This window comes from Eschrichtius robustus, chromosome 12 (assembly GCF_028021215.1).
Source record: "Eschrichtius robustus isolate mEscRob2 chromosome 12, mEscRob2.pri, whole genome shotgun sequence".
NCBI classification, from domain to species: domain Eukaryota; kingdom Metazoa; phylum Chordata; class Mammalia; order Artiodactyla; family Eschrichtiidae; genus Eschrichtius; species Eschrichtius robustus.
Genome location: NC_090835.1, coordinates 26,039,422 through 26,327,779, shown reverse-complemented (window position 1 = coordinate 26,327,779; position 288,358 = coordinate 26,039,422). Strand labels below are relative to the sequence as shown.

General features: G+C 41.8%; 4 protein-coding genes and 1 long non-coding RNA gene across 8 annotated transcripts; 3 read left to right on the top strand and 2 right to left on the bottom strand.

Moving 5' to 3' along the window:
* The first annotated feature begins 96,046 nt into the window (after window positions 1-96,046).
* C12H3orf49 (chromosome 12 C3orf49 homolog) lies at window positions 96,047-106,922 on the top strand. The gene is made up of 6 exons (XM_068559148.1): window positions 96,047-96,157; window positions 96,338-96,486; window positions 100,139-100,461; window positions 103,584-103,708; window positions 106,159-106,272; window positions 106,725-106,922. Exons 1-6 carry the CDS (start codon window positions 96,047-96,049, stop codon window positions 106,920-106,922), a joined length of 1,020 nt encoding a protein of 339 aa, XP_068415249.1.
* A 681-nt stretch (window positions 106,923-107,603) lies between these two features.
* THOC7 (THO complex subunit 7) lies at window positions 107,604-127,327 on the bottom strand. Of its 4 annotated transcripts, none has more exons than XM_068557538.1 (8): window positions 127,286-127,327; window positions 113,698-113,815; window positions 112,806-112,933; window positions 112,423-112,509; window positions 109,930-109,987; window positions 109,108-109,174; window positions 108,952-109,021; window positions 107,604-108,242 (listed from the first exon to the last, which is right to left on the bottom strand). In XM_068557538.1, exons 3-8 carry the CDS (start codon window positions 112,912-112,914, stop codon window positions 108,175-108,177), a joined length of 459 nt encoding a protein of 152 aa, XP_068413639.1. In that variant the 5' UTR covers window positions 112,915-112,933; window positions 113,698-113,815; window positions 127,286-127,327; the 3' UTR covers window positions 107,604-108,174. The 4 variants fall into 4 exon arrangements, with proteins under 4 accessions (XP_068413639.1, XP_068413638.1, XP_068413640.1 ...); XM_068557537.1 differs by lacking the exon at window positions 127,286-127,327 and adding an exon at window positions 126,660-126,818; XM_068557539.1 differs by lacking the exon at window positions 127,286-127,327 and adding an exon at window positions 126,282-126,478.
* Window positions 127,328-167,011: 39,684 nt separating this feature from the next.
* Window positions 167,012-255,879, top strand: ATXN7 (ataxin 7). The gene is given in 14 exon segments (XM_068557534.1): window positions 167,012-167,081; window positions 167,457-167,789; window positions 168,028-168,096; window positions 208,150-208,254; window positions 235,504-235,753; window positions 237,811-238,070; window positions 238,554-238,636; window positions 243,005-243,270; window positions 244,767-244,965; window positions 245,306-245,427; window positions 249,752-250,745; window positions 251,520-251,564; window positions 251,566-251,587; window positions 253,288-255,879. Coding segments are annotated over 13 exon segments (2,847 nt in total). The 5' UTR covers window positions 167,012-167,081; window positions 167,457-167,467; the 3' UTR covers window positions 253,398-255,879.
* Window positions 255,880-262,123: 6,244 nt separating this feature from the next.
* On the top strand, window positions 262,124-269,160 carry LOC137773105 (uncharacterized). Its single transcript, XR_011075641.1, has 4 exons — window positions 262,124-264,032; window positions 264,581-266,072; window positions 267,235-267,484; window positions 268,888-269,160. It is a non-coding gene; the product is annotated as an uncharacterized lncRNA (long non-coding RNA).
* Window positions 265,395-286,289, bottom strand: PSMD6 (proteasome 26S subunit, non-ATPase 6). The gene is made up of 8 exons (XM_068557536.1): window positions 286,062-286,289; window positions 285,096-285,301; window positions 282,151-282,296; window positions 281,252-281,471; window positions 281,044-281,152; window positions 270,244-270,412; window positions 265,741-265,818; window positions 265,395-265,592 (listed from the first exon to the last, which is right to left on the bottom strand). The coding sequence occupies exons 1-8, from the start codon at window positions 286,204-286,206 to the stop codon at window positions 265,496-265,498; spliced, it is 1,170 nt and encodes a 389-aa protein (XP_068413637.1). The 5' UTR covers window positions 286,207-286,289; the 3' UTR covers window positions 265,395-265,495.
* Window positions 286,290-288,358: the final 2,069 nt, after the last annotated feature.

Here is a 288,358-nt window from a genome sequence, read left to right as displayed (position 1 = left end):
CTATGCATACTCTTCAAAAATGTTTAAATAATATAGTCTGTGGTGCTTTACAGTATGATAGATTTGATACCACTGAATATTGCATTGCTTTTGCTGCATCAGTAGTGTCTTAGAGCACTTTCCTTATAATCATTGAGTCCCTCATTCATTCACTCATTAAACAATGTGTGTTGAACCTCTACTTGATGGTACTGCTGAGGATACAGTAATGAACCAGCCAATCTCTGCCTTCAGACATGCCTGCAGAAGTCCAGCAGTAGAGATAGGCTATGAACAATTTATCAGTCAATTGCATATACAGTATAATTATAATTGTGATAAGGGCTACAGGATGCTAAAAGAGCTGTTATCACCAGACCCGGGATCAAAGTCAGATAAGCTCTACTGACATTCTGCAAAAGGCAAAACTATAGGGGGGAAAAAAAGAGCGGTGCTTGCCACGGCTGCAGGTGGGAAATGGAGCTGTCCACAAATAGGCACGAGGGAACTTTTAGGGGGGTTGGGAATGTTCTATAGCTTGATTGTGGTGATGGTTACATGACTGCACACATCTGTCAAACTCTTAGAACTGCACACTAAAAAGGGTGAATTTTACTGTATGTGAATTCTACCTAAATAAATATGACTTAAAACCCCCAAATCCCAATATTTTTGTAATTTCTGGCCATGATTTAACCAACAACTCCTTGAGAATATGATCTGAAGGTGGGCATGTCTTAAGGATACACATCCCCTATGGCTATACCTGTGTTCCTGAGTTTAAATTATACACACACACCCATCAATGCCTGAATCTTTGAGATAGACTTGCACAAAGACTTTTACTCATTATAATATTATTGTAGCTTCCTGAGTTCCCTCCCTCATCTCCTCTTTTCTTCCCAGCCCAAAACGTTAAGGAACCCTTTCTAAAGGGAGACCCCTGACCCTGGTCTGGAGAAGCGTTATCTCATCTTGCAGTGTTCCAAATCCACCAAGACCCGACTCCTTAGCCCTCCCTACTTTCCAAACCTTAGGCATTCTAAGTCCAAGAGTTTATGTACCATGTCAGGGAAAGCCCCAGACTTTACTCTGTCACCATCTTAATAGGAGGAATGTGTGTTCAACAAGACTCAACCCCTGTGCCAGGTACTGTTTTAGAAGCTTTACAGATATTAACTCCCATCATAACCCTCTGAGGTAGGTATTAGTATTATCATCTCACAGATGAGGAAACCAAAGCACAGAGGTTTTGATTTTCCCAAAGTCACACAGCTGGCAGGTTGGAGAGTTCTCTGCCCTCTCTGTGGGCATTGCTAATTTTGTTTTAATATTAGACTTCTTCATGAGCAATAATATAATTCAACAAAAATAACTGTGCACATTTCCGGCACTGTGTGAGAGAGAGCGTGGTACCAGCTGGGTCCTGGAGAACCATTTGGCATTCCTCAAATAGAATCTGTGGGCTGTGCTCCCTCCAAGCCCTTTGTATCTTAGTCACAAGTAGCTGAATACAGCAACCTTGGTGACCAATCGAAAGGTCAGATTCACACCTTTCAGAGAAGGAAAAAAGAGACCCTGGCCAATGGTGTGAGGAGGAATCTTGGAGCCATTCCAACCCTTGGGGCTCCCAAAGGATTTATGAATCTCCATCCCAGATGGGAAATCACACTCCTCTGAGGGGGAAATCAACTATAAAATCTATTTTAGCCCAATGCAAAGAATGAAAACAGAGAAAAAGCTCTTGGAGCATCAGTGACAGGTAAATCGATGAGCCCTACGCTAAGACACTAGATCACAGGAGCCTCACCTCTTGGTTCTGGTCCCAGGACCGTGAGCTCTACTCTTCCAACAAAGGTTCCATCTTGAAAATATTACTGGTCATCACAGGTGATTATGGATGCAAATCTGTCCTGGGATCCCTTGGTTGCAAAGAACAAAGCCCACCGGAATCACATACACACATACACATATACACACACACACGAAGGAAAAAGGCACAGGTTGTGTTTATCAACAAAGTACAGCAGCATATAACAAAATGAAAGGGCAGAGAATGCAACTAATGTCCACGAAACATTGGAAACAGCGATAGAAAGCAAAATCAAGATTTTGCTCTTAGTGTCTCTTAAATGAATTGGTTTCTTGGCTCTGCTTCTGTCTGCATGTGGTCTCTCCCTCATTTCTATCTCTACCTCTTGACTAGTTGTTTTTTTGGTTGTTTTTGTTTTTTTCTGATTCTAGGCCCAAAAGCCAAACACATTGTCCCCATTGCTGGCTTCACTTCTCTCTTTAAATGCTCAGCCAACACTCACTAGCATCTCAGAAGCCCAATTCCAATCCCCCAGCACGAGAACCTGATTGGCTGGATTCAAGTAGGGATCACTCCAGATCTAGCTGTCTGTGTTCAGGGATGCAAGTCATGTGCCCCCTCAGCAGGGCCTGTGGGAACTGACTCTGCAAAGTATATGGACAGGTTCTCAGTGAAGGAAGGGAGGAGCCAGGGAGGAAATGACTGACAGAAAATTATAAGAATCTCTAATACAAAATCCATAACTTGGACAAGAAGGGCAGTGTTATTTGCTTCTCAGGCATGGGCTCAGCAAACATAGGAATTGGTGGAATAATCTCCTTTGTTACTCCAGGTAAAACCTTTCTTGCATCACTGTATAAAAGGAGCAAACCTGAGCCTCCCTGGGAAGGTTTCCTGTGATTAAATATAGTTAAGATCTTCCTGTACAAGAGCTGTGAGCACCCTTGCAATTTGGTGAGCATGACAGAAACATACCCAGTCCTGGAACTCCTAATTTTCTTTATTTTAGCCTCTAAAAATGGGTCCGAGTATGAGATCAGGAATTGTGCTTTAAATAGTCCTTTGTGAGAAAGGGGGAAAGTGCTGGAAGGAAACCAACAGGAGTTCTGCACATCAGCTGACCTTCGGCACTGGTAAAGCTAACGAGAGTTCTCAGCGGAATTCTGAGCTAAGAGAAGGAAGGCCAGTTCGCTGAATCTGGCGAAAGCTGACACAGTCCACGGACAAGGGGTGAAAGTAACCCAGCAAAGTGGCCTTGAAAGACTTATTGTGCCAGTCTCTTTCCTCTAATTTCAATCTAGGACACATGGATTCAGATTTCTCTCTGATCTTTTGTGGGGTATGGTTTTGAAATGACCAACTTCTGGTGTAAAGCGGGGTCTCTGCCTGGTCTCCTCTACGGCGCACTTGAGGATTACGTTCCTGTCCCACATGTTCAATACTTCGTCCACAATTCTCAATGTAAGAAAAGTGGACGCTGACGTTTTTCGTATTCATTTGGTGACAAAACATAAACCATAACTAACTAGAGGCTCTTGGTGGTCTTGATTTCTCCCACTTCGCACGAGTGTTCAGATGGTACGGCTGCGGGGTCTATGCCTCTGGGGGAATCGCTGTCCTGGAGAAGCGGACCAGTCCAGAGGGCTGGACTCTGGTCCCAGCTCCGCCACCACCAGCCCTGTGGCCCTGAAAAAGCCCTCCACCTTTTCTGAGGGAGCCTCATATTTTTTCAAATATAAATGTGGGATCAGAGTGGGACCTATTTTCTTAGCCAAGTCACTGTGAGACTTAAGGAAGCATAGAAATACTTCAGGAATGCAAAGTGGGCCTGTGTACATGTCTCATATCCATTCTGATTTGTCTAATTCTGGACAAATGGTCATTTTCATTATTCTTGCTCATGGCTGCCCCTAATAGAGCATCTACTACACTCAGGTATTGCCAGATGGTCCTTTGCTTAATTCCCTAAACAACCTTAAGAGATTGGTATTATGATCTCTATTCCACCAAAGAGAATGAAATTTAGAGAGGTCGAGTGACTTACCAGGGTCACAGAGCAATAAGTGGAAGATAAAACCCGGGCTTCCCATCCACATCTATCTCGTGCCACAGTCTGGCTCCTCTCTGTGAGGACAAGTGTGGATATAAAACTCCCCAAAGGAGAGCATCGCCATGATTTACAGCTTATACCTGATTATAATTACCTGTTCTCCAAAACAAGGAGGAGGAAGAGAGAAAGAGGAAGAGCAAGCAGCAGCGGAAGCATCTCACGCGTCCAGTACCCAAAGGGAATCAAGAAGCATTAAGGGAAAAAGCAGTAACAGTATAACTTCGTTTTCCTTGCCTTTCTGTGTCATTTAGGAAGGCAATTCTTCCTTTGGGGAAAGGCCATGGAATTTTAAAATCTGTGTGGTCTGTAGCCCATGATTTTGCTTGAAGAAAGTATAAGTGGCAGGAGGGAGGCCATGGAAGAAGGGAAGGAAGGGCAGAAGGGCCCTTGGGAGAGGAAGGGGGTCCCGACACGCACCTGCTAGGTGGGGCGTTGTGGATGCTGATGTGGAGGGCAGAACCCGGACTTTGCTTCCCAGCTCTCCTCCTGACCCCCTGCTTCCAGGTCTCAGATTCTTCCTTACTTAGTGAAAGGGTGCCCTGTGACCAGATGTCCCCCAAATCCCTTCCCATTCTGAAATAATCTTTTGTATTAACCAGGACTTTTTTTTTTTAAGAAAATTATAGCAAGTGCCAGGGACCATATGGACAAATTTTAATCACTTAAAAAGCTGTCTCTTCTACTCCTCTTTCCTAAGTTTGACCTTGGCAGTCTGTGGTATAAGCCCAATACACAGAGGGCTAAACATCCGTAAGCAAGAGGTGTCCCAGAGAAAAAAGAGATAGATTTAAAAAAAAAAAAAAAAAGCTGATGATTTCTCAATGCTTTGTAGATTAAAAACATGTAGCTATGCTTTATATAAGTTTTGAAAGTGCCACGTAAGTCACACAATTCATGTGGCCATTTACTGGCTTGTAAGTAACGTCTTTAAAAGTAAGTGCCCTGCCCGTCTTGTATAGTATCCTCAACACCTAGAACAGCACCTAGAATGTAGGGGGTGCTTGATGAACATGAAACAAAAAAAAATTAATGAATGAATGAGTCCTTCTCAGACAGAAGAGGTGGAAAACGGGAACATGAAGATATTTGCTTGGACACAGCTTAATGTCTTGCTGAAAAAAAAGAAAACATGGTGTGCTTTAATGGTACATGAGCAAACTGGGTCTGATGACAAAGACTGTGCTAGCTTTAAAAATCGGTAAGAATGAAGATTTATACTCAGTTTAAGATTGCTTTCGCTTTAGCTTAGCTCAGAAGCAGCAAATCAGCCGTGCAAAGTATATTGTCAAGATCAAAGACACAGAGAGTGAAACATCCCCATTGTCTAGGGGCCAATAAAGCCCACGCAGAGTGGACAATCCATCAAGACAGTGGAGCTCAGAACCCAGAACCGCTCTCCAGCTGTGATTATCTGGGGGCAGAGCCTCAAGTGCACTTCCAGCTCCTTCTGTGTCTTATCTATTATGGGACCTCAGCCAGATCCAAAGGCACATTTTTATTATAAGATGAAGCTTTTTCAAAATGCAATGATTTGTCTTTATATTCCAAGAAATTTCACTGGCCTCATCTGCTTCTCATTATAGTTTCTTGTCCTCTTTTACCTTAAGAGTATGCTTTGACCTCAAGCAGATTTGCAGCCCACAGCGGGACAGGTTAATCCTGGGAAAGCTTTGGACCCTTCACCAGGGAGAGAGATGGAGACCTCAGGAGCAGGACCGGGTTGATCTGGTCGCAAGGCAGCCACATCTCTAGTGGCCTGTGAAAGCTGGGAACTGGCTGCTTTCTCTAAATCTCTCTCTTTGAAGGAAAGAAAGCTGGAGGTATTGGGAGCCTCTGAAGGACTTAATGAAAATCAATAACGAAATTAAAAGTGGGAAAAGGAGAACTTCGATTACTCTGACACTTTGGTCTTCAAGGAAAGAGCTTCGATTCCCCCTGCAAGGCATGTGTGGAATAGTGAAGACATTAAATGGCAGAGCAACGGGGCTTATGACTCATGAGCTGTCCACGCTGGATTCCCTCCACCCACCCGCTCCCTGAAATCAGAAAGGGAGGAGAGGTGAAGAATGGAAATTACTTCTAATCTCTGGGTGACCATGTGGGAATGAACTGCGGTTTCTTGACCAGGAAACCCCTTTGAAATTAAGCTCGAAGAAGGTGATCGGGGGCTCAGAGGAATGGGAGGCTTTTGTTAGCACCCTGAGGCCACACACGAAGCCAGCTTGCTTATGATGTCAGTTCTGATCTTCATTTCAACTGTCCTGAGCTGCTTCGGGGCTGATGCAAAACCTCAGGAAGAGGAGGTCATCGCTCTTCCTGAGAAAGATGACCTGAGACATCATGTCAGTTGTGCCTGGAGCATCTCAGCCTGAGAACTAAGACTCTTACTCCTGTCTGTATCCTTACGAGGATGGGCTGATTGTACTCGTTGGCATGTACACAGCACACATTCACAATCAGCATCTATGCCCATTGCTCTGGGCTGATGTCATATGAGTCATAGATTTTGAATGTCACTAAGTAGCAGATGATGCTGATGCCCAGCACGTATCTTCTCAGCACATCTGAGTCCCCCTGTCACCTCAGGAGACTATCTCCAGCTCGCTGACCACTTCCTACCTCAGGTACACACGTCTTTCTTCTCTGGAGCCCTGGGAGCTTGCTCTATAGCCGGCAGGGGACATATGGGCATGTGGAGAGTTAAAACCCCCAGAGGCAACTCTCAGCCAATGAGGAGGAAAGTCAATGACTAAATCCTCAAAGCCTCCCCACCCTTTGATTATGAGGCAAGTCCTTCACAGCTTCTCAGAAGGTCCCCAGGGAGACTGAGACCCAGTTGCCTCCAGTGGTAAATTACCCGTTAATATACTTTTATTACTTTTCCTCCTTTCCTTAATTCACTTTCCCCATTTCCTTACTTTTGCTTCCTAGGCTCGCCTTCCTATAAACTTCCTGCACCTAGTTTCCTGTCTCACGGTCTGCTTTGTAGGGGGTGGGTGAGTGTGGAATCCAAACCGAGAGAGCCCCTCCCCTGACCCCTATACTAAGAACAGTTTTTTTTTTAAAAGTTCTTTTTTTTTTTTTTAAATTAATTAATTTATTTATTTATTTTTGCTGTGTTGGGTCTTCATTTCTGTGCGAGGGCTTTCTCTATTTGTGGCAAGCGGGGGCCTCTCTTCATCGCGGTGCGCGGGCCTCTCACTGTCGCGGCCTCTCTTGCTGTGGAGCACATGCTCCAGACGCGCAGGCTCAGTAATTGTGGCTCATGGGCCCAGTTGCTCCGCGGCATGTGGGATCTTCCCAGACCAGGGCTCGAACCCGTGTCCCCTGCATTGGCAGGCAGATTCTCAACCGCTGCCCCACCAGGGAAGCCCAAGAACAGTTTTTCTTTTTATTTTTTTAATTCTTATTGGAGTATAGTTGCTTTACAATGTTGTGTTAGTTTCTGCTGTACAGCAAAGTGAATCAGCTATACGTATATATATATCCCCTCCTTTTTGGATTTCCTTCCCATTTAGGCCACCACAGAGCATTGAGTAGAGTTCCCCGTGCTATACAGTAGGTTCTCATTAGTTACCTATTTTATACATAGTATCAATAGTGTATATATGACGTGGATGGACCTAGAGACTGTCATACAGAGTGAAGTCAGAAAGAGAAAAACAAATATCGTATATTAACGCATATATGTGGAATCTGATAAAATTGGTATAGACAATTTTATTTACAAAGCAGAAACAGAGACACAGATGTAGAGAACAAACTTATGGATACCAAGGGGGAAAGGGGGGTGGTGGGATGAATTGGGAGATTGAGAACAGTTTTTCGTACATCATAAGTAATCAAAAAGTACATGTGGATGTCTTGGGAAATCTTGCTAATGGTAATTCCAGCTATTCCTTAGAATCCTTTGGGAGATGATTCACAGTTGGAGATCATGAGACAGAGAAGATGAAATACTCCCTTTCTTCGAAGAAGAGGGACAGCATATATATGAAAGCAGGACCATGTGTGGTAAATGCAGGGAAAGGTTATAGTTCTGCATGCCTGGGACTTGGGTAGGTGGTAGATGAATGGTGGGGAAGGAGACAGGAAATAGGTATCTATCAATTCTCCCTCTTATTGACTCATTTTATTCCAGGTACCGCAGTAAAGGAGATTTCCGTAGAGAATTGAGCTCAACTCTAACCTAAACAGGCAAAGAAGACTTTGATCAAAACTATTCAAATAGGGGAGAGAAACTGAACTCAACTCTAAATATAAAAGGGAGAAGCGGGGGTTTAGAGGCAATGGTCAGAGTGAGGGAGTAGGTGAAAAATTAGTAAGAAGAGATTGATTAGATATCAAGAGTGGGAGGATTCTCACTAAACTTGCTAATCCTGGGCTTGGCGGCCACAGGAGAGGCCTGCTCAAGAGCTGGGCTCAAAGGCGCCAGGTTAAAGTTTGACCAAGAAGCTGGTCAAACCCTACCAGTGTGCTACCTCTGCTCCAACACAAAGAGTACGTGAAGCATTCAACCGTCCATCCACACTGTCAACAGATTCTTATGAAGCACTTCTGCTGGGTTCCAGGATACAGTGGGGGAGGAAGACAGACACGGTCCTTATTCTTATGAAGCTACATGGTTTGGAGGGAAGGTAGACACAAACTGGGAATTGCGTGGTTCGGTAAACACCGTGATACGGGAAGCCCGGGAATATCCAGCAGGAACACCTAGCCCTGGTTAAGTTTTTTTTTTTTTTGGATGACTTCCAGGATGACAAGACATTGTATTTAAAGCCTTAAAGGTGAGTAGGTGTTGGCAAGGCAACGAGGAAGGAGCATAACATCATTAAGAATATGGTGGGTTCAGGAAATTGAAAAAGAGCTTGAGATGGGTGACATATATACACTAATATGTATAAAATAGAAAACTAATTAAAAAATAAATAAATTTTTTTAAAAAAGAAAGAACACTTTCCTATTCATAGTGGAAAAAAAGGTATTGTGAGCTACATTCTTTTTAATGTACACTGTATGTTTATTACATTAAAAAAGTCTATGAAGATTATAAATATGAAAATGGAATTATACTTTATTTTTATAAGTAAATATTTCCTTAAATTGGCCACACATAGTTGCACACAGAACCTAGATATCAAGTCAGCTGAATATTTTATAATATTCATTCATTTACTTATTCTTTCAAAATATATTATTGAATATCTATTATGTGCCAGGCATTATTATAGGTATTGAAGATCAACAAAATTCCTGCTGTCAAAGTATATATGTATTTAAGCAGAATAGGCTCAATAAATAAATGAAATAAAAAGAAGAAAAATAGGAAAAAAAAAAAGCTTGAGATGAGTGGGGGAGATTTGAGGAAAATTAGGCCGGGAAGTTGGATAGAAGCCAGATTTAAAAAAAAAAAAAAGCCTTGAGGACCAAATTAAGAAGATATGTATATGTTTACTACAGGACTTCTCAGAGCCTTTAATTGGTAGGTATCTTAGTTTGCATTCCACCAGAAGCACACTAAGAATCAGAATAGAATTAGTTTGTTTGGGAGGTGATTTCAAAGAACTCCACTAGGGGGAGTGAGGACAATCAGTAAAGGTGCATTAACAAGCAGGTTGATCCCTGTGGACAGTGGGGTCTTGGTCCCTCAGGTGAGCTCTAGGAGACAGTGTAGATCATGCCTCAGAGTTTTCCCAACCAACAGGCAAGGAAGCTGAGGAATTCTCTCCCTTATACTGTCTATCGTTGATTGATGTCTGCTTTCAAGGTCATTGACTCTCCAGGGCTTCCAGCTTGCCCTGCGCCCTGGGTCAGGAGGAAAAGACAACAAATAACAGAACAAGAACCTAGGGCAAGAGCCACAGGTGCGTACAGTAATCAGAGTGTGCAGTGCATGTGGACACAGCATGGACAGAGGCTGCTGCAGTAGGGTGATGGGGTCTGTGAAGTTTCAGGAGGGGAGACAAGGTTTGTGCATTTTCCAGATATATTTGACCACATCATACTTTTGTATAGAGCATCCTGAAAGACTAGTAGTTTCCACATAACACATTGAGAGCGTTCCTTGTCTAGGTCAGTGGTCAACACATTTTGTCTATAAAGGGCCAGACAATAAATATGTTTGGGCTTGCAGGCCATATGGTCTCTGTTACAGCATCTTCACTCTGTTGTATCATGAAAGCAGCCATAGACGACATGCAAATGAATGGCCATGGCTACGGTCCAGTGAAACTTTATTTACAGAATCAGGCAGCGGGGCCAGATTTGGCCCTTGGCCTATAGTTTTCTGACCCCTGGTCTAGATCACTCCTACAGCTCATCCAGCTCTAAGATTCTAAAACATGTTTGTGGTTGTCCTGCTCAGCAGAAAGTTCTGACTGAGTGATTTTACAAAGCCTTCGCTACCTCCTTCCCATGTGGCTCCATGGTAAATGTGTCTCAGATCATGGTGCCTAGTCTCTCTGGAACCCATCCCAACCAGCCCTCTGCAGCAGCCTCTTCATCCCATTTTGCCCACAGCCTCTCTACTAGGGAAAACTAACTGAGCCTAAATTTAATTACTTTGCTGGGGAAATAAAAATAGTGTTGTCCTGAGGCTGCCTGATGCCAGGAATTTTCCATGGCATGGGAAGAGAAAAAAATAAATAGCAGTTTGAAATAAACAAGTCCTACCCACACTTCAGCAGGGGCCTAGAAAGGTGTGAAGACTGGGGGAAGCAGGGGAGGGGGTGAGGTGGCAGGACCCTGCTCCCTCTTCTTTATTTTTGAAGTTGAAGACTTAGGACAATAGTCCCTCCTGATACGCCCACTTAACCTGCATTTATTGACCACCTAATGAATGCCAGGCATTCATTCCTTCATTCAGTAAACACATTTTAAATGCCTAATTTGTGCATTGATTATTAAGAATTCTCAATAATTATTAAGAATTTCAGTGGTGACAGCAGAGCATTAAACCAAGTATGGACTCCTTCTAAGCACTATGTGATTACATATGTCACACCCATGAAGCCAGCCTTGGTGCTTGATGTTATGAAGATATATGTGCTGTTACAAAGAAGACTCCATTGCTCGCCCTAGAGAAGTTACTGTCCAAGGAGGGAGGGAAGATGTGTGTAATAAAAGACCTATCAGCGCTTCACCCCATCATTTTCGATTTCTTTACTGTTTTTGTCCACATCAGATCCCGGTGAGCAACCATATTCAACAGCCAGACCCTCCATCCCTTTGTTAATGTCTGACCACAGGCTGCTGGAGCCACTTTGCCTGAGAGCTCAGAGAACTCGAGGTCCTTCACCAGTGACTGACTTGTGTGGGAATCCATCTAACTGGCCCCTTGCCTCTGATGGGGTCAAGTCTGAAGCCAGCTGTGCACTGACCCCCAGACCAACCTCCCCTGCAGCATTGAGTCACACCCTACCTTGGTTCCCTTCCCATCCTTCTTCCCACCTCCCTACCGGTTCTCCCTGGAGCACTTCCTAATGGATCACCTTGACACAAAAATCTCATGTCCGAGTCTGCTTTGGGGGAACCCAACCTAAGACCCATGCATATAAGTTATGGGGAAGTGAGGTTCAGAATGAGAAGTGCTATGACAGAGATCCTGAGAAAGCACTTGGCACATTCAGAGGTGAGGAAAAGTACATCCAGCTGGAGGGCTGTGAAGGGCATAGGTGGGAGGAATCGTGGATGAATTGGCATCCATGTTGGGTCTCAATTAATGGATGTTATTTTAAAAGGTTGAGATGAATGGTGAAAGCAGTTGGGAAGGGGGGTGGTCTTATGCTTATTCTCTGTTTATCCCTCCGGGTCTTCTCTGCACTCGTTTCTCCCCTGCTCTGTGTCCAGGACAGCTGACCTGTGTGGATGCCATTAACAGGCAACCTTGCCTTCTGGCTTCTTGTTGGATTAGGCCAATGACCTCCGAGGTGATGGGAGGGTGGTGGAGTGTGAGACTTCTCCATAGAGCCCCTCCTTCTGTTTACGGTAGCTGCTCCATCTCTTGCCCCTTCTGGTCTGGAGGTGGTCATGGGTAGCTGTGGGGACCGTCCCATCTCATGCTGGTTCACCTCAACCCTGCCAACATCTATGTAAGTACGCAGTCTCTTTTTTAATCCTTCTGAGCTGCCTCATTTGAGGGTACCAACAGGAATGTGCTGGAAGCCTGACTCACACAGCTATGAAAAGGATGAGGACAGTGCAGGTGAAAGGAAGAGCTCAACCAAGGGCGCAGAAGCCAGGCTCAAAGCTGGACGAGAGGAGTGAGCTGAGAGCGTAGTAGGATTTCAACTACAAAGGTTGGTTACAGACAAAACGCGAACAGCCTCGAGCGGTAGCCTAAGAAGTTGGGACTTGGAGCCACAGTATGTCTGACCAGATGTACTTGGGGGGAGGTGTTCTGACAAAAGTGAGAAGGATATGGACTGAAGATAAACTGGAACAGAGCTGAAGGATTTGGAGCCTACTGCGATGATGTAGTCAGAGCCAGATTCAAGTGCAGACCGGCTGGACAAGGTGCAATTGGAAATGTAATGAGATGTAGAAAGCCATCTGTATCCGACCCCCACCTTGAAGCCTTTGTTCATGCTGTTCCTATTGCCTGGTGCATGCTTCCTCTCTCGCCTGGCTAATTCCTTCTCATCTCCAGGTTTAGCTTAAACATTATTTCTCCCAGGAAGCTTGTGCTGGCCCTCCCTTCTGGACTGCCTGAGGTCCCCTTGTTAATGTGCTCATATAATGAATGTCTTGTACCTATTTAAAACAGATCATACTACACTGTGGCTATTTAATTTTCCAAGTGCCCCTTTGCACCATAAGATCCGGGAGGGCAGAGACCATGTCTGTCTTGCTCACTATTGTTTCTTTAGAGCCCAGTCTAATTCCCTAGCAACGGATAAATATATAATGGATGGATGGACAAAAGGAAGGAAAGGTGGATGGAATCAGTGGCCTCTGAATGTTGCTGTTAGAAAAGTGTCTTGACCTTGACTTTCTAGTATCTATTTGGATAGAATCATTCATTCATCCTCCTGTGATATTTCTTAGGTTCTTCTTTCATTCTACAGGTGAGTTTCAGAAGTCTCATTTCAGAGAGTAATTAATAGAGTCATATGTCTTCTGAAAAGGTTGGAACCGCTGAGGCTCTTGGCATAAAAGAGGATACTGACAAGAGGATGCAGTTGCCAAGAAAAAAAAAAAAGGAAATTATGAGAAGCGTTTTGCAGAGTAAACATCATTAGGAGGAAGGAGTGATGAAGCTAAAATAAATGTTTCCTGTTGAAGCCTACTTTGCATTACAAATCATGAAGGGGCTTGATTGGCTTGCCTGTTAGTGACAAATAGCCTGCAATTCATTTCTTTCTCCTGCTGACTTTTGGCCAACATGCTGCAAGATTCACGTAACTGTTATTTGACAACCCCTTTCTATATGTTGGGAGGAGATGAGACAGGGCTTTGCCCAGAGAAACACCTGGTTTGGGGGACCAGCTCTACTGCACACTACTCCCAACCAGACATGCTGTTGTACCAATCAAGGCCCCTGCCTGGCACAGCTAACACACCCAAGCAGGCTAGTTGAGGAGACATTAACAAAGGAACCATTTACAGAAGTGTGGACAGGGTAAGAGAAACCAACAAGGGGTGATGTATCACCCTGCACCTAGTGACAGTGGGAGCTGCTGGTACCACTTCTGGAGCAGACATACTATCTACCATTTACAGGTGAGAAAACTGGAGTTGAGTCTCCCACCCAGGTGGTCCAAGGGAGGCTCAAAGAAGAAAACATAGGGGACAGCATTTGGAAAACTGAAACTCTCTGAATGTATTACTGCATCATTCCCATCTCCTTGCCTCTACCACCTCTAGTCCGTGCTGCCCCCTTGATCTTTTTTGTTGTTCTTCAAATAAAACACACTCCATGGTTTTAAACAGGGGCCCCTTCATTCTAGAGGCTTTCACTGGCCACCTTTCCACCATTTGGGAGCATACATCTGCTGTCTTTGCTTACCTAGTGTCCATTCCCCCTTCTCACGACCGTACCTCAGTTTCCTCTTGGAAAATGAATGGGGTGGGCCATCAGAGGCACCCACAGAGCTTACCATCCTCCCTGAACCTTAGGTGGGCCCACAGTCACAAGGACCAGTTCAGGGATGGGCATGCATCCAATTCAAAGAGTTAGTGTTGAAAATGTTAGTGTCGTTACTCATTAGTGAAAGGACTTCTCCTGGACTTCCCTGGTGGCACAGTGGTTAAGAATCCACCTGCCAATGCAGGGGACACGGGTTCGAGCCCTGGTCCGGGAAGATCCCACAGGCCGCAGAGTAGCTAAGCCCATGCACCACAACTACTGAGCCCACATGCTGCAACTACTGAAGCCCGCGCACCTAGAGCCCCTGCTCTGCAACAAGAGAAGCCACCACAATGAGAAGCCTGTGCACCGCAACAAAGAGTAGCCCCCACTTGCCGCAACTAGAGAAAGTCGTGGGCAGCAACGAAGACCCAATGCAGCCAAAAATAAATAAATAAAAATAAAATAAAATAAAATAAATTTTTTAAAGGAAAAAAGGACTTCTTTTTCAGCCAGGGTTTCTAAGCCATTGGAATGTAAGCTGGAGAGAGCCGCCTGAGAATGAAAGCACCACGGAAGGACCCAGAGCTCAGAGATGTGGAGATGGATTCATGCCGACTTTGTGCGAGCCCCCAACTCCAGTCTGGCTGGAGGGCAGCAGTCCATGAAGCCAGCCTCCCCCCTTACCTCTCGGTGAAGTGAGCCAGCGAGGAGGAAGCAACTGACAAAGGATTAATCTCCAAAATATACAACCAGCTCATGCAGCCTAATATCAGAAAAACAAAAAACCCAATCCCAAAATGGGCAGAAGACCTAAACAGACATTTCTCCAAAGAAGATATACAGATTGCCAACAAACACATGAAAGGATGCTCAACATCACTAATCATTAGAGAAATGCAAATCAAAACTACAATGAGGTATCACCTCACACTGGTCAGAATGGCCATCATCAAAAAATCTACAAACAGTAAATGCTGGAGAGGGTGTGGAGAAAAGGGAACCCTCCTGCACTGTTGGTGGGCATGTAAATTGATACAGCCACTATGGAGAACAGTATGGAGGTTCCTTAAAAAACTGAAAATAGAACTGCCATACGACCCAACAATCCCACTACTGGGCATATACCCTGAGAAAACCATAATTCAAAAAGAGTCATGTACCACAATGTTCATTGCAGCACTATTTACAATACCCAGGACATGGAAGCAACCTAAGTGTCCAATGACAGATGAATGGATAAAGAAGATGTGGCACATATATACAATGGAATATTAGTCATAAAAAGAAATGAAATTGAGTTATTTGTAGTGAGGTGGATGGCCCTAGAGTCTGTCATACAGAGTGAAGTAAGTCAGAAAGAGAAAAACAAATACCATATGCTAACACATATATATGAAATCTAAAAAAAAAAAAAAATGGTTCTGAAGAACCTAGTGGCAGGACAGGAATAAAGATGCAGACTTAGAGAATGGACTTGAGGACATGGGGAGGGGGAAGGGTAAGCTGGGACAAAGTGAGAGAGTGGCATGGACATATATACACTACCAAATGTAAAGTAGATAGCTAGTGGGAAGCAGCCGCATAGCACAGGGAGATCAACTCAGTGTTTTGTGACCACCTGGGGGGGTGGGATAGGGAGGGTGGGAGGGAGGCTCAAGAGGGAGGGGATATGGGGATATATGTATATGTATAGCTGATTCACTTTGTTATAAAGCAGAAACTAACACAGCAATGTAAAGCAATTATACTCCAATAAAGATGTTTAAAAAAATTCAAAAAAAAAAAAAGAACAAGGCAAGGATGCCCACTCCTACCACTTCTATTCAACCTTGTACTGGAAGTCCTACCACTTCAACCATAAGGGTCTATGATTAGGTTTTGTGCTCTGCTCTGACGAATTCCAGTAGAGGGAGTGACCCAAAGCTCATAGTGGCTGAGAAGCTGTCACCTGCTGGAAGGTCATCTCTGCACAGCTGTACTAAGAAGGCTCCACACCCCACTTCAGCTGAGGAGGGGGAATAACACCTCCCTTTCATTTAACTTTTAGACCTCACGTTTTCATGTTTGCAGTGTGTTAACTCCCAACCTCCCTGCAAAACTCCTGTCTGAGGTCCCCAAGATTAAAGGTCTGATGGGAGCCAAAAAGGCTATTTCTGCCTGTCCTCAAAAGTGCAGTCAATAGGGAAGGAGAACAGAAGAGGGAGGAGGGTACCATTTGGAAGCTTCACCTAGGCAGTGACCTGGTTGATAGTGCTATTGTTTTTATCCTAAAATCTTTATGGCATTTTGCAGAACAACTAAATGTTTAAACCTGGTCTTAAACTGGATCCTGTACCAGGGAAAACTAATTTAAAAGGCATTAATAAGTCAACTGACAAAAATGGAAAATAGATGATGGGTTAAAGAAAAGTTTGTCAAATTCCTCAACACTTTAACTTTACTGGGGTTTTTGGAAGAGAATATTCTTTTTAGGAAATATACACAGAAGTATTTATGGACAAGGGGGCTTGGTATATACAACTTATTCTCAAATGGTTCAGAAAAAAATCATAGAGCAAATAATGAAGCAATTGCAACGAAATGTGAAGAGCTGGTGAATCTGGGTGTAGGGTGCGTAAGAGTTCTTTGTGCTGTTCCTGAAACTTTTTCTATAAGATTAAAATCATTTCCAAATAAAAAGCTGAAAACATTTAAAAGAGTCTGAGAAACATACCAAAGACCTACAATGTGGTAGGAGGAATGACAGACAGCTCACTGACTCACTCTTTTATTCATTCATTCAATCATTCCATAAACATTCACCGCATACGTCCTAGTGTCTGGCACTAGTGCTACAGACATGAATAAGACATAGTCCTGCCTTCAAGGAGTTTACTTCGTGATAAGGAAGGAAAAATATCCAAAAATTGATTGGATCAGGGAAGAGTAACACCTTTTGCCTAATCTTTTATTTTCTGTACATTACTTATCCAAAGCAATGGTCTTGAAGTTTGCTGCGGTCAAAAAAAAATGTCATATTCATTGACTGAGAGACTTGAAGATTTTAGCAATCCTGTCAGATTATAAGGGAAGAAGTGGAGGCCCAGTGACTTAACATGTTCACAGCAAGACTGTCTTTTCTAGGGTACCCGATGTATCTCTAGCCATCTCACTGCATGCTTTTATGAGTTCCCAAAACTTCTCAGAGGTACAGGTCAAGGAACCAGACTCTCAGCTTTTACCAGCTTTCCTAAATTCAAGGAGAAGAACTCTCTGCTTGAATTAATCCAATGGTTCTCAGTTGGGGGCGATTCTCCACCCCATCCCCATCAGGGGACATGCGGCAATGTCCAGAGACATTTTTGGTAGCAGAAGCTACTGGAATTTAGTGGTAGAGTCCAGGGATGCTTCTAAACATCTTACAATGCACGGGACACACAACAAAGAATCATCTAACCCAAAATGTCAATAGTGCAGAAATTAAGAAATTCCGAACTAGTCCAAAATCTTGGACCAGTTCAATTAAAGGGAAAGGAGGGAAAGGAGGAGGGCAGGAAGAAGAGTATATCAGTTAGGAGTAAGTTCAACTGCAAGAGAGAGAAACCCCAAAATAAAGATGGCTTAAGCAAGATAGATATTTATTTCTCTTTTTTTCTAGAGAAGCACACTGTTGAGAAGTGCAGGGCTAGCATGACACCGCCCAGTCATCAGGGAGTTGATCTGCCATCTGCCCCAGCTGTTTTCTTCTCATGGTCCAAGTTAGGATGTGATGGTTTAAGCTCAAATGTCTAATTCCAGCCAGCAGGAAGGAGGAAGACGTGCCCAGCTTTGAAGAACACATCCCAGGAGCCACACCTACTGTCCATTTGGACAGATTTATCACACGGCCACACTGAATTGAAAAGGAGGATGGAAAAAGGCAATCCTTCTTCCAGGAAGCCATGAGCCCAACTAAAAATCAGGAGGTTCTCCTCCTACACTGTTGGTAGGAATGTAAATTGGTGCCGCCACTAAGGAACAAAGTATGGAGATTCCTTAAAAAACTAAAAACAGAGCTACCATATGATCTAGCAATCCCACTCCTGGATATATATCTGTAGAAAACTCTAATTCGAAAATATCCATGCACCCCAATGTTCATTGCAGCACTATTTATGATAGCCAAGACATGGAAGCAACCTAAATGTCCATCAACCACTGAATTGATAAAGAAGATGTGGTATGTATACACAATGGAATATTACTCAGCCATAAAAAAACAATGAAATAATGCCATTTGCAGCGAAATAGATGGACTTAGAGATTGTCATACTGAGTGAAGTAAGTCAGAGAAAGACAAATATCATATGATATCACTTATATGTGGAATCTAAAAAAAAAATGATACAAATGAGCATATTTACAAAACAGACTCACAGACATAGAAAACAAACTTATGGTTACCAAAGGGGAAAGGGGGCAGGGAGGGATAAACTAGGAGTTTGGGATTAGCAGATATAAACTACTATATATAAAATAGATAAACAACAAGGTCCTACTGTATAGCACAGGGAACTATATTCAATACCTTGTAATAACCTATAATGGAAAAGAATCTGAAAAAATATATATATATATATATCTGAATCACATTGCTGTACACCTGAAACTAACACAACATTGTAAGTCAACTTTACTTAAATTTTTAAAAATGCAAAGTGCAATAAAGCAAAGAGAAATAAAATGAGGTCTGCCTGTAATCATAAGAGCAAAAATAGAAATTAAAAAGAAGTGAAAAAAAATCAGGGGGGTTCTATTACTGAAGTACAAGGGATGAATGAATGCTGGAAGACAGCTCACAGAGTCTGCCGCAGATGCACAAACTAGATATTTGCTCTGGGGATGTTTGTAGTGTTTTTGTCTTTGTATTCACCCAACTGTTTTTCTAATAGTCTTCCATTGCACTTGGTGTCTGTAACTGTTGAAGCAACAAGTGCCATTTTATAATTCTACAAAGTGCATAATAATTAAGGGATACACCTCTTTAGGGAAAGGTGACAGGGAGGACTTGCATTGTTCCCAAATAGGAAACCAATAACCTCAGTAAGAGTGAAGATCGTACAGAAATGTGAACCTGGGAAAAATAAGACCACAAAATTCCTAAACGGCCCACACGACTTCCCAAATGAGTTAGTTAACCAAGGATGCCAATTTAAAACTAAAAACTAAAACATGGGGGTAGGGGGATATATTTTTATACATTCTACATATTTATATATTTATATATTGCATATGTATATGCGTGTGTGTGGTGTGTATACACGTGTGTGTGTATTTATACTCCCCCGCATTTTCTCTTCCTATATATATGTATTCTCAACCAAATTAATGTTTGCGCTAATAACAGCTTTCAACAAAACCTATCCCAATTTGCTTGCGGTTGTTTCTTATATATCTTGTCACACTAATAATATTCAACAAATTTTAGACTGTTGTCACATTACTGTGTTCTTAACAATGACTTTCCTACTTCTTCAAGTACTCTGTCAGGCTATCAACAGATTGGTGACCAGTCTGTTGTTCAAACTGTGTATTTCTGAAAGGTAATTTTTAACCCTAGGACACAGTGCTTCTGTTGCTGAAATAGTTGCTCTAGAATCTCTTGGAAGTGCCAACTGCTTCATTAATCGCCCACATATTGTTTCACACTTTCTGATGAAATGCCACTGTCTAACTTTATCATCCAGACCTAAACACGCAGAGCATAAAGCTGGGTTTACAGACAGATTTACCATCCACGATGTCAAACAAATTAAAAATGTTTAAGTGTCAACGACCTGATATTGAATTGCAAACAACTCTGGCTTCATTTGGGTGAGTGGGTTGGGCTAAATGGAACCTGAAGCTTGGAAATAGAATTCACCCACCGTTTCTGCTTAGCAATTATGCCAGCTTTTTTTCCTTGGAGATTGGAGCCTGGTTATGGAAATCGCATTTATGCCTCTTCTAAATATGCAGACTCATACTCCAAACCTCTCATTTGTGATTCTATGATAAAGAAAAGAAGCTGAGAGGAAGGAAGACAACATTCGCCTTTCTGAACTTAATCTGAAGCTGGCTTAACTCACTCTGAGCCACGGAAAAGAATAAGAGCAATTCCTCCTTAACTGCCAATTAGCGCAAACCTCTCTTATCACGATAGAGTGGAGGTTCGGGGGGGTCTGGTTATTTAGATAGACTGGGTTATTAAGAGTCAATCTTTGGGGCAGGGGAGGGGCTGTTTATCCCCCGAAATTTTGGACAAATTTTTTTCTTTCCCTACATATCACAACAATATCTAGCATTTACTGGAAGCATGTTATATGCCAGGCACGGTGCTAAGCTCTCTATTTAATCCGTTAAAAACATCCCTCTAATTTAGATATCATTTCCGTTTGTACAGATTAAGAAGCAGAGGCTCAGAGATGTTAAGTCACTTTCCCAGGTCACAGAGCTTCCGGCTGGATTCTATTTGAGCTCTGGTGAGCCTGATTCACTTATGTTTTCTTAGTTTTCTTTTTAGAGTTTTGAAACATCTTTAATCCCTCTGGAATTTATTTTGGAACATGACATGAAATGAGACATCAGTATTTTGTTTTCTACAAATGTACAAATATACATTTTCTACAAATGTAACCAATTGACCCTGCCACAACTTAAAAAAAAAGGGGGGGTGGTTTGTTTAACAATTTAATGACAAGAGGAAATGCTATGACAAAAGTTAAGTAGAAGAAAAGGAGGAATACTAAGCTATATATACAGTGTAAGTAACTACATTAACATATATATATGACCATTGATATAATGTCTATTGAACAGTTGCATGGAAATATTGATGTAACCCTGGATGTTGTTGAAGAGTCTGAGGTCTGGCTTCAGACTGCCTGGGTGGATCTAAATCCCACATCTACCTCTTACTCCCTCTGGGTGGCCTCCTGCAAATTACTTAACCTCTCTGTGCCCCGTCTCTCATCTATAAAGTGTGGGTAGTAATATTACTCATGTCCTGAAGTGACTGAAAGGGTTAAATAAGTTGATCCATGCAAACACTTAGCATAGTGCTGGGCACCTAAAAAATACTGCACATATAAATATGCCAAATCCTATGTTTATAGTTGTTATAACTGAATGGTGTCATCGTATGCATTTTAATTTTTTTCAAATTGTCTACAATGACTTCTTTTGGTTGTTTTGCATGTTATACTCAGAAAAAAACGTATAATTTTTTTTAAAAGCCTGGGTCTTCAGCATTCCACGAATGCCGAAATACTCTGAAAGCAAAAAAGTATGCCCCTTACAAACTTCCTTTTGAGATGCACCCTCATTGGGAGAACCCTCTGTCCCCCCAGCAGAAAACAAGTTCCTTATTTCCATAAGCTGATAACACAGGGAAATTGGGCTCAAGGATTCAGTTAAAAAAAAAAAATTCCTTAAATAACAAATAGGAGGTATTTGGCATTATGAAAACAAGAAGCAATAAATGTAAATAACTCCCAGGTAAATTATCTCTTCAAGTCCTTAAGGTGTTGTGAGATTCTGGAATATGTTATATTGCATTATAATTTATCATTGGATCTAGAAGTCTGTTCTGTAATAGGTCTAGTAACAGGGGTAGGAATTAATCCTCCATTCGCACCTCATTACGTTGCTGGGAATATCACCAAACTGGACTCCACGTGAGACAGGCTTTCGTGTAAGGGGGCCAGACGTAGGAATCTAATGCAAGTACTTTCTGACACATAGGGAAATGCTAAGGTAGAAAGCTGATTATTCAATATAATGCAGTTCTCTGGCTAAACTTCCCCAGGCTTCAGATGAAGTTAATGAAGCAGAGGTTTATCTGTGTTTCTTCCGAGATGATTGATGAACAAATCAGCTGCAAGTAAGTGGGAAAACAACTGGGAGAAAAGCTTAATATGTTTCCTCCAGCACTGAGTCTGTCACGGCTCTGTAACTCCTTCTGTTCAGAAATTCAATGTATACAAGAAAAGGCTAGGCAACTAGTCCTGGCAACCTGTTACTCTTCTGGGAAATGGTGGTCAAACATTTCCTTCTAAGTAGTTAAATCCCTTCTCTCACTAGGGCCTTAGAAGCCTGAGAATGTTAAACAGTAGCTGTGTGACTTTGAGCTTGTTTCTTGACCTCTCTGAACTTCATTTTCATCTGTCCAGGAAGAATACTTACCTTGCAGTAATTCTGTGAGGACTCCAGACAATTCATTTAAAGTGCTTATATTAGAACCTGACACCTAATGAGTGCACAGTAGCTGTCTGTATAATGCCTGGGGTTCTGATTTCAAGAGCCTTGGAAGGGTCTCTAGGTCACCTGCTCCCCCAACTAATTTGCTCATGTTTGAATCCCTTTAGGTGGAGAATTGGCTTTTATTCCACCATCATAGGTCAGGCTTAACCACAAATATCTAGGAGGGGTAGCAATTTACTTAAATTTACACTAAGGTAGAAATGATCCATATCAGAGTCTAGCAGATTCTGAAGGGCTAGAAAGGAGACAGAAAACATAATGACTCATTAAGCATTTTTTTAGCAACAACTACCTGCTGGGTTTGCGCTGGTCCTGGGAGACGGAGGCCAGAAAAGGCTATGGACGTTGAACGTGTTCCTCTCTCTCCTGGCTCACTCCTGCTTCTCATCCTTGCTGCCTTCTTGGCTTGGTGCACTTCTTAGGTAACGTAGGCACTCAGATTCTGCAGTACAGACTCCAACACTTCAACTCCTACAGCAGAATCCTCCCTAGAACGTGCCAGTCTTAGCCCCATGCTCAGATGTAAGACACTGCTATTTCTTTGTTTTAATCAAACTCAGTTTAAATCAGTTTCCAAGCCTGACCCCCTCCAGGCTGGGTAGAACGTCCATCTCCGTCACCATTGAGCATTTACCTCTCTGGGAGTCACCTTAGAATCCAGGAGATTTTCGTGGTACCCAGGAGATAGAGAAAGGGCACCAAACTTCCCATCCCCATGGCCCTCACCAGCCTCCTCATGGGCCATGCTGGCAGCGGTCCCTCCCACTCTCGGAAGCGCTCAGCTTCTGTGGGAACACAACTCCTATGAAAGCGGAGACCCTGGGTTTCTTCAGTCCGGCCACCCCATTGATGTCTGGCTGCCCTGGGAGGTACTGCCACTCTGCAATGTAAGCCTCCTGACATTTCTCACCCTCTGACTCTGGTCTCTTCTTGAGTCCAGACAGCTTCTTCTATCCCAGGGCTCTGCAAACATTTTCTGCAAAGGGCCAGATAGTAAATACTTTAGGTTTCACAGGCCATGCCATCTCGGTCACAACCACTCAGCTCTGTTGTAGCGCTAAAGCAGCCCTAGACAAGGCATAAATGGATGAAGAGGCCTTCATCCCCATGACCCTTTACTTATGGACTCTCAAATTTCATTTTCACAAAATGTTCATATGTCACAAAATTTTATTCTTCATTTGATTTTTTAGAACTGGATTTTGAGAAACCATTCTTAGTGTTCAGGACACTGAAAAAAAACAGACAGCGGGCCAGCTTTGGCACACGACAAGTAACTGGCCAATCCCTGCTCCGGCCTCTTGTCCTCAAAGAAACTTAATCTCTTCAGTGAGTGTGGACTTTTGGAAAACAAAAGCCATTTATTGCTTCATTCATTTGTTTAGCAAAGCTTTGTAGGGTGACCAACCATCCCAGATTGCCTGGAATTGAGCAGGTTCTCAGGATGTGGCATTTTCAGAACTACAACATGGAAAATTCCGGGCCAACTAGGACAGTTGATCACCCGACCTATTAAATGCCAGGCAATGACGTTTCCAGAGTGCAGAAAACCAAGTCTTTGTCTTTATGAGGCTGGGATGCTCTTCAGGAAGACAGGTGCCTCCGCCCACAACTCCTGTTCTTGGCTTTGTGTCCACACTGTCCCCCACCCCAGGGCAGACAATGCAAAAAGGCCTGTGAAAGGAGACCAAGGGAAAATGCTTGGGGAAAAAGCCCAAATTATCCATTCAACAGATTTTCCTAAACACAGCAAAGTAGATAGTGTTAAAAAACAAAATTCAACTGAGTAAATTTTCAGGATCTCACTGACTTTATTCAGTGATTCATAAGTCAAGCAGCAGCCAATCTAGTAGAGAGAAAGGCAAGAGATTTTACAGGCAGAAGGGAGCGGGAACAGGGAAGTTATACTAGGCAGAAAGTAGACGGGTTATGGCAAGGTTACTTTCCCTTAGGGATGGTAGGTGTCTATCAGGCACATGACCTAACTGAAGCTGATCGGGCAATTCCTGATTGGCTGGTTTAAGATTCCATTTCTGAGAGAGCTGAAACTGAATTAAGTCTTGATTTGGTGAGTGGGGACTCAGCACAAGTAACTCCATTTTGGGCCTCTTGTCTTTAACAGTAGTGTTGGTTCCAAGGCTCAAAGAAAGAGTGGAAAGAGTAGACAGGGGAAGGTTCTCTCTAATGCAATGTGAGTGAATCAACACCTAACCACACCCCTACCCATGTTGCAGGACGAAACCCAGGCTGGGTCATCTAGGCCTAGGAAGCCGAGCAAGGCCTCCCAGAGTGGCTCAAACCTCTTTCACACCTAGAGATCCCTCTTGTACTAGAAAATGGAAACATCCCAAAACCACATTATAAAAATTGTGGGCTAGCTTACTTGTTCAATCCTATTGGTCCAACCCTGTGCTGTATTTAGACACTCAGTTGGACTTCATGAGAAAAGTCTAAACTTGACGCCCTTTGGAAATGTGAGGTCCAGGCAAAAAAGCTCTCCTCTTCTCCCTCACCCACACCCCCAAACCCATTTTCCTCCATGATAGGGTTTGGTAAAGTAATACAGCCTCAGCGGAGCCCCTGTGAGGCTGTTCAGGCCCTTGACTTAATTAGGAAAGTTCCCCACTCTGGGACCACATGCCAGAGTGGTGAGTGATGCACAGACTGGATCTCCCTATTGGGCTCCCTTTGTCAGGCAGCTTTGTGCAGTGCACAACCTGTGCCACCATACAAAGCCACCCTGAGACAACTGTCTGACCCTTCAGGAAAGAAATCAGACCATTTGTCTGAAGTTGAAGGGATAAAAGAGAGGGTGAATCAGTTGCATCAGACATCTTCGGCCCCATTGTGCAGCGTGTTCAGGGTAACTGAGATCCAGACTACTTGTCTCTGACTCCAGAGCAGTAACTTGCTCCTTAAGGAAGTGATTTCTGTCTTCCAATCACTTGTGTTTTTGACAACTGGCTGTTTCTTGCCTATTGTGTCTCCCTGTAGTTCTACTTGCAGAATGTGCCCGCAAAGGATGGGCTGAAGCATGGGCTGGGAAAGCTTTGAAAGCCAGCCAGGTGGAAACTCGAAGACAAAAGGTCTTCAAGCAGATATTATTTGCAGTCTTGGGTTAAGCAGCTGCTGGGGGCGGGGGAGGACAATAAGAAGTGCACCCTAAATTAAGCTTCAAAGGGGGGGCTTCTTTAGCTTGGCGGGGGGCGGGGTGGGAAAGGAGGCCCTAGGACAAGGGCTTTTATACATCCGCCACTCCCCTCCCCCAGCTGAGAATTGTTAATCAGGTACGGGTGGTAAAGTCCCCTATATGCATGGCCTGACAACACTGCCTGACAGCTGGTAGTCAGGTTGCCATGTCAACAGGAAGAGACCCTACTGGGGTTTTTATTTACTCATCACCAAGTTCTCTAAGTAGCTCCTAGCTATGGGAGAAGCTAAGTAAGCTGATCTCTGACTCGCAGACTGTTTTCCTAGGCAATGGAATTATTTTGACCCCAGTGGGGAAGACTGGGGTCCTGCAAAGGCACCCAGAGTATGGGAAGGAGGGGTGGGAGAGTGAGAGGGATGGAGCCTTCCCATGAAGCCTCCTGTTTGACTGACAGCGAGATTCACATTTATGGGGTGTCTATCATGTGACTGAAATTCTGCTAGAAGCTACACAGATTAGATTTTATTTCATTCTCACAGCTATCATATAGGATTGCTATTAGTGTTCCCATTTTACAGATAAGTAAAGAGAGGCTAAAGGGCCAAACAGCAGAGCAATGTTTAACTGAGGATAGGTCGACAAGATGGACTATTATGCAGCCATTTAAAAATCATCTTTTTGAAGATATTTCTTGACACATTCTCAAAAGTATATAGCATGTTCATATGATAAAATATACATGATGAACAAATATCCATAGGAAAAAAGTATGGATAATAATATTGTGGAAATCACCAAAAACCACCCAACTGAGAGCAGGCAAAGACTATGTATTCAGAGCTTGCTACACAAGGGAGTTGGCCACCATCACTTGCATGTGGCAGAGACTGAAAGGCAGGCAGAGGAATGAAAAAGCTTTGTAGTAGAAAAAAGAGAGGCTTCAGGCGTGACCAGATAGGAGGCTGTTGGCACGGGGAAGCTGGAGAAGGGCTGTCTAGGAGCGGGGCGTCCTGTGTGATTTGTTAGGGGAGCATATTTGGCTTTCTCTGATTGGTCCTAAGATCCAACTATATGCTGCCTGCAAGAGATGCGCTTTAAATATAAAGACACAAATAGGTTAAAATAGATGGGAAAATATATTCAATGCTAACAATAGCATAAAAAGTCTAGAGTAGCCATATTAATAAAAGATGAAAAAGACTTCAAGATAAAGAATATTAAAAAAAAAAAAGATAAAGAATATTACCAAAGACAAAGAGGTATGCTTCATAATGATCAAAGGAATTTGATTTATTCAATTCATCAGGAAGACATAATAATCATAAATATATTAACACCAGAACTTCATAATAAATGAAGCAAAAAGAATGCCAGATTCCCTGCATGTACAGTTTTTCTGTGGCCTCGGTGTGAGCTGAGTATATTTCCCTACACCTTGACTTTGGCCATATGACTTGCTTTGCCCAATGGCATGAAGGTGGAAGAGGCAATGTGCCAATTCCAACCCCAGACGTGAAGAGGCACAGCAGACTTCTGCTTACTTTCTTGTGTGTCTGCATTACCCAGGCAAGGAAAGTGCCCCAGCCGGCCCACTGGTCCTAATATGATGACAGACACATAATGAAGAATTACCTGACTGACCAGCAGACTTGCAGCTTAGACCCACCCAGCCTAACCCAGAATTAGGGAGTATTATAAACAACTTTACGTCAACAAATACGGCAACTAGATTTAGGGACAACCCCCTCCAAAAGACAACAAATTCCCATTGTCCAGGACGTTGAAACTGTCTACTGCAAAGAGGGATGTTTATGGAGAACACTGAGAGACATCACCAAGGTTTCTCAGAACAATGTTTTTATATATGAATCCCAATTCAGGAGACCCTCTAAATTGGCCACACTGTGCTGGCTCAGGAAAAGTGAGAAAAAGGACGGACTATAAGCAAGTTTCCAAGTGAGTTAGGTGCTTCTTTTCTTTCCGAAAATTAAATACAGCTGCAGGAGTCCCTTCATTGTAAGTGGGGTGATCATTGACAGTCCATCCATAAAGTGCAATCATCCAACCTCTAGATAACATATTTGGATGACCTTGCAAGGTTCTGGCAACATAAACAAAAAGGTTAGAGTGCCATGGAACTTACAATATTCATGAGAAGTTGTATTTATTGTGTTTATTTTGCAACAATAAAAATACAGTCTATTGACTGCATTGCTACTACATATCAAGTGTGATGCTAAAAAATTTTCTAAACATTGGCTTGAAAGAAACCCTATGAAGTTGATAGCATAAACTCCACTTTATAAGCCAGGAAACTTAGGGTAATATGTCCAAAGTCACATCATGATTTAGGCCAGATGATATGTCAGTGGTTTAGAACACAGAGTCTGCAGCCAGCCCCGGAATTGAATCCTGGGGAAATCTCGGGCAAGTTACTTAATGTGTCAGCGCTTCATCTTCTTTATGTGTAAATGGAAATAAGAATGGACCCAGTTCGGGCCCAGCCTGGCCGAGGCTCTCTGCCTCGGCAGGGGAGGGTTCTTTTTTCCCTTTGGGTTCCCTTTGGAGGACATGCAAGTCTTAAAACGACCTTGATTAGTGGAGGCAGGTGAAATGGATCAGAGTAATCATTACCCACAGTTTCAGAGGCAGAAGGTGTGCAGACATCATTACCATTTCACAGATAAGGAAACAGAGGCTTGGTGGGATGTGTGACTAGGCCAGGGTTAGTCTGGGGAACACTGGTTGCCTGACTTTACCTCGAGCGAAGAACCTAAGGGTGTACTGGAGGCATCGCCAGCTTTTCTTCACCAGACCATTCTGCTCTGGGGTCTAGGAAAAGGCCTCCTGATTAAAAATATTCAGCAAGGAAATGTATTGGCTTAAAAACGAAATAGACTCGGCGTTTATCTAGATATTCTGAACTCCTAATGGAATAAAAGAAAAACCAAATTGCCAGTCTCTTTTCTTTGCTTCTTCCTGTGTGTCAGAATCCTGTTCCTTTTTTACTGGAGTACAGTTGATTTACAATGTTGTGTTAGTTTCAGGCGTACAGCAAAGTGATTCAGTTCTACATATACATGTATCCACTCTTTTTTAGATCAGAACCCTGTTCTTCATCCAAAGTTGGAGTGGATGCTTTTGGTACCTGCCCCCCTCCGCACTCATCTCTATACACGGAAAGATCCTGACTAGGAGGGTCTGCAGTCTCTGCCTGAGGGTTTTGAAACCGGAGCTGAGATAATGAAACCGGAGCTGAGATCAACACAGCACAAGCTTTATTCAGTGGCCAAAGAATGGAGAAGTGAGAACTAAGTTCACAGATCACCTTCTCACCACGTGGGGAGAGGGATTTAATTTTAAAGAGTAAAAACAAAGGGAGGAGGAGTGAGGCTAATGACGGGGAGGCATGTGCATTAGTCTACTGGAGAAGGGCCAGGGCTTTTTTCTAGGGAGTGGGGTGCCACCCCCTTTTTATCCTCTTTTGGTCCTTAATGTCCGGTCAGGGCCACCGGTAGGTGTGTCATTTAACATGCTAATACAGTAGAATCAGCATAATGAGACTCTGTTGGAGAGTCGTTGCCATCTTGGCCCCAGCTGGTTCCATCTGGGTTTTTTGTTTGTAGCTTCCTTTCTTATCTCTGGACCCTTTAACTTAAAGATTTATGTTAACTCCTGCTAAAGGTGGGGTTTGGTGGGTTTTGAGCCAAGACCTGGAGCAGCCCTGGCAACACACCTCCCCTTCAGATTCAAAAGGGAATTTAGATAAAATGTTGATGAAACATGGTGAGACTTGAGCTAGAGTTTCATCTTGATTTGTGTTCCCCAGAAGCAGACCCTGCGACAGATTTGAGTGCAAGTAGTTGAGGTGGGAAGTAGTCCCACGAATGTGGGTGCGGGAGTCGGGGAAGTGAGACAGGGAACGGGAGGCAGCCAGGGAGGGGTGTTATCAAGCAGATCTCACTGTGGACAGTGGAGCTCAGAGCTGCTGGGGAACCATAGGACACTGTCACATGTGCCTTGGTCATCCCAGCTGCGCAGTGAGGAAGCTGGAGTGTTCACCCACAGGCTCCCTGTCCGGCACTGATTGAGAACCGCTCCTGAGAGCATTAGCTTGACGGTGCTGTTGGTTTGCTCAGGGCCAAGCGTGCTCCTACAGCCAGGAAAAAACCGTCAGGCAGAGACTGCAGACGCTCCTAGTCAGGATCTTTCTGTGTGCAGAGATGAGTGCGGAGGGGGGCAGGTACCCAGAGCATCCACTCCAACTTTGGATGAAGAACAGGGTTCTGATCTAAAAATGAGTGGATACATGTATATGCAGAACTGATTCACTTTGCTGTACACCTGAAACTAACACAACATTGTAAATCAACTGTACTCCAATAAAAAAGGAACAGGATTCTGACACACAGGAAGAAGCAAAGAAAAGAGACTGGCAATTTGGTTTTTCTTTTATTCCATTAGGAGTTCAGAATATCTAGATAAACCCCGAGTCTATTTCGTTTTTAAGCCAATACATTTCCTTGCTGAATATTTTTAATCAGGAGGCCTTTTCCTAGACCCCGGAGCAGAATGGTCTGGTGAAGAAAAGCTGGCGATGCCTCCAGTACACCCTTAGGTTCTTCGCTCGAGGTAAAGTCAGGCAACCAGTGTTCAAATCCCCAGTGCACCCCAGACTAACCCTGGCCTAGTCACACATCCCACCAAGCCTCTGTTTCCTTATCTGTGAAATGGTAATGATGTCTGCACACCTTCTGCCTCTGAAACTGTGGGTAGTGATTACTCTGATCCATTTCACCTGCCTCCACTAATCAAGGTCGTTTTAAGACTTGCATGTCCTCCAAGCTGCACGGAGCCTAAACAATAAGATGTTTGCCTGAGTTGTTTTCCAGAAACTTGGAATCAGCTGTGTCTGGTTGTAGCTGAGCTGGTTAAGACTGAATAGGAGCACTGACCCTCCAACTGGGCATGCGCCTGTGTCCACTCCGTGACCTTTTGACATCAGAGGGCTAAAAGCTCCACCCTCAGATCGTGCTAAGCCCCGGGCATTGCCCGTGCAGAGGCCTGTAGCCTCGTTACGCCTGCGCAGAAGGAGGATTCCTGCACCTTTTTCCAATCACCTTTCCCCACGCCCCGCATGTCCCCCACGCCTCAGCCCGCCCTGCTGCTTTGTTCCTCGTCCTATAAATACAACCCTCCCACCAACCTCTTGTCTTCCGGGGGGGTGGGTTTGAGGTTTGTTCTGTGGTCTCTACCGTTGGTCTCCTTGCAAAAAAAACCTCTCTTTGCTACGAACCTCTGCGTTTCAGCATTTTGGCTTGCTGAGCGTCAGGTAAAACTGAACCTAGTTCAGTAGGACCTCTCTCTGAGTGCAACATTTTTTCATAAGCCTCTACGTGTGCCACATATCCTGTGGTACAGCTAGGAACTGAAAGATAACGCAGATAAGGCCTTAATTTGCAAAGCTCTTACTATCTAACAGAAGACAAGTAAACCAGGGATTTTAATACAATGGAAATGGTGTTCTAGCAGAGGCAATCGCCTAAGGCTAAGAGAACAGAAAGAAATGGGGTGGGAGAGAAAGAGCAAGTCTGAAGGAGGTTACACAAGCTTGATCTTCGTGGCGGCCATGCAAATGACCGTTGCAGACAGACCTCCGCTCCAGGGAGGGTAGCTGACTGAGGGCTGCAGCCGCCGCTGCTCTGCACTTAGACCAAGGCCACGCTCCACGGGCTGACTTTGGCTCAAGGACTCCTCAGTGACTGCTGAACCTTTCTTAGATTGGGTAGTGGGGTAGCAGTCCAGATGCTTCCACTCAGTCTTCTCTCCTTGTCTCCTTGCTTTCCAGTCAGGCGGCTTTCCCAGCCTTTTCCAGCTCCCTCCCAAACTCTTTGCATTCAGGTATTTCTCCTTAAAAAATTCTTTAGTGTTTAATTCTATCTTGGCATCTGCTTCTTGGAGGAGCCAGACTCATTGTCCGGAAGGATAAATAGGAGTAGCTTGGCAAAGAAAGTCAGAGGAAACGGTGGGAGCACAGGCAAGGAGGCAGAAGAAGCTACAAGTACAAGAAATGGAGCCTCATACAGTACCTGACCGGGAAGGAAGGGTGGGCGTGGAGTGGGAAATGTGTTCCCGAGCTAAATGGTACATTAGATGGGGAAAGTGATCAGGGTCAGATCATCAAGGACCTGTTAGGGCAGCGGTCCCCAACCTTCTTGGCACCAGGGACTGGTTTCGTGGGAGACAGTGTTTCCACAGACCGGGGTTGGGGGCGGAATGGTTCAGGAGGTAATACGAGTGATGGGGGGCAGAGGAAGCTTCGCTCACTGGCCCGCTGCTCACCTCCTGCTGTGCAGCCACTCCGAGGCCCAGGGTTTGGGGACCCCTGTGTTAGGGGATTTAGAAACCTGGCCAGGTACGATGCAAGGGACGGACTGTCGAGTTGTAGGAAAGAGTTACAAAATCAAGTGTGCCTTCCCCGCAGGCAGCAAGGGAAGATGGACTGCTGGAGAGCCGGACTGGGAGGTCAGATAGAAGACCCTGCAGTGATGCAGGTGAGTAGTCACGCGGGCCTCACCTGGGGAGGGTAAAATGATGGAGAAGAGAGAAAAGATAGATGCAAGTGATATGCACAAGGTGAAATTGTTACAACTTGATATTCTTGGACTCTGGTGAATATGGAGGGTGGCTGAAAGTAAGGAGCTGAGGAAAATACCCAGGTTTCTAGGGGGAGCAGCCTATTATATAGAAGCCTAACAGTTCACTGGAAACAAACTGGCCAAGAAGCACACACCTGTGTTCATTAAGCTCCATGACGTTCACAACTTGCAATTCACGTGAAATTTAAAAACAAGCAAATAAGTTGTCCTTCCCCAAAAGAAACCGCCCAAATCCTCAAAAGCCACTGAAATCATCTCATGTGACACACGTTGCTAGAAGTGTGGTTTCGTCAAATCAATAATCTGGCCAACCAGTCATGTAATGAAGAGTGCCCGTGGCGTTGGAGGTACATAGAGCCCAGGTGGAGCTATGCCTCAACCATAAGAGAGAGGTGAAGGTTAAGGAGTCCTTGGTATACAGGTAGAAATTGAAGTCAGGAGGCTTTAAGTGGGTAAGCCTGCTCTGGAAAGGAAGAGCCGGAGGCCAATTTATGAGTTCTCTTGCTGCTGTAGCAAAGTACCACGATCATGGTGGCTTAAAGCAACATAAATTTATAACTATTAGTTCTTGAGGTCAGAAGTCCAAAATGGGCCTGACAGGGTTAAAATCAGGGTGTGGGCAGAGCTACATTACTTCTAGAAGCTCTAGGGGACAATCTGTCTGTCCCTTGCCTTTTCTGGCTTCTAGAACCTGCCTGATCCCTTAGCTCATGGCTGCTTCCCAGCAGTGGACTGACTAATCTCTCTTTTTTTTTTATGGTCATCATAGTTTGTTCTTTGACTCTGACCTTCTTGCCTCCCTCTTTGACTTATAAGGACCTTTGTGATTACATTGGGCCCACTCAAATAATCCAGGAAAATCTCCCCATCTCAAGATCCTTAAATCACATCTGCAAAGACCCTTTTGCCATTAAGTAACATATTCCAGGCTCTGAGGATTAGGATGTGGGTATCTTTGGAGACCATTATTCTGCCCTTCTGCAGCCAGGGACTAAATCCCGGTAAAACAAGCTATGGAACAGACAAGCCTTGGAACAAGATGGATAAGGAATTAAGGGCGGGGATAACTTCCAGGCAGCCAGTTATCAGTGATACTTTCAATTCCAAGATATCTCAGCTGTAGTTAAAGTTGCTGTGTTAGAAGAAAGGTTTTGGGTTTCTCTCCCTCTCTCTCTCTTTTCCTGCCTGTGATCTGCTTTACCAACTCATTAAAAAGCTGAGACGGAGTGAGAGAGTGGCATGGACATATATACACTACCAAATGTAAAACAGATAGCTAGTGGGAAGCAGCCGCATAGCACAGGGAGATCAGCTCAGTGCTTTGTGACCACCCAGAGGGGTGGGATAGGGAGGGTGGGAGGCAGACGCAAGAGAGAGGGGATATGGGGATATATATATACATATAGCTGATTCACTTTATTGTACAGCAGAAACTAACACAACATTTAAAGCAATTATAATCCGATAAAGATGGAAAAAAATAAATATCACCCTGGTGAGACAACGAAAAAAAAAAAAAGAACAGAATATCTTTCTCCTTCCCTCTACCCTGTATATGTGTGGGGATAGGGGTGGAGACTAGGGTCCATGAGAAATTTATTTCACTTCATTTCACCTTTATTTCCTTCTTTTTACGCTTCCAGCTGAAATGGACCTTACCAATATTCCTCATCCTTATATTTTACCCACGTCCTTTTCAGGATCTTCTCTCGGTAGTCAGTAAAGCATCCAGCCAGGGTCTGTGAAAGCACAGCATCACAGCAATGCCAAGGACACTATGATGGTGATAAATGAACTTAAACTCAAAAGAAATCTGGGACCCTCCAAGGAGAACAGATGAAAAATCACCTTTTTCCAGTGTGATTTATCTAAAGTCATTTATGAAAAGACTTAGCAAGGCAAACAGGCCACATCAGAGGTGCATATCTCTCAGGGAAATTCAACCACCAAAGAGGACAAGATCGTTTCTGTACAGCAAGGCCCTTAAATGCAAGCCAACTGCTTCATCTGGAGCTCAACATGAGAGGGGGAGAAAAATGACTTTGTAGCTTTTTAAACTGAGAGAGTACTGAGTATACACAAAGTCGTGGGTTTTTTGACACTTTATTGATGATTTAAAAGATTTTCAAGGGTAATTTTGACTCTACACAATTTTTGCCTTATGTGCTGACTTTACACCCTAACTCCCACATAAGACATTACTCCACTCTTAAGTCTTTTAGCTCCTGAGGCCTCAAGAGTCATTCATATTATGAGTTTCTCAAAAGGCTCTCTGATTCTTTTTTTTTTTTTTTTTTTTACAAAGACATTTTTGAAGCATGATTTATACTTTTTTTTTTAAACATCTTTATTGAAGTATAATTGCCTCACAATGGTGTGTTAGCTTCTGCTTTATAACAAAGTGAATCAGTTATACATATACAATATGTTCCCATTTCTCTTCCCTCTTGCATCTCCCTCCCTCCCACCCTCCCCATCCCACCCCTCTAGGTGGTCACAAAGCACCGAGCTGATCTCCCTGTGCTATGCGGCTGCTTCCCACTAGCTATCTATTTTACATTTGGTAGTGTATATATGTCCATGACACTCTCTTACCCTGTCACATCTCACCCCACCCCCTCCCCATATCCTCAAGTCCATTCTCTAGTAGGTCTGTGTCTTTATTCCCGTCTTGCCACTAGGTTCTTCATGGCCTTTTTTTTTTTTTTTTCCCCTTAGATTCCGTATATATCTGTTAGCATATGGTATTTGTTTTTCTCTTTCTGACTTACTTCACTCTGTATGACAGACTCTAGGTCCATTCACCTCACTAAAAATAACTCAGTTTCATTTCTTTTTCTGGCTGAGTAATATTCCATTGTATATATGTGCCACATCTTCTTTATCCATTCATCTGTCGATGGACATTTAGGTTGCTTCCATGTCCTGGCTATTGTAAATAGAGCTGCAATGAACATTTTGGTACATGACTCTTTTTGACCTATGGTTTTCTCAGGGTATATGCCCAGTAGTGGGATTGCTGGGTTGTATGGTAGTTCTATTCGTAGTTTTTTAAGGAACCTCCATACTGTTCTCCATAGTGGCTGTATCAATTTACATTCCCACCAACAGTGCAAGAGGGTTCCCTTTCCTCCACACCCTCTCCAGCATTTATTGTTTCTAGATTTTTTGATGATGGCCATTCTGACTGCTGTGAGATGATATCTCATTGTAGTTTTGATTTGCATTTCTCTAATGATTAATGATGTTGAGCATTCTTTCATGTGTCTGTAGGCCATCTGTATATCTTCTTTGGAGAAATGTCTGTTTAGGTCTTCTGCCCATTTTTGGATTGGGTTGTTCGTTTTTTTGTTATTGAGCTGCATGAGCTGCTTGTAAATCTTGGAGATTAATCCTTTGTCAGTTGCTTCATTTGCAAATATTTTCTCCCATTCTGATGGTTGTCTTTTGGTCTTGTTTATGGTTTCCTTTCCTGTGCAAAAGCTTTTAAGTTTCATTAGGTCCCATTTGTTTATTTGTGTTCTTATTTCCATTTCTCTGGGAGCTGGGTCAAAAAGAATCTTGCTGTGATGTATGTCATAGAGTGTTCTGCCTATGTTTTCCTCTAAGAGTTTGATAGTGTCTGCCCTTACACTTAGGTCTTTAATCCATTTTGAGTTTATTTTTGTGCATGGTGTCAGGGAGTGTTCTAATTTCCTACTTTTACATGTAGCTGTCCAATTTTCCCAGCACCACTTATTGAAGAGGCTGTCTTTTCTCCACTGTATATGCTTGCCTCCTTTATCAAAGATAAGGTGACCATATGTGTGTGGGTTTATCTCTGGGCCTTCTATCCTGTTCCATTGATCTATATTTCTGTTTTTGTGCCAGTACCAAACTGTCTTGATTACTGAAGCTTTGTAATATAGTCTGAAGTCAGGGAGCCTGATTCCCCCAGCTCCATTTTTCGTTCTCAAGATTGCTTTGGCTATTCGGGGTCTTTTGTGTTTCCATACAAATTGTGAAATTTTTTGTTCTAGTTCTGTGAAAAATGCCAGTGGTAGTTTGATAGGGATTGCATTGAATCTGTAGATTGCTTTGGGTAGTAGAGTCATTTTCACAATGTTGATTCTTCCAATCCAGGAACATGGTATATCTCTCCATCTATTTGTATCATCTTTAATTTCTTTCATCAGTGTCTTATAATTTTCTGCATACAGGTCTTTTGTCTCCTTAGGTAGGTTTATTCCTAGATATTTTATTCTTTTTGTTGCAATGGTAAACGGGAGTGTTTTCTTAATTTCACTTTCAGATTTTTTGTCATTAGTGTATAGAAATGCAAGAGATTTCTGTGCATTAATTTTGTATCCTGCTACTTTACCAAATTCATTGATTAGCTCTAGGAGTTTTCTGGTAGCATCTTTAGGATTCTCTATGTATAGTATCATGTCATCTGCAAACAGTGACAGCTTTACTTCTTCTTTTCCGATTTGGATTCCTTTTATTTCTTTGTCTTCTCTGATTGCTGTGGCTAACACTTCCAAAACTATGTTGAATAAGAGTGGTGAGAGTGGGCAACCTTGTCTTGTTCCTGATCTTAGTGGAAATGGTTTCAGTTTTTCACCATTGAGGACAATGTTGGCTGTGGGTTTGTCATATATGGCCTTTATTATGTTGAGGAAAGTTCCCTCTATGCCTACTTTCTGCAGGGCTTTTATCATAAATGGGTGTTGAATTTTGTCGAAAGCTTTCTCTGCATCTATTGAGATGATCATATGGTTTTTCTCCTTCAGTTTGTTAATATGGTGTATCACATTGATTTGCGTATGTTGAAGAATCCTTGCATTCCTGGGATAAACCCCACTTGATCATGGTGTATGATCCTTTTAATGTGCTGTTGGATTTTGTTTGCTAGTATTTTGTTGAGGATTTTTGCATCTATGTTCATCAGTGATATTGGCCTGTAGTTTTCTTTCTTTGTGACATCTTTGTCTGGTTTTGGTACCAGGGTGATGGTGGCCTCGTAGAATGAGTTTGGGAGTGTTCCTCCCTCTGCAATATTTTGGAAGAGTTTGAGAAGGATAGGTGTTAGCTCTTCTCTAAATGTTTGATAGAATTCGCCTGTGAAGCCATCTGGTCCTGGGCTTTTGTTTGTTGGAAGGTTTTTAATCACAGTTTCAATTTCAGTGCTTGTGATTGGTCTGTTCATATTTTCTAGTTCTTCCTGGTTCAGTCTCGGCAGTTTGTGCATTTCTAAGAATCTGTCCATTTCTTCCAGGTTGTCCATTTTATTGGCATAGAGTTGCTTGTAGTAATCTCTCATGATCTTTTGTATTTCTGCAGTGTCAGTGGTTACTTCTCCTTTTTCATTTCTAATTCTATTGATTTGAGTCTTCTCCCTTTTTCTCTTGATGAGTCTGGCTAATGGTTTATCAATTTTGTTTATCTTCTCAAAGAACCAGCTTTTAGTTTCATTGATTTTTGCTATTGTTTCCTTCATTTCTTTTTCATTTATTTCTGACCTAATCTTTATGATTTCTTTCCTTCTGCTGGCTTTGGGGTTTTTTTGTTCTTCTTTCTCTAATTGCTTTAGGTGCAAGATTAGGTTGTTTATTCGAGATGTTTCCTGTTTCTTGAGGTAGGCTTGTATTGCTATAAACTTCCCTCTTAACACTGCTTTTGCTGCGTCCCATAGGTTTTGGGTCATCGTATCTCCATTGTCATTTGTTTCTAGGTATTTTTTGATTTCCCCTTTGATTTCTTCAGTGATCACTTCGTTATTAAGTAGTGTATTGTGTAGCCTCCATGTGTTTGTGTTTATTACACATCTTTTCCTGTAATATGTAGTCTCATAGCGTTGTGGTCGGAAAAGATACTTGATACGATTTCAATTTTCTTAAATTTACCAAGGCTTGATTTGTGACCCAAGATATGATCTATCCTGGAGAATGTTCCATGAGCACTTGAGAAAAATGTATATTCTGTTGTTTTTGGGTGGAATGTCCTATAAATATCAAGGGGCTCTCTGATTCTAATCGAAACTGTCCCACTAAATCCTAGTGTTCATGTTTGCTTTTAAACAACACACACCTGGCTTTAAATTGTAGGAGCTTTTTCCCGTCTCGTTTTGGCTTCTTTTTTAGCATTGGGAGCTCCGGCCCCAAAGAGCTTAGGATCAGATGGGCTTTGAAGTTAATTATTAAAGCAGCAATTATACAAGTGAGAAGAGTGAAATTGGAAATGAATCCAGCCGCAGATGGCGGGGTGAGTTTGAGAGGACTGAGGGCCACAGACACAACCGAGCAATCAACTGGGGGTTTACATAACCAAATGAGAAGGACCCCCATGTGCTTTAGGAAATAACCAAATGGACCTTTCTCTGTATTATTTCCACCTTGGTATCAAGAGTGAATACAGTTCTCAAACATTGCCTGGCCGTAGGGAGAGAGATGATGACCCTAAAAGGAGGCACACCTCTGCTTCAGACTAATCTTTCAGTTCAGCACCTGGGGGACCTTGAAAAATGACTTCATTTTCTTATTTAAAAAGAGAAGAGGGTCTTCTCACAGTGTGTTCCATGGAACGCCAGTTGTGAACAGTGTTCCATTTTGTAAAAGTGTTCTACAGTCAAATAAGTCCAGCCTTGCAAGTTTCCTTTGCTATATTCCATGTCCCCTGCGTCGGCAGGCGGACTCTTAACCACTGTGCCACCAGGGAAGCCCAGAGAAGGAGTGTTTTGAAACATACTCAGGGTTTCATGTCCCTTACCTGGAGACTACCTCCCCAGACAGAACTCTGAGACCAGTCGTTCTCGAGCAGGTAGATTGTGCCCCCTGGGAGCCATTTGACAATGTCTGAAGACACTGAGTTGTCACCACCACTGGTGGGAGGTGGGTATTGCTGACATGTAGTGGGTGAGGCCAGGGATGCTGCTAAACATCCTACAATGCACAGGACAGCCCCCAACGACGAAGAATTATCCAGCCCCTAATGTCAATGGTGCCACAATTGAGAAACCCTCTCTTAGACAATGAAGGACGTTATTTGAATGGTTTGAAGGAAAGCATGAGTTTTTGCTGAAATGAGTCAAAGCAGCAGTAACTGGCTGTATCCTCTGTGGCCTGCAGGCCAAAGAAGGATTTGGGCTTGTCTATTTTGGGGAATTATTGGAATGTTCTGAGTATCTTGATTGTATCACTATCAGTGAGCACTGGCCTTAGGAAGGACAGGCATGGAAAATGGACTTAATTCCACATGCCAGCCCCAATCTAGTGGCAGGGACTGCCATGTTGGGTTCTCCGGAAGCAGACCCTGAAACCTTGAGAGTCTGGAGTTTGAGGTGTTTATTAGGGATCAACACCTAGGAAGAGAAGGGGAAAGAAGCAGTATTGGGTAGAGGGAGAAAACAAAGCACAAAGAAAGGCTGACAAAGCATCAGCCAACTTCAGGTTGTAGATGAGCAGGGCTCTGGAGCTGGCTTTTTCCATCAGAGTTGTCCAACAGTGCCCTGGAATGGCTGGGCCGTTATGACCACCGTTCCCCACACCCCACACCCCCACCTCAACCACCTACCTGGCTCAGTCACTAGGTGAAGGCTGCCCTGGGAAGCCTTCCAGGCAGGGGACACTCTGCAGCTGAAGCTGACCTCAAAGATGCTAGCAGCTAGAGTGTCTGCTGACCATACTCCTTGCAGCTGGACAGCAAATATTTCCTTGAAAGGGAATCTGGATGCCGCAACTCCGTGTCTGCCGCAGGGTGTGTACACACTCAACAAAAAGGCGGTGCTGCAATCCATTAGCAATGTCTGTCACGGTCCATGTGCAGAACAGCAGCATCTGTGCCAGATATTTGGCAACCCTGCATTAGTAACAGGGGCAATGGGTAAGGCCTATAATTGCAATATCATGGTGATAGCCCAAAATAGACTGGATCTGGAAGAGAACCCAAAAGCATACAAGTCAAAAGGGGAATGCAACCTGCCTGCCGTGTGGTTAACTATCAAGTTGCCCAGATTGAAAATGGAAACACTCCTCTGGTTTCTGATAAGCAATCTCACCTTCCATTGTTTATTGCATATTCACTTATTAAGTACCCACTATGCGCCATGCATGGAGCTTGATGCTGGAACACAACAGTGCAGAGCAAGCCATAAGTAATGGATGATTTTAACCCCTGCGTCATCAGGCTTGCACTTCTTGCCTGCTGGATTTGGCTTTTACCCAGTTAAATGTTTGTGCCATCAGCCCATGGATTTCTTCAGTCTCTACAGCCTGAGCTAGGAGAACCCAGAACTATAACAACAGAGCCTTTGGGATTCTACCTGACACTCTCCGCCAAGCCTCCACTAGCTTTTGACCTCGGAAGGCAGCCAAGAAGGTTTATTGCCATAGTTATGTTAGTTCTTGGACTAGATGAAAACAACTCAGTTTTGTCTGGGAAGGAGAGAGTGAATGTGCTGGTAGGAAAGAGTTTGAGGATCCAGTATATTGTGTGATGATCTAGAAAGCTCACAAAGCTAAGAACAATCACAGTACTACTGGCTAGTAATTATTATTATAATAAATACAATTAAGGACTTTTCTCCAACACTGTGCATTAGATATTTTACTGATCATTTAATATAAATTGAATAGAGACTTTCATATTGACTTACTCTGAAAGGATGAGTGAGAGAGAACTCAACTAATAGTCTTTGTCCTTGAGCCTTACCTACAATCAGGCAGGTTGGTGAATGTTAAGATACCTCGTAACATTAAATAGGAACTGTTTAAATCTAACGTTATTTTTCACTACAGTAAACACAAATTTGTTTTCGATCCAATGGAGTGCCTGGACTGGCCCTGTAACCATGTGTACTCGTAAGCAATGTTTACAATACATCAAGAACACAATAAAAGTGCCAATTTTTCCTATTTAAAGACTTCCAGAGAGTTAAGATGATGAGCTAACAAAATAACGTGCCGTTAATTACATTCTTAGGTAATTTTAATCCAACAGGGATCGTTTTGCTTTTTCCAGCTGAAGGTAAATCATTTATTACAGATGAAGGAGTGTAATTTTGGAGCTGGATAGAATTTAAGGTAGTAATGATAAGTGGACACTATTATGCAGATGTTCTGATCCATAGCAGCTTGTTTATCAGCCCGTGAAAACATGCCCGTTTCATCCAAGGGGGCGTCTTAACGAGGGAAGAACTCACGTTTTTGAATTGTTGAGTTTAGATTTCACGCTGCCAACTAGATTTCTTCTTTGCTTCAACAAAATATTTCTTATAATTATTGTTATCCCACAAAGGAAATAGCTGTCTGGTAGGTAGTGAGTACCCTGTCATGAAGATGCTTAAGCAGACCCAGGACCAAGAATGGAAATACTGCAGGGAAAACTGTTCTCACTTAGCCTCTCAGATAAGGATTTGACTGGGAATATTTCAGAAGTTATTTAATAAATGTTGGGCCCATCTCTTGGGCCAGGGGCTATGGAATGGAACTTTGGGTAGGACACAGCCCCGTATCTTGAAGCAAAATACAGTCCAGTATTTTTAACTCTGAGGTTCTACAACTTCTCTTAGTGCAAGTTATATCAGATCTCTTTTTTCCACCTGTTAAATATTTTCTTTGGTCTCCGTTTTTTTTGTTTTTGTTTTTGTTTTTTAACAACACTTACTTGTTAACTCTTTTTGAAATAGAAATATAAAAGACAGCATCCCACCTCCTTGCTGTTACATAGCAATTAGCTGTTACTATGTAACAAACCAGTGGCTTTGAACAACTCTCATTTATTGTTGTCGTTCACATGCTTGAGGGTCAGCTAAAGGTTAGGTTATCTAGGCTGGCCATAGCTGGGCAGTTCTGCTCACTTGAGCTGGACGAATGCATCTGTAGATTGGCTGGGGTTCTTGCTTGAGGCTGGGCTCGACTGGGTGGGGCAGCTCCAGGTGGTGTGTAGATAAGGCATGGAGGAAGTAATTGAAAGTCTGCCAAGATTTTCTCCCCTTCAGACCAGAAGAGAACCACAGGACCAGCACAGGAGAGCCTCATTGCATGGACCTGAAAGGGAAGATCTCACTTTTGGAGCTCAAGCTCACTGGGCACCCCCTACCCCACCAGAGAGAATAGGACATTAACCAATATAGAGATGCCATGTCTCCCTGACCCCCATAGACCTGCAGAAGCACTGAGAGAGTCTGGGAGAAGGTCCTCTGTCCCTGCAACTGAGAAGCCAAGGGAAGCCCCATTGTCACAAGAGGTCTGAATGCCTGCTTCTGCTGTACCATCAGCCCACCCAGGAGAGACAGCAGTGGCTCCACCACTGCCTCAGAAAAGCCCATAGCAACTCGACCTCAGACCCAAAGCAGACAGACAAAAATGACAAGCCCAAGGGGTCCAAGAGCCTATGGGAACCAGGAACCTTGAGGAATAAAATATAAAATATTCAGAACAGACCTCTACTAAAATGGACAACTTCAACAAAAATAGATAATAAGGTGACTTAGATTCCATGAATAATGTGCACGTGTGCGCACCTCCCCTACACACACACACACACCCCTTCCTGGAATTGAAAACATGATTTTAAAACTTAAAAAGTCATCAGATGAGCTGAAACTGAGTGGTCACTGATGAGACCCAAATTAGTGACGAAGATCAAGTGAAAGAAATCTCTGAAACAGCAGAGCAATAATTCAATGTGTTAGAAATCATGAGCGGAAAAGATAAGAGATTAGCTACTAAATCCTGGAGACCTAACAGGAGAATAATCAGTTTCACAAGGAGAAAAAGAGGCAGATGGAAGAGCAGCAATAATTATACAAATCAAGGAAGGAAATATACGAAGCAGTAGAAAGATCTGATCCTAGTTTCAAGTTGATTTGAAAGAAAAGCCTCAGACTTCTTATAAAACTTCACCATAAGGTATTAAAAAAAGAAATGAATGTCCTAAATTCTCACCACCAGATAAATTCTACTTACATTATTAAAAAATAAAAACAACACATGTATAAGTTTAGAAAATTCAGTGGTTCATAAAACTATGAAAAGTAAAATACTTCCTTCATCCTCTGCATTTCCCTCCCCCAGAATTTCTCTAAAAAGATAATCACTATTTAGAGTTCTCTGTGATTTCTCACTGCCCCCTAAACTTTATGCATATACCAACATATGTATCTATACAGATGCTGATTTTTATTTACGTATATTAATAAGGATTGTGTAGTTTGCCAAACTTTATCACTTAATATATCTTCCATATCAATATATGCCTAATTATTTTTAATAGCCACATCGTACATTCCATAATAAGAATATAAACTCAGTGTGATTTTCCAACTAATCCCTTATGAATGGACACTTTGATATTATTCCAGTTGTTTTTCTCTTACAATGCTGCCATCAGCTACCATCTAAAAAATAACTTTTTGTAGATCATTTGTAAGCATATCTTCAGGGAAATTCCAATCAGTAAAACTACCAGGTCACAGGCATCTGCACTTTTATTGATTAAAGGCCTTAAAACAATTTCGGCACACTGTAGGTACTCAAATATTTTTTAAATAAAGTAATGTTGTCCACCAGAAAGAGTGTGTTGATTTATATACCTCATATTAAAGGTTTTCTTTTATTTCATTTATTTATTTTTGGCTGCGCTGGATCTGCATTGCTGCACGTGGGCTTTCTCTAGTTGCGGCCAGCGGGGTCTACTCTTCGTTGCGGTGTGCGGGCTTCTCATTGTGGTGGCTTCTCGTTGTGGAGCATGGGCTCTAGGTACGTGGGCTTCAATAGTTGTGGCACGCAAGCTCAGTAGTTGTGGCTCACGGGCTCTAGAATGCAGGCTCAGTAGCTGTGGCACACGGGCTTAGTTGCTCTGTGGCATGTGGGATCTTCCCGGACCAGGGCTCGAACCCGTGTCCCCTGCATTGGCAGGTGGATCCTTAACCACTGCGCCACCAGGAAGATCCTAGATTTCCAAAATTATTATAGTTTGTTGAATGATAACCCCCAAAAAGATTTGTCCGCGTCCTAATCCTCAGAACCTTTGAAGATGACCTTATTTGAAAAAGCCTTTCCAGATGTAAGTTGAGGATCTTGAGATGAGGAGATCCACCTGGATTATCCGGTGGGCCCTGTATCCAATACCCAATGTCCTTTATAAGAGTGAGGCAGAGGGAAATTTGACAGACACCTAGAAGAGAAAACAAAGTAACGCCGAGTCAGAGAGGAGAGGGATGCAGCCACAAACCCAGGAAGGCCACGGCAGGCCCCAGAAGCTGGAAGAGGCAAGGAATGGATTTGAGAGCCTCCAGAGGGAATGTGGCCCTGCCAACCTTCAATTTTAGAATTTTAGCTTCCATCGCTTCTCGGCCTTTTGACTAAGATCAAGTATAGAATTTTAGCTTCCAGAACTGTGAGAGAATAAATTTCTCTTGTTTCAAGCCACAGTTTATTGGCGATTTGTTATGGCAGCCTCAGCAAACTAATACAATCCTTATTAAACTGGAAGAGAAAAGAACATCTAGAGTTTGGAGGCAAATGGATTCTGACCTAATAGAGAGGTCAGATTCCAGAGCCGTGCCCCTGAAAGCAGACCTCTTTAGCTTCCTCCCCAACAACTCCTTTACTTCTGTCACCAGCTCAGACTTTCTTCCTCGGCCATGTCTGAAACTGAGACCCAAAACAGCTCAACAGAAGAAAGTAAACACTCAAGTAAACACTCAACGGAAGAAAGTAAACACTCAACACTCAAGAAAGTAAACACCAATTTTTCTTGATTTGGCACAGGCAGATTAAGTACTAATTGATCCAATCCAGACTTTGAAAAGGAAGTTTATAAAAGCTTGCTTTTTTTTTTTTTTTTCACAAAAGCTCAGGTGATGGCAGATGGAGACTCACATATCTACATCCATCTTAGCATAACTGATCCAGTGAGAGCCTTGCTGGAGAGGGTAGAGCATTTTCCCAGAGAATCCTTGGTCTCTCCCCTGGTGAAGAATTATTCTGCCATCTGGAACAAGGCAGTATATTCCTTTCACAGAAGTTGTGAAGCTAATTATCAACCAATTCCAACATAGACTGGCTTAGAAACATGCAGTGACTGTCTCTGTATTCCAAGTCACTGTTCTCTGAGCGGCCAATTTTGACTTAATGAAACTAATCCTATTTTACTCTTAAATAGTGCTTGCAGTTCAAAAAGTGCTGCCAAGTGTAGAATCTCAACCGTTTTATGCTGTTTCTCACAACAGAACTATGAGATAGAAATGGGGCAGGAATGACAGTGTACATTTTCCAGAAGAAGAAAAGTGAATTTCTGAGAGGCGGTATGACGTGTCCAAGCTCCAAACTTCAAATCCACCGATGTCCTCCACACCAGCACCTCCTGAGGATCGACCCATGTGAGCTACATACATAAAATAGGAGCCTGTTTATTTTCAGGTGCTCTCTTGTTGGGAAGTGAGGTGTTCCTGGACTGAAAAGAAATCTGTGTGTACACGTGCAAAGGGGCATAAATATCAAGGCTGATATTTCTGACCATCCAAGTCCCCATTATCCTCTGACTCAAATATATTTTAGTTCTTTGCTCATGGTCAGTTTTACTTTGAATAAGATTTGTTTTAAAAAAAATTATCCCAACTTGAACTCTATTTGGGGTTAAATTTGTTTTAAACAAATTATCCCAGCTTGAACTCTATTTGGGGTTAAGTGTGGATTTACCCTCTACCATCAACAATCCTTCTGGTCTCTGCTATTGTGTCTTCTACAACCAAGGATGATCATCAGAGAGCTCCTAGGTATTTAAGAACTACTAGTCTAAGTACATAGCTCTCAAAAGACTGGATGCCCACGTTTCTTTGGCAATTCATTAATAAGTAAAGTTTTCAGGTGGTCATTCTCCAGAGCGCTATAAAAAGAAAATTAAAAGCAAGGTCAATGGTGCTTTTTAAAAATGCTGAGAAAAATCCTGCATTTTTCTATGACTTCCAAAAACCAAAAAAGTTCTTTTCTAAAGATAATTCCCATTTCTGCTCCATGGGTCATAAGAGTAACAAGTAATGTGAATTAAAGGCAAGAGATCTGAATTCATATATTCAAAGATATTTATTCACCAAATATTCATGGAGTCCCCACTAGGTGTCAAGCATATGCTGGGGCTACAGCAGTGAGGAAAACAAAGTCTCCAGTCGTAACAAGCATGCCTTCCACTGGGCAAAGTCAGGCAAGGAACATGAATCAGTTGAGTCGCTAGTTTGCAGTAAAGCATATTCAGAGACTCAAGGTTGACCATACCTGCTGCCCTCAGTCAGCACTGAACTGGAAGATTACAGAAGGCTATAAACACAAACAAAGCAGCTGGCCTCACATCTACAATTTAATTTTAGATAGCCAAGGGTAAAGTGCCTGATGATAGTGACAGACACTAAAAAAGCAATCAGAGACCCAGGAAGACACTAGCCTTGCACAGGAATTTTTAAGGATGTAGACTGCTCAGAAGGATGGGCCTCTGGGATCAAGTATATGTTTGCCCAGGACCCCTCCCGGTGCCTGGGGGCTTCTTCCATTTTCTTGCATCTGTTCTGCTATTATATTCATACACGTTCCCAGAGACCGGGGGGAGAAGGATCCAAAACACAGAGAAAGTGAATTATAATGAAGTTACAAAGCATTTATTCGTCCCACAAAGAGTCTACTGAACGTTTGCTGTATAGCCAGCCTAGTGACAAGCTGCTCATCTTCTCAAGTTTTGCTTTGTTACCAAAAGAAAAATTAGAAGCAAAACTGGAAGCAGCATGTGATTTCACATGCATTAAACATTGCCCCTTTAGCACAAGAGAGCACTTTTGCGGTGAAGGAACAGTTCTTTCTCTTGACTGTGGTTGTGGTGATATAAATCTATATAGGTGTTTAAATGTCATGGAACTAAACACAGAGACATATAAAAAAATAAGTGCATGTAAAAACTGGTCAAGTCAGAGCAAAGGCTGTAGTCTAGTTAATTGTATTGTAGAAATGTCAATGTCCAGGTTTTGGTACTGTGGTTATGAAAGATGTTGCCTTTGGGGGAAGCTAGGTGATGAGTACACAATCCTCTCTGTACCATTTTTTGCAATTTCTTGTAAGCCTATAATTATTGTAAAATCAAAAGTTTTAAAAAAAAGAATACACCAAGCTATTTTTTTAATTGTCCCTAAAGTGGTGTGCCTTTTACGGTGTCTGAGTTTAATCAGTCAATCCTTCATAGAAACAATAATGAAATAAGAATAATATAAGAGAAAATAAACAGGGTAAATAGGGCCTGATATAGTAGGAAGTCAACCAATTGTTGTTTCTTAGGTGACTAGGGTATAATTAATAAATAAAATAATAATAACAATAATAGCAGTTGACTTCTTATTTACTATATGTTAGACTGTTTTTATATATTAATTCATTTAATCCATTCAACATCCTTGTGAGATATATACATATTATTAGCCACATTTTAGAGATGAGGAAACTGGGGCACAGAAACGTTAAGTAACTTGCTAAGGCCACGCCATGTGTAAGTGGCAGACCTAGATTTGAACCCAGGGAGTCCAGCTACAGAGCTGTAACCACTAACCACCTAGGGTAGGGGGATGCCTTCTTTCACTTTGATTAGACTCCATGAATAAAGCAATGCCTTATGCATCATATTCTGGGTTCCCCAGAACATTTGATAAATGATGGAATGTCCCAACGCAAACAGCTAACCTTATTTTTATTTTAAAACGTTTCTCTTCTCTAAGTGTCATGTGACACTTCAAAGTGCTGAGTCACCTCTCAAAAATCCATTAATTGAAAGGTGATTCTTCTTCCAGGGCCCCTGGGCTAGGGTGGACAATGCACTTCCCTCACAGACCTGTCCCTCCACCAAAAAAATCTACACCGTTACTCAATAGTGCACACTGGAACTTGAAAACTGATTGCTGAGTCACACATCAAACATCCAGGTTCAAAATAAAGCCAAATGCATGGGTCTAAACACACAAGTAACTGTCCTCAGTATTGAGAAAACCAAAGGCAATGAGGGTCAGTCAAATGCTAAAGGGGCAAAAAGGGATTGCAGTTGCTTGTTGTCTTTGTTAGACCACGTACACTTGTTTTTGGTTTTGTTTTGTAGAAGGGAGCAATCTAGGGCCCAGTGTTTGTTAATGCACTGGTTTTTACCAGGCCATTGGCAGGAAAGGTCATGACTTGTGTAAGGGGAGTGTTCCCATGTCAGACTTTTAATCCTGACTCTTTCCTCTCACTGGGGAAGTTATGATTCTGGGGAAGTTACCTTGTGTCTTTGTGCCACGGTTTCTCATTTGTAAAATGAGGGTAATAATAGTAGTCACTACCTCATTAAATAGCAGTGAGAATGAACAATTCATATAAAAGCATTTTTAACCATACTAAGAATTCAACAAATGTTTGCTAGGATTTGATATTAGAAATGCCCTAAAAACATCTTGTAATCAGTCTACAAATGCATCAATATAAAATCTTTGTGTGCAAGGAATAATATTAAAATTAAATAGTTTATATAGCAACATGAATAGCCAGAAGGTAGAAGCAATCCATATGCCCATTGCTGGATGAATGGATAAATGAGATCTATACATACAATGGAATATTATTTAGCCTTAAGGAAGGAAATTCTCAAACATGCTACAACATGGATGGACCTTGAAGATGTTATGCTTAGTGAATAAAGCCATCACAAAGGACAAATACTGTATGATTCCACTTATAGGAGGTGGCTAGAATAGTCATTCATAGAGACAGAAAGGAGAATGGTGATCGTCAGGGCCTGGGTGGGAGGAAGGAATGCAGAGTTAGTGTTTAATGAATTCAGTTGGGAAAGATGAAAAAGTTCTGGAGATGAATGGTGATGATGGTTGCACAGCAATGTGAATGTACTTAATACCACAGAAATGTACATTTAAAAATAGTTAAAATGGTAAATTTTATGTCACATATATTTAACACAATAAAAAAATTAAATAGGTTAATAATTATAAAGTTCTTAGAACAACCCTGGTACACTGAAAGTGCTAAATAGCTGTTTATTAAAGACTCATTTAAAAAACTTTTAGATGGAAACAAGAAATGGCAGGTAGTAATTTTTATTATTTTCAATAGTAATAGTTAAGTACAAAAAGAACCAGGAGAAGAGCCCTAAGGTCTGTTGCAGGCCACTCTGCCATTCCTCCACCAAGAGGTCTGGTACAAGACCCTCCACCCACTGCGAGCACATGACAGTTTTCTCGTGCTCTTGTAGCCAAGTACCTACCTACCTCCATCCATCTGCCTCTGTTCTACCACAATTAAGATTCAGTCTCTGTTCCAAAAGCTCCACCAACTTTTCTCCTTCCTTTCTTTGAAAGGAAAGAAAGCTGTGTGACCCTAAACACATTCCCTAACCTCTCTGAGCCTCTGTTTCAATGTGTATAAAATGGACACAATACTTTGATGGAGTCGAGTTATAGCCATGTCTCCCAAGCATCAGTTGCCATTGATAACTGAACTTAGTGTCTTACGTGGGCCCTTTCAGTCATTTATTTTACCTGCCTGGCCCTTGAATGGTTTGCTTTAGGACAGAGTCTCATTATGCAAAGCATAATGAATAAGTAATTCGTTCACACGGCTTCACATCCAAATAGACAAAATGTGCTAAACTCAAAAGATATTCAAGCACCATACCTGGATCAATGGCTTCTCCATGAAACACAGTCTCATACACAGTGGTTTCCTTTTAAAAGGCACAAAATGTTAGCAGTAAAGTCAGTTTGATAAAATTAGTTTTGACGTATATTGAGTACTTTGAGCAGATCGTTTCTTATAAATTACCTCATCTTTCTAGTGTATAGAAGGCTAGCAGCCTAAGGTCCAAAAACTCCTTGCTATTCCTGTCTCCTCTCAGCCCCAGTCTCCACTCAGTCTGCCCACCACGCTCTCCCTGAACTCAGATCTTTGTATTGATGTGAAGTCTCTCACTTGGATGGGAGGTGTTATGGGCTGAATTGGGTTCTCCCAAATTTCATATGTTCAAACCCTGACCCCCAGTACATCAGAATGTGGAGATAGGACCTTAAAGAGGTGATTAAAGTAAAATGAGGTCATATAGGTGGGCCTTAATCCAATATGACTGGTGCTGTTAAAGAACAAGAGATTAGGACACAGACAACACAGATGAGGAAGAACAAGGTGAGGACATAAGAAGAAGGCACCATCTGCGAGCCAAGCAAAGAGCCTTCGGAAGACACAAAACCTGCCAATACCTTCACCCTGGACTTCTAACCTCCAGAACTGAGAGAAAATACATGTCTGTTGTGGAAGCCACACAGTCTGTGGTATTTTGTAATGGCAGCCCGAGCAAACTAATACAGGAGATTAGCAATAGATTTTACCATCTATTAAGAAACTCCAGGGTTGAAGAACTTATGCAGCTCTATGACGTCTATAACCTATTTTCAAATCTAGATCTTATTTTTAAGAAATGGTGGATAAAGCTGGATTTCCGTTTTCCTAGAGTTGTTTGTGCTGAATACACATAAAATATTTATGGCAAATTTTGACCTAAGCCAAACTCTAAGACTGGATCTGAAATCCCAGATGTTAATACACAGAAATTCAGCAGAAGCACATGAATTGAAAGGATTGTATCTCTTTTCCATGATACCTGACTAGATTTACCATATGTTAATACGGAGGAATTTTCCATTGAGCCATAATTACAGAGAAAATGTACTCCTCTTTCTTCTACTGGGGAGGGATTGCAAAAATGTACCTACTGTTAATACTTCTAGTTTTTTATTTCTGTTTCCAGTGACAAACTTTTCCTTTGGATTTCTATCTCCTGTTGCAAAAATAAATAAATAAATGGCAGTTATTGGATGGGTGGCTTTTTTTTTTTTTAAACCACACAATTCAAGATAATCGTGTGACAACTAGCAAGCTGTATCTTACCTGCCATATACGTTATTCCTCTGTAGGAAAAGAAAAATTTGACAAAACATCAGCTTCATTATGCTAATACATGGCAAAAAACATATTTCAATTTTTTACAGCACATGACTATTACCCAGTCTTCTCCCACTCTCATTTTTAAAAAAATGCTGTATGGGGAGTAATAAACGGGTCTCATTAACCATCACTTCCCTCCACGCTGAATCATACATTGTCTCTACTTAGCTAATAAAAATTCATATCCAACTCTTATTTTTGAAGCCATGGCATTCTGTGCCCTGAAGAACTGTTTTCAGATGGTGATGAAAGCGGCTGAATTTTCTATCCACTTCTTTGGTCTCTCTGCCCAGCCTCACACAGATTCAAAAAAAATATGGAGAGGGTACCTGGCCTTATCACCTGCCTCCGGGCTAGTTCCCAGTGGTTGTCAACCACTGCCCATGCATCCAAATAACGCAGGGAGTTGCTGGGTATGTCTGCTCACAAATTGGTTTGTTGAAAATACATTCTTACAGAAAATCTGTTTCACATGTTCTAAGGTAGAACCCAAGAATATGTTGTTGATGTTTAAACAAATCTCCCCAACTGTTTCTGACAGTAGGTTTGGAGCAATGGTGAAAGGGACCATCGAGTTTGGTATCCCAAGTACTTGGCTCTGTGCCCCTCAAAATTGGCAAAATTAGGCAGAAGCTTTTAGAGTAAGATCGCCAAACCTGAAATGACTTCAACTCTTTATAAAAGAAGCTTAGAAAGAAAACTCACATACTTGGGTTTGGTCTTGGAGACTTCCTTGGCCATTTTCTGACAGCATCCTATTGTGTTCCCATATCTCCAAAGCAGGAAACATATCTAGGAAACCAACCCAGCAAAAGAAAATAATCATCAGAGTGAAGATGAAAGGAATGAACCAGTCACTGGATTTCTATGTGTTGCTAGCTGTGTACACAATGGTCAGACTTTTTCTTTGCTGGGAAATATTCTTTCAAAGCAAACAGCATTAGTCTGTGTTTCCAGAGAGCATCTGTTTACACGTAATAGCACCAGTGCAGAGCTATGGTCCTATAGACAGTGGGGTATTGACTCAGACATGTGGAATTTTTAAATACCACAGATGATACTAAGGAACACACATGCCTAGAGAAGGCAGCAATTTAAGGATCTGAAGACTTGAATTGCATACAATGACTGCTCTGTGAACTTGAACAAAACCATCTCTCCTCTTTGACCTCAGTTTTCTCATCTGTAAAATCAAGGAGTTGAACTAGATGACATCTGACGTTCTTTTAGGCTTGTATGCCTCTATTATCTACTCAGAGCAGGGTAAACCCTTTCGTGCAGTGTGAGAGAATAGTGTGTTCTTGAAAATCAAATATCCTGGTGGAAAGATTTACATCCATGTTTGGATAATCCATCCTTTGAAACAGAAGACAGTAAAATACACTAACCATAAAACCTACTGAACAGACTTCATCCTTGGGTGACTCAGAAGCCATTCTGGAGTTCTGCAGAGGCTTTGCACATCTTTTTTTTGAAATAACAAAATGCTGAAGGGTCTGTTCAACTTCATAGGATTAGATCAAAGATTAGATGAAGAATATAAGCCCTGGAGCACAGTGCCTGGCACGGGGTAGGTGTCCATTGCTATGAATAACATTGCCACTAGGCAATAATGTTTAAAAGTGCCCAATTATAGAGATGTTTCATGGATAGAATTCACTGATGAGTGTGACTTCCTGGTGGGCAGGACTTTCAGATCATTTACATACAATCAGTTGCTCAGGGGTCCTCTATGCTCCGCCTTCAATGATCACAAATTCTCTTACCCACCCAGTGGATTCTCACAGATGTACATTCTAAAATGTGGCCTGGTGGCTGGATGGGGTGGTGTCCAGGTGAAAGGCCTTTGGGTGAAGGTACTGCCCTGAGTAGCCTTTTAGCCTTTTTAGATGCAACTTGAATTTGCAGTAGGACATTTCCCACACACAGACCCAAATTAAATTCCATAACTCCTTACTTCAGAGCTGGTGGTTGGAGGAGGTGGCGTATTGGCCCTTGTCACATAAATATGTATAATAGTGGTGCCTGTCTTGGGCTTGGTGGCTTTGCCATATTTCAGGTTGTCATCAATTATGCACACTACAAGATGGTACTACCGCTGCAGTTCAGCTCCAGATTCAAATTTAAAAGGATTCTTCGCAATTAATTTTGGAGTATTTGAACCCCAAGTTGAGTCAAATCCAAAATGATGGTTCACGTTTCCTTTAAAAGAGATAAATCAAAAATTATAAGTATATTAATATATGTTAAAAGGTTTTCTCAAGCTACTTTACACAGATTCCGAAACACAGTAGGTGTAAATAAATAGAATTTTTATTATTCTCTGAATCCTATACCTATACAAGGCTGAAAATAACATTGAAATCAAGTAAGCAATAAGTTGTTGGCTGGAAAAAATTGTTTTAAAGGTTAAGATCATATGAGACTGATCCCCATATGTGGTCAGCAAGCTTCACACTATTATCAAGTTATTCTGCCTAAATGCTTTCCCTTCCTTTATCTCCCACTCAGAGAATTTTATTCCCACTTTCAGCTTAGTCTGGATCAATATCAAATGGGCCAGTCAGACCACAAATATATATTGAGCTCCTACTAAATTTCAAGTCAAGTCTCAGTGGTCCTGGAGACACTGTTGTAAATAAGATGCATACAGTCTCCACCTTCATGAAGCTTATCATCTAGCAAGAGGAGGAGACATTGAACTAGCCTTTACAATTAGTTGGGAACATAGTAACTCACATCCATGCTCCCTTTCTTTCATCTACATGACAGCAGGTCTGACCTCCATACCTTAAGTACTTCTTGTTATATTCTCTCATGATACCCAGTAGTTTTCCTTTATAAAACTTGTCATATTTTACAATTTTATAGTGGTTGATGTTACTACTAGTTTAATGAACCATGAATTCCATGAATACAAGATCTCTGTCTTGTACACTTCTGTGTACCCTCCTTCTAGCACATATTTGGTTTCCAATACATTTCTTCCATATGCCCCAAGATCATGCCTGAAGTTGATATGGATCTGTGTAAATCCAACATTAATGCAGTAGAAAACATCTATCCTAGTGGATCTGTATTAGCATCACATAGAAAAACAGCTGCTATTTTCAGCCAGTACCATCGACAGCGGACATTGTTACTTGTAACTTAATCTGGCAGGTCCAAGTTCTCTTCATTGTCAAGTATCATCGAAATCATGGATAGTTCCACCACAGGAGGAATTAGATAGGACATATAGAAGTGAAAAGGTTCCTTGAGGAAACTTAATGTCATAGGTATGAAATAGTTTAATCTTTGTAAACATAGTTATTTCTAAGATTATATTATTTACGTCAAAGAGGTTATATCAATTTGATGCATGCTCATGATTAAAAGAAATAATACAAGTATCCACCAGAAACCATCTCAAAGCGCATTTCAAAACCTTGTGGATCTCTGTCGTGGCAGTGTAGCTGGAAACCATTGACGTTTGTCCCAGCGACAACATTGTCACAAATGACTGCCTTGTACAGAGAGGGCGTGCAGACAGGTGCTTCATCATTGTCATCTAAGATGTCAACTGTGACCTGTCAGCAGTGAGGGAGGAAGAAACAACACATCCATGTCATGTGACTATTTATACACAAAATCGGAATGAAGCAGCTGGGTAGAGACAGATCATTTAGAATTAAAAGTCTGGGATTTTGAGTTGGAAGAAATGTTCCTGCAGATTTGGGTTCTGGCTGCCAATCAACTAGTCAGTTGGCTTATTATTCCTGGGTCAACTGTGACATGCAGTGTGGCCATTAGGGAGAGTTTTGGGCTTATTAGAAGGACCTGTGGAAAGCTCACGAGTTACATAAATTGTAAGAAAAGGAAAGCTGAAGAATAATGTCTCTAAAAATTGCAATCCCTTGAATCTTTTAAATCTCTGTGCTTAATGGCAAACATAGCCTAAGTTTGCTGCCTCCTTCTCAACCTAGGGGCCTCCTCTGAACAATTCTCTCAAGCACAGTATATTTTTTAGTAACAATATGATTACTTCAAAGTATGCTCTGACCTTAATTAGGGGCTGTTAGCAACCTTTTCTTAATTAAAATGCCGTAAACCGGGAAACTGTGATTTACATGGGAAAAGATCAAAATATCAAGGATTTTAAAATGTCAGTGATCAAATGCCAGTTAGCCTAGAAAGATTATCTGCCCGCCTCTTACATGAGTAATAACTTTCTCAGCAACATTCACAGAAGAATCACAGAAGAATCTCTGGTGTGCTCATATTTTCAAGTACTACCTTTTAAAAATGTTTTCTGTAATGTTTTAACAACACCGCTAAATTCCTGGGGAACAATTCATTTTTAATGCTACTTCTATAGATTGAGTATAGCTATGTGTTCTGTTTAATATGATTTTAGGAAGATTGCTGTGATATAATGGAAACAGCACAGGACTTGGAATCAGAACTCTTTATTAAAACCTTGGGCCTTCCATTTGTCAGATGTTTTGTTTGGTACAAGGGACTTGATGTCACTTTGCTCATCTGTAAAAGGGAGGTCTCAATCCCTCCATTCCTAGGATTGTCAGGAGGATCAGTTCATCCATTCAATGAACATTTATTGAACACTATATGCTAAGCACTGGTCTAGACACAGAAGATACAAAGGTAAATCTAAGTCCCTCTCCCATGGCAACTGATATTCTAAAGGAGGAGGTAAAGCAATAAACAAGTCAACAAAATAGTATAGCAGGCAATGTCATATGGAAATTGGCGCTCTGCAGGTTAAGGAGATAGAGAATAGTTGACGGAACTGTTTTAATAGAGTGTTTAAAGAAGGGCTTTCTTTCTTGACTCTCTCCTGTTTCCTTCCTTCTCCCCTATATTTGATACATGTCCTTAAGCAAGTATGTATCCTTGCAGAGTATGTAGTGTTTGGTCGCATGATTTTGATTTGCTTAAATGATATTGTGCTATGGATCTTTCCCGTTTCCTACTTTTCTCATCCAGCACCATTTTTTCTTGCTTTTCCCATGTTGCTGTTTATAGAACTAACTTTCTATTTCTTCTTGATTCTTAGTATCCCGTCGTTTGCATCTACCATATTTTACTTATTCATTCTGTTAATGATTAACACATGGGTTGCTTCAAAATTCCAGAAACAGAAAAGATCTTTGTGAGCAAGTTTCCTTTGGGCAGAAATATGATTAAGGTAAGAATGTGAGTCATGTGGCTGTCTGGAGGACAAGCATGACAGCCTTGGGCAGTCTCTGAGGTGTAAACATTTTTGATGTGTTGAAGAAACTGCAAGAAATTCATGTGGCTGGATTGAAGCAAGAGGGAGAGAGCTAGGAGCTGAACACAAACATCCAGGGTCCAGTTCACACAGAGCAATGCAGACCTTGGAAATGACATTGGAACTTTGCTAATTGTGATGGGAAGCCATTGGAGAGCTTTGAGGAGGAGGGTGAATTGTCCTTTGAAAGGATCGCTCTGGCTACTATGTGAACAGTAGATTATCATAGATAATCATAAAGAGTACAAGCGGAAGTGAAGATTCCAGTTAGGAGGCTGCTGCACTAGACCAGGTTAGGGACAATGGTGGCACAACCAGAGTGTTAGCTGTGGGTCACTGAGAAGTGGATGCATTCAAGATACATTTTGAAAGTAGAGACAACAGGATTTGCTGATGGATCAGAGAGATAATTTAGGGTACATGATAGTGATTAAGTGCCCAGAGTTAATCTTTCTACCTCTTTCTAGCTGAGTAAACTTGGATAAGTTGCTTAACTTCTAAACCTTGGAAATGAAATTCTTCTAGCTATAAGAAGGAGTTATCAGTAGCTACCTCATGGGATGGGATTGAGACAAAATGAGGTATCGTAGTCTTGGCTTTTATTAGGTTCTCAATAAAGGGTGGGTGATAATGATGATGATGGTGACCACAATGATGATTATGGGTTCCTATAATTTGGGATCTAAAGAACTATTTACCTTTTCTGAACTCAAAAGTCACATTTATTTACAGCATCAATTTACTTGCTATATACTGTTTAACTTTGCATGTGTTAAAAAGTTAAGCTACCTGAAGGCATATATGGTGCCTTACACTTCTTTGTAATCCAGGATGATGTGCACACTCAACAGATATTTGTTAAAAGAAAGAGGGAATGAATAAGTTCCTGCTTTATCTTTAGTTAAATTACACACCCTTTTCTTAAATAGCCAAGATGTGAAATAACCTAAATGTCCATCGACAGATGAATGGATAAAGAAGATGTGGTACATACATACAATGGAATATTACTCAGCCATAAAAAAAATGAAATACTGCCATTTGCAGCAACATGGAAGGACCTAGAGATGATCACACTAAGTGAAGTAAGTCAGATAGAGAACGACAAATATCAAATGATTCACTTATATGTGGAATCTAAAATATGGCACAAATAAACCTATCTATGAGACAGAAACAAACTCACAGACATAGAGAACAGACTTGTGGTTGCCAAGGGGGAAGGGGCTGGGGAAGGGATGGAGTGGGAGGTTGAGGTTAGCAGATGTAAGCTATTATATAGAGAATGGATAAACAAGAAGGTCCTGATATATAGCACAGGAACTGTATTCAATAGCCTATGATAAACCGTAATGGAAAAGAATATTAAAAAAATAATGTATATATATGTATAACTGAATCACTTTGCTGTACAGCAGAAATTAACACAACATTGTAAATCAACTATACTTCAATTTTAAAAAATGGAAAAAAATCCTTTTTGTAAGAACAGAGTCACTTGAAGTTGTTTTTTAATTATCTGCTTTCCTCTCTTACATTTTTGTAGTAAGTGGATGATCATTGCAAGTGGTGGCATTCTATACAATTTTAGGAGTTCATAAAAACTACCACAGGTACTTAGGTGTAAAGATCACTCTCATAGGTACCTTCCTGAGACAATCAAGACACTTAATCCTGTCCACATGACTGGAGTTCAGTCCCTGTGAAAGTCATTCTGACTGTTGATGTGAGTGGACCTGATGTTTTCCTCACAATGACACGCTCAGGAAGCCTAATCACTACACAAGCAGCAAGCCTGGGGACTCTTACAGGAAGAGGAAACGTATACTGAATCATCAGGCCAAATGAGGACCTTAATATTCTTCAAACCTACCTCTGTCTCTTCTCTGATGACAAAACCTTAGAGTCGTTAAAAACACGTACCACATCATCAATACAGCAGTATTCACTCTGGAGGTTTTTCAAGAGTCCTTTGTTGCTAAAATAATTTAGAGCCTCACACTTTCTCCTACTGTGATGTCAAAAGAACACACCTTGGGTAACTACCTTCATTCTAAACATCACCTCTTAATGAGAGGCAGCCTAGGTATGAGTCGAGTTCTACAAACCCTGAGTAACTTCACATAAGTTTCCCAAACTCTGTGCCTGAGTTTCCTCATCTGTAGAGTAGAAATGATGATAATGTTGTCCACCTTGAAGACTAAAGGTAAGGATTAACTACATCAATGTATAAAATGTACCTAGAACAGGAACTGGCACAAGTGCTAGATGTATATTTGCTATTATTATAATTCTTTAATCTCATGAGAACTATTGTTGTAATGATTTGACAATTTCAATTGTAATAAATTAGAACTTAACACATCATCTCTATTACATCAAAACCTGGAGCTTTCTAGGGACTTCCCTGGTGGTCCAGTGGTTAAGACTTTGTGCTTCCACTGCAGGAGGTGCAGGTTCGATCCCTGGTCAGGGAACTAAGATCCCACATGCTGCATGGTGTGGCAAAAAAAAAAAAAAATTTTTTTTTAATTGTAAAAAAACAAAACAAACCTGGGGCTTTCTACTTACCAGGGCCGTCGCTGTACAAGGATGACACCTCCACAGTGAGGTTATATTGCTTCACAGTCTCGTGGTCTGGCTCTGTGATGGGCTCAATCATTCCAGAGAGAGGGTGAATCCAGAATCTTTGTATAACCTGGATGTCACCATTGGTTATCTTGTACATCACACAGTTTGGTGGGTGGTCTTCATCAATGGCTGTCACTCTTCCAACTTTGTAAAAAGCTGCCAATAATGTTTATTAAGGTTCATTCTTGTCATGCAGATACACTATTTTAAAAAGCTTAACATGTCTTTGCCTTCCAAATAGTATCATAGTTTCTCAGAGGGTCAACCTGCATCCTTTTGGGCAATGCAATGTGTCTGAAAAGCACAACTCTATATGATGGAAGGTGGATTTATAGACGGTCCACTTTAAGCCACATGGCATGGGTCAAATGATATGAGTTAACACTAACTTTATAAAAATAATAAGTAGCTTCCATGTAGTGCATGTTTGTTTTCTTCCAGGCATTATGCTAAGATTAGCATCAGATAATGGCTCACAGCACAGATTCTGAAACTAGACTGCCTAGGTTCTGAAACTCAGCTCTACCACTCATTAGCTGTAACTCATCAGAAAGTTCTATAATCTCTCTGGGCCTCATATTCTTTATCTGCAAACTAGGAATAATGACAGTATCTACCACAGAGAGTTGCTGTGAGGATTAAATGAGTTAAAATACATAAGACATAGAACAGTGCCTGGTATATAGTTAAGTGTTATATAAGAATTAGCTATTATTTATGCACATTATCTCATTAAATCTTCTCAACAGCCTTATGATGTAGGTGCTATCACTGTCCCCACTTTATAGATAAGGAAACTACAGCCCAGTGGTACTAACTTGCCCAAGGTCACAGAGCTACTAAAGGTAGAGTCAGGATTCAAATCTGTGCTTGCTGAATCTACAGCCCACATTTTAGAAATGACTTGCTGTAAGTTCAGTGTGCAGTTCTCCCAAATAATCTTCTAGAAGAAACACAGGTGTGGTAGATGGGTTGCATTAATAGGCTCAGATTCTTTACCCTTCTTATGTTCGTGCTCTTCTCTGTGTAACCTTATAGTGCCCTCCCACGTGGCTTGTTTTGGCCAATGGGACATGAGCAAACCTGCCACCAGCAGAGGCCTGAAAAGCCCTTGTGTGACTAGGCTTGCCTCATTCCTGTACCTCTTCCTCTGCCCTGAGACCTGCTCAGACTAGCCTGTTGGAGGATGAGAGGAGCCAGACCATCCAGCCGTGCCCACTGAAGCCAGGCTAGATCCACAAAAAGCCAGCAAATTCCCGCGATTCTGAGCAAGCACAGTCCAGCCAATTCTCAGACTCATGGGCTAGATAAATGTTTGCTGTTGCGTTACTCTAATTGTTTGTGGGTTTCGTTACATGGCATACTTATAGATAACTGACACAACAGAGTTACCCCTCAATCATTTTCTGCCTGGATAATAAAAAACTCCAGGGAAGATACCTGACCTTCTCCATTTAGTGAAATTCCACCACACAATGACTATGCTCACCAACATGTATTATCTAGGACAGCGGTCCCCAACATTTTTGGCACCAGGGACTGGTTTTGTTGGAAGACTTTTTCCACGGAATGGGGCGGGGAGGTGGAGGGGGGGGCGGGGAGGATGGTTCAGGTGGTAATGCAAGCGATGGGGGGCGATGGGGAGCAGCAAATGAAGCCTTCCTCGCTCACCGGCCCCTCACCTCCTGCTGTGTGGCCCGGTTCCTAACAGGCCACGGCCCGGGGGTAAGGGACCCCTGATCTAGGACGTCTGGGTTACTGATAACCAAGAATGAAAATTAGGGTGAAGACAGCATTTCATGTACTGTCCCCACCCCTTTCAACCTACGGGGGTTCTTTCTCTGTTTGCATTCTTCCTTTACCAAGATTCATCAGTCTCTGAAAATGTATCATTAAGCAGGCAATGAACACAACCCAGAATACCAAGAACAGAGAAAACGCATTTGTGAAAAAGGACTTACTGTTTCTTTATGGCAAATCCAGAATCTAAAAAGTCCAACCTATTGGTTGTGTGAAAGCATCACTAGTAAGAGAAAGGTGTCATAACTGATACAGGACCACGTAAAAATAGATTAAGGGTAAACTTGCCATCTCTAGCATACATTCCTGAGCAAAGATGGTGCCATTTTCACATTTAACACCTGGCAAAGTAAAATGGGAAGCTTATTTTTCTGTAGGTGTAAAATTAACCTTTCAATAAAACTAAAAGCTATCTTGAACATCTTTAGCTAAGTTTAAAATAGAGTAATTATGAAACTGTAAGTCTGCCAAAATTCCTCATCAAAAAAACCATTGGAAATGAAATATGTTTTCCTTTGTGACTTGCAACCCAGCGTGACTTAATTTTCATATGTTTCCCCCGCAGTCATTTCTGATAAAGGAATTTCTTTGCCTATGCCTCCCTCCCTCCAGAAGCCTTTTGTCAATGAGAGATTCAGGTATTCGCTACATACCATCAGAAATTTTTTTTTTTTACTTTAAAGATGATAGACACCCATAATTTTTTTAAGATGAAAAAACTCACGTAGTCCTCAAGGCACACTCAAATCCTCTGTGCTAATCAACACAGCAGGAAAAAAGACCTCCACGGTAATAGATTTTTAATATCCTCAAGGTCTATAGGCTAAATGTTCGATATTCTGAGGAGAGTTTGTTTTCCGAGTAGTATTAACTTGCCAATTTCCTCCTTTAAAGCAAATTGCCACCAAGTTGTGAGGATTTTGTCTTCTCTGATGGGCATCGCCTCAAAACACTAACCTTTCCCTAATTTTATTTACTATGGTAGGGAAAATCAAGGGATGATTTTAAAAAGCAAGGAAAAGGTTCTAGCACGTTGTAGAACGTTGAGTGTAACATTCACTCAGTGAATGTTAGTGGTTATTTTAATTATTGGTGTTATTGTTGTTATTATTACTACTATTATTATTGGCCATGCTGTCATGGCTACTGTTAGTATGTATCATGTAATTTCAGTACCTACAATGATGAGTTAATCCTCATCGCAACTCCATGACATAATTCTTACAAGCTCCATTCTGCAGATGTGACCTCGAAGGCACACAGAGGTTGTGGGAATAGCCTAAGGTCATTTAACTGACAGTGGCAGAGATAGAATTGGAATCCAGTTCATTTTGACTCCAGTTCTGTTTGACCCCAACCGTCACGGTATTTCTGCTACATCATGTTGCTTTCTTATGAAGACCTAGACGTCTTCTCTCTGCTACAGCGGGTCAGTAGCCAGCTATTTGGAGATCAGTACACATTAGAATGACTCACTTATCTCTTTGTATGAATTCTCAGCACTTGTTTTCAGACTTCTGGTGACAGTCATCCAAATCCATCCCAAAAAAAGCAGCCTGGAATACTAAACAGAGAACTGGACCAGAAATGATAGCATTTAGCTGTCATCTCTGCCACTCACTAGCTGTGTGACCCAAGTCTCTCTCCAGCCCCAATTTTCTCATAGTAAAATAAACAGGTTGAATCTTTCCAGCCCTCCCAAATCGGTGATGCTGTAATTTAAAAATTCTGAATCCTTCTCCTCAGCTATCAATAAGGCATTACATTTTCCTTAAGAAAACGTAGAAGTGTTCAACACATTTAGGAAGTTTTGCCTTCAAAATATAAAACTACATTTCAGGACAACTTTGGATAGTTGGAAAAGAAACCGACATAAAACAGTTGATTCCCATAAACCACTGATTTTTTTTAACGTCAGTCTTAAAAGGTAAAACTATAGAGATGTTAAAAAGAGCAGAGGTTTCCAGAGGTTAGGGGAAAGGGATGAGTGACTAGGCAGAGCATGGAAGACCACTGGGGCAGAGAAACAATTGTGTATGATACCGTAATGGTGGATACATGTCATTATACGTTTGTCAAACCCATGGAATGTACAACACCAAGAGTGAGCTCTAATGTAAACTCTGGACTTTGGGTCATAAGGATGTGTTAATGCAGGTTCCTCAATTGTAGTAAATGTTCCACTCTGGTGGGGTTGCTGAGAGTGGAGGAGGCTCTGCATGTGTGGGAAATCTCTTTCCCTTCTGCTCAATTTTGCTGTAAACCTAAACTGCACTAAAATATAGTCAATTTATTTTAATGCAAGTCTCTATTTTAAAATCTACATCGATTGTCATTAACTTTGGAGGGTCATGGAATTCCTTTGATAATCTCATGAAGGCTGTAGGTCGTTTCCCTCAAAGCCAATGCTCAGACCCTCTGGTCCAGATTTACAATTTATAAGCTAGGAGGTAACGCTCCATTAACTCTAGAACCCCCTAGAGCTAGAAGAGCACCACAGAACTGGGAGAATGCAAAGGGAGGAAAGAAATTTCAGTTATGAGGCTCCCTCATTACTCAGAAATCAATTCTGAGTACTTCTGAAAGAATAGCAAAAGTCTATGGGGGGGAAACCAGGATCCTGTTTACAATAATTCGATTTACATGTAATTTTTCTGAAATAGTCTGGTCATATACTGTAAGATTCAACTGTGTTATGTTCTAGAACTAGGATATAGTTATTTATTTTACAGAGAGGTTAAGAACTTGTCCAAAATGGCATGGTGAGGCAAACAAAGAACTGAAATCCAAATACGTGGGTTTTTGATTTCCTAGTCTTGCCTCAGAACAACTGTCTAAAGAATGTATTTGTCTGCCAAGGAAATAAGCTGGTTTGAAGTAGTGTGGGTTTCGCCCAGTGATATGCTGTCAAATGTTTAACAACCAGCTCTCTGGGGGAGAAAAAAAAAGAGTGTGTGAATGTGTGTGTTTGTAAGTGTGTATGTGAATATATATCCACATAAATACATAAGTTTATTAAAAATTTTACTGATATAAAAGATGTATAGAATACATTTTACAAATAATAACAAAATATACAATACTCTTTATTGTAAATTCCCATATAGACAATTGATTCTTTTTTTTTTTAAATGATAAACCTAATTTTTTTTTTCTTTTTTCTTTTGGCTGCATTGGGTCTCTGTTGCTGCGTGCAGGCTTTTCTCTAGTTGTGGCAAGTGGGGGTTACTCTTCATTGCGGTGCGCGGGCTTCTCATTGCGGTGGCTTCTCTTGTTGTGGAGCACGGGCTCTAGGCATGCGGGCTTCAGTAGTTGGGGCACGCGGGTTCAGTAGTTGTGGCTCATGAGCTCTAGAGGGCAGGCTCAGTAGTTGTGGTGCACGGGCTTAGTTGCTCTGCGGCATGTGGGATCTTCCCGGACCAGGGCTCGAACCCGTGTCCCCTGCATTGGCAGTAGGATTCTTAACCACTGCGCCACCAGGGAAGCCCTACAATTGATTCTTATGGAATGCTTTAATTGATTTTTGCCAAGCTCTCCTTTCCATAGCCATTGCAATTGACAAATGAAGGTAGTTCCAACATGAATGTTACTTGATGTTTTCCTTTGTTTCACTTCCATCTTACTCTTTAACAATGTCTAGAGCTTCACTAGTTCATCAGTGAAGGGCATGACTTCTTTGTTGAACTGGATAATAGTTACTGATTTCTAGAAGAATATTTCCACAGTTTTTGTGGTACTCACAATAATAGCTGCAGATACACCAGATGTAAGTTTAATCTGCATTGATAACATTTTCTCTATCACTTTCTTAAGTCTAGATAATCAAAAAATTAATGAATCAAGCCCTGATATGTAGTATTTGCCTATTTCCCTGGTGTAAATACTCCCACCACTGTCAACTTTAAGCTATCAACATAATGACACTAAGTTGGGAAGAGAGCTGCAGTAGCACACCATTATATATACAGAATTTCCCCCATGCACATCCAACGGATGTAAATAACATCAAGAGTATAGATAATAGTAACATAATAGTAACATAATTAAGAAGTTCTGAGTTTTGAGTATTTACTAATTTTGTTTTTAATATAATTTATGTAACTAAGTATATATAATTTTATTTTTAATGATAGTTATTAATAATCAGGTCATAGAATTCCTGAAAATTCCCTTGAAGTATTCAAACCAAGCCTGGAGGACCCACTGTACAGGGATGCTGTGCAAGGGATGGGTTCCTCTCTTGGATGACAGAAAATAGTAATTACGTCTGCCATCCCTTCCAAGTCTAATGTTCCTTGGTTTATGCTGGCAAATTATCTTTGACAAAGGAGGCAAGAATATATAATGGAGAAAAGACAGCCTCTTCGATAAGTGGTGCTGGGAAAACTGGACAGCTACATGTAAAAGAATGAAATTAGAACACTTCCTAACACCATACACAAAAATAAACTCAAAATGGATTAAAGACCTAAATGTAAGGCCAGACACTATAAAACTCTTAGAGGAAAACATAGGCAGAACACCCTATGACATAAATCACAGCAAGATCCTTTTTGACCCACCTCCTAGAGAAATGGAAATAAAAACAAAAATAAACAAATGGGACCTAATGAAACTTAAGTTTCATTAGGAGTTGTTCAGAAGCAGAGCAAACATATGCAAAGGCCAAAATTTTAGTTAGCATCATGTTTACAAAACTGCCATCTCTATCCAAACTGCATTTTTTTTTTTTTTAGTAAAAGGCAAAAGATTTATTTGATCTGAAGAGAAACCAGAGTATCAAACTCCATTTTTAAAATGACAGTTTTCCATTGCATTTCAAAAGGAACATCAACCCAGGAAACCTCTTGGCTCAGTGCCTAAGCTTCCAAATTCACAACATATATAAATGCTCAGCTTGTAACTTGTGAAGTTTTCCAGAAAATTTAGCGTTTGGACCAAAAACTGAGATATATCAACAGTGGCTTTCTCAGCCATGTCTTCTGGCTGAGGGGGAGTATTTGGTGATGTTTTGGTTAAGGAACAATTAAGCCAACCTAACAAGGATGGGTACTTTGAAAAAAAGACCTGTGGAAATTAGAAGGAGGATTCTCCCAAAGTAGAATTCCATCTTGTGAAGGGAAAAAAAAAGCAAGCTTAATGGGCTTCCCTGGTGGCGCAGTGGTTGAGAATCTGCGTGCCAATGCAGGGGACACGGGTTTGAGCCCTCGTCTGGGAAGATCCCACATGCCGCAGAGCAGCTAGGCCCGTGAGCCACAATTACTGAGCCTGTGCTCCACAACAAGAGAGGCCGCGATAGTGAGAGGCCCGCGCACCGCGATGAAGAGTGGCCCCCGCTCGCCGCAACTAGAGAAAACCCTCGCACAGAAACGAAGACCCAACACAGCCAAAAATAAATAAATAAATAAAATTTAAAAAGAGTATTCTTTTTTTAAAAAAAAAAAAGCTTACTGTGTCCATCCTCTGCTAACGGTGAAGGTTTACAATCTCAAGAGCGTGGGGAAAGGAGGAGCTGATCTATCACTCACAGTGCCAGGAGAATCAGCCATCATCACACTTGTAGGCAGACTTATCTTTAAGGAAATCAGCGTGATTTTTAGCCTCTGATTCATTTCCCCAGCTAAATAGGAAGTAAATTATATTGTGCTCATGACAAGAAGGAGAAAATGATGGCCGGCAACAACTAATGAAGGACTTGCCCAAATGCCTTGCAGCAAGACAGCAGAGAAGGCCAGACTCCTCTCTGCTGTGTCCCAGCTCCTTTTGCAGAATCTACCAACACTAACTACACTGTGGCTATGAAATGACTCCATCTCCTTGGGGAAAAAAACTCCCTGGAGATGCACCACCTGGTGCTCACCTGGATGAAATTTCCAGCAGTTGGCACTTGCTCAGAGAGTTGGCCAGAACCAATTGGCCCCAAGCTAGAAGCGTAATGGATCACATCAGGAGGTTCATCAAGGTCATGACACAAGAGTTTTGCAACTACTGTATCTTTTGCAATCATCTCTTTGCCTGTGTACCTGTTTTATTTTGTAAGGAGAAAAAACACTTTAGGTGGGTAGTCTTCAAAGGTAATGCTTTTCCCATAAATATCCACTAGTTTGGGTAATGCACATGTGTGACAGCCCTGCTTATCCTGGGACAGACAGTTCAGCTGTGGAGCCTCGTCTGGGAGCCACTTCCCAAAGGGTGCTATGAATTTGGTCTGACTTTGTTCCTTTTCTGGGAGTATTTCCTTTCTACACCCAGCTGGGTACTTGTTTGGAAGTCTATCAAGGACATCACCTCAATAGAGCAGACGTAGGTGGGAATCAGATAATTCTCAGAGATTGTTCCAATCTACAGCATCTGCATGGTGTGGTCAAGAGGGACAATCTTAACCTAGTGGTCATAGTGGACTTACTTCTATCTCTGTAAAGTCACCCATTTCTTCACTGGGGTCCCTCTGCCCCAAATGCTCACCTTTAAGCCTCCAACCTCTAAATTCTAGTCATTCTTCAAAGACTCACATAGATCTCACCCCTTGAGGAAGCTCCCCTGAATACTCCGGTCCTACGTGTTCTTCTTTTAATGTAAAATCATTTGTATTTTTTTACTGTCTTTTTACATGTATTCATCATATCATCCTGACAAGATACAACCTCCTTACAGCAAAGGAGCACAGCAAATACTCCTGTCACCTCCAGGGGCTATAGTACTGGGGTCAGCATGTAGCAGGTGTTTGGTTAATTAACTCTAATCCCGGGGAAGGGGGGTGGAGAAGAAGGAGAAAGAAAAGGAAAAGGAAGGTATCATTTACTGAGTGTCTGCCAACTGCTATACAGAACAGATTCCAAGCATTGTATTTGATCCTTAAACCAGTGCTATGAGATAGATGCAGTTATCATCTCGATTCCAAAGGCAGAGTAAGTGGGGCCCAAACAAAACCACATGGCTTGTAATTAGCAGAAGCTAGGTTTTAGTTCTCATTAGATAATCAGGAATAAAGCTTAGGAAACAGGGCATGGGGTCGGGTGGGACAGCCGTCCTATGTGTAGTTGAGAGATTGGTTGGAGGCGGGAGGAGGGGAGACACAGAAAAGTGACAGAAACGTAGGTTCGGAGACTGAGCTTCAAATAATGAAAATAGCCATACTGACAGAAATACTACCCCATAATCCCTTATCCAAATTCCAAAATCCAAAAGCCCAGAACTCAGGATTTTCTCATAACTTATTGAGATCATCAAAGCCTGACCTAACCTGACCTGCCAGATCTTTTGTTGTCCCACTTAGTGTGACTGTTTCTATGTACCACTGCAGTGCTATTCATTGATTTGAATAGGGGGTACTTGCAAAATATATGATAGATACACATTACCTTTCTAAAATTCAAAAAAATCTTTATCTTGAAACATAGCCAGTGCCAAAGTTTCCAAATCAGGGATTATGAAACTGTGACAAATAACATTTATGAAATTCACACCACATGCTCAGCACTGTGCTGAGAATGGTTTTATAAATTATCCCATTTATTCTTCACAACCACCCTAAAGAGTAAGTATTACTGTTATCCCGTTTTATAAAGAAAGAAACTGAAGATCAAAGGGTTTCAGTAAATTACCCAAGATCACAGAGCTCATGTGTGATAGAACCAGGATGCCAAGCCAGGTCTGTGACTCCAAAACTTAAGCTATCAACAACTTACTGTCAGATCCAGGAAACCTAGATTTCAACAGGTCATTTCTGAGGACCAGAATATGAGATTAAACAAGAGTCATTGTGATCGCCAACCACATATCCAGTTGAGCCAATAAACATAGCAACGCCTCTGCTTTCCACTCACTTCAAATTTTTAACCCTGACCACCCATCTCAGCTCACCTAATCAGATATTGATCACAGGAAGGTGCATTGTCATTAATGCCGTGGATATAGACAGTCAGTCACTGGAATGGCCGCACACCGCTGGTCATGGTCACAAGCCTTAACGGGGAAGGACTGAGCACATGCAAACCCAGCTCTCTCCACATCAAGGCAAGAAGCAGTAACCACGGTCCCACGCTCTGTAACAAAACAGCACATCTTGCTGCAAACTGGCCCAGGCTGTCACTCTCAAAGTTACTTTATTATATAGTGATGGAAAAAATAAAGTGTGAATTATGCCCTATTCATTAGAATTAGAATCTGACTCAAAATGTAGATACAAAATACCCTCATTAATCATATTCTATTAGCAAGTAGCAAAACAAAAAAAGGTTTTTGGCCTAGCGGAACAGGGAAGACTTTCTAGAAGGGGTGGTCCTTATTTTAGGCCTTAAAGGATATGTAGGATAAGGAAATGGCGAGTAAAGATCATTCCCAGCAGAGAGAACATCATACATGAAAACACAGTAATGAGGTCATAACTCATCAGACTTCCTTCCACCCAATCCATCCATCCATTCATTCAATTTCAACAAGCACTTGTGGAGTGCCAGCTCTGTGTCAGACACTGTCTTGAGCACTGTTGAACCACAATTAAATCCCTGCCTTTATGGAATTAACAATCTGTGCTGAGAGGCCAACACTAAACAAGTGTAAACAAGAAAAGAAATTCAAATCGTCATATTATTAAGGAAATGAAAACTGTGACGTGATTAAAAATAATGTCTAAGGGTGAGGTTCTGAAAAATGCAAGGACAGAGGTCCCAAGGCAGTCGGCTTAGTCATTTGGCTGCTGACTAATGTAATGGACCAGGGGAGACAAGGAACAGGATGAGGTTGGAGAGAAGAGGCAGTGGCCAGAGAAAACACAGTCTTGGGGATGAGGTAAGAAGTCTGGATTGCATTCCAAGTGCAAAGAAAATTACAGGAGAATTTTACATAGATCCAATTTGGCTTTTAAACAAACTCATTCTAGCTGCTATGCTCAGAGTATTGGAGGGGGGAAGTGGGAAGGCAGAAGCCCAGTTAAGAGATCTATGCAGTAATTCGGGTTAGAGGGGATGATGGCTGCCTTCACTGGGATGCCCCCACCCCAGGAGCAGAACCTGGGATGAGCATTTGAGTGCAAGTAGTTCATGTGGGAGGAGAGCCAGGGCACTGTGGCATGTGAGAAGTGAGACAGTAAAGCAAAGGCTGCTGATAAAAAAAAATGCATTCATTATCAGACAAGTTATTGCTCTGAGCAACTAGAGCTTAATACCCCTGGGGAATTCTGGAAGCCAGCGCAAAACACGCACTCAGAATCGTCCCTCCAAGGGCAAGGAGCTGGAGTATTTATACACCAATTCTCTTCAGTGATTGGTTGAGAGCTTGTGGGGCTGGGTAGTATTTTCCCAACATTTCTAACCTGCTCTTTGTGGAGAAGGGGCAGGGCAGATGTCAGACCCCAAATCATCGCTCAAGCAAAGAAACACAGATACTTACTGGCAGTTGGAAGTCAGGCCACCAAAATGCTAAGACCTGAAGAGACACAGACAGCACCTGCTACAATGGCTTAAACCTACAGATGTGCTAAAGATGAGCACCTTTCTTCTCTGCTCAGCCCCGGAAGAAGCCTTACATTTCACATAATCTGATCCACACCCCACCCCAGCCTCAGCCACAGCTGATTGGACAAGAAGTGAATGACTGACTCTAGAAAGTCCAAACCGATTCTCTCTCACAAAAACTTGAACGTGGAGCAGAGAGAAGAATGATCTAGGTCTGAAAAGATGAACTAGAAGGTCAGTAGAGTGGAAGAGCTAAGGTCCTCATTCTGTAGCGGCCATGAAGAGCCACAGGTTAGCTCATGAGTGGACAAAAAACTAGGTTTTGCCAAAAGTTATGCAACAGATGCATATTAAGCATCTACCATTTGCTTCTTGTAGGGGTTCTGAAAATGAAGACAATCTGGTATCTACCCTCAAGGAATTCAGTCTTGCAGAGGAGACATAATATAGATGATAAGAGTAGGAAATTAGAGAGAGAATTTGAACAATCTCAACCTACCTTTGTCAACTGCAAAGTAAGCATTCCATGGGTCTAGTTCAAAGGTTAAGTCTCCCAAGTAATCTTCATCGGTTGCCTGGCATACTCCAACCGTTTCCCCGGTTGGAATTTCCTCATCCAGTGTGATGTCGACTTTATTGTGCAGAGTTTGAGTTTACAGAGGTAACACTCAAAATAGCATTTTCCATATTGAATAATCTTGTTTTAAAAGAGAAGACAATTAGAGTAGCATTTGTTTGGTGTGTATTGCTCTCCACCTCTTACGGTGGTGGAGGGGTAGGGGCTACAGGTAGTAATGATGAAAGTGGAAACTATGGACCATGGTATTAACCCATTTACTGAGCATTTGCCTAGAGTCTAGACACAACGTTAACCACTTTTCATGTGTTTTCTCATTTATTCCTCACAGCAGCCCCAAGAAGTCGGTACCATTTTACAGATGTGGAAAGAGATTTTAAGAAATTAAGTAACTCTAAGAAGTAAATACCAAGGTGGCTAAGAGAGGATTTGACCCCTAGCGTATCTGGCTCTAGAGACTGTATGCTTAACCATTGTGCTCTTAGCCCTACATTGTAAGAACCAGTTTCTTAAAAATGCTGTCCCCTCAATATGGTTTTATAGACTCCCTGGTGATAATTATCTCCAGAATTTTTCTTGAGGGCAGTAAGAGAGAATCCAGCCCATCAGATACTAAGAACATATTGCACTAATAACACCTAATTCTGTTGCAATTTCAATATATTTTATACTTTAAAAAACTACTTTGCTTTCAGTTATTAAGAAAGCCTTTTCTTTGGAATCTTAAGAGATTGTTTACATCTGACTTGTTTATTTTCCTTCTCAGCAAAAAAAAAAAGAAAAAAAGAAACCATTTCATTCTAATGGAAATTTCACTAATGAATTTCAGAGACTACATCTTCATATTCAATTTTCAAGGCCAAATTAGAAGAATACGTTTTATTTCCTTACCTGCAGGTAAGAATGGGGTCCTTATTGTTGACATTGATGAGGAAAATCTTTAGATTCCCAGCAGTAAAAGTCCTCCAGGATCAATCACTTTAATAACTAGTGAGAAACTGAAAGGGCAGCCACAGGAAAGACAGCTAAGATTTTATAGTAACTGACAGACTTTCACAGAAATAGAATCTATTGGGCTTTAACTGACCAGTGAAAACAATTGATTCATTTAGTTAAAATGTCAGTCAAACAAGTTGTTTTAACACTTGGAAATGGCTAACACTTTGTTAGGAACCATATTAGTCAAATCCATTGAAAAGACAGGCAGAAACTTAGAAAAGTCTGTTAATCCCCATCAATCATACGAAATCGAAGGGAATTCCTTAGAGTGGTAGAGCAAACAAAGCTATGGGTATGGGTTCTTACCTTTAAACGTTGACTTTTCAATATGGAAAACTGATTGATAAATGCAAAGGAGAAGGTGTTAAAAGCACTTCAAAGTAACATAATGACAATGGGGAAATATTAGGCCGGTTAGATGATTAAAGGGTTTTTATCTCAGCAGAGATATTTATGGGTTTGAAGAATGAAAGTACGGAATATATCCTGACGGAAAGATGAACGTTCACACCGATAAACTGTGTCCTAGAGTCACCAATGTTCCCAATTTGCCCAGGACTATCCAGTCTAGCACTGAGAGTCCCACACACATCAGAGAAACTTCCCAGGCAAACCAGGACGGTTGGTCACCTTTCCAGAAAAAAAAAAAATCTATTTTAACTTGAAATATACTGACAATCGAGACCAGAATGAATGTTTTCCTTCTATTTATCCTAAAAATCAAATCAGTTCTCAATTTTCCTCTTATTTTAAAATCTCTCTTACAAAAAGATGATTATTTAGGAGACAACTCTTGACAAAAATCATAAAGCCAATCCACTTTTAAGAATAAAGACGTTTCTTTCATAATTCTGGGAAGTCTTAACCACAAGACGAGAAGGAATAAGGTGTGGGCAGGATTACGTTTGGTCTAGCTGGATGCTGAAGAGCAGACTGCAAAGGGATAAGGAAGAAATGAGCCTTGCTAACTCTTTCTTATGGATTTGAACGGCCCCTATATCTCCTTTAAAGAGAGGGAATTGATAAGATTCCCTTGCCAATGAGGCATTCCAAAATTTCCTTTCCTCTCATTTATAGGTCTGCTCAGTGACCCTGGAAACTCTGGAGTTAGGAAAATTAAGGCGTAGTGTGCTCTCTGTAAAGTTTTAGTGAAAATCCACTGCAAAATTTTAGCCAAAGAATTATTTATTCAAATTCTTCAAACAGAGCTTCAGTCTTTCAGTGCCAGCTCCTCTGATTTCAAAGATGCTGAAAAAAAAGAAAGCTTTAGTTTTCACTTATCAAGAAAAAAAGTTAATTTCTTAAACTCTCATTAATAAGTTTTACTCCAATTTGTTAACAAATTTAAGATTTGTAAATATCTTGAATACACATAATCATTTTTCCATGATTATGCCAGGCCAACAAAAGAAAAAAAGGAAACTATTACAGACATTATCCATTATTCCCAGAGCTATTTATGCGATCAGATAAACATGGGGGCAGAGGATTTTGAGCGTAAGGGGAAATGGATAAAGATTTTGGCAATTTCTACCTCCCAAATATATAATGATAATACAAATTTAGGAGTGTTCTTCTCCTGCTGACTTCAGTCACATCCCATTTTTGAACCCTCAATCTGTTTTACTGAAGATGCTAAGACAGGATATATCCCATCCTCGACTTTCATAATCAGGAAGAATGTCGTTAAGAGATTCAGGAGCAAGCTGATTGGAATGGTTTAAAGGTCCATTTCGTTTTCCTGTAGAGCATGTTGATGCAGAACATGAGACTGAAAAGGGTGGTCATAAAAAACATTATAAAAATAGAAATAATAATTATGAACCAATCCCCTTCGGCAGATATGGAGGAAATAAGGAGAAATTGTCAGTCCATTAACTTTTCAAAGCTGCTGGATTACATCGTAAATGAATTCTGGGTCCCAGCCATCTAGAGGGAAGTCCCCACCGCCTTCTATGGCAGGTCACAAACGCCATCACTGAAATCACCTTGATGCTTAGACCTGAAGAAAGTGGATGATTCAGAGAAAGGCCAAAATAGCCACATCTATACCTAAACCAGTAATTGTGCAATTACAGTTTAGATGATGATTTCATATCTAAGGCAATGCCAAAAGCATGCTCATTTGGGAGCACATTAAGGCCAGATGGGGTGAAATACTCTTGAAAAGGGAAATATGAACCAAAGGGCAGGCATTTTGAGTAAATGAAAAGCCAGTAGCAGTATTTACCTTCTAGCTTCGCTCTCAAAAATCAAAAACTGCTGATGTAGAAATTGTTCCAGTGCTGTTGATTGTGAAACCAGAGCCCTCCGGGGAAAGGAAGTACTATTTACTGGACAGGAAAGAGAAAGGAAAATATTGCAGAGACATTGACATAGCTAGGTTACGCCCACCTCCAAGAACCAGGACTGAAATCTCTTTGTGCTCTGGGCCACCCCCCTCCCTCCCCCCCACCCCACGTGAGAAGATCCTCCTTAAATGTTTGCCAGTGACGATGATGATGATGAAATTGTACTCCATTCAACTGACTTCAAGCCAGATCATTTGCCCTTAAATATTAAAAATAGATTTTCCTAATACAATACATCGCCTATGTTATCTGAACATTTTTCCCACTCCAACCAAAGCTAAAATTAAAAAGGAGTTACATTTAGAAAAACATGATGACTGTCTAATGAGAACTTAGAGATTATTTTGTGTTCATTTGGTGGTGCTGAAGGTACACTTTTTGTGGGGGGGGGGCTTGAGGGACAGAGAACTGTGGAAGGGGAAAACGGAAATATTGGGATGTCTGTTCATCTCATTTTATGTGTGTAGGTACAGACAATCCTTTATTAAGTTGTTTTTTTCTTTGACTTTCATTTATACTATCTTCTAGTTTTCTGTTAAATGCTTCAAATACATTGTCTTTTAATGATCACAACTCTGCCATAGATACTGATATTATTCCCCATTTCACAGATAGGAATTCTGAGGCTTAGAAAATTCAAGTGGCTTGCCTCCAGTCTGAGAGCTGAGCTTTTCATAAGGCCTCTTTGCTCACCACACTGCATCCCCAAGAAAAATGCTTTCTTTGTTTTGTTTTGTTTTTGTTTTTTGCCAGCGAGGGTAGGTGTGGTCAAGGTTTCTAGAATAGGTAAGAATCAAACGATTAGAAAAAGCTGGGGCAAAAAAAAATCCATGGGAGGATTAATATCAGGAGTTAATTATACCAAGCACTACTGGCTTAATAATTGTGTAGACCCAGAGATAATTTAATAGAGAAGACTAAACCCAGAAGGATTGCAAAGCTGCCTAAAAATCATTTGGAGACATTTGTGACCTTTTAATTTATTGATTTTCTGATGAATCACAGTGTTCTGATTAATTTAAATTCATACCATCCATTTCTATACATAAAAATAAGATGGAATTGAGTTCTGTTTTTTCTGTAGAACAATGTTGTAGAAATTAGCTTTCAGGAACTGCAGGAAAATCAATACTTACTTTTGGGCAAACAGAGGAATAATGATGCCCATTTCATGGTGGAAGGATGAAGGATGGCTGGTAGTTACATTACTTGAGAGTGCTCAGAAGCACTGGTTATATGTAAAAATACATGATTATTTAAAGGACACCCGCATTTATGTGTGTAACCACTCAAGAACTGGCAGTTCTCAATTCAATTTCTACATTACAGAGTTGTCAACAATTGTTTGGGAACAACATATAGTGGGAAGCTGTATTTTTATGATGTTTAATTTTTCATAAAATGAAATGGTCTTTAAAAAAAGTGATGGCACTTTTATGAACAACTCCTGCCATTGTTCGGAGAAGGTTGGAGCTGACGGTTGCTAGGCAGCCAGGGCCATCACTGGGAAAGCCACCGAAATGAACGATCCCCAGGACAGGAAGTTAGTCCAAGGGATGAGAAATTAACTCCCTGTGGGACCAGGCACCTTAGATTCGTTTTTCCCCATTTTATCTATAACAACACCATCAACTAGTGAAGAAGTATCTCAGCCATAAGAATAACAATGGCAGTCTCATCCAGGTTCAGAATTATGACAACATCTCATGGGGGGGAAGTATGGCAAGGGGAGCTTTATGTCCTTCTGGATGGACTTACCTTCAAAATCCAGTTTATTCCCTTCTCTGAAAGGCTTGTTCATGACTATTTGCTCTCAGAGAAGCTCAGGAATTAGAAATGTCAGAGCCCAAACTGCAGGCCAACCCCAGCAAAGAGAGTTAGGGCCTCCGTGCTTCAGGAGCAGTGACAGGATTCTTCTGGATTTTTCTGTGTTAATAAAAACAAATATGATGGCTACCCGTTACTGTGACCCAGATTCTTTGCTAAACATTTTTTCCTGAACTATCTCATTTAATCCTTAAGATGACGCTAACAGATTGGTACTCTCCTAAGCCCCATCTTACAGGTGAGGAAGCTGAGGCTTACAAAGGTCACGGAAATGGTCCAAGAACATATAACTTGTCAGTGGTTAAGCTGAACCTCAGACCCAGGTCTTTCTGACTCCAGAACCGTTATGTTATACTGGCCATCTCATGGGAGACTGTCTCCACGGGGGAAAGGCAGTATATATTTCTATTTTTAAAACATTCCATTTAAACTTGTTTTTAAATGTTTAGGGTGGGGATTAGAGAATCTACGTGGGTGAAGACAGAGTGACAGTAACTCAATGTTACTGTTTACAGAGGACAGTAAGGGAGGGAAAGGAAGGCAAGGCAAGGGAAGACTAAGATGAAGCCCAGAAAAACTTTTAACATTTGAAGGTCCAACAGAGGAGGATGAACCAGGAAAGAAAAAAGAGTAGGCAGAAAGATAAAAGAAAAACCCAGAGAGTTTATTGTGAAAGAAGAACCCTAACATTATCTACTATTATTGAGTACACTCTGTCAAGCACTATTCTAAGCCCTCTGCATGTAGGACCTTATTTAATCTTCATAACAGCCCCAAGGTATAGCCTATTATTAACCTCATTACACATAAACTGAGGCACAGAGTGGCTAAGGGATTTGCTGAAGTTCACAAAGCCAGAAAGTGGCAAAGCCTGAACTTTAACCTAGGCTAGCTGACATTAGAATCTGAACTCTTTGCTGAAATACTGTGTCGAACTTAGTAGTTTGTCCCAAGGTAATATTTTCTTGAAGGAAATTAGTACAGAAGTATGATCTAAATGTTTTCATAACAAGACATTCTGTGATGGTTTTAAAGCACAAATACCGGCTAATCACAGATCACCTACAAAACCTTTTTATAGGAGAGATACATTCTCAAGAAAATATTTTCAAACTATAAACAAGGATATGATTCTAGACTAAACATTAATTATGTTAGTATAACCTTGCATTTCAGTCCTATTAGAGCGCTCTGTTACATTCACTTTATAAACAATAGGAATAGTTTGCTACCTATACACTTACACTGGAATATTAGAGCCCTCATTCTTTCTAGAACAAAGCCTTATTAACCATGTCTAACACATTGTCCCAGTGGCTAGCTAAAGTTACAGACCTTTAATGAAGTGCTGATCATGGTATCTTTGCTGGTTGAACCTAGACTCTGCCTCAGAATCCTTCTCTATCCATCAGAGAGGGTATGCAAGTTGAAACAGATTTGCCATCCCTGACCGAGCCAGATGTTCCCAGTGGACTTGCCCGGGTATTTATTATACACCTGGTAGCAGTTACAGCATCTGAAAAGCTAACTTTACAAACCATCTTGCAATGTTTCTCGGGCCTGTGGCTCAAGGACCACCTACACATTAAGAACCTTCATCTGCGAGTTAATTGTTAAAGCTGGGACTCACTGGGAATTCATTACACTGTTCTCTCTACTTTTATATATGGATGAAATTTCCATAAATGTTTATTAGATACACAGACCTACTTGGTTCAGAATACCTGGGGCAGGGAGGCCTGGGAATGTAAATTTTTAGCAGGCTGACAAGAGTGACTTTTAGGTACCCTAAAGTTGGTTCTTTTAGAGTGATTCTCAGCCTTGGCTGTACAGCAGATTCACTTGGGGAACTTTAAACATGCCAATGTTCAGACCACATCCCAGATTAATGAAATCAGAATCTCTGGGCGGGGGCAGGGGGGTGTCACCTGGGCATCAGTAATTTTCGAAACTCTTTGGATATCTTCACGGTGCAGTCACGTCTCAGATCTATTGATACAGCACATCCTACCTCTTCTCACACATCAGTAGTCTATTTAGGTCCCACATTTTTCATGCACTGAAAGGTACAAAGGTATCCAAGGGGATCTGGGAAGAGCATGGATATTATCTCATACTGTCTCTAGAACGTCCTTTGTTACAGCAGCTGAAAACAATTGTTGGGCCAACTTGTACTAGAAAGCAGAGTTAGTTACCGCACACACTCTTTCACAGGTTTCCACCAGATGGGTTAACTCTGCATGATTTCAAGAATGGTTTATATAGATGCTCCTAGAGTCCAGTGGCCTTAAATTTTAACCTCTGTCTTAGGGGTTCCCCAGCAACTGATCCAGAGGTGAAAATTTCTGTGCAAGAGATTTATTCATTAAGTACTCCAGGAAGACTAAGGTGGAAGTTGGGGAAACAGGACAGAGAAGGGGAGGAAGCCAAGCAAATTGCTACCTCCAAAGCCCACAGAAGCAGTTTCAGCCTGACGCCACAGAGAAGCTGTGGAGGGGACCTCATGCCTCTGAATTTTCCCCACTCAAAGAAAAGGGGATGGGGCTTTCCTACCCTTGCGCCCCTCATTCAGTGGTTTAGGGCTACCCCAGAGAGATGGAAATTCCCAGGTGCTTCCTGCCCTTGGAAGTGCAAGAAAAGTCCAACGACCGTCCTCCTCTTGCTGAAGGAAGCAAAAACACATTGAAGTTGGCGGAAGGAAGCGGGGAGCATCACACAGAAAAGGTACAAAGGTATCCAAGGAGATCTGGGAAGAGTATGGATATTATCCCCTACAGTCTCTAAAACGTCCTCTGTTACAAGCAGCTGAAAACAATTGTTCGGCTGACTCAGGCTAGAGAGCAGAGATAGTTACCATATTAAGAAACCCATCACCTTCCACGGAACAGTTCACTGTCCCATATTCTTTGATAATTCTGATAGCAAGGAGGATTCATTTCAACTCTGAATTGATTGGTAAGGGCTACCCAGAGCATTTTACTGAGAAAGACCGTGAGCTCCGGTTGGAAAAGTGTCACGTTCGATTAGTGATGCGTGCCACAAGCAAATGAGTAGGCAATCGCAGTAAGTACTCTCAGAGAACTTTGATATCTAAGATATCGCTAGATTGCCTGGGCAAGTTTTTAAAAACACTGATGCCTGGATCCCACCTCCAGCGATTCTGATTTAGTCTGAGGAGGGAAGCTGGCATCTGTGTTTTATTAAAGCATCCCAAGTGACTATATTATTGCCGCAAAGGTAAAGAACCACAGTAATATTCAGATAAATCGACATGCTGCTTCCCAGTTGTCCCAGGAAATGTTTTCAGGCATACTTTAAAAGAACGAAATAAATCCTCCAAAACCCAAGTATTTTATTTATAATTCCTTTCTCAGTCTCATAAAAATGTCTTTTCAAACATGAACAGCAGAACACTTTTGTTTGTTCTGTCTTTTCTTGAAACGTCAATACAATGTGGACTTTGAATAGGCTAGTCATGGCCAAATCTTCAGTTGCCTTGTATGAATAGACTTAAATTACTGATTTCTATTCACACATTCTTCAAATAATTACATTTTTTTTAAATAAATTAATTTATTTTTGGCTGCGTTGGGTCTTCATTGCTGCGCATGCTTCTCATTGCGGTCGCTTCTCTTGTTGCGGAGCATGGGTTCTAGGTGCGCGGGCTTCAGTAGTTGTGGCACGCGGGCTCAGTAGTTGTGGCTCGCGGGCTCTAGAGCGCAGGCTCAGTAGTTGTGGCACATGGGCTTAGCTGCTCCACAGCATGTGGGATCTTCCCGGACCAGGGCTCGAACCTGTGTCCCCTGCATTGGCAGGCGGACTCTCAACCACTGCGCCACCAGGGAAGCCCCAAATAATTACATTTTGATATGCATCTCTGAAAGACAATGGTCTTTACCTATTGAAAACATTGCTTGAATGTATATACTTGCAATTTGTAAGGCAAAAAAATAACTTGTGTGATGTGAGTCAATGTAATTGTTTGTTACAAGATCATTGAGCAAGAGCATGACTGCTGGCTAAAGTATGTTACAAACTTGCATGCCATCTTGTGGAGGATGGTGCAAGTGATGTAATTACAAAGTAAATACTCCAAAAAAATAGTTATTAAAAATATGACTGTGGTTTTCTCCAAACATCTGCCTTTCGTGTGGAGAATTAAAGATTTTTTTTTCTAGGCAATTAAAGCTTTTCTTAAAATCACTTTTTCCCCCAATTATATACTATTCTAAGCAAAATTGTTCTTTAGCTTGAATAACTCAGATAATTATCTCAATTCTCAAATTCATTTAGCTAGTATATGCCAAAACGATATATTTCATCACATACCAGAACTTGACAAGAATGTCATATTGTAGGATTTAACCCTTTCCCCCCTTTCTCTTGGTGTCACAAAGAGGTGAAATTTTAAGGTGAGGTTAGGGTAGAAGACCAGGCCATTGGAGCAACTCAGAAATAAATCTTTTGGATACATACCCAGAAGTGAGATTGCTAAATCATGTGTAGTTTACTTTTAATTTTTTTTAAAATTAATTAATTAATTAATTGATTTATTTATTTATTTATTTTGGCTGTGTTGGGTCTTCGTTTCTGTGCGAGGGCTTTCTCTAGTTGCGGCGAGCGGGGACCACTCTTCATCGCAGTGCGCGGGCCTCTCACTGTCGCGGCCTCTCTTGTTGCGGAGCACAGGCTCCAGACGCGCCAGCTCAGTAGTTGTGGCTCACGGGCCCAGTTGCTCCGTGGCATGTGGGATCTTCCCAGACCAGGGTCCGAACCCATGTCCCCTGCATTGGCAGGCAGGTCCTCAACCACCACACCACCAGGGAAGCCCTACTTTTAATTTTTTGAGGAACCTCCATACTGTGTTACATAGTGGCTGCACCATTGTGCATCCCCATCAACAGTGTACAAGCTTTCCAGTTTCTCCACATCCTTGCCAGCACTTGCTGTCTTTGTTTTTGTTTGTTTGGTTGTTGTTGTTGTTTTTTATAACAGCCATACTGACCCTTATAAGAAAACTCGTTGTGTTTTTGATTTGCATTTCCCTGATGATTAGTGACATTGAGCATTTTTGGTTTTTTTAATTTATTTATTTTTGGCTGCGTTGGGTCTTCGTTGCTGCGCGCGGGCTTTCTCTAGTTGTGGCGAGTGAGGGCTACTCTTCTTTGCGGTACGCGGGCTTCTCATTGCGGTGGCTTCTCTTGTTGCAGAGCACGGGCTCTAGGGCACGTGGGCTTCAGTAGTTGTGGTGCACAGGCTCAGTAGTTGTGGCGCACGGGCTTAGTTGTTCTGCACCATGTGGGATCTTCCTGGACCAGGGCTCGAACCCGTGTCCCCTGCATTGGCAGGCAGATTCTTAACTACTGCGCCACCAGGGAAGTCCTTGAGCATTTTTTATATACTTTTGGCCATTGTATATCTTTGGAAAAATGTCTGTTCAAGTCCTTAGCCCATTTCTAAATTGGGTCATTAGGGGGTTTTTTGCTATTGAGTTGTAGGAATGCCCCCCACACACAAATGAAACTTAAAAAATTGAAAGTGTAGATGCTGTCCAAAGGAAACATGAGCCTTTTCCCTAAAATGATTATATTTAAAAACAGGCCATTAAAACCAGAATTGTCACCCCAAATTATAAAGCAAAACTTACATATTCTGGTTTCTAACTCAATAGACTGATCTTTTTCTCCCTTTAATGTTTGCTTTTACAGCTGAGTTATAACATAGGAGTATATAATTAAAATCCTCAGGTCCGTAATTATAATCTCTACTGCAGTATACCTGTTGAGTCTTTTGATGATTCCATCACTAATTATGCCTCTTAGAAGATCCAAATATCACTTTACCATAAAAATCTGATCATCGTCAGCTTTCAGTCAGTATACTTGACTGAACGGAAAATATTATTTATTTCCATATAAAATCTGTGGGCTGCAATGATTCATTGTACGTATTTTATCAAAGAGGGAAAAATAATAAAACCATAGAAACAGATTTCTTTTTGTCATTAAATGGTATATCTTTTATCTTTCAAGGGCTACCATGAAACTTCCAGAAATTATTCTTTATTGGAATTTAAAAAAAAAAATCTTTCCAGCAAGTTATTAGTATGCTGGTTTAGTTAGCTGATTATTTCCTTATCCTATTACATAATGCCCAAAAGAAAGTAAAAGTTTATTAATGAAATGACAATATATATCCAAGGTCTATATTCTAAGATTTGTCACTAACTTTGGAATACCTTGTATGAGATATTTTACCTTGAAATAGAGTGATTAAATCTTATTTCATGAAAATAGTCCCATTTTATCTAACTTTCATCCTTCTCACCCTCAACCCTACTCTCATCTCTCCCACTCTCTGGCCATTTCTTGTCCTCAAAGCCAGGGCTTATTTTTACAAGCTGCTAATTAACTGTTTTGATAGACACAGTAAGGCACAACACAGTACTCTGAAAACTAACTTTAAGGGAGTAAGTTTATTTCACCATGAAGAAAGGAAAAGACAGAATACATGTTGAGCAAGATACCTCTCTCCCTGCTACTTCTTGTTCATGACAGTCAGAGGCATATATACTGCCCCAGGAAGTAGGATTCTTAAAGCAAAATTGAATTGAGACAATGTACATAGATTTCTAAAACTGCCTCTCTATGTAATAGATAATAGAGAAAGCCACATGCAACCCCCTTACCACCACTACTCTCACCACCATGGAACCAGGAAGTTTAAGATGGTCACACGGGGGGAGGGGTTGGTAATATGGATGAGGTGAGACATGGGGAGTTGGGGTACAGTAGAGACCCAGGGAAGCATTGGAAAGACCTCTGTGGGGAGGAGTAGGGTCAGCTTCAAGTCACCCAGGGATTTCAGTACTATGGGGTGGGAAAGAAGGGGGATCTTCTATCTGCAGCCATTTTTTAATCACACCTAGATGGACCCCAGATATTGCTGACTTGCCCTTTCTGGAAATTCCCTAGCTGCCTACTCCCCACTTTCTGTTTGAAATTAATATAGCTACTCCAGCTTTCCAGGAATTGTTGTTAACATGGTATTTCTATTTCTACCCCTTTACTTTGAGCCTATTGGTGTTTTTATGTTTAAAGTATGTTTCTTACAGACATTATATAGTTGGGCCTTGTTTTTGTTTTTGTTTTTGTCTTCATCCACTCTGACAATCTCTGTCTTTGAATTGATGCATTTGGACCATTTGTATTAGTTGAATTCATATCTACCACATTTGTAACTGTTTTCTATTCATTGCAATTGTCCTTTGTTTTTTCCCTCTTTGTTTTAACTGAACATTTCATATGATTCCATTTTGTCTTCTTTATTAGCATATCAGTTTCACTTCTTAATTTTTTTGTTATTGCCTCAATTTCTAATGTACATTTTTAACTAACCTAAACGTAGCTTCACATAACACTATATTGCTTTCTAGAGACTGCAACAATAACAGTATATGTAGCTTATACCAGGGTATTCCCAATTCCTCTCTCCTGCTGCTTGTGATACTGCTGACTTTCATTTCACTTAACAATATGCTATAATCTTCTACTACATTGTTACTATTAGATAAAATTATCTTTTAGTGAACTAAAAATAGAAAATTATTTTACCTTTATTTCTTTCTTCTCTCATGTTTTTCCTTTCTTTATGTAGATCCAAGTTTTTCACCTATATTATTTTCCTTCTTACTGATGAACTTCCTTTGACAGTTCTTGCAGGTCAAGTATGCTGGTAATCAATTTCCTCAGTTTGTGTTTGGCTGAAAAAGTCTTTATTCCTCCTTAGCTTTTGAAGGACACTTTCACTGGATATAGACTTCTTGTTGATTTTTTTTTCCTTTGAGCATTTAAAATATTTCACTCCACTCTCTTTTTGCTTGCACAGTTTCTAACAAGAAGTCTGTTATATTTCTTATCTTTGTTCCTCTACAGGTATGGTGTTCATTTTCCTGTGGCTTCTATCAAGATTTTCTCTTTGTCTTTGGGTTTCTGAACTTTGAATATGATTTGCCTAAGGGCATGTGTGTATGTGTGTGTATCCAGATGAGATAAGGTTCAGGAAAATTCTTTTCTCCAAGAGAGTAGGCTTTGTTAGGAGAAAGCTCTGGGTTTATTTCACAATGATTCTTTTCTCTCTCTCGCTCTCCCCAAGACACAGGTGATACTTTTTGAATCTTCACTGTGAAAACCTCATTAATGGAGTTCCTGGTGGTAAAAACCATGAAAGTGTGGAGTCCGCCTAAGACTGTGGCACCCAGCACTTTGTCTCGTGGTAGTCCACCTTCAGCCTCCAGCAATTCATCAGAATTACCATGATAAGTCTTTATACCTGCTTATGGCTCTAGCAGTTTCCGCTCCAAGTAAGCAGAAATTGGCTGTGACTCTCGTGATTCACCAGTCTATCCAAATTTTGGAGTGCTGGTTTCTCCTGATGGGTCCAAGAAAAGTCTTTGATTTTCAGCTTGTTCAGGATAAGAGGTCTTACTTTTTCCATCTCTAAGAACAATCCATGAACCAGAGTTTCAGGGATCTTTGAACATGTACAATAGCAATGGTGGTACAGCATGAAAAATCTTAGTCCTGGAACGTAGTGAGTCTAGATATATAAAAATCCACTCGTGTTACATTAATTATTGTGGGCCAAGTCTTCATCTAGAATTTCATCTTTCATCATTATAACAACCCCAGAGATATGTCATGTTTTATCAATCTTACAGCAGCATCTAGTATAATCTTTCTACCCTGTGGGATGCTCGATAGGCATTACATGAAAAGTTAACAGGTGTTACATTTCATTTAAAAAGTGCTATGGACGAATAATTACAACAAATCGGATTAAGCAAACATCTCTCTATTAGAGAACTCCTCAGGGAATTTAATATGCTGGGTATTGAGAATTCAGAGGCGATAAGTAGACATCATTTCCCTAAATCATTTGATCATAGGATGTTTTATTTTTCTCTTGGAGCATCTGGTGGGACTTGTGTTTGGCGGAATACACTTTGGTGTGGTTTTGGTAGTATGAGAAGAAACACGCTGGCTTTAGAGCAAAAGGAACATGGGTTTGAATTTCAACTACACTAATTATTTTTTAGGCAAATTGCTTAATCCTATTAGCCTAATGGTGCTCATCTATAAATTAAAGGCATAATACATTAGCTTATTGATCCATTACTTAATATCATAATAGACAGTAGTATCTGCTTCAGGGATTAACATAGGGATTCAACGATATAAGGTATATGCCTGTCACCTGATAAACACTTAACAGTTATTAATGTCATTATTATTATCATCATACACCAGACTCCAAAAGAATGGTAAGCTCTTTCCCAGATTAGAACCAGTTTTTCTCTGAATCGATGTGAAGTCAAATGCAAATGAAAGTTGTTGCCCAGTCATGAATACTTGAATAACACATCTGGTCTGATCTCCTGTGTTAGAAGGATGTGTGTAGGAGTGGATCTAAGTGTAAGTTTCCATGGCCTATATCAACACTGAAATGTCATTCCGTGTTTGGTAAAATTCACAAAGAACATTGCATGAGACTTCCAAATATGGCCCAGCAACCAATTCTCTTCTCAGAAAAGTATAGGGTCAGGGCCAAAAGCATTTAATCTCTATGACTAAGCGTTTGGGAGTCTTTCATTTGAAATGAATTACTTGCATTAATTGGCTAGTAAGTCACTGTGATTGCATATTAAAGTCACAGCTAAGCCCTATTGGACTGTGATGTGTTTTCCACACTAAAGTGTCAACATGGTGGGTGACCTGCCATGCAGAACACCAGGGAAGCAATTGCAATATGGTATCTGGTGCCCATGTGGCTGGAGTTGCTCAGTGCTGGACTCCGCACTATAATCTTGAATAGGTTGATTTGGAGCAATATACATGATTAGGTGGCTTAATTGCATGTTGTAAAGGAAGCTGTGACCTTTCCAGTCCCATCCTGGATGTGGTATTGTGCTCTTGGGAGGAGGATAAGACAAATGTGTGGGGGGGAAGTTGACAACAGCAATGTTCATTCGTGTAATTACTTGAGTGTATTCAATACCTTAAAAAACCATACGGACAATGCCTCAGATATTAGTGGCCATCTATTGTTTAAAGAAAATTTTGTAAAAGTCAAGTTGCCTTGGATAAGGACCCAGTAGCATTACCAGTAGATTGTAAATGTCGAAAGTACAGCATCAGCATGAACAATTCTCTAATTTTTCACCAATTTAGAAAAGTCATACAACATTAAAAATTTAAGGCCATGATATTCTTGTCTATCAATCCATTAGCTAAAAATGTTACAGCCTAATAATGTCATAACGATTCCATATGACATCAAAAATTAAGACAGTAATATAAATCCTGTCATTTGCAAGATATTTTACAGTTGAAAAACTACTTTTAAGTCCATTATAACATGAGAGAAAGCGGTATGAGAGAAGACAAAGCAGATATCATTTTCCCAAATTTACAGCTGAAGCAGAGAAGCAGGTCGTGTAAAAGACTTAGAGCAGTAAAGTTGGGACTTAGATCCAAGCCTCTTGGCACAAAATCCACAGTTTCATCCCCCTCCCATGGTATCTATACCTAGAGGACACCTATTCTAAATAAGCGCGTTCTTGGGGCATTATCAGGCCTGAGGACCAGACCTAGTGCTTTGAAATACAAGTTAATTCTGCCGGGAAGTTGTACTGTTTCGCAACAGTATGTGTAGCCAAAATCCCCAAGAATGAAATGAAATGCTTGGCATCTTTTGACAAAAGTTACCTAAGGATTAGGCTGGGCCTGCCTGCACACCGTGAAATGCACCAGAAGGGAAGAAATTACTGACAACCCAGCCTTCTTTCATTTTCACCTGAAATGTCCTCATTAATTGAGGCAAAACTTATGTTTGGAACCTCAATTGTGGGCATAATTGATCTGGTTATCTCCATGGCTCTATTTGTGAACACAGTCACACATAAAACCACCAGGCACTGATAGTCTCTGCCCCAAACCATAAATTACCTCGAAAACAGCATCCTCTGGATCCTTGGCCGCAGCTCTGTAAATGACTGTGCCAGGGGCAGTGTCTCCTAGGATATCAATCTCGGTAACTGCCAGAAAATGTAAAATAGACGTCCTTGAATGAGTGTCACCATCATAAGCCCAGAAACTCTTCATTCAATCCTGGATCTTAGATAAAACTTAATGCATTGTGCTTGCTCTGTACAGATGTTTTTATAGGGTGATTCCCATTAATCATAATAATAATAATAATAGACATCATTTATCAAGTGTCTATCATGTATCAGGTATAGGGCAAAGAGGTATATAAATTTAAATAATAACAATATTGAACATTTCCTGAGTGCTTATAACTGCTAAGCACTCAAAACCATTGGTGACTATTATTTCCATTTTACTGAGCATTAGAAAGAGTAAGTAACTCAAGGTTACACAGCTAATACGTTATTGGGTGCTATTATTGTCTGATTATTAATGTCTGTCCTTTCCTTAAGTTTGCCTTCTTTCTATCCATTTTTAAAACATTGGGGACCATAAACTTGCATATTTACTAGTCAAACCACTCTTCAGGGATCAGGAACACTGGGGCAGAGGGAGACCCCTTAGTGCTGGAGGAGAGGACCCACCCCCGGAGAAGCTGCTGCACCATTTTGCCAAGGGGACAGGATTTGTGGAGCAAAGGCATCCACAGCCTGTTTGGACTCTAGTCAGGACACTGGCTGGGCCAGCCCATCAGCAAAGGTGCATGGCGTGTCCGCCAGCAACCTGGCACCAGGCTCACTGATTTAGAAGTCAGAAGAGCATGTGTTCACCTTGGATCTGCTTTTGAGGAGCTTATCCTCTGCTTGGAAAAGGGAATGGAAGAAAACGAACACGTATTCAGCACCTCCTGTGTGCCTGGCACTAGGGTTGCCCTGTGAACACACTCTGTCAGGTGACTTTCATCAAGAAGGGACTAATATCTCAGTTTAACTACTGGGGACGCTGAGGCTCAGGCAGAATGAGTACCTGTCCCTAGTCAGTGACCATCCCAACATCTAAGTCTCAAATGCTTACGCTTTTAATAAAGAACATGGATATCCACATGTAGGTGTTAAATATTTGACTACCTAGAAAAAGGCAGAGTTGAGAATAAATGAGACGAGAGTGAGAAAAAGAGATTCAGACATGGTGAAAATCAAATAGAAAGGGATGGGGAGAGACGGAGAGAGAGAGAGAGAGAGAGAGAGCACAAGAAGGACTTGATCCCTGCCTTCGTGAAGCATCTAACTCAATGACATAGACATGCTGTTCATTTAATCATCACACAAATAAAGAAATAATTTTAGTACATGATAAACAGATAAATGAATAATTCTTAACAGTGAGCAAGTTACTTCACCTTTCTAAGCCTGGTGACTCATCTATACAATGGAATGCAAATAGAACGTACCTCCAGTGCTCTCAGCATTAAATAAACTCATCCATCTGATGCTCTTAGCATAGTGCCTGCTACATAGTGCCCGGTAAGTGGCAGTCATGTATCATTACTTTTGTTATCATTATTCTCCTTATCACTCTTATAACCATGATGCTATGAGAGGACACAGGGCATGATGTCGACATACATATGTCCACAGGGTCCTTCCTTCCCCAAGACAAGAGCTCTGTACCTTGGTCTCTTTGAGCAAGGGATCCGATGAAGATGGGTGTCTCATTCACAACTGCAATCTGGATTAAAATGGTCTGTGAGGCTGTTGCCCCTTGATCGTCTTTGGCATAAATTATCAGGAAGTAGAGAGACACCATCTCAAAGTCCAGCTTGGGTACTCCAGTGGTGAATAACGAAAAAAATTTTTTAAATGCAGAATAATGGAATGAATGACTGGCTTCCTAAAGATGTAGACAGAATGTTTTAGATCTATAATTCCCACTATGAATCAGCACTTTAAAAAAAAAGAAATAAAAACCTTGTATTTAAAAAGTGGAAGCAGAGAGTTCCCTGGTGGTCCAGTGGTGAAGACTCTGTGCTCCCAATGCAGGGGGCCTGGGTTCAATCCCTGGTCAGGGAACTAGATCCCGCATGTCTGCATGCTGCAACTAAAGATCCCCCATTGCCGCAGCTAAGACATGGCGAGGCCAAATAAATAAATATTAAAAATAAAATAAAATAAAAATAAAAAATGGAAGCAAGGGGATCTGATTTCTTAAAAACCTCCATGAACAGAGAATTCACGCATGTTGTATCAAATGGTTTCCCCTTCATCCAGCCCACTTTTCCATGTTATTCTTCCAAATGACAAAGCTGATCACATCCCTTTGCCTACTCTAATTTGTCACAGTTTATCCTAAGCACTCTACAAATAGCTCATTCTATCCTTGCTATGGGTACTATTATTGGGTGCATTTTACAGATGCAGAAATTGAGGCTTGTAGAAGTTAAGCAACTCAGCCAAGTTTTCGCAGACAGAAATACAATAGCTCTGGACTCCATCTGACGTCTCACTCATGCTCTGGCTCTTCATCATTAGCCTAAACTGCCTAGCACCTCAAAAACGGATAGAAAGGGAGCGTAAGAGTCCTTTTCCTCCCCCATTCAGTCACCCCAAATCTCTTACTCTATGTTTTCCATGATTGTTTCACACTGGTTTTCAGGGTTTTTAAAATAAATTTATTTATTGTTTTTTTATTTTTGGATGCGTTGGGTCTTCGTTGCTGCACGTGGGTTTTCTCTAGCTGCAGCCAGCGGGGGCTACTCTTCGTTGCGGTGCGCGGCCTTCTCATTGCGGTGGCTTCTCTTGTTGCAGAGCACGGGCTCTAGGCGCGAGGGCTTCAGTAGTTGTGGCACACAGGCTCAGTAGTTGTGGTTCACGGGCTTAGTTGCTCCACGGCATGTGGGATCTTCCCGGACCAGGGCTTGAACCCGTGTCCCCTGCATTGGCAGGCGGATTCTTAACCACTGCGCCACCCGGGAAATCCCTCACACTGGTTTTTGAACTGCTCTCTTCAGGGATCCCCTGAGGTCGAACTACAAGAGAACTGGGTTCAAGTCCACGTCCACTATGAAATGGCTCCAAGACTTTGGCCATGACCCTTCAGGTCTCTAATTTGGATTTCTTCACCCTCACATGAAAGCCTTGTATGTTCTGTTGCTAATGTCCTTTCCATGTCTGGTCTGATATGGGTGGGTTGGGAAATTCTTGTTTCTAAAGCTTTTCTCACTGGTAAAGTTACAAAAAATAAAGATTTTATTGAGTAGCAAAACCCACTGAAAGTTTGGCCACTTGTCTTTGGATGTTCTATGTCAAACCATGAACCCGTTGTCCATAATGATGATGGATTCTAAGGCAATACTAATAGCTTACGTGTACTGAGCACTTACTATGTACCAACTGCAAATGTTTAATTTGACTCATTTAACCCTGAAAAAAAGAAAAGACCCAGTGTTATTGGTACTATTAGTATGCCCAGTTTACAAATGAAGTAACTGAGGCTTAGAGAGGTCACCAAGCAAAGAACAGAGGCAAGATGTGAATTCAGGCTTTTTGCACCAAAGTCCATGCCCTTAACCACGCTGTTCTACTTCCAATGTGTCTGCCTTCTCAGTAAGAGAATCACTGACCCTGAGAAGAGAGGATCATCACGCCATCCTGCCAGCCTCATGCTAACAAGGGCTAACATTTATTGAGCACTTTCTATGTGCCAGGCATTGCTCTCAGCTTTTGACATCATTTAAACATCAAAACAAACTCACAAGGAAGATAACATTATTACTCCCATTTCACAGAAGAAGCAACTGAAGTTTGGACTATATAATACAGCTAGGAAAGTCACACTGCTGGCAGAGGCAGTACTTGGACCTGACCCCTGTCAGTCTATCCCAGGGCTCTTGCACTGACCCACACCACCTCTGGCAGTTACCCCTGAGTGTTTTCCTCCCACTACCATGAGAAGTCAGTAATATATTCATATTTGACAGCACTCCTCTACCAAACACTTATCACAGGCTGGACATTTCATCTCTTAGATTCTCACAATTATCCCATGGAGCAAATGCTGTCAGCGACCTCATTCTACCAATGAGGAAACTGAGACCCAGAAATTAGATGACCGAAGTAACACAGCTAGGAAGTGACAGAGCTAAGATTTAAAGCCAGATTTAAAAAGTCTTCCTGACTCTACAACCCGTTTTCTTTTTCTCAAACTCTGATGCTTCCTGATAAGTTAATTTAATACTTTAGCCTGATTTGAAGATACATAGGATTTTCAAGCTGCAATTGAGCACAGTCTTGTTCTCAAGGACTCTTGCCCAAGAAACACAAGCCTCAACTCAGGACGGCCCTAATGGTGTGGTTCCCTCTGCTTTGGGAGCCCACGGGGGCAGCAGCTGTGTCCTTCTTACTCCCTAGCTCCTTCCACAGTATCAGGCTTTTCAACAAATGCTTGCTAAATTTTTAAAAATGCAAATGCTATTCGTTACACTTTACAATGGAAGAAGGCAGGAAGATGGTTTAAGTCTTCCTCTGGTTGATTACTCCTCTCCAAGGAACGGAAGGTGCACACCCGAAGGGTAAATTGAATTCCTTTTGCCGTACTGCCTGTGCAACCCCATTTAGATTACCCAATGACAGGTAACAATTTGAAGATTACAAAACCCGAGTGTACCTTGTCTCATTTCATTGATGTATCTATATAATCAGGTCACTTCAAGCTTTGTTATTGTTTCTTCAGGAGACTAGTTTGGCTTTGGATTTTTTCTTTCTTTCTTTCTTTTTTTCTTTTCTTTTTTTGGGGGGGGTTTGATTGCCTGCCCAGTCACCCCTCCCAAGTCTTTTGCAAACCAAACAAGCATATATCCTGCAAGGAAGGAAGTTCAACAAAGGATAATGATATGCTAAACCTCACATAAAACAGTATATCCCCTTTTATAGAGTGATGTTGTAAAAACATATTAACTCATTTAGTTGTGCCTTTATCTGTAGATTTATTTCCATGCCATGAAACTGTTTCATGATTGAAATGTTTCTAAAGCTATCTAGAGCTGGTGTATGACATAATTATGGTAATGTGACAATCTTTCTTATAGTTTTTTATTCTCTGTAATTTAACTACACTAGCACTGAATATTGAAGTATAAATATATTTATGATAGTAACATGTACAGTGTTAATTGCTCCTTATGGCCAAGCACTAAATGGCATTTTGCATACATTATCTCATGGGATCTTCTTACCAATCCCTGAGTGAGGTGGTATTATTATTATTAATCTCTTTATACAGAAAAGAAAACCAAAGTGCAGAAAAGTAATTTTCCCAAGGTCACATTGCTACTAACTGGAAGGACTGTGATTCAAACCTATGTTTCTTGGACCACAAAACCTATGCTTAGAACAGCTATGATTCACTTTTTCACCAAAAACAAAACAAAACAGTAAGCAAACTACTGAACAATCTTTGCATCTTTTGAGGTTTAGACTTATAACAAAAATCAAATTAAGAACAAGCATTAGATAGCATTTTGCACCTAACTGAGGTTGGAAGCAAATGTAAAGTCTGACAATACCAAGGTTTGGCAAGGATATTCAATTAGCCACCTAGTGGCCACCTATCTGGATGAGACCAATGTAGTCACAAGGGTCCTTAAAAGTGGAAGAAGGAGGCAGAAAAAGAGAATCAGAAGGAGGTATGATGAATGTCAGAAAGATGCAAAGTTGCTGGCTTTAACATGGAGGAAGGGAGTGACTAGCCAAGGAAGGGGGTGGCCTCTAGACACTGGAAAAGGTAAGGAAATGGGTACAGCCCTAGAGATTCCAGAAGAAAATGTAGCTGTGCCAATACTTTGATGTTAGCCCAGTGAGACCTGTGTCAGACTGCTAACTGCAGAACTGTGAGGTCATAAATCTATGCTGTCTTAAGGCACCACCAAGTTTGTGGTAATCTGTTACAGCAGCAAAAGAGAACTAATACAGGGGCCATTTAGATTATGTTAGAAAATATTGGTGCGCACATTTTACATGATTGAGCAACTCGGAGCGGAGGTGACAATGTGCTAAAGCTGAAATCAGGTAACACCACGTTTTTTCTCAAAATCCTATAATAGCTTTTCATCTCGCAGAGAGTGAAAGCCAAGTTCATATGCTGGCCTCCAAGACCCACACGATAGATGTCTCCATTTATTTATCTGGCCTCATATTCCTCTACGGTTGCCTTCACTCCCTTCTGCTCAAGCCACACAAGCCTTTCTGTTCCTTAGACATATCAAGCAGGTCCTGCCTCAGGGCCTTTGCCTTGACCATACTCCCTGTCCAAAAGCATCTTCCCTCGATGACACTAGAGTGTCAGTCCTGGACAGGGATTCCAGTTGCTTTGTCCAGCGCTGGATCCTCACTGCCCAGAACAAATATGTATTGACTAGCTCCTGTAACCAAGCAGGACCCCATGAGGCTTTCCCAGAATAGAGCCCCGCCTGCCTTTCGTCTGTAGAAAAACTTTAGTCAAAGAATAAATTTAATCAGAGAAGTGAGAAAATGCGGAAAGAAAGGAACACAGTCAAGCAAGACAAAATAATAATACTTTGGCCATTAAACAAAGTCAAGGACCTTTAGTTCTTCCCCAAGGTCTATAGATAATATTCGGAGCCATGTCCTTTGAGCTGTTCTGCAGATACTGAAACTCCCCCCAGGTGGAAGAAGTTAATTGTATGCTGCCCTCAAGCACGTTGACCCCAGAGCAGCTGGAACCAGAAGGTTGATGATGCTGACTCCCAATTACCTCACCACCAACCAATCAGAAGAATGTCCACGAGCTGACCACGCCCTGCTCCCCGAACACTGTTAAAGACTCCTCACTACCCCCGTCCAGGGTGAGGTACAGTCTTATGGGCACTAGCCTGCTGTGGCCTCCTTTGCCTGGCAAAGCAATAAAGCTGTTCTCTTCTATTTCACCCAAAAGTCTGTCTCTGAGATTCAATTTGGCATCAGTGCACAGAGGCCGGGTTTTGGCATCACTCCTTAAAAACTATCGACAAATTCATAGAGACAGATTGAACCCATCTCTTGGATTGGATGTAGCAATGACATTTTTTTGTTGTTGAGAGCTGTTGAATTCAGTCATTATCCCAAAGAACTAAAAAGAGTTGTTTCTGAATTCAATTCAGATTTCAAATTATTGAAATTTACCCCCAAAAATACAGAATTCTGATTCAGTTTACTTTTGCCCTTCAGTTACCTAATGTGCAGGTTGGATGAATAAAGCATGCACAGCTACAGGCTTTCTACTTAACTTCTGGGTTTGCTGTTAAAAATGCTGTTTTGGGACTTCCGTGGCGGCGCAGTGGTTAAGAATCCGCCTGCCAATGCAGGGGACATGGGTTCGAGCCCTGGTCCGGGAAGATCCCACATGCCGCGGAGCAGCTAAGCCCATGTGCCACAACTACTGAGCCCACGAGCCACAACTACTGAAGCCCGTGCGCCTAGAGCTGCGCTCTGCAACAAGAGAAGCCACTGCAATGAGAAGCCCAAGCACTGCAACGAAGCGCTCACCGCAAGTAGAGAAAGCCCGTGCGCAACAACGAAGACTCAAAAACAAACTAATTAATTAATTAATTTTTTTTAATTAAAAAAATAAAAATGCTGTTTACCCTCATATCCTTCTCCTTAGCCCTTCGTATTTCGTTGTCTCTCTTCTATACAGCAGATTTTTCTCACCTATTGTATGAAGATATTGTGATGTATATTTTCATGTAATTTGATTTTTGGAATTCTGTCACCTTATGTGGTGAGTTCTTCCAAAATATAATTTTTTTCCAATTAAAAAAAATTCATAGAGACAGAAATGTTATTAGGAGTTATTGTTTAATGGGCATAGAGTTTCAGTTTTGCAAGATAAAAAAAGTGCTGGAGACAGTGGTGGTGATGGTGGCACAACAGTGTGAACGGACTTCCTGCCACTGAGCTGTACACTTCAAAATGGTAAATTTTATATGATGTCTAGTTTATCACAATTTAAAATTTTTTAATTTTATATTTAAAAAATTTTAATGATAGAAAAACCCTAATAGGGATTTCCCTGGCAGTTCAGTGGTTAAGTCTACGAGCTTCCACAGGGATTCCAGTTGTCTTGTTCAACGCTGGATCCTCACTGCCCAGAATAAATATGTATTGACTAGCTCCTGCAGGGGGCATGGGTTTGATCCCTGGTCGAGGAATTAAGATCCTGCATGCCATGCTGCACGGCCAAAATAAAACAAAACAAAACAAAACAAAAACTCTAATTATTTTCCATTATTCTGAAGAGCCAGACCAAAATCTTTCAATTGTTCTGTAGGATCCAGCAGGTTTGGCCCTGCCTGTCTCTCCAGCTCATCAGATACATCCATCTCTTTGCTGCAGCCACCCTGACTATCTTGTAAATTTTCAAAGACATCAGACTCCTAACACCTCAGGGCTTTGGTACCTGCTGATTCATCTGCCTGGAGCAGACAGATCCTCACGCAAGTAACTCTTTTATCTTGTTGCGCTCTCTGGCCCAATGACCTTATCAGGCAGAACTACTGCATTAAAATCTGCATGTTAATAAGATCCCCAGGTAATTTGTGTGCTCATGAAAGCCTGAGAAGCCAGCTCCAGATGACTGATGAGTGCAAACACAGCAAACAGAGTAATCCTTGTATCTCCCAACACTTTTCTAGAGTTTTCCTTCTTAGCTTCTAGTTAAGTTCAGACTGAAAAACTCAAAGCACCAGAGAAGGATGGGAATAAATCCTAGTGTCTGCTGCCACCTTGTGGTGGGAAGTTCAAACCCAGCCAGAATTTGCTCTTCTCTGGGAAATAAACTAGAAAATGTTAGAAGGGAGGGGTGGACTCAACTTTCTCAGCCACGTGTGTTGAGAGATCGCTACAAAATACAAGATATAATAGCCCTTGGAAGTGTACTGTGAGAAGGCCAAATAAAAACGTGACAGAGAGAGTATTCATCAGCTCTACTTGAAAAATCTAACAAAAGCTGGGATCATTGGAATTCCTATTGCTTCTGGTTCTGCCCTCTTCGGAATTCAAACATGCACACCTGACTGTGATAATCAATTGGTGTGTGATTATTTTATTACCAACCCAAATGGCAGTGGTTAGACAATCAGGTCACCTGTTCTGCGTCTGCCTTGCCCAGACAGGAAAGGGAATTTCCCACCGCTCTGTCAAATGCGTCACTGGTGACCTCCGTGAAGTGGTAAACAGGGCCGGTCCAACAAATGATGTCTCTAACACCTTAAAGGGAATCAGGAAGCAATTCCAAAAATTTCCTAGTACTTTACCCCAAACAGCCCAGAAGTTAAAAGCGCCTCAGTCACTCACTGCATGATTTTGTTTTGAAGTTTGTGAGCTCAAGAGCTGAAGAAATCCAAAACAGCTACTACAGGTGAAGTTGATAGCAACGGACCATCCTCACCTATATACACCAGAGCCCTTTAAGGTTGCTTACGGAAAAGCTGGCCAGTACCGGAGATTTCAGCAACCCAGAAAGAGAAATGGCTCATTCAAAAGGAAAGGGATTGAAAGGTAGGAAACTGGGACTCATTTCCTTCTCTCTTGAGTGAGATTCTTTGGATTTTGCATTGACCAATATTCACTGTGATGATTAGAAAAGGTAGCATCTCTTTTTAAGCATTGCGTTTAGAAATGAAGGCTCTGTATGGATTAGAGGAAGAGGAGACAGCATTTACACACTGGATCAGAGAACCTAGTGCCACAATGGAAGCTTCATTTTGTGATTAGAAAAGTCTTCATTGTAATGGGGAAAACCTTTCCTTTCTACCTGAATTTGAGTTTTAATGTTGCATATTATACTAAAATAAGCAGATAGTAAGTTAATATTTCAGTCTCACAATTTTAGACAGCAAATACTATTATTTTGAAAATTCAGTAGTGCATTTTTCAAGATGAGTCCATGAGCAATGCTCTTTCTGTTCCCTTTTCCAGCAATTTTGGCTGCTGAGATACATACTAATTGTATTTCACCCATGTGCATGCTCTTATGTAACCTAAAAACTGTCTTATACTTAATTTTTCTTGCCAATGGCAAAACCATGAAGACAAGCATGAAATACTCCAAAAATAATACATTTTAATTTGGAAAGTTAGTGAGATGAATTATTTTCCAATTTTGAGGGCAGGGTGTTTTCTTTCTTACCAGGTTCATGAGCAATATCTTAGATAGGTAGAAATGAGGTGTTTTCATGAGACCTGAAGCATCAAAGATCAGACTTCTGAACTTCCACAGGCAAAATGAAATTTTGCAGAGATTTCCACTTTCAGTAAGAAACAGGGGTTAAAAGGAGAGGCAATACAACCAAATAAATTCACCACCAACCAAGATACTTAAAAGCTTAGGAAAGAAAGGATTCTTTTCATAACAACAATGGCAGCAGTTCTACTCCTAGGCTCTGGAGCAAAATTACATTTGTTAATTATGTTATAAATAGACTGGGAATAAGGGTGGAGGGATGGGAATGGGAGACGCATTCTAGAGATTCAGAAACTGCTTAGGGCAGGGCTTTTTATTTGAAGGGTTGCATGGATGGCCTTGGGGGTTCCTGAACGTCCTGAATTTTATTCCCATGTGTATGTGTATTTATGGTAGTAGAAACAGATGGCTTTATTAAAAGATTCTCAGAAGGGTCCATGGGAAATTAGTCTTAGCCCGTAAATGACCTTTGGGCAAATTAGAATATGGCACCCCTTCCTTAGGACACTTGACTGCCCTCTGCTGGAAAGTTATTGTATTATAGTAACTATGCTCAACTATAATGAATGTGAATAATACCACCTCTTGAGTGTGTGTGTGTGTGTGTGTGTGTGTGTGTGTGTACAACTGACAGAACTCTACGTCCTTGGTCCCAAAAAGGAGGCTGCTAGCCTATGAGGACTCCCTTCTTTTGACCTCTTAGCTTGCACTCCCTTCTTGCCTTTTAAATTTTTTCCACACAGATCTGTTCCACATGGTAATAAAAGCTGTCATTTATTGAATGTATTATCAGGTTTCAAGCACATAAATTATTTTCTTTTATTTGTACATTCCTGAGAACAACATACCTATTTTCAAATGAGAAAACTGAAGCTTATAGATGTTAAATAACATGGCCAAGATCACACAGTTAGGAAGTATGGTGCTGGTTTGAACCAAACCATTTAACTCCAGTGCTTGGGCTGAACTATTTAGTGGGCTGAACTACTTCTCTTGCATAATGACAGAGAAGCTGAATGATTTAGGTTCAATTGAGAATAGTGTTTTTCTGGAGGTTGGTATTTTGCTACTGGTGGGACTTGACATAGTTTAAGTAGCATATGAAAAATGTTTTTAATAGTTATGAATTTATATCCTCATTAGAAATATGTATTACATGTATTATAAATATAATGTAATATAATATAATATGAAACCTGGGATTTCACCCTGAGAAATGAAGATTTATGCTCACACAAAAACTTGTACACACATGTTGATAGTAGCTTTATTCATAACGGCCCCAAATTGGAAACTACCCAAATGTCTTCCAATGAGTGAATGGTTAGACAAAGTGTGGTATGTCCACATCACGGAATGTTACTCAGCAATAAAGAGGAATAGAATATTGATAAACACAACAACCTGAATGAATCTCTGGAGAATTATGCTGAATGAAAAAAGTAAACCCCAAAAGATTTTACAGTTGGCTCTTGAACAAAGCAGGGGTTAGGGATGCCAGCCATCTGCACAGTCAAAAATCCATGTATAACCTAGAGTCAACCCTCCATATCTGCAGTTCCTTGGTGTCTAAGGTTCCACATCCACGGACTCAACTGACCTTGGATCATGTAGTACTTACTATTGAAAAAAATTTGCATGTAAGTAGAACTGCACAGTTCAGACCCATGTTGTTCCAGGGTCAACCATATGCTGTATGATTCCATTTACAGTACCTTCTTGAAAGGACATAGATTGTACACATGGAGGACAGCTTAGTGATTGCCAGGGTTTAAGGAAAAGGTAGGGGTGAGTGGGAAGTGGGTGTGGCTATAAAACACGGAGTATCCTAGTGGTGATGGAAATGTTCGGTATCTTGCCAGTATCAGTGTCAATATCCTGGTTGTGCCAATGTATTTTAGTTTTGCAGGAGTTTGCCATTGGGGGAAACTGGGTAAAGGGTACACAGAGAATCTCCCTGTATTATTTATTACAACTGCATGTGAAACTACAATTATCTCGAAATTAAAAAGGTTAATTTTTTTAAATCCCTGGGATTTTATGGATATTGTTGCTTTGGATGAAACTAACAAAAAAACAGTTAATTGAGGAAGAATATTAGGTAAATCAGGGTATCATGGAATGGATGATATTTACCTAGCACAGAGGATAACAACACAGACTTTGGGGTCAGATTGTCTGGGCATAAGTTACTTAATCTTATTTAACCTTATTTAATCTTTCCAACTTTTAATTTCCTCATTTGTAAAATGGAGAGGACAGTAGGAGGATTAAATTGTGTAATACATATGAAAGAACTTAGATGAGTGTTTAGCACATAGAAGTCTATTAAGAAGTGTTACCTATTTACTAAAATATGAAAAACTACTAAAATATGCAAAAATGATGAAGATGCTATATGACTATTTGGAATTTTGGAAATAATGCATTTAGAATTATTCTCTCTAAATGCATATTCTATGTAAATGAAGTGTTTATAGGACCTTGGAGACTATAGTCTTTATTGACTACCCTAGCAGACTCTTTCATCTCTCATCACTGTAGCCTGGGAACCACTAAATCCAGCAAAAACTATCTCAAACCATTACTGAAATAAGATCTCCAATTTGCCAATAAGAGGTAATATAATTTAACAATCACAAACCAAGATTAAAATCTGCATTCTATGCTTGGTCAATTAAGTTAATCTCTCTATGTCTCAGTTTACTCATTAGTAAAATGAAGATAAGAATATAACCTACCTGCTATGAGGATTAAATGAGATAGTGGCCAGAATGCACTTCTAGAGTTTGGCAACAAAACGCCAAGTAGTTGCTTTGGCTTTATTCTTCTGTGATTTGGGTCTTCAAATTTATTTTTTGGAACTGTATAATTTTTTCACATTTGCAGTGGATTTTAATGATTTAAATGATACCTTTTTTTTAACTTTTCAATTTCCTTGATACAAATTATTTCTCTTTTGTTCAGATGGCATAGAGCTGTGTCTACCAGCTTAGTAAAACAAAATGTATTGGTCCCCAAAGAGGAATCATCCAATGAGAGTGACATGGAATTTCATGAAAGCCAGCAAAATCAGAAAAGAGATTTGGTCAAGAAAGTGAAGACTTTTTTGGGGAGGATGCTGTCACACGAGTACAGAAGCAAGCCAGCAAGTGTCAGCGGAGAGGGCTCCACTAACCATAAGGAAACCCTCCTTTCAAATACGCAGAGCTCTCTTCCTAGAATTGTCAAGGAGCTTCCATCGCCCAAGTTATTTACCGAACCAAGAATGAGAAAGCTCTCACAGGATGGTAATCAAAGGCAACATATGGTTAAGTGTCAAGGCCAAGAGGAAAAATGAAATTAGGATGGCTTTTCTTGCTACCCCAAGTATGGCATCTCCTGGGAGCTGGTCTGAAATGCAGAAGCTCAGGCCCCACCCAGGTCTACTGAGTCAGAATCTGCATTTTAGAAAGACCCCCACGTGACTCGTATGTACATGCATTTTGAAAAGCTCTGAATTAGATCACCTTTGAGGTCCCTCCCAGTCCAATTAATCAGTGGTTCTCATCAGTCTAAAGCTACTTTTCATTTAAATACAGATGCATGCATAGGCATATGTATGTGTATATGCATATACACATACACATATATTAGAAAATCAAGCCAAAGTGGGATTTTGTTTTGTTTTGTTTCTGGAGAAAGGAGTGAGGCATACTTTCAAATGGCTACTTCTAACAGAAGAGGGTGTGGTGAGAATTCTATTTTTAAAATCTATGATTGGTAAGTCAGAAAGGAAGTTTTATTTTGTTGTATCTACTTCTCATGTACCTTGTGAAGAATCAATGTTTGAACAGTTAACTTTGTCTTTTTTGCAACGTGGTGATGCTGTTTTGGGGGGGCCCTAATGAGTGATGGCTAACGATACTACTACTATTTGCATTCTCCTCTGTAGCTTTTTAAAATTAATAGACCTTATTTTTTAGAGCAGTTTTAGGTTTACTGGAAAATTGGGCAGAAAATACAGAAAGTTAGTTCCCATATACCTCTCTCTCCTTACCCTACCCTCATAGTTTCCTCTGTTATTAACATCTTGCCTTAGCATGGTACATTTGTTACAATTGATGAGCCAATATTAATATATTATTATTAAGTATAGTCCATAGTTTACATTAGGGTTCCCTCTTTGCCCTGCACACTTCTATGGTTTTGAAAAACCCACCATGTAATGTGTCTCTCATTATAATATCATACAGAAGAGCTTCACTGCCATGAATATCCTTTGTAGGTTTCTAATACCCTTTATAGCACAGCATCCAGAAACATATAAAGTCCTTATGTATATGTAGGAAATTCAAACATACCTTCAAATTTCACATGGTTATAAGGCTGCAAGCCTAGTGGATACTTTTTCCAGAAAAAAACCCCAAAAAAACAAAAATGATGGCTTCCAGCTGACTGATTGCCCTTTCAAACAAACTCTTCTGGAAAAAGCAGTCACTATTACAAGGATCCAAGCATCTAGCAATTACCTGGTATGGATTGACCTGCCTATTTCCGTTAAAAATAGCAAAGAGGGCATGCTTATATACTGATGGGGGTGGAGTTGGAGGGTCCAGCAGAAAACAGAGGACCAGAATCTTCCCCCTCATCCCATGCACTGGCTTATTTTCAACTTAGTTGGAATAACAAATCTCTACACTAAGATTTTTCCAAGAAACTTGCCCATCCTTCAGGCTTCCACTCAAACATTCTGACCCTCAGCTGTGACCAAAAGACAGTTGCTCATCCCTGTTGACCCTCATTACACTTTTTTAACAAAAATTTAGTAAATAATTATTATATGTCAGCCACACTATTAGGGATAGAGTAGCAGATAGAACACACATGGTCCCTACCCTCCTGGAGTTACAGCACAGAGGGACATTCCAGCATTATGCAGATAATTACCTCTCATGCAAAGGAGAAGCAGAAGGCACTATGGTTACACATCATGGATGCTAATTTAGGGGAGGGGGCTCAGGAAAGGCCTCTCTGAGGAAGGAACAACTCAGATGAGATCTGAGGGACAGCTAGAGTTAGATAAGGAAAGAGTGGTGAGAACAGTTTCCCAGGAAGAGGGGAGAGCACTTTCAAGTTCCAACATCAAGAGAGCGCTGGGTGTAATTAAGAAATTAAAGTAATCCAGCCAGGGAGAGGCTGGTGAATAAGGTGGTAAGGGTGTCTGTAAGCCATGTTAAGAAATGTTAACTTTTCCTAAGGGTGATAAGAAACCATCAAATATTTTCAAGCTGGGGATTTATATAATCTGATTGGCATTTTTTAAAGGTAGCTCAGGCTGCAGGGTAGAGACTGGATCGAAGGAGAGCAAGAAGAGATGCAGAAGGAACAATAAACAGGCTCTTACATTCGTTCAGGCAAGGGATGATAATAGTTTGGACGAGTCGTGGCGGTGGGGATGGTGAGATTAAGGGAGAAATATTCACAGGTAGAAGTTGCAAGATTTGGGGATGAGCTGGACGGTGGCAGGGGAGAAGGAAGGGTCCCCGGGTTGAGCATCTGCTTTGAAGGTGGAGCCACCAGTCACTGAGATGAGGAGCCACGGCTCCTAGATGTGGTTATCAATGGACCTAAAGCAGGTTAAGCTGATTTTAGGTGCTGCGCACAGCTTGAAGACACTGAAACAGGACAAGCTGCAAAACCCTTTTTCCAAATGACCCTGTCAATCCCTTTGACTACAACAAGGAAAAAGTCTCATTTTCTGCCCTTTTTCTGTTACAGTAAAAAAGAGAGTAACCTCAAGTTTAGTGCCTTCTGTAGGCAATAACATGGTTTTGGTTTTACCATACTAGTCTCAGTGCCTGTATTTATGATATTGGTTTTTGATTTATGATAGTGTTTTAAGTTTCCTTTATAAGTACGTTTATTGTGTTAAGAATTGAATTGATAAAGAAAAATATTAAGGGCTCTAGTGTTCACAGGGCTCCTGGAATGTGGGAAAAACTATTAAGATGGTATGTGAATGACTGAGCCTTGTGCCACTTTGCTGCAGAGTAGATTTAAAGTTGGCTTTTGTCTACAGCAAATACTCAAGGGATTGTCTTGCACATTAGAGGGTTACTTTTTCGAATTCCACAAGAGTTACAGGGAAAAGCAACAGAGGGCAAAACTGAAGTCTCAAAGACAGGTAACCACCTTGTTAAGATGGGTTGGTGACCACTGAGGTCATGACCACAAGAAAAGGCAAATAAATGTTCAGGAGAAAGTGTAAGCTTCAGCAAAACAAATCCATTTAAAATTTTTAACCCCAAAGAAAAAAGCCACTGAGACAGCATGTGATGCTGGCTTTTCAGGAGACTTTCTAATAGGGAGCATATGTTTATTACTGTGATCCTTCAAGATTGTCTGTTTTTTTCTTCCCCTTCCCTCTAAGCAACTATACAACTTGATGTTGTAGAAGCAGAGACAGAGGAGATAACCCAAGGAAATACACTCCTCCGAGCCAGGAGAACCACCAAGCGGTTATCTGTGACATCCCTTCCCTCAGGACTGCAGAAGGTAAAATGCTAAAACAAACTCGCCTCTAAAGACTTATCAGTAAGTCAGTGTTTAGGGATGTTGTAAAAACCAAGTTCTCTCCCACTGCAAGTCCCTCATAATAAAGCATTTAAAGCTGCTACTTGTGTGTCTCCACTCCCAGAATTTAGGGCACAGAATGTGGACTTTCCAGTTTTGATTCCTCTAGTTCTGAGCGCAAACTGTGCAGCTTCTGCTACAATCTGGGCAACAGTGAAGTTTACAGCTTTATATTGACTTTGTCAGCTGTTCAAATATCAAGACTCATTAGTATATTAGCACCTGGCCTATCATGCATACATGTGGAGAGGAATTCTCTAGACCAACCCAATAGAATTTCTGTGAGGATGCAAGTGTACATTTGTCCAAAATAGTAGCCATTAGCACGTGTGGCTTTTCAGACTTTGGAATGTGGCCAGTGCAACTGAGGAGCTGAATTTTAAATTTTATTTCATTGTAATTGAAATTAGAATACAAATAGCCATATGTATAGTATAGACAGTACAGCACTAGGTGATCCAGGACTCTCCAACCCAAAGCTTGTACTTACCTGTACTTATCAAGTTTTAGCCTAAATTGCCCAGACTATTTTTTTAATAGAACCCTGAAATACTATTATTACTTTAGATATAATAAGCATTTACTTAAAGCTGACTATGTTCCAGGCCCTGTTCTCAGTGCTTTAAAAATACCAGCTCAGTTAATCCTTACGACAGCCCTATAAGGTAGAGAGCAATAGGTTACTACAGTAAGTAGGATATTATTTTAGGGATGGTAATGAGAGGTTAAGTAATTGGCCCAGATAATTGGAAGAGCCAGGCTTCAAACAGCAGAAGACCTGGCTCTGGAGTGCTTAGTCCTAATTACTATGCTAGGTACTAATTGTACCGTCCAATATGGTAGCCAATAGCCACGTGTGACTATTTACATTAATTAAAATTAAATAAAAGTCCATTCCCTTCGCTGCACTAGCTACCTTTCAAGTGCTCAGTAAACATATATGGCCAGCGTCTGTTGGACTGGACAGCGCAGATAAAGAACATTTCCATTTTTGTGGAAAATTCTGTCGAACAATGCTGCTCTAGAGCGTCACTGCCAGAGTGCACCAATATTAGTTTTGAATTTTACCTTTTTTGTGCTAAGTTTGCATTTATCGTATTCCTATTATGTGCTGGGCAGTCTGGGGAGGCAATAAAGGTGACCCAAGGTCATGGTCCTGTTTGTGTGGAACTTATAGTTTGATGGAGGAGATGGACATGAAAGTATGGCACTGTTAGCTCTCAGAATGTTCTCAAAAATATATTTGAATGAACGGCCCACATTTCAAAATCAGAAAAATTCAAACAGAAATCTGGATTTTCAACTTCCTTTTGAAAAATAGGAGGATTTGGCAACACTGGGCCCACAATTCCCGGGGCAACAGCAGGAGCCGGCGCAGAGGCCTGCCCCCTTTGCAGGAGGGCATGTTCTCTCCAGTTCACACCAGCCCCAGCTAAGCCTGTTTTACAAACCCTGCCTGACCCTTCTAGGCATTTGACTTTTTAATAGTGGTATTCAACAAACACAGAAGTAAGTAATTACCAAGTGCTTAATAGAAAAAAAGCCCCCAAAACACTTGGTTTTACAAGAGAGGAAAAAGAGGAGTCGTACTCTGGATGGACTGGGGAAGATTCTGCCAGTGACACTTGAGCCTGGGCGAGCTGGCAGGGCAGAGTGGAGGTTCCACAGACTCATTTGTAAACTCAGGCAAAGGGCAAGACCCAGATGTGGTCCCACATCCTACTTTGTGTAGGCCTCACAATAGTCCTAATACTAATTACTAAGCACAAGGGGAAGGAAGAGTGAACCCAATAAGACTAAAAAGGGCATATTAGCCAGGAGCCATGACCTAGGAATGATTTCCAATAGCACAGGTACTTGAAACCAGCAAGCCAGGGACCAGGGGAAGAGTATCAGGCATGCAGCGAAAAGAACCCGGAGCTTTCTTTTTATGTTTGGAGACATGTCTGTCATGAAAATAAGGAAACCTGCAGAAACAAGACCAAATTAACAACTGGATCCAGTGATAATGAGCTTTCTGGGGCACTGGTCTACAACAGCCCCACACTCTGTGCTCAGCGGCTGCAGAAGCAATTTCTTCTTCTTCCCCCTTACAAATGACCTGCTTTTTTCCTGACACTGTATTTTCTCTTAGAACCAGACAATCTCATTTCGCTGCACCCTATAGATCTCTTCAAAGAGAGCTCTGGGCACAAAGGAGATACATGGGGGGTGGAGAATAATATGAATACGACCTCCAACTCAACGTTGTTATGGGGCAAATGTTCAGTTTATAAGAGAATGTCCCAAAGGTGAGAATGTTCATTTAAGCACCGTCACAGATATCATGTTGGCACTTCTTAATCTGATGTATTTTTGCATTTTTATGATAGGTTCCGTATTCCTCAAAAAAGAGACCACACTTTCCAGCATTTAAAAAAAAGAAACATAGCACGGAAAACATCCTCCGAAAATCAGATTTGACAGTAGTAAAGCTTCAAATGCAGGTAGTGGACAAAGGCTTTTACTTTGGTGTTTCAAAAGCATCAGAGGGCCAGGCTTAACTGAATGCACAGCCCTGCTAGACAGCGCGGATGTGGGATGAAACTAATGATTAGCATGAAGGAATCATGTTAGTGGGGGGCATTCAAGAGTGGCTACAGGATTGCTGAGGGCACCGAGGATGGTGCTGTGTGCCTAATAAATATCAAGTGAATTCAATTAAAAGGAAGGCACACACATGGGCTTCATTTGAGAAGAAATGAGATCCTCTTTACCACTGGGTGGTAAATGTATGTTTTCAAGCTCTGTTTGCTATGACTTGAATTAGATTAATACTTTGGGACTTGTAAACGTCCAACAATTCCTGAACTTATCTCTCAGGAAAAACAGGCCTCCTTTGGATGTGGACAAGGCTTTCTAGCACATGGTTTCATTTCTTTGTATCTGGCTGTCATAGGTGGACGACCTCATAGAAACAGTGACAGATAAATCCATGAAGCTCTTGGCCCAAAGACACGCTGAGCTTCAACAGCGTGAGTTTCTAGGGGATGAAATCCTTCAGTCTTCCAAGCAGTTCCAGAGGATATCCAAGAGAACCATGAGGAAGTATAAATTGAAAAACGTGTGTTTCCCATGTACTTGGTGCTGCTTCTGATTTTGTTTCTGACTGCACAAAAGGTATGTTCATAGGGGTTCTTATCTTTTGGTACATAATCCTGAATAAGTTTCTCTTAATCAGTGGCGGCAGCGGGGGGTTAAGGGGGGTGGGGTCGGTGGTAAAAATATTCTGCCCAACAGTCCTTAAAAAAAGATCCTTTTGGAAAAATTGATTTTTAATTCTGAGTCAATATAAGCAAATTTTTGCTTCATAATTCTTACTAATAATGGAAAATAGAAATATTTATCAGGGTATAGCAATTTTGCAAAGAAATTTCTCCCATGAAATTTGCCAGATGAAATTAGAGGAAGCACTTAAAAGTATTTTGACACTTTCACTGTGACTACTATTGAGCTAACTTTAAACTTTCGTTTTTAAAGATACGAGTTTGTATCAAAATTACAAAAATGTAGCATTATTAAGGTATGATTCATGCAAAATGCTATGTTTCTGAACTAAAATAAATGGATAAGGATAGACCCTAATAAGTATTAGACATGTAATTCAATACGTAAGACAATTATAAGTGATTCAGACCTGGCTTAATTTTTTAAAAAGATCATGAAATCCTTTTTGCAAGACTCTTGAAAATGACTCCTACAGAACAAAACGAAAGAGAGAAAACATTTCAACAAAACATTTAACAACCACATTGCTGAAGTATTAAGGACAGAGATCTAGAAAGTAATGCATATTGATTTACTTTGCATCTTGTAATTACCTCTGATATCAGTGAATGTCATGGAACCTCTCCCACAATAAGCATACACCACAAACATTTTGTACATAATTTCATAAGTTCACAGCCCTCCTGAGAGCCTATTCATGGACTTCATTTTCAAAAGTGGTAACGATTTCCAGAAATTGACTAATTTTCTCAGGTACATCCTAGAAATGCCACCTTCTCACTATCTTCCACTTATTTTGTGAGCAAATCAATGTTACCAGTTAAAAACTACCTAGAATACCAATGAGCACTAACATATCTGGCTTGAAAATATTTCATTAAACATTTTTGGATGTTGCTTCCTATCTTTTAAGTATAAAAAAGGCATTTCAATAAAAACAAATATTTAATGAAGTCATCTCCCTTTGTGTGAAGAAATATGAATGAACTGTGCATTAAAATTTAAAAGCAACGTAGTTCACTGCCAAAACTTTAAATGTCTCAAGAGCACAACAAATTCTGAACACACTAAGATCATGTTGCTACTTCAATATTCTTGGGAATGGTGAGTGATTAGTTGGTCTATGGTTTAGGATCAGTTTCCATGCTTGTTTCTTGAGCTTCTTCTACCTCTGAGAGCTTTTCATCATCTGCAATTGAGAAAGAAACATAAAACTTTAATCAAATTTGCTTAAATTATATGTTTAATGAATACATGAAAACACTTTTATCCTTTATTAGCGAATATATTTAAAGCAAAAATGGCAAAATGGCAGCCTATGACTGTAATTGACCCACACAAGTGGGTTTGGTTTTAAAAGTCCTGTTTTGGTTGTTGTTATTAGTTGAATCAAAATGCAAAATTTATGTGATAGACTTCACTTTAAAAAAAAAAATCTAGGTCTTAGGCTTTTTTGCAAACAATCAGAAGATCAGATAACACAAAAATTGACTCTAGTCAATACAAAGAGCAAGTCCCCTGGTCCCTAAAGCACCTAGTTCACTGAGAATGCAAATGTGTTTATGCATTGATTATTTCATTCACTTATTGCCTGCCTGGGTCCTGAATTGTTACTTTATAGCAATATACTACAGTAAACCAAGAACAGTTCCAAATCTATCATGCTTAAATTTCTCTTAATTTACAAACCACTAGACAGGTATTCAAATCATACATATTCAGGCTTTTCTGCATATAATCAGAAAGATGAACAACATGAGTACCTTCTAATGTCATCCAGCTACACTCCTGTTCTGAAACTGAAGGTGCACTCTCTCTAAAATGTATATTTTAGAAGACATGCCTCTGATCATTTAAAAATCTTCATACACATTCATTCTGCGACTCTTGTTACTTACTTTCCAGTGTTTGCTGAAGTTCATGGATGGTACTAAGAAGAACATGAAACTGTTTCCTTCTCAATTCTAGCTGTGTTAATAAGAAAAAAAATTAATACACATTGATCTATAAACCTATACAGAACACAAAGGCTAACATATATCACATGCAAATACCTTATCTTCAACACTTTCTTTAATATGTGAAAGATGCTCTAATTCTTTTCCCAGAGCCTCTAGTTCCCTGAAAAAAATAAAATAGTGTTATATTTTGCTAATTGGGGGAACAATTCATAATTAATATCTAACTTTTTAGTTACTAAATAGTATTTATTTTAAAAATAAAAGATAAGGAGTTACAATACTCCATTATGATGAGACTTTTAAAACTAAGGGTGATTTCTTAACTTCTAAATATGCACTAATTTTCATTAAAATTAAATTTTAGATAACTTTTAAAGTATAGAAAAACTTGATAACAGGGTATCAAACCCCAAGAGATGGTAACTTTTAACATTTTGTCATACTTATTTCAAGTCTTTTTTTTTTTTTTTGGTAAATTGCAGATTAACTTGAAATACCCTTTGAACTTTACCCCTAGTCCTCTGAACCAGGCCTTTTTCTCCTCCTCTCCTCCCCATTCAGGCAATCACTATATCATTCTAATCCTTTTTTACACATATATTTGTATCTCTAAATAATATACAGTATAAGTATATAATATTTGGGGGGCTCTAACTTTTATAAATGGTTATTATTCTGTATGTATTTCCAAAACTTAGGAATAATTTAAAATTCATTGCATATGTCTTCTGTTATTCTTTCACTAATTGTTTTTGAGATCTGTGTTTAAAAAGTGTTTATCTAGTTAATTCTTTTTATTGAAGATCGGGCTCCTCCTTTTGATGATGTACTCCCACAAAAATGGAATGCATAGACTAGTATGTAAACATTTACGTATAAAGATTAGTTCCTTTCAGAGTAAAACTCTGAACTTACTTTAACGTCTCATGCCTGTCTGGATGACGCTGGATCACTTTTGCCAATGCATCATATTCTGAAAGATACAAAAATGTTTACTAAAATAAGGTTTTTTGAACCTTGTTATCAAACCAAAATGTCTAACATCACAAATCTCTCCTAATCACTTTCTTAGTACAAAAAGAAGTGGAAACACTGAAGGATGGACAGAGTATCGTCAGTTTCTCTTGCTTCAATTATAATTTCAAGGATACATGACTTCAAAGGTATTCCAAACAAGGATTTATACCTCCACTCTGTTCTTCCATTTACCTATGCCTGGGCAGAATACAAGAGGCTAGCATAAACGTGAGTGAACTTAAGTCATTATTGATCATCAAGTGAACTGATTCTGAAGAGGATCTTATTCCCTATTTGCCCAGCAAATAGAAGATCAGCAAGGTCTATATATCTATATATCTATCTCCTACCATTAATTTCAGATCTTAGACAACAGAAAATTATACTTCTCACTCATTTCAAAGGTAAAGATCTCATAAACTTAGAAATGATTTATAGTTCAGGAACTTTGTTTCTGCTCCACTGAGAACTCCAAGATAAGTCATGTATCTCCTGTTAAGTTTTCCTATGAAATGATATGTGGCACATTTATTTAAAAGTCTCTTTAATCAATAAAAATACTGTAAATTGACATTAATTCTTAAGTAAGTTGGTATATCCTGCTCTAAATTGGCCACTGCAACCTGACCACATGCATTTTAGACTGAATTCAAAAACCATCTTTTAAAAATAAGGAATTAGGAATTAAATGTCATCTTAATTAGCTCATTAAAAAGTAAAATTCAAGAGTCATGTACCACAATGTTCATTGCAGCTCTATTTACAATAGCCAGGACATGGAAGCAACCTAAGTGCCCATCGACAGATGAATGGATAAAGAAGATGTGCCACATATATACAATGGAATATTACTCAGCCATAAAAAGAAATAAAATTGAGTTATTTGTAGTGAGGTGGATGGCCCTAGAGTCTGTCATACAGAGTGAAGTAAGTCAGAAAGAGAAAAACAAATGCAGTATGCTAACACATATATATGGAATCTAAAAAAAAAAAAAGGTTCTGAAAAACCTAGGGGCAGGACAGGAATAAAGAGGCAGACGTACAGAATGGATTCGAGGACATGGGGAGGGGGAAGGGTAAGCTGGGACGAAGTGAGAGAGTGGCATGGACATATATACACTACCAAAATAGATAGCTAGTGGGAAGCAGCTGCATAGCACAGGGAGATCAGCTCGGTGCTTTGTGACCACCTAGAGGGGTGGGATAGGGAGGGCGGGAGGCAGATGCAAGGTGGAGGAGATATGGGGATATATGTATATGTATAGCTGATTCACTTTGTTATAAAGCAGAAACTAACACACCATTGTAAAGCAATTATACTCCAATAAAGATGTTAAAAAAAAACAAACAAAAAATGCAAAAAAAAAAAGTAAAATTCATTGTTTTGGCAATCAGTGTATTAATTGGATATAAGTGTGATTTTTAATAAAAAATTTTGGGGGTTACAGTGTAAAAAAAAGAAAAAACAAAAAAAACCCCCCTAAGTCATAAAACCCCACAACTCCAAAATAGCCATTAACATTTTCTATATCCTTCTAGTTTTGCATTTATATGTCACAATTGTGACTACATATTATATTTTTTATCTTTCTTTCAATTTACATTATAGGAGGAACAATGCTCTGCCATTAAAATTATTTTGAAATAGTTGTTATGGACTAAAATAAGACAGACGCTAAATAAAAACAAGAGATCAGAACAAAACTAAGCTTTATCTTTCCTCTTATTAGAAATTTAGGCAGATTGTAAATGTTTGCTTGCATTGTGCTTAATAAAAATTGACTGGGCTTATGGACTTCCTTGGTGGTTAAGAATCCGCCTGCCAATGCAGAGGACACGGGTTCGAGCCTTGGTCCGGGAATATCCCACATGCCGTGGTGCACCACAACCCCCGTGCGCCTAGAGCCTGTGCTCTGCAACAAGAGAAGCCACCACAAGGAGAAGCCCACGCACAGCAGTGAAGACCCAACGCAGCCATAAATAAATTTATATATAAAAAAAAATTCACTGGGCTTAAATTCTTTTCTGTTTTTTGAAAGTAGTTCCATTAAACAAACAAAAAAACAACAAACAAAACCCTAAATAAATTACCTTTGCTCATTAACCATAACACTATTTAGGCAAAGGGATCTGAGTACAGTAAACAAAAAACAAATAAAATACTTGTTTAATCAATACAGTCCAACAACAACAAAAATTTTTTTCAGCATGACCTCCTTCTCTGCTATTTTAAAGAATAATATAGTTTTAAAGAATTAAGTTTAACTCATAATTCTTTTTTATAATTCAGGTTGATTCTAGCTGAAGGTTTCCCCTCACAATGTTAAAAACTGCATGAAAATACTAGTCAGTAATAAAGTATTTGCACACTAAATCCCACAAAACCCTTACCTTGGCGATTTTTTCGTATTCGTTTTGCTTGAAGAATTTGCTTTTTGCACTCAGCAATTTTTTCATGTGCTCCAGCAATGCTACATTCTATATAAAAGGTTATTTTTTTTAAAGATAGTTATAACAACATGTATAATCTCCACCCATTTTCAATTTTAAAATATGTTTTTAAATTAAGTTTCATTGCTAATAAAATAGATGCTGGCATTTAAAAAATAGCTGTAACCCAAAGTATTACATATCATTTTAGAATACATTCTTTCAATTAATGTTGTTATTGTTATTATTTTACCACTAACCAAAGAAAAATATTAGCAGATATTATTTCCCTTAGACCATAAAAATTACAATTACAGATAGAAACAACAATTAAGTTTCCTTACCTATTTCTTTGTAAATTTTTTCATAATTTTCCATTTCTCTGAGATTCATATCATACACCAGCAAAGTTTTGCCCATTGAAAATTCACATTGGGACAGTGTGCTCAGCATACGTTGGTACTGGCTGTATCTAACAAAAAAAAGAGAGAAAGAGAAAAAAGATGTTTGTGGATTTCCAGTTGAAGTATTATAATGCAGGCACAGATTTGCCAAGTAAATTATACCAGGTTCTGAGAGAATAATTTTCTTTATTTAAAAAAAATTTAGAATATCTGTCCCTTATGTTTTCTTTTTCCAAATGTGGTTTACTTGAATTTATAAACTGTATCAGTTACAAATGCAAAGATGGGACTGTAGATCTTAGCAATATAAGCTTAATTCAAACAACTATTTGTTGAATTTTGTTTAAAATCCTTTTTAAAATGTTTTAATTAAGATGGTTTTTATCTTCACAATTCTGTTCTCATAATTTTTTCACTCTATACAATTATTTATCTGTGTGAAAAGCTAATTCAAATGATGAAAAAAATTTTAAGTTAAAAAAATTATCAAAAATATAAAACCTTGCAGCAACTTTTATTAGTATGTTAAAAAAAGAAAAAATTTCATTTAGATATTTTGTCTTACTAAACACTTATCTGCTTTTAAAAGTGACCAAAGTAATGAGTCTGAATTTCGCCTTCATTGCTTACCACTATGCCTTCTGCACATTTTAATAAACATAAAGCAGGCCTCTGAAGAGAAGGCCAGAAAAGTCTACTCTGGATTAACAGAGAGTTGACTCCATTGGACATTTAAGGTGAGTGAAAATTTGAAATATTAACAGGACTGTATATATGGTCTAAAAAAATCACACCAGGACATTAGTATAGAAACAACAGCAAAATGAAATACCCCTCTTCCTGGGATCCAGAGTTGCACCATTTAATGAAACTTTTCACTAGTAGATTAATTCTCCGATCATCTCCAGCGCCATCTCCATCAATTAGGAGACGCTTCCGTATGACTTCGTCTGGAGGAAAGAACAATGTGAATTAAAATGACTGTCTGGCTCTTGTTAACTTTCGGGGAAAATAACCAATACCATTACTCATTCATTAATCCAAAAGAAAATTATTGAAATGTAAGTGTACTTAATGCCACTGAACTGTACATTTTAAATGATTAAAACGTTGAATTTTGTTAGGTTTTACTATCATATATATATATGGAAAGTTATTAAGTGTTCGTGTCAGGCACTGTTTTAGGGGCTAGGGTTATAGCAGAAAAAAGCCTTGCCCTCACAGAACTGGCATTCTACTGCCGGATTGTTGAGTAGAAATAATTTTCGGGTACTACCAGGGAAATAAGCCAATAATTTCTTGGAGAACTTTTTTTTGAAAAACCTGTTCAGACAGAAGGAAGTCTAAAGCATTCATGTCTCTGACTAGTGTGAGGTACTGGTAAAAGGAAAAGAAAGAAAAGATTTAAAAGATGTAGTGGCAGAATAGGAAAAGAGAATGAGATGGGTCAGAGAAAAAGGAATAGGTTTGTTGGTTTTTTTTTTAAGTGTAATTTTTAAAATAAATTTATTTTATTTATTCATTTTTGGCTGCGTTGGGTCTTCGTTGCTGCACAAGGGCTTTCTCTAGCTGTGGCAAGCAGGGGCTACTCTTGGTTGTGGTGCGCGGGCTTCTCATTGCGGTGGCTTCTCTTGTTGCGGAGCACAGGCTCTAGGCCTGCGGGCTTCAGTACTTATGGCACACGGGCTCAGTAGTTGTGGCTCACGGGCTATAGAGCACAGGTTCAGTAGTTGTGGCGCACGGGCTTAGTTGCTCCACGGCATGTGGGATCTTCCCAGACCAGGGCTCTGAACCCGTGTCCCCTGCATTGGCAGGCAGATTCTTAACCACTGCACCACCAGGGAAGTCCCCAAAAAAGTGTAATTTAGTTATTACATCTGTAATGTTTCTTTCCCCATGAGGACTTTTTTTTTTTTTAATAAGTCTGTCTCATTTTTGTTCCAAGGAAAAGAAAAAAGAGAAAAAGGAATAGAAAAGCAGTGCAGATGATAATGATGAGTAACAGGTGGGGCCCCAAAGGGTCTGCCTGGCAGCCCTGACCTAGTGTTCTTCCTGGACAAGATAATGCTGGATCATAACAAGAGAAACGCAAATTGAAACCACAATAAGGTATCATTTTCATCTATCATATTGGCAAAGATCAAAGACCTGATAATCAGTGATGGCAAAGGTGTTGAGAAATCGCACTTACGCACACTGATGGAATGCAAACTGGTACACTCTTTGCAGGGCAGCTGGCCAATAAGACAATATTCAAAACGCACATACCTTTCTGACCCCATTATTCCAGTTCTAGGAATTCATCCTATAGATACATGTGCACCCATGCACAAAGATAAATGTAAAGGGACGTTCTTAACGGTGCTGCTTGTGGTAGAAAGATTGCAAACCTAAACATTCACCAGTAAGACTGGGTAAATTATGAAACATTCATTAAATGTAATAATATGCAGCCAGGAGAATAGTGTGGATGTATATACTGATATCAAAAAAATCTCCTTAGATATGTTAAATAAAATGAAAACAAAACAGGTGCAGAGAAACACATAGTTTGCTGCCATTGTGTAGAAAAGGAGGCCATGTGTGTATATGTGCGCCCATCACATATATATGTGTTTGTGTGCTCAGAGAATATCTTTGGAAGAATCCACAAGAAACTGGTAACAGTGGCTGTTTCTGGTGAGAGGGATTACAGATATAGGATGAGAAGGGATTTAATTTTTATATGACTTTGTAGGATTTCTTGGTTTTTTACCATATGCGTGCATCTAAAAAAAATAATTTTTAAAGTGTGAATAATTCCTGGAGAGCCTGCAGGATGAATACAGCAAAATCTTTAAACAATAGTTCCTGTGTGTAGGCAGAAGCATTTCTGAGCGCAGGTGCAACAGAGATAAACTTTGGAAGGCAGATGGCTTCAGTTTTAAAATCTATTCTGTGACATCAGATAAACATTTTTAGAATTAGGTATTGTTCTCAGAGTCATGGCTTTGACAGATGGCTCAAGCTACAGATTCATCAAGTGTTTTAATTTTACACTTTAAAATATAAACTAATGCTTTCTGTATTTAACCACCAACAATGTTATTTGAGGAGACTAAGGACAAAACACAGTCCTTGAAGAGATTAAAATGCAGAAAATGAAATTGATTTTCTAAAATCACAAATGTTTTAACTTTGTTAAAAGTAAACATTCAGTGGGTGAGCAATCCAGTGGTCAATTGAGGCTGTTTAGTTTCTTTTTGATCTTCTTATCTCTAATCTTCCAAGCCCCCAAGAAACCCCATCTTCCTCTCAGATACCCCAGCACCCTACTTTATTGAGGACCAGGGATTTCAAATGTAAATGAATTCAGGGAATAGGGAGTAGGGAAATTGAGGAGTAAGTACCTACAGGGGGAAGCTATTACCAGAGCTGGCTTTTCAAGAGATTTTTAAAGTTTGGTGACTAACCAAAAATGTTTCAAATACATTTTGTGATCTTTTCAGCTGTATGCTTAAGATCCGCGTACTTTTTATATATGTATGTAATATCCTAACTACAGAAAAATGTTTAAAGCATTGTACAGGCCAAATAAACTTGGGAAAAAGGTTCGTCAGGGCCCATCCTATGTCTTGTTCATTCTGTTTCCTCTCCAGCCTCTCACAGTGTCTTTACATTTCTGATGCTCAATAAAGATTTTTAAATTGGATTTGTGGTGCCTGCCTGGGACCATCTGCCCTCCAAAGAGTTTGTCTCAATAAAACACTAACAAGGACGAGCAGCAACCATCTTATTTTCAGGTCCATAGCAGAGATTTCCCTTCTTGTACAAAAGACCTGAATATTTGATCAATGAGCCGATGTGTCCGTAGGTACCGGACTAAGTTCTGAGGACAGGAAGTAAAGACCTGAGCTCCTTCACTCTAGTTGGAGAAGTAACACCCATATGAATACACACACACACAGAGCAGGCTGTGATTGTTAAATGAGTGACACAGACACACAGCAGGAGATTAAGAGGAGAGCTTCCTTTAGCTTGGGGGGAACAGGGAAAGAGGATTTTGAGCTGCTCTTTTGATACTTGAAAATCATCAGTCAAAAAAGCCAAACGGCATTTTAATAGTATCTATCTAAATTTCAAATAATATGTACTCTTTGACCCAAATCTCCTAGATATACTTGCCTATATGCAATATGACATGTTCGTCAACAGGGGGTTAGATAAATTTCGGCATAAGAATATGATGGAATACTAAGAAGCGATAAAAAACAAAGAATGAGGAAACATCTGTGTACTGGGAGAGAGAGAGACCACTTAATACAACTTGTTAAAAGAGTAAGGTGAAGAATCATATTTATGGCATGCTTCTTTTCATATAAAAATGGGGGGAAATAAGAATATATATTCATGTGTTAATATTCACATAGATATCCTGGAATGATATACAAGAAACTAATAAAAGGGGTTACCAAGGAATTGGGGCAGTGTCAGTTGGGGAGCTGGAGGACAGGCTGGAAGATGGGGAAATATTTTTTATATTATTTGATTTTTTAACCATATAGGTACCCAAAATCTGTTAGCTGTTGTTTGAAAAAGCAAGCAAGCTATAATTGTGATGATGGTATCATAGGTGTCTGTATATGCCCAAATGCATCAAATTGTACACAATATGCGTAGTTCTTTGTATATCAATTATACCTCAATAGAGGTGTTAGAAACAAAGAAAGCAAGCTAAAGTTGTTTCCCTACTCCCCATCCCCAGCCCCAGCAGGCAGGGAGAAAGCTGTGAGCTAAGGCAGAGGTGTGGAATGCAAGGCTGGATCTGGCTGTGAGTACTCTAGGACAATAGGGAGGCTGGATGTGTGTGAAGACAGATATCGAGACCCAAGGTCATAAAGGCAGTTAGAGGTCAGATTATGGGAGTCCACACTAGTAAATGCCATCCTGGTAGACTTAGACCTTCCTGGTAGGCAACAAGTTGGAGTTGCTGAAGATTCATGGCTGGACTTTCTAGGAGGATCAAGTTGAGGGCAGTGTACAAAATGGAACGCAGCTGTGAAGCACCTAGGAGGCTACCAAAGCATACGCAGTAGGAGCTAAAATGCCATAAATTAAAGCAGAGATTAAAATCGCAGGTCCTGGAAGGCAAATTACGAAAGGCAGGGGCCAGGGCCAACACTGATCGGCACGAGGAGGAGTGCAGTCTGATGAGTTCTGGTAGCACGGGGGATTCGCTGTCCAGGCATTCACGGGTCTTTCTCCTACTTCAGTCCTGTCCCTCTTTTGTCTACAGAGCATTTCTTCACAGCCAGACCCTGGGCCAGAAGTCAAAACCTGGGTCCAACATTCTGGCTAGTCCACAGTGTTTACTTTGTATTTGTGACCAACTTTTAACTTCACCTGTAAAAATGGGACTAAAACTAAAACTATCCACTTCATAGGACTGCTGTGAAACTTTATGGAAATAAAAGTGTACAGAGGAGCATGATGCCTGTTCATTGTAGGAAAGAAAAAAAGGGGAAAAAAAGTTATTCTTATCTTCATGTTAAATTTAATTCACAACTTAATGTTAAAAAGTCAGTACATGTTGGAGATATATCTATAGATACATCTATATACCCATGTAGATATATATTATGCATACAAAGTTTTGTCCAGTTATGATTTCTCACAAATTTGCTTGTCTCAAGCTTTGTGCTGTAAGGTCACGATATTTCTAGCTTAAACTGCATAGGCAGTTGCTGCCTAGGAAATTCTCTGGGGATGAGGATGACTGAAATAACATACATAAAGTACAGAGCACAGTTCCAACAGCAACAAAATAAAACCAAAGGGTAAGTTGCCAGTTTGAAAACAGCCTCTGTTCTTTTTAAATTTAAAGATGGCCAGCTGCTGACGGTTCCCAGCGTGTATGACACCAACATTGTTATTTTTAATGGTACCTCCTCAATTAGCTCTAGATGGAACACACCTAAACATGTTCTGTTTACTATATACATTGACTTCATAAATTATTATCATGCTGAAACTCTCTGTAAGCAATCTGCATGCTAATATTAATCCTGGCGGGCCTTGGTCCACCTGTAAAAATGGTGAAGATGGCTTAGAAACTATTTCAGTGATGTTATCAACATCATTCCTCAGTTGTCCCAATTACTTTCTTAACTGACTACGAGGATCAAAACCATCTGGGAAAAGCCTTGAAAGCAAAATACCTAACATCTGCTCTGAGAGTGGTGGTTTTCCACCTAATTTTAGGCTCGTAGGAAGATTTCTTACTGGATTCAGTTATATGTGTGCCATAATTATACCTACAAAATGTCTGCCATTCAAAAATCACTTTCAAATCAGTTATGACACATGCATGGCGATAAGCAAATATTTACTCAAAAAACTGGGATGTATTTTAGACCCTTTCCTGTCTTACATGCCACTTTCTACCTAAAAGAAATACGTCAAAAAGTCCTTTTAAAGGGTTAGACTTTAATGCCCAATTTTCCATAAACAGGCTGGAAGAAATGACTGCTTTACAGTCACTAAACCAACGCTCCATTTCCAAGCCTCTGGTTGGCTGACACAGCCATCTTAGGAATTTTCTCATTTTAGTGTGGAAAGGACAATCTCTCCTAAACCCAGACTAACACTGCTTTCAAAACCCCTAATTGTTATAAAGTGGCTATTAAAACCTTGATTACAAAACAAGTTTTCATACCCTCTTGGAGCAAATACTGAAAAAAGGAAAGAGAAAAACAATTTGGAAGATAATGGTGGGCCAAGTTCCAAAACACTTACTTTAGGGACATGTCAAGGCTTGACAACCAGTGATAAGAGCCTGTTATGTACCTTCCTCCTAGGGCTAAGCTACTGTCAAGTGTGCCCGCCGATCTGCTAGACCGCACAGCCCCCGATCTCACCTGCTTTCAAGAAATAGCAATTCTGTGATCTAACAGTGAGGATCAACATTTCTTTTCTGAAGGCAGTTTAGCAAGAAATTCTGCAGGCACACAAACACACCACTGGCTTTTTCTTGGTGTTCCTAAACACTCTGGATCCAAACTGAAAACCACAGGAAGGGATAACTGGAGATAAGATTACACAGGAAAAAACAGCTAGCTACTAGGAAACCAATGTAGCAATATGTATTTTAATTAAGAATACATATACCCTTGACCTGTCTTCTAGAAATGAGTCCCACAAGTGTACAAAGACAACTATGCAAATATCTCCAGTCATACTATTTGTAAGAGTAAAAAACAGAAAATAACAAAAAATGTTTACAAGGGGATTAATTTAAAAAAAAATAACAATATCACAAAAGAATAAGGTAGAAAAAGCTCCAAAAGAACTCAAAGATGTATCATTAATTATGGAAGTATAGTTCAAAAGAGCACGTAAACATTTGTGTAAAACTTTATATGCGCATACCGGCACACCAACTAACATATACATAATGCTTATAATATGCTAAGTTATCCTCACAAGAGCCCTACAAAGTGGATATTACCCCCATTTACCAATGAAGGAACTGAAAGTTACTTGTCTAAATTAAATGCCACAAGCAGTAAGGAGTAGAGCTGGGACTCAAACTCAGGAGCTTGACGCCCGAGAAGGTGTTTTTTGCCTTTTATGGCATTTAAAAATCATTCTGGAAGGGTACACAAAAAAACACCTTACACTAATTACCTCTGGGGAGTGGGATTAGCAGTGGAAGGTGAAGAGGGGAAGGTTTTCACTTGTCGCTTGGTGCATTTCTTCTTGAATTTCCTGACGTGTATTATTTGTCTTCCTCACGGTATCAACAGTCGTTATCTGGATAGAGAGCTTATTGCTCATTTTGAGGTATTTTTCTTCACTTTTTCTGTATTAAAAATTCTCATCAGTGTTCTTTAATAAATCTATGATGTGTTAACAAGAAAAAAGAAAACTGGCTTGACTTGACCTATTAACTAGAGGAGAGACTAAGGCCATGTAAAAACAACGTGTGTGTAGATTCCTCTTAAGAGTCATCACTAGATCACCATCGCTTATGGGTTATTAAGCTGAATTACGTATATCCCATTGTGTTGGATTCCTCCTGGTAAAATAACACCTAGCCCCTCCTTTCAAGAAGCTTAAAATCATTAAAACAACTTTTAAGGCCAACAATATTAAGACACAAAGAGGTCAGGTGGAAAGAATAAATAAGATGGTTTGATTCTTCCATGTAAATATGGATTTCTCGGGAGACACTTAGGCCCAGTCTAAATAAATTGCTGATATCAAAGTAAATTACATAAACCAAAATTAAATTAAACATTAAAAAAAGAAAAGGAAAAAAATGAATGTTGAGGGCCTTTGTTTTTCTCTAGATTTATTTAAACGTCTAGAGTATGGCCCTAATAAAGTCAAGGTTGAAAGTCCAATCTTGCTTTGAGATACCTTTTATCTTGGCTAAAGAAGTATTATTTTATATTTGAACTGCTTCAGAAACCCCTGTGCTGGGACCACAGATGAGGGCACAAAGTGGGCAAATCCATTGGCACTAGTGAAAAAAAAAGCCAAGCAAACTCCTTGGCCACAAATGTCTAATTAACTTTGGATCAGCAATTGAGATTGGAATAGCGGCAGCAGCAGACACTTAGCGTTTGTACACTCCTTTATTTGATGACCATACCTCTTGTTTGTTTCCTTTCACTCTGAAAAGTGTCCTCGTTTGGACAATCAATTAAATGGTCACTCAACTTCGAAGTGCTTTACATATATTAATCACGCTTCCTCCTTGAAAACACCCTATAAAGTATGATTATCTTCCTTTTACAGATGAGTAGTGTCACCTCTGCAGTCAGAGGAATATATACACAATTACATTATTAGAAAAGTCATACTGCCGTTCCATTATTCTGTCATATTGTTCATGGGCATGTTAAAAACCATTATTTCAAGTTTTAACAAGCATATTATCCATGCATGACACTTTCTAATAAACAACAACAACAACAAAAACACTGTCAAAACCAACAAGCTCTATGAAATGGAGTGTACAGCCACATCCCGCTCCCCACCCCCCTTCTCCTCTCCCATCTGTTGCTCTGGCATATCAAGATATATACCTAATGTTCTCTGTACTGAAAAAAGTGCTTCTGAAACGCTTTCTATCAGGGTACTAACACTGTTTAACACCCTTTAAATTAACACATACAAAATACAAACTGTGAACATAGTTTAAATTAACAGTAACAACATCTAAACTGTTTTCCAGTTAGCCAGAATGCTGGGGTGGCAACAGAGGAGGAGAGAGAATGGCTTTGCCAATAACTAGCTATATGACAGTAAGCCACTAACTTCCCAGGACTTCCACTTCATCGTCCATCTAAAGGCGACAGTATTGGTGATAATATTTATAGCTCAGTATCTATAGGTAACAATATAGCGTCTCTCTCCTTCCCTTTGAGGAGGGCAGTTCCTCCAATTAACCAACGTGTCCTTGTACAGGAAACAGAGTTTCTCCTCAAGGGCTCCCAGTCCAATTGGATATGCAAACCCAGATGTAAGGACTACATGAAGGCACGGCACCTTGCCAGGCACTCAAACTTGGAAGAGGACATCAGCCCTCCTCTAGTCTCCAGAGACAGGTATTGGAACTTCTTCAAGACCTTTTCAGGAGGATGACAGAAATATGGAGGCCACACACTCCTCAGTCCTCTCCACTGTCATGTCATCATCCTAATCCAAGCCCACCTTGTCTCTCACTTGGAGTACTTCTTGTTGGCCTCCCTGTTTCCATTCTTGCCTTCCTAGAATCCATTCTCTATACAGCAACCCAGAATGATCCAAAAGATGTATCGTATCACTAACTCTTCTGCTTGAAACCCTCCCATCACTTCCGAGTGGCCACAGAAGACAACCTGATCTCCTTTCCATGGCCTGCAAGGCTCTGTTTATTTCTCTGACCTCCTTTTGTATCCCACCCGTCCTGGTCCACCTGGATCCAGCCCCGGTGGCCTTCCCTATCTTCCTTAAAGGGCGCAGAGCTTGTCTGCACCTCAGGCCTTTGCACTAGTTGTTGCCTCTATCTGGAATACTTTCCTTGGCTCTTCACGCAGTGGACCCCTTCAGGTCTTATCGTAAACACCACTTATCAGAGGTCACACCTGAGCACCTGATTTTAACCTAACTCTCCACAGCTCTCCCCCATCACTCTCTCTCTTATTGCATCCAGTTCATTCTCAGAACCAAATTATGCTCTTTCTCAGAAATCATCTGACTTACTTACTTGATTGCATGCTGTTGCTTCCCTCCCCCAAGTAAGAGTCGGGCCTTCCTCTATACAGTCTACTGTTATAACCAGCACTGTGCTTGGGAGGCATGTAATAGATATTTACATTATGTATCACTCACTCCTGCTTGATTCTTACCAAAAGCTCAGCTGAGGAAAATCAAGTTTACCGAGATTACCTAAAGAAGTTGTGGCTTGTCCTTTCCTCTGTGGTCTAGATAATTCTTAAAGCAAAAAAAGCCAAAAAACCTTGCTCTGAAGTAAGGCAGACCAGAAGAGCTATTCACCTAAACCACATGGTCTATCTGCTTTGGAATGCCTTTCTAAGTTGTGATTTAGCCTTCTTTGACCTAGTAAGGCATGTGCTAAGAAACAGCTTTATGATCCTCAGTGCTGAAAAGAGGTTAAGGATATGACACTGGCTTTTCTTTATGAGGACCCTAAAGAGAAGCTTATTTTTTAGTGTTTAAATTTAAAAAAAACCAAACACTGCTTGTCCTGGGTATCTAATGTTGCTTTTCTGCTCTCATGAAAACTAGATCACAGGATGGCCTAGGTCCTGCCTCTTGGTATGGACAGCTACGGAAACAAGTCACTTGCACCTTTAATTAACATACAGATTTGACCCACTGATTACAAGGATCACCCCGCTTCTAACTTCCTCTTGTTTTTTACTAGTCTTGATCTTCTTTTTGCCTTGTTTCCTCATCCATTTATTTTAACGTTTTCTCATTATAATGAGCTGCTTTAAATATTTTCTGGAATATGCCATATAAGTAAATTAAGTATTAAGGGCTACAGCAGAAATATACATAAGATAATATGGTTAATAGGTGAAAGATCAACTGGTTAAGAGCAGAGAATATTTGATGTGAGTCCTGAAGAATAAATGGGCGGTCACCAGGCAGAAAAGGCAGGGAGTGGCAATCTGCACAGATAAAGAGAGGGAGAAGGCACAGTCCTCATCAAAGGAAAGTGGAGGAGAGGCAAGTAAACCAACTCTTACATTTAATAGTATTTACTGAATATTACTATGTATCAGAGGCAGTGCAAAGCACTTCACAACTTTTACTGCATCTAATTCTCAAAACCAGCCTATGAGGTAGACTGTATTATTATCCCCATTTACAAGGAATGAAAGTGAGGCTCAAAGAGGTTATTTAACCTGCACAAGGTCAGACTGCTTTTAAGTGGCAGAGTGAGGATTCTGATGGCCTCTTTGGATGTAGGGAGCATTTGACTGCAATCGGCGCATTTACTAGAACTCATCTTCCCTCTCCATTTCCCTTCTGACAAAACCTCTCTCTCCCCTGCCGTTGTCTACTTCAATGAATAGAGAAGTAGCACTAATAAGCACATAGTCACTCCCATCAGAAACCAGGGATAGTCCTCGGCCCTTCCCCTCACATCCATTCAATCTCCTGACATTTGACCTCATAAATTTCTCTCCCACCTGTCTACTTCTCTGCAGTCCCTCTTGGTCCCAGCCTCCATCATCTCTCACTAGGACCATGGCAGCTGTAGCTGAGAGACAGGATGCACAAGGGGGAAGAGGAAGAACTCTGAGCCAGACTGCTTGATGTGGAGCTCAGGCTCTATAACTTGCTACCTGTACAACCTGGGGCAAGTTACTTCACCTCGTTGTGTCCCAGTGTCATCTGTAAAGTGGGGATAATAATTAGAACATGCTTGACATACTAACAATACTATATAGATGTTAGAAAGGAGAGAGGCCACTTAACTCCTCACTTTCCCTTCCCCTCATCATTACTCACATAGTAGAGTGTGGTGGTTGTTTTTGATGCAAATCTGATAACATCCCACCAATGCTAAAAAAACTTTTAATGGTTTCCCATTGCCCTCAAAATTTTCTGGCTCATAACTTTCTAACTTCTAGCCAACACCTACCATCTTTGAGTTCTTTCAATGCTTTGTGGCCTTTGCACAAGTAGTTCTCCACCTGGCATACCAATCCAACTACATCTAGCTATCCTTCAAAAAACGGGATTAAGAGTAACTTTTTCAGGGAGGCTTTCTGATCTCTGAGAATGGATAAGCAATCTTTGTTACATGCTTCTACAGTTCCGAACCTTGAACTTCCTCTGTAGTAACGTTTGCCACCGTGAAAACTAATTATCTCGTGTTTTTCCCACCAGACTGTGACCTCAGAGGAGGAAAAGGTCTTGCCTGTTGGTTCTGGGCTGTAAGCCCAAGGCCTAGCCCAGGTGGGATAAATATCTACTGAATAAATGAAACTGGAATGAAGTGAAGTTTTAACTGGACCTTGAAGGGACTTCACTTCATTACTCCTCATCATGATCACAAATTTGGGCCTATTACTCTTCCCCACAGTGGCCTGGTCCTTCAAGGCGTAAACTGTCTACCTCCCACTCTTTAGAAATGGCCGTTCTATAGGCATCTAAGGTTACTGGCCACTCTTTCTTCAAGGAGACCCTGCACCCCTAGGTCTCCCCTTCCCAAATGTCAAAGGCCTTCCTTACTCCTTGACTGGATACCTTCTTAGATTCTCCCTCCAGTTGCCCATCATGCTTGCCCACCTTCCCCAAGGTGTCACTCTATTTCTGCTCTCAATCTGTAGACCACCCCCTGGGCCCCTCCTTACATGGAGGGACCTCCTAAACTGTCCTCACAACTTTCCAGAAACCCAGCCCCTGCCCCTCCCCCGACTCCATTCCAGCAGACAAACCACCCTCCCCAAGACATACACACAAACGAATCTTCTAGTGTCCTGATCTACCCCAGGTGGCCCCATCCCTATACTGGCTCCTCTTAATCCCCCAGGCACAGTCCCTGACTGTCCTCCGGATACCCTGTCCACACCTACTCTTTTTAGATACTGTCCCCAGATCCCTCTCCCTACCCCCAAGCCAGGGCTAGTTCTCAGGCCTCAGTGCGATCCACCCCATTGTCTGGGGGACCTTCCCAATCTGTCCAGAGGACTCCTCCAGGTGTCACCCTCTGTGTGCTGACACCCCTGGTACTATTGTCCCGGGACTCCCTTCTTTCCGACTTGGCCCGAAACCCTCGGCCCATCCCCGGAGTTCCCACTCCCTTTCAGCTCTCCAAAGGTCCTCCGGACCCCCGGCTGCAAGGCCTCCACCCCTTCCTCCCCTTCGCCGCCCCTCGGGCCCCATCACCCCCACCCAGTGCTCCCTCACCACATCCTCCGACAGCCTGGACCCCTTCCGGGTACCATCCGCCCGCGCATAGCTGCCGGCCTCCCCGGGCCCCCACGTGTGCTCCCGGCCCCTCGACGATCCTCCCAGCGCACCCTCCCCACGCCCCGCGCGGCCTCGGGAGAGCGAGCGCGGAGTTCGCGGGGCTCCGAGGGGGACGGGGAGGGCTCCGGGGAGAGGCCCAAGGGCTCGGGGGAAGCGGCCGGGAAAGCCCGGGTCTCCGAGGGGCCCGATCGGGGAGGCCAAGGGGCTCCCGGAAGCGGCGGGGGAGACCGGGGGTCTTGGGGGAGGCGGCGGCGGGGGCCGGGGAGGCCGCGCGGCCCCGGGGAGCGGGCCGGAGCGGCAGCGAGCGGGCCTCACCGTCAGTCACGGCTCCCATGGCGTGCGCGGCGGCGGCGGCGGCGGCGGCGCAAGCTGAGGCGGCGGTTGGCGGCGGCGGAGGTCAAACTCCCACAATGCAGCCGGGTAAACAGCCATGGAGGAGGAGGCGGCGGCGCCCGCGGCCGCCCGCTCCGCCGCCTGAGCCCCGCCGCGCCGCCGCCGCCGCCGCGGGACCTGCGCTCCGCGCGCTCCCCGAACTCCCCGGGGGCGGCCGCGGCCGGCGCGTGTGGGGCGAAGCCAGGCGGGCGGTGGCGGCGGCCCCGGTGCAGCCCCGGCCTCCGCCGCCCCCCCCCCGCCCCCCGCTGCCCCCGTCCGGCCCACGCCCAGAGGCCGCCCCGGAGGCCTCCGTCAAACGCCAGGTGAGCTCGCCCGGGCGCCGCCGGGGCGGCGGGGGCCACGCGGCGTCCAAGCCCCCCGCGCCTCCCGGGGGACGGCGACCGCGGCCCCGCCGCCCCATTCCCGCTACCGCCGCTGGGGGTGGGCTCGCTCTCCTGGGGGGGGCGGGGCGCGCGGAGGGGGCGCCCTGCCCGCCTGAGCCCGGGAGTCGGGGGACCCGGGGCACAGAGGGGGCGCGGCGTGAGGGTCCCCGCGAAGTTGGCGCCCACCCGCGCCGCGGCGGGTCTCGCGCGCGGACACTTGCGCGGGGCGCGGCCGGCAAGCGAAAAAGGCCCCGGGTTCCAGGTGGCGCGGTTCCGGCCCCGGCGGCCGCCCCCTTCCCCTCGGGGCTCGGGCGGGTGCTGGGAAAGGGGGCCCGAGACATTTAGCGACCTGCGGGTGGAGTTCACGCAGCGACTGGGAGCCGGCGGCCGGCCGTCCTCCCTGGGCGCCGGAATCCCCGTCGGTGACCGGGATGGGGTGCTCTTATTTATTTTTCTGTGATTTTCAAAAACTGCCCCCATCTTAAGGGGAAGTCGAAAGTGAAGGGAGAGGGAGGTGCTCGATGAGAAACGATGCCTAGTGTGTAGAGTTACACATTTCTGGAGCACACTGCCGGTGATACTGGTATCTTTTCCCAAAAGTCACTTTGATTCAACTTCGATGGGTTTCTCGCAAATGGCAACATTTCGATGGTGAGGGGCGAGAGGAAACGAGCAGCAGCAGTCCGGCTGATTTGATCTCCAGTGGGATCGATTCAGTGAGCCGCAAGAAGCGGGTCTGAGTTTTCAACCCAGGTTTGATGTTCTATTGAGTTACTTTCTAAGATTTCTGCCCCCCAGGTGCCTCGCTTCTTCATATTAGGGATGAAGCATCTATGGAGGATGGATTTGGTTGTTTCAGTTTCCTTAAGCAAATTGGGTTCATTCTCCCGGTTTTCTCTTAGTTGTAGAGGAAGAGCTATATATGCAAATGTATGACAGTTAAGGGTGTATCACCTCTAGTGAGAAATCAGTATGCATGGAATTTTATTCGTATATATGAAGTCTAAACTTCAGTAATGCTCTTCAACAGTTATCTAAAGAGTTAGCACCTTTGACTTTTAGCACAAAGGCAAAAAAAAATTTTTTTTACCTTGAGTGAATATTTTGAGGTATAACTTGCCCTCCCCCACCGTGGGAAATCTCTCCTGGTTTTGAAAAAATATTGGCCTAAATGCTGGCTGTGCATGGGTTTGGGATCCTGTTCATTTTCTTGGTTTAGAGGAAGAGAAGACACTGTAACCAAAAGATGAATTACTTTAAATCTTAAGTACTACATATTGTAAGTTGAAGTGTCAGTTGACTGTCTATCCCAAGTGGCATTTTGGAGGGGATCATTGTTGTTTAAAAGGTAATAGTCAAAAAAAAAAAAAAAAAGTAATAGTCAAGTGGAGAAAGGGTGTTCTTTTTAAGTTACTTGTTACTTGGCTGTATCATCATAATACTGATTTGGAAACAGTATCTAGTGACTTAAAATAATCTTTAATGTTGTTGATCGGAAAGTATCACTGCCCCCTGTAACTTAAATTTTCATGAGGCAGGCTGTCATTCGTAGATGGAGTCCTGGCGAAACACTTATAAGTTCATTTTGTATTTTGTTGGGCAGTGCCAGGAATTTTCTGAAGTAATAAGACCAAGAGAGATTGGAAAGACTTTAAAGTTGAGGTATACCTGAAAATAAACATTTCTGAACGTTCTTGACTCAAGTGGTGGGAAACACAGCAAAATTTGAGCCTTTCTGAACTTGAAAAAATCTGCTTTGTTAGCCACATAACTGGCAATTGCATTGACACAGATCTTTTGTGTTGAACATTTAAGCACTCTTTTAATTGACTTTTCTCCGTCTCATATATAGTGAGAGAACATCTTTTAATAAATCTTACAAGTGGTTTTCTTTTATACAGTTTATTATATAGTCACATGTTCCTGAATGTTAAAGTAGAAGAGGCTCAAGCTCTATGCCATACTAACATTTCTTCCTTTCCTAGGGAAATCTCTGTGAGCAGAAAGAAGTAGAAGATTTTAAACTATACGAAAACTGATTTGGACTTTGAACATGTATGACTTTAGGTTTGGTGATTTACTCAAGTCATTAGATTCGTTCTTTGAGAGTATGAGAGTCTAGTTAAGGAAGTTTCTTTGAGTATTTATTTAATATTAGCCTCTGAAACTAAAAGATGATGAGAGAGCTAGCTCTATGGTCTTTACCCTGGTCCTGTAAAACAGGCATTTCGTAATATGCTTTTTTTTTTTTTTTTCGTAATATGCTTTTAGAGCTAGGATTATTTTGGGGGTCTGTGGACCTCAAAGAGTCATGAATGGGCTTCAAGAGATTCCTGCACCCCCTATAGTTGTGACCTAATCTTTTTTGTGTATGTGTATTTTTCTGGGGAGGGGTCTATAGGAGAGGTCCTGGGCCCCCCTAATGAGAGATATATGTTTTTATTAAATAAAATGGGAGTTAGAATAATTCTTAAGAGAAAAAAAATAAGAAAAAGTAGATCTTTGTCCTCAGTACTTGCCTTTTAAAGTTGTCTTAATCTAGTCATGTGGTCTTAAAGGTGCAGAAGCACTGCCATTTTGTTCCCACAGCAAACTGTTGTCTGTCAGTTGATAAGCCATGCATACACATAAAGGGCTTGACCTAGGTGCATTGTGGCTCTTTATCAATTATACTTAGAAATTTAGACCAAATACATTGATGGTCGATAAGCAGAGGCTTGAGCTTGACAACCAGTTCTTGGAGTGAACGGTTCATTCAGTTACTGCTCTCCAGCAAAGATTCTGGAAGAAGTGAATTTTCCTTTCTTTAAACACTGAAGGAAGAGAGGATATTATGAGTGAAGAGAGAGATGAATAAAATGCTCATGGCCATAAAAATAAACTTGCTTCCGCTATTCCTGTGGTCTTTCCGTTTCCCTCTCATTTATTCCTGGTGAGCATTCTTGCCCTTTGCTTTCAAGTTGGAGAGTGGTTAGGAACACAGGCTTTAGACTCGAACCTGGATTTGATTCCCATTTCCTGAGCCAGCCAGCCAGCCTCTCAGAGTCTAGAAAAGATGACCATTAAATGAGATAAGAAAAGCAAAAGGCTTTGCTCAGTCATAGGCCCCTAGTAAGTGCTCAAAGGTGGTAGCCCTTTTGAGGATGGTTTTATTCTCATCTGTAGAAGGAGATAGCTCATACGTTCTTTCAAAGAGAAAACCTTTAATCATACTCATTCCCACATAAACCTTCTGGGACCATCCTGCTTTCAATTCAGAAAAGTCTTTCACATCTTTCTGGTTATCATGGATGGGTACCCCAGCATCTATAGGTCCTATTAGACCTGTCTAGTGTTCTTAACAATGGGGTTGCATTCTCTGTTAGGCTGGCAGGCTATGTCTACGTCCTGGGTATGTCAGAGCCAAACTAATAAGCATGCACCAAGGTTGAGAGCTGTGAACCATTCAAAAATGACTTGATTTTATGGCCTAGAACAGAGATCAGCAAACTTTCTGTAAAGGATGAGGTAGTAAATGTTTTCAACTTTGCTGGCCACCCAGGTCCCTGTCACCCCTTCCATCTCTGTCAGTGCATGGAGAAAGCAGCCATAGACAAAAGTGAGTTGGCATGGCTGCATTCCAGTAAAACTTTGTGGACACTGATGCTTGAATTTCGTATAATTTTTATATGCCATGAAATATTAAAATATTTTTTCAACCATTTAAAAATGTCGTGTACAGGCAGCAGCTCATGGTATGTACAGGCAGCAGCTCATGGTGTGTACAGGCTGAGGCTGGATTTGACCCATGCATGGGCCATAGTTTGCTGACCCCCTTGCTGAGAAGACCCGGAAGTCCTGTAGGTTTATGAAGTCACCAAGCAGCACTCCCCGAAGCCATTTGCCATCTCAAGTATTCAGTGCTTTTGGTATGCAGACTTTATCTAATGCCCCCATCGTCCCCATTAGCATGAGACTCCAGTACATTGTTATTAGTTTTGGTGTGTGGCCTTCCCTTCTTAGCACACGCATTGTGCTCACCAGTAAATTATTTATTGCTAAAAATGTTCTCACTTTGCCCAGTTTTCTGTAGAGCTTGATGAGTGAGCCCTGTCCTGTGTGATGGTTTTGAAGGGAATCAGTGCCTTTGGAGCTGTCTTACGCCTCAAGTTCCTGTTACCCTCCCTGTGCCCTGGAAGGGAAGTAATTGATACTAGGCCTCAAGCTGCTAAGGAGCCGCTCTTACCTGCATGCAGCCTCCTCCACCCGCCTCTGCATGATGTTTGCTCAAATAAGGCACACAAAGATTCCTCTTGTGTTCTAACCCCTGGAGATTAGCTCCAGGATTGGTGTGTACAGAGCATGTAGATGTATATGTCTGTGTGTAATTTCATCCGGCCGTCACTGAAGCTCTGAGAGTCGCTTCTTCTAGTTTTCACCTTTTCTCTCTCTTGACCCTTTTCTCTTGGCCATTGTATAGGGTGCAGATTTGGTGACCTAGTGGTTGCTATAATTGATTGTTTTACTTCTCTTCCTGCCTTTTAGAATTCTTTACTAATTGCTTGTTTTGCAGCAAATATGTTCTTTTTGGAGTTTAACTTTTCAAAACAACATTATGCTGGAAATAAAACCCACTAATTGGGTATTTTAGAATTTTCCTCCTCCAAATGTAAACCTAATGCAATGTCAGAGGCTTGAATTGATATTTTAGATACTTAGTGATAAATTGCAGTTTTAAAGTTCTTGGCCATTTAATCTAAATGTTGGAAGTGTAAAGTATGTTATTACATTTAAGGCTTAACATTTAAGAGTTTCCTTCTTTTGAAAAAGGTAAATTTGGTACGTATTTTCTGGATGACACTTGGGGCAATATGAATCCAACAAAGTCATGAAATAAAATGGGAAGCCAACGTCTAGGAATTTATCTTAAAGAACCAATCAGTCAAGGGTGCATAGATGTGTGTGCCGGACTCCTCACTGCCCTGGTTTCTGTAATAGCAAAACACAGAAAGTAATCTGAATGCCTATTAATAAAGGGATGATTAAGTCAATTAGAGCCTATCCATACAGTGAAATAAATACTGTGCAGTCTTTAAACAGGATGATGCAGGTTGATATTTATTGACATGGGAATAATGTTTAGGAAAAACAGAGGATAGCATGAGAATATGTTTAATGTGTGATTTTTAAGGTGGATGAAAGCCCTGTGTATAGAAACCTAAAAGAAAGTATCTGGAAGGATGTACACCAAATACTAATAGGAGCTTGTTACCTCTAGGTAATAATATTGTGGATGATCTTTTCTCTTTATTTTTGTTTGTTTGTTTGTTTTAGGTAGCATGTGCTGCTTTTATAATGAGGAAAAAATGATAAAGTTATTAAAGCATAAACATACTAATGGAAAACATCTCCTATATGTGGCTAAATGAGGCCTCATTCCCCGAGATGACCAATTTCCCTCATGGTCTGTGTTGTATTGAATGAGAAGTGAAATATGCTTTCTCATATGCCTTTAAAAATGTTTTCTATATTACTAATAAGCAAGAATATTTTCCAGACTCTTCCAACAGGAAAGAAAAAATTCCATACAGGACTAAATAAATACCAGTTTTTAGAAGAAACTCACTGAAAACACTCACAGGCGCATAGGCATTGATTAAGAGAGTATGTTGTGCCTCATTTCTTGTTGTGAAGGATTCTTTTCCCCCTGTTGAAATTCTTATAAAACTGTAAGGAATTCATATGTATGGAGGGAGTATAGGCTAGTGGTTAAAAGCATGAGCTCCGACACTTTCTGTGTTGCTCTTGTCCAGTTAGAACTCAGTCTCCTCATCTGTAAAATGTGGGTAATACCATGCTAAGCTGTTGTGAAGATTAAATGATAAGTGCTTAGCAGAGTGCCAGATACTTAGCAGTAACTAAGAGGAAGAAGTGGTGGGAGGGGTGAGGGCATAATAATAACAGTAATGATAGTGATAATAGTGCTGATAATGATAATATTAGCTACTAATATTTCCCCCCTTCTAGATATAGGTTTGCATGAGGGCAGAGCCTTGTTTGCTGCATTCATCAGCCTAAACCCTCTAACCAGACCAGGTACCTTGACCAAGAGAGGTGTGTGGTCTAGCTTCACCCAGTCATGCTCCCTTTACCCTGGTCTCACTATCAAAAAAAAGAAGAAAAAAAAAAAAAAAAGGAGTGCTCAGGGGCTCACAGGCATAGACTTGGTGCTCCATAAATAGTTGTTGAATGGATGGTGACCTAAAGCAAGCATTTTCTCTAGATAGTATGTGGTGAACTTTTAAAAGAGGGTTTTGATCATTTTTCAAGTTTATATGGAAGGCGGTTCCAGGCAGAGAAACTGTTAAAGGGAGAATCTGTTTTGAGTTCTCTAGTTTTCAAACTAAGTTTTTAGACATAGCAGTTTTGCTTCATTTTTCTTCTCTTAGCCAGTTACCTTCAATTCCAGCTCAACCCTGTTTGTACCTGCATCCTTGTGGTATAACTATGATAATTGGAGAAAATTTTCACTTTATGTTCACCTAAGTTAGTTTGGCTTTGGAGTATGTTCTACCTCCTGCCTAAACCTCTGTGTTCTGACTGAGGTACATTTCATTGTTTCTGTGGAATTAGAAGCATTGACCTGGCTGTAAAGAATGAGAAGTGTAACCACATCTGCCTGTGACAGTTATTTGGAAACACTGGAGTGTTGAGTTCCTTCCTAGGAAACTTTAGGAAATGCATGGAATAAAAGAATGTAGACACATTATGATAATTCATGAAGCACATCTATCAGTTATCTATTGCTGAGTAATAACAACCCGCTCCAAAACTTTGTGGCTTAAAACAGTGATTTTTTTTTTTTTTATAAATTTATTTATTTATTTATTTTTGCTGTGTTGGGTCTTCGTTTCTGTGCGAGGGCTTTCTCCAGTTGCGGCAAGCGGGGGCCACTCTTCATCGCGGTGCACGGGCCTCTCACTATAGCGGCCTCTGTTGTTGCGGAGCACAGGCTCCAGACGCGCAGCCTCAGTAGTTGTGGCTCACGGGCCCAGTTGCTCCGCGGCATGTGGGATCTTCCCAGACCAGGGCTCGAACCCGTGTCCCCTGCATTGGCAGGCAGATTCTCAACCACTGTGCCTCCAGGGAAGCCCAGTGATCATTTTTTTGCTTACAGTTAGGGCAGGGCAGTTCTTCCACAGGTCTTGCCTGGCCTGAGATCAAATCCTAAAAGTTAAGGAAAGTTAATGTCTATACTAGTGCTTCTTAAACCCCTTGCTAAAGACACTTGCATGGGGCAGGGAGAGAGAGTGAGAAGTGGGAGGAAGCAGATCTTTAACAATCTCAAAAGAACAATCCATTATCTTAAAATTCGACATGAATTTTGTATGCTACTCCATGATGCATGCCTTTGTTTTACCATAAAATTAAGTCTAAATTACTTGCCAATCAAATTATATTTTATCTCCCAAATCTCTGAGAAAATTCCTTCTTCTAGACTCAAAATAATGACTAATCAGCTAAAGGTCTTCGGTTGTAAGCAACAGAAACTAAATCTGGCCACTTGAAGTGAAAAAGGAGGTTGCTGGAAGGATGTGGTGTAGCTCTCAGCATTGACAATAGAGCTGAAAAACCAGGCCTCAGAATGGATCAGATCCAGAGCAGCTTCAGGGATCCATGTAGCGGGACTCGGTGGAGAGTGTCCGCGGGGTGCCGGACTTCATAACTTCTCCAATTGTTTTTAACCCCTCTCTCTACTGAGTGTGTCTCTCTCAGGCTCAGACTGCGTGCTGGCAGGTGCCTTGGTTCCTGCCTCACCAAGAAAGTACCTGTTGGGGCAATTATCATTCCTCAGCAGGGGGGAGTGGACACAGGGCTGATAAAACCATGGATGTCCACGGTCTAAACATTTGTGGGCCTCTGTGTGTGCATTACTTTGTGCATTATCTATCACATTTAATACTTGCAACACTTCTCTCCCTCCCAATCCTACATGCCTCTTAAACCCCAGTTTGAGACACAATCTTATGGTTCCACACCACCTATTTCCATTTCAGCTAATCTTACCACTGTAAGTGCAGTAACATATTTATCCATTTCTTATGTGGTAATCTTTTATAAAACATTATGCATTTCCCTGATACTTTAGAAGAAAAGCACATGGACTGTAATTTAACCAGTTTTTGGTAACAGAGTCCCTGTGAAGAACATTTTTACCCAGTACATGGTGATCCCTTTAGGACACAGTGAGATAAATACCGTTATTGGCCTCTGCACTAAATGTCCCAAACTGTCCTGCGTTTGTTTCTCTCTCATCTTGAAATGTCTAGCGGCTTTCATTGTATTCTTGCTAATACCTTAAAATAAACATTTTAGACCTTCCAGTTTATAAGCTGAAGGGACAACCTATGTTTATATAGCCTTTAGAGTATAAGTTAAACCATGCTTCAGTCAGTAACATGTGCAAATACAATGTGATTTTATTCAGAACATTTTCACATATTTTCCTGTTTTATACTCTCATCTTTTGAAGTCAGAGAAGAGCATATTTTCCCCTATTTTTTAGCTGAGAATATGGTTTAGAAAAGGTAAGCAGTTACCCTTGCAGCATATGACTGTTGGCAGGAGAACCCCTGGGTACTTTGACTACCCATGCCTTTGCTGAGGGCAGTTCTAGAATGGTGGTTTACCAATTGCAGAAGCCCCTTATCCGGTTACTCAAGGTCCCAGGCTGAATTAGAGATGGGTGAACCTACGATTAACCTCTTACTGTGGGCACATTGGTGTGTAATGGAGGTATCTAATGGTTTCCTTGGTCATTTGCAGCCGCTTTTGTTTACTCTTGCTTTGGAGTCCCAGCATCTTTTTATTTCCCCACAGATAGCCAGTCAAGAAGCCGATTTACCCCACCTCTTCTTCCCAAGATTAGCTGGTTTTGAAGTACCTCTTGGAGCCCTTTAGTCTGGCCTTTTTTACTTCCCCAGGATGTAATTACCACCTTTGGTGTAGTCACTTGTCCTCCCAACCCCTGGACGCTTCTTTTAAATGGTCTGCCCTGTTTTCTGCTCTTCAGGTCCATCAGTGCAAGAGATTTTGAGAGGAGCACTTGACGCTTGTGTTTAATTAAGTCTCCAGACAGTGTTCTGTTAACAATAGGGTTGTATGTTAGGCCTTTTCCGCCTCGGTTTTAAAGTTTAATTGTCGTCTGAACCATCAACATGATCATAATGGCAATATGGTGGTTCTTGTTTGGCCATAGAGACGTCGCAAGACTTTTCTGTAGCTTTAGAAGCTCGTTTTAGCATTTAACACTAGTTTTTAAATTATCTCTCTTTTTCTAATTTGTTTCAGGCACTGATTTCTACAGCTTTTAAACATGTTCTGTTAACGACACTAGTCAAAAATCTGATTTTCTCATGGTCTCTTGCATTTCTAATTTGTATTATGGTCTCAGTTTTGCAGACATTTTGAACCTTTAGGATCCTTGAACTTAATCGTGAAGAGTGCTAACAAAGTTCTGCATTGAAAAATGCATATTTTTCATTGCTTTGTATTTTATTCACTTTTTTTTCCTTAAGTTTTAAAGTACTGAACACAAAAGGAGATTAAATATCTCCTCTTAGCTGCTCTTAAGAGGAGATAGTTAAGACTCTAGTCTCTGCTCCCTCCACTCCTCACCCTGTTGATTATTATTGTTCTGGTAGTTACAACTATAAATCGAAGTTGGAAAAGAGACCATTTGCCATTACATTAGGACAGTTTAAATGGAATCACTTGTTCAAATTTACTAGCTTCCTGAAGCTAGTAAAGATGTTTATGGTTTCTAAGATTCCTTGTTAATTTATTTCAACACTACAAGACAGTGAATAATACATGTTTAGCTATTATAGATTATGAGAAAGGTAGCTCCTAGAAAACTAAGTTACATATTCCAGCTTTCTGTTTAGAACTATAAATGGCACTGAATTGAAAAATCAGTTGTCATAGTAAACAGCAGTGATGATGTCGTAGTAGGCTGGTTTCTGAGTGTGTCTGTTGCTTTAGCTGACTGCCAGCAACGATTAGCTTTCTTTTCCAGAGAGCTGGTGTCAAGTGTTAATCAGCTATAGACTGGAAAGTTTTTACTGGCTAACATTTGTGGTGCAAGAAACACCAGTCTGTTTTTTTATCTGTAGTCTCTTAGCCATATCATTGCATATGATATCATGCATATGATATTGCGTGGTAGTCTTACAAAAAGAAACAGTTCCATTTTTCGTCTGTATTAGGAGTGCTTCAGAGTATGAAAATAGTGAATTTTGACCTTGAAGAGTCTAAATTATCTCAGTTAAGGTTGTGATGTGTCCCAGAAAAAATTTACACATTAAACCCAGTTTATCATTCTTGTTTTTTACATTTAGAATAGTTTTTTTAAAAATTTTATTTATTTATTTATTTATTTATTTATTTATTTATTTATTTATTTATGGCTGTGTTGGGTCTTCGTTTCTGTGCGAGGGCTTTCTCTAGTTGCAGCGAGCGGGGACCACTCTTCATCGCGGTGCGCGGGCCTCTCACTGTCGCGGCCTCCCTTGTTGCGGAGCACAAGCTCCAGATGCCCAGGCTCAGTAGTTGTGGCTCACGGGCCTAGTTGCTCCGCGGCATGTGGGATCTTCCCAGACCAGGGTTCGAATCCGTGTCCCCTGCATTGGCAGGCAGAGTCTCAACCACTGCGCCACCAGGGAAGCCCTTAGAATAGTTTCTTAATATGAAAACATAGTTCATAAAAAGTAGTATTGAAAATCTTAAAATACACAAAAGCTAAGAAAGGTAACTTGGATTTTTGAGTTTCAAGAATTACATAAACTTGGTTCTTACAGAAAGCTGAAATTCCAGAATGCTTATAGGGTTTTTGTTTAATAATTTTTCCCTGATTTGCATAAGTCAGAGGTGTTTGTAGAAAATTTGGAAGATTTCACAAATACACAGAAGGAAATAAAAGTTACTCATACTTCTACTACCTAGAGATACCACTATTAACATTTCATGTATGTCCACCTAGCTGCTTATAGAGTTTGCCAATAAAATATCCTTTGAAATGAACACTTAAGGGTAACAAGTGTTAGAAATGGATATACTACAGTGAGAACCCAGTTTTGTTAATCCCACTGCTTCTCAGTGTTTCCTTCAAGCTGAAGAGAGAGGTCTCCCCCCTGGGGTGGGACATGAGAGCTCTCTCGCTCTTTGGCCAGCTTTCGCTGAAGTGTAGCAGAGCATCTTTTCTGCAGACTGTAGTGTGTCTGCCTGTCTTTATCTTAGCAACTCTTGCTGTCAGCTCTGAATGCCTGCTGGTTGCAGAGGGAGACATTTGGAGTCTTTGTTGGAGTGGCTTGTTGACATAAGCGCCATGGATCCTTATCAACCTCCTAGAAGGATTCTTTCAGTCAGCTCTTGATTGATCAAAAGAATGCCCCAATATTCAGAAATATAGTAACCTCCAGGGTAGCTGTGCCAAGTGAAAGCAAGGTGGAGTGTTTAGAGACTCCCAGGTGATTTCAATTAACATCTAACCTCAAATCCAGTCGCCTTGGTAAAAAAATCCGAAGGAGCTCAGAGCAGATTATGGTATAAGCATATGCCAGTCCTTGCCATTGGAAAAGTGCTAATCCGGTCAGCTCTGTTAAAGAGACAAGCAAGGCTGAGCAAAGCAGAATTTCTCATCCTGTTCGTCTTTCGCCTAGTGCAGACGTAACCTGTGAAAGAGAGAAAGAAGGAAAGGCCACAGGCAGGTGGCTAGTAATACAAGATGGTTGGCTTCCTTTCTGTGTGCCTTGGCTAGTGGTAAGCAGATCCTCAGGTCTGAGAAAAGAGCAAAGTGAAGTGACACACAGGACAACTTCCCCAGGCAGTGATACAACTTCTGGGTATTCAGTGTGAAAATACAGTGCTGACTTTGATTCCAAAGCCCTCAGGGAGAGGAAACCCAGGGAGAAATAGGAGGAGGTGGCATCTCTTTGTAAACATTTTATTTTTCACATGTAGCAGACTCCTGCCTAGAGAATTGTTAAGTGTCAGCCCCTCCATTCTGCCAGCTGTTTTTCAAGAGCGCCCTCTCATGTTCTCTTGAACTGACCAGTTTAAAAGGTGTCACTTCTGCCTGAGAAACCTAAGAGCTTACATACAGTGCTTGGTGTGAAGGAATTGCTCTGGAAAATGAATAACCTTTGTGATAACTGCTCACATGCAAAGGAGGGAGACTGCTGGTTTTACAAGTCTATGGTTTGAATTCTTAGTTCTGGCTGGGAACAGAGTCCAACTCTGATGGTTCAGGACTTTAATGAAGGGGTTATTTTCAGAGAGTGGGCAGAGTTAAGGGTGACATGGGGTTCCTGTCACCCAGAAACTAACAGCAATGGGAAGCTGTTACCACTTGCTAGGTCCAAAGGAGCAAAGAGAAGAAATAGCGTTCATTCCTGGAGTCCAAAGAGAGAGCTAGAGCCAAAGAGGAGGGGCTGTCTGACAGGCGCAATAGCCCTGGAGGGATTCAGCCACTGCCAGAAAATGCAGCCCAGACGGGGGAGAGAATAAAGAAGTAATACTCCCCTCCCCCACTTTCTTTCCTCCCTCTTTGATCTCCTTCCAGTGCCTTCTATTGGCCAAACCCACCTGGAAGCCTGACTGCATGAACTTAGTGATGCTACCCGTAGAGGTCAGCCTCGGGGGCACAGAGCAGGGCCAGAATGGCGGAAAATTGGTCTGGGGATGGAAAAAGGATCAAACAGAAAATTACTAGCACACCCTAGTAGCATATTCATAATCCCAGTTTCATCATTTTATCTTATCATCCTCATCTCCTGAAATCCCAAAATAAACCCTCAAGTGTATGAGCTGTTGGTTATGACTCAGTTCTGTCTTTTAATATAAGTAGCCTAAACAGTTACCCTACCCTTATTAGAGTTATTAAATATTCAAAGAGAGAATCTGAACAATTCTCAGAAGAATTGGAAAATCACTGTAAGACCTTCTGTTGGGGCATTTTGTTGTTGGTTAAAATTAAACTAAGATTAGAAAAAAATGCATGCGAACTGTACAAGTGATTTATCCTAAAATATAAAAATTGTAAGTTCAATCACACATTGGTGAGATGGGTTTTTGTTGTTAAAATTAAGCTGCAAAAGGAAAGCAGAACTTTCTTTTTTTAAATCCTTGCCAATTATCCCTTCAGATCTATTTCACTAAGGTAGGGTGAAGATTCTTACTCAGGCAATCTAGAAATAGAAGAAGAGATTTTTAGCTGTTAAAAGAGGATGTTTCAATCCATAACTATTGAGCATTTGGCTTTGAGAGATAGAAAAATAAATAAGATATTTACTCTGCTTTCCAGAAACTTATGACCAAACAGTGAAAAGAGGTTCACACCCATCTATAATAATCAGCAATAGGAACTTTAATAGAAGTATCATCTGTGGACTTAGAAAGAGGGAGAAGTGGTTTGTCTTTCCCAAAGATTCTTTCATATGGCTCACAAATATTTATCAAAAGTATACTTGCTGTGTCCTAGAAGTACAGACGATAAAAAGATACCAAACGGCCCTGACCTCAGGGAGCTGGGGTCAGAATAAGCATTTTACTACTGTTTCATCAAGGGCAGCCAATCATTTGGTGCCTTACCATTGCCTCAGTGATGGATGACATCCAGAATCCTTACCATGTTCTACCGTGGTCCTCTGATCTGGCCCCACCTACCTCTCCAGCCTCCTCAGGTGCTCTGGCCTCTTAGTTCCTCAAATATGACATGCTTTCTCAGAGTCTCTTCTCTTGAGTTTCCCTTGCCTGGAGAGCCTGCTGCCACCCTCATCTCTGAACACCTCTTCTGTCTCCTGGACCCTCCTGGTCCCAGTTTAAGTGCCACCTCTTCATAGAAGCCTTCCCTGACCGTCCAGACAAATTCCAGGGATCTTGTTACTTTCTGTCAAACCCGTATGTATTCAGGTACCCTGCTTTTACTCCTTCAAGCACCTTTCCACTTATTTGTGTAAAGTTTCGATGGCTGTCTTCCTTAGCAGAATGTAAGCACCATGAGAGCAAGGTACCTGTCCATCTGTTTCACAGTTATGTCCTTAAGCGCCAAGCATGGTGCTCAATAAAGAGTTGTAGAAGGAAGGAAAAAACTGGTTTCAAGCCCTGGCCCCTACCACTCACCAGCTCTGTGACCTTTGTTATTTCACCACTTGGAGACTCAATTTCTTATCTGTAGAATGGGGATAATGGTGATAATGGCACTTAATATGTGCTAGGCACTGTGCTTTATTGGTCTTATCTCCTCCATTAATTCTCCTCGGGAGAGGTGAACTGATTTGCTTGAGGTCACATAGTTTGTTAAGTAGAAGACAGGATTTAAATCCTGATCTAATTCCAAAAACTGATTGCTCTTCTCCAGGCCTGTGATTGTCCTGGGGGTAAATCCAGGAGGGGAGAAGGTCCTTGATACAGGGTAGTATGGATGCCCAGGTTGGGAATGTTAACATGAATGAGGAAGCCAGCTGGAGATCTCTTAAACCAGTTTTAGGGAATCAGTGTGTGTGATTAACTCCATTTAGATGGAGAGGTAATGACTTGAGCCCTGAAGAAGCTAGCTGGATCTAGAAGTGGCCTGTAGTGTGAATGCCCTGAGGCAATCACTGGGGCCAAAGAGTGAAGCACCTTGCAAACTGAGCCAGGTAGTTGCTACTTTCTGTAAAATGCTGTAGGGAGACCTCAGTGGGTTTTATTTATTGAAAATATTTTGGAAGTAGGAAGTCTCAGTTTGGAGTCCCTTTGGGGGCAGAAGTGTCCAAAGCCCTCTCAGTTTGCATCTCTGTAGCAAAGGATACATTTTAGCTGATTCTTTCATTCCACTGTAGCACCCAGTGCAACAGTGTTTGAAAAGGAAGCACCAGTGTGAGGTAAGGGACGGATGTTTATGTTCAGTTGTTTGATATAATTCTGTTATTGTTTGTTATGGTTTTTCTGTAAGAGTATGCCTAGCCCAGATGGGTGGCACCTGTGCACAAGTTACTTCACCTCTCTAGCCTCAGTTTCTCATTTGGAAATTAGGGACAATTAACATATCTATTTCATAGGCCTGGCGTGCTGCATCCACACAGTGTCTGGCACAAAATAAGCTTTCAGGCATTGTTAGCTGTTATCGTTGTTAATATTTCCTGTCCATTCTGGTCCGTGCTTCTTGAATGAATGGGCATCGTTTACTTATCAAAGACAGGTTGACTGGGGCATAGGAATTGACTTTTTTTTTGACTTTTTTTTAAAGATCATGATTTTAGGGTTTACAAAGATAGTAAAACTGGCAATGAAAAAAGGCAATGGCACACCCTAGTTGGACAGTCCTAGTGTTTCCTAGATGTGATTATGATGAAACGTAAAGCGTGAACACAGGCTAATTCTTACAGAAGCCATAGTGTGGGCCGGGGCTTTGCTTTCTATGCATTCTCCCTGAGAAGTAGGTTTGATTATATCTATTTTACAGATAGGAAGTTATGATCTTTTCTAAGATGTTATAAGATAACTCTAGAAGTAGACGCTAAACCATGTGCTTCTCCAAACCGTTTTGTGCCTTCAGCATTGTCAAGGCCTGACTTATCTTCCAACAACTTCAGCAACTCTGCTGGGAGGGAAAAATGGGAACAGAGCTAATTTCATTTGAATCTATAGGATTAATTGGAAGCACTAGGCATAGTGTGCTGTCTAGTGTACAGAAGAGGCTCAAGAAATGTTTACTGAATATAAATCTTAATCAGATTGAGTGAGAAAAAGATGACAGAAAATCAGTATTAGGTGCTGGCTCCAGCCTATTTTCTATTTAAAAAAAAAGGCAGGGGGTGAGGTCACTAACTATTTTATTAGCATAGTCTGTTTACACAGAGTAATGGCTGGAGTCTGAGGTGAAGGATTTTCCTGTGTGTGTTGCATGTGATTAACTCCATTCTGTGCGGTTCAGTTATCTATGGAAATCTGTTTGTTTCCCATTAGGTAACCCCTGATGCCCAGGAAGCTCCTGGCTCTGTCCTTGTGTTGGGCTGATTAGTTTAGTCTCAGTGAAGATAAACTATGTGTAACCTTAAAATATTCAGACCATAAATAGGAAGGTGTAGCTGCTGTCATTGGTCATCATCAATGTATTTCATAGATAGATCTGACTGATATTTCTGTTTTCCTTTAACTCAGTAATTAAGAGCTGACATAAAGGAAGTACCATATAATGGTAATGGGGGGGGTGAGGGAGAGAAAAGAGGGGACCTTCTTGGCATTAAAAAAAAAAAAATTCATTCTGTTTCTCCATCGCCCCCCCGCCCCGCCCCGGAACTTTCTTTGCAATAAAGCATTTATTGTCATATCAAACCTGAAAGTTTGGCCAGTCAGATGGTAGTTTGATTACTAAGCATCCTCTTTATGATTTAGCATGTTATGCCACAAAGTGAAGATACTTAATGGGATAATTGTGTTGATTTACTATGCAAGTAGTTCATACAGAAATTTAAAAGTGTCAAACATTAAAAGACTTTGATAAGCCCCAATTCCCAGATCTTGGTTTCTAATACCATTTCCAATAAAAGGAACCACACATGACTTAATTCTATGGCTGGGGCAGGGAATAAGCAAGATGAGCCTGGAGGGTATCCTAATGCCAGAAAGCAAGAAAGTGATGAAACAAAACACACAGATACACAACACACAATGAATGATGAGGTATGTCAAAGGGACACAGGAGCCTGAAAGAGCTCCCAGTGGTCACAGCTGGAATGATTTAACTAAATAACGTAGTCTTAAATTATAACCCAAGATATAAAATAAATATAAATAAAATATGTACATATAATAAATACTAATAAAATATATATAACTAATATGTAATATATATATATATAGCAAAGTAATAATGTAAAGCACATACCCCTGAGTCCATACTGATACAAATAAATGATTGAATAAGTAAAGCAAATTAGAGAGAATAGATAAATTTTCTGTGTGGAAGAATTCCAAACGATTTTTGTTGATAATCCCCTGAAAGGAAGTGTAACATAACTGCCCATCCCTTAAATGTGGGCCTTGCACAGTGACTTCCTTCCCCAGAGTACAGTATGGAAAGAGGAGGGAGAACCTTTCCAGGGGAGAAACCTGACAGACACTACCTCAGCCAGTTGATCAAGTTAACAACAACAGTGACAAATGTACACTTGACATGACATAGCAAGGGTGGCACTTGAGCTCCCCCAATCCAAGAATCTCATTATAATCCTGAGAAAAACATTGGACAAACAATTCAACACTTTCTACAAAACACCTCACCGGTACTCCTCAAAACTGTTGTCAAGGTTATCAAAAAAGGAAAGTCTGAGAAACTGTCACGGTCTAGAGGAGTAGAAGGGAGACATGACAACTAAATGTAATGTGATATGGATGGGATCCTGGAGTGGAAAAAGGACATTAGGCAAGAACTAAGGAAATCTGAATAAAGTATGGACTTTAGTTAATAGTAATGTGTCAGTATTGGTTCATTAGTTATGACAAATACGGCACACTAAGAGGTGAACAATAGGGGAAATGGGGTGGGGTGTATAGGGACTCTCTGTTTAATCTTTACAACTTCTCTGTAAACTTTAAATCATTCTAAAATTAAAAGTTTATTTTTAAAAAAAGACTGTGGCAAAGATTAATCTATAGTTCAAGTTTAATTTTCATCATGCTGGGAGCCTGAAGTAAATAAAACAGCCCATAGTGTTCTGGGCTGATTATGGTGTAAAGTGGGGCAACTTCCTCGCTGTTGTCTTGTAAAGCCATGACAGTTTGTTTGCAGAATCAGAGAATGCAGTATTTCTAAATATTCTCTTGTGGAATTTCCTACTGGCATGACTTTCTTCCCCCTTTGCTTCTGCCCAGTAGCAGTCCCTTGAGCGGCATTTGCTGTCCTAGTTAATCAGAGGGTAGGAGAAATGAAAAACTCTCCTCTTCCCCCTCCTACAAAGTTTCAATGGGCACTGGAAATGTAGGTCAAATTGCATCACTGTAGAAAGGAGCGAACAGGAAGGTATTTATGAAGTGCTGCCAGCCTCTCTTTAGATTCCGAGTCATGATGAACCAGTGTTGAGCCAGCTTAGGTGTGAGATACAGGGAATCAGGGAGTCATGTTTTTGATGTAGTCCCAGAATGTTACATTTTAGTCAGTGATAAAAAGATCTCTGTCTAAAGCCCTAGTGAAAATAACTTACACTGGCTTTAATTTGCATCTCCCAGCTTCTGGAATTCTTTTTGTCTCATTTATTATTGGCACATTGCAGCAATTTATATTAATTTAGCCAGAGAGATGTTTGAATTGTAGAAATGATTGTCATGTGTACATAAGAAAATAAATCTCATATTTGATAATCACATGTCTAATAATGCATTTTGCAAATTGCATATAATCATATGCTCAATGGGATCTTGATTATCACAAATAGGTTAAGTTCTATTTAAAGTATACTATTTCATGGCTCTCCATTTTTTTAATGACAGAATCTTACAGATTTTAAAGTAAGTCTTTAAATACATGCTCTTATTTTTTACATATTGTATACTACCTGCCCTTTGTGAGACATCCAGATGTTGGCTGCCAAAGTGGTCCATGTTACATTGTCCTGAACAGTATGCATCCTGACAGCAAAACCAGTTTTAAAACCTACTCCATTTTCACTCTCTCCTTGCCTCTGTCAAGATAATTGGTAGTTCATTTGTATACAAAATGGAAAATCAGATGATAAAATATATTTGCATAGGCTTGGGTATTATTTATAAACTTATAGGATGAATAAATTATTCTGTGAAATATATTTATAATCCAACATTTAGCTGTTTCTTTAACTTTTAATTTTGAAATAATTCAAGATTCACAGGAAATTGTGAAGATAGAACAGAGAGGTCCTGGTTGCTCTTCACCTAGCTTCTCCCGTTGATTACATCTTACCTAACGATAGCACAGTAGCAAAGCCAGGAAATTGACATTGGTATATAAGGTATGGGTATAGTTCTGTGTTAGTTTATCTCATCTGTCGATGCATGTAACCACTACAGTAATCAAGGTGCAGAACTATTCCATCACTGCAAAAATCTCCCCTGTGCTGCCTTTTCTGAGGCACAGTCATTCCTGTTACCCTCACAGTCTCTAACTCCTGGCAACCACTAATCTGTTCTCCAACTCTATAATTTTGTCGTTTTGGGAATGTTACATAAATGTGATCTTTTGAGATTGGCTTTTTTCACTGAGTATTTTAAAAAGAATTTTATTTTAAAAAGAATATTTATGTTAAACATTTTTAAGGAATATTTATTTTTAAAAGAAGTTATCATCCAGAGTTTGATTCACTAATTTTCAAACCTGTATTTTTCTAGCTTGGGTGTTGTATACTCTGTGTTGCTATATTTGAACAGCAGCAAAAGTCGTATGTGCCGACGTAATAGCTGATTATAGCATTAACCTTATTGCCTACTGTTAAGGACGATACGGAGAAGTTAAAGGGAAAATTACCCCGGGAGAAGCCAATTTCATCAACAAAGTAAATATTACAATTGATTACTGAACAGGAGTAAGAAGTCCAAATATATACTTTAATTGTACCAAATAAAGTAACTGACCCACATTCGTGTTCCATTTCATCCTGAAAGAACTCTTTAAAGAAGAGAGACTTTTTGGAACAGGATATTTAAATGAACAACAATTGAAATATTTACATTAATTAGCTAATGTAAAGATCGTGTCACAGAATTGCTATATGTGGTTATTGTGAAGTATCACCATAAGAAAGCCAGTATCTTCATCATGTTAATGAGATTCTTTGGAAATGGAGTCGTGTGTGTAAATGAAGGCTGGGAACAAACAGCCTCAAAAGGAACAAATCTTCCTCAGAATCCAGTGTGTTGTTTTTGAACAAAATATTAAAAATACTCTGCGAGCTGTAGGAGGGCACCTTAGTGTTTGGCTACAGATAATGATACCATGGCTCTAGGGAATCCCATGTGGCCAGACCTACAGAATTGTAATTGAGCAAATAGAAGGTGCGTCCCAAGGCACCATTCTGAGCTCACTGGTGGTGAAGGTGAAGGAGTGAGGAGCCCTGCTCCTCGGCTTGCCCAGAGTTCCTGTTCCTGCACAGATTTTTACAAATGGGATACTCTTGTAACTGGTGTTTGATCTCCATTTGACTCTAGCTCCTGACATTTTAGACAGTCTTCCTCCCGGACAGGAAAATATTCTTTGTAATTAAAATCAGCCTCTATTTACTGACAACATTTTTCTTTTTTTTTCTTCAAGTAGCATTTGACCCTACTTAAAGTAGCTGTTGGGATGGAGGAGAAGGGAAACAATCATTTATCGATCATTGAATGTATGCCAGCCAATGTACTGTGTATGTACATTTACACATGTAATTATAGTATTGAAAAATTGCATTAATGATACTCATTAAGTGATGGGTCTGAAATAAACAGCATACTAAGTAACTCTTCTTAGCAAATAAGCCATTTTTCTTGGTCAGGTATACCTAAGAGGCCTGTGGCCCAAAACACTATCTATCTATATCTATATAGATATATACACACACACACACACATTATATAGAGATAATTTAAAGAATATATATCTGTTAATTAACTTGTATATTTATACAATGTGTGAAGTGATACAGAATTTAAAGGTATAAGATTTACCCCTCCTTTTAGCAGCTTTCTATCCAGATGAGGAAAATAATTTATAGGTACAAGAAAAAGCAACTAACTACGGGAGTGAAAGCTACTTAACCTATCAATGCAATGTGTATAGTAAGGCAATCCATAATTAATTACTAAGTAAATCTTTCAGATTGTAAATGCTATAAATATTCAGAGGAGGAAATGATTATTGATCTTTTACCCTTGATTTTTGTCACCTGTAACGTGCAGATAATACCTACCTCATAATGAGAAATGAATAAAATAGGTATGTATTTCCTATTAGTACACTTTCAATCAATTATAGCTGTGCCATTGATAATGAAAATTATGATGATATAGTAACAACAATAATACTGTATTAGTGTAGCTTGACTGCTGTCACTACCCAAAACCTCAGTAGCTTAACACAATACATGTTTACGTGTCACTCATGTCACAACTCAGTGTGGGTTGGCAAGGAGGCTCTTGCTTCACCCAGTCATTCAAGGGTGAGATTTTGTGACTTTGCTCACCTCTGGGTGCTTGAAGCCTTCTCCATTTGACCAGTAGAGGGTATGAGAGATTGAGGATCAAGACAAGGAGCTTTGTCTGGGCCAAACCTAGAAGTGGCCCCAAACATTTCTGTTCATGTTTTAGGACTCAGTCATATGGTTACACCTTACTAGAACGAATACTGGGAAATTTAGTCTAATTGTGTGCTCAGGAAGAGGAGAATGTGGATATAGGTGAGCATTGGCAGTCTATACAAATAATAATTAGAAAGGCTTAATAGAAGAGGAGGGATTTTTCCTGGATCTCTTAGAGAAGAAAGTGAGATTTGTAATAGGTTACTCAGCCTGCCTTTAGGTGGCATTATTTCAAGAGGAAGGATAGAAGAACTTAAAAAGCCTGTAAGCATTGTTAATAAAAATTACACATTTGTCCCACTAGCCACTGCCTTTACTGTAAGCCATTTGGTAATGACCTTGGGCATGCCATCTAACTACTATAGACCTCCATTTCCTCACTTATAAATGTTCTTCATAGGGATGTGGTGAAGTTTAAACAAGACTGGGCATACAAAGTGCTTAGCACAGGGTCTGGCCCAGAGTAAACATTCAGTAAGAGTTATTATTACTGATAATGTTAATATGTATGGCCCCAGAGCTAAATACTTGCTAGCCGTTCATTTATTTGTCATCTTTCCTAAAGGACTACTCAGAGTAGCAAAGAATGACTTGACTGAGTATATTTATATGAATTTTAGAATTCCATAACCCCAGTTCAGTAATAGGAGATTAGTGTTCCCCTGGCAGAATATTGGGGGAGAAACCCTCTCTGTCGCCCAAGGCTGGCATCCTCCCATTCAACTCCACAGACTTTTTATTCTTCTATGAAGAGGACAACAGTAGTATTGGGCCGTGATTTACCTCTCCTCCCTTCTTCCCAGAACTTTCTCAGTGTTGAACTCTCTCCGTGAGTTTGTCAGGGAAGAGTGAGGGTAAATGTCAGAACAGCTACTTTTTGCTCAGGCCTAATTGCAAGTTCTTAGCAAGGCAAGAACATCCCACCCAGGCCCATGTTAACTTGAGTGGATGGGTAGCTGTCAGAGCCTCTGGTTCCTTTAACTTAATTCTGTTCAGCAAACATTTATTAACAGCCCTGGGGATACAAGGTTGAAATGTTGCAGACCCTGCCTCTAAGAAACTGACTTAGGAAGGGTGAGTTTCTTGGAAGGTAGGAAGAAAGGAATTCAAGGTGGTGAGAAGAGCAGGTGTGGAGGAATAGAGGTAGGAATTGCTGTAGGGCGGCAGTGGAAGGAATGGTACAAGCTCAGCTCGAGTATGCAACTGCCTCAGGTCTGCCCCTAATTGGCCTCTCCTCGCAAGCCTCAGTTTTCTCTCTTTTAAAGGAGTGGAGTAAAAGTTCTGACATCATAGACCTGGGACGATTAAGTGAGATGATATATGTAAAGGGTTTACTATGTGTTAATAGTACTGGGCACATAGTAATTGCTTAGTACATGTCAGCTGCTACTATTGTTATCGTTTTTGTGTGCCTCTGTGAATCGACTTGTAAACCCACTGCCTTGACCAAGGATTTTGTGCAGGCAAATTAGAGAACTACTGGGAATTTTATTATATTTTTGGTTCTCTCTTAGGCTACTGGTGAAATAGTGTACTATAGTCACAACTAATGGAAAAATGGCCTGCTGACCCCTGAGCTAAAAGGATAGAGAGCCCAGTTAATATCAGTGAAATCTTGGAGAGTTAGGGCTTGAGATGGGAGAGCCGTGAGACTTAAATGGCAAAGGGAGGGAGGGATGGCTATGTTGAACCCTTTGGAGAGAAGAGGGGCTGAATGTGTGTGGATATGTAGACGTTGTCAGAAAATGGAGCCTCCTTTTTTTTCTTTTTTTTAAAAAATGTTTTATTTATTTTATTTAGTTTTGGCTGCGTTGGGTCTTCATTGCTGCGTGCGGGCTTTCTCTAGTTGCGGTGAGCAGGGGCTACTCTTCGTTGCGGTGCGCGGGCTTCTCATTGCGGTGGCTTCTCTTGTTGCAGAGCACGGGCTCTAGGCGTGTGTGCGTCAGTAGGTGTGGTGCACGGGCTCAGTAGTTGTGGCTCATGGGCTCTAGAGTGTAGGCTCAGTAGTTGTGGCGCACAGGCTTAGTTGCTCCGCAGCATGTGGGATCTTCCGGGACCAGGGCTCCAGTCCGTGTCCCCTGCGTTGGTAGGCAGATTCATAACCACTGCACCACCAGGGAAGCCCTGGAGGCTCCTTTTAAAATGTTAAGACTTCGCGTGAGGAGTTTCACGGAGGGTCAGGAAAGCCCACGACTGACTGCAGGTACTAAAACGTATCCCTGAAACGTAGGCCAGAGGTGCTGGAGTCCTTCCTGGTAACTGGCTTCAGCTCCCTCTTTACCGGTTATGTTTTCAAACTCTTTTTTGGTGTTCAGTGGAGTGACCCTTAGAGCAGTAGGTGCAAAAACTGGACGGTATCTGGGGGGGATTTATTCCAGTACTGCACTGTGGACCCTCCAGTCCCATGGTATCCATGGGTTCTGCATCCACGGTTTCAACCAACTGCAGACTGTAAACATAGTGCCCGACCAGATGAATGATGGTTGAATCCACGGATGTGGAACCTGTGGATAGGAGGGCCGACTGTATAGAGTTTCATTATTAAATTTGCTTTGCCAGGGAGAAAACCGGTTAGGGTGAAAGCAAGGTGGAACTTGGGTGGGAAGAGAGTGAGTAAACTAGGGACACTGTCAAATCACATTTTTGGAGAATATGCCTACAGTTGACAATGTAACCTGTTTTAAAAATTTTGGTTTGTGGTTTTTCATTTGGGAGAAGAGACTTAGGAAAATGACAAAGGCTCAGTGTCACAAGCTTGGCTGCCTACAGGAGACAGGCCTGGAAGGAAAATAAGTGATGTGGCCAAGCTGCGTACTTTGGGAAGTACATGCCCACTGACAAGAGGTAGCCCACGACGTGGCATCAGCCAGTTATCCCCATGTGGGAGAGCTGGCCTCAGTGGCCAAATTTTTGGACCTTCAAAGAGAAAGTGGGAATATAGAATTTTAAGTGAATCTTCCTACCTTTTAAATATTAGCAACAAATTCCCTTTTTCTCCCCCTAAGATCACCAAGCAAACAGACAAAAAAGTGAACTATTTTAGGCCCATGTTCTTTGTTTGCAGTGAGAGTCAAAGAGTGGAGAGAAAAATGTGTAACCTGGGAGTTAGGCAGCTCAAATGAATACACTCCTGGTTCTGGTGCTCGCAAGGCACAGGACCTGGCATGGGGCACGTGCTCCACACGTTTTCATTGAATAAATACACCGGCTGGGGTAAACCTCTCTAGAGAGATGGAGAGAGGAGTCCGCCTTCCCTCACCTCCAGCTTAGAAGATAGAATCAAGTCAAAACCTGTGTTGCCCTCCTTGTTGGGCCCACCTTTCTAGCCCTTTCTCTTCCCTTTCACAGCCTCTGCAAGCACCTGAGGTACATTCTCACACTGCAGCTCCATGGTTTGCCTAGAATTTAAGAAAGTTTAGGAAATAAAAAGAAAGTGTACACTGCTATGCTTAAAAACAGGACCAACTCAGTTTAGCCTGTATTTTCTTTCCTCTATCATGGTTAGTGCTTAATTTTGATAGACTCAATTATATAACAAGAAGTGATCCAGATTATGCCATAAATTGCAACAAGGGTCTCAGAGTCTTAAAAGGACGTAGAAATGTTACTCCTGGAAAATAAGTCATTTTCTTTGTTAAAGTTGATATAACAGTGCCCATGTAACAGTGTGGGCTTTTCACTGTTTAAAGTTAATGAGAGGATTTTTCTGAACCCTTGGGCAGTCCACAGGATCTTCTTTTATATCAAATTTTGCTGATATCTGCCCTTTTATTTATTTATTTATTTTTAGTACAGAAGTTTTACTGTCTTGAGCAAGATTATTTTTGTTGCGGTTATCAGAAATCAATTCCTAAAAATTCAAGCTCTGATTGGGGGGGCCATTTACCCTTCAGGTCCAGGGGATTCTTAAAACCCTACAGAAGGATGTGCTTGGGTCCTCTGGGAGACTATACGTGGGACAGGAAAGCCCTAGAACCCCCTGGGCAGAAACTGTTTCCCTTTCTGTCCTCTGGGGCTTTGGGGCCTCCTGGGGCTGATTTACTCTGAGCAGCATGTTCATTCGTCAGTCTTTGCTGACTGGCTTTTTCCTAGAGACTGAGAGCACATGGGGGAGCTTGCAGCGTAGACCAGAGTAGACCCTCTTCATCCCAATTTCTAGTTCTCAGGAGAACGAATTGAATGTCTCAGTTTGGGTCATGTGTCCAGCTTTCACAAAACAAGAAAGGAGTTTGGAGTTTCATAGTACAAGCATTACTTGGCATTGGGTTATATGGTGCTTACAAAAAGGGTCACCATGGGCTAGGCAGCTACTCTAGAAGAAAGCCATCTTTTACAAGCTCCATCCTCCACCCCCCAACCAAAAATCTAAAAAAAGAGTAAATAAATTAAATTTATGCCTGTCAGGACTTTGGAGGACATTCAAATTAGGTCTTTTCTTTCTTCTTGTTTCCATCTCCTCTCCCACCTCTAATGGGTTGCCATTTAAAAAGTCTTTTAAAAAATTGTATTTGTTGAATGCTTGTTACATAGTAGGTGGTGAATGAGTAAAAGCTATCAAGTTTTATGTTTCTATTGTTAGAAAATGTTCTCCAGTCTTCCTTTTAAATTATTTCTTTCTCTTCGCTAAACAAAATTAAGTTGCTGTTTAGGCAGTTTGGTATACTGGAAAGGGAACTAAATAGCACCAAAGGCCTCCATTCTGGTTCCAGTTTCAAACCATTTATTTTCTGGGTTATCTTGAGCAAATTATGACCTTCTCTCAGTGTGTTTCCTCACTAGTAAAATGGAGATCATAAATAACAGCCCTTTTGAGCACAGTGTCATTGTGAAGATAAAATGAAAGAATATATACAAACGTGTGATAGTTGTTTTTTTCCTACGAAAGAAAGATTTCTGACCCCTATTCTAAGTAGAAAAGTTACTATTTTTAAATGCTTATTTTTAGTAACTGCCACTACCATTTTTCTCTAGGAATAGGGTTTCTCTTAAAGCATTTTTACAGTATTCAGGCTAGTAAATGGTGAATTCTTTTTAACGGCAAACACTATCTTGGGGGAGATTTCATAGCACTCTGATGACTTCCTTGGATACTTTGGAGATATAGCTGAAGTGTTCTGATGGAAAACTGAAAACTAGCTTGACTTAGAGAAGTAGGGTCAAGCACACATGATGCCGGTGTTGTTGTATCTGCATCTCCAGCCTACCTTGAAGGAATCATCGTCAAAGAGGTGGTTATCTGTAACATAACATCTTTATAGGCTGCCTCTATCCTGGGAATTTGTAGCTTCCTTTGAGTGATTTTGCATAGCCGTAAAATGTTTAGAATGCAAAGAAATGAATTTTGGCTCAGGACAGACGTGTTAAACAAGATAGTGGCTTTTATTGGAAATAAGGCAGAAAAGGAACACTGAAATGGAAATCAGAGAAAATTTTTAAAAGATAGGAGACTGGGAAGCAATTAGAAATTCGAGAAAGAGAAACAGCTGGCTTATAAAGATTGTAGGAATGATTACTTTACTGAATGATTACACTGCTGAGTAACATTTTGTGGGTGAATAAAACAGACTGTCTAAAAAAGGGAGAGGGGAAGGATATGATCCAGGAATAACTTAAAAGCCAATAAAGGTAATTATGAAAAAATGTTCAAACATGGCATAGAATTTCAGCCACTGACTTTGGAAGATGCTTTATTGGCACCTCAAACCATAGAAATATTTGCCATCTTAGAGTACGTGATAATAAATAAAAGTTGAGCAAAGCCTTGGTGTATAGCCAGTGAGGATTATAGGAAGAGAAGTGTATTACTAGTGAATTTTTCATATGAAATCAGCCTGCCTTGTGCTTTATATACTTGGACAGCATCTGTTCCATAGCTATGTCATTGCCCATATTTGCTGTTTTTTCCCTCCTGCACGTCAAACTTGAAAACCAGCTTAATTTCTAACTCTGGTTTGTTAATCTCCAGTCCCTTGATTCCATAACTCAATGCTCTTCCCCAAATTAATTTGAGTAATACCCACATTCTACTTGAAATATGTATGAATGCGTATGCACAAAAATATGCAGATAAGGGAACGGGTAATTTCTTTGTGTTTTTTTAGGAAGATGGTTTAATTGAGTTTTTGTTTCCTGTTTGTACTACTATGAATTGCTTTTATAAACTGCTGAATGATAAAGGACAGAGAGAGCTTTCCAAATAATATTCTCACTCAGTGTGTTATGTGCATGTTAAAATCTGTGATTCTGACAGGTTTCATAGAGCAGGCTTTCTGAATAGCCATTTTAAAATTTAAGTGAAAACTCTTTAGTGGCAAATTACACACAATGATTTTAAGCCCCAGGAGGCTGACTCTATGTACATATTGAATAGTTGTTTGTTCTTAGTTTATTGTATAAATATAGCCAATTAAGTTCATTGTAAAAAAAAAAAAATTGAATTGCATTTGTTGTAAAATTGGTAAAGTGACTCGAATTTTAACACTTCGACATTTTAAACACATATAATTTGGGGACTTCTGGCAACTAATGAGATTGTAGATTTCTGATTAATTTTATACATTGTTTCATCGCTTTGCCCCTTTTCTTTTTTTGTAGATCTGAACAAAATTAAGAAGAAGGAGCTTCTACAATCGCAGCAGATGAAGATCCACTGGTAAATCGATCAGGATTTTTGGCCTGCCCTCCAAAGAAAAGGTAACTGGTTCTTTCAACATAGCACAGCTGAGTAAATGCTGCAGTGCCTCTGATTATAATGGAGTTTGAGTTTTACCAAAGGATGATAATTTTTTAAATTTAAGGTATCTGAGTAAGGTCTCCAATTTTAAGCATTGGATCATTGAATATGATCTTATTAATATGAAATGACAGTGAATTTTAGAGTACAGTATTTTTAGATGTTTGTCAAAATAAAATCTGCTAAATAACCTTCCCTCCCCCAAATTCATTAAAAGTTTTGGAATACTTTGGAGATAGGAACCTGCACCGCCCACCCCCACCCCCACCCAATCCATATTCACCTTTTCCTGTGAAGTTGTCTAAAGATGTGCTCTTGGATTTTTGTCCTGTTCTACTTTCCCAAGCTCCTGTTTTCTTCTCTCTACAAGCAATGTAGACCCAGCTGCTGAGGGCAGGGGAGAGCCTAAGGAAATTGTAAAACAGACCGGAGTACTTCAGGTGCACTTTCTGGGCCCAGTGCCTTTGCCCAGCCTGCCGGCTCTGCTCGTGAGCAGTTCCAGATCATTACAAAAATAGCAGCCACCATTGATTGAGTTCCTCACTACATACTCACTATTTTCATTTACTATTTGGGGAGGAGGGTGGTAAGTTTCATATAATGTGAAAAAGAAGAAAAATTTCTGAAGGTGTTTTTATTTTAAAAAAAAAAAAAATGATGCATCCTCCCATCTACTCTTGAAAGGAATGAGGGGGGCTTCCAAGTTAAGATGCAGTTTAAGATGAGTCATTGAAGGATAAAACTGAACAGAATCCAAACAGGAAAGACCAAAGGAGTTTCAGCCTCTGAAATTGGTCAACTTACATATTTAGGCAACAAATGCAATGCCTCAGTCAGGTTTTAGGCATCTGTAGCAAAGATGGAAACATTTTGGACAACATGAACATGCATCTGCAAAGGTAACATTTTCACTGTGACCAAACAGAAACAGGAGCTTGTAGAAGGATGTAGCAGTTTTGTTAAGGTGTTTAGAAGAACAGGACTGGGCAGCTCCGAAGTCTCCACCTTCAAAATAGGCCCTTAAAATTTTCCAGCCCAAAGCTGCAAGGCCAGCAATGCAGAGGTATCTTTCAGTGATCATCAAAGTCATCACAGAGGATGGCATTCACTGTGGAATGTCTGGAAAGTGCCAGAGAAGCAAGAAGCAGGGCTTTCCTAGATGGTGGTCAGCAACTGGCAGTGGTGGGATATGAGGGAGTGGGAGGTGAAGGTAGAGAGGAAACATATTTGACAGAAATATGCCAAAGGACCTCTTTAGTCCATAACTGTTTACTGAGCTTCTACTACGTGCAGAAGGATTATCCTTGAGGAGGAAAAGAGAAGAATAGGAGGTGATTTTCACAGACTATAATTATGACTTACCCTTTTTGAATACTGTTCCGATGAAAAGTCAAGTATAATAGGATACCAGGAAGCCAATGACAAGGGGGGTAAAGAAGTATCGCAACTCAAGACTGCAGGGATCAGACATGTGGAGGAATGAAATGGACCAGGTGGAACTATGAGAAACTGTTAAATTCATGACTAATCTCAAAGGGCTTACCTTTTCAGTGCCAGCTGATTTTAGGCCCAAAATCCATTCAACAGATATTAATGGAGTGCCTACTTATATGCTGTGCTCTTCCGGGCACTGGGAATTAATTAGTAAATCAAAGGGACAAAGTCCCTGCCATTGTGGTACTTACCTTTTAATAAGAAGAAACAGATAGTAGGTAGCAAATGTAATAAGTAAATACATTGATTTGACTTCTGTTTTAATAAAACCACTTTGGCCACTATATTGAGATAGGATATAGAGGGCAAGGGTAAAAGCAGTGAAAGCAGTTAAACTGTGGTTATTGAAATAACCCAGACCTTTCAAAATTTTAAGGGAACTGAAATCTTAACTTTAATGACTTTTCTTGATTTTTTCAAAGTTAGCAATTTAAGAAAACAGTTTGAGTCCACCTAAATAAGTCAGTGGGATTCTGCCATGTGGTGACAGTTTGCTACCTTGGGTATAGAAGTGATAAAGGAAGTCAGAAAAAGGTGAGGACTTTGGGCCAGGCTAAGTTGGGGAAGGTCAGAGTTGACTTGAAACTCACATGAAAGCTTGATTTTGATTAGCACATGAAACTGAAGGAAGGGAAAAGATAATGGCATGTAACTAGTCACAGTAGCAAAAAGGTGGAAAGAACCCAAACGTCCATCACCTGATGAATGGATAAACAAACTGGTATATCCACACAGTGAAATTTTATTCAGCCATAAAGTAGAAAAAATTACAGATATATGCTCCAACATGGGTGAACCTCGAAAACCTGGCTAACTGAAAGAAGCCAGACACAAGAGGTCGCATACTGTATGGTTTCAACATTGTGAAATATCCAAAATAGGCAAATCTATTGAGAAAGAAAACAGATGTGGTTTCTAGGGGCTGTGGGAGGGATGGGAGACGGGGAGTGACTGCTTAACGGGTACAGGGTTTCCTTTCAGGGTGATGAAATGTTCTGGAACAAAATAGTGATGATGATTGCACCACATTGTGAGTGTACTAAATGTCACTAAGTTGTATACTTTAAAATGGTGAGTTCTATGTTATGTGAATTTTACCTCAATTTAAAAAAAAAAAAGGATGGCATGTGGAAAAGTATTTGAAGGATGTGTATTTTACGTCTTGTTTAGCTGGAGTGGAGTCTTTGTAAGTGGGCGTGATGGATGATAAAACTAGGAAAAAAGGATGTTGAGTCAGATAGTGAAAGTTGTTGGCTGCCAGGCAAGCAGTTTAGACTCTCTTCTGTTAGCAGCTGTAAAACATAGCAGCGTGTACTCCCTAAGTAAGAAGGAAACTGAAGAGAGGTTGGTGCTTTGGGAATCGCAGCCTCTGGGTTTCAAAGCAAAGCAAGCGGCCTCTGGCTTTATCAATCTGTGCTATTGCTGCTCCCCTCGTGGAATTTTATGATAATCTCATGGAAGTCGCAAACAAAATTAATTTAGAGTTTCTTCATCTTTTAAAGAATATGCTTATTATAGTTCCTGATTATAAATGTTTGTTATTAAAAAAATTAGGTAACTATGTGAGGTGATTGATATGTCAACTAACCTTATCGTGGTAACTGTTTTGAGATATATATATATATCTCCATATCTATATATCTATCTCAGGTATCTCAAATCATCACATTGTATACCGTAAACATACACAATCTTATGTGTCAATTATATTTCAGTAAAACTGGAAAAAATTTAAACATTATATAAACCCTAATAAAAAGCATAATAATTACATTCCTTCCCTCCCTCGTACCCAAAAGTCCAGAGCTATCTAGACTGTTTTCTGTGAATAGACATATCGTCATCATCATTATTACATTTTCACAAAAACAGGCACATATTATGCATAGTATTTTGCATGTCACTTTTAAAAAACTTACATCTTGGCTGTCTTTCTACTTCTTTCCTTTGGATTGCTACATTATATGCTAGACTTTCATTTGTAAAAACAAACAAAAAAAATTGAAAAGCAAATGCCGTTTACCTCTATTACGAAGAAAATGAGGTATCATAAAATGTAAAAGTAGCTAACACTTAATGAGCCCTAACTATTTGCCAGGCGCTCTTCTAAGCATATTAATTCACTCACTCCTTGTAACAACCTGATGAGGTAGATACTGTTTTGATCCTTTTACAGAGAAGCTAACTGAGGCAGAGACAAAATGTGTCCTGTTGTGGTCCATGGTTAGGCAGTAGCAGAAATGGGCTCCAGGACCAGCTTCAGCTCCAACTGATGGTTGTTATGAGGGACCTTGTGGCCAATGGTGTGAGATCATAGAGATTTTTCAAGAGAAGTCAATCTGGAATTTTGTGTGAATTTTTCCAGATTTTAATGTTGGCTTTTAAAAAAAATAGCTTTATTGAGATATAATTTAAATGCCACAAATTTAAATCATTTTTTGTATATTGACACTTTAATTGCCACTTTAATCATTTTTAGTATATTGACAATGTTGTGCAGACAACACCTCTATCTAGGTCTAAAACATTTTTATCACGCCCAAAGGAAACATCGCTTCCATTAAACAGTCACTTTCCATCCTCCCCTCTCACCAAACCCTGGAAGCCACTACTCTGCTTTGTTTCTGTGAATTTGCCTATTTTGGATATTTCACATAAATGAAATCATATAATATGTGGCCTCTTGTGTCTGGCTTCTTTTACTTAGCTTGTTTTTGAGGTTCATCCATATTGTAGCATGTATCAGTACTTCATTCTTTTGAATGGGTGAATACTACTCTATTGTGTGGCTATACCACATTTTACTTAGCCATTCTTCAGTTGATGGACACTTGGGTTGCTTCCACCTTTTGGCTTTGTGAACAATGCCATTATGAACATTGGTACACAAGTATCTCTTTGAGTTCCTGCTTTCAGTCCTTTGAGTGTACACCTAGAAGTGGAATTGCTGGATCATATTGTAATTGTTTGTTTAACCTTTCGAAAGACTGTCAAACTATTTTCCACAGGGGCTGCACCATTTTACATTCCCATCAACAATGTAGAAGGATTCCAATTCCTCCACATCCTTACCAACACTTGTCATTTTCTGTTTTTGTTTGTTTTTATTTCCTTACTAGCCATCCTAGTGGGTGTGGAGTGGTATCTCATTGTTGTTTTGATTTGTATTTCTCTAATGACAAATGATGTTGAGCATCTTTTCACGTACTTGTTGGTCATTTGTATTATCTCCTTTGGAGAAATGTCTGTTGAGATCCTTTGCCCATTGCAAAAACTGGATTCTTTGTCTTTTGTTGTTGTTTTTGTTGTCAGAGCTCTTTACACATTCTAGATACAAGTCCCTTATCAGATATTGGATTTGCAAAAATTTTCTCCATTCTGTGGGTTCTTTTCACTTCCTTCAGGGTGTCCTTTGAAGCACAAAAGTTTAATGATTTTGATGAAGTCCAATTTATCTATTTGGCCCTGTTTTGTAAGAAATACTTGGTAAGTTGGATTCCAGCCTTCTAATCATCCACTTGTGATTGCTGCTGTGCTGCCACTTCCCCCAGAAACCATTTGGAAAAATCCTAATGTTTTGTGAAGATCCCTGTTTTCTGAAGTGGAGGCAAGAAGCTCTAGAAAGCAGCAAAGATAGATTCCCTACCAGTAGTGGTTTTGTTTTGATTCACCTTTTCAGCTCCTGAAGTTCCTTCACTTCGAGCAGTTTGGTGGAGAGGAGGATGCAGTAGACAGTGGACAAGAAGATCATGGTCTCTGGGTCCTGCAGATTTTGTGTCAAAAGAGAGGTTTAAATAGGTTAAAATAAAAGGTCAAAACTTTGCCTTGAGTCATAGGTGGTGCCATTTAAAATCAGAGAGGCCATGGGAGTGAAGTAATTGTGTGTTTCTGGGAAGAAAGGTTTAGGGACCCTGAAATCTGGAGAGTCATTTGGGTTCAGGTCTTGCCTTTTGTATGAGAAAATATGTGTTTAGGTTGGGGGTTGAAGATAGGGAACTGTATTCATTCATAGTCATTCATTCACACGTTAGTGAAATGTAGTAAAATCTGCATGCCATCTATCTTTACCAAGACATGGAAGGTTTTATTTTAGAGGTGGAAAGGGGATGCAAGCCTTTGTGGAACAGTCTGCCTTTGGGGAAGCAGTACAAACCCAGATGGGTTTCTGGATCAGGGTGTACACAAAGAATGTGGAAAAGTTAGGTGGATTGTGTTTGCTAGATCTGTGTCTTTACTTAGGACTGGAACTTTGCTGCAGAAAGGGGGAAGAAAAAGCTGTGTTGTTCCTTCCTTCTTGTACTAACACACCTATACTGTTAGTCCTAGAGTTCAGCCCTAACGCATTTTGCTGGCCAGCTTGGGGACCTGGCCACTGCACATCTTATGGTATGAGAGGAGGTGGGTTCCATGTTCCAAATGACACCCTTATGTTGGAATGCAAACTGTTAATCCTTGAGAGACTAAGCATATATCTCATTGCCACCTTGATTTCAGGGCATATACTCTTAACCCTAGTCCAGGAAGTCCAATTTAGATTTAGATGTAGAAGTGGGGATGAGTTCCTATGAGCTTAGTGTGAGAGATCAGGAAAGATTTTGTTAAGGAAATGGAACTTGAGGGGGAACGTGACTGAACAGTAGGATTTCAGCCAAGGGAGGGAAGTATTACAGATTGCGTGGCCTGTATGAACAAAGGCTTGAGAGCTGGGATCTGGAGGGGGAGCATATTCAAAGCTATGAATTGGTCATTTGGGCTGGACCGTAGGGTACCTGCAAGAGGGAACACTGTAGATGTGGTGGAGCTGAGCCTGGGGCCAACTGGAGAGGGCCTGGAGTGCTAGGAGAAAAGTTTTTATTGAGTTCAGTGGTCAGCGCTGAGCCCCTGAAAGTGTTAGAGCAAGGACTGACAAACTAACGCCATGCTTTACCCTGCAAGAATGATCTGCTAGCATATCATGGCTAGATTAGAATTGGGGCTTCTTATGTGAGTGACAGGCATGGTTCTGGTAATGATAGCTCTAGGGTAGGGTACTTTTTGCACTATTAACTTTCTTAATATTCCTCATAAAGTAGATACTCCTATTTTATATCATATTTATTTATTTATTTATTTGGACTTTGTTGGGTCTTTGTTGCTGTGCGCGGGCTTTCTCTAGTTGTGGCGAGCAGGGGCTACTGTTCATTGCGGTGCATGGGCTTCTCACTGCGGTCGCTTCTTTTGTTGTGGAGCACGGGCCCTAGAGCTCGCGGGATTCAGTTCTAGCAGTGCGTGGGCTCAGTAGTTGTGGCTCGTGGGCTCTAGAGTGCAGGCTCAGTAGTTGTGGCGCACAGGCTTAGTTGCTCCGTGGCATGTGGGATCTTCCTGGACAAGGGATCGAACCCATGTCCCCTGCATTGGCAGGCGGATTCTTAACCACTGCGCCACCAGGGAAGTCCCACATCATTTTATAAATGAGGAAACAGGCACAGAGAAGTTAAAATTTCCCCAGAGTTATACAGTAAATAAGTGGTAGAACTGGGATTCAGCCTGGGCATATTGGCTCTAGAACACCTGTTCTTAACTGCTGGGCCCATAAGATGGTAATACTTACCATCACTTCAGTGAAAGCTGATTGGTACAAAGGTGACATAGGGAATTATTTTTAACAGTGTGTTTAATCTTTGCATTTTAGTGCATCTGAGGCAGTGCGCTAGAACTATGACTATACAGTCAGCCGCTTTTTATAGCTAAATGTTAGTCCATTTAGCTATTTTTTCCATTCCTTTCCTATAACTTAATCCTTTCTCTCTCTTTTTAAAAAAACTCTTTAACCTGAAGGCTTTAAATGAAGATTTTAAATGAAATTTGTCAGTCCTTCAAAATTACAGGCCGGTATTAAATTCCTAGAAACATTTGGGCCTTATTCAGTTTAAAGTTACATGTTAATACCTTTTATATGTGTATTGTTAAATTTTCTCTCTTTTCAAGCGGTTTGCTATTACTGGTGAATGATTCTTTGGAAGAATTTGTACGTAGCTACACACATATGATTAAGAAAACAAACCAAAAATTCAAAACTTTGAACTTTTGGGCAAATGACACAGTTTATAGAATGACTATGCATACAGGTCAAGTCTTTAAAAAGATAATTACCTTCATCTTTTAGTCTCCACTTTTGCAACTCTCCTTATTATTCCTAATTTCGCACTTGATTGTCAGCAATTCTAGCCACTGAGCTGATGAGTTAAATTTCTTCCACTGTTCTCCCCCTTCTGGAATACTGATGTATTCATAACAGGCTGTAAAGTATTTCACTAGAGGGAGCACAGTTAAAGAGGGGCCTTGCCTGCCATACCCCTTATGCAGAAGAGAGCCCTGGCTCTGTCTCCAGAAGAAAGAAGGAAAGAGAGAGGTGTGGTCAGAGGAGGGAGAGAGGATATGAACAAAGGCACAGCCAATTTTAGGAGGAGATAAAGCAACCCAAGGCAACACATTCCTAATTTCGTGGTTCCAAGTTTCTTTTTACTCAAATGACTGCAATCCTTTGGGGTTGCTAATGGAGAATCTCTGTTATCAACCCTGTAATTTGCACACATAAATATACTGTAGTTGCTGGTTTTCAAGTTTATTAAAATGTTGTATTGGGACTGGTTGTTCTTTCCAAATAAAAAGGCTGGTTGTGTGGGGTCTTGCATCTTAGGCAAGTTTTGGACAGTTTCAGCCATTTTACATGAAACCGAATTTAAAGATTTTGTTATGGTTGTTGCTGTTGTTTTGTTTTGCATTTAGTGATGCCTTTGGCCTTTGAACAAAGCATTTTACAAGTGAATCTGCTGTGCAAAGAATCCTTTTTGTAAAGAGAGACCTTGTTACCCTGGCACCTACTGGGAACATCCCTAAATTTGGATGGTGAAGTAAGGCCACCTTTTAAATACATCCCTGGAAGGGATGAAATACTCAGAACTTGGCAGTGTTTCACTTCTGACGGCCTAGTTCTTAAGCCACATACAGTCTAATTGGTGGTGACAGCTTTTTCCATAAGAGCATTTTGATTAAAATTAAATCAAAAAATTTCCCCTACTTCTCATTCTTCTCACGTCCTCAGTGAAATTGTTGTGTTTACTCTGGTGCCTAGCAGAGTGCCTGGTATGTGGTAGGCAAGCAGGAACGGTTTGATAAATTGAATCCTCATTACTCAAACCTTACAAAACATATCATTTATCTGTACAGACAGATGCTGAAGATCTTTAGAACTATAGGACATCATCAGAAGTACACCAGTAGGAGAACTGATTGATAGCATACAAGGAATGCTATTACATGAAAATAATTATAGTAAATGAATGTAAATTGTATTGTTCATGTTTTAAAATATTTTTTGGGTGCAGAGGAGGGGTGTTTAGGTTAAGAAGTCATCAGGTTCTTTGTTATAAAACCAAGTGTTTGAGTTTCTGTTGTACTCTTGTTTATAGAGAGTGCCCTTTGTATAAGAACACTTTTTAAATGTTGCCCAGATTTGAGTATCAGACAACTGTACTTTCTCAGCTAGCAGTTTTGGCTTCTGTTGGTGACTCATTCAAACGGTTGAGAAACCCAAACCAACTATGGATATCAGAAACTGCATGTTCTGGAAGGGGTTAGGACTTTCTCATGGGTGAAGAGAATGTAGTAAAACGCATTGTCTGCAGCAGAAGGGAATTGGTAGGGAGATGGCCAGGAATTGCCTGTCATTCTCTTGGTGCTCACATCTTCTTCAACTTGGTAATACATTTCTTAGATGAGAATAGATCTGAATTGCTCTGTGTGATACAACATACTTGTTTATAGTGTTTGTTTTGTGTTATTTTGTACTTTCCATGGAACTTTTTATGCAATCCTCAGAAACCTGGCTTTATCTCTGTTTTACAGATTAGGAAACTGAGGTCCAAGTAAATTAGGTAACTTGCTTACATTACACAGTTTGTAAGTGAAAGACCCAGTATATGAACCCAGAAAAAATTCATAGGGACTGGCTCCAGAGCCCTCCCTCATTTTCCTTATCTGTAAATAGTAATACAACTCCTACCCTACACAACTGAGAATATTAATAGAGATAATGCAAAAAGGTACCTATAGCAATGCTTGGCACCTAGTAGGTGCCCAATAATTGATAGCTGCTATTAGTAACAATTTCTCTTAATAACTATCATAATACTAAGAGGATATTTAGTATTTTTTATTCTAAGCCCTGTTGTGTTTTCTTTATTAAACCAATCAAAAAATGGGGGGGGGGAAGGTAAGAAACAAGAATAAGGACAGAAGTTGGAAGTATTATAAATTGCCATATTGACCCCCATTGGCTTGAAGTCATATTAGTGAATCTTGAAGTTATTTTCACATGTAAAAAGGGGGAAATCAAGCAGTGTCTTGAGGAAGTAGGACTGTACTTCATGTTTGCCATTCTTCCCCTTATTTTCATTCTCACCCTCTACTCTCAGGGATCAGAAGGGCTGTACTCAATAGGCAAGCTGTCTTTTGTACCTATATAGCTGGGTGGCCCTAAGCGTTTCTTTTTAATGGTGGCTCCAAATGCCGTAAAATTCAAATTTTTGTTTCCCTTAAATGTAGGATTAGAAAATTCAAAACAATTCATAAATTGTGTACTTTAATCTCGGAAAACCAAAAAGTTAGGTGTTTTTATGTATTTCTGTAATTCTACAGATTTTTCAGTGATTTGGATGAATGAAAAATTGAAGGTCTGCGTTGGTGACATCCAAGATTGAGGGCCTTGGTTAAGAGTTAGGAACCTTACTACTAAGGGAATTATGTTTTACCTATGCATTTTTTTTTCCTCATTGATGCTCTTATGTAGGAAGTTAAAGCTTTAGAAATATGGTTTTTAATCCTACCAATCATTTCTACCATTTTTGTTTATTCTGTTTTTTCTGCTTCTTAGATAAGGACAGGAAGCATCCATAGTTTTGGGGAACTTTTGTTTGCATGCAATCCAGGAAAAAATGTACGCACTTATTTCTAAACATTTAAAAAATAAATTCATATATATGTGTGTATATATATTTTATTTTAAATTTTTTTCACTAAAGCCTTTAAATTTTGAACCCAAAACAAGCACTTTCTACAGGAGCCCTGCATTGACTTTAGGTTGCAATAACATTTCCTTATTTTTACTTTTCTTTTTAAACATTTTTATGTTTCTGAGAGTTGGATTTTGTTTCTTTAGCAGAGAAGTTGGCCACCTCTATGACGCCAGATGTTCTAGATAAAAAACCTGAATAAGGCCGCTTTTTCCCCACCTAAAGAAAGCACCTCTAGGCAAGCAGCTATGACACACGTGCCTCAGGAGTGCTGATATTACTGCTATGTGAAACATGATGATTAAAATCACTGTTTCATGTCTCAGGCTGCAGATTTTCACATCAGTTTGAAGGAAGAGTAATGATAGAACACTTAATCGAAAGTGCTTGATGTGGTCTGCTACTGTTTCAAATATTTCAGGTGCTTTAGTTCATTAAGTAGCCCTGTATTTTATCTTTACCCATCACTTGAGCAAAAGCTTTGCGCGCAGTCTGTGTATTGGGGAGGGGTGCTAAGTTTTGTCGGCCAATGCTTAATTTAGTGAACAATATCTAACAGAAAACAGTATTTTCTAGGAATGCTGTACCTACACCTAAACCTTAGGTTCCCTCCCTGCCCAGGCAAAGACAATCATAAAGAGGGAGACCAACGGCTTGAATTAAAACTAAACTAGATTTGGGGGGGGGGGGGGTGCGGGGCGAATGAATCACTTCCAGGAGCATTGGAAAGGGAAATAAAGAAATTTGGGGTAGTGTCTCCAAAACAGGTAAATGGATTCGCCTCGGTCTCTCTCTCCTCCACTCCATTTTACACTGATTTCATGGTCTCCTCTTTGCTGGACGAGCTCAAATACCCCGGGAGCACGTTGTGACCTCCCGCGGTGGGCTTAGGGCCGACACCTGGGACTGCACCTGGGCCGCATTTCCTCGCCTGCCAGTGGTTTCCTCCACGCCAGGCTTCCGCTCGGCGGCGGTTTCCCATTCATGCTTTTGACAGCCGCGCGGCCGCCCGCGAGCGGAGATCCAAGTGCTCCCTGAACCGGCCCCTGCATCCCAGGTCGGACCCCGGGCGGGAAGGCCCTACGGCGACGCCGCCCGCTGGTGCTCCGGGGCCAGCCGGCCGGCTTCTCCATAGGTGGCTGCGTTTCCGACTTCGCCCTGGCTCCACTCCGGGGGCTTGACGCGCAAACTTCGCCGGAGCGAGCTGAGAGGGTGGGACCGGCGAGGGGGAGGAGGCGGCGGGAGGCGCCTCCGCTTAAGGGAGCCGGCCGGGCGCCGCCGCTCGGACGGACGCGCGGACGGAAGGGAGGAGCGGGGTCGCCGGGCCCGGCCCGGGGATGCGAGCGGCCTCAGGGTGGGCAGCCCGAGGGCCGGGGGTGCGTCTTGGGCCTCCCCGCCGCGGCGGGGCGCGGGGCTGGGGCGGAGGCAGCTCGGGGCGCCGGCCTCCTCGCCGGCTCTCCGCGGCGGAGGCAGGCTGGGGACCCTGCGCCGCGGTGGCGGGTCGCCGGCGCTTGTCCCCTCCCCCGAGGGGCGCCGGAGTCGAAAGCGAAAGCGAGCCCGCGCAGCGGACTTTGCGCCTGGGGCGGGGGGTGGCCCGGGAGGAGACGAGCTGGGGGGCTGGGCGGCTGGGGGCGCTGTCAGCGCGCCCCACCCGGCCCGCTGGCCGCGCACGCCGCCGGAACTCCCCGGCGCCTCCTTAAAAGCGGCCCCCGCGCGACTCTTTTCCCCCTTTTTTTTTTGTTACATTGTAGGAGCGGAAAGAATGTCGGAGCGGGCCGCGGATGACGTCAGGGGGGAGCCGCGCCGGGCGGCGGCGGCGGCGGCGGGCGGAGCAGCGGCCGCGGCTGCCCGGCAGCAGCAGCAGCAGCAACAGCAGGCTCCGCAGCCCCAGCGGCAGCCGCCGCCGCCGCCGCCGCCGCCGCGGCGCCTACGGCCGGAGGACGGCGGCCCCGGGGCCTCCTCCACCTCGGCCGCCACCGCAATGGCGACCGTCGGGGAGCGCCGGCCCCTGCCCAGTCCCGAAGCGATGCTGGGACAGTCGTGGAATCTGTGGGTCGAGGCTTCCAAACTTCCTGGGAAAGACGGTGAGTGTCCACGCCTTCCTCTTCCCCCCCGCTCCGCCCCCCCCACCCCCGCTCCCCCGTCGTCTGACCCTTCTCCCTTCCCCCGTCCCGTGACCCGCCCCCTCGGGGGTCAGAGATGCTATCGCTCGGTTGGGGAACGCGGAGGTGCCCGCACCTACTCCGTGCGTGCGTGAGCGTGCGTCACACTCCCGGCCACTGACCTGCCTCTCCCCTCCTCCTGTGTGTGTGTATCTCCTAGGGACGGAATTGGACGAAAGTTTCAAGGAGTTTGGGAAAAACCGCGAAGTCACGGGGCTCTGTCGCGAAGGTGAGTCCAGCCCCCTGAAGGAGTTTGTGCAAGGCTAGGGGAAGTATCCCGGCCGGCTAACCAGGGCGGGAGCTCGAGCCCACCTGACCCGCTCCGCCCCCGCACGCGAGGATGCTGTCTGAGGAAGAAGGGGGAGGACTGCGCGTTTGGAAAAACCCGTTTCCGGGGGCTTCCTGTAACGGGGAGCGTCAGGAACCCTTCAGTGGAGGCCTGGCTGGGTGCAGTTTGAGCGGTGCTCGGTGATGAGCGCTGGGGAGCAGCAGTGATTTTAACCCAGATCCGTTCAGGTCTGACCCCCTTATGGAAAAACAAGAGGAGTGGAGGAATTCTCAGTTTCCCAAAGCTTTTCCACGAATGTTTTAGGGGGCTCTGAAAAGGAAACCTTGCCACCTGAAATTTATTGCCGGCAATCAAAATGAATTTTGAACTTTAAAAAAGGTGACACTTTACCTGTGCAGCCTATTTCTATGGGATTTAAGTTACAGAATTTCATCAAAAGGATCATCACAATTGAGGAGATCTTGGTCGGATTTTTTTTTCCTTTTTCTTTTTTTTTTTTTGAGCTGCCAAAATCAATGAGGCGGTGGGGGTGAAGAATTTTATATGGTGAAACAAGCCTTTAGTGCTCTTAGCTAGTGAAATCGGAGTCTAATTATTGGTCAGTTTTTAATAAAACTGGTAGAAGGGTACTCTAGGGAAATAACTGTAGTTAAAAGTGTGGCTCCAAATGAAAGGTCAGGAATCTAGGAACTGTCAGACCTTTACTTCAGATTTTCTTTTTCTGTGAATAGTCACCTTTGCTGTTTAATGCCCCTGCCAGGCCTGGGCACACTGTGGTCAGAAAGGACTTCTGAAGCCCAGTCAATTTTAGGTTCAGTTCAAGCGATTCCTTCAGTAGCAGTATGGACAAGGACTTGAGTGAGCTTTGGTATCCAAAATACTGAGTTTATTTTCCCAGTGCAATTTTATTTCTCAGTGTGACCATGTATTTTGGTATAGTTATTGTCAGGGGCCCAGGAATAGGTACAGCTTTGGCAAGTGGAATATTTTAAAGTCCAGAGTTGGCCCATTGTTGTTCTGTCTCCACAGTTACTTCTTGTTTTTAGTGCCTGTGTTGCCTCCATGTTCACTGTTTTGGTTTTTTTGAACTGGCCATTTGTTGGCCTCTTGGCACTAGGAGGAAGAGTAATACCAGTGGCAGCTCTCTGAGAGCTTCCAATTGGAACAGATTACAGAGCAAATTAGTTGATTTTGAGAATGAGAATTGCTGTTTGAGACTGAAGGAAAGAGAGAGAAAGCACAGGACTTGCTGGCGATGTTGCAATAGGAAAAATCAGTTGTTAGTCCGGTTTTAGTTTTGAATTGGCAGCCCGCCTGGGCTTAAAAAATTAAAATCACTAGGTGGTAACTCATAGGAAGCAGTTGGAGTAGAGCTTTAGAGGACCTGACCCGCTCCTGTTCTTCGTCTCTTTCTCTGGGTGTGGATGCATTTCCCATAAAGGGTTTCTAAATCTGTGTGAATACAGGGTGCTAATTATTGGTAATTCCCCTATAGAGGATGAGTTAAGTGTATTAGTGTTTAACTGGGCAACTTGGTCTGGATTGAGACCCAACCAAATTTAGTTGCCTGGACCCACTTTTTGCTGTATTTATTATTTTCAGTTGGGACATAGTCATGAGTGGATTTTACCAAGAAGATCTAGGACCTCTTAATTACTTTATTCAGGCACAAAGGGATCATAGATTATTTGGTTGTGTGTGCTTCTGACCTATCAAATTATTAGTGACTGTTAGAGGTGCCATTTTTTTGTAAGCTGCTCTAACCATTCAGAGGATGCTGAAGCAGCCAGGATGGCTGAAACACTGCCTGCCTGTTTTGAGTAGAGACTGAAGTTTTTAACTCAGTCAATTCTTGATTTATTTGTGACATTGTGCATTTTCTGGGACAGTTTAAAAATCCAAGCATAAGGATGTTCAGCACCTAACACAGAGGGCCTTTGTTTTTCTAACAAATAGTTCATGTCAGGCTGTTTAAGAAAGGAAGATACATTTTTAAATTATCAGACATTATTAGACAGTTATCCTTTGTCTTTGGTTGAGATTATCTCCTACCAAGAAAACGTGTTTTGGAATTAACTTTATACTAATTCCTCTTGTCAACAAAGTTAAATTGGAAAGAGATATGTAGATAAATTGATAATATGAATGAAGCACTCAGTCAGAAACTCCTCATCTTGGAGGATATTTAGGAATATTGGCCAGACGTTTCGAATTCTCCAGTTCACGATTGTGCATCTAAGAGTTGGAAACCTGGGTATAAGATTAAGTTGCTTAATGTTGCATTTCACCTTTCAGAATCTAGCTTTCCCCTTTGTAAAAGGAGATGATAACACCTACTTCTCATGGTTGTTATAAGGGTTGACATTAAATTAGATTATGGAAAATGACTTTACACATACTAATTCTTTTCAACCCTTTTAAATGCTGGTAATCTTAGACCTGATCTCCTAATTTGATATTTGTCTAGGTCAGAGGTTTTTAACCTGGGGCTTGAATGGGCTTCAGGGGGTCATAGTTCCCCTGAAATTGTATGCAAAATAGTATGTATGTCCACTTTCAGGGCAAGTGTTCCCAGCTTCTCTTGGATTCTCAAGGATTCTTCACATATCTCTATCCCCCAAAATTCAAAACTGCTAAGCTAGGATCTCTGCCTTTTTTTCTTTTTCTCTTTTTTTCTTTTTGCTCCTGTAGCTTATTTTGGCCAGTTTCCTCATGTGAGACTGCCCGAGGGTTAATGCTATGGGAGAGGTCGGAACTATAGATTTAGATGGAAGTGAGATTATCTGTGGTTTAGCTAATATGTCATCCCCCTGTTTTCCTATTAGCTCAAGTAGGTAAATGTTAGGATAAAATTTCAGTTATCTTTCAGAGGTCAGTCTATTTTTTATCTGCATCCTCACATTTTTATTGCCTTGATTGTTTTATTCTGTAATTTGTAATATTATTTGATGGCACATTTGGTTTTAGTGGAAAAAGGTTGATAATACATTTTTAACTTTTTCAAAGACTAAACTCAGAAGAAAATTACCTTTTTTTAAAGGTGATTTTTGAAATTGTAGATTTAACAAAGTAATGTTTAGATGAAATTAATTGGTATGAGTAACTGACTAAGGTTTCCATATTAGTACCTGAAAACGTAGGGAGCCTTAAAAAATAAAAACATTAAATGCCTTAACTTCACAGCAAGTTGAAACAAAATGTAAAGTGTTATTGTGGGAGTCAACAGTGGAAATATGAGGTTTTCTTTGGGAAGTCATTCCTAACTTCTCTTGCGCCCACTTCTTATACAACATCAAAGTACCCAGTACTTTTCCTTCCTCCGAACTCTCTATCACCATTTGAAAGTGTGTGTTATGTGACGGCTCTTTCATTAGAGTGCAGGCTCCCAGAGGACAGGCTTCTTATTGACCAAGATATATTGAGCTCCTGCACATTGTTTGTGTTCAGTGAATATTTGCCCCCAAAATGAATGAACTGGGCTACTAGGAAGACTGAAGAGTTCAAATGATCAATTTTCCATTGTGTTGTGACTCAAAAAAAAGGTACCTGTTCTGTGGGGAGATGCACTTTCTGGCCCCAGGGGAGGCCAGGGACTGTCTTTCAGCATTTCCTGTGTCTCTGTCCTGAGTTTAGCACTCCATTTACACTTTCCAGAAAGAGTGCAGACAGGACACCACCTCTCTTATCTCTGATACTTAGGCAAGGGAGTAGGATGGCAACCTAGAGGATATCCACACTTGATGACAGGTGACCTCCCTGTCAAAATAACAGGGACATAGTTGAGCCTAGGGCAAGATGGAAGAGAGATTGGTTGGCATCTACAGGCAGCTAGGTTAAAAAAAAAAAAAAAAAGAGACAGACTAGGAAGATGGGTAGCCTCAGTCAACACAGACTGAGTCAACATAACAATACCACCTTTTTCTTTCCTAGGGAAAAAAAATTGTTCATAGTGAGTTAACTGAAAACAAATTAGGTATTGGTGCTGAAGACTATTAAAGTAACTACGTTATAGACATAAAACTTTCTTTCTGAAGTAAAGAGCACTTCTGTTTTTCTCTAGGTTTTCTCTTATGTTTTTCCCCCCAACTTTTCCTTTGGACAATTTTAAATGTACAAAAGTAGAGACAGTATTTTAATGAGCCTCCTTATATCTTTCCTACAGCTCAAACAGCTAATGAATCCCTGCCCAATCTTGTTTCATCTCTACTGAACTCCCCACATGTCCCAGACATCATATTTCTTTTGGTTTTCTCTTTTATGCTTGCATGGACTTAAGCTTGTCTCCTGCAAAATGGAGCCTTCCTGTACTCTGCGTCTTCTTTTGAGGCAAGCCCGGCTGCCATTTGTGATCCCCTCCATGAGTGTGTAAGGGTTCTGCAGGTGGCAGGGCTTGCAGTTGGTTGACATCTCAAGTAGAGACCAAAACTAAGCCTCAGACAGGAGTCAGTGCGATCCAAGTTCACTGCATCAGAATCGCATTAATATACATTTAAGGAGCATTTGGATGATGTGGTTGCAGATCACCCACACTTGACACTCCCTGGATGAGTGCTAGGGCTGCAGTAGGCAGTGTCCTTGCTGACAGTTCCTGTTTGTAACTTTCTACCTGTAAAGTCGGCGCTAACCCAGGAGTGAGAGCCCCAGTAGACCTAGAGAGACACTCCTAAGGAAGGATTCTTTCCCCTGAGTGTGGCTCCTTAGCTATTTTACCGCAGACTGCACTCTAGCTGAGAATGCTTTTTACATTGTTGAATGGTTGAAATAAAAACTTTCGAAAGAAGACGATTAGTTCATGACCTGTGGGAAAATATGTAAAATTCAGCTGTCAGAGTCCATGAGTAAAGTTTCATTGGAACATAGCCACAGCCCTTCATCTACTGACTGTCTGTGGCTGCTTTCTCCATGCAGTGAACCGTGGAGCTGAGTTAGGTGCGACTGAGACCATACATCCATCCCACCAAGGCCTAAATTCACCATCTGACTCTACAGAAAAAGTTTGCCGTCCCTGTTTTAATGGGTTTCTTGGTTAATGAAGGGCCATTCTTTCTGCAGAATGTGATTCTACTACTCGAACTTTCTGTTTTGAGGGGGAGAATCTTCAAAATATTAAAAACCACTATTAAACCCAAAGTTAATTCAACATTGAAGAAATATGTTGAGCTAGAAGGAGATAGTTGTGAGAGTATAAGGTTTTGTGTAAGAAGGTTCCTATTTTTGTCACTTTTGTCATTCCCTGTCACTTTTCCAGGGCATGTACGTGTTCCTGGGCAATGCAAATACAGAACATCAACAGAGCTGTTACTGTCCCAGCTTCCCAGAGCCTTTGACTACTGTGAGGATGGGGCTTGGCTTCTGTAAAGCTCCTGTATAGTATGTAAATCCTCAGGAGAAGGAATCTAGAACTTCATGGGATTTTCTTCAAAAGGGTACCTGACACAGATTCTTGAGAATTTCTGCCCTTGAGTTGGATTAGAGAAGCTGAAGCCCTGTTGGAGGCCTTGGAACTTGACTTACAGGGCAGATTCACCAGGAAACACATCTACATTTTGATTTATAAAGAGGACATACTGAATCCTCTGATCTCTCATCTTTGATTTTGTGCTTGCTGGGAAGTGTCACACCTGGCACAGTCCATGCTGAATTCTTCAACCCACAAGGCTTCGCAGTAAAGGAAACCATGCACGCTTCCTGTAGTAGCAAAAGGGGCTTCAAAGCTGAATGTACTCCATTTACAGTTTTGATTGGTTCTTGTGAACTCTGATCTCAGGAGGGAAGCATGGGGAATTTATGCCTCGTTATTGAGTATGACCTGCATGTTATGTGGTCTGATTTTTCCCTTATGACAACATCCTGCTTCCTCCTGTCCACATCTCACGATATTCCCACATGTATGTGGACAGCTCAAGTTCAGTGAGAACTTTTACTCTGTGTCAGCACAGGTTTTACCTTATGTATTCTTCACAGCTGTCGTATGATCTAGGTATTACCATTATCCCCATTTTACAGATGAGGAAACAGAGGCCCAGAGAAGTGAGATTACCTCACCAAGAACACAGAGCATGTAAGAGACCCTGGAACCCATATCTGCCTAACTCTACAGCTCACATGCTTAACCCTCCGCTGTGCTGAGCTCATTCCAGAATGTGCACCTGCTTTTCATGAGCCGAAACAGGTTGCTGTGACCTTTGTTTTCCTTATCTTTGGCTAGAAATACTGACTTAAAAAAAAAAAAAAAAATTTTTTTTTTTTTTTTTTTTTTTTAAGTAAAGAGATGAAGAGCCCTTCGGTGTGCTTTACAGCAGTCTATATGCTGTATTTAGCAGTTCTTTCATAAAATCTTTTTTTTGAGGGGGAGGGGAAGTATGCACAGTTGGCATTAGAAGTAATTGGCTTTTAAAAAAAAGATTTAAATGAAAGCTAAAGTTGCAGCGGATAGCAAACACAATCATCTGGGATTTGTACCATTAAAAAAAAATCCTTTAAAAAAAAGAAGTGAAATTCCACTGTTTAAATAGCATTTCAGTGCAAGATTGCTTTTAATCACATTGATATTCAAAGTTTATGGCAGTATTTTAATAAATGTGCTCCTCTGATTATTAAAGTAGTTTTTCATTGAAGTTCTAAGAAGAAAAAGAAGCCTGTTACTAGACTTAACAGTTGGAGTTACTGTACTTTTGAGAGGAAGGCAGAAGATTACATTTATATTCATCTTGTACAGCAGGGATTATTATAAATGAGCAGAAGAAGGGGAAGAATGATTTTTGCATGTCAGGCATTTATAACATAAAACTAGATGAAGTATTCTTGTTCCTCTTTGTGGTAAAGACCCTGCTAACATCAAATACTTTTTCTCTTATGTGTAAGCTTATGGCAAGGAGAAAGTAATAGTTCATTATCAATTAGACTCATAATCTTAAAAACAGAAAATATTCCCATCCCAGGTTATACAGATGTTTTCCACAATCCTGAACTCCAGTGAGGCAGTTTAAAAAAAAACAAAAACGAAGAATGCGTTTAACCAGTGGTCCCAGGCTTTTATATTTCAAACCAGAAAGTTTCTGAAATAAATTGGGGACCAAACAAAGGGTTGCTAGCGTTTTATAATGTATATAATTAGACGTTATAACATATAATTCTTATCATCATAAAAGTGTGAGGGCCATTGTTTTAGAATAAAGGACAATCCTTTAAATTTGAAGAAAGTTTAGGTTTGGGAAGGACTCATTGCATCGTCCTTATTTTTCACATTTCCTTGTGGACTTTTTGGAGATCATTGTGTATTTTGGTGTTTGATAATCACTGCTTTAAATCAGCTTCCCTAAGTGTCTGTCTTGTAACCCTAGTAGGTGTTATGCAGAAAACGGGGTTCCATTTTGTAAGTTTGCAAAAGATAACTTTAAATACAGGCAATACTGAGAACTCCAGTTCTGGAGTTAAACAAACCTGGGTTCAGATCTCAGCTCTAGTAGGTGAGTAACTTGAGAAAGATTTACATGGCTTTGCTAAGCCTCAGTTGACTTACCTGTGCAATGGGAATCGTAGTACAGGAGTACCTCATAGTAACTGGGAGGATGAAATGGTATAATATGGTTTCAGCCTTTTGTATAATGTCTGGCAGAGTAACTGTTCAATAAACGTTACTTGCTAATTTTATTATTTTTGTCAATCATGAAAATGCAGTGACGCGAGCATGCCTCTGATCAAGTGGTTTGCCAGGACTCTCGGGAGCAGCAGGAAGTGAAATGCCAGTTTTCCTTTTGCAGGCAATTTGTAGGCAGTGAGAGGACACCTCAGTGTGCTCAGGACAACAGAGCATAGCAAATGAACCCAAGCTTCCCAGCTGTCATGGACTCTAGTGAAAATGAGAAGGGGGAGTTGACATTGCTTGTTTCCTCCTTTAGTCAGTGTCTTGACTTGCAGAGGGAAGCCCAGTGTGGGGATTGACTTTCCCCTGCTTGTACAGAGCTGCACTTGCTCCTCTCCTGGAAGCCTGTAGTTTGTGTTTCTTCTTAGAATGTTTTACAAAGCTCTTTTTCTGGGCAAGAACGGTAAATTACAGCCACCAGAATAAAGTCATCCTCACTAAGTTGGGAAATGGGTCAGAAATAACTGAGGCTACTATTTTATGATTTTATGTATGTGTGGTGGTAGTCACGGGGTTTTCTGCCTGATGAGGGAATTTTAAAAATTGCCTTTTCAATTCTAGGAAATTTCCATTTAAATTTGAAGCAGTTCTCCATTTAAATGACCTTGTTCTCTTTGGAAACTATATAGACAGATATGTTTCAATGGAAAAAAATTGTTATTGAAGTTAATACATATTCATTGTGAAGATTCTGCTAATAATTTCACTAATTTTTTCCATACTAATGGTAGTATGTAGCCATCATTTTCTGTAATCCCACTGTAGGCCAGTTTTGAGTCTTCAGTTACAGGATTTGGACTTAGGGCAATTCATACCTGATCAGGGACACCCATGTAACTACCTTGGGCACTTACTGACAGGCAGGACTCATATTTGCCAGCCTGGTCATTTCACTTTCTGTCAAGGTCCAGACTCTGTCCTTCAGCAGGCCTCAGGATATTTTGTCCAGCCATGATTCCTGCCTTGAGAATCCTCTGGCTGTTTTGCCTTTGTTCATTTGCTTTTATCCCGCAGGCATTTGACAGGCACATTCTCTGTGCCTCTTGCGGGGTTAGAGTCCAAGGGTATAACTGCGAACAAGAAGGCACAGTCCTGTCCGGCAGTTGGTTAGCAAGTGTTGATGGAGTTACCCACTAAGTGCCAGGTTCTCTTGTGGGTGTTGGGATAGAGTGACACAAGTTAGAAAGAGCCCCTGCCCTCTAGTGAAGCGAGACACAATAAACACACAAACATTTTTGAAGGACATTGCGTGCTGTAAAGTCAATAAAGTAGGCTAATGAGTTGGCGGTGGAGGAGGGGGGGTTCAAGCTAACATGATCAAGGACGGCTTATCTGAGCTTTAACATTTCAACTGAGATGGGAATGGTGAGAAGGAAGTGGCCACTGGATCATGTGGAAGAAGGCGAAAGAGTGTTCCAAGCAGAAGGAAAAAGCAAGTATGCGGCCTCTGAGATGGGCATGGAGCAGAGTAGAGGGAGATGAGGCTAACAAAGGTCAGATAACAGAGGCCAAGGTCAGGAATTTGGGTTTATCCGAAGTGTAATGAGAGCCTACTGGGGGGTAGTAGCTTCAGCAGGGGGTGGCCTGATCTAATTTGTGATGTGTAAAGACCACTGGCTGTTGGATGGTGGATGGATTGGGGAGAGGGTCTAGGGACCAGTCAACTAGGTGAGAGGTGATAGTGGCTAGATCCCGGTGATGGCACTAGCAAGGCAGAAAGGCTGTCCTCTTAAGGATGTACTTTGGAGGTGGAGTTGGTTTTTTTTTTTTATTGGAGTGTAGTTGCTTTACATTGCTGTGTCAGTTTCTGCTGTACAGCAAAGTGAATCAGCCATACGTATATATGTCCCCTCTTTTTTGGATTTCCTTCCTATTTAGGTCACCACAGAGCACTAAGTGGAGTTCTCTGTGCTCTACAGTAGGTTCTCATTAGTTACCTATTTTATACATAGTAGTGTATATATGTCAATCCCAGTCTCCCAATTCATCCCACCCCCCTCCCTTTTCCCCTTTGTATCCATACGTTTGTTCTCTATGTCTGTGTGTCTGTTTCTGCTTTGCAAGTAAGATCATCTGTACCATTTTTCTAGATTCCACACATATGCGTTAATATACGATATTTGTTTTTCTCTTTCTGACTTACTTCACTCCGTATGACAGACTCTAGGTCCATCCACCTCTCTGCAAATGACCCAGTTTCGTTCCTTTTTATGGCTAATATTCCATAGTATATATGTACCACATCTTCTTTATCCATTCATCTGTTGATGGACATTTAGGTTGCTTCCATGTCTAGGCTATTGTAAATAGTGCTGCAGTGAACATTGGGGTGCATGTATCTCTTGGAATTATGGTTTTCTCTGGGTGTATGCGTAGGAGTGGCATTGCTGGGTCATATGGTAGTTCTATTTTTAGTTTTTTAAGGAACCTCCATTCTGTTCTCCATAGTGGCTGTATCAATTTACATTCCCGCCAACAGTGTAAGAGGGTTCCCTTTTCTCTACACCCTGGAGTTGATGATTTAGTGAAGAATTGAATGTGGATGAGGGAGAGAAGTAAGGATTGGAATCTGAGGCTTGAGCAGCTGAGTGGTACCATCTAATGAGCTGAGGAATGGTGGAAAATCAGGAGACTCAGGGTCAGGAGCTCTGTTTTTGGCCACACTGTGCATCCTCATGCAGCAGTTGAATATAGAGCCCGGAGCTGGTGGAGCAGCCTGGGTTGGAGCCACTGGGTGAGTCTGTGTCATCACTGTACAGAGGGCATGGAAAGCTGGGGACAGGTGAGTTCCTCTCAGGTGTGAGCATCAGTAAAGGAAAGAAGGGAGCCAGTGGCTGAGCCCTCATTAAGGGTGTGCGTGGGTGAGGGGGAATCAGCAGGAGGGGTGAGGAATCACCAGTGAGGGGGGAGGGAAACCAGGTGAGTGTGGTGGTGTAGGATTCCAGAGAAGAAACACGGTAAGTGAGGAGTGATGGCCAGTGTCCCGTGCTGCTGTGAAGTAGAGTAGAGCCAAGCCAGGGAATTGATCTCTGGCTGTGGCAGTGTGGAGGTCATTAGTGACCTTAATCAGGAGAGTCAGGGAGGCAGATGCCTGGTTGGAGGGGAGCTATATGACCAGAGCTGGAGAAGTGGAGAGGGCAAGTGGGGCCAGGTCTTCAGAGGGTTTTGCTTTAAAGAGAATGGAGAAATGAGTTAAAAGCAGGATGGGGGCATAGATAAAGGCAATAAAGGGAAGGTGTGTTTTGTTTCGTTTCATTTCATGTTATTTATTTTGGATAGTATTTGGGCACATTTGTCTGCCACTGGAAATGATCCAGGAGTGAAAAGTAATTGATCACATGTGAGAAAATGGATAATCACGAGGATAATACCTTGTGACGGGAAAAGGCCGTGGGATCACAGCCCAGGTGGATGGGTCAGTTCTGGGTTGAATCAGAGACTTTTTTGTGTTGTAGTGAGAGGAGGAGCATGTGGATCAGTTGCAGGCAGGGGTGTGGAATTGTGGGAAGATAAGGTAGGGAGTTCTTTCCTGTCATTTCTGTGACGTAAAAGAGAACATAGGTTATCAGTTGAGTGTGGGTAGGAAGAAGAATTTTGTATGTCTTTTTCTTAAAGTATCTAGACAGGGCTGATGGGGAGGTGTTACCCAAGTAAATGGGCAGTTATGTAGCCTTTAGAAGCCTCCCATGGTGCTTAGAAGAAAATCGAAACTTCCTAGCAAGACCTGTGAGGTCTTGGATGGGTGGGAGTGTGAGCCCAAAAAATCAGGGATCTCCACAACTTGAGGGAGAGTAAAGTCAGAGCTCGGAGTGGGGAAGCAGTGGTCAGGCAAGGAAGGCTTCCTGGAGGCGGTGAAGGGGAGAGTTGGAGCTTTTGTTAAGCCACGAAGGAGGAGTTAGCTGGTATGGTATGGGAGCAGCCTCTGCAGTGGGGACATATCTAGGGGGTGGGGGAGCCTGGAACTTGGCTGCAGTCCTGGGAGGTGAGTGCTGGAGCTCTCCATGCACCAGGAGGGAAGTCATCCTGAAAAGAGGTTTGTACTTTGTCCAGAGGGTGGACTCTGAAAGGTTGCCATGGTAGTAGTATGGATGTTGAATTAGCAGTGGCTGACGTAGAAGCTGGAGGCCAGTGGGGCCTGTAGCCTACCTCCTTATGTGAAATCCTCAGGGGTATAGGTAATCATAAGCTGAGGAAGTGAGGTTTCAAAATATAGCTTTAAAATCTAAAGTGGATAGTTTCTCCCTCATAAAACACTTCAGTGGTGTCTGTTTCTTTGTGTTCAGTCATTGAGTCAGCGCGTATTAATTGAGCACCTACTTTGAGCTAGGTATTGTTCTAATTTTCAGCAAAACAGCAAACGTTCTAGAGCTGCCCTCACAGAGTTTCTATTTTTGTGGGCGAGAGGCAACAACTTTTTAAAAAGTGAAATATATATACGGTAGTTGGTGATGGGTGGTCTGGAGAAGGATTAAGTTGGAGGGGTACAATTTAAAATAGGGTGAGAAGGAGGTCTCTGAACAAGACTTGCAGGGTATGAAGGTGTGAGCCATGTGGATATGGTGGACGAACCTTGGGCAGAAGGAACAGAGAATCCAAAGGCTGTGGCAGGAGAGGGTCCTGGAGGGTTCCAAGAACAACAGGGGGTCAGGGGGACTGGTAGAGCTTGAGTAGGGGGAGTGTAGCAGCAGAAGTCAGCTGCTGAGGGCTTGGGAGGGAGTTGGGGAGGCAGGTCACTTAAGGGCCTCGTAGCCCATTGAAAATCCAAATCCCTTCACTGCGACCCACAGGCCCTGCTTGGTCTGGCCTCTGCCAGGCCAGCCAGCATCCCTTTCTGCTTTCCCCTGGGCCTCAGGCATGCGGCCTCCTTGCAGTTGTTCTTGCAGGCTAGGCTCTTCCCCTCTTCTGAACCCTTGCATGGGCTCTTCCCTCTCTCTCTGCCCCCGACCTCTTCCTTAAGTCAGGAGTCACCTTCTTCTTTTTTTTGTTTTTTAAAAATATTTATTTATTTAGCTGCGCCGGGTCTTAGTTGAGGCACGCGGGATCTTCATTGCGGCATGCGGGATCTAGTTCCCTGACCAGGGATCAAACCTGGGCTCCCTGCATTGGGAATGGAGAGTCGTATCCACTGGACCGCCAGGGAAGTCCCGGGGCGTCACCTTCTTGAAGGAGTCCTCCGCATCACTATAGGTTCATAGCCCTTTTCAAAAACTATCTGTTAGTATCTTGTGTTGATATAAAGCAAGCCATCACCATCACCACCATCACCATCAGTACTAAGATAGGTCATTACTGTTAGATTTGGGGTATAAATGCTGGGTAGAAGGAATTTTCACGGCAAGTTTTTACGTAAGTCTCGGCTAAATTTGCAAATTTGACCTAGAGGGGAAAACCAATATAGAATAGCCACTAATGATATTCTTTGGCCTCTGGTTGATAGTGTTCACTGCAATAACATTTCATTCCCCTGTTGATTATAAAGTTTGATAGGCCATTGTTCATCTTCATTCCCAGTGTTCCAGCACCCTCTTTTTGGTTGACTAACAGTATGCTGTGAAGAGAGAAATGGTTTTGGTTTTAGAATAACTGGTTATGTACGAATAAATGACACTGTGCCCTAATCCTTCTGTTACATCACTGGGGTTTTCTTTCCCAAGATAAACTCTGTGCTTTTTTCAGTCTCTGAATAGGAAATTTATTTTCTGCCTTCCCTTTATTCCTGTTTCTAGGCCTTTTTCTGTCTCTCTGATGCACCACTGTACTCAGGACAGACTCAGAGTTTACTGTAGACTTTGTGTGCTACACTTTCTATTCCTCTTATCTCACTTAGCACCATGTCTCATGAGCTTTTCATTGTTAACTGGCAGCTGCAGTGGCTATTTCTCTAAAAGATCTTGTGTTTGGTAGATGTTTTCTTAAAAGCTGGTGGCTGTTGCTGAGAATAATCTGTGTTGTGTGAGTTTATAATCTATCCATGAATCATAACCTTGTCATTGAAGAAAGAGTTATGGCAGGGTAACAAATAAAATAACTGATTTTTTTATAGTCTAAAAACCAAACCATCCAGATAGATTAATAAAGTTGGTAAGCTCTAGTATTTATTAAATGCTGGGTAAAGTTGGGAAGCACTAGTATGCAGCAATTTCTTGTAGAAATGTCACAAAGATTCTTGTTTTTCCTCACTAGTAATTCTGAAATAAAAAGAGCTCCTTAAAAACAAGAATTTGATAGATGGTGTTCAAGAATTAAGAAAACATGTCAAAATCCTGATAGCTATGTGGTTTGCATACCGATTTTATTTGAATGGCAAAATGCTTTTGAAAAGTGTTTGAGAACTTGAAAAACTCTTGAAAATTCGAATCACTAATTTTTACTATCTCACTCACCAAACCACGTCCTGGTTGATATTAAATAGCTCAGTTGATTGATCTGAACTCATTCTTTTTTTCCCCCGTCTCTGTCTTGCCGGTGGTGCTTCCGCAAAAGGGAAATAGGTTTCAACAACAAAACTTTGCGTCACATATTTTTTCTCTGCTCCGGTCGTGTTGCGTTACGGTGGTCTCGCCTACGTGTGCCACGGTTGGCACAAGGCAAATGGGAGTTGGCTCGAAGGCCAGGCAGCCTACTCTTCCCGGCCACAGAGCCCCTCATGGCATCCCAGCTGCTCTGCACACAGTGGGCTTACACAGCCTGTTGTCAGTGAAGCGACTGACAAGTAGTGGAGAGATGACCTAGTGGCTCCCTGTTCATCCACAGGAGCTGGGAATTACTGGTTCAGGAGCCTTTGGCAGGAATCTAGAGTTTTGAAATGGTTATGACTAAATTGGTCATAATTTGGGTTTCTTTTTTTTCCACAGGAAAAATAGGTCTTAACGTATATTTTAATGGCTTTCAAATAGTGCTGATTACTTTGAGAGGTCAGACTTCAGTGCTTGATTTTGGTAAAATTTAGCAGCCCCTGTTCAGAGACAGCTTTTCCTTCCATTTAAAAAGATAACAAGTTTTTATTTTTATCCTCAAATCCCCAGGAAATGTTAAGTGCTGTCAGTTTTATGGAAAGGTAATTAAGGAGCGAGTAGGGAATATGTCTTTTGAGCAGTTGGTTTGGCATCATCACTCAAGTTCTTATTTGCCTGATGAACGTATCTCGGAGTAAGATCCCTCTGTGTGCAGCCCTCCACATCTTTCCCTGGAAGGCCTTGGCCAGGATTATGTCTGTATGTGGGCACTGTCAAAGGAAGAGAGGAGCCAGAGTGGAAGAAGAGCCACCTGATCTTTTTCAAGCCCACAGTTTAAAATTTGGGGTGGTTCTAACACACCCCTGTCGCTTTAGGATTTTTGTACCAACTTCTAAGGCCCTAGACAGGGGGCTGCTTCTGTGGAGACATAGTAAGAGCTTGCACGTTCATTTTGTTGAGTCTGGCTATTGAGTGCCGTACGAGGCGTGGAGAGTAGAGCAGTGCCATTACGAAGAACTGCTAGGAGTTAAAGTGAAACGGGTCTAGAAGAGCTCGGAAATCAATGGAATGTATGGTAGAAGTTTCTACTGCTAATGTTCTTACCATGATTTACTTGTAAGCAGCCCCTGAAAAAGTGGAGGGGAAAACATGAAGCTTAATCACTCAAAATCGTAACTGAGCTCTGACAAAGGTTTGGCGAGTGGTAGCTGTGGATACCCATGTGTGGAATTGGTGCTTATAGGATGTCTGGCTTTTTGACTAGGGTGTCAGGAAGGACGAGTCCCTGAAGACCAGAGAGGGCGCTCGTGGACTTTCTTTTACTGCAGAAAACAAGCCTCCTCCCTGGCCTGTGAGGCCACTGACGGACCCACCCGGTCAGGGTTCCCTCTTCCTTACAGCCTTTTTACCTTCTCTTCAGAAAAAAAGTACATCATTGCCATCTCTTTTTTTTTTTTTTACTTTGTTTCCAACACTCTTGACTGTATATCTTCGGTTTAGGTAGTCTCCTTTGTATACCCACACCCTCTTTAAATTGACCCCTACCCCTCTAAGTCGTATTTCAGGAAAATAATTCACATTAAATCCTGCTTTCTTTTAATGTCTCTCATCTTATGTCATGACGTGGGTGATGGTTGTAAATAGTGACTGTGGTAAACCTGTGTCAGAGGGAAGAAAAACCTTGAATGTAGAAGTGGAAACAGATACATGAAGAACTAATACGTGGGCTTTGGAATCAGGGGTTCTCAAACTTGAGCAGTGTACAGTCTTTGCACCCCTTCGTAGATTTATGCAAAATATTGTCTGTATTTGCATAAGTACAGTTTTCTAGGGGGAGACAATATACATTTCAGCAGATGTTCAAAGGCCTTCATGATCCAATAGTAATAGTGTTCAGCACTACGAGTGAAGGTACCCAAAGTCTTTTTATAAGATCTTAGCAAGTCTCCATTATTATTTTATTTGTAGTTAAAGCAGGTTTTGTGTTCCAGTTCCCGTATTCAAGATACATCTTTTTAAAATTTCCTATTGGGTTTCTAAATTTTTTGTTTTGCTTATTAATGCTTTCACAGCAGTATTGTTTTCTATAGTTTTCATTTAAAAACATAGTATTCTGGCTACATTAAAGGTTACGAGTCATAAGTGGGCCAGCCTGAGAAGATGGCCATTTTTTTTCATAGTAATACCTTGTGGACCTGTGTCATTTCAGATAGACAGAGATATAAATCCCGCCTGAAGTTTTGTAACTGCACCTGTTTATAACTCAAGGGCAAGTGAGGGACAGACTTGAGGACATGAAGTGGCAGCCTGGGTGATCTTTGTGAAATTCACACCTAATAGTGTTATTATGGCTTAAATAGCAGGCTCTTGCTTAACAGACTTCACTCATTCCCCTTGCCCTTAGGGTGGAGCTGAAACTACTTACTGTGGCTGCTGGATAAGGTTCTGTTTGCCTGAGGCCACCCCAGCCTCTCAGCTCCTTAGCTCCTCCCTGCAGGTTCTGTGCTGTCCCTGGGTGGGGACACTGCCCCCTTTGCCCAGACGCCCTCCCCCTCTCCTGCTTCCTTCTTTCCCCTAACTCTCTTCCCCAACAGAAGGAAAACTGACCTTCATCTCTCAGGTCCAGGCTTCAACATCAATTCTGCCGGGCAGCCCACCTGGGCCCCTGGGCCCACTTTATGTCTGCAGCGTGCTTTCTGTGTTAATCCACAGGACATCTCCCCATGTCATTGTGTGTAGCTCTGCCTAGGTTTGTTTAAACTATTGCATAGTGTTTTGTATTATGAATATAGTATGGTTGTGTAAACCTGACCTTTCTGGATGGATATTTAGGCTGTTGGCAGTTTTGCTGCTTTTACCAACAGTGCCCCAGTTAAAGTACTTTTATAAGCTTCTTAGTGCTAGTGAAGTTTTTATTTGCTTGTTTTTTTCTTAAATAAACAGACAAATGTAGAGTATATTTAAGTAGATACTGCCAAAGTGCCCTCCGAAAAGGCTTTTCAAGTGTCAGAGTCCATCTAAGTGACAGAAAAGTTTGTTGATGGCTGGGGGCACAGTTATTTTCTCTGAGAGTTCATCTCTCCTTAAGGAACTGGCAGGATCCCGCTGTTTTCCCTGTCTTCCTACTCCCCAAGTTTTGGGCTGTCGAAATTGCAGTCGTCTGTCCTGTGGAAATTTAGAGCTCCGTGTTTTGAAAATGCAGTCTGACCTTCAAAGTGTTGTTGTTAAAGGAAGAATCAGTTGTAGGCTTCCGGTTACAATAAGGTTCATCATCTGAGGTTCACAAAAGTACCTAAGGTATTCGCTCTTTAATCCATACAAAATCTGGGGTACAATTTTTGCCACATTACCGTTGACTTTCTTCACCTACTCAGCTAAGCCCTGGCCTCCACAGTCTCAAACAAAGGCAAAAGCTGTTTTCCACCTTCCTTGAGAAAGTCCACAATGAGTGAACATCTCATAACAGGATTGGGGGTGGAATACGGAACAGAATGTTAAGTGACTGTAGTCTAAGCTACTCTTTTTTCACAAAAAAAGAGGAACCATAATTTTCCTGTGACTGTGGTAATCTCCCTTGTCCTCCCTCTTGATAAAATGATATTCTTTATTGGGTATTGAAATAAATCTGTGCAAAGTAGTTGGTTAGATAACCTTTCTGGTGAGGGGGTAATGGTTCCTGCTGAAGGGATAATAAAGTTGATGCCTCACAGGTACCTGTTGGAGGGAGCGGCAAGTTGATTTTTTTTTTTTTTTTTTTTATCGTATTTGAGATAGAACCCTCAGTTTTCCCAAAGAAAGTTTTTTTAAAAAAGGTAAAATGGTTGAAAAAAAATTTTTCGTTTTAAAAAAATGTTACTGGAAGTTGGGTGGTTCAAAATTCATTCACACATTTAGTGCTTAAAAAGTTACTGATATTCATCCTTATTTTCAGAATCATCAATTGTCCTAACTCCTTTGCAGCTGATGGCCAACACTGCATTCGTATTGAGAGGCCAAAGGCTAATTCCTCCAGGAGCTGGGAAAACCTGAACACCCGCCCCTTTATCTCCTGTCCTTTCGTATTTGCCTGCCAGCTGGTAGCCCCCCACCTCCCATAGCCTCTTCGCTCCTGCCTACTCGGAGGCTGTGATTGAGTCTGGCTTCTTTGGCGGACCACGTGCCGAGGTTTCTCCCCTTTTGGGAAGAGAGTTCACAGAGAGAAAGAATTGCCTGGTTCTCTGGGTTCCTGGGGCAGGGGATGTTTTTGTTGATGCTTATGGGAACCACGCTGAACAATGGATGGGGAAATCAGAGATCAGACAGTCATCCTACTTAAGCACCTCTTTCTAGAGATCAAGATGAGATGGGGTAGCACTGGGAGAGAGATGGCCTGTGTGAGACGCAGAAAGGGAATACTTTTGGATGGGAGCTGAGGGAAGAGAGGGTGAATGAGTATTATGCCCTGGTGACTCAGTTTTTTAAGTACTTCCTCTCTGGGTTTCTGTAATCACATTAAGAGTTTCGCAGGGTGTTAATGCTTGTTGCGTAGCATCGCATTTCCTGGGTGACAGTCCCTCCCCCATATCTTCACTGATGACCTTGAGCAAGTTATGTAATACCTCCTGGCCTCAGTTTCCTTGCAAGTGGGCATGGATTAGAGTAGTGTTTCCCCCATAGGGCCGTTTTGAGGGTGCTTTAGTTAATGCAGGGTTTCTCAGTCTCAATGTTGCTGACATTTGGGGTCAGATCATTCTTTGTTGTAGGGGAATGTCCTGTGCATTGTAGGATGTTTAGGAGCATGTGGCCTCTACCACTGGATGCCAGTAGCACCACCCCCTCCAGCTGTCACAGCGGAAAAATGTCTCCGAACATTGCCGATGTCCCCTGTGGGGCAAAATTGCCCCCCAGTCGAGAACCATGGCTTTAAAGCCCCTTGCTTAGTGCGTGGCATGTAGAGTGTTCTTCGGAGTTTGAGGCACAGGAGATGCTTGATAAAAGTGTGCATGCGTGAATGAATGTTGGTGTTGCTGCGGTCCTGGAAGGGTGCTAGCTCCCTCCGTAGAAGTCACGTGCAGGAGGTTCCTTGGTGAGACTCGTGGCACTCAGGTAGCTGAAATCTTTGGGGCTGGCTACCAAGAGGAGCCCTCCCTCCCCATCCTGAGTTTCACTTCCATTGCACAGCAGCACCCATGAAGTGTCAGAGTAGCTATTACTGTATATCCTTGATTCCAAGATGCCTATTTTTCTCATGTTTCATTATTTCTGAAATCAGCAATGGATTATAAAGTTGAAGGGTACATTTTTTTTATTCTTCCCCAAATGCTGGCCTTGACACACACTTGATGGCATCTTTGAAATTAAGGTATGAGGTATTTCTGTGTATGTCTCGGCTTTGCAACTAGATTGGAACCTCCTTCTGGGCAGAGGCTGTCTTACCTGGCTATTTTTTCCAGTACTCAGCACGGTGCCTCAGACACACAGTCTCAAACGTTTGAGCAGCCTGCACTTCCCAGTGTTCTGTGCTGATGCCCCTAAACTGCCTTTCACGTGGTTTTTGGACCTTTACACAGCTCAGGACAAAAACCAGTGCAGTCTCTCACAGGTTGGTACCAGCAGTGTTTTTTTCACGGTCCCTGTTTTGACCTTGCCGCACTGTGTTTGAGTGGTTATTTGACTGCTTTACTATATTTTGCTTACTGTAAAGATGAGCGAGTACACAGTACAAACTAGTTTTCTAACACTGGTGATAAGAAACATATGTCTCAAACTTTTACAGGAGGGTTGTATCATAAGTGCTTGTAAGTTATTTGAATTATTCTATAGGATGGCACAAAAGAGAAAAGTAGTGTGGCTGATTTCACCAGTCATTCAGTGCATACTGACCTGAAATGTGCTTGAAATGGGAGGTGTGAATCAGCCAAGATGTAAGTTCCATGAGGACAGGGTTTTGCTTACTGCTCTCTCTTCAGCATCCTGAAAGAGTGCTTTGAACATAGTAAGCACACAAATAATTATGAAATATTGATTGCTTTCCTTTATTTGGACTCAGTTCCTGCAAGTGTCTCAGAGCGTAAGCATCTCATTGTCCTGTGATTGTGGTGTTTAATTACATGGATTTTTTCATACAAGAAGGACCTTAAACGCAAGCCAACTACTTAATCTGGTAGAAACAGCCATCTGTTCTGACATCAGTGACACAACTGGCTGTGTAGGACTTACTGGTAGAGCTCCATGTGGTGTCTGAGAAATTTTCATGGATGATTTCAAGTCACTTTAGAAACTAACCAACAGATTCCTCTCTTAAAATGGAACTCCACCATCACCACCTAAACAGATGAAAATCATTAGGCATGCAAAAAGCGTTGACATCAGTTGTACGTTAGGTGGGCTTAAGCGGATCAAGGGACTGCTGTGTTTACCTTTGAAGAGCTAGAACTATATCACCAGAGACTGGGTTTCAAAGGTGATACCTAATTAGAAATTTTGTGGCTTGTGGTGCTGAGTACAGGATCCCACTGATCTCCTGTTTGACTTTCTCATGTATGGTTTTGTGTAGAAAAGAAGGGGGCTGCCTTTGGTAGGTTCTAGGTAAATATTTGTTGATAGATTAACCTCAGATTTAACATGATGAAAGTGATGAAGGTCTCTCCTGGAAAAGAGCTGGATATTTCTTCGTTCATGGTTCTACTCAGCCCATACGTTGTGCCTTTGACTGGTTGGTCAGTTTTCTCCCTTGCCCCTTTGATTCCCGATTGAATATTCATGCTTTAGTAAAGAATGGAAACATTATCATTTTGTAGTGACCTTAATCTGATTTGCAAGTGTTCTACAACTCAAACCCATTTAAAGAAAGGCAGCAGGCCCCACGATAAGAAATCTCAAAAAGAAGAGTGAAAATGTTCCCTCTTTAGCCTAGTGTAATTATTTTTGCTGTTTGGTTGCATAGGCAGGCTGCCAAAAGAGAGGGGTACAAATTAATTAACCAACTGTTTGCAGAGATATGGCCATGTCATTACTGATAAGCATAGATGTAAGTAAGGCAGTGTGTCGGCTGTTCTTCTAAAATGTGGGAGGACAGAAACATGTTACCTCAAATAAAATAGACCAAATGCTTAGTGGGGGGAAAAGTATAGTTTCTGTTAGTTTCCATTTATTAGCACATGTATTTCTTTTTCCTTATTGTTCTAAGTGCTTCCTAATGTGCTGAATGGCAGGAGAAAGTGTGGATTGTCGTGTTAGTCTTTTAAAAATACAGCTGAATGCTTTGTACCTCAATTGAACATATTTGGATTCCACCCCCGCCAACTAAAATCATTTCCATTATAACTTTTATACACCGTACTTTAGAGTAATTGGGATTTATTAAGCCAGTTGTGAATTTTAAGTAGTAGTATGTATAAAGAATGTATGTGAATAGTTTTGCCCAGACAAGTGTCTTAAACAATTTTCATAATATAAGCAGCTGTGTCAATTCTGTAAGGACTGACACTTTGTGTTTCTCATTTATTCTTCGCCAGAGGTGACACTACTAGGACCCCTAGTTAATATCTGTTGGAGGAAGGACTGAAGCTCTGTGACCAGTGACATGTCATTGCATGCTGGTTAAGGGACTAGGATCTAGAATCAACTAGATTTAACCTTTAACCCCAGCCCCACCTCTTGCCAGCTGTGTGATCTTGGGCCAGTTACTTAATCCTTCCATGCCTGTTTCCTCATTTGTAAACTTGGGCTAATAATAGTACCTGTACCACAGGGTTGTTGTGAGGATTTTGTAACATAAAGCATGTAAAGTACTTACCATCCTGTCTGGCCCAGTAAGTTCTCCATAAACATTTGACAAGGTGGCTATTGTTATTATATTGTATTTTAAACATTTTGCCTGACCTTTTACTTTAGAAGCTCTCTAGAAAACAAACACACAAGCTACTGGGGAGAAATGGGTGTTGAACTTTGAGGCATCACTCTGAACTGTGGCTGCGGCAGGGTGTTATCTGCAAACCACATCTGTTTGCATATGGTTTTGGTAAGTGAGCTTTGAGTTCTTTGTTCAGGTATGTTGACCAGTTTCCTCTGGAAGGACAAGGAGTGAAACTACAAAGTCTGAAGAAGCAAAACTGAGATAAGAGAATGCATAAAACTTTCTTGTGAAAGTATTGCCCATTAGGTCAGAAATGAGCTAACAGTCAAAACAAACTTGAAATACTTTAATGTTTCCCAGTAGTAATAAATTGCACCTCATCTGTTTAAACAGAACAAACCTTTGTAACATTATGAGAGATTAGGAATAGAAGTAATTAACCAGCAGTCAACCCTCCCTGCCCCCCACCCCCCACAGTGTTCCCTTACAAATCTATCCCTGCCCAACTCTGACCAGAAAAAGCAGCTGTACAAGTGAATTTCGTGCATGAAAGAGAGGCCTAACGGAAAGGATTACAGAACCAAAAAACTATGATATTCAGACAAGTTGGTGTTGGGACCAAAAGAACAATTCACACTTCAGGGACCTAGTCTGACCTATTCCCAGCTGTCTCCTAGGTCTGACCAAGCGCTTTCAAATAGGAGGCACTTGAGTATTTATGGAATGAGTGGAGGCGTGAACGAATGTGATTGATTTGTTTTCACAGGCATCAATGTGAACATTAAATTGAACATTAAATTGACATCTGCAAGAGTGCAACAGAATCTTTTAAGACAGAGGAAAGATTTATCTTTATTTTCATTGTAACTTCTCTTTAAATAAAGCTGCCTTTGGGGAAGCTTTAATTCACTTGCATATAGGCAATGAGTAATCTCAGACATTTATGCATGGTTCTCATCATTCTTGGAACCGTATTTTTAATTCCTGGGTGACTATGAATTATTGGTATTTAGTATACATGCCTTGCCTCCCCCCCCCCCCCATGTAGAGGAAATAATGTTTTAGGACTTGATTTATAAAGCATTTCTCTAAAACTGGGGGAGAGTCTTCAAGATGATGGCTTCCTTGGTATCTTCTTGGAAATCTCAGAGGCACCTAGATTTAAGATGTCCCCGGTGTATATTCCTCATACTCTGACCTGGCATTCTTCCAGGATTCCTTCTCAGAGACTGGTACCACCCATCCATCCTGTTCTGCAAGACAGGAAACTTGGCATCATTCTCTGCACCACCCTTGTATCCAGGCCATTACCAAGTCATGTCAGCAGTTCCTTCTAAATATTTGTGAATCATTTCTATGCCATCTCACTGTGATCTCCAAGTCCAAGCTACGCCGTGTCTCTCACCTGTACTATTGCAAATGCAAATGACTGGCCTTCTCACTTTTACTTTTTTTTTTTAATTTAGTTTTGGCTGTGTTGGGTCTTCGTTTCTGTGCGAGGGCTTTCTCCAGTTGCGGTGAGCGGGGGCTGCTCTTCATCACGGTGCGCGGGCCTCTCACTGTTGCGGCCTCTCCCGTTGCGGAGCACAGGCTCCAGATGCGCAGGCTCAGTAGTTGTGGCTCACGGGCTTAGTTGCTCCGCGGCATGTGGGATCTTTCCAGACCAGGGCTCGAACCCGTGTCCCCTGCATTGGCAGGCAGATTCTTAACCACTGTGCCACCAGGGAAGCCCTTACTTTTACTTTTTTTTTTTTTTTTTTTGCCTAACAGCCCTGGCCATCAGGCCACCTCAGCCAATGGTGTTGCTAGGGATACCCCTCCCCACCTAGGGTCTCAGATCTCAGTCCTCGCTCCCGAGTGGGGTGGGAGTGAACAAGAAAAGGAGTTCGTGCCTCTGATGGACTCCGCCCAAGTGTGATGTCACAAGCCGCTCGGGGATCCCGACCCGTGTCCCTCCCTTGGGATGGGGCGTGGAGAGGAACTCGGGAGTCCTAACTTCCGCCGCTCCCCGGGGCCTGGCAGTGTTACATAACCCCCGACGTCGCGTCCCCAGGGATGTCGCCGGACGCCCTGGCCAGGCCAGGGACAATGGGCGGGGAGAGGCCCTCCGCCAGGAGCCTGGAAGTGGCAAGGGCACCCTCTCCTCTGATTCACCCTTGTTTCCGGCCCGTTTAAGCCTCCTCCTTCTCCTCAAGAATCCTTATCTCCCCCAAACTCTCTACCCTCACTTCTTGTCCTACCTAGATTTCACCTCTTTCCCCGAGCCTGCAAATATGTCCTCTACCCAAACTCCCTGCCCTCACACCAGTCCCCTGTGATTTCTGAATCCCCTAAACATCCAGTTTCCCACGCCCTCCTTCACTCACCCATCCGCGGGCCCCTCTCCCGGGTCCCTCAAACTAGCCCCCACCTTCCTACCCCGCCCCTGCCTTCCCAATCTCCTCCCTTGGCTCCCCCAAACTTCCCCCATCATCTGTCTTCCCCAAATCCCTCCACACCTCCCTCAAACTGACCCCGAATACTCTTTCTCGTCCCTAATCCCAGCCCTCTCTTGTTTCCCCGAAACTGCCCCAGTATCCCTACTTCATTCCCCCCAAATCGGGTCCCCCATACCCTCCCGGCTCCAGACAGCCGCCGGGTCCCCCGGCCCCTCCCCGGCTCCAGGCCCCCGGCCGCTCGCGCCCTTCGCCGGCCCGCTCCCACGCCCGGCTTGGGTTCCCAGGCCGCCCTCCCGCGGTGGCCTAGAGACCCAGTTTTCTACTTTTACTTTTGAACCACGAATTTCCCTTCTCCATTCCACAGTCTGAGTAGGGTTGAAAATAATAAAGAATCTGATAATGTTATCCTCCATTAAAATACTTGCAGTAAGCATTTCCTATTGGTGGAGTAAGGACTTCCCAAAATCTTCTCTGTAAAAACAGTGAGAACACTGGCAAGAATTGACAAAATTAACTTTTTCAGAGTTCTAAAAATTCAAGGCTTGCAGGATTTATGGAGCATTTATACAAGAAAAATAACTGAATCTCTGTAAATAAATACAGCAAACTCTGTGGTGTTTTAACTCACTGTGTGTTAATGCTGCTGCACCCCACCCCCAACTCCACAGTAACTTTGAAAACCTACAAACCTCACAACTACGGTAGCTGTGAAAACCAGTAGCTTAGAAGCCATCAGAGTGGAAAGAATGGGTTTGGGAGCTTCCCTAAAGCCATATGCCCAGAAAATTGTCACTGTTAGAACTGTCTAGTAGCTCCCTAAAAAGCTCCATTCTCAGCACTTGTCTGTATCAGAGCTCACTCTGTGCCCTATCCCTAGGGTGTTTGTTTTTAAAAAAAAAAAAAAAAAAAAAATCAGTGGCAATTATTGTACATTGCAGTTGTTTGAGGTGGTGATATCAGTTGAGGCTGACAAGAGGCTGACCAAAAAACTAAATAGAAAACACTAGGAAATGAGATGTCAATTGGGGTTTTTAAAGAGCTCCAACATTTTCAAGATTCCTGGGAATCTAGAAAAACAAGTGCATTAAATTAGCTATACTTCAATTTAAAAAGAAGAAAGAAAAGAAAACAGTGTGTGTGTATAGGGCTGTCCACATGCCTAGGAATGACCTGAGAAAACCCTAATCTCTCACCTCTGGCTGACTTTGAGGTTCTATGCAAGCAGGAAGTGAAGGCTAAGGCAGAGTTGTAAATTGCTTGCTAGAGCATTGAAGACATGTCCCAACATATGCACAGAGCCCCTTGGCAAAGCCTGGGAGACTTATTCGTTCAAGATATTTAAGGAAATCCCTGTCCAATAATTAGCTAACCAAGCACGCACATAACAAAGAATACAGACTTTATACAATTAGACCAGGTAACTCACTAAACAAACCAAAAGGGCAGGTGGATCTCATTTGTAGAATTGCCAGATTACATTGTCTGTATTGTCTAGTTTTCAACAAAAAATTATAATTTTTTCAACAAAAAATTTTTTTCAAAAAAAAATTACAAGTTTTAATTGTAATCCCCAGGGCAACTACTAAGAAAATAACTTGTGGGGGGGGAGAGTAAAAGAAAAAAAGGGGAATTAAAAAGGTATATTAGAATCTATTAATTTAACACAAAAGGATGCCGTAATAGAATAGAGGAACAAAAAAAGACATAAAACATGTATTAAACAAGTAGCAAAATCACAGACATAAATCCTACCTTATCAGTAATTACGTTAAATGTAAGTAGAATAAACACTAATCAGCAGGCAGAAATTGGCAGAATGAATTTTAAAAAAATCACGATTCAGTGATATGCTGTCAACAAGAGACACACTTCAGATTCAAAGTTGGAAGTATGTTGAAAGTTAATAGAAAATATAACATGCAAACAGTAGTCAAAAGAGAGCTAGTCTAACTGTACAAATATGAGACAAAACAGACTTTTTAAAGTCATTAATGATAGAGGAGGATATTTTATAATCCTGAATGAGTCAATCCATCAGGAAGAAATAGCAGTTACAAAGATATATGTACCTAACAAGAGAGCTTCAAAATACATGAAGCAAAAAACTTACACTGTGAAAGGAGAAATGGACAATTCAACAGTAATAGTTGGAGATTTCAATAACTCACTTTAAAGAATGGATACAACAGCTAGGCAGAAGATCAGCACGGATGTCAAAGACTTGAAAAACAAACCAATTAGACACAACCAACAGCGGAATATTCATGCTTTTCAAGTGCACATGGAATATTCTCAGAATAATATGTTAGGCCACAATAAAATAAGCCTAACTAAATGTAAAAGTACTGAAATCATACAAGTACAAATTACATTCTCTAACCACAATGGAGAAAATTAGAAATCAACAACCAAAGGAAATTTGGGAAATTAACAAGCTTGTGAAAATTAAAGAACATTCCTAAATAAGCAGTGGGTCAAAGAAGAAATCACAAGAGAAATTATACTTTGAAATTAATGAAAATGAAACAGAGCACACCAAAACTTAACATACTGCAGCTGAAGCAGTACTTAAGGGAAAATTTATAGCTGTAAATAGTTATATTAAAAAGTAAGGGGTTCCCTGGTGGCGCAGTGGTTGAGAATCTGCCTGCCGATGCAGGGGACACGGGTTCGAGCCCTGGTCTGGGAAGATCCCACATGCCGCGGAGCAACTAAGCCCGTGCGCCACAACTACTGAGCCTGCGCGTCTGGAGCCTGTGCTCCGCAACAAGAGAGGCCACGATAGTGAGAGGCTCGCGCACCGTGATGAAGAGTGGCCCCCACTTGCCGCTACTGGAGAAAGCCCTCGCACAGAAACAAAGACCCAACACAGCCAGAAATAAATAAATAAATAAATAATTTGGGGGAAAAAAAAACCAAAACCACTATTTCAGCTTCTTTAAAAAAATAAATAAAATAAATTAAAAAAAAAAAAAAGAATGATCTTAAATCAATAACCTAACCTTCCTCACTAAGAAACTAGAAAAAGAAGAGCAAACTAAACACAAAGCAAGCAGAAGGAAGAAAATAATGAATTAGATGAACTAGGTAGTAGAAAAACAAAGCTAAAAAATCAGTGAAACCAAAAGTTGATACTTGACAACATTAGAGTGCTTTGATTTTGATAAAATTGACAAACCTTTGGCTAGACCTGACCACATCACTCATATCACTGAAATCAGGAATTAAATAGGGTAATATCACTACTGACCTGACAGATACAGGGTTATAAAGGAATACTGTGAATGACTGTATGCCTACACATTGAATAACCTAGATGAAATGGACAAATTCCAAGAAAGATACTGCCAACTTTAAACTGCAAACTTTAAAATTTCCCACAAAAGAAAGCCCAGGCCTAGATGGCTTCACTGGTGCATTTTACTAAATGTATAAAGAAGTAGGACCCACCCAACACAAACTTTTCTAAAAAATAGGAACTCATCCTGTGAGGCCAGTACCAAAACCAAAGACATCACAGTAACTGAAAACTACAGACTAATATACTCAGTATACATGATATAGTATATATTTATTATATTCTATAATAGGCAAATACTAAATACACATTTGAGCAATGTACAGTTGAGCAGATATGTTCAATATGCCTTTGATGGATGGATTGGAAAAAAGTCTGGATAATATATGAATAATTTCTCCAATATTGGTCACATTATTCAAGTTTCAGTCCAGATTATATGATGTTCTGTTTTCAGCACTTCTCAAACATGTATATAAATCACCTGGGAATCTTGATAAAATGCAGATTCTGATTTGCTAGGTCTGGGTTGGGTCCTGAAACTCTGTAATTCTAACCAGGTTCTCAGTGATACAGAAACAATTGGCCCGTGGACCGTACTTCAAGTAGTGAGGCTTTATCTTGAGGATGAATATAGAGTTGAGTGTACCTTCTTTTTCATTGTGACCATTAATATAGAAGATCTAAAGAGCATTTCCCCTCTGACTTGAGGAATCTGAAACAAACTCAAGACAGTTATTACACTTCAATTTTCTATTAAAAGCTCTGAATCTTCTGCGGCATGCTTTGGGTAAGATATTTAGAGACTTTACAAATATGAGATAATTATAACATCCCTTTAAGGACATTATGAAAGATACAGCTCTCTAGTTCGCTACATTCATCATAGCCACATGGCTGTTGGATAATAGGTATACCATAAAGCAAATAACTTGCTTAACATGCTATGCCAGCTGAAGGCTAGACATGTGATTTTGGTTTTCATGTGTTCATTACAAATATATAGAAAGACAGTTGATTTTTCTGTTGATCTTGTGTACAGACTGAATGTTTGTGTCCCGTCGTCCCCCTGCCCCCCGCAAATTCATATGTTGAAACCTGATCACCAGTGTGATGATTTTTGGAGGTGGGGCCTTTGGGAAGTGGTTCGATCATGAAGGTGGAGCTCTCATGAATGGGATTAGTGCCCTGTGAAAGAGGCTGCAGAGAGCTCCCTCTCCCCTTAAGCTCAATGGTGGAGGACACCATGAAAAGACGACTCTGAACCAGGAAGCAGGCTCTCACCAGACACTCAGTGTGCTGGTGCCTTAATCTTGGATTCCCAGCTCCCAGAAGTGTGAGAAATAAATGTTTGTTGTTTATAAGCTACCCAGTCTATGGTATTTTGTTATAGCAGCCCAAACAGACCAAGTAAATTTTGTATCCTGTGATATTGCTAAGCTGGTAAATTTGGGGAGGTTTTGTGTAGGTTCTTTGTGGTTTTCTCCACAGACCATCAAGTCATCTGCAGATGGAGAAAGTTTATTTCTTCCTTTCGAATCTGTATGCCTTTTATTTCCTTTTCTTGCCTGATTTCTCTGGCTAGAACTTCAGTGCTTTGCTAAGAGTGGGTATCCTTGCCTTGTTCCTGACCTTAGGAGGAAAGCATGCAGCCTTTCTCCATTAAGTATGATGTTAATTGTAGGGTTTTTTGTAAATGCTCTTTATCAAGTTAAGGAAATCCCCTTTATTCCAAGTTCTCTGGATTTTTTAAAAAAATCATACATATTTTTTCTGCACAACTATTACGGTAGTATGATTTTTCTTTAGCTTGTTCATATCACGTATTACATTGGTTATGGATTATTTGAAGTGTCTAGTTTCCAAGTGTTTGGAAATTTTCTAGTATCTTTCTGTTACTGGTTTCTAATTTGATTCCGTTGTGGTCAGAGAAAATACTTGGTATGATTTCATTTCTTTTAAATTTGTTGAGCTTGATTTTCTGGGCTAGGGTATGGTCTATATAAAGCTAACCACTTAAAAATATAAAGCTAGGTGAGTAGGCAGTACCATTCCATAGTTAATGCTGTTTTTAGTTGTATGAGAGCCGTGGGTTTTCCGCATACAAGATATCTGGCAGATGTGGTGTTGCGTATTGACTGCCTTTTGAAGAAAAGAAAGTATTCTTAACTGAGTCATGAGTTTATAACTGTAACCTTAACGATAATAATGATAATAATAATATTAACACTACTCTTTATTAAGTCTTTACATATACTCTGCTTACTGTGTTTAGGCAGACAGAACTAAGCATTTTACATGACTTATCTCATTCAATCCAACAATCTCCTGATATAGATACCATTGTTTTCACCATTTTTCAAACGCAGGAACTGGATGTCTAGAGGTAAGTACCTCTCTTGAGGTTATAATACCAGCTAAGTGGTAAACTCTCTTATAGCCCATATCTTATCATAGTCTGCAAGCTTAGCTGAATGGTAGTGATGCAGGTAAGATTCCCTAAGGGTTTTGGAAGGTGCCTCTAGTTTCTGTTTGAAAGGTCAGAATTTGCTGACAGTATTTTGAGTAGCTAAAGGTACACGTGAGGTAGCCTGTCATGTATGTCACCTTTGTAACCCTACCTGGCCTTCCCTAACTCAAGGTTCCCTAGGATTTTGATATTTGCTTCCTCTCTTCTTTGCCAGGTACTGTATCTCATTTTCAGTACAATTAGTGACAACAGTAGCACTTATGACTTGTCTATGGAGGGTCACTCTAAGGTTGGCCACTTTTAGATAGTGATTAATAACTGTTAGACAGGACTGCTTTCTAATCTCTAACTCTTTGGTCCTCTGGTGTTTGGTTGGTTGCTTTTTAACTGGAAACATCTCTCTTTTTTTTTTTTTAAATGTAATTTTATTGACTGCTTTAGTTCAGACAGGGTCCCAAACTACATACATTTTGGCAGGTTGTTGAGTGGCCTTTTTTTGTGTCTGGTTGGTTCATCATCTAATGTCTTATGATCAAAGGAAAGTCCAGTTCCCTTTAATTATTGGAGCAGAGAATATGAATTTGGGAGAAGTGTGTGCGGAAGGTAGAAATAAAATTCTGTTTTATCTTTTCCCAGTTGAGATGTTAAAGCTCACTTAAGAGCAGTTTAAAACTTTTTTATTATATCATTGATATTCCTTTTGATTACCCAGAATTGACAGTTACCATTTGAAATAAATTTGGGACTGACTGTAGTAGAAGTCAGTTACGTGCAGACCAGCCTTCCAAGTTGGTCCATCAGGTTACTTCGAAGTGTTTCCGACATTAGTGGAGCTGAGAGTCCTAGTATCTAAGGAAACCTCTGCGTAGCAGTGAGAGCAGACAGTCCAGAGGTAGCATCAGCAGTCTGCTGTTCGATAGGATGCCTTGACTGACTTTGATTAAACAAGGCGGGAGAGGCTGGGAGTGCGCTGAGCAACGGTGAGGCTCTGGTGAGGTGGTGAGGAGCACGTACGTGGGGGTGGCCTACCTTCACATCTCAGCTCCTCCATGTGCTGGCTGTGTGACTTAAGGCAGGTAATCTTGTTCCTCACTTGCTTTATCTGTAAAGTGGGGACAGCGACCCTGAAAGGTGGGTGGTGTTGTGAAGAGCAAATGAGTTAATACTTAGCACTGGACCTGGAACATAGGAAGTGCTCAGTAATTGCAGACTTTTATTGTTTTTGTTATATGTATTGCTTCTCAGGTGGTGGTGTTGCTGTTGTGATTTTTGTTCACTGATGTATATCCAGTACCTAGAATCGTGTCTAGGCATAGTAGACTTTTGATACATGAATGAATGATATACACAGAGTGCTTGCCATGAGACCTGACATACAGTGAGTACTTAATCCATTGAGTGTACAAGAGGTGGTGGCTGTAGATTAGAAGCAGTGGCCAGTGTAACCCTAACTGACAGTGAAAACGGAAATAATTATAATCCTAATAGGCAAGACAGACCTAGCACATCCTCTGTGCCAGGCATAGTTCTAAGAGCTTTATTTATACTAACTCATCTCATCCTCATAACGACACATTAAGGTAGCTACTATTAGCGTGTCCATTTTACAAATGAGGGTACTGAAGCTGAGGAACTTGCCCGAGTTACTGCTCCTAGTGAGTGATGGCATTGGAATTTGAACTCAGGAAGTCCAATCCAGAGGCCTTTCTCAAATTCTTTCGTTGAGAACCTACTGTGTGCTAGGCACTGTGCTGCACAGACATGGCCTCTGCCCTCATGGAGTTTATGTCTTAGGGCGATAGCCAAAACACAAATTAGAAATAACTAATGAGTGAAGAGAAAGTACTGCCTGAAGAGATAGGGTCCTGCTTTAAACTGAGTGGTCAGGCAAGGTCTTTCAGTGGAATGTAAGCCGTGATCTGGAACCAGCCAGACAAAGCATTCTGTACAGAGGGAGCAGAATTAGCAAAGGGCCTGAGGTGGGAAAGTGGTTGGCCTGTGTGCGTAACTGTCAAGGAGGTGGAATTCTGGCATGGATGAGGAGTGGCTGTGTCTTATGGTTGCAGAGATCAGGCAGGGTCTTCTAAGCACTGATTTTCATTGTGACTGCATTGGAGTACTCTACATGGTAAACTAAGGGTTTAATCAGACTAGGTGACATTTATGATTTAAAAACATCACTGTTTTTATTTTTTATTTTTAAAATAGATTTATTTATTTATTTATTTTTGGCTGTGTTGGGTCTTTGTTGCTGCGCGCGGGCTTCTCATAGCGGTGGCTTCTCTTGTTGCGGAGCATGGGCTCTAGGCGCGAGGGCTTCAGTAGTTGTGGCTCGCAGGCTCTAGAGTGCAGGCTCAGTAGTTGTGGCGCACGGGCTTAGTTGCTCCGTGGCATGTGGGATCTTCTCGGACCAGGGATCGAACCTGTGTCCCCTGCCTTAGCAGGCGGATTCTTAACCACTGTGCTCCCAGGGAAGTCCCTAAGAACGTCACAGTTTAAATGTGTATGGGTGGGGGAGTTGGAATAGGCGGAGGGGAGAATAGCCACTATTTAGGTCAAAGACAAGAGGAAAGTGATCTGGAAGATGATAAAAAATGGCTCACGTTTACAAAGTACTTTGCATTGTTCTAAACATTTTACATCTGTTCATTAGTTCTTCCTACAACCAGTGAGGTAGGTACTGTCACTTTTCCCATTTATAGATGAGGGAACTGAGGTAAAGGCTGCCAAGCGGCAAGGCTGGGATTTGAATGCAGCCAGTGTGGTTCTAGCGGCAGTGCCTTTAACTGCCAGGCTCTATTGCCTTAGCAAGCTAAGTTCTTCCATCTGTGTGTCTCCCGTCATCCATTAGCTGGCCACATTAGCTACAGTGAGCAAGGAACAAACTGCAGCCCATCCTTGGCTTTCTCCCCTCTCCCTCACCCCCGATCCATGGTCTCCCCAGCTCTTTGCAGAGCTCTCCAGAGCATGTCTTCAGTCTTGTCTCTCCCGTCTTCATCACATAGGCACTTCCTGTCTCACTCTGACTTTTGCATCAGCTCTTGGGGACCACCCCCCTACCCCCTTACCTCGGTAGATCCACACTCATGCCAGAGTGACCTTTTGTATCATGTGGCTTCCTTCCTTAAAACTGTGGGTTCTCCCAGGCTTGCAGGGTAGAGCTTAAACTCCGAAACTTGAGCCTTGACCCTGTGCAGGGGGAGCACCAGCAAGTCTCGCCCGCCTCTCCCCTGCCTTTCATTGCTTACAGGGAGGAGTGTGTGGTCAGCAGCAGGGGCAGAGACCACTTGAAAGTTAAGCTCACATTGTAAAATAGTCAGTTGCCATTTGGTGTATATATCGATCTTCTGCGACTTTAATCAGTGAGAACTGAGGCCCTTGCAGCAGAACATGTCTAGTGTGTGTATATTGTGTGTTTTTGTTTATTTTGCTAACACTGAGTGTTCACTATGTGTTCAGCATGGAATGCTCTCCACGGAGTAGTTCATTTCATCCTCACAACAGCACTGTGAAATGTCGGTCCTGTTCTCTGTATTTTACAGATGAGGAAACTGAAGTTAATAATTTAACTGTGTTCACATAGCTAGTAAGAGAAAGATTAGGGACTTGAATCTCAGTAGTCTGACTCCAGAACTGTTCTTAGTTACTGCACTGCACACACTAGCAAAAGAGAATTGGCCAGTGTGCACATTTGAGAAGCAGACCCTGCAACACAAATTTTACCAGAAACCGCCCCCAGGAATGGGATCATGTGTTCACGGGAAACCTTCTCACCCTTGAACTTTTATCTCACTGGATACCCATTTCTAGTGGGTGACTGTATGTCATTACATGACATAAAGGCACAATTATACCCTTGACTTACGGTGGCACCACAGGGACTTCATCTAATACTTTAGTTACTCTCCACCCAATAACATTAGTACATCCATTTGCTGCTTCCTGTGCATCAAGTTAGGCATTGTTAGGCACTGTCACTAGAGCAGAAAACAAGACAGATGTGGAACTTAGTCTAGCGGGAGGAGATGAAGGCTCACACAGTTAGATGGATAGTTACAAACGGGGCATGGTGCTGTGTGGCAAGGCTAAGTCAGTGCTCTGAGAGCAGGTAACGGGGCCCTGACTAGCCAAGTCTCCAAGGGAGCGACACTGAAGCTGAGAGCAAATGAAGTAAAGTAACAAGCCAGGTTAAGATCTGGAGGAAGGGAGTTCAAACAGAGGGAACAGCAAGCACCATGGTACTGTGACAGGAGAGAGCATGGTGTGCACCAGGGACAAAATGAAGGCCAGAGGGGCCAGGTGCAGGGTGCCGGCGGGGAGAGAGCCTTGTCAGGGGTCTTAGTTTTTATCCTAAGAGCAACTGGAAGCTACGGGAGAGTTGCAGATGTCAGTCATTACTTCACAGTCACACAATCCTGAGCTCACTTCTCAGACTCTGTGCTAGGCAAGGCAAGGAGTCTGCTGTCAGACAGGGCTACAGAGGCATCCACTTATCAATTACCATTCAAAAATCATAAGTCAGTGAGTGAAGGGGTGGTCGCTCTGGTCGAATGGCGGGGATTCCAGAAAGAAGAGAGAGAAGAGCTTTCTGTGCTGTAGGAACAGTTGTGTCCAAAAGGTAGGATTGCAGAGAACAGGGCAGGTTCTGAGAAGACCCACACAGTCTTGAGCCTAGAGCAGGTTGACTCAGCCTGGAGAGATGGGAGGAGAAAAGAGTGCTAGGGCCTTGCTTACAGAGAGGTACGTCAGGGGTCCAAGTACCACTTTGAAGCCAGCAGAGGTCTTCAAGGAGAGGAATGGCTTTATTACTTTGTAGGTTGGTGGCTTTGGTAGCAGAGTGGAGGAGGCTGAAGAGGGAAACAACTCAGACCCTATTAGGAGCTCTGTACCGGTGTGTGGAGGCCACCAGGCTCTGACCGTGGGCACTGGCAGTGGGAGCAGCATGGAGGAGGCAGATTCTGACAGTTTCTGGGAGAATGTTGGGAAATGCCTGGGCTTTTGAGCCCAGCAGACCTGGGTTCAAATCTTGACTGTGCCACTCACTAGCTTGTGAGATCTCAGTGTCTGTGTGCCTTAGTTTCCTGAGCAATACAGTGGGCGTGCATGACTCCTACCTCACAGGCTGTTGGGGGACATTGAGCACTTCCTGGGGCCTTCTAAGGCTTTGCGTGTATTAGCTCTCTTACTCTTTCTACCCTGAGAGGTGCCTGGTGAATTAGATACTGTGATCGTCAACATTTGACACATGAAGAGACTGAAGTTCAAAGAGGTTATAGAACTTGCCCAAGATCACATTGGATTCGGAGTGCTGGGGAGTGGCCCACACTGTTAGCCACTCTGCTTAAAATACCTGTGACAGAGAATAACTAACTGGGGAGGAGCTGGAGACAGCCCTTTGAAGAGATGACAGCTGAGCTGAGACCTGATGTGTGAGAATGCACCAGGCATCTTGTGAAGAGCAAGGGCAGAGCCTGGCCGAGAAAAAGCTTTCCAAGGAGAGAATGGCGATCAGTGTGCCTGGAGCAGAATGAGCCAAGGAGAGGGGGGCAGGGACTCGGGGGACAGGGAGTGGAGGGCGGAGGGTAGACCTCTGGTGTATCCCATAACCTTGGGGGTTATGGTAGAGGCTGGGATTTTATGGGATTTTATTCCGAGAGGAGTGGCAAGTCACTTGGGAAATTTTAACGGTATTTACGTGATCTGTAGGAGGATTTCGGAGAATCACTCTGGCAGTCGTGTGGAAGGGATTGTCGACCATGTGGGAGACTTTCTTCCACAGTCCATAGGAAAGGTGCTGGTGACAGGCTTTACAGTGGTGGGCTGGACAGTGGAGAGAAGTGGAGAGAGGTGTTAGAGGAGAGCTGATCGGACCTGCTGGTGGCCTGGGTGTGATGAGGGAAAGAAGAGTCAGGGGTGTTGTGTGGGTTTTTAGTTTGAGAAGATGAGCAGGGTCATTTACCCAAAAGGGGGAAGATTTTGGGGGGCAGGGAACAGGGCAGGGTGGAAGGCAAAGCTGTCTTGGACGTGCTTGTTTGATTTGAGATGTATGAAAGACATCCAGATGGCAGTGTCTAATAGGGAGGGAGTTGGATTTGTGAGTCTAGACAGAGCTCGGGAGCCGTCTGGGCTAGAGATAGAAATGTGGGAGTCGTTGGCATGTAGAAGTTTGGGTGCGTGGGAGAAGGGAGACGCACAGCGTACTGCAAAGGTGAAATGCTTTGCTACGGTGCTCAAGTTTTGTTGTTGGGCACAGGCCTCAAAATGGGGATGGCAGCACCAAAGTAACTGTTCAGGACTGGCTTTGGCCAGAGAGCCTTCAGTCTGCACGGGACTGTGAAGGTTCTGCACACATGTGCTCATGTGTCCATGTGCTTAAACCCAGTCCTTCCTACCCTGCTGGCCTGGGGTCTCCAAAGTACATGACGGCCTCGATGTGGGTGTCGGGCCACTCACTGATTGGAAGATTGGGGTGACCTGAAACCTGAGAAAGATCTAGGGCTTACACACGATAAAATCCATTCTTTCAAATTAGGTAAGAGTCCATGGGGTCAAGTACAGTTTTAAAACTTTCATTATATTTCATATAATGGTTTAAGTTGTATATTTAAAGACAATTTTGTAAACTTTTTTTTTAACTCAATAGAAACTCATTTTAACTTGATAGGAACTCTGTTTTCTGTCATAAATGAAGCTTTTCCCTTCTTGCATTTGGGCAAGTTCCATGTGTTAATTTGTAGATGGGCTGATTGTGAACTTACACTTTGAAAGTATTCAGAAACATACATACTGTCGCTCGCAAAAATTATTTCATTTTCTCTGTTACCACAACATTCCACACGCTGTTCCTGTTGCTAAGGCCTCTGGAATGTCCTAATGCAGAAAAAGGATATAGAACTCCTTTTTTTCCCCCAAAGAAGACATTTAAATTATTTTGTATCCTTTAGCTTAGGTCCAAATATGGATATCTGAAAGTAAAGAATTCAGAAAGCTAAAATTAAAGTTGCTTTAGGTTCTCCGAACAGGAACTTGATTTCATAGGGTAGCATGAAGTGCGTTTAAGTGTACCATGTTTATTTCCACAGGGATTGTGTGTGTGTGTGTGTGTGTTTGTGTGGGCACGCGTGGAATTGAGGTCACAGATGGTGCAAACCTCAGTTTGAGTCCTGGTTGTATTTTTTTGCTGGGTGAAATTAGACAAGTTCTTGTCTCCATCGGTAAAATGAGGATTATATTGAAGGATAAACCTTATGAAAAGTGCTTAGCTGAGAACCTGGCACAGAGTGGTCTCAGAAAATGCCAACTGTTTATCATATGATTATCATCTTTATTGTCATCAATTGCAAATAACTATAAGTTATTGAGGAAATTGAACCTTTTACAGAAGTATAAATTCTTGGTCCCCCACAGAATGACCCCTACTCACTTAGTTTTATTAGTATTTCTGAGTCTCACAAGAGGATCAAAGGAATCAGAACAAAAAAAGAACAGTTTTCTACATAAACATCATTGTGGCCAGTTAAATTCTTATTATTTGAAAGGATTGATACAGTTTTTTATTTTTTACAATTGGCTTATTTATAAAGGGGTGGGAGGCTAGTCCCCAGCAGTATCTCGTATCTGGCAAAGTGACATATTTTAAACAGCATCGCTTGAAATAGAGTGCTGTGAGGAATCACACAAACCAGGCACATTGCCGAGGCCTAAGTCTAAACTGAGACCACTTAATTTAATACTTTAACTACTGTTTAATTAATAAAACTGATCGAGTTGATTTCATTAATGAAACTGTTGATTTGATATTTATGGGCATTTCATACTTTTCAGCTGTAAGTTATGAATGTTTTGCCATTTCTGTAATTCATACTTAATTGTCCTGTATCAGAGTGATTTAGTATAGGGATATATGGAACTTAAGGTAAACTACTTTAAATTTTTATTTTTAAAACTGAAATGTTGGGAGTTCCCTGACAGTCTGGTGGTTAAGACTCTGCGCTTCCAATGCAGGGGGCGCGGGTTCAATCCCTGATTGGGGAACTAAGATCCTACGTGCCACGGGGCATGGCCGAAAAAAGGAAATGTCATGTCAAACTGTAGCCATTGAGAATGGCTTATTACGTGTTGATCATTGCATGGATATAACCTTTCCCCTTCTCCCACATGCACTATTTTTAACTCAATGTGGGCATGCTTTCAAGGAAAATAGCACATTGTTTGGCTCTTATTTTTCATGAAATTGTTAAGCTTAGTCACAGAAGTCAGCAGTCTGTTAGAACCTTCTTCTGTTATCTTATCAGTTTATGCCGTCAAAGGTGTTCAGCCCTGACATTCAACTTGTTGGAGTTGGAATCTGGAAGGAGTTTCTAGAAATCATATTCCTTTGGTCTTCAAGGGACCAAATTCAAGCCATTGTTATGAGTCAGAATCAAATCTCAGCTACTGACTTAGACAAGATAGTTCACCTTTCTGTGAATCAGTTTCCTCCTCTCTAGAGCAGGGTTATAATGGTATCTACCTAAGTAGTTGTGAGGATGAAATGAGATCATAGCACGTAGAACCTGCTCAGTGCTGCTGCTGCATCCCAGAATCGTGTTGGTCCCTGGTATATTTCAGATTCACAGCTAGCTATCTGTGCAGTTCAGTGTAATAGAAACTGTTTAAGAAAATCTGACCTATAGCCGTGTGTAGATATTAGATCAGTAATTTGACATTTTAGAGATTATCATCACTTTACATCACCTCGGGGCATTTTCTGTTTCCTTTAAAACCACCAAGCCCACCCAAGCTGGAGAAAGTGTGAAATTAAATCTTACAGGAAAGAAAGCAGATGCTAATCAGCTTTTTGGATCTTTTTTCCCCCTTTAAACTTGGTATTTGGTCTACTAAAATATTTGCCTAATTGAAATGTGCTAATTATCCATTCATTGCAGATGTTCTAAATAGTGCTTATAGTGTAAAATGCCAACTCTGAAATATTTAAAAGATTTAGATTCTGGATTTGAACTGTTACCTCTGTTCCCTAGGTTGTTACTAATAATTAATTGTCCACAGTTAGGACTTTTTAGTTAACCATATATTACCAGGTATCAAGTTACTGTGCTTTGTTTTCATGTATATGCAGATAGTCTAGTTTTACATTTGTATTTTAATTAAGTTAACTTCTTAGTATAAAAAAATCCAACTTGTATCTTGCCCTATTCTGGTAACTGAACTGAGATTAATGTATGAAATGTTGTGCTTAGGTACTGAGGTTCTTTCTGTCCAGTGGCATCAGTGTGTAAGCAAAGGACTAGAGGTTAGTTGTGACCTGAAGAAAAAAAAGTACGAAAATCATTTTCTTTGTATTACTTGCTGACAAAACCAGCAGTTTTACTCTTCAGTGAAACCTCTGCTTCCTTTCTTAAGGGTTCCATAGAACTCAGAGACCAGATGGCTGGAATAGAATGCATAGTTAACCAAACAAAACCATTAGATGGTACAGCTTTGTGAATTGCTAGGCATTTTATGTGGTTGCAGATTCTTCCTCATAACCCTTGGTAGAGTTCATCTAAAGTTGCTTTATTGTGTGAATGTATTCATTGTTCGCATTTTAAAAGATTTGTCTGGTTTACCTCATACTAATGATTTCTCGTGCATTTTATTTTAACCCTTTATAATGGTGTTTCTGTAAGCCTGATTTGATTTCTCTGTTTTAATAATCATGGTGTGTCACATCAGTTACTTTTAAACTGGAACAACTTTTATCCTGTGTACTTTATCATAAGGCAGCTCCTTTAGAAAGTGTTGCCACCCCAGATGGTTTCATATTAATAGGAACCACATGAGTGAGTGATGCTCTCTTTCTTTATTGCAGACATGCCAATATTTGGTCTCTGTCCAGCCCACGATGATTTCTACTTGGTGGTGTGTAACGACTGTAATCAGGTTGTCAAACCGCAGGCATTTCAATCACATTATGGTAAGTGCTTAACCATCTAAAAATCATTATTAGAGGGTAAAAGGTAGAGCAGTATTAAACTGAAGACCAGTGACAGCATGGGTAGGCTATAATACCCCTCCCCCTGTCAGGAAGTAGGTTTTCTAATTCATTAAATGGGTTAATGCCTATCAGATGTTGGGTATTTTCTGAATTTTCTTGAAAGGGATGTGCATTTTCTGATTTTTATTAAAATTAGACAGGGAAAAAATGTATTTTATAAAATCTTTGTTGAAATATTGCATCAGTGTAGTAGAAGGTTTGTTTCCTTCTAGATCCCACGGTTGTGAATTTAGTGGTTGGTAAAATTATATATACACACACAGAGTATAGAGACATGGCTTTTTTAAAGGAAATGTGATTTTTGAAATGTCCAGGTTCAGTAGTTGTAAATCTATCTTGATGTTGTAATCTGTGAATGTGATGAAGCTATGCTATCTTGCCCCATCAAAATACGCATGTACTTAGAATGAAGCATTGTGACTTCAGGAGTTTCATGAACCTCTGAGCTGTCCCTGGTCTTTTAGGCTCCAAGCCTGTTGTTATCTGATGTCAATCATGTGAGAATCCAAATAAGCTTGTTTTTCCATTGTCATAATGCTGCCTAAAGTGTTTCAAAAAAATTCTGATCATAAAACTTAATTTTATATCCAGTTAGAGTCAGTAACAATTCGAAAGTATTTGAGTGCTCACCTTGTTTCAGGCGTTGGGGATGTGGTATCATTCCTACCTCCATGGAGTTTAAAATCTAGCTGGAGAGAAAGGCAAAACTAACTAGACACATTTTTTTAAATAACTGCAAGTTGTTTTGTCATTGTCCTCACGACTACAAATGCAAGCTTGAGACAGGGAAGAACAACAGGGTCTTTCTGTAATAGCTTGTTCAAGCAAAGCCTCTAAGGAGGTGACCCTGGTGACCTGAGCCCTAAGTGAGGAGAGGGAGCCACCCATGCGGCGATCTGGAATAAAAGCGTTTGATACAGAGGGGAGAGCCGGTGCCCAGACTTGAAGAAGGCTAGTGAAGTTGGTGAGGGAAGTAGAGACTTGGAAAGTCAGACCTTTTGGACCAGGACCCTGTTCATGTACAGGCTTGTAGGCCAGAGGAAGAAGCCGCTTGGGGGCATTGGAAAGTTTATGTAAGGGAGTAACACAGACCATCTCACTGGTTGACTTGCTGAGTGTAGATTGTGGGAGAAGGGTGGAAGCAGGGAGAATGGTTCAGAGGTAAAGATGATAATAGACTAAGGCTAAGTGGGGCAGTAGAGCTGGGGACACAGCCTAGCTAGCTTTGAACCTACAGGGCTTTCTGTCGGGCTGGATGCAGTTGTTGTAAGAGTCACACTGTCATAATCGACATCCCACCTCTTCCCCCAAGGAATCTTTTATGTAATCATAAAAAGTTCTTTGAGTTTGTGGTTCTCAGTGAGGCCTGGGAGTAGGCACCAGAGTGAGTACAAAGCTGAATAAGATACTGTCTCCTTGCTTAAGACTCTTAAGTGGCTAGTATCGGAAAAGGCAGTTAGTCAGTTGCCAAGTATTTTGGAGTTAAGGATTCTGAAGCCAGACTAGACTGGATTTAAATCTAAACTTGCAAGAGCCATAGGTTAGCTCTTTGTCTTGAGCAAGTTTTCCAACCTTGGCTTCCTTTGTTATAATGTGGGGACAGTAATAGCAGCCTCACTGGTTTCCAGAGAGGATGAAATGAAACAGCATGGTGAAGCCCCGCATGCAGTGCCTGACAGTTGATAGGTATGAGAGAGAGAAAAGGGTACAGCCGTAGATACAGGAAGATGTGGCGAAAGTCGTAAAACAGTCCAAGTTCTTAAGAATAAGGAGGAGCACAGGTTGCTTCTTGCACAGTAACTCAGAGCAGGCTTCTTAAAGGAAATAGCCTTCACATTAGGCTATTCGGAAGAGCAGAATGGATTGTTTTTCCCATGTGCAAATTTTTTCCCGTCAATTTTTAGGTGTGTAATACATACATGTCCATTGTGGAAAATGCAGAAAATACTTAAAAAATAAATCAACTATAATACCCTAAAATTGGAAGTGTTTTGATGGGGATGGACAGGGCTGCCACATACAGCTGCACAGCTTGTGCACTGAACAGCCATGTTTGGTGGCTCCAGGTTGGCAGCAGGGATGATGGGAGCAAGTGCAGAGGCAGGAAATTCCAGGCTGTCTGGAATGTACTCCGCGGAGTCTCCATTGGCCGGAGCTGGTATACCCACGTGTGGAAAAGCTGTGTGCAAAGGCAGGCTGGGGCTGCTCAGAGAGACTCAGTGCCATCAGACACCCCTGGCCTTGATATGTCGGTGGGGACCTGTTGCAGGTTTTTTAGCGCCTGAGTGATGTGACTTAGTGATGCTCTAGAGAATGGGCAAAGTGGATTAGAAAGGAGTGTGAAAACAGCTGCTGTTTGTACCAAGGCCCACTTAAAGGTGTTACCTCTTCCAGGACTTCCTGAGGCAGAAGGGGGCCCGCTTGGTCCCCTCTTCCAGAAGCACTTCACTCAGTTACATACAGCACGTTTCATGGAGATGATTTTCTTTCTCTTCCTCTGTCTCTCTCATAGAATGTCTGTGTATTGGGGGTGGGGTGTGGGTGAGGGGAGGGAGTGTCTTAAAATCATATTTCTGCGCTTTCTATCTACCAATATGTAGCATACACAGTGTCTTCTAATAAGGTACTTGTTCAATGACAAAGCAATTGTGATAACTTCCAAAATAGAAGAAGGTGTGGTGTGAATGCAGGATTTACATACATAATCCAATGCCTTTTGTCGCCAGGCAGGAAATGCAACTGATAAAGGCCCCTGGTCCCTCTAGTGGCAAGGGAAATTTAAAGCTGTAAGAAAGAAGAGAGTCTGGCAGAAAGATGAGGGCCAAGTGCTGCTGAGAGAGGGATTCAGCTGGGAAGTGTAGAAGGAGGTCCCTCTTTGGGAGCAGCAGCCAAGGAGAAGGCTGATGGAAAAAACAGGGGGTTGGGAGATGGATAGGTGTGTGGGCTTGGGGGCAGCTCCATGCAGTGGAGGAAGGCACCATGTGATGGCTCTCGGCTGGTTTGGGAGTAACATCTTACTCACCTGGAAAGGAGAGGCAGTCAGGGGACCAGGAACAAGAACCATTCCCAATGCTGCCAGTGTCTCTTCTGTCTTTGGAGTGAGGGGCTGTAACAGGAAGAAATATTTGGAACCCGTTCTTCTTTGTTGTCATTCCAGAAGGCTTATCACTACATGTTTGTTTTCCAGAGTTAACACCAAAAGACCAAAAATGTTTTTGAAATTCAAGAAATTTCTACAATCTGTTTATTACTATATTAGGAAGAACTCATACCTGCCAAAGGAGAGATTCTGCTGTCTTATCTTTTGATGAAATTGGTGAAAATGTGTGGGTGGGCAGTCTTCTGTGAATTCGTGTATTGCTGATATTCATCTGTGACTTTTATGAACAAATGAGCAGTTGCTACAAAATTCAGCAGGCGGTTCCTTTAAAACCACTGCTGGGCTTCCCTGGTGGTGCAGTGGTTGAGAATCTGCCTGCCAATGCAGGGGACACGGGTTCGAGCCCTAGTCTGGGAAGATCCCACATGCCGCGGAGCGGCTAGGCCCGTGAGCCACAATTACTGAGCCTGCGTGTCTGGAGCCTGTGCTCCGCAACAGGAGAGGCCGCGATAGTGAGAGGCCCGTGCACCGCGATGAAGAGTGGCCCCCGCTTGCCGCAACTGGAGAAAGCCCTCGCACAGAAACGAGGACCCAACACAGCCATAAATAAATAAATAAATAAATAAATAATTTAAAAACAAAAACAAAACAAAAAAAACCCACTGCTGCCTGGCAGTGACAGGGAGGGAGCTACAATGGCAACAAGGCTTATAACTCAGTTCATGTTGGTGATAATGTTATTCTGAATTGGTGAGGAGGTTATTACCCAGGGGTAGCGAGAGACCTACAGACATACCTCACTTCTTGTGCTTTGATTTATTGTTCTTCGCAGATAGTGCATCTTTTAACGAATTGAAAGTTGGGGGCAACCCTGCATCAAGCACATTTGTTGGTGTCATTTTTCCAGTAGCATTTGCTGGCTTCATGTCTCTGTGTCACATTTTGGGAATTCTTGAAACATTTCAGACTTTTTCTTTGTTACTATGTTTGTTATCATGATCTTTGATCAGTGATTATTGTTGCGACTACAACTTGCTAAAGGCTCAGATGATGGTTAGCATTTTTTAGAAATAAAGGTTTTTTTAAAAAATAAAGTATTTTTAAATTAAGGTATGTACATTCTTTTAAGTCATAATGCTATTGCACAGTTAATAGGCTACGGTATAGTGTAAACGTAACTTAAGTATTGGGAAACCAAAGAATTCGTGTGACCCGCTTTATTGCGATATTCTCTTTATTGCGGTGGTCTGGAACCACACCTGCAGTGTAATATCTGTGGAGTGTGCCGGTACTTTTTTGCTAGCCGAGCTGCCTTTTTGGGAGTTAACTATTAACCAGGATTTCCATTGGAGCAATGATGGTGAGTGATGGTAGTGTCCTTTTGGCATTTCTAGTTTCATAGTCTGATTGTTCTTGTAGTATAGATGGCTTTCTTTCTTGGAAACTGCATAGGAATACCATGCTTTGTTTTAATGTTTTGAAATAGTCCAGGCTGCCTCATATTTCTCTTCAGTATTTTTAGGAGTGAGATGTTTCTTACTGCTAATTTTCAGATTTAAAAATGTAATTGAATCAGTGGATCCCATACCGGATGTGCCTCCAAATCAAAGGGGAGCTTCCTAAGTGGCCCCTTCCTACAGCCCACTGCAGTCTAGCTGGCTGGGAGTCGCCAGGGATAGCACCCAGGAATCTGCATTCCACACAGCTCCCTAGGCTGATTCTGGCCCACAAGCTGGCCAGAATGCATTATGCTCACAGCAGATCCCCTCACTCGGTAGGGGCTGCTGCTTTGTATTCCTGTGCTTGGCATAGTGACTGGCGCAGATCGGCGCTCCGAGATTTGTTGAGTCTAGCAAGGATGGCATGAAAGGAGGCCCCTGCTTTTTTTAACTGATTTTTAACTTTTTGTATTACGTGCTAGAAGTCTCACAGTACTTGCCTCTAAAACTTTACGTATGAAAGAGGGCTGAGATGGTGACATTCCCTATGGCCAGAAGCACCTTTCTTTTGAGGTTGTGAACCAGGTTGGGAATCTGAGTTGATCATTTAGTAATAAGTGTGTTGGTCCTAAACTGGCTACTGAATAGCGTAAACTTTGTATTCCTGTTTACATGCATTTACTCTGGATCCGAACAGGTAGGATCAGCTGATGACTTTTGGGGGGGCCTCTGGGGTTCGGTGTTGAAAGAGCTTCGCAGGTGATTCTGAGAAGCTGTGCACTTGCACTGCTCTGTGCTCTGCCGCTTCTCTTTGAATTTGCTTGTGAAGACTACCATAATTTCTCTCTTAGGCAGACACGGGCTTATCTTACCTAGGCGAAATAAATGAGTGATGTTAATTCAGCTCGGACAGGTGCTACGTTTAGCATCTCTATAATTAATTGAAACCTGCTCGAATGTCAGCTGTTGAAGTATTTTGCCTCTGATGAGTTAGGCTGACCCACTTTTTCACCTTGTGGCTCAGCCCCGAGTCCCTGAGCACATGTGCCTCTGCCACCTTTTCCCAATTTCGATCCACCGAGTTCCATCTTTATGATTTGCTTATTTAATGCCACTTAATATTTTTTCTTTAAATCAAACCACTTCTATTTAAATAAATCTTTCACAAAGAAAACCTTACTAGAATCATCAACAGGAAAACTGCTCTTCTTTGCCATAGATGGTAAGTGTGAAAATAAACACAGTGAAAAGATTAAATCCTTTGTTGCTGCTCTTGCCAATGCCAGCACTCAGCCTTGAAGCCTGCTCTCTTAGTTAAAAGCGAGACTAGCACGTTTTAGGCAAGTGTCATCCACAGAGTAGCGTGATGTTACCAGAAGACTTGAAAGAGATTTAGAAAGGGAGTAAGTTTTCACTTGAGATTTAATGTTATTAATGTTGGAGAGTGATACCTACTCCATGTTTGGGGAAACACCAGCTCAAGCTGTTGGATTTGGTTTCCTCTGATGTTCAGGGAGCTGTCTCCTGAGGCCAGCCCTAGCCTAGGAAATGCCTTACCGAGCGAGCAGTATTCTCAAATCTCATGTTGATCTGCAAAAGGATCACAGTTAAATACCCTTTGCCATTTATCCATCGATACCACGTGTTGCGTGCTGTCCCATTGCTGTAAGTGGGGTGGGAGTCTGGGCTCGGTGTGAAACATCTGCCCCTCTCTCAGACCTCGCTTCACAGATGGGGATGTCATAAATATGGCTTTTTCATAACTTTGTGAAGGTACCTTTAGCAGAAACACCTCTGCAATCTGAGAGCTTTCTCCGCTTGCAGATATTACAAATCCTGTAAAATTAACAGCCACGTGTATTGCTTGGACTTAATGTTCCTTAAAGTGCACTGAGGTGGTTTGGATTCTTTTAGGTGCCAGCATAAATTATATTTTCTAAAATGTCATTTTCAGCAGAGGACGAGTAAACAGAAGTTACTCATACTTTTTTGAGCTAATTAATTGGTTTCAAAGCCCGTCAGTGTAAGAGCAAAATGAATCTTACTCTGAGATCCCGTGGGCTGTTTCTGGTAAAAATGCCGATCCCATTGTTGACAACAATTTCACATAGTTGTGACCAATGATTGCCATCATATAATTAAGTTAATCTGCATCACAGAGCAGAGGTTTTGCTGTTTAATAAAGAACACCCTCTCCCTCTTGTCATCTGATGGACTTAGACGTGGAAAGTAACATATTCAGGTATTTTGAATGAGTTGTTTTATTTGGCTATTAAGTAACTGATTTTGGATAAAGAAAAAAATGTTTCTTTTTTTCTCTCCAGTTGTTAGCTAAATTTGGCCTCTACATTCTTATAATTTGGGTCTTATTCTACTTTGAAACTTTCAGTGATACTTAATCTTTTTAGGATTGGCATTCATTTAAAAGCCCACAGAGTACTGATAATTTGTACTTGATTCACAAAGTGTTTTTGCACGTATTATCTTGTTTCTTGTTCTTAGCGACCCACTGAATGGATGGTTTTATTCCCAGTTTACGGCTCAAACTCCTAAATTAAATTTCATTCACACAGATAAAATGTCCGAGGCTGGGTTTTCTGTCTACTTACATCTGTTTCTTTTGCATATAAGAAGGATGTATAGAGTTAAAAGAAAATCTAGAGTAGATGTAATGAATTCCACATGTCACAAAACTGTCATTAATGACAGATGTTCTAGTTCAGGTAGAATTTTAAGTTTGCTTAGAGTGGCTGGGTCAGCATTGTAAACCCATTACCTCAGAGAGGACATTTAGTAATTTGAAGACGTAATGGTAGTAGGTAGATATTTGATTTAGCATAGTCATTGGATTTCTCTTCAGCCTGTTCTACTTTGTTTAACCCTAAATCATAGTAGCTATCCAAAGCCAAGCTACTCCTTTTTTTGTTACAGCCTCATAACATTTTTCAGCTTCTTTAGAGAATTGGTTGGCATATTTCTGCACTCAGTATAAAGATTGAAATTTGTTGCAGAGCCAAAAATACTTCACTCTTTTACTTCAAAGACACACGCCAGGCCTTTCTCCAGCAGTCGGGGGCTGAGCCAGGGAAGGGAGCAAACCAGAGCAGGCACATCAAAACGTGAGCAATGTCAGGGTAGACATTAGTTTAATTCTCGAAGGAAATTCCAAGTTAACTATTTGATCTAAGCTTCTTGTCACTGAGCAGCATGATGTAAAATTAATGCAGTGAATTCAGTTCTTCTTTACCACAAGCCAAATAGTGCTAATTAAAATTTTCAAATAACTTAAGTAGCATGAGATAAAGGATCACTTTGTCCCTAACCAATGTAATTTTATCTTTTTTTCTTAGTTACATAATAAGCAGGTACATTTAAAATGGTGTTATTTATGCCATTTGTAGGAGCAACATTTTAATTGCTAGTTATAAAATGTATTGATTTTCCTTTGTGCTGAAATCTGTGCCTTTATTAATGTCTGTGCCTTTGGGGTTTTTAAAAAAATCATAAACTGGAAATGAATAATATCATTCACATTTAACGAGTATCTATTGAGTACCTCCTGTCTAGGCATTGCTCTCCACTGAACGGAAATCAGTGTCTTTGATTTCATGCAGCTTAGGGAGGGTAGAGCGAGAAAGATGAAATCAAGTAAAATAAGATGATTTCAGGTAGTAATAAAGGCTTGGGATAGTGTGAGAGAATAACTGGGGCAAGGCACTTCTGGTAAGGCTAGTCAAAGAAAGCCGCTCTGAGGAGTTGATGTGTAAGGTCACTGATGAAAAAGAGCTAGCCATTTGAAGATCTGGAGCAGCAGTGTTCCACAAAGAGAAAATAGCAGGTGCAAAGATCCTGTGGGGAGGAATGAGCTTGGCAGAAAGGCCAGTGAGGAGGTGGAAAAACAGTGTGAAGGAGGAGAGGGGTCCAGGTTGAGGTTGGAGAAAGGGGTGCTGCGCCAGATGGAAGGCCGATGCAGGCCATGCAGAGTCACTGGAGGATTTTGAGCAAGGAAGTGTCTTGATCTGATTCATGGTTGCTCTGAGGAACATAGAGGGCAAGAGCGGAAGCAGGGAGACAGTTAGTGGGCTGTATTGCACTAGTCCAGGCGAGGGTGGGATTTGGAGAGAAAGCTTAAGTTGAAGATGGTAGCAGCAGAGGCAGAGAGATGCGGATAGAATAGGAATCAGCACAGAAGTAGAAGGCCGGCAGGGGTGGCTGATGGACTGGGATTGAGTGAGACGGGAAAAGAAGAGATGAGAAATGGCTCTTGGGGCTTTGGCCTCAGCAGCTGGATGGATTTACTTAGCTTGTAGATCATGGGGTGGTTCTTTCCATTTGTATATGGGCTTTTGTTTGTTTTAATGAGGTGTACTGACCTGAATGAAAAGCCTTTGATGTAATATATTCATTCAGTCTTTAGACATTTTCTAGAGATTGTGGGGGTAGAAAATAGTTATTGCAGTGATGCCAAACTTTGGGGTCATTTATTCTTTTGGGTTTTTGTCTTTTTTTTTTTTTTTTTAGTGGAACAGTAATTTAGTCATGTAAGCCAGGAAACAAAGGGATGCTCTCATTTGGGTAATAGAAACTTATTGATTAAAAAGGAAAAACACATGTATTTGATTTTTCCATTATTAACATAGTAATGCACGTTGTGAAGGAAAAACAGTAACCATCAGCAAGAGGATAAACATGCAGTCAGAATAAGTAAATCTCCATCTTACTTTTCAGGGGTACAGGTTGACATAAACCCTTGGAATGTTTCTAGACCCCGGACAAGGGAATATTTGGCTGTATATTTCTTGTTCTCTCGCACACATGGAAAATTAGACTTACTATAAGTTCACTTTTTTAAACTTAGTGATCTAGCTTATTTTTCCATGTTAATGCACATTACTTACTTCTTTTTAAAGATTGCCTATTATTCCACTTTCTTAATGTATTTAATTTAACCTATCCCCTATTGGTGGACATATAGATTGTTAGTGCTACATTATCACGCGTAGCGCTTTAAACCCATTCTTCTTTGGGAATGTCTGTCAGTATGTCAGTGTATTGATTTTCCACCTGGAGGCTGGTCAGAGCTGCCCTCCAGGTTAGTGCTGCTGTGATTGAATGAACTACTTCAACAGTTCTGATTTGTGTCACCAGAATGAGGCAGTGAAAATGTGAGTTTCCAGCAGCATCAATCAATCAATCAATCAATAAAAATTGTTAATGTTCGCCAGTGCTACTCTTGACTTCTCTGCTACATATAGAAATTATTAGGATGGATGTGCTTCAGATTTTAAAGGGGACATTTCAGGATATAAATCCATATTTTAGTTATATTTGCTGAAAGATGTTTTTCCTGACAGTCATTTCACAAGGCTAATTTGTGGGTTGACTAGTTAAGATACATGTACACCTGCCGTGTCAACCCCGTTAAGCTGTGGTCTTATGTCTGACCAGAAGAGGGAGTTTTTATCGCTTGGATATGCAGTAGCACCTACTTACTACCTGGCTGGGGTAGTTCCTCCCACGCACATGCTAGTTCAAGCCCCTAAAACTGGTTTGGGGCAGGGGGCAATGGCTAAATATATCTGTTTCCTTCCTCATTCCTTATTGTGTGTATAGAAATTCCAGTCTTTAGGTTTTCTTCTCTAGTCTGTTTTTAAGACAACAGTGCTCAGTTTGAATGTCAAAGCAATTGTATACCTTTTCCTCTTGTGTGTTCGAAAGTTAATAAAAAGAGAAATGGAGGAAGGTAATTATCTCAATTTAAAATACAAGCCATCAGCCCCTAATCACACATGATATAGTTCTTGATTTGTAGTCTCCTAGGGTGAAAAACTCCAGTATGAAATTTGTTTCATTACTTCTTATGCTTGATATTTTAAAAAGATTGCTGAAACTCCTACTACAGAAGATTTGTAGTGAGCTTTAGAAAATTAAGGTGTTGTTTCGCAAGAGTGGCTAATAGGCCTTTTTCTGTGTTATTCTTACTGTGCTCAGTTGTGTTACTAGACTCTCAGTCTGTGTAGCCAAACAAATGAAATGGGTTCCACAGTCAGGATAAAGTGCTTTGATGTAATACCGGAATTTCATGCTGTTTAAATTTTTCTTCCACTTTCTTCACAGTGCATTTTTTGTAACAAAAACTCAAGTCAGTTTCTTAGTGGATTTTTTGATTGATACGTGAATATATGAGATGCATGCATCCACCATATATACTTACATAGATACACAAATGTAGTAATCTCAAACATGCTATTTTCAGTTCAGCCTACTTCTTTCTTGTTTCTTTTTTTTTTAATGTTTACTTATTTATTTTCTTATTAGTCATCCATCTTTCTTGTTTCTTTGGCTCTGACGCCCCACCTTCTCCAACTGTAACGGTCCTCTCCACTCTGTAATCCATCTATGTAACTTGGTACATTCTTAGTATGTAACTTAGTATACATCATTCTATATTTTTTCTCATGCTCATAACTCTTTACAGACACATGTAATCCCATGTTTTATTAGCAGGGGCTACTGGTCATAGTTTTACCACCCCCCCCCCAAAAAAAAATGGATCCTGTTACGCATACTTCTGCTTCTTTTCCACTCAACCATACAACATGGAGATCCATTCACATCCCAATATAACACTAATCCCCTTTTTAAGGTGCGGCTGTGCGGTAGCTTCCTCAGCCAGACCCTCTGTCTATGGACATTCACTTTGTTTCCTGCTTTTTGCCTCTATGAACAAAGCAGCAGTAGCCACACTGCTACGTAAGTCCTTAACTGCTGGTGGTTTTGTTTCTATGGGATAGAGTCTCAGGAAAGGATTCTGGGATCAGAAAGGATATTTATTTGCATTGTTAATAGCTGCTACTAGATTGTTTTCCAAAAAGGCTGTTAATACTTTGTATCTCTCCTAGCCATGTATGACAGTATCACCACCAGGAGTAGGTGTTTTATTTATTTTTCTAAACTTCCATTTCTTTTTTTTCTAAAGCCTCTTACAGTGTTTTGCACGCATATGCACAAGTGTGATTAATTGTAATTTGACTTTGAAGTCGATTTCGCAAACAAGTGCAAACTTTTGTTTACTACCAGTGTAGCATGTGTCTTCTGAGTTTGAGTGATAGTTTGAGTAATGATACGAGGTAAAGAGATCTTTCAAAACGAGTGATGATTTTTAAAATATTCATTTAAACAATTATAGGCAGTTTTCCTGGCATTTGTGGGAGATTTCTATTCATTCTGTGTGGAATTTATCTTAGGGAAGAAATCTAGTTCTGTTAGGCTGAGATTCCTCTCTGCAAAATGTGTAGTCTTCTAGAAGACAATAATTTCTGTTGAGATCAGTTGCGGGGCCAGTGAAAAACTATTGCCAGTTTTATTTCTGATTTCATTATCCTCCTTGAATTTGGTGTGATTGGTCACCTTTTAACAGTGTTCACTTTGTGTGTCAAATAATGACTGGGCTGAGGTCAGACTGTGGTTCACTCAAAGCCTATGTAAATCAGGCTGTGAGGTTATACTTCATTTGCCTGCCTTTGAACAATCTGAACAGCTGAAAAGGGACACACACACGAAGTGTGGCTGAGCCCTGAAGAAGCGTCCACCAAACAGATCAGACGATGCCAGCCAGAGGGGGGCTGCTGCGTGCTGTCAGCCCCCAAGGTGAATTATCCCCCTTTAAACTTCATCGCCCACCTCTCCTAATCCTGTGTGAGCACCTAATGAGCACTGGATAATAACATAGCAGCATTTCTTGGTGAAGCTAATCTGATTCTGGATAGCAGGCTTCCCGGCCCACAGCTGAATGAATTGCTTGGTATTTCCAAGTTTGAAAATACTTTCTCCCCCTTTCAAGTGCTCCTTGGCAGCAGGTAAGGAATGTTAAAGCTCCTGTAAGTGCCAATTAAGGCCAATTATAACTCGCCCGGCCTGCTGAGACAGTGAAGTGGAGTGGGTGGAGGCTTGTGCTTCTGTAAGCTGGAGAACTGGCTGCCACTGGTGACAGGAACACAGGATTCCCCAACTGCCAACAGCTCGTTTGTTGTCCTGCAGAACACCAAATGACACCTCTGTTGGCTTCTCAGGATTGGATTTAGGAAATCCCAAGATTTTTGGGGGAACTCACTAGTTTCTGTAACAGAAAGCGCTGTCTTTCTCTTGGTCTTCCTTTATTTTGAATGATGTCCACCATCCAGTTTCTCCTTCTTTCTAATCGTAATAGCTAACATTTATCGAGCATTTAAGATGCGCTGGGCACTGCATTACATGTGTCACCTCCTTTACTCCTCACCGAGGCCCTGTTAGAGGAGGCGGTATTACTGCTTCTCAGGGGAGGGCACAGACCCTGAGGGACAGAAGTCTCTTGCCCAAGGCTACACAACTAAAAGTGCTGAGGCCGCGGCCAAACCCAAGCCCTCGCGGCCCCTCCTAGCTGCTGCCAGTTTGCTTGTTTGCTGGGAGCGGGCTAATTCACAGAAGAATTTGTGTCAGTTCAGGACTCCCTTTGTGCAACCAGAGTAAAATTGATGAGTGCACACCATCCACACCACAGACAATACCTATAATTTTGGGTCTGTAAGGCATGGATGTTATTCTATTAAAATGGTATTTTAGTCTGTAGTCTTTTTTTAGTCTGTAGTCTTGTTTGTTTTTTCATAAGAAAAAAGTAATGTGACCATGTCCCCAGACCTAGGCACTGAAATATGAGCCATCATTGGGAGATTTAATATCAATATAAACTTTATTTGGATAGGATATTGAGAAATGGCTTGAAGAAAATAGTAATAATGCTTTCCAAGCAGAACAGGGTGGTATTTGGTTAAGCATTTTACTCAGGGCATTAAGAGAGGTATGTGTTTAAAAGTTCAGTCTGAGCTTTATATGCCCAGTTGTTGTGTATTTGTTTATATTCTTATTGTACAAATTTTAATTTTTCTGGTTTGCACTATCATTCATCCCTTCTTTGATGTAGGTCTTAAAAATAAATTAGGATTGTTTCTTTCTTGTTTATATATGAAATTAAGTGTAGACGTATGTTTGTAGCATTTAAGAAGATTTGCTGAAGTTCATCCTGAAGTTCCTCCGGGTTACAGAAAGACTTCGTTCCCAAAATTGTCTTGGGTTGGCTGGTTCTCGTAAGGATTGTTTTCCCCACTAGCACCATCACCATCTACGAAAGGGAACATTAGAAGGGCAAGCGTTTGTGCTGGGAGACTGGCAAGGAGTCTGGTGTCCAGGCTGAGGGGTGCAGTGATGTGGAGCTGAGGCTTAGTCTGAGTCAGGTCCTCTTATCCCAGTTCAGTTCTGCCATTGACGATGTCAGGGAGACCCCTCAGCTCCCCCTTGGCGAGGGCGAGGGCAGGTGGGTGCAGGGAATGATGCTAAAAAACTTTCTGCAATCAGGTAGTACGGCAATAGAATTTTTTTTTTTCCCTGCTAGCTTAAGAAACCCTTCAGTGAGTTAACCTAAGTGTCTTATTTTTGCTAATTAACTTTGGAAAGATTTGCTCATCCTGTGCTTCTAAGTCCTGCTGATGGCTCTTTCCTTGTGTTCTTCTGTCTTTTAAGAACCACCATAGTTTTGCATTGTTTGAACCGGAAATCTGGTGGGGGGTCGGGGGAGGGTTTCAGAAAGCCCTCTAGATCTTAATATTGCTGCTATGGTTAGGGTCTGAATGCTTGCTGTGAAAATAAAGCAGTGTGGCTACTACTCTTTTGTTTTACAGTAAATTTAGAATTTGTGTCTGGTCTAATAGAAGCCATTTCCTATGCCTCACAACTCTTTACCACCCCTTCCAGGCCAAATCTTTTCCACACATGTAATTCATGACTTTGTGCCAAATAGTCTGTGTTGGGTGATGGTATTTTGTAGAGGAATTTACCCCCTCCTTTTGACATTTAAAAGTGTTCATTCTGAACTATCAGGCATCTGAGTCTATTTATGTGTGCAGCCTTTATTATCATAAAATTCAGATCAGTTGGCTGCTTTTTTCCATGTCTATTTGATAGTAAGATTTGGCGATTGACAAAATTGGGGAGTAGTAACGCAGGGAGTGTAATAGGGCTGAAGACAGACAAACAGCTAAACCAGGAAGGCCTGGTTTACAAAGAGCCACTTAGAGAAGTTTTTGGATTAAAAGTCTAAAAGTTCCCCAGCTTTAGTCAGTCATCCAGTGGTTGAACTCTGGACAATAAGGTATATATTTTTTCTGAAATTAGACTATTTTACAAACATGCACAGAAAATGGGTTAAGATTTTTCTTACTAGATTTAAGGAAAACTATGCTTAGGTATAACAGACTTCTGTTGTTTTAAAGTGTAGATAGTGGGGAAATAGAATGTGGAGAAAGACTGCTGATATTTGTAAAAATGTATAACATTAAAACTTATAGGTTTGTCGAGGCTTAAAGTGTAGATATATAACGAATCAAGTACATTTTCTAATATACCTGGTAATAGTTGTCATTTAGTTACTCAGGAAAATCAGGTGTGAGTAATTTACATTCTAATTCTAGCAGGTTAAATTTATAAATTCCATCTCCCTCAGTTTTGGCCAGCTGCCTTTCAAAGAGAAGGATTAATTTACACCAGCCAGGACGCCTTGTATGACCATATTAGATGAAATTAGACTCCACCCCTTGTTTTCTGTTGATCTGCCAGGACCTTTGTAATTCAAGTGCTTTTTACAGTAGTAGCAAATGTTACATAAGACCAAACATGGAGCATATTTGGAGTTGGTGGGCAGACTCAAATCATGATGCAAGCCTGCAGTAGCAAGTGTGCAATGAAGCACAACCAAATTATGTGAATGGAAGGTAACAAGAAGCCTCTTCAGAACAGCCCTTCCTCCGCACGGGGGCTGAAAGCTCCACCGGGTAAGTTTTCCGAGGCAGTTTTCCGAGGCTGGGCTTGGCTCGGGGCCCAGTTCTGGACGAGCTTGCGGAAGGTGGGCTAGGTCTTTGGGAACAGGACAGAGACCCATGCAGAGCCGAGCGTGGCGAGCTGGCGCAGGCCCCCTTCCTCTGGTGGCCGTCCTGCCCCGCCAGCAGGCCCGGAGCACTTCGTGGCTGAAGTGGTGGAGAGAGTGCGCTCTGCAGACTGGTGGATCGGGGGGTAATCGCAACTAGAGGGATTAGCTGCTGCCGGCCGTCCACAGGAGCCATGCTGAAATGTCATTTGAGTGATCTGGCCAAAGGTCAAACGCAGGCAGGAGTTGAGTTTGCTATTAACTCCAACAAAATGCTGAGGTTTGCACCAAACGGTGCCCATATCTCAAAACAGGGAGAGCAGTGGTTACGTCGCTCTCTAAAAATGGACGAACGTTGTAACACGCTTTAACTGTTTGTTTTTTATCTCACTTGTGGTGAGTGAGGTTTCATGACAGGCAGTTCACCGTGTTTCCTGTAGAACGTGTTTGAAAGCTGTTTTGTCGGATACTTCAAATCCACAGCAAAGTTTCAAGCAGAACACTGTGTCAAGAGGAAGAACAACTTTAGAATACAAACAGTAACCCTGGGAAGTCATTCAGTAACTTAAATTGAGTGTATAAGAATTTAATTACTGACTGACTGCCAGAAAAGACTATTTTTTTTTTTTTTTGGTTGTGTTATTAAGGTAGCCAGTACAGCCAAGCAGATTCTTCCTGGGTGGGTTGGGCGGCTGTTCTCAAAGTTACCTTAACTCTCTCATGCCTCGTCTGCAAGCAGGAAGTGAGGTGACAGTTGAGATCTTTAGTTTTCACTGGATTCACCTTTCATGCCTCCTGCAGTAATGTGCTTGACCGGATGGTTCTAATTGAGGCTGAAATTTAGCTACTGGTTTGCAGAACTTTAAATACAAACAGATTTTCAAACCTTTATTCAAATTGCTGTTTAACTCCCTAAGATTGATTTTTCTAAGAACTCTTATTTCTCGTCAGGCAGTTTTAGTGCTGCTGTTTCTGGTTTCATTTTTGCATATCGCTTTTGGTGTTGATTAGTTGACAGCCCCATCCTGTAGGTGGGGCAGACGCTGTTTTCTGTCTTCAGAAAAAATAACCACGTGCTGCAAACTCCTCACTGGCATTGTTACGTCATGAATCACCCATTCCTTATTAACAGAGCGCTTAATGAGGAGGCTTTAAGGGCTGCATTGTGAGTTTGGGGTTTTTGTTACTCCCAGGTTCACGGTCTTTTCACCCCTTCCCCACCTTCCCCCCAATAAAGTGAAATATAAAGGCCACAAAACTAGTGGGAAACAGCAATAAGGATGTGGCTTACAGACTGGCCCAGCACTCTGAGGCAGATGGTGCTGTCATTCCGTTGCACCTTGGACTTGCTGCTCCTTTTGGCCTCAGAGGACAGTGCTCCCTGAGGGGATTCCTGCACAGAAGTTTTCGTTTTAAAAAACAAACGAACAGAACAAAAACAGAGAACTCCTCTAGTTTGAGTTCTGCCAGGTTTCTTTTAGTTTTCTCTCTCTCCCCTACCCTTTGTGTGTGTGTTAAAACTGGATTGGAGTGGTAAAGGCATAGCTTGTTTTTCTTAATACTTTTTGCATTTTGATGATAGCCTTGTATCTTTCATTAGAGACAAACTGGGACCCAGACCCAAAACGTGACTAGAGAGGTGCTTGCGTAAGGACTGAGGGTGTCGACGCTTGACCTGTGCAAGGTGTTCACAAATTGGAAGGCTAAACTTAAAGTGATAGATCGCTAAACGTATAGGATGCTTTTTCCCCCAACAGATAAAGGATTAAAGCAAAAGTAAATGGAGACTGATGGAGTTTTGGTTTTGGCTTTTGGTTTCTTCTCACATGTTGATACCTGAGGCGTGCAAACATTTCAAGTCAATGGGAGCGAATTCGGGGGAGATGCTGTGCATCGCTCAGCGCTCAGACCATGAGATCCTGTTTGTTTCAGGCAGGGTGAGTGCTTGCTGTACTCTGCCAGTATCATTTGGGTAACAGTGTGTGTCCTGAGGACAGCGGAGAGAGGTGCTTGTGACTGTTAGCAAAGTGGAAGTGTCAGCCAGCATGTCGTTCATTGCATGATATCCTGTAACCAGAAATGGTGACGGCAACATCCCAGAGGTGGCGTAGTTTGGTGGCTGTGTTTTGCTCAAGGCGGTAACAGCCTTTTCCCCAAAGTTATATTTGCTAAAAACATCTGTGTGTGTCTGTCTGAGATCATGGTGATAACTCGCAGTTCAAAGTCTGCACCTTGAACAGGAGGATAGGAAGGGCCCCCTTAAGGAAATGAACTGTTATTCAGACCATTCAATGTTCCTTAAACAAGATGTCTTATGACAACGATTATGAAGAAATGATATTCTCCCAACTGAGGTGATCAGTTGTTATACCATCCAGTATCCCCTCTTTTTCTCTATCATTCCATCTCCTTTAATAAAGTGTTTGGAATTTTTAAAAGCCATTTTTTTCTAATGTTTGCACAGACCTACAAGTTGGGACAGCAGGGGAGGGCTACCTCCAGATATTCAGTAAGTTTTTCATATTTCTCACATACTTGAAAGCAAAGTTCAGAAAGAACAGTCCCCATGGGAAGAATTCCTGGCAAGAGGATTATCTGAGGTTGCCATATTTGTGGTCCTTTCTTAGCAACATTATTTACAATCCATTCACGCCTGTCCCTTCCCCCACCGGAGCTGGAGTCATTCTCCCTTGTAATCTGCCCTTTGTGATCTGTTCTCTTTCATCAGCTAGTGTGAATGGGAATGCTGCAGTGCCGCCCTGCCCAGAGACGTGGAAATGCCAAGGGACCTGGAATACTTTAGTGGGGCTTTTATTTCCGTCATAAAGCACTGACTTCAAGAGCTTGATAATTTGATTATAGACCTTGGCGAAAAGTTGTTTCAAGTGGCCCAAGTGCTGTAAATGACTCTCTCTTCTGCACTTTCCCCTCGTGTTTTAATTTAAAAACATTCTGCACTAGGGGGAGGAGAAATGCATTTGGCAGAAGTCGCAGTTGGAGACTAATTTGTTAGGGCAGCCAGTGTTGAAATCATCCTTTTCAGTTAAATCTCTCTAGTGGAAATGATGCCGAGTGCTTTGTGTAAAGACCTTTTTTTCTTCCTCACTGTTTTCCAGTGCCATTTGTAACCCACCTAAGCATGCTCTGAGGCTGCCTCGCGGCTCTGGTTTTGGCTTTTGGTGAACTGTCCTTTGAGGCACTGTGTGTCAGAGGTCAGCTCTGGATTCCACAACTTGAGATTTGAATGTTCCAGGGACAGTCCCACAGATTTGCTTCCTTTTTAGCATCAGACTACGCTTTGCTTGCTCTGGAGTAGTCCGGTCGACTCCCTGGGGACCCTCCAGAAATTGGATCAAAGTAAAAGCAGATTTAGGATTAAAAAAGAATATGTAATGACAAGGAGTGGAGTTGGATTGTGTTTGCTGGTCAGACACGTGAAAGTGCTTTTAGAAAAGAATAAGAACGTTTACAGGGAGAAGTTGACAGTGAGAGTAGTGAGGAGACACTATTAAATGCTTTATGTCCGCACATAGTCCACGGTGTGACTTTAAAAGTGTGCCAAGGTTTTTTTTGTAATAATTAAGAAAAAACATAGATGTGTCCACCCAAAGTGTGGTTTCACAGATACTGCTTAGGATAATGCTGAATTGGGTATGCCTGGTCAGTCACTGAATTTTATATGTATATTATATATATACACACACACACACACACACACACACAAATAATATGCAGTCTTGATATATAGTCTGCCTCAGGTCCTGATCTTAGATGTTTCAGAGTGCGTCATAATCCTTATGAAAGACAGATGATGCCTCATGAGTTGTGTTTGGTGGCCTGAAACTGAACTGTGATGGCTACTTGGGGTTAACTGGGAGCTGGGGAATAGCACAGAGCAGTTACTTTCAACCTGGATGTCAAAATAAACAATTTGATTAGTTTTTTAAAAGGGCTGCTTAATGAATGACCCAGCATTTCTAAACTGAGCTTTTGGTATATGTAATTATTGATTGCTTTGCCTGGCCAAAGGAGCTCTATATGTTTACCTGTGTTTTACATTTTATAGCTATGTGTAAGCTTGATTATTAAAAATCCTTGCTTTAAATGGGAGCAGTTATAGAGCATTTTCTGTAACAGAGTATGCACTCTGTCTAACCTTACCTGACCAAATCTATCCAAAAGTGTGAGTTTCATTTAGAGAAGAATTTGTGAGTTTTAGGAGTCATTGCTTTGATAATCTACATAAAATTGCCACCCTTGGATCCATAAACTTGATCTTCACTTTCTTCCTTTTCACCTGCAGTTCTTCCTGAGTGACTCAGTTCTGTCAGGAAAATGAGCCAACTTTTTACTTATAAAATAACTTTAGCTTAAATGAGCATCTTTTTTGGTTGGTGTGTGAATTTATTCATTTTTTTAAAATTTATTTTTTTATTTTTGGCTGTGTTGATGCACGCGGGCTTTCTCTAGTTGTGGCGAGCGGGGGCTACTGTTTGTTGCGGTGCGTGGGCTTCTCATTGCGGTGACTTCTCTTGTTGCGGAGCACGGGCTCTAGGCATGCTGGCTTCAGTAGTTGTGGCTCACGGGCTCTGGAACGCAGGCTCAGTAGTTGTGGTGCACAGGCTTTGTTGCTCTGCGGCATGTGGGATCTTCCCGGACCAGGGCTCGAACCCGTGTCCCCTCCATTGGCAGGCGGATTCTTAACCACTGCGCCACCAGGGAAGCCCTTTTCATTTTTAATGAATTCTAAACATTGTTCTTACAAGCTCTTGACTGAGAAGAGCTTAGTATCTTCCTGGACTGACATGTAAGCTAAATCTATAAACTTAAGTCTCTACCACACTGGGGAAGGTAGAGTAAGTGGTTTTGGTTTGTTCTTCACTGATTTCTGTCTGCTTGGCCTTTCTCACTTGAGTCTGTAACTGGCATTACCTGGACCAACAGGGGGCCTCTGTCTTACTCCCTATGGAGTACCCAGTACCTGGTCCACAGTCAGCCCTGGGCTGCAGGCTTTACAACTCTGTTATTTAATCCCAACAGCCCTGCAGGGTACGCTTGACAGATGAAGAGTCTGCCAAAGTAGGTAGAGTCAGGTCTTTGCCCAGGGTCACCCAGCTAGTTAGTGACAGAACAAGGGTTTGAACCCACATGTGTCTGACTCCAGCGTTCTTGCCCCTTCAAGTGATCTATTAAAAAAAAAAAATTTGGGCTTCCCTGGTGGCGCAGTGGTTGGGAATCTGCCTGCCAATGCAGGGGACATGGGTTCGAGCCCTGGTCTGGGAGGATCCCACATGCCGCGGGGCAGCTAAGCCCGTGAGCCACAATTACTGAGCCTGCACGTCTGGAGCCTGTGCTCCACAACAAGAGAGGCCGCGATAGTGAGAGGCCCGCGCACCGCGATGAAGAGTGACCCCCGCTTGCCACAACTGGAGAAAGCCCTCGCACAGAAACAAAGACCCAACACAGCCATAAATAAATAAATAAAAACTTTTAAAAAAATAAAAGAAAATTATTAAAAAAAAAAAAAAAGATCCCACATGCTGCAACTAAGACCCGGTGCATCCAAAATAAATATATAAATAAATGTTTAAAAAAAAATTTTTTTTTTTTTTTTCGTTTTACTTTGGATTCTATTCAAGCTGGTTAGTTAATTAAGACTGTGCCCAACAGCCTCTGCTGGGAAGGCAACCAGGACCAGGGCATGACTGCAAGCATGCATAATGGTGTTGGTCTGTGGGGGCCGGCCAGCCTAATCCTATAGAACAAGTATTTCTGTTATAGGTATAGAACAGGTATAACTGCTCCTCCTCATGGGTTCTTTGTAGAGCATATCCATCTGGGAACTTTCTAAGTGATTCTTTTTAGCCAAGCCAGAAAGACAGCTCTGACTGGCACTTTCTACCAAAATTCACTCTTCAAACCATCTTTAATGTTTCCCTGCGTAAAAAAAGACAAATGCAACACTGGCTGACACCCATAGCTAATCTTTAGGATAGCAACTTCCAAAATAGGAAGATTAAATCCACAACAGCCTGGGTTTCCCTTAAACAGATTCTGGATCCCCACCCCAAATTTACCAAAACTCTGTCTTAAACTTGTATGTTCCAACTGTGCGGCCCGTTGTGCTAATAGCCTGCATTTGCGGAGCACTTGGAAAGATGACATATGCCGCAACCCTCACCATCACCCCTCTGCCTGCCTTTGGACCGTGCATTGTGGCCTGCTAATGACACCGCTTAAGGTGGACTGTCATGTGGTCCCGCCCGGGCACTAGAGTCCGCCTGCCTGGCGTTGCATCCTGATCCTGCCTCTTCGCTAGCTGGGTGATGTTGGGCGACTGACCTGAGTCCTTTAAAGCCTTGGCCTTCTCATCTGGAAAGTGGGGATCATGGCAGTATCTGCTCTGTAGGAAGATGGTTAGGACTAACTGAGGCAATCCCTGTAAATTTCGTAGCATGGTGCCTGATGGGTGGTCTCTGCCCACTAACAGTAGTGGCTGCTGTTGTTGCAGGTGAGACTTTCCATTAATCAGTTGCTCGGATCATAAAAGATTAGCAAAAGGTTTAATAAAATACCAGAAAAGGGCTTGGAGTAAAAATAGTTTTGTGGGCTTTTCCGAGCTGTTAGCCACTCTGCCTGCTCTTGCGTGATGATCATTGAGCGTGGGACAAACTGATTCTATGCTCCCGAGTGATAATAGGCCTTGCATTATTTTGGCATGTGTGAAATTGAGGCCAGAACACCAAATGATCTCTCTCTTTTAAAAGTATGTATTTAATAAACAAGTAAACCATATTTGTTGTAGAAAAATTAAACATTGTGGAAAAGTTTTTCAAAAATAGACCTACAGTCCCAGGGATAACCACTTAAAAAAAGTTGGACAAATATTTTTCTAGATTTTTTTCAAGCATGAATGATTTGAAGTGACAGTGTGCTTTTGACTGCATTTTAGGTTTGTGTCCTAACTTTGACACTTACACATTATAAGTTATCTTTAGTTTTTTTTCCAAAGCAATGTATATGCCTTTAAAAGATCTAATTATTTGCTTTGAACTCCTTTTGGGTTTGTACCTAGGTGTCAACACTTACATATATATTTTTTTAAACCTCAGCGTGAATCCACAATTATAAGCTCAGTATTCTTGGTTGCTTTCTATTTTGGAAGACTTAAAGCTGTCCTCTCCACTGGCCACCCCTGTATCCTACCCTTGCCTGCAGTGGTATCACATGCTCAGGCCACAAGGGAAAAAAGCCCGATGCATCCATCTCTTGCTCTCTGTTTCTTTCTCCCTGTCTCTGTTTCCAGATCTGTCTGTCTGTGTGGTCCCCCCCGCCCCCAATCCCAGCACTGCCCCACATACACCACACACTCACCCGTGTCTGTCCTTCTGTCTCTGCTCTGTCTTTTCACTGTATCTGTGTTTGTCTGTTTGTTGGTCTGCCTGTCTCTCCTGCTTGCTGGAGCCGTTCACAGTGCCCTCCTCATTCAGGGACAGAGTGTGCTTTCTCTGGGCTGGTGCCAGACCCTGGAGAGAGGAGTGCTTTGAAAACTCAACTTGGACTCCTCACCAAACCACACTTCAGTTATGCTTAGCATCTGGCCACCAGTTTGTCCACTTAATATAAGGTCCCTAACCCTACCCATAACTTGCCTGTTTCCCTTTTGATCTAGAAACAAACACTTTTTTAAAACTGGAAGCCCAGTTTAAAATCTTAAGAAAAATAAGGGCCCAATGTGAAAGGTTGGGGAGAGTCCAACTCATCTATAATTTAATTTGGTTTTTCCTCTTTGCTTTCTCGTGAAGGGAAAGCCAAATGCCACCCTTTCCAGAGAATGAGTTACCAGACCATGATGTGAAGGAACAACTTAATTCAGCAGCATGACAAGGATTTCAGCTAGCACTTTTCAGCCAGAATCACAGTTACACACACACACACACACACACACACACACGTGCGCGCGCAGTCTGTTTCAAGTTCTAGTGAATGAAGGAAGTTCACATGATAGATTGCCATTCTTAGTTTTTAAATAGCTTTTATTGTTGCAGTAGAAAATACAACTTTTTTGAAATGCTATTGATACATCAGCTGACCTTTAATGTTAGAAAGCTTTGACTCTTGATTTTCTAATGCGAAATCCCGTATTAAGAGTTAATAGACAACTCAGAAAAAAAAAAAAGCATTAACGGAAGAAAACAGGGAAAGTGGACTATGATGGGAATAGAAAATTGAAAGGACAGGGAATTCCCTGGTGGTCCAGTGGTTAGGACTCCGCGCTTCCACTGCAGGGGGCTCTGGTTCGATCCTTGGTCGGGGAACTAAGATCCCACATGCAGCTTGGTGCAGCTAAAAAAAAAAAAGAAAAAATTGAAAGGGTAGACTGGAAGTTGCAGCCAGTTCTGCCATAAGACAGCACACATTCCTAAGAAATTACTGCACTATGCAAAATGGCGCAATAAAAACCACAGGAGACTCATTAGAAAAATGGATAATGGGCACAACACTCAAAACTTCATCGGTGACACACAGAAAAAGATAGGAACCTAACAAGAATGGTAGCACAGTTTTATGTGTATTAAATGGTTTAAAAAATACATAAATATTCATTCTAATATGACATTTTTCCTTGAAAACAACCTGACATGTGCTTTTGCAGGTAGGTGTCAGAAGGGTTTCAGTTTGTAAGCTATTGTGAAGTGGTGGAAGGAAGACTATCTGATATCGAGGAAAAGGTGTAGCACCAGCTGTGGATGGTGTGGCTCCTAAGGTCCATGGTGAACTGAGGTGGATGGTGGATGTTTGCAGGGGTGGGGGGTGGGTGGGTGCTGGGCAGGCTGAGGGTGTGAGCTTTTATGCCCACGTGGCTCAGTTTAGCCAGGTGTGGTTTTCTGCATTCACCTAGTGCTTCTTGCAGATGAAATCTTGCAAAAGGAAATGCAAAAATTCTTTATGCTCAAATTGTTCCTTAGTAGATCAGTGACTTCGGAATAAGTTTACGTTTTCAAAACAAGCATTATAGTGAACTATGTTTAATTCGATTGAGAATTTTATTTACATCATTTGCTATCAGAGAAAATATATCACTTTTACTCTGAGACACTTGCTTGAGAATTCTGATACCCCCAAAATAGTAAAAAGAGTGTATTTCCTAGAAGTCAAAGTTCTGGTTGGAATTTTTCCCCCTCTTTGTACCGCAGACATGGGAATTATTCCTTTAGTACACTGCCACTGCGGGTGATTTTTGTGGCTGAACATTTTAATTTAAATATTTATTTATTTTAATGTATATCAGAAATATATATTACACACTTTTTAAACCTGTTGTTTTATAGATGCTATTGTTTTGGAAAACAATAAGAGTTCTGGAAAACACTGAGAGTGGTACCCTGCTTCACGTTGGGCCATCTGAAAACAGATTGGGGGTAGTTTCAGGTTGCCCCTGATAGAGGGGCACTACTTACTGGTGATTAAGGGCTGGGGGACAGGAATTCTAACCACCCTGAAATCCTGTACAAGGATTGTTGTGTCCAAAATACCAGTGCTGTCCCCGTGAAAGACTGGTGAGTATTAGATTAAGGAGGAGGAAGGAACAGTAGAGTTGATAATTTGAATAAAAGTGTTGAGTAAAAAATAGTATTTTATGTGTCTTTGGTAAGAATGATGAAAATAGTTTGCAGTTGAGGGAAGTTTGGAAAACACTAGTTGAGGACAAGTAGTAGCGGTGAGCTTCATTTAACAAACCCTGGTGTATAGTGCCATGTGCCGGGCAGTGTTCTCGGTGCCGTACAGATGGTGATTTACTCAGCTGTGGTTAATGGTTCTTGAGGCATTAGCCTAGACTAGGGTAGCCTCTCACCATTGGCTGCGCAGTGCAATCACACAGAAGAGCTTGTAAAAGTCTGGATGCCCAGGCCACAGAAAAATCAGACTCAGAATCTTTGAAGGTGGGACTGAGGCATCAGTCTTTTTTAATAAGCTCATTAGATTATGCCGATGTGTAGCCAAGGCTGAGAACCACTCGTCTAGGACCATTTGAAAATCACTCTCTTCATAAGAAGAGCTGTACCGATGGGGCAAATGTTAATTGAAGGCCTACTCTGTGCCATGCTGTCAGGGGCAGATGACCGAGACAGGAAGCTCCACCATCCAAGGGAGTCGGCAGAACGGGAGACAGATTTTTACAGTCCTGGCTGACGAGCGCCAGTGCTTGAAAGTATATTCAGAGTGTTTTGGGATCACGGAAGAGAAGGAAACTAATTTTTTTTAAAGAAAACCTCAGGTGCCAAATTTGGAAAATTATTAAACTTGTTATTTTAACTTTCCCTTCCTTACACACTACTTTCCTATCTGGCGGGAAAAAAAGCAGCAGGCACTTATAAATTACTATCAGTTTAGCCTTCCTGACCTGCTTGTAGCCCTTGTGTGGTCTAGTTGGAGAATTTGAATTCTGCCTGTAGGTAGCATGATGATTTTGTCCTGGTGTAGAGCAGGCTCTTTAGTACCCCAGAAAGCGTCCTTGAGCTAATGCCCTTCTGGGAAGAAGTCAGCACAGCTTCACAGAGAGTCTCAGGACTGATGTAAAAGGACCTTTGGGAATAAATCCTTTACGTGATGGTTGTAGTCAAATTGATTCTAATATGCTTAATTTAAAAAATACTCATATAGCTTCCATATTGTGATAAATAAATGTTGGATCACATACATTTTAAAACTTAAGAGTAAAGCAAACATATTTTAAATTACAAGTTTAACTAAAGGCAACTACTCAAGCTACCAGCTTGAGGTACTTAAGTAGATAAAGTTACTAAATAATTTACTTGTTTCCGATGGTAACATTCTTCAACAGCTCTCGATTTATTTAGTGTGGGTTGCCTTACTCTGAGAAAACCTGATTCTCTAGTGGATAGACTTACTTTCAGTTAAGCCTGCGTAGTCCTTACTTAACCACGAATTACTTCCTGGTATAAAAAGCAGGCTTAGCTATTTGTGGTATTTTTGTCTTGCGCCTTTGGCATCCTATGGTGTGAACAAGAGCTGTGCCATCTGTAGTCAAGTGAGATTATTTAAAAAGGGGGGGGTTGGGAGTGGGGAGTGAAGTGATTCACTGGAAAATTTCAGCACAGATTCTTAGGGAACGATAAGATAACCCTAGAAACATTCTTATTTGGTGCCATATACTGGTGGGCAGTGACAAAAATTAAAAAATTAAGGTACAACTTGTTTCTTAACATTTTGCTATTTTGAAAATTGGAGAGGTACTATGCTAGAAAGGCAGAAAGAATTCCGTGCAGTGTCAATTAGCAGAGCTCTGCAGATGAATGAATAATTTCCCCCTCTCTGACTACAAGTTGCAGTCAGTGAGGTTCATTTCTAAAATGCAAAACCCACTATTCTCAGGTTTAGAATGTCTGCTTCCTAATGGTTATCTATGTATGATAAACCTCTTTATGCCGAGACGTTTCCTAAGCAGAAGGACCAGTTCCTAGAATCCAGAATAAGTCTGTGGGGTCTAGATAAGCCATTTCTGAAAGCTGCTGAGTTTAATATATTTTCACTAGTGACACGTATTTGAACCTAAATGTGTTGATTTCCAGGGACCTCCCCCAGGGTTCCATTGGAGACTTGCCTGAAACAGTGTCTTCCCCCCCCCCCCCACCTTTTGTGTTCCTTTTCAGAAAGAAGACATAGCTCATCCAGCAAGCCTTCTTTGGCCGTTCCTCCCACTTCAGTATTTTCCTTCTTCCCTTCTCTGTCCAAAAGCAAAGGAGGCAGTGGAAGTGGAAGCAGCCGTTCTTCCAGTGGAGGTGTTCTAAGTGCATCCTCGTTAAGTTCCAAGTTGTTGAAATCGCCCAAAGAGAAACTGCAGCTCAGGGGGAACAGGCCAATGCATCCCATTCAGCAAAATAGAGTCCCCCATGGTAGAATGTGAGTATGGCCCAGAGGGTTCTTAAAGCTCACCTGCCAGAAGTGGAACTGTGTACACAAGTAGCATCTGAGAGTGTACGTGGATAATGTGAAAGAGAGCCCACTTTGGGGAAAATTCAAATATATGTTGTTGTTTCTTTTTGTTTCCCTATTATACCTTGGGAGACTTTATAGAGTCATAATAGCAATAATAATACTTACCTATTGATCCTTTCTTGTGTGCCAGCTATTGAAATTTAGCTAAGTGTATTGTCATTTACTTATCACAACAACCCTTTGAAATAGGTATTGCCGTTATCTCCATTTTCTGGGTAAGCAGGGGGAAGCGTGGTAAGATTGAAGAACTTTAGCCACGGGCCCCTCAGGTCGAACAGGCCTGGGGTTCAAATCCCGCCTCTATCACTTCCTAGCTGAGGGGCCTTGGCCAAGGCCCTGTTTCTCTCAGAGTCTAAGATAACGGCCCCTGTGCAGGGTTAGTGGGGGTGGTAGGATTCATGTATTAGACTCAAGCACCTGGCTAGTGTCCGGCCCACAGGAGACCGTAAAGGAACGGATGCTGGTGCCGCCGCTGAGGATGACAGTGGGAATAAAAAGGTGAAGAGATCCCCAGAAGCTGTTCTAGGATTTTCTGGGGCCCACACAGCAAATAGGGAAGCAGTGCTTCCTCCCACCCCCAGTCTTGGGTTCACATCCAAGCACTGATGAGGGGAGACTGGAAGAAGTTCACACCACCAGGCAAGGCCTTGACGAGTTTCCCTGGTGGGCCTGTAGGCTGGCCGGCTCTCTGTGGGTCACATGGGGGAGCAGCCGTGCACTCCCATGGAAACATATCTTGCCCCGTCACGGCATGCTTCGGCCTTGGTGGTGGGCGGCTTTTCCCTGGCCTGCCTCCCTTTCGGAGGGTATGCCACACACCTCAGTCCCAAGGTCTGATAACCTGGTTAATCTTCGGGCAGCGGTCAGCACCTGCTCTTGCGCACGGACCTTGCCAGCTGGGAGAGGCCGTGGCATCTTGCAGTGTCTCTGCTGCTGTTGGGCTGTTCCAGGTACAGCTGTTTGGTGCTATTTGTCCTGCTTGCTAAGCCTGCAGCCTCTGCTCATCTGTCAGAAGTGCAAGTACAGGAAGCTTGGCTTTCGTTCCTGGAGCTGTCAGAGAGCCAAAGAAAATGCCAGTACAGTGTGTAAGTCATTCGCCCGCTTAACAGCTGTTAGAGCACTGACTCCACTGGGCGAAGTTTATAAAACCTCATCAATCCAAATCTTCTTTATTTGTAGCTGGGCTTTAGACGGGGACCAGGCTAACTGTCAGCTTTGTACCAACATTTGCCACCCAAATGACAGTATCAGTAAGATTCCAGAAAAAAGTCAGTTCTTGGTTAGTGATACAGGTATTCAGTGCTCACCAGCTGAGTGCCAGGCACTTAGATTCCAGGCTCCTATGGAGAAACCTTTTTCAGGGACTGGAGAATTACCACTTCAGTGACACATCGTATCCTAATTAAACATTGGTCTTCCTCATTGACAGAGGCAGAGCGCCTCTTCTTGGAGATACATTGTTAGGGACATCTGAGTTCTTCCAAGTCCTTAGTGACATTTCTTGGAAATGTTCTCTAATTTCAGTTGTTCTTTTCGCTGCTCACTCATTTTACTTTATTTTGGTGGATCATTTCTTAAAAGTGACAGCTCTCAAAAGATATCCTCTAAAGGTCCTGCCACAGTCTTTGGTCCTTTTAGACCTTTTCATATTTTGCTTCTTTCAGGAATTACATTGGGTAACGGGCTCATGTGTAGGATTGTTCTGGAATGATGATAGACCAGGTAAATTTGATGGTTCCGCTGGAGCTTTCTGCTGCTCCAGAAGGGCTTACAGACTGAGTAAAAGTCTTACTGAGTTTTCTGCGTAGCCCTAACAAATTTTCGTAATGTGTACCTTTGGGAGCCTAGCTCTGCACGGTGCACAGGTAGACCCAGGCTCTGCCCTCGTCCCTCTGGCTCACCAGTCACCCTGGGCTGCCGGGGCACTCAGGTGCTGGTGTTCTCACTTCCCCCTACGACAGCATGACGCCCTCTGTCCAAGTGGAAAAGATTCCTCCGAAGATGGATGGCGCACTACTGAAATCTGCGGTAGGGCCAGTCTGTCCTGCTGCTGTGAGTTCCTCAGTCAAGCCTGGCCTTAACTGCCCCTCAATACCAAAGCCAACCTTGCCTTCGCCTGGACAGATTCTGAATGGCAAAGGGCTTCCTGCACCGCCTACGCTGGAGAAGAAGTCAGAAGATAACTCCAATAACAGGAAATTTTTAAATAAGAGATTATCAGGTAACTTCATATTTTCTCTCAGTATTTCTTTCTGTATTAATTGGGCATTCCTGGGAGAGCAAATCAACTGTTATCTGTAAGTCCTCTTTTTGAAACTGGCCAACTTCAGCTTTAGGATGAAGTTCCTTAAGTAGTGTCTTTGAGCTCTTCATTCTTGGTTTTAAAGTGCACGTGTGTGGGTAGGTGACGTAAAAGTAGCTTTCTAGTGGTGTATTCCTAAATGGAGTAATGAGTAATGCTGCCTTAAACAGTCTCTTTCCTGTCATCTGGCGGCGAGAGTCCCCACTCTCTTAGAGATGTTGTGGCTTTCTAGTGGCGCTCGTTCGTACTTTGTATATTTTATATTTATTGATAATGTGATAGATTTGCTTCAAGTTATAATTGGTCTGAGATAGGAGAATCTCAGATTTCTCCTATTTTATTATTTTCAAAATAAATGAAGCAGCGTCTGAGCCCATTGTAATGTCTGTGTGCTTTTGACAGAAAGGGAGTTTGATCCTGACATCCACTGTGGGGTCATCGATCTCGACACCAAGAAGCCCTGCACCCGGTCTTTGACATGCAAGGTAGGGGGCTCCTGGGCAGAGCCCGATGCTTCAGGAAGCTCGGGGACCTGGGCTGTACAGCACTGCTCCCCAGGCGTCTCTCACTCACAGGGCATCTGCTCTGAGGATTGTTCTGAATTTTTAAGTGAGGGAATGACTCCGTTTTGATGAAGAACGCCTCAAGTTCGGAAAACGTGGAGCCTCTTGTTATAAACTGCTATCTTAAGAGGGGTTTTGCCTCCAGTGAACCTTACTGTATCCAGGGGAATGGTGTTTTTTCCTAATCAATCTGTTATTTTTCATAGCTTTTTAATATTTCCTCATAGAAATTTGAGAGGGCTCCCCTTTACTGTGGTTTAAATTGTACTGACTTGGAATGAGTCCAGAAATTTCCTTTGCATATATGTGAATATTCTTGAAAATGTTTGTGTTATCTCTGGTTCTTCAATTTTACAGCTACTTTAAAAATATCTGTGACTTTGAGATAGCTTTATTTTTTTAGTTCTAAAAAAAAATACTAGGTACCACATAATCTAATGTATATGTAAAACCCAAGAAAATGTAAAGATTCCCCCTTTCTATCCTGAGTTTTCCTTTGAAACGCCAGTATGCTAGTGAGAAGGCGGTATATTTGCTATAAAATAAGGGTTGACATGGGGGTGGCCTCTGGCTTCAGTAGACCCCCTTCATAAATGAGCATATATGCTTATGTCCCCAGCCACCCTGCAGAAGGGTTCAAAAAGTATTAAGAATCATTGCCTTGAAGTAATTTTAAAACCCTTGTTTAAAGGAGGAGGTTAAAAATTATAAAAATTAGTGTTGTTCTCTAAAAATTAATAAAATTTTTGATGTATTATTTTAAGTTTTACCAAAGATTATGTTTGAATAAAGAAATTCAGACTCCACTCCAGCCCTAAACAGTAGAGGAACGTTAAAATCTTCAGAAACGGGAAACGTTATTTCTCGGTAGTTCTTATTTTAATTTAAATTTCTAATTTAATTTTAGCGTGTGGATTTTATCTTGCAACAATGGTACTGAATCTTGTGAGGAACTAGGTTGGTCAAAAGCACCTTTACATACCTAATTTTTAAAGAATTATGGATTCTCTTCCCAGAGGAAAACATATATACACATATATATTCTGAATTTTGCATTTTATTTCAGAGGTAGATGGTCATCCCCACTCCAATTGCACCGTTGAATCTCTAGGTTAAAAACTCCTCAGGACAGATTGCTTTGTTTTATATAATATTAACTGGACACATCGAGTGGTGTGTTGTTTGACAGTAGCCAGTTGAGCTCTGGAGAATCATGTCCTGTTCAGCTGCCCCCGAGGGAACTTGTGAGTGTGTGCCTCAGCCCTGCTCCACGCCATGTCACACTGCCAACCCCTCTCTGCTCTCTTCCTGCCTACCTGGCTCTCAGAAACATAGGTTTCTCAGTATTGTGATACCTGTGGTCAATGAAGGATGCTTGCTTTACCCAGGGTGCTCTTTTTTAATCATCTGTGAGGCATGCTGGTGAACCAAAAGCTTTATCAACTCCAAATCTGCAAGGAATTTGACCAGCCTTTTTCCTGAACCTTCGTTGGCTTTGTGTCGATCCCGCATTTTTCTCCCATCTTCCTTTTCAAGTCGTGTATGCTCTCCATGTGTCCTGTTAAGGGTGTCATTACCATCTGTAGCAGGGTGCTAACTAAGCCTGTCTTTGCGTTAGTATGCATCTTCATCCAGGCATGCCATGAGTTCGGCATAGAGCTGGCAGAACGTGCAGCATTGTGGCTGGCCTGCCCTTGCACAGAACACCCTTACTTTCTTTCCGTGTCCTGTTTGTCAGTGCTTCTCCCTCTCCTTGCCTCCGCTGCGGCCCGAATCCATTCAGCGGTGGGCTAATAAACACACTGGAATGCTTGACATGCAAGCGGTGGGTCTTGCGTGTCAAAGACCCAGCTGAATGTCCCCCACGCTGCTGCCCAGATCTCTCCTGTCTTAGACTGAGGACGTTGTCCGTTCTCTTTGCTGTCAGGGCATCTGCTGCTGCCCACTCCTGTCACTCTGTCGTCTGCCTGCCACCCTCACTGTCCCCTCCTCACTTCCTCATCTGTCCAGTGTTCTGTGTCCTCTGTGCCTTCCATGCAAGTAGATTTGGGCTCCTCTCAGGGTAGAAGCATTTACTGCACACATCTGCGGGCACAGACCTCCTTCTCGGTCTCAAGAGGATACAGGCTTGAACAAAATCAAGGCGTGGCTCCTACCCTTTTGGGGCTTACAGTCTAATGGAAGAGATGAAGATTAACTTGGTAATGACTCAAGTAACTGTAAAAGTTACCACTGATGGGTAATAAAAAAGAGAGGCCTGTGTAATGACAGCCTTCACTAGGGGAACTGAGTCAGGGCAGGCTCCTTTGCTGTAGGAATACTGGGCTGAAATCCATATGATTTGTCTGGGCAGAAAGGGGTGGGAGAGGCAGAGGAGACAACCTTTGTGAAGGCTCTAGGACGGGGCAGGACAAACAGCTTAGGGTCTGAAGGGCAGCCAGGAGGCTGAGCAGGAGGAGGAGGCGGCACCTGGTGCCAGAGGAGCAGGGAGCAGGGGTGTCAGAGCGTGCAGCGCCCTGGGCCTCCGTGCAGCTGCTCTTTATCCTGTGCGCCTTGGGCAGCCCCCCACAGAGTTCTGATGGCGAGGAGGGGGCATCAGGGTTGTGGCTGGAAGATTCTTCAGAGCTCAGGGCAAATGCTATGTACTCTTCAAACCAAGCTGGGAAAATACTGATCGTCTCTGCCTACTTTCTTCACTTGGTCTTCCCACGCTAAGCACCAGGGGACGTGCAAAGGTGAGGAGAGGCTTCTGTATCATCTGTCTGGAGAGACAGGCAGGTGGACCCCCAGTGACGTATATTCGTTTGTTCATTCAACATGTATTGGGGGGCCATTATTTTTATCTGGTTTTTGTTTGAAGCATTTATGGCATGTCAGGTGCCGTACTAGGTGTTGGTACAGCACTGAACAAAACAAAGGTCCTTGTCTTCACTTAGGGTTACTTTCTTGTGGATATATTACATATTAAAGAAAACCAAGTAAAATCCTAAAAAGAAGCTCAACATATTTTTCTAACGATCTGTGCCAGGTTAGATTTTGGGCGAACATAGTTTGCAGTATATGTGGTATGGACGTAGGTTATGTTATTGAACCGCAAAAGGGAATTAGAAGCCTAACTCCCCTTAAAATCCCTTAAATTGTAGCGAACATGTAAGCCTTTAGAGCAATACATTTGTATAATGTGTGTATAATGAACACACAAAGTATCATTTGTAGTATTGTTGTAACATAGAAGAGGGAAGGATTTATGTAGATGAACTCATATTTGGGAGGTGTGATTTGGGGCTGCTGTGGTTAGTGGCTCCTTGCATTTTTTTCTTTACAGACGGAGGCCCTAAGCAGTATGGAGTGGTCAGGTTTACTTGACCATTCTTCTTCTCAAGAGTAATTTCAAATTTCTCAACAATGTGACCGTTTTGGGGAGGTCCAAGAGGGAGGGGATCTAGGTATACATATAGCTGATTCACTTCATTGTACAGCGGAAACTAACACAACACTGTAAAGCAGTTATACTCCAATAAAAAAAAAAAAGAATGTGACCATTTTTAAATTCTGAGGTTAGACATTGTCTCTGGATCCAAAAATGCTATCCCATTTTCTTGATTTCCATAGTGAGTGTCTTTCGATAGGGACTCATGCTGGTTTGCGTCGTTCCCTGTGCACAGCCTGTCTTCTTTTGGCCTCTTACTCTTTAATCCCCCCAGGTCTCCCTCGGCCTGTCTCCAGGATGCTGTGAGGCCTTCTCTCTCTGTGTAGCATTGCCACAGGAATAAAGAAACAGTTGTGTTTAATTTTTACTCTCTGGCAGTTAGTGAAAGAAGACTTTGTGATACGTATTTTATGGAATAAGTGCTTCTTCCCTGTTAACATTCAAAACTCTGAATGGCCCAAAGGGGACTTCTCTAGCAGAGTTGGTAACAGCTCTGATCAATGAATTGCTCCTGTGGCACAAAACACGAGGACCTGTAACCTGTTTGTATCTACTGTTTGCCCCCCAGTTACATACCTGGTGGCACGGTTAACATTTCTTCTTTCTTCTGGTGGAAATAACATCACCAGGTTCTTATACATTTGGAGCCTGGACTATCTGCTTCTAACTATTAGGGGAAAAAAAATCATACTCTTAAGATTTTTAGCCTATCAGATACTGAGCAGCCTTTGATTAAGCTAATGGTTCAAATTGCTTTTTTATTGGCATTGGTATTTTTTGATGTATGGCAGAAAAGATTATTACTGAGATTCCTCCATTTCTGGTTGTTTGTTTTTGTTGTTGTTGTTTTTGGTCTGTAGACACATTCCTTAACCCAGCGGAGGGCTGTCCAGGGTAGAAGAAAACGATTCGATGTGTTGTTAGCCGAGCACAAAAACAAAACCAGGGAAAAGGAATCGATTCGCCATCCGGACTCTCAGCAACCAACGCAGCCTCTCAGGGACCCGCATCCCACTCCTCCTAGAACTTCACAGGAGCCACACCAAAACTCTCACGGAGTGATTCCTTCCGAATCAAAGCCTTTCGTAGCTAGTAAACCTAAACCTCACACCCCTAGTCTTCCAAGGTAAGCCACGTCCTCCAGCCCTCTCTCCCTCTTTCAGAGAACAGACGTGCAGACTGTAGAGCCCCGGTGTATCGTGATGTCGAGGACAGACGTCAGGCTCGCTACGAGAAGAGATGTTTTTCTAATGGGGTTTTACTTTAAGAAAACAAAACGTTCATCACTGAGTTTCAACCAGGGCTGTTTGTGGCCAAATGCAAGCAGCAGAGTAAAGCTAGAATTATCTGTTCTGCCCCTGCTCAGCGTTTGGTGTCTCCTGACCCTGTTGAGTAGGGCTGCAGCCCGGATCCTGCCCGCAAGTTAGTGATGGGAACATTTCACATGGCTTTGGCAGCCATTTCCCATTCATTTGTCTTGCTTCTTGCAAAACACAGCAGTTGGGATTCTTGCTGGGGATAGGCATTCAGCCTGAGTCTTTACAGCATTTACAACATGTTTTTTCATTCATTCATTTGGGACTCTGGCCCAAGTGTGTATTAGTCATTTGAGCTGTGTAGTGAGCAGCAGGTCAGAACTTAGACACATCCCTTGGAGACAGTGATGGTGGGCTGAATATATGTGTGTGCGTGCTTGTATATTTAACCAAGTTGAAGTAAAGGACTTGGTACCCACTTTCCAGAAAGAAGGGAAAAAGAAAGGCATAGAGAACGAGGGTTTTGAGTCTGGGCCGAGGGCTTCTGCTTAGGAATGTGCCAACCCTTGGGTGCTGTTGCTTGATTAACCTTTTACCCTCACGTGTCTTGATTCTTGAAATGGTCACATGAGGGATGGAAGTGCCTCCCTCTTGGAAACCTGAGTGTGCACGTGAGCCTGTCCCCACATGGGCCCCCTGGTTTCCAAACAACACGGTTGGAGGAGTGATCAGAGGAGGTGCCCGAGGATGTGGCCAGGCCCAGGCTGTCGATTTCCTTAGCAAGTCCTTTCTTTGGCCAATTTCATTAAAGTTTTTCCATCTATTAAAAAACAGGCTTAAGCCTAGAAACACCAGGCCTTTATGTGTGTTGGAAAAGCACACTGCTGTCCTTGAGTTACATACTCTAGATTACCCACATAAAATGGTAAAGCTACCTTCTTTTATCACCTCCTGTCCCTCTTAGGTTATTTTAGAGCATATTACCAATTACCTCATTGATTGCCTTAGTAACCCAGTTCCAGGTGAAATTTGAACAGGAATCAGAGAAAGAATTCTCTTAAATTCCACATGTATTTCGCCTTCTTTGGGGAGAATAGGAGGCGGACCAGGTGGCTATGGAATAGAGAAGTGGTTATAAGTTACTTTGGTTAGATCGGGCAGATGGCTGCATTTGACATCGCGCGGTTCGGGAGAGAGGACCCTTCACTCCCAGGCCCCCTGGATCAGCACCTGTGTCCCTAGTGCTAGTGGTGGAGCCCAGACCTCCCCGGATGGTTTTGGATACATTGTTGTATCTTGAGTTAAGGCGGCTGATTCCCAGACATGTGATGTGATCTGATCAGTGCTGCCCTTTCTACTCACCAAGGCCTCCAGGCTGTCCTGCTCAGCAAGGTGGGAGTGCCCCCATTGACCCGCCTCCAGTCCATGAATCTCCACACCCTCCCCTGCCTGCCACTGAGCCAGCTTCTCGGTTATCCAGTGAGGAGGGAGAAGGCGATGACAAAGAAGAGTCTGTTGAAAAACTGGACTGTCATTATTCAGGTCATCATCCTCAGCCAGCATCTGTAAGTTCCACATCCGCCCCCGCGCCAACCCTCCCCACGCCGCAGGGACAGGGCACTGCAGGGGGGGCGCGCCGGGGACCCGGGCATGCCCTCCGGTCCATGCGGGGCGAGGTCAAGGTGCGAGTGCAGCTCAGAGCAGGGCGCCCCGAGGCAGCATGCACTCGGTCGGGTGCATCTCCTGCTCTTCCCGTTCTCTTCCATGACACTCAGGGCTAGGCATTGTCACACTCGTGCTTCACAGCCCTCGGTCCTCAGTAAGCACCGTCTGTCCTCGCCGCTCCTTCCCGGGCCGCACGCCCTCGGAGTTAGCGAGTCTGAGCGTGTGCTCTCTCTCTTGCAGTTTTGCACATTCGGGAGCCGGCAGATTGGAAGAGGCTATTACGTGTTTGACTCCAGGTGGAACCGGCTTCGCTGCGCCCTCAACCTCATGGTGGAGAAGCATCTGAACGCGCAGCTGTGGAAGTGAGTGCCCGTCCCACCACCTCTGGGGGCGGGTGGCACATCAGGGCTGCATCCTCTTTGTTTCTTATGGAGCTGATTTAATGAAGGTAATGGTCTCTGAGATGAACACGTGGCCTTTGACCAGCCTTGGAGGAAGGGCCCTCATCATTCATACACTCACTCTTGGAGCAAATGTGTCTTGTTCTCGGTGCTGGGGTTTCAGGCCGAGGGACTCCCAGATGGACGGAGCTCACCTTCTAGGTTGGGGAGAAATGCGAAAGCCAGTCAACAGAACACAGAGATCATAGCTTGACATAAGGGAGATAACAGAAACGCTAATAACCTGTAGCACTTACTGAGACTACTGTAGGCCAGGCACCTTAGCAAATACAATTTTCACATCTTGCTGTGTCAGGTGGCCTGGATTATTCCTGTTTTACAGATATTGAAACTGAGAAGCAAGGTCACACAGAACGTTAGAGGTGGAGCCAGGGTTTGGACCCACCTAAGAGCTGAGATGGGAAAATAACAGGACGGAGGGATTCATGGAGAGCCTGTCTTAAGGGGCCCTTGAGCTGAGACGAATGGATGAGAAAGAGCAGCCGTGGGGCTGGCGGGGAGGAGTGGGTTCCAGGCAAGGAGAACGCGTGTGTGCGAAGGTCTTGAGTCAGAAAAGAACGTGGCTTGTTTGAGAAAGAGCAAGAAAGCTCCTGGAACAAGAGGAGATCCGAGAGGTCAGATGACGCTGAAATTGATTGAGGGCCCTGAGGAGCTGCCGAGGGTGTTAGGGAAAGGAGCCATTCGCTCTGGTTTACAGTTGAAAGCAAGACGATCATCTCGTGTGGCCTTAGGCATGCCGTTTCCCCAACGTGATGTTAAGTGGAAGAACAGTTCCGTGGCCCGAAAGGTTTACTAGCTCAGCCTTTCCTGAAGTAAAATAGTTTTTGTTACTGCAGGACTTCTCAAAGCCTTTAATGGGCACGGTCCGTTGTAACTCTCAAAGCAGAGGATATCGTGTATAATGCGGACTGTCTCCCAGGCTCTTTTGACCTGGGAACCTCTTTTAGGGGAGCATCCTGGGGACTAGTGTTTGGTGGAACCTACTTCGGGAAGCACTGAGCTTTGCTAAAGGGGGCTGTCCGATAATAGTCATCCCAAACCCTCCATTTGGGCGTCAGTTACTAGTGCCTCCCTGAGTGGGCTCTGCGAGTACATCTATTTTTGCCTCTCTGCTTTGCTTGCCTGATATAGTCAGAGGAAGCTGTCAGAGACCTCGGGTAGTCCAAAATCCAGAGAACCATCCCCATGGTCGTTAATAGGACGTGCACTTGTTCACGGTGAAGCCCAGCCCCAGAGCAGTGTTACTCTGCTTTGTTTCATGTTTCTTCCTGGTTCTTACTAGATAAGAACCTTTACCAAGGAACAGTGTTCTGAACCAGAGACAGACTTGGGCAGTGGTTTGTTGGGATCCTTTGGGGGGTGGCCTCATATCAGAAAACTTTAAAATGCATGAAATCTCAGCTTCTTACCTGGTGGGACCTGGAGAGCTCATTGAGCTCACAGAACTATGGGTTTAATGTACTCCTAAGGGTTTAGAAGGGTCCTCAGAATTTTTATCCCCATTATATTGGTAAGTGGCTTATGGCCAGTGGTTTGGGTTGCGAGAGTTTCGATTCCTAATGGCTTGTGTTGGAGAGGTTTTCTTCTGTGTGCTGTGAGCTTCTGAAGAAGCAGGATCCTGAAGCTGACTCCACTGTCTGTGTCCCTCTGTTCTGACAGAGGCTCACCGCCTCATCCGTCACTTGCGCCCAGTGAGGAGGAAACCGTTCTTTCTGTTGACATGACCTTTGGTTTTGAAAAAGTCAATTCGGCAGAGACAGACGGACCACTCAGTGATGAGCTGGCACACGGCCTGGGGCGGGTAGGGGCTTGCAGAGAGGTGCGGGGCCCTGTGCTTGAGGAGGCCAGTGCTGCCGGCACAGGAGTGGGGGCGCCGGCGCTTCTCACCCAGAAGAGAACTGTTCTCCAGGTGGCATCTTTGAGGCACTCAAGGAAAGTCTTGAAGTCAGCCAGGTCCCATCCTGCTGGCTCAGCCGGAAGTCCTCCCTTCTGCAGAGAGCCCCGGCAGCACTCTCCTCGGCCCCTTACCCTTTAGTTACTGTGGTTAACTTCGGGATAAGTGGAGGTGCAATTTCAGCCTGGCAGTGAAGTCAGTTATCGTCAGCGTGTGGAGTCTCTGGGCAGCAGTGAAAGTAGACCAGCTCTTCCTCTGGAGCATGGCCACGACCCAAAAGGCCGTTTGCAAGCTCCTGTGAGTTCTGTCCGCTGCTTGCGTGCTGTGACTGGGGACCACTATTGCACTTCCCCTACGGAGGGGCTGGGATGGTGATCAAAAGGTTTTGTGGTTTGGGTTTTCCTTTTTCTAATTTAATTTTTTAGGTTGATAATAAAGTCACTTGGCTAAAAAAGGAAACATGAATATAAAGAGGCATACAGTGAAAAGTTTTAGTCCCCCTGGCCCCCATACTCCTGTTTTCTACCCACTCCTCACAGACAGAAGCAGTTTTATCCGTTGCTCGTGTCTCTGAGTTCATGTGTGCAAACACAGGTCAATATGACTACCTCTTCTTTTTTTGTCTCTTCTTTATGCAGAAGGTAAGAAATGACTTAAAAGAGCTTTTTAAAGAGAAACCAGTCATGTCATCCAGAGAGGTCCACATCCTTGCCCCTATGGAAGGAAGCCTTTCCTTTTCACAGGATTTGGTTGTAGCAGCCTGGCCCTTAGGCCCGTCTTCCTAAGCCACTTGGTGGCCATGAGAAGCCAGTGCGCCCAGGGAGCCGGAGCCCCTGTGCTGCGTTTCGAGCAGAGCTTCTCACAGGTGCCAGTTGCCCTGGGGATCTTGCTGAGATACACAGCACGATGAAGGAGGTCTGGGGTGAGGCCCAGGGACTCAGCATCTCTAGTAAGCCTCTCAGGTAATGTCAGTGCTTATCCTTCGTGAGTAGCACGGGGATAGAGCCCGGCTTCTCAGCCTTGGCTTCACGCTGGAATCTCCTGGAGAGGTTTAGAACTTACTGACGCCTGGACCCCACCCCGAGATTCTGGTGTGGCCCGTCTGGGTGTGGCCTGAACTCCACAGGTGATTCTGACGTGCAGCCGCAGTTGGGAAGCACTGACTTAGGGCCAGAGCCACACTCTTGAGTGGGAGTTTTAAGGCTGGTGCGCACACTTGCAGTTGTTAATTCCGTTTATTAATAGCTATAGTCCTTCTCAAAACGCATGTGGAAAGCCCTTGGGCAGCAGTCTAGGCCAGCGCTCTCACTTGAAGGATGAGGAGCCCGGCCCCCGCTGGTGTGGCGCCCGGATCAGCCAGAGCTGCCCGTGGAGGCCGGGAGCCGGGCAGTCTTGGCACTTGGCTTCCAGTCAGGCCGTTTGCTGTTTTGCCACCTCAGGGTTTATTATGCCATAGGGGTTTCTGAGATTTTGGAGCCATCACATTTTAAAAATCGGAGCTAAAATAAAAGCCGGGGTGGGGGGGGGGGTCCTCCCTGGTTTGAGTGTTTGAATACATACTTTACCCAAATATTGTAAACAGAACACAGTGTTAGTGCACCGTGACCAGAAGTCCCCCTGAGATTTGGGGGCTTTGTTCCCTTGTACAGGCATTGAGGCCAGTAGCTGGGACCTAGCAGTTGTTAGTAACTAGTTGTGCCCTTCCTTTTCCCTCGTTCGTTCATGAGTTCTCTCAGCGTTTGAGCGCCTTCTGTGTGCCAGGCACCGTGCTGGATGGACAGTGGTAAATCAGCTGTGGATTGCTCCGTCTGCAGAGATGCTAGACAGTGATCATCAGTCCCACGTTAAAACTACCAGACTCTTCCAAAGTCTGGGAACAGGGGGCAGTGCGGGAGCGAAGCGAGTCAGGACGGTCAGGACAGTTTTCCTAAGAAAGTGATGGTGGGCTGAAACAGAAGGGTAAGCAGAAGTTGGGGTGAGAGTGCTGTAGGCGGAAGATACACAGGGTCTCGCTTCACGGCCTGGTCTCGGAACTGAAGGAAGATCAGTAGCCAGGATCATGGAGTTCGGGGTGCCGGACGGGAGGGTGCGGGGTACGTACCTACGGCCGCAGCACCGGTGAGGCACACGGCCTTACAGGCCGTTGTTCTCAGAGCGCAGGAAGGCATTAAGAATCTGAAGGGGAAAAGTGACCCTCTGTGTGGCCCAGCATCTCAGCGCGATCCCTGTGACCAAGGGGGTGTGTTGAGTGCCAGAGGTGAAGGGAGTGTCCTGAAAGTTGCCACAAAGGGCAGTGGTGGACGTCGCTCAGGCCCCTCTTCTGTTCCGCAGGAAGATCCCGCCAGTGCCCGGTGCCGCGTCGCCCGTCTCCACACGTGTTCCTCACCGGATGAACTCTGTGCCCACAGCACACTGTGGGGTCAGCCACCTGGCGGCAGCCACCGTGTCTCCCTCCCCTGTCCCGCTCTCGTCCTCCTGCATCTCCCCCAGTAGCAAGTCGGTACCAGCTCATGGAACCACGCTGAACGCACAGCCCGCCGCCTCCGGGGCCGTGGATCCCGTGTGCAGTATGCAGTCCCGACAGCTGTCCTCCTCCTCGTCCTCCCCCTCCACGCCCTCCGGCCTGTCCTCCGTGCCCTCCTCCCCCATGGCCAGGAAACCTCAGAAGTTGAAATCTAGCAAGTCTTTAAGGCCCAAGGAGTCTTTTGGTAACAGCACTAACTGTCACCACGCGAGTAGCAGTGCTGGCAGCGGCGGCTCAGGAAAGAAACGCAAAAACACTTCCCCGCTGTTAGTCCCGCCCCTCTCCTCCTCCTCCTCCTCCTGCTCCTCCTCCTCCTCTTCTTCTCATTCCATGGAGTCTTTTAGGAAAAACTGTGTGGCTCACCCTGGGCCTCCCCACCCCGCGGCGGTAGCCTCTCCCCACGGCGTCGGCCTCAACTGTGTGGCCGGCAGAGCGAACTCGGTGAGCGGCCGGCACGAGCAGCCCGGGCGGGGCGCCCCCGGCGGGAGCCCCGGCGAGTCCATCAAGAGGATGAGCGTGATGGTGAACAGCGGCGACTCCACACTCTCCCTCGGCCCCTTCGTGCACCAGGCCGGCGAGCTGCCCGTCAGCTCTCACGGCGCCTGCTCCCACCCACACACTCCTCTGGACAAGCTCCTAGGCAAGAAAAGAAAGTGCTCACCTGGCTCGAGCGGCATCAACAGCAGCAGCGGCAGGCCCACTAAGGTGGCCAAACTGCCGGCCGTGAACAACGTCCACGTGAAGCACGCGGGCCCCAGCCCGGGGCCGCCAGGACTGGCAAACAGCTCCCTCCTGCATCAGGTAGGACAGGGCCTGGGAGCCCCATGGGGAGGCCCGTGGCCCCTCCCGTGAGATCTTCCGTCAGCTCGGAGACCTGTGTGGTCGGGTTGGTGGGTTTGCCTAAAAGCCAGTGTCCAGCTTTGCGGGGCCTTTTAAGAGAAGGGGGGGGGTTGGTGGCCGGATGGAGGCCAAACAGGCTCCTCTCTGCCTGACTCTGTGATGACCCGGAGGGCGCTCCTGGGTGAGGGGGCCGCGACAAGTGCGTTTCGGCGGCCAGTGCTGCGGACACCGTCGTGCGTGACGGCAGGCCCCTCCCGGAGGCCGGCGGGCCGTGTTTCCCGGAGAGCGGTCCTTCGGTGTGTTTTTCTGAAGAAAGCTGGGCTAAAATCAGACTGATCTAGAAAGGGATGATTTAAATTTGAAAGAGACCGTTTAATATTTTTCCCATCAAAGAATTTCAGAATTTTAATTTTCTTGTTAATTCTCTGCCTATTTTTTCTCCTCCCTGTTTTCCAAGGAGGCAGGAAAACAGCATTTACTATGGGCAGAGCAGAAGACTAAAATCTTGTTTAAGTTAACAGATTGAAAAGAAATCTGAACGTGACCCACTTGTAGAGAAGGGCTGTCTGGCCTTCGGATTCCTTACTGACCGTGGCTTTCTCAGGCGGTGTCTTGTCTTTTCCCCACTCTTCCCCTGCTGCTGTTTCCTCCTGGCCTTCCCTTCTGTGGCCGCTTCCTCCAGCTCCCTTTCTCTTCTGTCCAGGTCCTCTCTCATCTTGTTATTTCATTCAGCAGGATACCTCCTGTCCTTGCTTACAAGCAGGAATTTCAGCGGTGTCACCCCCAGAGCCCTACTTTAAAATGTGAGCCTCTTTTTTGTTTTGTTTTGGTTTTTTCCCTTCCTCATCTTCAAAACTGAACTTAAATGCCAGGCTAGAACTTTTCCAGAAAATACCAAGAAGTTTCTTCATGTGATAGAAGTTTCCCTCCAATATCTGTGTGAATTAATACTCAGTGCCAAAGGTATGGGGAAAATAATTATGCACAAATTTAGGTAGCAGCTGCTTCAATTCTTCTCTCTGAGCCACAAATACACATGGGCTATTCGTGTGTTGTTTGGGTCTCTTTGAACAGGGGTTCCTGGACAAGTGAAACCTTCTTGATTTGTAGTTATTCCTTCTAGTTTAATGATAAGCATAAAAACACAGTGCAAACACTGTAAGAATCCATCCCTTAATAACTCCCTTCTGGGTGTAGTTTCCTGATTCACATGAATCCCGGGAGGGATGTCCCACTGCCTCGGGATGCCCACGCCAGTGTCACTGAGCGCGCCGTCTTCACGCAGATGCCGCTGCGGACCTTACTGCCCGCCAGTGTCAGAAGGCGAGGAAGAGGCCGGGTGGGTGCAGCAGAGAGTGACAGTGTCTGTGGGGAATGGGGGAGTGGGAGTCTCGTCTACACAGAGCAGCTGCTCCCAGAAGCTTGTTACCAGTTTCAAAGAGAAACTGCTGATCTGGACTTGCGTGAGAAATTTGACCATTTTCTAAAGCTCTGTAGTCTTTCGTTTTGTTTTGATCTGGTGAAGCCCACACGTTTGCCAGCGAAGTTTGGCTCATGAGCTGCCAGTTTGCCACCTCTGATTTCCACCGTCTAGGGGGGGACTGTGTCCCACTAGGACAAACAGCGTAAGTTTGGGTTCTTAAAAGCAGTTTCATGTTAAGTTTGTATTTGAGAAAGATTTCCTCTGCAGTGGCATACTTTCTATTATGCTGCACAAATTCTAGGGGGGCCCATGGCTACAGATCAGAGGATGGATGAACCCCCAAGATGTTGCGTATTTTCACGTCTGTGATCATTTATCTGCAAGAGGGAGCCTGTAGCTTTCTTCAGACTATCAAAGGGACCCATGACTCCAAAATGCTGTAAAGAAGGCTGCTTCTTAGACCAGTAGGGACCTGAGCTCGCTGTTCTCCGTGGAGCTGATTTTAAAGCAGAGATAACTGAACTGGTTGGAATCCCCTCAACAGCGGAATCAGTGCGACCTGCTGGGGAGCCTAGGAGATGGGGCTGGGTGCGAGCCCAGCCCCCGAGTGGATTCGTGGGCTCTGCCACCGAGGACCTAAAAATAGCTCACTGTGGGACTGTGAAGGCCGGAGTCCCCTCTCCCCGCCTCAGCACGGCCTTGGGTGTGAGTTTTCACACCTGTGTGGTGGCCCATTTGACCTTGTTCACGTCTCAGTTGACAACCTGGAATACCTTCAAGGAAACAGCATCAGTAAATAGAACCAAAAGGCAAACATGTGAGCCTTTTCTCTAAGCTAGAAATCCAGGCTGTCTCTCTTCTGGACAGTTTTCTAGAAGCCAGTCGTTTAGAAGGATTGTGCCCCAGGGCACAGAAGGCTTTTGAAAGCTAAAGCCAAATTCTAGAGCTGCCTGCTCCTGGCATCGCCCAGTTGGTGGAGACGCAGTGGCCTCGGGAATACCTTGTTTAGAAATCAGGGCGGGGCCGTGTACAGCCACTTACTTACCTTTCGTTGTCTCCCCACCCCCTCTTTTTTGAAAGCCAAAGGCACGTCCCTGACAGCTGAAAATAGCACGGGGAGGAATAATCTGGACACTTTTGACGACAAGTTACACCTCCACTCAGCACTCTGGACTCCACGATGCCTTTGAGTCTGTTTTCCCAACCTCCTGTGGGCCTCGAGGGTAGAAATCTGCTGGGCTGTTGTTTTAACGAGGATGTCCCTGAAGCTTTGTCTGTAGCAGTGAGTACTCGTAAAGGACACTGGATCAAGTCCAGCCACCGAATTGCTTTTATCAGTGTTAGAGTGGTCTGGACTACTTGCTACAATCTGTGAGAAGTTCCTGTCTCGTTGTTGAACCTGTAGTATTTCACGGAGCCACTCTTGGAGGAGATTGGCTGGCGAGAGTGTCTTGGCAAGAGCGTGACTGTAGACTTTTCTCCCTCCCTCCTCTCCCTGCCTAGTTCTTTCCTCACCCTGTCGTCTGTAGGTCCCTCTCCAGCAGTCAGGCACCTTAACTGGAGACACCTCCCAGGGGCGAGCAGAGCTGCACCCCAAGCAGCCCTTTGGAGTAAGGGGGTCTGCAGCTAGGTTTTTATAGCAGGTGCCAGGAATGGAATATGGACGTCAGTGAGAGGCACCGTGACAAAAGAGCCTGTGTTTTTGCCCAGCCTTTTGCAAGTAATTTGGGATCAGAAGCCGTCAGAAGTTTCTAATGTACAAACTGGTTTAAAGCCATTGATGGCCAGAGAGCAAGTATACACCAGTTTAGAGGCTTACTTTTCATGGTACAAAAGCAATTCTGTGTGATTTTTTTTTTTTTTAAAGAAAATGCAAATGCAAACAATTTTGATAATGGAAAGCCAAATTCTGGTGGGTGGGGAGGTAGACAGAAATCACTATGGGGGAAAATTTTCCAAGATTTCCAAAGAGATTGAATTTTTTTTAACCTTTGTTTTCATGTTAAACAGTATACAATTAGGTTGGTTGTCCTGCCCAGTCTCCTGTTTTTAAAAATTGCCTTTGTAACGTGAAATAGTTGGGATGCAGCAGACTCTGTCGTTCACCAAGTCATTGATATACTTACATGTTTCCAAGGCACTCGGTGCATTACCCGCAACCTCTTCTTTGGATACTGTCCTGGGACTAAGTGTAAATTTCCGCTTGGAGCACGCCCCATATTGTGTGTATCTACACACCCCTTCCTGCCACTACACATGTTTATGTGGATGCAGTTGGGATGGGGAGCAGGCGCCCAGGGAGGGGCGTTGGTGACTGTGAACACCTGCCCATGCGGCGATGACAGGATGCATGCGTAGTGCCTCCCAGTCACACCTCCTTTCTGGGGATTTACGCCTGCCATCTCACGGAGAGTTTCAGAGACCCTCCAGGATAGTGTTTCTAGTACCCCACCCCAAAAGGAAGAGCTTGATAGGTTAAGACGTCATTGATTGAGAAGGTGTCATTGAATTTGAGGGGATGAGCTGGAGCCCTTTAACAGATGATTCCACCACCACAGCTCCTGAAAGGAGAGCCAGGCACTTTTGCTTAGAAGAACACACAAAGCTGCCGAACACAGGGTAAATTTCCCAAGGTTCTGATCCTGGCCCTGGGCGGGGCTGGGACAGAGCCAGTCAGTGCATCCGTTTTCCTTGCAATTCTTGGGTTACAAACTTCAGTTTCAGGGAATTTTAAGTCAACAACAGGTAGAATGAATAAATACTTGGTTACCAGCCTAATAATGTGAATTGCTACAGAACTATTCTTATTATGTAAGGTAACAAAAACTTTATTCAGATACTTTAGCTATAAATTGATGTAAAATATTGATTTTCTTTTTAAAGGAAGGGGAGAACAGTATCTTGTTCACCTATTATGCAATCAGTCAGTAAATGTTTTAAAAATGATACTGTAAGAGAGCTTGTAAGAAGAAAGCACGGATGGGCCAGTTTGGTGTCATTAGGAGAGGTCAGTCTGGTTGTTCATCCCAGGAGATGGAGAGAAGGAGGTAAGAGGGAATCAGAACGTACTTAGTTGATTCCTTGGTGACAAGTGCAATGGGGTATGGGTAGAATTTATTTTCAGAGCCAAGGGGACTTGATGGTTATAAATAAAGTTGCTTTTAGTGATGGAATTTATAGACAGATCATGTTGTTCTGAAAGATGTGAATAGGATCCACGATAGCAGGTTGATGCAGAATAATGTAGATATTTAGATTAGCGAGTCTTGATCATTTGATTTCTTAGACTGAGGTTTTAATTGAAATTTCATTATTGTCTCCCGGTAGTACACAGAGCATCGGGGTTAGGAAATTAGCCATTTTGGATTCTGCCTGCCACAAACAGACCTAAACAGTGCTATTAAATTTTAGACTGTTGTTCAAATATTGTATTTTCTCCTACAACTACTTTTTATTATGATGAACAATTAAGACCATTTAAAACACGGGAGTACAAGTATTTTTTTGAATTAAATTAACTTGCAAAAACCAAATTTGCAGTGGTTGGGTTGTTTCTAGACAGACTTTGGTATCAATTTAAAACCAAGATAATTTTTATATTCTTTCCAATAGAATTTCATGACAACTCCTGCAGTTTTCTTAACCTACAAAAAAAAAAAAAATGCTGCAATGATGAACAAAGAATTATACAAAACCTACTTTTGTATCTTTATTTTGGAATTTCTTGTTCTATTATAAATATGGAAGTATCCCTATTTGAGAAGACATATTTTGTTAAAAATGAATTGTACATATTTAAATATGTATTTTTGCACAGGTCTTTTTTTCGGATATCCTGTTTTGGTACAATTGAGATCATCTAGTATTTATTTATTAATTAATAAAAGTAAATACCTTTTTATAATTTGAAGTGGTTCACTGCCAAGCCAATAGTTCTAGAACCTGCCTCCTTTACGGTTTAAGGGATGCCTCTGTTCTGTGAAAGTCTTTTGTCCCTTTCAGTGTCTCGGGAGTGGATTCATACAGATGAAGTGTGGGCATTGCTTCTCCCTAGTTGCCTGATTTCCCAATAGACTACATGTAATAAGTGACACACTGCTTTTCTTTTGTTAGTGTTTTATGTGTGAGAGAGTGTGTGTGTGTGCACGTGCGTGCACGCGTGTGTGTGTGTGTGTGCGCGCGTGCGCCCTGAGCACATGTGCGTTAGTATGTGATGTGATTAAAACTAATGGGGAAAAAAAAAAACAAAAAAAAACTGAAAGTGCCTGAACCTAGTTTTAAGCTTAGACAGATACTTTAAAAAGACTTGAATGTTCAGTTGAACTTTTGGAGTTTGCTTTTTCCACCTAAATATTGTTACTAAAATTTTAGGGGAGGAGTTGAAAACCACCAAATGCTGGTAATTTTATAAGGTATTTTAAAATTAAGACCTTTTGGTTCACAGGAATTCAACTGGTGATGGATTGCCCGGTGGCACCAAGGGTTACAGATCTTCTTGTCAGCCAGCAACTTACACAATGTGTCTGTTTTGTTATTCACTGGTGAAATGCAGAGTTTAAGATAGAATATTTAAAATATTTTGTATTCCAAAAATATAATACAAAGTACCTCTGACAACATTGAAAAAAATGTATAATTTGAAAAATGTAACTTATAAAGGCAGCTGTCTTCCTGCGAGAGTTCTGTTGCCAAGGAATTTCTTAATATCTCCCATTCTGTCCTGCGGGGGAAGAAGTTGGGCTTTGGAAAATGATTGTTAAAAGTTTCATTGTTTAGCAGAAAATAATCATTTTTACATTTTGTGCAAAACCTTTTACATTTTCAGATCATTTAAATGAGCACTACATACTGTCAGTGTGAATGAATGTAGGGCCTTGAAAGCATTTTGCTGTGTTTTTTTTTTGTTTGTTTGTTTTCTGTTTTTGAGCTTGGTTATAAAAGCAATCTCCTGTGTTAAAATGTGTGAATAGGTTGATCATTTGTACACATAATCAAGAGCATCTCAGCTGGACTTTGTGTTGGCTGCTGTATAGAACATGAACAAATGTCAAGGGATAGAAAATTACTTTGGATATTTAAAAGAGAAGAAATATATAGTCTATTTGTTTTGTAACAAGTTCTGTAAATAAAATAATTTATACTATTTATAAGAAAAAGTTGTGCTTTGCTTTATGAGAAATTAGTTTGTGGAGCAAACATGTTAACGGGCAATAAAACCAGGATTTCTCAATAAACAAGGTTGGCTGCATGGAATATTTTACATGTTTCTGCCTCGTTGTGATACTAAACCCTTTTCGATCTAGTCTGACTTTTCTTCATTTGTAGCATCAGACACCCTTATGAAGCTCAGCTTCCCTTCCATACCACCTAAAAACTTCTAAGGGCTTAGGATGTTTCTGTTCTTGGGCACAAAGGTTTGCCTTGGGTAAATTAATAACCGGGTAAACAGTGAACACTACTGTATTCTTGCCCTGTAGGTTTGTCAACAAAGGGAAGTTGATAGATTGAGAAATACATTCTGTTTGTACTGTTTGATGGCATATGGTCAGTTTTCGTTAGAGGTGAGTTTTTTGTGTGTTTTAAAAAATTTTTATTTTATATTAGAGTATAATTAACAATGTGTTAGTTTCAGGTATACAGCAAAGTGATTCAGTTACACAAGTATCTGTTGTTTTTCAAATTCTTTTCCCATTTAAGTTATTACAGAATGCTGAGGAGAGAGGTAAGTTTTTAATCCAGAGCTGGTCTGGTTTCTTCCTTGCTTTTACAGACCTCCCTCACTGGCAGTACATGTTGATATTAGGCACAGCATAATCTTTCATCTCTAGAAATTTGGCCGGTTTTACCATTTGCAAATCACTCTTATCAATTACAAATTATTTTTGTTGCTTAAAACAATGAAGGAAGCAACGGATTTGTGGACTGGAGCAAAGGTGCATATACATTACAGGAAGGAGTGAGTCTGGCTTCAGTCCCCACGGCCCTGCCCCTTGGACTTCCGTTCAGTCCTTAGATCAGCTGACTGCTCAAACTCATTCTTAATAAGTTCCCTGTGGATAACTCCTTTCACTTTGGATGTCCTCCTTAACCTTCACTCAAGGAAAAGGTTCAATCACTCAATCCCTTTACGCTTTTTACTTCCGCTCTCTTGCAGATAACCTGGACCTGGACAGCAGGAGGCTATCCCAGTTCACGGAATGGGGGCTGGCAGTTTTGGATGCTAGCCTGTGGGAAGTGACCAGCAGAAAGGCAGGGTGAGGCCATTCTAGGCAGAGGGAGCACGCTGGGCTGACACAGGTGTGAAGAAATGCAGACTGGAGGACAGTTCTGGGTGAAGCTTGCTGGAAGGGAGGGGCGGACAGGGTGGGAGAAGTTGGCACCAGATGGTCAAGGACCTTAAATGTCACGGGGCCTTCATCCTCAGGAACATGCAGTTTAACCAGAGGTAACTGTCAGAGCCCAGAGGTGTTCATGGTCCCGTCCCAGCACATGCAGAAATAATAGTCGTTCACATCTTTACTGGTGACTCTGGCAAATCAAAGAAGCACCTAAATCTCTGTCCCTTTTTCTCGCATTTTCACCCTGGCCTCAAACTCTGTCTTTAGCCACTACCCCCAACCCCCAAGTCGTCATCACAGAGCTCTCCCCTACATCAAGCCTAAGGTCCTCCCCTTTCGTACTCCACTTTCTGCTCTCTCAGTCGTCCCTTTCTCATAAGAAACTCTTGCTCCTGTTGCTAGTGGGACTGAAACGAGTCTTTTTGCCTGGTAAGGCTGTGATTCTTGCACCTGTTATCTTCACTTTCCATAATCGGAGCTCATGGAACAAAGGTGGCACTGGCAGAGGATCTTTTCCAGGGGAGGGTGAGACCATCAGCCAAAGAGAAAGTTTTCGGGGGAAGGGGAGAATCTAACACTTATAATTTAATAGTTTCTTAAAATCCCCATCACGTAGGGCCCTCCAATAAATGTGGAAGACAGAATGGACAGGTGAGAACCTTGGGACAAAAATCATTCATAAAGCTGTTGCAGTGATCCAGGTAAGAGCTATTAAGTTTCCAAACTAAGGCAGTGACCATGTGGATAAAGTGGGGACGGATTCCAGAGATCTCTTAAAGGTAGAACCAATAGAACTTGAGGTCTCATTGAACGTTCAAGGGAAGATTGAGTCTAAGATAACTTTAGAGATTTCTAGCTTGGCCAAACTGGTTGAGGGGCCTTAACATGAAATACGTGGTATGGCGATAGAGAAGGGAAAACATACTATAATGAATTTGAGTTGCCCATGGGAAATTCAAGTGTAGTACCCAGTGGCTATTTGTGTAGTCTGGAGCTTATGAGAGAGGTTTGAGCCTAAATAGAATTGGAGGGTTGTCTTTCACTGGGAGTGGATGAGTTCACCTAGGAAAATAGGTAGCTATCTGGCTTATTATTAGTTAAAATAATACTCATCAAGTTGAAGGCCTAATGTGCCAGATACGGTACCAAGCACTTTATCTGCCTTCTCTCTCACAGAGCCCTGAACAGAGTTGGTAGTTTGATCCTAATCATACTGATGAGGAACTTCTAAAAAGGTAGGTGTCTTGCCTAAGGTCCCACAATGAGTTAGGGGTATTGCCAGGCTTTGAACTCAGGTCTGTCAGATCAGTGGTTCTTAAATCTTTTTTTCTTTTTTTCCTTCCTTCCATAGATTCTCAGAATCACATGAAAGAAATCATAGGTTCTCTCTGACAGAGTCACAGGCACCCCACATTTTATGTTCCATTTCCAGGATTTCACAAACTTGAAGCCCATGCCCCATGGCCCCGAGAGAGAAGGCAGCCGAAGACGAAACCCTGGAGAAGAGAGTATTGTGGTAAAGAGAGAAGGAGAAGCGGTACTAAAGAGTAGAAAATTAGGGAAGGCAGAGAAGGATGAAGTTGAGTTGGTTGAGTTAGAAGTTCAGACAGTTGACTCTGTCTTAATTATCAACCCATCAACCCACTTAGGTATTTTTTTTCTTCTGCTTCTTTCTCCAGGATAACTGGAATCGGTATTGAGATGAAAAGTTAGAAGAACCTGGGCAGGGAGATTGCCAAAGAATTAAAAAGTATGAGTGTGGCTAAGTGATGGCCTTGCCTGCATTTTCAAGGAAGAACTGGAAGCTGCCATGTAAGTCCATGCTGGCCCCCTAGTGATGTTGTATTTGCAATTTCCCTCTTGTTAACGTCTTAACGACCGTCCTTCCAGGTAACTCGTCTGTGATCAGACCAGTTAAGTGATTTGTTCAGAGTTACAGAGCAAAGTCCATGTTCAATTTGATATGGCCAGTAATGAAGAAGGACTATGTACAAGGGCGATCCAGAGTGATGATGGTGGCACAGCACTTTTAGGAATAGATCAGGATAGGAATAGGATCATAGGGTCTGAGGGGCACTCCAGGTTTCAGTTTCAAAAGCAGAGCTGTTCAGAGGTGCTTGTGATCCCTGGGTCCTGGGTGAGCCCGTGGCAGTGGGTGGAAGTGGCGTGGAGAAAGAGCGCTGGAGTTAAGGCCAGGGAAGTAGGCTGTCGCTGTGCACGTTGTCCATTTCAGAGTCGGTAGGGTTGAGAGGAAGACGGAGCCGGCTGCTCAGGTCTGGAGTGGACGAGACATGGTAACTTACAGTTCTGAGGGCAGTGAGCACCGTGGGTTGGTGGTATTGCTGGGTGGTGAGCAGCTTCAAAGAAAAGGTATTTTGAATGAGGGTGGAAACATAATGGCCAGGAGAGAGAGCCAGGGAGTAGGAAACAGTGGACTTCATCTTGGCCCCAAGTTCCTGAGGTGTAGATGAAAGAAAAGCCGCTAAGCCAGAGCACTTCAAGAAAAGTAGAGTCCTCCAAAACCAAGTGTAGAGTTTTACCAGTGTTGATAATCCACTAATTGCAGATACACTCTGGAAAAGCAGGTCTCTGATAACTTCTAAAAGAGAGGGTTAGTACCGTTGTCAGGACGCCACCTACTGGTAGTCTTGACTAAGTGGTCCCTTCCCCAAGGCAGTGTCAGGGTTTATGATATGTAGTTGCCGGACAGGAGGTTGATCATTCACTGGCAAGTTGTACCTTTTATTTCTTACATCCAGTCTGCACAGGGAAAATTATGCCACTACAGGAGATTTCCGAATGACAAGAGGTAAACCGCCCCCCACCCCGGCCCCGCCCTTGACCGTACACTTCAAGGGTTATTATAATGGCCTGGACCAAACTGACCCACATTCTTGATACCCTTTGTAGGTCTTCAGAAACAGAAGAATAATGCAAAATGGCTTTGAAACCAAAACCAGTGATTATTAGAGCCTTTCATGTTTTCCAGACAGGCATGTAACTTCACTTCCCCCATAGCCGTTGTGGAGATGTGACGTTTGTTACTAACAAGTATAAATTTGTGTAGAATTAGGAGGATGAAGGATTATCACAGCCCCTCTCCCTTTTTTCCCCCGTAATCGGGGGGACAGATGTCAAGTATCAGCTATTAATCTTCTTCAAAAACAGGTTTCAGACAGCACCAGGGATTAATTTAGAATTAATTATACAATTGATTTGCTAATGGTCAGTAACCTTCCATCCATCAATTACTATTAATGCCTGGTCAGGTTACTGAAGACTACCTGTGTTCAGTCACGGAACATTAAGTGCGCTGCAGCGTGTGCGCTCCGTGAACAAATGCGGTAGGTTATCCTTGCAGCCACTGGGTTAGGTAAAAGTCAGGTGCAGACATTTAATAACAAAAATGCTTGTAGACAGTATTTCCACTCCTAAAAGACTGCTAGTAAATGAAAAATGGATCTATTTTTTCTAATGTAGGAAATAGATTACCAAAATTTGACAAAGCTTATAAATACTTATCTCACTGGATAAATTTTATACACAGACGTTATTGAAACAAGAAATCGGTATGATGGTTTTAGAGAATAATGACAAAATCGTTCATCCCAGTGACTTCATTTTGTACCTGAATAGTGTATCATGAGTGAGACTAGGGTTGCTAAAAGAGACGGGTTGCTAAAAGTGACAGGTTGCCAACTTCGATCAGTACTGAAAAGGGACTAAACAAATACAGTGAAAATGTTTTAGCGCTATATCATCACTTAGCAAATAAAACTATCATTTGATGATAATCTTATTTTCATATTGTGATATGTGTGCCCTTCATGACTAAAACCAGAAAATTAAGACTTTAATTCTTTGGATGGATTCTCCTAGGTGATGAACGGAGGCTGCTGATCATCAACCCCAGGTGTACGATACGGGGGTAGGACCAGGACAGCAAACTCAAATGGCAGTGGAGACAGGCAGGTGCTGTATGGTAACAAACAGGGCAGGCCGGGTGAACCGGGCCTGCTGGAGGAGATGTGCTAGCCATTCGGCTGGACTGGAAATGGGAGCTCAGAGTTAACCTGATCTGTCCATTTTTCCAGAGAAGCTAGATGAGAGGTGATTTTTGAATTGTCTTTCAATTTTTAGATGGCAACCATACATCTTTTTTTCTTAAAAACGTATGGGGGTCAGGGGGCCGATGACAGTTGCAGCCCATCGGTGACCAGTTTGCGGCTTGGTAGCTTCAGGAAGCCTCCTTTGGCGTCCTGACTTGCTTTGGGTTTCTGAACGTTTTGTATCTGCAATTGTGAGAGATACAGGCCTGGACCTAAAACTTCCTCGACGAGCCTTTTATCAAGATTTAAAATACTCCCACTGGTCAAAAAGCAGAGAACCAAGGTTTGAAATTAGCATTCTACGTAGTCTTACTACGTAACAAATGTAAGTGAAAAACATCATCAATGAGGTGGTCAAATACAAAAAAATTCTCCGTTTTTCCCATAAAACATGGCTCAGATGGCCCAATTTATTAATTTTATGTGACAGCTTTCTACCAACACTCATGGTAATTAATGTGCATGTGTTATAGTTTGTAATGTTTTCATATAAATGAACCTCATAATAAGCCTGGTTTTCTCCTCCATTTTACAGCTGAGGAAATAGGCTGAAGGAAGTAATTTCTCCCAGCATCAGAGAGCCAGCATGAGGAGAGCTGGGATCAGAATTTGGTTTTCCAGCTGCAGTGTCCAGGGCTCATTTCTCCTATACCATATGGCCACATTAAAAAGAAATGTGTTAGGTTCCAATTTTATTTTCACTTCCAAACTGATACTCTGAAGCTAACACAGAGACTCTGATTTTGTATTAAAAAATACATATGCATAGGACTAAATATAGAGGATATTCATCAAAATATTAATAGGTGTTATTACCTCTGCAGGGTAGAATGACAAGGCAAGTCGACTTTAGTATCCTGAATTTCTTTTGCAATGAGCATATTCTTTTTCAGGAAAAGAAAGGAAAAACTGGACTCCTTCCCCTCAGAACTGTATTGTTTACTCATCATGAGGCAGTTTACTCACCTGGACCTTTATCTGCAGTCTTAAAGAGTTTTCAGCTTCCCCATCTAGCACTGGGAGTGAAGAACATTTCTTGTTTCTTTTAGTGTCTCTTACCTGTTATCCTCATCTAATTTTAGGCTGGTGGGGCTAAAATGGTAAAACAAACAAAAAAGCCGGGAAGGGGGGAATGGAGAGTGTTCTGTGGCTTTTTGCTCTCTTCTAGGCCAACACTCAATCTAAGCCTCGACTGAAAAGCCATGGTTGCTGTGTGTGATCACATCAGTCCAGGTGGTTTTTAGAGGTGGGAGTTGAGGGAAGGAGTTATTTTAAGAAACTGACATTTTAATCCTACTTCTTCCCCTCTAGCATGAACTGCAATGCGATAACTGGCTGAAAACAGAGCCCTAGTTTTTAAATGGGCACAGGGAACACAGTAAGTGCTCAATGACCATATATGTTGGATTTAACAGCACTGATTTTCAGGGTTGTGGGTTTTGTAAGGGTACTTATATTACCAATTTCTTCAAGAAATTACAGTGATCATTGTGAGTAAGGTTTTATAAATAAGCATTTTTAGAACTCCGGCATTTTAATAGTCCACAGCACCTGCAGGAAGCTCCTGTCAGAGCACAGCTCTGGTCCCTCTTTCAGTACAGTACTGACGACCGCCACTGTCTTGACTTTCAAGGCAGTGCTTCTAATATTTTGCCATTAAGTACCTCATTTGCAAGAGGGCTTTGCTTTCCCAACCTGTTATTACTCGTAGTTTTACTCAAGAAGTTTTTAATGAAGAATGTATGTTTGTTTCAAGTTATTTTCAACAGATTATCTACTGAGATCATGTGTTTTCTCCTCTAATATGTTAATGAATCATTCCCATCAGCATGTAAACATGCTCTTAAAAAAATGAATCAAAACTTCATACTTCTCTCCCCTTCCTTTTACAGTAAAATGCCATTTCCCATTCTCTTTTTAACTCAGCTCTACCAAAACGGCTCTTGTCAAGGTCACCATTCAGCAAGCCTGGGATCCTCTCTTTCAGCAAATCCGGCTGCCTCTACAGTTTATTCCACCACTCGCCAGCGTCCCTGCAGCTCAGGGCCGTGGTGACACTTAAAAGGTGAGTCAAATTGGGCCGTTCCTCTGCTGAAAACCTCCAGCTGCTATCTTCCCCTCGATAATTGCTCTCATGGTCGGTCTCTCCTTTTTCTGTAAGTACGTACCACCGTACTAGAGAGGCCTTCTGTGACACCCTATAGCAGAGAGCTCTCATGCCCTATCAATCACCTATATCTGGTTTTGTATTTTCTTCCTTCCTAGCACTTCTCCCCCTCTAAGTAAGTTTATAATTGGGAAAAAAGACTCCCTTTGCCAATATAGCTAAAATCTTCAGTGAGACTGGCTTTGGCAGATTCTAGAATCTTAGGGTTATGGTAGCCTCCAAAAAAAGGAGTAACTAACTAACTTCCTATCTTCTGTAGATACTTGTTTCAGAGGGAAAGCTTATGATACATTTTCATTTATGATTTCATTTCTCATCTGTTCTATGTACTAAGCACTGTGTTTAATTATACAGCATGTTCTCTTCGTAAAATTCAGAAGGCTTAAAGGTAAGAGATGACATGCATGATCCCCTATTTTACTGAAGAGGCAGAGTCAGGATTTGAACTCAAGTAAAGTACTGTAGTCTCTGTCACCACTTACCATAAACCAGAGACGTTCAAATGACGCAAATGTGACATTATTTTAACCTTACTGGACCCCATCCTTAGAGAGAGATGTCAAAAAAAGTAAATTGAAAGAAACAACGCAGTATTTATTTTATACAGTTCAACTGGGCACAAAGTAAAGTAAGCACCTCTACAGGAAATCCTTTGTGTATGAGGTTTGTTTTTTTTACATATTAATTACTCTGGATAGTTTTTGAACTCTGTTTAATAGCAGGTCTCCTTTCTTGATAGTTTCTTGGTACTGCCAGTTCTTGCTATCAGGTCTATAAATAAATTGAAGAAAAAAGTGAATTATTTACCAGTCACATTACTCCATAACAATAGTTGACCTACTTTAAAAAGAAGGCACTCTTCTTTTAAGAGTGCCCTTTATTCTGTGCAGTATTACAAATGATATACAAACTTGAGTACCTGTTCGTTTCCACTATTTCATTCACTTTATCTATTTTGCAGTGTAGCCTCCCAGCAGCAATAAATCTGGAGAGTTCCCTAATTGAGAGAGAAGGGGAAAAAAAGCCTTTAGCATTACCCTTAGTTAGCCTTATAGAGAATTCTTAGAAAAATGAACTGCACTAAATAAACACATGATTTGTCTTCCAAGGTAACGTTTTGATGCCCAGTAGTTGAGAGGATGGTCTCCGGTGTACTGCAGGTGTCTTTTATCTACCAGAATTAACGTGACCCTACAAGTGCCTATTCATACGAAGCGTAGGTGTCAAAGAATGAAGCCATCCACAGCTACAGTAAGTGCTCAGGAAGAAACCTGAAGGGGTTAGAAAAATTAAATAAACATAAGGAGGAAAATAATGAGCTTTACTGGCGGTGGGGGTGGGGGTGGGGGGAACCTGATGAAACAGTCCAGTTTCCTTCTACTTAACCTTTCTGGAGCAGGGAACTCTAAGGATTTTCAAAATCCTTCAGAGGACAGAGGGAAGGAAAGCTTTCAAATTATTTTTAAGACGGAATAACGTGCCACAATAAATTCGGATTAGGAATGTGAAAAAAGGCATTGCTGAGTATATCCCGTCACAACCCAAACCCCCTAATTTAAGACAGTTACTTAACCAACAGAGTCACACACCCCGCTCCACAGCAGCATTAGCAGTGGAACCCTCCATCCAGGTCTACCACCACGTGACACGCAGAAGAAAGGACACGCTCAGAAATGCACTAGAGCTACGTGAAGACAGCTTTCCAATGCTGCCAAAGAGAATAAACGGAAAGCTGACTCCTTTAAAATAATCCATTTATAATAGAATTATGTTAAATTTGGAGATTAATTAGGGGGAGTCCTCCTAATTAAGAAAAATCTGATTCCAAATAAATAAAAATGTGACAGATTACTGTCACAGAGACTAGAACAAACTCCAAATCTTAAGAACCAAATCTCAAATGAAAGTGCCATTTCAGGTCAGTGGGGAAAGGTTGGCTTATGGAATGGTGTTGAGGCAGCCTAATTATCACAAATCCCAGAAACCATGTAAGGAAAAAATAATAAACTCGATTATGTAAAGAGAATTTCTACACAGCAAAATACTACCAAAATCAAGTCCAAAACCAAATGAAAATGTGGCTAAAAGATGTTTGCAGTATGTCGTTGCCACTGGTCGGTCAGTGGTGAAAGCCCCACTATTCCTTTTCAATAAGGAAATGTTCAATTTTGGAAAATCTGGTGATGGGCTTGAAAGATGAGGAAGTTATGCTACTGACGATTTTAAGCTAGAGGTTATCTTAAAAATAGCAAGAACTATGTGTAACAGTTTTTATAGAGCATGCTCTATTGCTATACTCATTAAAAATTCAACTGTTGGTTTTTGAGTTATGTTACTGAGTGGCTTTAGGTAAAAATCTAAAAATTAAAAAAGATCAGCACTGTTTCTAAACTCACTTGTGTTCATTTTCCAGCAATTTACATAGTTGCATCTCCAGACTGCAGCTGCGAAACCCACTGGTACCTATTATTCTGGGACTGAAGTGCACAGAGAAAGCTACCCAACCAGATACAACCAGCCCTGTGAGTCCTACCCAGATCCAAAGAACAGCAGGGGAAACCTCTAAAGAAGAAATCTTGATGTTATGATTTAGGAACAAGATGTAGAGAACAGCACTAGACTTGACGTACAAGCAAACTGACTCAAGGATGCCCTCTGCTGAGGTAAGACCTCCCAGTCAACTGCTGACACCCAGGCTGACAATTCCACTGCTTCTTCCCATGCCCACCATCACCAGACTAGTTTGGCCCTTCACTCCAACCCCCCGCCCCCTCACCCCCGACGATTAGAAGAGACTCTAAAACAACTTTGGTAAGACACCCCTTCAGATCCAACCTAGTATCTTCCCATGCTTCGCTCTGGACGGCCGTGTGCCCGTCACCACACGTTCCATCCAGTGCCCCTAGGCTGCTGGTTTCTCAGCCATGCTCCTAAATCTGTCTCTGCTATTTCCTCCATCTGGAATGTCCTTTTCCCCACCACTTCCTATAAAAATCCTAAATATGCAGTGACAACCAGTCTCAATGCCCACGGGAAGCCATCTGTGGTGTGCCCATCTTGGGGGCACTTCGATCACATACTCTGACTCCTAGTTATGCTCATTCTGAACTATGTGCACCAAGAGTCATCTAAGCAGAGTCTCCTTAATGCCCTAAATCGGTGTTCAAGTCCCATTCCCTAGATCCAAATGACGTTTCTGTCGCCTCCCCGTGTGCTAATCAATCATACATATCCCAAGGTGACTCACCTTCCCCAGGCAAACCATCTACCAACAAATGGGAGAATACAGCCCATGGGTATGGTTTCCAACCTTACACAGGCCAACAGAAGGCCCGGTTTATTCAAATAATGGCCTGGTCCCCTTCTCCGACAATATCTGATTAAGTCTAAGGAAGTGGAAGTACAATGGTTGTTCAATCGTCCAAAATCATTTTTTGAGGGAAGAAAAACAGAATCTGTGAAAACCCAGGCGTGAATCAGATACCACAGCAATTTCAAACAAGGCCTTTCACAACAACCGCAGCTCGGTAGGTACTGACAAACCTCTGCCTCTAAAGCTGGTCTGAGACCATGAAGGGAACAACTAAACAAATACCACCAGAAACGTACCACATACCATCAGTTCAGATGCCATCGTAATGACTCGCAGAACACTGCAGTGTGTCTAACTGGTACGCGCTGCTTCCGTGCATCTTATCCACAGCTTCAGCTGAGCCTCGCGCTGCTCCCAACCAGTGGACACGGCTTCATCACCACCACAGCACAGTTAAGAAACTAAAGGGTAGGAAGCCAGACCAGCCCCTGCTTTTTGTGCACTGCCCACCACAGTAAGCCACTCCTTACACTGCCGCGTGAGAAGCACATTTATAACGCCCCCCAGCCCCACCCCACCCCACCCCACTAACCAGCTGCTCTTGGGCAGTGGTTACCAGACTTAATTTCACACACGAGTTCAATTCAGAAGTGAAACCAAACCAAACCAACCTAGGGGATGCAGCCTTCTATTTTGGTATGGATAACCAACAAATACTACTATCTATCATCACTGCCTCTTTTTCTTTCACAGGAAGAGAACGAGGAAATTTCTGGCTCCATAGTTTGGGTACACTTAAGATCTGCGCATTTTGTAAAGATTACTGAAAACCCACCCACCCATAAACAAACAAACATTGATACGCATGCTAAGGTGACTGGGGATGAAATGTACTGGTGTCTGACACTTCCTTTCAAGTGGTTAAAAATAAGATGATGGAAGGTGATAAAACAAATATAACAAAATGTTAATAAATTACAGAATCAAGGATCTATGGGAATTTACGGTGTAACTCTTTACAATTTTCTGCATGTTTGAAATTTTTCATAATAAAATATTAGGAAAAAACCAAAATGGCTAAAAAGAGTGTGGTCTTTTTTAAAATGAAATGCAGCTTCATTAAAAACTGCTTTTTTCACTGTGAGCCACTGCAAACTACATCTTCAAAGTTAAAAGGCCAATGTTTGTTTGGGAACCACTTATATATCTAGACAGACACCACCTGGACAGCTCACATTCTGAACGTCTACTTCTCCCCAACTCTACTCCCACGACCCTGGGTCCAAGACACAGGAACATCTCCTCCATGAGCTACTGAACAGACCACCTGGTCTCCCCATCCAGCATGCGCTAAGACGACGGAGCATGGAACCGTGTTACCCACCAGAGGCTTAAAATGCTCCAGTGGCTCCCCACAGCACCTGGATTAAAACCCGAGTTCCCCACCAGGCCCTACACGGCCATACACTGCCTGTCTCTCCCACGGCTACCCTCCTACCCCCGCTACTATGCTGCAGCTACGCATCTTTCTGTGCCATTGCATTCTCTATGTAGACTCACTTCTATCTGAAATGACTTACACGTTTATTTGTTTGCTTACTTGCCAACTCTCCCCATAACTAGAATGAAACTCCATGAAGACAGAGACCTGAAACAATGCCAACCCATTCAGTTAAGGCTTTGATACATATTTGATGAATCTCTGATTCAAGCACTGAAAGTTCCATTTTTAACAACCAGTTTGCCCAGAATTGCAGTAGCAACCAAAAAATTGAAGGCATTAGCAGAGGAAATAGCCCTCTATCTTATACTTCACACTAGGTCCTAAGAGTCACTACTGTAGTAGCAGTGTGGTTCACGAAGATGTAACAGAGACGACTTCTGCTCCAGTTATTATTAAAAGTAGACTTCTGTTCCATCTTTGCTACTACAGTAGAAACACATCATGAAAGCAGAGATAACAGATATGATTGTTTTGACATTGAAAGAAAAATTCTTAGATCTTTTTTTTATAATTGAGGGAAGCAATGTAAATGGAGAAAATATACAAATTCACACATGCAAAGATAACTGTAAAAAATAAATTGACATGATGTTATTTAAACTTACTGATCAATGAACTCCACACCAACACCAAAGGCTTCTGCCATATAGCCCAGGGTTAATGACCTGTACGATTCCAGCAGCTGGCTGTACGCATGAATCCGCATTTCTCTTACATAGTATCGATAATGAGGAGCAAAAAGCCAGTCCTTTTTCATTTCCTGTTCCACAAAAGCTGCAATGAATAAGACGACAAATTATAAGAACCTCCCTTTGGATAAACTGATTAAACTGGAGGACGGATTTATAACATGATAGAAGTTAACAGCCTTTATAAAGTATATACAAAGTATTAATGAGCAATCCACACACAAGTGCAAATTATTTTACTGAATATCTACTATCTATCACTGTTCTGAATAATGAGGATATGGTAGGAAACCAAAAGACCAGATCTCTGCTGCCACAGCAACTAAATTTTCAAAGAGAAGAGATAAATGAACAAATAAAGAAGATACTCTCCAAAAAGAACAGGTTCTGTAAGGAAAATAAAACTGTGATGTGATAGTGAACAGGAGGGCTTCCACGGGATTGGAGTCGACAGGGAAGACTTCTCTGAGGAACCTGCCCTGCAGAGAGCAGGAGGCTTAGAGCAACGCAAAGAATGCCAAGATCCAAGGCAGGAAGAGCCTGGCTAAGCCCAAGAACAGAAAGGAGAGCAGGTTCAGAATGTAGCAGGAGGACAGCTACAAGGATATGGAAGGTAAGCAAGACAAAAGATTCAAGAATATACTTATGTTTCTGGCTTGAACAAGATAAAAATCCCTGGAGAAGGAGAATTTTTTTTTTTTTTTTGAGTTGGTGTGTATGTGTGGGTGTCTGTGTGGGTGTGGGTGTAAGTGTGTGTGGAGGTGGGGAGGGAAGGATTCAAACATTACCCTTTGGCAGGGTTGAGGTGGACTCCCCTATCAGACATCCAAGTCGAAGATCCCAAGGCTTGGGTCTGGTGCACACTGGCAAGTGTGGGGCTGGAGACACGAATCTGGAAATCACTGCCATCCATATGTATTTGATGATGGAATTATAGAGATAAGGGCAATGACCAAGCCTGGGCCACTTAAGTCACTGAGAGGCCTAACAAAGGATGAGGCAGTAGGTCCAGAGAAAGTACATTATTTCAATACACTGAAGTTCTAAGGTCCTTAAAAAAGGATAACTGGCAGTTGCAAGGAGTTCCGCCTGTTTGATGTGCCATTACATACACAGTGTCTGATGCCTGACAGCCACTTAAAAATACTGACTCAATAACCAGCTATTTCTAAAAGACATAAAAAGATACATTATATTTTAAAGAAAAAAAAAAACCTACTTACAAAACTGCGTGTAAAATACATCCACACGTGTTTAAAGGTGTTACGTGCTTATACCTCTGGATACAAATGCCCCTGGATGGACACCCTTGGAACCTGAAATCAGTAGTTGCCTCTAGAGAAAGGACCCAGGCAATCAAAGGCTAGAGAGAGACTTTTTCTTCTTTCTGTGATACAGTTTGAAAATTTTCCATGTATACAAAAAACTTTGGGTTTTTTCTGTGTGTGTTATTTTCTGATTTTTAAAGTACATATAATGAATAAAAGTTCTGGAAGGATATATAACACTCTTAAAATGGTTCTCTTCCAGAAGAATTCTGTGTATGTGAATGTGTAAATGAATTTGGACGTAGGGCTTTCTCATCTCAGTTTATTTTTAATTTTTGAAGACAATCAGGTACTACCCAGAAAAGGATGCTATTTTCTCTTTCAAATAAAATATTTTAAAGTACAAAGTCTATGTATATTTGGAGAAGCAAAAAGGCTTATTATAAAACCAAATAAATGCTACATGCCTTAGTACACAAAAGGAGAGAGTAAATGATACAAATGATGACTGTTGTCGAAAAGATTTAACTATCTGTCCTTTGTATTTTAAATATCTGGGAAATCGCGAGCAGGCACCAGGCCCTGCCCCCACTGTCCCAGAAGTGTGCAGACAGCAGCCACCCATATGAGACCCGCCACCAGGCACCGAGTGCTAACCCCGCTATACTGGGAAGGGCCGCTATACCTGCACACCCATATCAAGTGGATAACAGCCAGCACACACTGAGCAAAGAGGCAGCAAGCATCCAAACTAAAAGCCACCACTCGATTCCAGAGAAGAGGGCAGAGTAGAAGGACTTGAGCTCACCTACTCTCGCAAAAACACCAAAATCACAACTGACTGCTGAACCACCACTGATAAAGAAGACTGGAACCTACCAAAACAGATATTTCACACTCAATGAAAAGAAGAAGCCACAACAAGACGGCAGGAGGGGCACTGTTGCAACATAATCAAATCCCATTCCTGCCAGGTGAGTGACCCACAAACTGGAAAATAAATATATCACAGAGGTTCTCCCACAAGAGTGAGAGTCCTGAGCCCCACATTAGGCTCCCCAGCCTGAGGGTCTGGCATTGGGAGGAGGAATCCCAAAAGCATTTGGCTTTGAAGGCCAGTGGGGCTTGAGTACAGGATCTCCACAGGACTGGGGGGAACAGAGATGCCACTCTTGGAGGGCGCACACAAGGTTTCATGTACACTGGGACCCAGCACAAAGCAGCAACTCCATAAGAGCCAGGGCTAGACCTACCTATGAGTCTTGGAGGGTCTCCTGAGGAGGCAGGGGTTGGCTGTGGCTCACACCAATCAATACTCTCTGGGGGGAGGCCCCAGAGACTACTGATCAGCATGAGCTCTCCTGGAGGTCACCATTTTGGCATCAAGACCTGGCCCTACCTAACAGCCTACAGGCTCCAGTGCCGGAAAGCCTCAGGTCAAACAACCAGCAAGATGGGAACACAGCCCCACCCATCAGCAGACCAGCTGCCTAAAGCCATACTGAGCTCCCAGCCACCTATAAACACACCCCTTGACACTGCCCTGCCCACCAGAGGGACAAGACCCACCAGTGAGCAGGCACCAGTCCCTCCCTCCAGGAAGCCTGCACAAGCCTCAGGACCAACCTCACCCACCAGAGGGCAGACACCAGAAGCAAGACGAGCTACGATCCTCCAGCCTGCAGAAAGGCGACCACAAACACAGAAAATCAGACAAAACGAGACAGCAGAGAAATATGTTTCAGATGAAGGAACAAGATAAAAATCCATAAGAACAACTAAATGAAGAGGAAGTAGGTGACCTACCTGAAAAAGAATTTACAGTAATGACAGTAAATATAGTTCAAGATCTCAAAAAGTATGGCGGCACAGACCGAGAAGTTACAAGAGATGTTTAACAAAGAGCTAGAAGATTTAAAGAATAAACAGAGATGAACAATACAAAAACTGGAATGAAAAATAAACTAGAGAGGATCAATAGCACAATAACTGAGGCAGAAGAACGAACGAGTAAGCTGGAAGACGGAATGGTGGAAATAACTTCCACGGAACAGAATAAAGAAAAAAGAATGAAAAGAAATGAGGACAGTCTCAGAGACCTCTGGGATAACACTAAATGCACCAACATTCACATTATAGGAGTTCCAGAAGAAAAAGAGAGAAAGGGCCTGAGAAAATATTTGAAGAAATTATAGCCGAAAACTTCCCTAACGTGAGAAAGGAAACACTCACTCACGTCCAGGAAGCACAGAGAGGCCCATACAAGATAAACCCAAGGAGGAACACTCCGAGACACATATTAATCAAACTAACAAAAAGTAAAGACAAAGAAAAAATATAAAAAGCAACAAGGGAATAGCAACAAATAACATACAAAGGAACCCCCATAAAATTATCAGCTGATTTTTCAGCAGAAACTGCAGGACAGAAGGGAGTGGCATGATATATTTAAAGTGATGAAAGGGAAAAACCTACAGCCAAGAATACTCTACCCAGCAAGGCTCTAGTTCAGATTCGACGGAGAAATCAAAAGCTTTACAGACAAGCAAAAGCTAACAGAATTTAGAACCACCAAACCACCTTCACAACAAATCCTAAAAGAACTTCTCTAGGCAGAAAAGAAAAGGCCACAACTAGAATCAAGAAAATTACAAATGGAGAAGCTCACTGGTAGAGGCAAATACGAAGTAACGGTAGGAAATCATCCACACGTATATATGATATCAAAACCAGCAATTGTGAGGAAAGTACACAGGCAGGATATTGGAAATGCATTTGAGATTAAGAGATCAGCAACTTAACACAATCTTGTACATATACAGACTGCCATATCAAAACCTCATGGGAATTACAAACCAAAAAACTACAGTAGAGATACAAAAAAGAAAACGCAATCCAAACACATCACTGAAGATAGACATCAAATCATAAGAGAACAAAAGAGGAAGGGAAGAAAAAAAGACCTTCAAAACCAAATCCAAAACAATTAACAAAATGGCAATAAAACATTCATATTGATGATTACCTTAAACGTAAATGGATTAAATGGTCCAACCAAAAGACACAGACTGGTTGGACGGATATAAAAACAAGACTCGTATATATGCTATCTACAAGAAATCCACTTCAGATCTAGGGACACACACAGACTGAAAGTGAGGGGATGCAAAAAAGGTATTCCATGCAAATGGAAACCAAAAGAAAGCTGGACTAGCAATACTCATATCAGACAAAATAGACTTGAAAATAAAGACTGTTACAGGAGACAAAGAAGGACACTACATAATGATCAAGGGATCAATCCAAGAAGATGTGACAGTTGTAAATATATATGCACCCAACACAGGAGCACCTCAATATATAAGGCAAATGCTAACAGCCATAAAGGGAGAAATTGACAGTAAGACAATAATCGCGGGGGATTTTAACATCTCCCTTTCCTCAATGGACAGATCATCCAGACAGAAAATCAATAAGGAAACACAGGCATTAAATGACACATTAGACCAGATGGACTTAATTGGTATTTAGAGAGCATTCCATCCATCAGAAAGCAGCAGAATACACATTCTTCTAAACATTCTCCAGGACAGATCACATCTTGGGCCACAAATCAAGCCTCAGTAAATTTAAGAAAAGTGAAATCATATCAAGCCTCTTTTCCAACCACAGCACTATGAGATTAGAAATCAGTTACAGGAAAAAAACTGTAAAAAACACAAACAGATGGAGGCTAAACAATATGTTACTAAACAACCAACGGCTCACTGAAGAAATCAAAGAGGAAATCAAAAATTACCTAGAGACAAATGACAATGAAAACATGATGGGCCAAAACCTTTGGGATGCAGCAAAAGCAGTTCTAAGGGGGAAGTTTACAGCAATACAATCTTACCTCAGGAAACAAGAAAAATCTCAAATAAACAACCTAACCTTACACCTAAAGCAACCAGAGGAAGAACAACAAACAAAACCCAAAGTTAGTAGAACGAAAGAAATCATATAGATCAGAGCAGAAATAAATGAAATAGAGATGAAGAAAACAATAGAAGAGATCAATGAAACTAAAAGCTGGTTCTTTGAGAAGATAAACAAACTCGCTAAGCCTATAGCCAGACTCATCAAGAAAAAAAAGAGGACTCAAATCAATAAAATGAGAAATGAAAAAGGAAAAGTTACAATGGATACCACAGAAATACAAAGGATCATAAGAGACTACTACAAACAACCATATGCCAATAAAATGGACAACATGGAAGAAATGGACAAATTCTTAGAAAGATACAACCTTCCAAGACTTAACCGGGAAGAAACAGAAAATATGAACAGGCCAATCACAAGTACTTAAATTGAAACAGTGATTAAAAAACTTCGGAAAAACATAAGTCCTGGACCAGATGGCTTCACAGGCAAATGCTATCAAACATTTAGAGAAGAGTTAACACCTGTCCTTCTGAAACTCTTCCAAAAAACTGCAGAGGAAGAAACACTCCCAAGCTCATTCTATGAGGCCACCCTCACCCTGACACGAAACCAAAGATACCACAAAAAAAGAAAATTACAGGCCAATATCACTGATGAACATAAACACAAAAATACTCGACAAAATACTAGCAAACCAAATCCAACAATACACTAAAAGGATCATACACCATGATCAAGTGGCATTTATCCCAGGGATGCAAGGATTCTTCAATATCCACAACTCAATCAGTGTGACACACCACATTAACAAACTGAAGAATAAAAACCATATGATCATCTCAATAGATGCAGGAAAAGCTTTTGACAAAATTCAACACCCATTTATGAGAACAGCTCTCCAGAGAGTGGGAACTGAGGAAACTTACCTCAACATAATAAAGGCCATATATGACCAACCCACAGCTAACATCATTCTCAACAGAGAAAAGCTATAAGCGTTCCCTCTAAGATCAGCAACAAGGCAAGGATGTCCATTGTTGCCACTTCTATTCAGTATAGTTTTGGAAGTCCTAGCCACAGCAATGAAAGAAAAAAATAAAAGGAATCCAAATTGGAAAAGAAGTAAAACTGTCACCATTGGAGATGACATGATACTATACATAAAAAAGATGCTACCCGAAAACCACTAGAGCTCACCAATGAATTCAGTAAAGTTGCAGGATACAAAATTAACACACAGAAATCCCTTGCATTCCTATATACTAACAACAAAAGATCAGAAAGAAAAATTATGGAAACAATCCCATTTTCCATCGCATCAAAAAGAACAAAATACCTAGGAATAAACCTACCAAAGGAGACAAAAGACCTGTACTCTGAAAACTGTAAGACCCTGATGAAAGAAACTGAAGATGAACACAAACAGATGGAAGGATATATACCATGTTCTTGGATTGGAAGAATCAGTATTGTCAAAATGACTATACTACCCGAGGCAATCTACAGATTCAGTGCAATCCCTATCAAATTACCAATGGCATTTTCCACAGAACTAGAACAAAACATTTTTTTTACTTTATACGGAGACACAAAAGACCCTGCATAGCCAGAGCAATCCTGAGAAAGAAAAACGGAGCTGGAGGAATCAAACTCCCCGACTTCAAACTATGCTACAAAGCTACAGTCATCAAGACAATATGGTACTGGCACAAAAACAGAAATATAGATCAACAGAGCAGGATAGAAAGCCCAGAAATAAAAACTCAGGCACTTATGGTCAATTAATCTACAACAAAGGAGGCAAGAATATACAATGGAGAAAAAACAGTCTCTTCAATAAGTGGTGCCAGACAGCTACACGTAAAAGAGTGAAATTAGAACATTCTCTAACACCATACACAAAAATAAACCTAAAATGGATCGAAGACCTAAATGTAAGGCCGGACACTATAAAACCCTTAGAGGAAAGCATAGGCAGACCACTCCTTGACATAAATCACAGCAATATCTTTTTTGATCACCTCCTAGAGTAATGAAAATAAAAATAAAAATAAACAAATGGGACCTAATTAAACTTAAAAGCTTCTGTACAACAAAGGAAACCATGAACAGAAGGAAAAGACAACCCAGAGAATGGGAGAAAGTATCTGCAAATGAAGCAACCTACAAGGGATTAATCTCCAAAATACACAAACAGCTCACACAGCTCTATGTCAAAAACAAACAAACAAACTATGCAATAAAAAAATGGGCAGAAGATCTAAATAGACATTTCTCCAAAGAAGACATACAGATGGCCAAAAAGCACATGAAAAGATGCTCAACATCAGTAATTATCAGAAAAGTGCGAAGCAAAACTACAATGAGGTTATCACCTCACAAGGGTCAGAATGGCCATCATCAAAATGTCTACAAACAATAAATGCTGGAGAGGGTGTGGAGAAAAGGGAACCCTCCTACACTGTTGGTGGGAATGTAAATTGGTGCAACCACTATGGAGAACAATATGGAGGATCTTTTAAAAACTAAGTATAGAATTACCATATGATCCAGCAATCCCACTCCTGGGCATGTATCTGGAGAAAACCATAATCTGAAAAGTTACATGCAACCCAATGTTCACTGCAGCACTATTTAAAATAGCTAAGACATGGAAGCAACCTAAATGTCCATCGACAAAGGAATGGATAATGAAGGTGTGGTACACATATACAATGGAGTATTACTCAGCCACAAAAAAAGAATGAGATAATACCATCTGCAGCAGCACGGATGCATCTACAGATTATCATACTAAGTGAAGTAAGTCAGACAGAGAAAGACAAATATATGGTATCACTCATACGTGGTATCTAATTAAAAAAAAAAGATACAAGTGAACTTACTTACAAAACAGAAACAGACTTACAGATATCGAAAATAAACTTATGGTTACCAAAGGGGAAATGAGGAGGGGGAGGGATAAATCAGGAGCTTGGGATGAACATACACACACTACTGTATATAAGACAGATAACCAACAAGGACCTACTGTATAGCACAGGGAACTCTACTTAATATTCTGTGATAACCTATATGAGAAAAGAATCTAAAAAAGAATGAACATATGTATATGTATAACTGAATCACTTTGCTGTACGTCTGAAACTAACACATTGTAAATCAACTATACTCTAATACAATTAAAATATTTTTAAAAAATAAAAATAAAAAAATATCTGGGACATGAGTAAATTTGGTAAATATAAAAAGTTTAATCCAAAATTGTTTAAATAAAAGGTTGCCAGCAGGGATGGGGAAGATGGGAAGAGGTTACCTTAACCATTCAAAAGTTTCCAAAAGCCATCAATTTCATCACACTAGGATAGCACTTCCCCCCATTTTTCTCTTAAATTACAGTTACACAGAGCACTCAATAATATACGGGCACTGTGCTGGTGTCAAGATCACTACAAAGGAAAAAAGCATGAGGTCTACTTTTAATTATCCTAAGTAGCAGTAGAGAAAAACTCTAAAAAAGAATCACAAAATAATTTGCTGTTTAAAAAATGGGGCAGGGAATTCCCTGGCGGTCCAGTAGTTAGGACTCTGTGCTTTCACTGCCAAGGACATGGGTTTGATCCCTGGTCGGGGAACTAAGATCCTGAAAGCCATGCGGCACAGCCAAAAAATAAAAAAATAAAGATTAAAAAAAAAAAATTTAAATAAGTAAGTAAAAATAGGGCATATGACCAATAAGCACATGACAAAATATGCAGCATCACTAGTCATCAGAGAAATGCAAATCAAAACCGTAAGATATCACTCCACACCCACTAAGATGCCTATGATCCAAAAGACACACGATAACAAGTATTAGATGTGGGGAAACTGGAACTCTCACACTGCTGGTGGGAATGTAAAATTGTGTAGCTGCTTTGGAAAACAGTTCAGCAGTTTCTCAAAAAGTTAACTGAAGAGTTACCATATGACACATCAATTCCATTACTAGGTATATCCCCAGGAGAAACTAGACACTGTGTCCACACAAAAACTTGTACATAAACATTGATTACAGCATTATTTATGATGTATCCATCATCTGATGAACGGATAAATAAAATGTGGTATATCCATGCAATGGCGTTATCACTCAGCTATAAACTGAATGAAGCACTGATACATGCTACAGCATGGATGACAGTAAAAGCATTATGCTGGGCAAAAGAAGCTAGGCACAAAGGCCACATATTGTGTAATTCCATTTATATGCAATGTCCAGAATAAGCAAATCCACGGAGACAGAAAGACTAGGGGCTGGGACCAGGAATGGGAAGTGACTGCTAATGGGTACAGAACATCTTTTGGGGTGATGAAGATGTTCTGGAATTAGTGGTGTGGCTACACACCTTGTCAACATACTAATAAAACCACTGAAATTACACACTTTAAAATACTGAATTTTATAGTGATTTACATCTCAACAAAAAAAGAGGATGGGGCATAAAATAAGACCTCCAGGAATGTGGAGAAGGGACTTTTAAAATTTTTGGACTGAAGGAAGAAGGGAAAAGCGCCACATTTGAGCAGAATAATGACGAGATCCACACGCCTAAAAAAGGGAGAAGGGCAATTCTGCAGTACATCTTGGGTGCAAACCCACCCATCGTGCACATATGGGAAGATAGGGCCATGCAGGTCGTTCACACCTGAGGAGCCCTGTTCCCACACTGCATGAGGGGAGTAGTATGAATTCCCATAAAGCAGCCTAACTTTATGCAGAAAGCACTCCATAAACACTGGGCCAATACCTACTCCAAACATAGAAGACCATCATTTGGAGTCCTCCTATCCCATGTTTTGTAAATTCTACCTACTTATTAACCAAATACTTCCTGAAACTTGCAGCACAAACAAGAGAATTATCAGTGCCAAGTTCTTTAAGTTTTAGGAAAATCATCTGGGAAGGACCCCTGGGTTGAACACCACAAGCACTTTCAACAGATTTTCTCAACCAACATCCCTTGAAAATGATTTGCAAATCGGCACAAAGATTTAGCTGTTGCATAAATAACCCATTGTTGAATTCAACTCAATTAACATCAACTCAATCAAAAGGAGATTCAAGATCTCAATTCTAAAACTCAGTACTTCGAACCATTTGCTCACTTCTGCCTTACATCCCAGTTAAGACTCTAAACCAGGGGTCAGGCAAACTTCCTCGGCAAAGGGCCAGACGGTTGATATTTTTAGCCGCTGAGAGCCATAGAGCTGTCACATATTTTTCTTTGTCCTGTTTTGTTAAACGATCCTTAAAAAATGTAAACATCAATCTTACCTCTTGGACCACACAAAAGCACTTGATCAAAGTCTGCTAACCCCCCTATAAACAAGATGGGCAAAAGATTAGCTGTACTAACCAAAGACCTACAGCTATCTGCACACTATATTTTTCATATATGTGAAAAATCATCTTAGGTTATCTGCAAACAGGGTCAGGAATAAGATGAAGACAGACAGTCAAAACGAGCAACTCTATCCTTACCTAATGATTGGAAGAAAACTGAGTAACGGCATTCATAGAGTGAAAACAGATACTGCCGAACTGCTGGAAGACTGTGCAACACTTCCAGAATCTCTGCTCCTTTAATAACCTAGAAATTTTTTTTAAAAACAAATATGTGCTTTAATGATTTTTGTGTATTTAAGGTGGAAAAGCACGGGGTATTCTTTAAATATGATTCAGTCATTACCTTTTCCCTGAGATCTGGTCTTTCTAAAGCAATCATGCTGACATAGACAGTGTAAGTCACAAAGGTTTTATAATCCATGAGTTCATAGGATGTAAATGTTGAAACTGTGTCAAGGAAGAGTTCAGCTGCCTGTTTGAAATCACGAATAGCCACACAATAAAGACCTTGATATACTTTTAGGCGGTTTCTCCGGTCCCAGTCTCCTCCTTCCTCTATCAAGCTATAAAATACAAAACAGTAAGGTGATGATCTGGAAAAAAACAGTGCCACTTTTTACAAGTTTTGTGTTATTATGAAAGAGAAAACAGCTTTTAACAACTTAAACCAAAAAGAAATATTTAAAGAGAACATTTCTGTAAGTAAGCACATTAATTATTTGACCAAATTTACTAGTTGGAAACAAAAGAAAATAGGCAAATTTCTTACATCAATTTCCTATCTGTAGCATCATAATTTAGAGGGAATAAATCCCCACTGCTAAAACTCACCTTCTGGGAAATTCCCTGGTGGTCCAACGGTAAAGAATCCACCTTACAATGCAAGGGACGCGGGTTCCATCCCTGGTCAGGGAACTAAGATCCCACATGCCGCGTGGCAACTAAGCCCGCACGCCACAACTACTGAGCTTGCAGGCCTCAACTAGAGAGCCCGTGTGCCGCAAACTACAGAGCCCATGCGCCCTGGAGCCTGCGCACCACAGCTAGAGAAGAGAAAACCCGCATGGCACAAACTAGAGAGTAGCCCGCGCGCCACAACGAAGAGCCCGCACGCCACAACGAAAAGATCCTGCGTGCCTCAACAAAGATCCCGTGTGCCGCAACTAAGACCAGACACAGCCAAAAAATAAATAAATAAAATAAATAAATAAAACATTAAAAAAATGAAAAAATAAAATGCACCTTTTGGCCTTTTCTGTGTTTCGTGTGATGAGGTCATTATCCATGTAAAATAAGCCAATTCTAAGGAGATAGAACACAATATCCAGTCGGTGACCCAGGGCCACGGTTTTGTCATATGTCTTGCGAAAGGCTGTCAGAGCGCCTTCCTGTCAAGAGAACCAAGGCAACAGGTGAGAAAAGGTTAAAAGTTTCAAAGGTATCAGCTGTCTAGGATTTTCTTAGCAAGGAGTTGGGGAAACATGTAGGAGTAGAGATAGAACAGTATGGCCATGAGCTGATATTTGTTAAAGCTGGGGGATAATTGCATGGGGTTCCTTATACGATTCTCTCCACTTTTATAAAAAATACATCAACTGTATCTAAGCATATACTTATATTCTAGAAAACAATGGAAGAAACACATTCATAATTTATTCACCATTATTTCAATATTCTTCTTTGTTCTATATATTCAATATTTTTCCCTTTAACAATTAAAATACACTACTGTAAAATTACTGTAAACTGTCAATCTTATCACCTAAAGGGTAATAAAAATTTTATCTTAATCACTGACTACTAGAACACAATTAAGTATTTAAATATACAATTCTATCTCAAATCATTGTGGAATAAAATTTTTATTGCTTTTAAAACATGAACATGTGGGACTTCCCTGGCAGTCCAGTGGTTAAGACTGCGATTCCACTGCAGGGGATAAGGGTTTGATCCCTGGTTGGGGAACTAAGATCCCACATGCCACGTGGCCTGGCCAAAAAACAGAAAAAAACCCACCACCACCAGCAAAAAAAAAACACCCAAAACAAAACAAAAACAAACAAACCACCCCCAAAAACAAAAACAAAAAAATGAACATGAATAAAATCATTTGCTTATACTTGGTACTTTTTAGTATGTGTCTGGCTTTGTTTTATGTAATTATTAGTTATGCCTCATACATTTCTAAAAAGAGACTGGCAAGACAGTAATGGGCACACCCAGCACTAAGACCTCGGTTTTTAAACACTATCCCCCAATAAAAGAAACCAGGGATCCTAGGAGAAATGGATGATTCCAGGTTTGGAGAGTGAAAATAACAGGTGAGCCTGTGACATCTTGTTGTATGACAAAATAAGGAAGACCAAGGAGATCATGTCAAAAGGACCAAGAAACCATCTTGAAGGAAACTGCACTAACAAACCTGTAACAAACTGAGCACCGGAAAGAATAATGAGTATAATCGATACAACACAGTGAATAATAAAAATCCACTAAGTCCATTATTTAGTAATAGTACACAAAATAAAATATTAAAACAAGAAAGTAAACAGGAGGGAAAAAAGACAACTCTTCTTTTTAGAAGAATGCTATTTAACAAACATGGAACATATTATTAGAACATCACCGATTTACAACCCCCTGATGTTGATTCAAACATATCCTTGTTGAAATTCCTTAAGGCCTGAATCAAAAGCTTTAAGTTTCTCATTCACATGTAATAATGCATCCTCTTTAAAACCAAACCAAAGCAAACCACACACAGCCTAGAAAGCCACACAAGCTATTAGCTATTTTTAAACTGTTCTGTATTTTCCAACTTTTTACAATGACCAAAGCTTCTTTTTTTTCAAACCCTAAATTTATAATCAGAAGAAAAAAACTTGTTTTAAATTTAAACTAAATAATAGTAGCTCGTATCATTTAACATTTTAGCACTTTGCAGCAGGCACTAGTCTAAGCTCTTTGCCCCTAAGGACTATCATTATCCCTGTTTAACAGATGAGGAAACTCATACAGAGGAGTAAATCATAATTACTGAAGTCAGAAATACAACCCAGGCAATCTTATCCAAGAGCTCACACTATTTAATTTTTTTATATTGACACCGTGTCATCCATTACGTAAATACTTCAGGGTGCACTGCTTAAAATGAGGACATTCAAAGCCCATCCTCTTAACCACTATTACAGAACTACTAAGTTAAAAAATTTAAAAGATCCGATGCTTGCGGGTATCCCTCTTGTGCCCTGATAGTGCAGTATAAATTAGGTTGGCTGCTGTGCAGGAGAACAGGCCACACATACTAAGATAAAAACTGTTCTTCGTCCCAGAGATTTCATCTCATAGAATACACCTTAGAGAAACATGAGCATATATACACAAAGAGGCACACACACAAGCATGTTTTTACAGCAGTGGCTTGTCCTAGCAAAAACAGCTGAAAACAACACACATCCCCAACCACTGAATAGCTAAGTAAACTACAGCATAGCCCTACAATGGACTACTAGCTAGCAGTTAACCAGAATCAGCAAGATTTATGCACATCAACATGGGAAGTCACTCAGATATAATGCTGAATGAAAAAGTAAACGGGACAACATGAGTACACTATGATTCCATTTATTCAAAACAAAGTTTTTAAACCAATACTACCTAATTTCTACAAGTACATACACATGTCTGTAAATGTACAATAAAAGAATTTAAAAGATTACCTCTGAGGAGATAGAGAATAAAGAAAAACCAAATAGAACTTCAGCATTAACTATAATATTTTAGTTTCGTATAAGGAGACGATTACCTGTGTAAACAATAATTTTCAAAATGCACCAGAACCAATGCTTCCCAACCAGGATACGTTACAAAACTGAACTACTGAGAATGATCCCAATTTTGTAAAAACAGTAAATAAACATCTCCGAACAGGCACTTGTTTTATTGGCATAGAGAGAGAGGGGGAAGAATACACAGCGGCTGCTGTTTGGGGGCAGGTGACAGAATAGGTGTAGCAAGAAAACTACTAACTTCTTCTTTATTAATTTTTTGCACTGATTCACTAGTTCAGGTAAGCAGGTTACCTCTGCACTTGGTGGAAAAGGACGTTAATTTTTAAAATGACACATTACTAACCTTGAACAGTGCCCATTTCAGGCTGTACAGAGAGGGGAGACCATCTCACTCACCTTGTCACCTATCCGGCAGAGGTACTCGGCCTTTGCCATCATCGCGTCTCGGATTTCGCTCTCTCCCAGATTCTTCTCCGCATCTTCCAGCTCCTCGTCCAAACGTTTCAACTCGTCTTCATTTGCCTTCTTCATTTTACTGAGCAGGTCCACGTCCATCTGCCAGTCAAGGGATTTGCACAAGGCTTCGTAATAAGGAGCCATGTCTGAGAGCGAACAAGAGGGATGTGACTTAGGAGTGAGGCCCCGTCCTGCCCTAACCTCAGTGTCTACCCACTCCTTCCTCGTACACAACTGCGAGGTCATCCACCAGTCGCCTACCTGCCAGAAGGAACGGATGGGACAGAGCTTGGTAAAGGGCTGGGCGGTCAGCATCAGGGCCAAGCCTGTCACCGCCGCCCTCTACTAGGGCCGGGGAAGGACAACCTCGGTTTGCCTCTCGGTGGCTTCTGTTCCCACAGAATCTTCCAGCAAGGGAAAGGCTAAGCTTGTTTACACACACACACACACACACACACACACACTCAGACCCGTGCGTACAAGGGTACAGGGCCCGCTGCCATTCACTGCTAGGAAGGGCGAAAGGAACCGACCCAAGTTTCCCCTCCACCCGCAATGCTGAAGTCCCCGAGACCAGTCGCTAATGACAGTAAGTCATGTCTCTCTTCCGTGCCTGGCACGGGGCTCAACACCTCGGGATCCACGCCCCCCCCCCCCACGACCGAGGCTGGCCCCAGGGGTGGAGGCGCACAGAGATGCAAACCTCTGAGGGCAAGGCTGGCGGTCCCAGAGGGCGCGCCCAACAAAAGGAAAGCCCCGAGGGGCGGAAAGGCCAGGTCTGGTCTCGGGGACCCCGGCGGAGGGGCGCCCCGGGGTCGCGAGCCCCGTCGGGGAAAACCCCGCAGGCTCGGGAGCGCGGGGCCGCCCAGGCCTAGGCCGCTGACTCGGCTCTCGCGCCGGCCTCACTGTTATCGCGGACGGCTGCCATCAGTTCGTCGCGCACGGCCGCGTCCCCGCGGTGCTCCGGCAGGCTGAGCAGGAAGCGCAGCTGCGCGATGCGTAGGTCCGGATTCTTGGGCAGACCCTCCTCTTCCAGGTTCTCCAGCGGCATCGCGACGGCGAGGGTAGCGGCTCGGGACAAACGGCAACTCAGCCCAGACCCGCGGCGGCGGCGGCGGCGGCGGCGGCGGCGGCGGCGGCGGCGGCGGCGGCGGCGGCGGCGGCGGCGGAAGTGGAAGAAGTCCGCGACTGCGCCCGGACGCCTCCAGCCCGGCTTCCGGTCCAGGGTCCGTCTCCGCCCACAGCGTCCCCTGCTGGACACGCCCGGGAATGCCTCACCCGGCCCGAACGCGGGCGCCCTCGTGTGGTCACCGGTGGCTTTCCCTCGCTCTCACCCACGAGAGTCCCAGAGTGGGTGGTGCCCAACTCCAAGGTTGGATTTCCCTCTCCCCACTAGTAACCATTAGTTTGTTCTCTATCTCTGTGATGGCTTTTACTTTTATGTGCATCTCATTTGAATTCTCCCAGTATCAGGAAGTAGTACTATTAGCCCATCTTGTAGATAAGAAAAATGAAGCACAAAGGAGTGAGGGAATATGACCAACCAAGGTTATGCAACAGCTACGCCTGAATAAAAACCTCTGTCTGCAGCTCGAAAGCTCATGTTCTCTCCGCTCTTTTCAGAAAACGGCTCCCAGAATTCCACAGTCGTAATACCACAGCACCATTACTTTGTTTATGCAGAATTTAAGTCGTTGCGTGCCTGCGTTTTCAGCCTCTCTTTGTTCATGTTGCTGCAGAGTCTTCAGAACTGGTAATGGTTACATGAAATTCCACCTAGTGGATTTTCATAGTTTACTTTTACTCTTCCCTCCGTTAGAAGTACCTTTAGGTTGTCCAGGGTTGTTATTTTCCGAATATAAAAACCGAGATGAACACCTTGGGACGTACAGGGCATTTCATATTTTACGGTTTTTTTTTTTTTTTTTTCCCGTAGCATAAATACCCAGGCAGGATTAATAGGCACAAGGAAGGAACCCTTTGTGATTTTCGAATATTGAATATCCAGTGGTTTTCAGAAAGAGTTAAGCCAGTTTACACAGTCACTGAAACATTTGGGACTGCCACGTTCTCACCAGCAGAAGGCATTACCATAGGTTTTTAATAGCGTTATCTGTTTTGGTAAAAGTAAACATTTTGAAGGCAACTCAAAAGACAGAGAAAATGTAGAGAGCACAGAAAAAATTACCAGCACTCCTTCATGTTAAACTTTTGGTGAAGAACTCTGTAAACCGCTTTCATTCATTCATTCATTCAACAAACATTATTGCACAGCTGCAAAGTACCAGGCACAGTTTGAGGCACTGGGAACACAGCAGTGAAGAACACGAAGGCCTTGTCCTCGGGGGAAACTTACATTCTACAGACACTTAGCTTCACTGAAACTCACCTAGATATATATTAATAGGATCATTCTAAACTTGTACCTTATAAACTGCTTTGTTCGCCCCGCCATGTACGGTAGATGTCTTTCCATGCCGGTAAATACAGATTGACATCATCACTTCTAACGACCACACAGGATTCCATTATTTTTATGTACCAACTTTTCCCCTTTCAATCCTTAATTGATATCAATTTGAATCCTCTTCATTTTCTCACTCTCGTAAACACCCTAGTGTTGACCATCTACATGCATATATTTTCACACTTGAGTAATTATTTCTTACCCCAAATTCCTAGAAGTGTAATTGCTGAATAAGAGGGCTGAACGTTTTATATTTTGACATAGTATATAAGAATTAGATAAATTATTTTTCTAAAAATTATACACCAACTCACATTCCCACCAACATTCAACAGAAGGCCTGTCTCCCCCTTTGCCAAGACATTTTTATCACCCATTTTAATCTTTGGCAACAGGAACAGTGTTGCTTTCCCATTACATTTATTAGTATGACGCTGAATTTCTTTTCACAACTGTACTGACTATATATTTCCTCTTTGATGAAATGCCTATCTTGCTTTATCAATTCCTCTACGAAATCTTCCTTATTGATCTGTGAGCACTCTTCATATCTTAAGGATACTAACTGCTTGTCAACTGTTGCAAAATTTCCTCTAGTTATTTTTCTACATTTTTATGGCATTTTTTTCAACATAAAAGTTTACAGTGTTTATGGAGTTAAATTTGTCATTCTTTTCCTTACAGTCTCTGTTCTCATTGTCAAACCTCTCCAACACCATGGATTGAAAAATATTCA

Bases quoted from the DNA above. Each gene is read 5' to 3' on its own strand.
- PSMD6 (XM_068557536.1), bottom strand. From the start codon at position 286,206: ATGCCGCTGGAGAACCTGGAAGAGGAGGGTCTGCCCAAGAATCCGGAC. The intron at 285,302-286,061 runs GTGAGGCCGGCG...GTTCGCTCTCAG, and splicing joins GGCAGCCGTCCGCGATAACA to ACATGGCTCCTTATTACGAA. The intron at 281,472-282,150 runs GTGCATTTTATT...TGTATTTTATAG, and splicing joins AACACAGAAAAGGCCAAAAG to CTTGATAGAGGAAGGAGGAG.
- C12H3orf49 (XM_068559148.1), top strand. From the start codon at position 96,047: ATGGCAGTGGTTAGACAATCAGGTCACCTGTTCTGCGTCTGCCTTGCC. The intron at 100,462-103,583 runs GTAATCAAAGGC...CTTCCCTCTAAG, and splicing joins GAGAAAGCTCTCACAGGATG to CAACTATACAACTTGATGTT. The intron at 106,273-106,724 runs GTAGTGGACAAA...TGGCTGTCATAG, and splicing joins TAGTAAAGCTTCAAATGCAG to GTGGACGACCTCATAGAAAC.
- THOC7 (XM_068557537.1), bottom strand. The intron at 112,934-113,697 runs GTATTTCATTTT...TTTTTTTGTTAG, and splicing joins TCTGGATCCCAGGAAGAGGG to ATACAGCCAGTACCAACGTA. The intron at 109,022-109,107 runs GTATTTGCATGT...TTATTAACACAG, and splicing joins AAGAAAGTGTTGAAGATAAG to CTAGAATTGAGAAGGAAACA.